Here is a 288,358-nt window from a genome sequence, read left to right as displayed (position 1 = left end):
TTAAGCTATTTTTCTATTACTCCCGTTCTAACTTTTATTCGCCTCCACTCATTGGCTGTTTTTCTTCAGATCGTCACTCCTCTTCTTCACCACCTGCACTGCACTAACTAGCCTTAGTATTCGTTTTGTCTTCCTGTCATGCCGCCTTTCTAACACATTTATATTCTTGTATCAGTCTGTGGTGTAGAGTGAAGCAACACGACGTTGAGCGCAAAGGTGAAAAATGCAGAGGCATCGAATTAATAGTTTGTTCAGTGGTGCGTGTTTCAGAGCAGTAATTGATTTGTGGCTTGCCGTGGGAAAATAACCTGTCACGGATTCCTACGTGAATGAATACGAGACTGCCAGAGTGTACGCCCGGGTCCCAATTCAGTGTCCCTCATTAGCAAATCAGTTAGCTAAAAAAAGCATCGCACATTTGTAAATCAGGGCAGTTCGAAAATCATGAAGACCCATTACATGTTGTAATGGACGAGAGACTACACGCATTTGTGCTTGCTGCAGGCAATGTTTGTTGCAGTTTCAGATTGATCAACTGGAAAAACCGCCCCGATCATACAGGGCCACAAACAGCCCAAAAATACAAACTTAAAAACCAGCCTCTACACTTATCACCCCTTAAGACATTGCCAGATTGTCCTAAAGGCCAATACGTCGCTGTCTGGTAGTTGTCGATTTAACTCTATCTGGTTACGTAAAAAAACAGCCTATTGTCCATGTTGCTATTCGCTCATTGCTTATGGGGAAGATTAGCTTTCACTACTGGCTTTGCCAAAGCTGTTTGAGAATGAATTTGCATTTTTACTCGCCTGTAATGCTGGTGTCAGGGTACTCTGAGTGGGAAGTCTACTTCTGTGCTGGGGATGGGCAGAATAGTACAGCAAGTTAGAGTCTCAGCATCGGTTCAACATCCTGTGATTCTGGTCAAATCATGTAATCTCCCCAGTGTAATGGGTCTCGCATTTGCAAAAGATTGAACTATTGGCATTGTGAATTACAATACATTTTATTTATATGTTGTTTTACAATAAAGATAAATAAAAGGCATTGTCATTTACAATGCCAATAGCTTAAACTCTTGCAAATGCGAGACCTATTGCATTGCAAATGCTTGTTTTTATCACCATGGTGCCAGCTTCATCGGCCACCATGCACATAACTTAAATATGCACAGGCGATGCGCTTTATATTTTAGCACGGCACCCGCTTTTATATCTATAACATGGGCACTGCACTTTATGTTTGAGCACAGTTCCCACTTTTATGTTTAAAAAAAGAAATAGCTTTAAGCCTCGCAAATGCGAGACCTAATGCATTGGAAATGCTTGTTTATTTTGGAGGCCACTCCATCTTTCACTCTGACTTTGTTGCTCTTTGTCCCCACAGCTTGTTTTCCATAGCATCCAAGCTCCCTCAGCAATTGATCGAGCAAGTTGTTCTCCCTTCCCACACTACCCCATCTACCAACATAAAACAAACAGCAGGGACGGGAGGCTCTGCCAACATAAAACAAACAGCAGGGAGGGGAGACGTTTCCAGTGCCAGCTCACCCTCACTCTCTTCATCTTGTTTACTTTGGGGTTGCCAGACAAACAAACCTCACCTACATTCTGTTCATTCTTTTAATTTCTGGGTATTCTAGGTATGTTTCAGTTTACTTCGTAGCTAAGAGAGTATCGCTACACATCTGTCACCATTTACTCCTCCCTCTATCGCGGTTAAATAGCGCAAACAGCACATGTTTGCATTTACTGCTCTGGCCACAGATAAATACTCCTACGCGTACCGGCAATAAGATTGCATCCTGCTGCATTATATTGCCTGTAGAGCTGGTGCCAGACACACAAAATATCTTAAGTAGGTGGTCCATCTTGTGACAACTGACAAGTCCAATACCAGCAACAACAATAAATATGATTGTAGGCAAGATGTGAGCATAAATGGGGTTGGAGTTAACAGTAAATGTTGTAGCACCCAGAATAATGTGCTGCATGGCTAAATACTTATAAGGTCCCAAAGGCAAGACCTATTGGCTATGCCAATGCTTGTTGGGCCTATCTTGGCCCTGTGTGCATGTTTTTGTGGTTTTTGGTGCCTGCACTGCCTGTCAACTTCCCCCCTTAATGTCAGCACAGAGAACTGTCCAACTGGCTCAGTCACTTTAATGCGGCCGCGTATGCCTCTCTAGCAAGTTATATCTCCTTTCTCCAGACCATCCCCATGAAGTGTCACTGGTCGCAAGACGTCGCGCCGGGCTTTCAAGATTGCGCACCAAAGATAAAGTGAATACTTGGGTCCCTGGGGCCGGATGGTGTAGCAGTGTTCTTAGACTCTCGGTTCAAAACGTGTATTTCTTTAACACATCAAAGCTTTTCACCTTACCATTTTTAGATTATATCTCCTTATCTAGAAGTGTTTATTAAATATGAGAGTTGTTAGACCTGAACTGAGAAACATTACTGCCCCACCTAGATGGCAATGCTGTACGCAAACCAAGAGGCAGTCTTCTACAACAAACACAAGACTGTTTTCACAGTGCACATCCTGATCCCAAGTATTTGAAAGTGCTTTAATATATGATAATGAACACAAAGGAGGCTCAGGGGAAATAAAGTATTTGCCTGAGATCACACACAATGGGCCAGCATTGTTGCCAGGATTGATCCCAGATTTTCCAGGTTCCTTCTGTACAATTCAACTACTAGAGTGCATCTCTTTCTGACATTTGTCCTTAAAGAATGTGATTAGAGCGTGGGCAACAGGCAGACATTCTTTTTTTTGGTGTTAAATAGCACACAACTTCCCTAAGAGAAGTGCTTCCTAACAGACACAGGCTATGTTATACGTTTTTTTCCCACACACAGAAATGTGCCATAAGTCACATGATGCTGAACCAAGGCTAAGATTTGAAAGTAGGTCCCCATGTGCTATGGCCGACAGCTGTAAACACTAGGCCCGATGGTCACCTGTGAGAGCTCAGCTGTTTTTGGTGATTTGTTAAAGGCTGGAGGTGCTCCGGGGTTCTTTGAGGCCTCACAGTTGCACCATACCTTAGGGCTAAAAAGCCTGCAATAGGGGTGACTTACCTGTACCTCATGCAGTGTATGAGGGCATAGCACACCGGGCTGTGTGCTATGTCGTCGACTCTTCTATTTTCTCTGCACCAAGAAACGCAGACTGCAATGGCCGTTTGCATAGTCTTGCTGAGGGGGATCTGGGGTGGCACAATTGGTGCTTCAGCCCCAGAGGAACCCTCTCAGTACCAATGCCCTAGGTACCATGTACTAGGGACTTACAGGGGTTGCTAAAGTTGTGCCAATCATAATACAGTTTTATTAAAGAGGTCTGGCACTTTGAACAGGAGTAGCCGGGACCCAGTACACTGTCAATTCAAAATACATCAGACACCAGGGAAAATGTGGGGGCCAACCATGTCTTCGATTTCTGACAAAAGATCTATCTCTGATCTCTTAGACTTCTCTACATGAGCGGCTACTTATTTTAGTTCTATATCTGCTGCGTTATGACTATGAATACATTTCCAGTCTGATTTGCAAAGGCTGTATGCTTCTGCATTGATCTGTCTCTCTCAGACTAAAACAGAGCTTGCGCGGGCTCGCAGGTGGACTCACAGTCACCGTATATCTGAAAAGTCGTAATGCAGTATGTATAGCTGCCACCAATGTAATACCAAACTTCTGTACCTCTCTACATGCCTGTCCTATCCCTCTATGGCTTCACCACTTAATTTTCCTATCCTTTCCTCCTTACACTTCTTTCACTCTCAAAAGATAAAAGTAAGGGGTAGCTACATAAGCAGCTATGTAAGAATGATCGCCACCACTCATGGCTAACCCTGTAACATTACTTATGATTGTAAATGGTACATAATGTTTTTTTTTTTAAAGAACTTATATAGAATAGGGAGTTTTCCATTATGGAACACACTTGTTGCATTATTACTATACAGACTGTGGCTCTAACCAATACTTTATCTATTTTATAATCAAATAGCGATTGATGGATTATACAACTTTTAATGGTGAAATTTGCCTAATGAATAAATAGATGAAGTAAAATATTTGAAAATAAAATCCTTCAACTCACACTAACTCCCTTTATTGACTGACTTTAAAGTTTGTAATGAGCTATTGTTTATGTAGATGATTGTTCCTCATTTCTCTTCATCAACCATCAAAATTCCATACGACTATATCGGGTTATATTATTCTCAGCCAGTTTTCGAGTGAGGAAGTACGGAATGAAAGAGGAAAGAACATGGATTCAGGTGTTGTGTTTGGGGAATAATATAACCGCACCGCATAATGAATGACTACTGAGCCAGAAGATAAATAAAGGGGCAATGATTCTGGATGGGACTTCCACTGAAACCAATGACAGAGGGGAATATTCATCTTATACATAGATAAAGCCCTGCTGTAGTTCAACTTTGATTGAACAAAACATGTTGGCTGTAATCCTTGGCGTTTTTTTAGGAAAAAGACATCAACATTTCAATAAAGCAGTGAATTAATATATAAAAAAAAGAAATGTGGAACTTTTGTTGATTGGGTGCAGCAGTCTTTAATTGGTCAATATCTGAAAATTGCATGGATGTCTGACCTAACAAAACTAGGTTAGGCACATTGTAAATCAAATTAAATCAACTGTACTTCAGCCTAAGGGGCGTCATAGCCATTTGGCCAAGTTTGCAATATATCAAAGAGAGTGTTTACGCCACTTCCTAACTAAAACAAAGTATTTCTCATCATCACTAATTTGGGTCGGTTTCTTTTGCCCATACTGACCCACACTCAGGCAAGAATCTCCCTATCCTTATGGACTAGATTACCTTCCTTCAGGAACTGAAGGCTATGTTCAAAACCAAAATGATTAGAAGTCCATCATCTGCATTAAGGTATACTGGAACACATGGTGTAGGTTGCTCAATGTTGACCTCTGACGTCAAAAGTAATAAAGTACAAATGATTCCATATCATTGGGTTCTATTGCAGGCTTAGTGAGTGCCTGCAGGGTGCTTCTTCTTAAGTAACGCCTGCTTTGCCGCAATAGCTGACTTTAGTAGACCTCATGTTTGACTGAGTATTGTACACAGAAGCTGAGACATGACAGACCTGATTCTAAGCCAGAACCCAAGTGCCCCGCAGCATCTCAAATAAAATAACTTTCAAATTGCTGCCTCTTGTGAGTAACATATAAAATTCTCTTGTTGCTGGATTAGGTAAATGTAGGGGTATGAAGAGCGGAAGGGTAAAGTGCCCAAACTTTCAGTGGTAAGATAGTATTAATTTACAAGCCTGGGTGAGAAAGAAAATATATCTGAACATATAGGAACTATACAGAGACATAGATGCCAAAAATGGGCATGATGTACAAAAACAGAATTCTTGATTCCTTATTAGTGAAAAATAGTTAATTGCTAATAAGGATTCAAAAAACCTTGTAGAAATACACCATTGCCTTAATCGAGGCTTCCTTAGAATCCACTAATTAAGAAAATTGAATCACAATTAAGGAACTGGTATTATTCAGAAATTGTGAGTGCCGCTCTGTCTCACAACTATGGCATCGTCAAAAACAAGAAAGGTGACTGGAGGAGTGAAGAAGGCAACAGGACAGAAGCACTATGAAAGTTTTGCGGAAGTATACACTGCAGTCCACCTGGCTCTGCACCATGGCTTGACAGACAAACCAGGATGATGGACGTAGCAAGCGCAAAATAAGGTTTAGTGATTACGAGCAGGACATTATGACAAAAGAGTGTGTAGTCGAAAACAATAGACTCTTTAATGAGGCTTCATTAATTATCTGAGGCTAAAAAAAAACTATGGCCACATATACTGGCAAAACCAGAAAGACGGTAGTAATGTTTAAATGATCGCACATCAGTAATCAGTATATAATCAGACTGGGCAATGTAAAAGGATTGACAAATGTCTTAGTAACAACAGCTCAAGATAAATTCAGAAATGGTGCCACTAGGGGTTACAAATATACCCTACTACCTTGGGTATATAGACACAAAGATCACTTTGAACCGTGACTGTGTGATAAAATGAACAATACAAGTACCCCAGCACTCACACGTAATAATTTTTTTGCATTAAACCTGTTAAGCAAAAAACCTTATTTAGATATAACACTGATTGTAAACAGAGATGGATTCATACAAAAAAGTTTTGTGTTTAATTTTTGTCAAGCATAAAATATGGACCAAACATTTTGATAATACAATTTTGAAATACAAAAGACCAAATAGACCCTTTAGTTAGACAAAGGTTTGACAATTGTAGAATCAATTATGAAGGGTGTCTGAGGCTCTATAGTCTTGATCCCAAGAATGCAACAGCCGACACGTGTTTCGTCACATCAGTGACTTCCTCAAGGCTTAAAACAAGAAAAGGATGTATACAGTAATATAGATAGCTCTACATTTAGATATCAGATGCTTAGAACGGCCACAGGACAAGCAAGATTTTATAATTCATGTAGGCAAAGCTTGCCTATCCGATGATCTCACAAGACTAACAATCATCTATTGGATGATGGCGGGATGTGTTTAACAAACGATCTAAAAGTTGGTTATGTTCTTATTTGAAAACGAATATAATAATCCTCCTAATCCCGTACTTCGCGCTTCAAAGGAAACATCATCCTTGTTGTGAATTCATTGTTCAAACAGTTCTAGGTGTCAAATATGCCCTTAATTTTAATTGACATTTATTGGGAACATCCAAAATGTGTAGATCCTGTATGGGCTATGATAGGCCCCGCAAAAAGATTTTCAAAATGCCCCAATATGGGCTTCGACTCCCCTTTGCGTTACAAAAACGTAACGCAAAGTGGAGTCGAAGCCCATATTGAAGCGCGAAGTACGGGATTAGGAGGATTATTATATTCGTTTTCAAATAAGAACATAACCAACTTTTAGATCGTTTGGAGGTTCTGGAGGATTCTGCTTTGTGATAGACCTCAAGAATGTAAACAAGTGAGTGAAAAATATACAGAGGGACTACAGCTGTGCGAGAAATGTCTAAAGACTTTGGGTCTCATTCTCAACCATGCAAAATGTCCTCTCTCTTCAATACACGGAAAGGCATCTCCCTCAAGGCAAAGCTGTGAGGTTGAGACAGATTTTGACACAGTTGCTAGCAAAGGACAGAGCCTAAGGGAGGCTGTGGCTGAAAGTCCAAGGGCACATGGCATTTTGTGTTTTTCCAGTGCCTTGGGAGAGGGTGCATGTGAAACTATTGTTATCTCATCTCCTTGAGTTTTTGGGAATTCAGCATCTCTGGACTATGACATAAAGATTCCAGTCACAACTGAAGTTTTAACGCAGCTTCAGTTGTGGCTGAAAGAATCTTCTCTGATTAGAGGATTTCTGTTGAATCCAAGTCCTGCTATTATCCTTACGACGGATGCCAGTCTGCTAGGTTAGGCACTACTCTGGGAGAACTATGAGCACAGGGCCTGTGGTGATGGAGCCAGAAGTGACAATCATCCAACTGGAGAGAATTATCAGCAATCTGGAAAGCTCTGAAAGCATTTCGGATGCATCTACAACATCATCATGTGCAGACAATCAAGTAGCAATGGCTTATATCAACAAGCAGGGAGGGTCGAAGTCCTACTCTGTAAATCTGGATGCAATAGGGATAGATAGTGATACAGATAAAACAGACAATGTAAGAGCAGATTCTCTGAGCAGGACCTTTGCGACTTCTTGAGACCTGTGTTTCTCGAAGATAACATTCAGGGACATATGTTGCAGATTCGAATAACCTTACTTGGACCTCTTCGCTTCCCCAGACAACATTTAACTGGAGAGGTTTTGGCCCTTAACACCAACTCAAGTAGCATGGGGAGTGGATGTGTTTTTCCCCCTTTCCTCCTATCCCCAATGTTTGTTGTGTATTAAGAGGTAGGGCATGGCAGAAATAGTGGTGGTCCACTTCTGGCCCAGGAGATCATGGCTCCATCTTCTTCTATCAATGTATCTTCTTCCTTAATTGAAGGTTCCTCTAATTCCACCACCTCTGCTACCTGTGGAGTCTCTTTCTCTTGCTCATCTAACTCTTTTAGCCTGGAAATTGAAACAGAGGGGTGAAGGAAGAAGGGGGTTTGTGACCATCTTGCAGTGATAATTCAAAATTCTAGACGTCGCTCCACACTGTCTTCTTATTCAAAACACTGGAAGAATTTTCAAAAATGATGTGAAGAAAAAAACATTCTTCCTCTTCTTGTGAGATTGAAACAGTCTTACAGTTCCTATTTGAAGGGTTTCATAAAGTCCATTCAGTTGCTATAGTAAGAGTCCAATGGGCAGATATCAAGGCTTTTCGAAATCAGGGAGGGAAATTCCAGAATAATGATCTTCTGGTCTTTCGGCTCCATAACAGTTTTGCCATCTCCAGAGCTGTGATTAGATTTTTTTGTCCATCATGGTATTTGTCATTAGTGCGCACATCTTTACAGGTTTTTCCCCTTGAACCCCTGTTATGGTGGAATTGAAACCGTTGACTTTAAAGGTTATATTCCCAGTGCAACTCCTTGGCTAGACGAATGGGGACTGTAGAGCATTGTTATGTAAATCTCTTGGATTAAGATTTCTAAAAGATGGAATCATTCGTAGAATTTATCCAGATTTTTTTTGTAAAGTTCCTTCATTGGCACACAGAGAACAGGAGAATTTCCTCCCCTCTTTTCTCCTAATCTTCCTCTGAAATTTAGACGTTACTTCATTGACAGGATGTAAAAAGAGCAATCCTTTTACCTAAACCGTACTAACCCACTCAAGGAATCTGATAGATTGATTGTTCCCTTTAGGGGAGATAACCAGGCTAGTACGTCTTCTAGTATTACCATTAGCAGATGGATTTCAGACATCATTTCTGTTGCTTATGTGTCTGCTAAAGTCTCCTCCTTAGAGTATTCAAGGACACTTGACAAGAAAAGTAGCTTCTTCTTGGGCTAACTTTAAACGAGTTTCTAGGTAAGAGATTTGACAAGCAGGCACTTAGGCTACTCTACATACTTTCTTGAACCACTATAAGATTCAACTTGTGGATGTTGGGAAGAATTTTTAAGGCACAGAAATTTGAATCTGTGTTAGATCATAGAGGATTATCCTTAGTCTGTAATCCTTGTCACTGTTCTTTAGGCCCTCCCTCTCCCCCTGGAGATGGCTTGGTAATTCAGGATGTGGAATGGGATTGGCCATTTCGTATACCACCCTTTAGCAGTGGGATTTAGTCAAGTCCACTCCTATTCCTAGTTTTGGTCCAGTCATAGAGGTGGGTTCACCTCATGAGTAATGGACTGTGATGAGGGCTAAAGATTATAGATAATGAAGCATACCGGTAAATAACAGGACATTTATATACACCTAACACATCATACACATGCATTACAACCACTCACAAAATAAATAAAAGAATATAAATATGTTTCCAGATATATTACATGTTTTGTGAACCGGAGATTCTTGAAACTCTTTATGGCACATGTAGTACATAGCAGTAAATGAGTGTGTACCTGAATTAGTTAGCGATGTACTCCAAAAACATGCTGAAACTGCTTCAGATTAAGATATTGGTGAAATTTGATGAGCCTAAGGGAAGATATGGGCAAGGCACTGAATTAAAACTGTATTGGCACACAATTGGAGACAATTTGGGCTCCCCACCTCCTGAATAACAAGAGTAATCCTTTGCAAGATTTAGATCCCAGAAATTTGACTTTTTGCCATTTCATTTCTCAATAGAATATACCATGAAAAAAGAACTCAAGGACTTTAAAAGGCACTCTTTTCACTGGTTTTTAGCAAACAAAAATAGCAGCTTGAAAAAATGGAACTGACTTGACTGTAGTGACTAAGGTGGATTTGTTGTTGGCCATGGTCCATCCCAATCATCATTATCTTTTGAAGATGCATCCCCATCAGACAACACAGATTAAATAATTCACTTGTAATTAAAAACAACACATTCAATTTCAAGGTCTTTTGAAATAATGCAAAAAAGGAAACCCTGGTTCCTGTAGTAACTAAGATAAGCATGAGGTGTGTTTTCTCTCTGATATGGCATTCGATCAGCAGTAACTGCTGCTGAATCTATAGCAGCCACATCTGGTCGTCGCCTTGTATGGTTAATGTAAGAATTGTCAGAAGTTTGGGGCCCTTAAGAGTTTTCTTTTTGAGACATGATACCCACCCTTCCCTGGCGCAGGCCTGATGCCGCTTTTTTGTATCAACTTCTTGGGATCTTTTGGGCAACTTATTTCTTATCCACACCACAGCTGCCCTTGCAAGCTTTCTGGGGGTCAGATGTTTTAGAGTCCAGTAAATGCTGGTGTAGCTCAGAAGAATACATACTCAAGATGTCCTCTCTTTTCTAATACAATTGTGTAGCCCATAATAAGTATCTAGCATTGCCCTTCACCCAGCTTTCCAGTTGCCAGGCCCTGAGGACTTTGCGGAAATCTTCCTTCTTGGATTCCCTGATCAACTTCAACCCTCCTATTTTGCACATGTTCCTTCATTCTGCCATGCCAAGGATCTATCTGCCTGGTAGACAGACCCACCTCCATGTTCCCAAAAAGTTAAGGTGCAAAAAATAGAATCAGAAATTGATTGTTTTAACAATTACAATGACCAAATAAAAGACCTTATCTTAATTAAAAAATCAAACAACAATTTTTGATGTCAGTAAAATTTAGAGATATTTAATTTCAAACCTTAAAATTGAGTGGTACTACTAAACACAAGTTCTGAATCCCACCGCTACATGTTCTGGATCCAACCACTGAACACCAGTGTTAGAAAGTGAATTAATAATTAGAGTGGATGGTAGTGCACCACAATTAACAAAATTACTAGTCTGTTAGGTCCAGACTAAGGTTTCCGTAATTGAATCCTGAACTTAACCCTTGCTAGCACCATACAGGAGAAACCTGTTGGTTCAGCCCAGCAAACTCGTGGCTTGGGACGATTCGCAAGGGTGAGTGGTCTTGGTCCTTTGGAGGTCTGGAAATCCAAGTTTGTTTCCAACTTTTCAGAGCTCTTAAAAAAAAGCCCAGTTAAACACAGGCAAACATCACAGGACCTCAGGAACAGCACTTGGGGGTCAAAACGCACTCCAGCTAAGGCCACCATCATGGTCGAGTCCAGATCCAGTCACTACTGCTAAGCTGGGCAATTTTTGAAAAGGCCTTTTGCAGGTTGGTATGTACTGTATTCTCACAGGAGGTCAGCTAACTGACTGAGTCCACTTCTTTGTCCTGATTAAAAGTGTGAGCAGTTCCAACCCTTCAGGTCTCCTCACTGGTCTTAAACAACAGATGCAGTTCATCTTCAGTTATTCCTAAGGTCCAGAAGGTGTTCTAAGAAGAGTGTCTTTAGGTGCCACATTTATGTTTGGCATTAGTTAATGGGTGGGTTTGCTTGTTATTAGTGGCTGGTTTAAGTTCAGGGGAAAGGTTAAGGTCAATGCAGAAGGACTAAAAAGGAAAGATAAAATTTATGGAGCAGCTTTGTGAGCCTGTCTGTGAGGAAGGATCTCTTACAAGCTCCTTAATTGTAGGGGCTGTGATGAAGGAATCTGTGTTCAGTGTAATGAAGATTCCTGAAAAGTAATTGAAACATTTTCTCCTCACTGTGAATGATTTCTCCATGTTGCAAAAATATCCCAAATCTGCAGAAAATATATTTTCTACAGGATGCATTCAATTGGAAAAACAGCATACATGTAGGCATTACTCTGTGTTGCTCCCTGATGCATCTGAGAGATACGTTTCAGCTACAGTATATCATCATCAGGAATTAATAATGTTAATAGTAAAACAAAATGCACTGTTTCACAATTTAGAAGGTTCTTGATCTGTAAAGCAATCCCAGAGCGCCATGCAATCGTAGTAAATTGCTGATTATTCGTGTCCCGTTAGGTCTTTAGCTAAACATTAAAATGGAGCTCCTAAACAAACAGTGGAAGCCTTATTTTTAAAGGGGAAAGTATGCTTTTCAAAATGCAAATTGTGAACTGGATTGGACTGAAAAACAAAATTAGTCCTGCCAAAAATGTTCAAATCAGCCCCACATTGATAGAAGCTGAGACATGAATGGGCCTAGGGTGACACCGATGGGTAATGACAGTCCATCCAGCTATGTAAGCAGCAACCTATCCTGCCGCTCACCAGGACAATGCCAGAGTAGCAGAAGGACCAATCTGGCCCTGACTCTGAATCTTGCACTGCTGGGAGATCTGGAAGCTGGGGGATCTGTCATTTGTTCTACACTGTTCCTCCTCACATATATCAAATAAGACAAATCTCCCAAATGGGTGCATGGTTAGTACCTGGAAGGGAAAGGGATAGACCATGACATCAGCATATCTGCTTTTAAGAACATCAATTGTTTACAAACTAGCCAAGATAGTGCGTACGAAAGAGTTTAGAGAGAGAGCTTGGGAGGAGCAGGTTAATCCCCTCACCCATAGTGATAGTACCTATTCTGGGAAATTATTCATTGTCCCTTTTTCACAGGAGCGGCAAACAGAGGTATAGATTGGACTATTACAGAGAAAACATGGGCAAAACATTTCACAGGGATTTATGAAAGACTGGGGGATGCAGCTCAGGCTATGACAGGAGGTGCTCCCAGTAAGGAAACTGTTGCTTTCTTTACAGAGGAGGAGAATAAGCTCACCATTGCCTCTAAGTCCAAAAACAAGGCTCCTGGCTCCAAGGAGATTCCGGACAATCTATTTAAGGATGATAAGGAAGCATGGGTTAACATTTGTATTTAATGCAGCCTGGAGATTGGGGCCTCCTATATCATAGCGAAGATTGTACATTATTTCTTTATTCAAAAAGGGAGACAGATAAGATCCAAGATATTACAAGCCAATTTCCCTGATAGATTCTTCCATTGGGATCCCAAGGTGGGTGATCCTGGAGAAGTTATCTGGTTGGCTAGTACAGAGAAACATCATCTCCCCTTTCCAGTATAGTTTTAGACAGGAGAAAGGGACTATTGATCAGTCCTCACATTTGCACTTGATAAATGGAAAGAATACTCTGGCCAAAAGAGATTGGATGTACTCAGCCTTTATTGACCTATCCTCAGCATCTGGCCGAGTCAACAGGGCAAAGCTATGGAAGATGTACATTTTTTTGTATTTGAATGAATGAATTGATACATTATTGCTTGATTAACAGAAATTCTTGCAACTCAAACATTAAAACAAAACAATATGAAAAGAAGCACAGTCCCAAGTTTCTTTAAACAATATGCGCCTGTACAAAAAGAGTGTTTCTATGGATACATGCTGTACCAGAACATTGCTACCACATAAAATCATCTTTTCAAACGAACACAGTGTAATCGTAAAACTGATAATGTATTATGGGTACTTTCCCAGAAATATACATTAAAACAGTTAACATTATATTACATTGTTCAAATATGCTATAAAGCACCTATGTACACAAACTGAATCATTACGTACCAAAGTGCAAATGAGCAATAAGGTATCGCTGCATGTTTTAAAGCCTGTTATCTGAAGATGCCTTAGGGCTGGGATGTTACGCAATAGGTTCCTTTTTGCAAACGAGCAGTGAAAGTGCATCAGTGTTTTCCTATTTCCTGTAGGGCCTAGTTACCATAGAAGCTTAGACACTAAATCATTCAAGATGTGAGCAACCTTACAACAGCCCCCATGATTCATAATCATTAAGACAACCCTTAAGTAGCAGATACCAACAATTTATCGGCATTAGCTAAAAAGTTTGTCAATTGGCATAGCAATGGAATGGACTCACTGGATAGAAATAAAATAGGGGCCTGACGGGCTGAGCTTACCCCAGCCTGAAGGAATAAAGGTTTTAAAAGTGTGTGCTGTATTTTAGGCAATTTAGGGCACACATAGGCTATGTGCAATAAGGTTTTACGTGACCACCCACAAAGGTTGCATTTAGTACTTGACCATTGCTGAATCCAGGTCGGCGTACCCTCCTTGGTTGAATTTGTGCCCAATCTTATTTTTAGAAATGTTTCTTTCATTTGGGCTGAAAAATGGGCATTCAGATGAGGCTGGATTTGCAGAGACTGATGTGAATTCATCGCAAACCATGCATCAGCTTTTTCCGCTAAGGCTATTTTATCCACACTAAATGAGTTGATTTTTTTTTTTTTTTAAATTTTTGTTTAAAGCTGGGCATTGTCAGTTCAGCGAGCCATATCTGCAAATCAAAACTTTGGAGGCACATGTAGATGTAAGATCGCCGGGTAGCTGCATAGGCAGAATTAATTATGTCATGCCAACAGATGTTTGCTAAGGAAACAGGATTAGATGAAAACATAGAGAACATGCATTTTCAGAAAGGACCCTTGCGACACCATGGACTGTCTTTGGAGGCCAAACTCCAGTCTGATTTCTGTGTGGCCAATTGACCTGGGGATCCCAAATTATGATTTATAGGCCTTAATTACTGAAAGGTCCAATTTTTTTGCATCTTTCCCCCCTGGTAATAGGCGAGCCATATGTAATTGTTGGCTGTAACTTTGCTCTCATAACTATGAGAAGACGATCATATGATTGGTATCTCAATGATTTATGAAGACATTTAAAGGTATACATTAAGGTTGCAGTTTTTGCCCTTAGACCTTTAAAATGACTTTAACACTTCTATTAGCCCTCCTCTGGCCCTCCATGAATTGGTCTTAGATTTTGCCAGGCTGATTTTCATGATCTTCTTTTTATTTTGCCAGGCCATTCATCAAGATATAGTCATCAAATGCATTAATCAATCTTTGTAGGCTGATAGGGTTTGGCTCAGCAAAATAAAGTCTGTGTATTGTAAATAACTAAGCTGAACCTCACCAATTTTTGGAGGATGAGCTCTAGGTGCTGGAGTAGATCTAACAAAAATAGATTAAAAAGGCAAGGAGCCAGGATGCACCTTGCTTAAGACATTATAAGTTCTAATTTTTTGTGATACAGACCACAGCCACCTAGCCTGACCTGGACCCAAGTGTTGGTGTAGAGGAATATTATAGCATCTAGCAATTTTCGTGGAATGGCCCAACCTACCAGTTTTTTTCAATAGTAAAGCTCTGGGAACTGAATCAAAAGCTGTTTTTAAGTCTATAAAAGAGAAATATAGATTTTTTTTTTTTAATTGCAAGTTCTGTTAGTAAAGTAAGGGCCAACAGATTGGTAATGGTAAATTGGTCCTTGTGGAAAACCTGTTTGGTGGATTGGGATGATACCTTGTTGTACTGCCCAGTTTTCCAGATCAATAAAAAAACGGGAGGCAAAAACCTTAGCTCCTACATCAGTTAGGGCAATTAACCAATAATTGGCAGGGTTGTCAACTGGCCCAAGTGTATAGAAGGGCAGCACGATTCCCACCTTGGAAGATGTTAATTGATATTGACCTTGATAGGACTGTGGTACATTATTTCATACGAGCTCCGTATGGATCTAACTGCTTCAGTAAGATTCAACTTTGATGGGCCATTATTTGGGCCTATAAAAATACAGAAAGGGGTCAGCGGAGATGTATATTGGCCCTCTATTATTCACCCTGTATATTACAAATTTGAGCTTTGCTTTATGTGGGGCCTCCAAAGACATACCCCGGGTGGGATCCTTGCAAATACCAGCATTAATATATGCAGAGGATACTGTATTATTAGCCAGGACTTTGCTGGGCCTTCAGAGACTTTTGAACTCTTTTACAGAGTTCATGATGTCGATTAATATGGAGACTAACTACTTAAAATCCCATACAATGGTGAATGGTCCACTGAACAGCCTCATAACAAAATCTGGGAGGGGCGGCGGCAAACAGGCGTTAACAGAGTGGCAACTTTTCCATACTCAGGGGTCAATTGCGATGATAGAGGCACCTGGGCGCCCCAAAGAAAATCAAGAGGAGCTTGATGGCTGGATCAGTGGCCTCTGTATTTGACTTTGCAAGTGGGCTTGGGGCGAGACCGAATGAGGCATTGTTGAACTTGAAAATGTATCAATCTAGTTGCCTGTCAATTGCTGGATATTGCAGTGATATATGGGGCTATAAGGATTGTGCAGAGATACAGTTAGTGGAAAATAATAAATTAATTAGAAGGCTGCTGTCCCTCTCACAATCTGCATCTAATTTTATTATGCACGAGGATGTGGATTTGGATTATATATCAGATAAATTAGCCCTGTCCCCCATACTGAGGAAAATGTACAGTGAGGGCATATATTCCTCTGACAACCGTCCCAAGTATTGAACCCTATTTGCGGGAGGTGTCTTCACCCTGTCATCATTTTTTACTAACACAATTTAGATTAAATCTTCTGCATTGGTTCTTAGCTGAACCTGGGGGCCACCATAATATGGAAAGCAGAGGCCAGTGTTCGTGTGATCATTTTTCAACACAAGACACTACCCATTTGTTCTACTTTTATGATTATTATAGTGCTTTAAGGCAGCATTATGTCCTACCATTGCACAAAGCTAAAGGCTTTTTCCACATTAAACCCGCTTTAATTTGCTTTACAGATGCTGCCATCTCCTGTAGTTCAGTTTAGTGTGGCCTGTGTTTTGTCAGGTGCATTGAGACTAAGAAAAAAAAAGTGTTCACCCCGTGAAGGCTGAGATGTTCAGGCTGGTCTTAAAGTTAGGACAAATATTAGACTAGTCACCTTGTGCACTTCAGTGACGGGCATCTTGCAGGGCAAATAACTAAATTAGTACAACATAAGTTACTTATGCTTATCCGGAGGTGTGCCCATGGATATTTGTATTATGTTGAGGTCTATTTTATCTGTTTTTTAGAATGTCTTATAATGTTTTAAGACCAATGTTTTTATGGATTTTATGGATTTCATGTAAAGACGTTGTTTGTGAGGGAAATTGATTAATTTGATGCACGTAATGCTTGAGTGGTTTGTATGCTTTTGTAGATTATTGTCTAATCCGAAAAAAGTATATTACTACTACTACTACTACTACTACAATTGTTTAGAAACTAACCAACAGCTCAACATCACAAATTTAAAATCAGTGGCAACGAGAAGAAGGGGCACGGAGGAGAGCGGCAGAAGCATCAAGAGTTCTTATGTACACCCTGAAGCCCGCCTAACAGCAGAATATACTTCAAGATCCCCCAGCACACGCAAATACAATTAGTACTTGGGGCAGATTTACTACTTCTGGCGCATCTCTGCTAATCAGCAGGGATGCGCCAGAAGAGTTGCGATGCATCTGCCCACCCGTGCGCCACCACTGATGCACCGCATTTACAATGCGGCGCACCGTGGCGCACAGATGGGCAGATGCGTGTCGCATCCCCCCGCGGAAAGGCGGCGCATTGCTGGAGTTGCGTCGCAACCGCGACGCAGCTCCAGCAAGGCTCGGGGTGCCCCTATCCCTAACATGCTGCATCAATCCTTACGCCTGCTTCAAGCAGGCGCAGGGTTTTGACGCAGCATGGCCGGAAATTTTAGATTTCACTCAGCCACTTTTCGGAGGCGTTCCTGCGCCGGAATGCCCCCCCCCCTGTGCAGGTACGCCCACATGTGGCGCAGGCTTTACAACGTGATGCATCTCCCTAGATGCGTCACGTTGTAAATAGCCCGCAGCATGGCGCTGGCTTTGCGCCGCCGCTGCGTCACAAAAGTGACGCAACGGCGACGCAAATCTGGCGTAAGGGGCTTGTAAATTTGCCCCATAGTATATAATATCAAAGCACAAAAATGTTGTTTTCTTATTCTTCTTCTTTCATTTTTTGTCTTTTGTTCTCTTGTCAAATCCTTAGCCTAAGTTCCTTAGCCAACACGTGTTTCGTCGCGATATGGGCACAATATCCAGACGTACACACTATAGAACTCCGCTCCAGAAACACATACCAGATTGGATACTTACGCAGATCGTTTCCCGTACTCGGGATCTCCTAAGGGTTTTAGTCCTGCATTGAGGGATGCCTGCATTGTGTATGAGAAATACTCTCAGCTGATTGGGACAACTGTTTCCCATACACATGTGATTTTCTCCCCATATTTGGGGTTTCGTCTGCCATATACCAAAATGTAAAATCAGTGGTAGCGGGGAGAAGGGGCATGGAGAGGAGCTGCAGAAGCTTCAAGAGTTTATAGGTACACCCTGAAGCTTGCAAACAGCAATATATATTTTGAAACAAAATCGAAACCTTTCAACCAATGCTGTGTTGGAGAATAGGTTATAACGCTTCAAACTTCTTTCACGTACATTGTAAATAAAACACTGCACTCCATGATTGCTGTAAAGTCAGATAAACACTCTGATTCAGCAGTGAAGGAAAATATCACAGAACACTAAAGCATTGGCAAAGGCATTAGGCCTTGACAGTGAAATCTAATGGCTTTATCAATTTGTTTGCTTAATTTAGCCACTCAGAAACCACATTTTACAATTACGTTCTACCGGGACGGATTCACAAGGTAAATTAAACTTTCTTTTGTATGAGGTTACTAATGAAAGAGAACACAAGTGTATTTGTTAGATTACTTAAAATCGTTACAAACCAAAAAGTTTTAAAAAAAAGGAAAATCACAAAATATTGCTAACAAATTGAATAATAAAGCACATGTATAAACTGTGTTGACCCGCCAGAGTCATAAAACAAAATGTTCAAAACTAGAGATAATTAGATTTCCCAGATGACATATGGCCAGGATTGGTCTGAGCAGCCTCATTTGCAGCTCAAACAGTGCCTTAGTGCCTGGGCGTTTCTCCAACCTGCCTGTGCAACACAGCCGGGTTGGAGAAACATTAGTGCGCATATCTGTTTGGCCGGCCTAAGACAGTCGGCCAAACTGACATGCGGCCTTTACAGTGCACACTACCCCCTCCTCCCTGCCATGCCCTGCCCAGCCCACCATGCCTAGCCCAAGACTCCCTGGCTCAGTCAGTCAGCGGAAAATGAAAATGATGATATAACAATATTGTTATATTATCATTTTATTTTCCGCTGACTGACTCAGTGGGGCAACGCTCCTCCGCCATTACAGAGGAGCCACCCCTGTGGCCAAACAATAGTTAAATGCTATAATTTGCACACATTCCCATAAAATTCATCTCAGCTTTAGTAGGATGTAAAAACATTATGACACCTATGTATAAAAAGAGAGTAATACAGGAAGTAAAAAAGTCTATGACAACTACATCAGCAATAAAAACATGAAGGCACTGGGGGCTAAGATGAGCTAAAGCTCTTTAGAACCATGGAGTTTAAAAAAAACTTTGCAGGCACAATTCAGTTATATGCTTGGTGTTCAGGGAATGGATTACAGCTTCCTTAAAGGTGGCTAAGTTGTTGGGAAGCATGGTCTGTAAGAAATAAAAATTACATTCAACGCTCACTGCTTGATAGCAACACAGAAGGAGAGTAAAAGACCCGAGCTTGTAAAAGCGCAGGATGCAACATAAAGAATGAGAGGCTGAAGATCTCGTCACCCTAAACTCTTTGATTGTAAATAACTGGAATGGCATCTGCACAATTCATTGCTAGCCAAACTATGCGTGTCAATACTATTGCTCGAGTGTCGTAAGATTCCTGAATTGGCGATGCAAACTTTTTCTTCGTGCGCTCCGCCAGGTCTCCTCCCCAACTTGCTAACTTGAGCATCAGTGTGGCTTTTCGAGATAAATTTCTTAGACTTTTCTTCAGTACGTTTTGGTAGCATGCCCAAAATTTTGCCGCAGCGATATCCACCCCCACCAAAAATGAGCCGATGATAAACTTCGAACTCCCCTGTTTTGCTGGATGTACCAAATAGCTGTACTTCAAAAAGTCAGCTTTACAGGGAAGAACTTGCTTCAGTAGCCCAAATTCCAGGAGCAGCTGGGCCCTGGAGGTACTGCTCGGAAGCCAAATTAGTTTCCTATATGCGGCGCACTGGATCTGGTCAAGGGTCGAAGAAATCCTGCCTGGGAACTTCTGGTGCCCATAAGACTAAGCTGAGAATAGTTTCGCTCTTGTCACGGTAAAAGTAGAGGCGGCTGATGGGCTGGAAGGTTTGGCGTGTACTCTAAAAAGGTGAGACTAGATCCATTACCATTTATTTGGCCAGATGGAGTTAGTTGACCCTTTGTCAGTTAGCCATACGCCAAGGTAATTATAAGCTCTGTGTATCTCACGGTGGCATGGCCATAATTGCTGGAATTTATGGTTCAGCTGGACGAGATCCCAAAGCATGGATACTAGATGATTCTTGGTAGGCACTCTCCCCGCCCCCCTTGTTTGTGGACTGCACCACTGTAGAAGGAGGCAGGCGTTGGTCAGAATGAAAGGTGAAGCCATAGGGATGCCTTTCCAGAGGGAGAGTTTTTTCTTGCTGAGCATTTATTGGCAAAAATAGAATAGAGTTTGTCTTTCATTGATGAATTGTCCTTTGTACAAGACAATTCCTGAAGATGATTTGCCTATCTGGTTTTATTTGCTTTTTTAGTTTATTCTTCACTCTCCAAGTTTAAGATTTAGCTTCTGAGATGGCGTCAGCACTGAGCAGTAGCATGTTCTTTGCTGTGGTGTGTAGCATAAGAGAGAGGTCTGCATTCTCCTCAGTAGCAGATGAAGATAAATTCTCCGCAATAAATAGGCTTCCTTCTTCCAGTGGCTTGTCACTGCACTTCCTGTTCCAGGCTTAAAGATTATCAATGAGTGATTTTAGCATTTCAGGGAGAGAGCACAATTTATGTACGATGGGAGAGCAGCAATTGCTGCAAAAGTTGTTCCACAGATTGAAAGAGGCCATTGCCCTGTTCAACTTTTGCTGAATATTATTGAGATTATAGTTAAATTGGCATATGCAGGTAGCCAAGGATTGCAACTTATCAATTTGGAGCTCAAGTTTGGGCGATTGCCCATTTAAAGCCCTGATGGCTGTGGCCAATGATGAAAATGACCTAATTAAATCATAGATTTTAAGAGTTATTTATCAAGTAATTGGGCTGCTCCGTCGGGGGAGTTTGCAAAGGAGATGAACTGGTGAGCACCAGATTGTCCAGTTTTTGTGCTTCAGCATTGTCCAGAATAAATCTACAAGAAATAGTAGAGTTAGTCTTGTGTAAATTGGGGGGCAACTTCTCACTGGGTTCAGTAGGCATGTCCACAGTTGAGGATAGTTAGAAAAGAACTACCCCAATGATAGAAGGATAGTGCCTCAGCGAGTCTTTTATTAACAAAGCCTATTGACATAGCAGTGTATGGCCTGAATTTATGGACAGTGACTTATGATTACTGCCCCCAGCCAAGAAGCGATCAGAAGAGTAAGTGCAGGAGCCTGTCCTTTACCATGAACAAATGAAGCATCTGGGTTACGGTGCTGCTGCTGCCGCCAGAACTGTGGTTAGAGTGGGATAGGTAGAAGTGCTGGATGGGCACTTTAGCAGGACAAAAGGCGCTGTAAATGGCTGCCTTTGTATGCTAAAATCAGACTGTGCGACATCCAATCCTGGTCTCCAGACCCTACAGACTCTGGAGCACAGATAGAGGCTCTATTAAACTATTAGAAACCATGAATGGCTTGGGACTCTGGCTAAAAACAAAGGGCTCTACTCACCAGGCATGTCATATACTGGATCTAATTTTTTCCAACAACCCATACAATAGTGACCCAGTGAACTTCCCACTAACCTGGACAGATCACTTTGCTTTGAAATGGCAGCTATCAGCACAGGCTACGGTACGACGAGTGCCTAGGAATTTTCCATTCTCAAGTAGGCCATGGCATAAAACACAAGAACATTAATGAGTCCAACAGCTCACAAACTCGCCCACCAAAACCTCTGATAGCATCGACCAAATGGCAGGTAATTTCTCCTCCTGAATACAAGAGACGATGAATATCTCATTCCCTACAAGTCATAAACCTAGACTACAGAAAAACTACCAGCCATGGTATGGGGAGACATCAAAAAAAGTAAGACAAGAATGTCGTAAAATGGAGCGTAAATGGCGGAAAAACTATGATGAAAAAGAAAGGAAGCAATATAAAATCAAACTAGGAGAACATAAACAGCTTATTCTGACCACCAAATCAGGATAATATAGTGAGCAAATTAAAGCAGCTTGTGATGCAAATAAAACGCTCTTCCAGGTTATAAAAACTTACAGTACCGGACAGCCTTAATTTAGCAACCAATAACCAAGACTTCTGTGATTCAGTTGCCTACTTCTGTCAAGAGAAAGTTATCAATATTCACAACCAGTTCACAATATCTAATAATGCCTCCACAGTTAATATGCAATGCCCTAAGCTGGAGAAGGAGAGCTCGAATTTTAACAAATTTGATCCACCAGCAGCAGAGCAGATAAGAAAACTTATCCACATCATTAAATTGGGCTCCCCCAATGATCCATGCCCACCTAATATATTCCATATTGTACCAGAACCATTTGCACTTTGACTAGACAATGTTATGGCAGCAATGTGCAATCAGGGAGTATTTCCCAATGACTGGAAATCAGCGTCAGTTTTGCCCACTCTTCAAGAAACCCAATCTTGACACTTAAGAGTTAAGCAACTACAAGCCAATGTCTAGGCTACTCTACCTGGCTAAACTGGCAAAAAGAGTACTTAACCAACAACTAATGGCCTATATTGATAGTTACTAGTTGCTGGATGCTACCCAGTTTGGCTTTCGGAAACATTTCAGTACTGAATCTGCACTGGTAGCGGCAACTGAAGAAATAAGACCCACTCTTGATAAAGGAGGAAACGCCGCTAAGGTATTGTTGGATCTCTCCGCAGCTTTTGACACGGTAAACCACCAGGTGCTGGCTGACCATCTGTAGAGTACAGGAAGTTGGGGGGACAGCACTTAGCCTTCTTCAATCATTCCTGACAAATAGGCAGCAAAGAGTCTCAGTGGGTAATTTTACCTCTCAATTCTATAACTTGCCCTGTGGGGTACCGCAGGGTTCCTCCCTAAGCCCCACTTTGTTCAACCTGTACAGTACCCCACTGGCAAAACTCTTCAAGTCCTTCTCATTCTCCTTGGCATCTTAAGCAGATGGCACACAGATCATAGTGTCTCTCGACAAAAACACAATTGATTCTGGGGGCTCCTTAAGGGAATAACTCTTTGAAATTGAACTCCTTCAACACCGAGGTTCTTTTGTTTGGAAATAACCCCACATTTTGGTCACACTGTTGGTGGCCATTGGAACTGGGATCCCTTCCTGCCCCAGTTCCAAAGGCAAAAAACCTGGGGATTTTGATTGATAAAGATCTAAAGCTGCAGGACCAAATCTTCAAGATCTCTTCAGCCTCCTTCCACTCTCTGATGCTTATAAAAAAAAAGAGAAATATCTGCCCTTCGAACTCCCCAAAACTGTGGTAATCGCATTAGTTCTGGGAAGGATTGACTATTTCAATGGCCTTTACCTTAATGTTTCGGCCGGACTCCAAAAAAAGCTACAAGCCCTGCAGAATGCATCAGCACACTTTCTCCTAAAGGTATCTAGATGTGAATCAGACAAGGGAGTCTTTAGGACACTTTCACTAGCTTCTGGGAAAGCAAGAGATAAAGTTTAAACCACTATGCACAGCTTTCAGGACCCTACATGGGAATGGACCAGTGTATTTCAGAGAGCATTTTAGATGGTACACTCTGAGTGGGACCCTTCGCTCGAGCTCGGCAAAAATTCAGCTTTTAGGAAAGCCATTTGGAGGGATAAAATGTTCTTCAGATCAACTGCCTTGCTATGGAATGCTTTGCCAGTGAAACTCAAATCTTTCATCTTTTTACAAGATTTTAAGAAATCTCTAAAAACCTGCCTCTTTGTTTCAAACTAGGATACTTCTAGGTTTCATCACTTGTCTGGTCTACATAGCGCCTTGACGCCTCCAGCCATTAGCTTGTGCTTAATTAATATTTTTTTCCATTCCTGGTCTCCAGACACCCCAGGCAGCCAGGTGAGAATTGCCCATCCCCCTCGGCGCTCCCTTGCTCCACACCATGGGTACACGTGCTCGCTTGGGTGTGTTACTAATTTGGCTTTGGAAAGCACTTAAGGCTCAAAGCCTTTGGGCACTGGTGTTGAGAGCTCCCGGGCCAAGAGCACAAGAGGAAGGCATTAGGTCAGGAACGTTAATGGCAGTTCAGGAGAACTGAGCTTATGGCAGATCAGAAAGATGAGATGAAGAAGGTTGCAGGAACTGCGAGGAACTGAAAGCAGGAGCTCGCAGTGTGGATGAGCACAAGCACTTCAGCATCCAGTGTCAAAGGAGGAACAAGTTGCTTGCTAGTGCCCCTTGACGGAGAGAGGTAGACACAAAAGAAATTAACATTTACAGACTAAAAGTTTAATTTGGACACATTGTTAATGGCACTAATATTAAAGAAAGGATAACATTAGCCAATAAGGAAAAATTGAGATAACCCTGTAAGGAATCAGCAAGATGCGCATGTGATGCATATGAGAAGCTTAAGGAATTGGCAGATGAATTTAATTGTGGATTCATATTGAAATTACATGCAAATTACAAAATGCACATGAGCTAAAGTACTATGGGATTTTGCGAACACACGGTAGATGTTTATTAAATGAGTGGGATAAATTGTAAACATTTTGGTCAATGATAAGGGGAAAACATAAAAACAAAAGAAAATTGAAATAGAAAAGAAAACAAGTGTAAGTGATTCAAAACGTTAAATAGTTGTGATTTACCGGTTGTGAGTAGTGCATTAATTGGCATATGTGCATGTACTATGCACGTTGAGTGATCTACTTACACTTACAAAAACCTTTTGAAAGCTTAGAAAATAATCGGATAAGTGGTATACAGAAGTAGAAAGTATTGTCATGATTTATAAAGTACTTTGTCTTGATTTGAATACATTGTTTGAGATACTCATTCCTAAAGATTTGTGGATAAGGAACAAGGAAAATGTTGGTTGGCCTGATGCAGAGCCTCAGAGAGTGGCTGCTCAAAATAGTCCATCTCCTATTGTAATGGACAAATATAAATTAGTGATTGAATATTAGAAGACTGAGTTACCTCAGAGAGAGAAATTAATCAAAGATTATGAAGGCGAAACAAGATCCTAAAGAGTCAGTACATGTATCTAATGAGACATTGCTTCAGATTTACAGGCAGTACAGTGGAACAGAAGTACTTGCTAAAGGAGCTAATGGATTTGTCTCAGTGTTTGTGTTGAGGTTGCGTTCGGAATTAATTCTCATATTCAACAGAGTGTGATGTGTTGGCAAACAAAATCCCCTGATGACATCCTCAAATTTGTGAAGTATTGTAGTGATTTCTTTTAATGCTAAATTGAGAAAAATTACCAAAAGGTTGATTGTAGCGCACATGAAGTATTTTCAGAAAGGTGGAAAGAAAGGTTCTCACATGTCAGATCCTAGTTTTTATTCTGGTTTGCTTACAGGTGCTCTGGGTATGCAAGCAGTTGGTTGTTATGATTACATGATGTAGCATGAATGAATAATTATTGAGTTACAGGTGATAATGATTAAAAATGAAGGTCGTTAAATGCTTAACACAATTGGAGAGCTAGATATAAGCATCTTCGGATTAAAAGAAAATCTGGTGTGCACAACAATGAAAGGTGTGACTAAAACAAAATCAACATAAATCTAGCGGGAAGCGGAATTTCTGATATGGTGGCCATCTTAGATTGAGATTGTATAACAGGAGAGTGAAGCCAAAGTCTCATCGCTTCCCAAAGCAGTGAGTTTATGCAGTCATCGGATGATCATCGTGGAGCCAGTGTATTGCAGAAAGAGTGTTGGAATGGAAGTTTCAAAGAGAACAACTATTAACAATCTTTTTCTCATTTGAAAATAGTGCCTTAAACTAGAGGGCAAAGGGCTGAGTTAGAGGACTTGTTACTTGACGTAATTAGGTAGAAGTACTCAAAATGACTTGAATAGGTTCTTTTTCTAATTTAGCATTGTTTCATTACAGGCTTCCATAGGCGAATTCCAAAAGAAGTGTGACGATCCTTGCATCAGTGTTTTCTCTCTCTTCCCATTTCCAGTATGAGATCATGGTCTCTCTGTGGAGGTGATTAGGATAAGTTTCATGGCACTCCTGCAGACTGGAACTGATAATCATTGAACTATACCAGACTGGGAAGTCCACGTTGGCTTATCTGCCTGGAATCCCCCCAAATTGTCCTTAGATGATATTGGAAAGACCATCCTAGGTTTACAAAATATGATAGTTGAAGCCAGGAGTGAGGACTAAATCCTAAAATTACACATTTTAAGTATGTCATATCAGATTAATTAACTGAGTAACGAGCCCTCGGGAGCAGGTCAAAAGTCAAAAAATGAAATTGATGGGGAGAGTACTTACGATCAGAAATCTCACATAGTAGTTGCAATACACACACTGTTAGCTTCACCAGAAAGGTATAGTGGTGTCTCAAAAAAAACTAGTAATTTTCTTAACTTAATCTGGGTTATATTATTTCTATAAAACCAGTTCATTTCCAACCTCAGAGTCAGAATTTGAGTTCATATTAGCAGTCCGTTATTATATGACCTTGGAGCATTCAAAATAAATAAATAAGGAGGATTTTTGATAGAAGGACATTGACCCAAGGGGTTGATCATGAATTAATAGGCCTTAGGCAAGGTAAGAGACATTTGTTTCAGTTTGCGACACAACTGCAGAAATTGATGGTTGAAATCAACTGGCCTGCTGAAAATAAATACCATTTTCTACAGGTGTTTGAATAAAGAATTAAAACAACTCTTATCTCAGAATCCAGACCTGCTGAAAAGTTTTGCGGATTTAACTGGCTTAACCATAAGATCTGATAAAAGATTAACAGATAGACAAGCTGAAAAGAAAAGATCTGACTTTAGAACAAAAGCGTTTGAGAGAAGTTCTGAGACAGTTAGAATCACACTTCCCCCCTCTTGAGCCCATGCATTTAAGCATGATACATCCACCCTTAACCAAGGAAGAAGAGGAAAAAAGAAGAGAGCAAGGGCTGTGTTATATTATGGTTCTGATCAATATTATATTAAACAATGTAATAAGAAACCTGTGAATGGGCATCAGGAATGCTTTAATTAACTTAGAAGGAATCTGTTGAGCAATGTTTTAATAGACTCAGCGCCAAAATTTTGAACACATTACAGTCAGGTACAGCCCGTGCTTGTTTAAATATTTGAGTGAAAATAATCATTTTCTTTACATCTTATATCAGTCATTCATTCAGGGGCTACTTGAAATTTTATAGATTTGAAATTGGTAAAGAAATTGGAATCATCGTTTGTCAAGAAGAACAGCCTAGAACCAATGAGAGCAATGCATGATACAGAGTTGACTTCAGGATGTATCACCTATCCCCTGCTTTATTACTAGTAAGGATAATCATAAGAAATACTTTGCCTTTGACATAATTACCACTCCTCAATGTTAGATCATCTTAGAAAGTGCATGGTCAATTATACATAACCCAAGGATTAACTCGGAGCAAGGTACTCTACTGGCTACAAATTAAGAATTGGGTAGTTTCATAGGTGTTGGGTTCCATTCTATCAAGTTTAGTTTGTGAAGATCTTGCATATCTGTGTGATCCCAGAATCTAGCCCTTGTGCTGGTCCCCAAGTTTAAGATTGAAATAGAGGGTGGATGTTTTCTCCCATACAAGGACACTCATGCTAGGGATGGTCTACTACTTGCCCTAAGATTAGGGGAGGATCATCATAGGTTTACAAATTGCTGAAAAACTGGATTTTTCAAGTTGATGTCTATGTTTCAGGGCAACGTCAGTAATTGTGTAGGTTCTATACTTTCACTGCTAGAACTACACCTGAGGATATTAGTCTTGCTATACAAGCCTATTAATATAACATATGTACATCATCTCAGAAATCCTGTGTAAAATGACCTGTTTTCATGTAACTAATTAATGTTAAAAATTCTTTCACCCATGTTTGGTGAAACAAATAAATGCATTATTAAATAAATACACCAATACATAAATACATAATTGAAGGTCATTGGAAATAAAGGCATTTGCTTTATTCCCTTTTAGAAACACATGCAAAAATACTGCCACACCCATTCTCATTGATTGTTTTATCCTTATCACTGAGGAATCAGTGGCTAAATTAGGAATAGAAAATACGGGCCAATTCATCTCACTCAAGCTATTTGATGCATGGGCGTATTTACAACAAACTACCTGTTGTATCTTTGTTCCTTTTCTCAACCTTCTTTCAAACTCTTAATTATCAGAATAAGTACGTAATAGCAAATGGACACTTCCATTGTCATTTGCAAGATCAGCTGAATTTCTACACAAAACAGAGGCCCCTAATAATTAAATCACACACATCACCCTATTGAGATAATCGTTTTTCATTATGGAATATTTCTTATACTTTGTTCTTAAACAACAAAGGCTCTACTCTATCTAATGTTTAGAATCATAGTTTCATATTCGATACATACACATTGTGCTTAAGGACACTATCTAGCGTGCCACTGCACATATTTCAAATGGTAGTGGTTTCACTGTGGACCTCAAAGTGTATTCCATGCTAGCTTGCTTCACTCCTTCTGGGAGTTGAAATGTGTAGGCTCGGAGCAGGTTGGCGAAGAAGAGGAAGATGACATTCCTGGCCAGCTGCTCCCCCAAACACACACGATGACCTGCCGAGGGATGGAAAGGAGGGTGTTAGTGCTGTGACTTGTGATTGAAATGATAAATAGTGAGGTAAATATTTGAGTCGTTGAAGCCAAACCAGAATAAGTATCAGGAAAGGTAAAGTGGTATTCAAGTATGCATCTGATTGCTTTTATATGATGCGTTCACCCAGCAACTAACTTTTATGTGAAATTCTCTCATAATAATGCCTGAAGCTAGTACATTTCCATGAGCTGAATTTGATATACCACCGAATGTTTCCCAAAATCCCAATAGGATGTGATAAGTCACAGTCACATCATACCAACAATTCTCACCTTTTTAACCTATATCCTACCTTGCTATATCATATGTCACCAGGACATTCAACTGCATAAAGAGACCTTTGACACTGATCAAAGACACCTTCTTCTCCTTCGTTGATAACAATAACACATTGCTTCACAAGGAATTATAATAAGATAGTGGCACAGAGTGAAACAAAAGTTTTCTATAGTCATTATTTATTTGATATATTCAATTTGAGTAAATTGTGAAACTGTAGTGTTTGTGCATCTTATTCAAAAAAACATTTCTAAGAACTAGCCCCAGCATTAACCACAGTCTTTCTAATAAAAGTTTTAAAAGATTAGAACAAATATGGATATTCTACACAACACAGACCTTCAACCCTACTTCAACCTTGTAGTGGTGCTCAACATCATAAACACCATATCTGTCAATGAAATAACAGAACTAGAAATTGCACAATGTACTACACAGCCCCAGAAACACTCCATCCTCACATGTCTCAAATCCATGAAACATCCCTCATGCTAAAGTGATCCAAGAAGCACAAATTATCCCCCTGCTTAGCTGAGGGGGTGTTGACTGTAGACATCTGTGAAATCACTGCTAAAATCCCAACCAACCCTGATTGGAAGATTACTTAATATTTTCAGCAACCCTGTTGTTAATTTTGTTCATGCCAGTGCTGGGGTATTAGTCGATCATTTGGGAATCTCCATGAATCATTTGTATGTGTGATTCTCATTCATGGAGCAATAGCTTGTGACACTGACTCAACCTTATTGAAAGGAAGGTAGATAGCCTATAATTGTTCGATAGAAACTCTGCAAAGACTGCCACTTGAGTAATATTGGGCAAAGGGTGTCATCTACACATAAAATCTTGGATGTAGGTGTGATGGTATAACCGAAGACATGATGGTGCAGGCAGGTCTGTAGGTTTTATTCTGAATACTGTTTTCACAATAGATCCAAAAATGAAAGCTTTATATAGTCTAACAATGATCAGGGTTTTCTTTTGCGGTGAATTCATCATTTTCCTTTGTGTAGCAACTCTGAGACCGCACCCTTTCAATGACAGCAATCCTTGACTCTACACTTCTTGCTACTTTGCACTGGCTTGGAGTTCTCTGAGAAAACTGGGCGAAGAAAATTAATAGCTTTCCATTTTTTTACAATTCCAGGGTAAATATGTGTGAACAGATAACGTCTACCCTGTACAGTTACTGATTGTTGCAAATATGAAAAGCTGTTTTTCCCAACAAAAACAGATACAATTAAATGAAAGTGTAACAGCACACTTCATTCGGAGTGACAATGAACTATGCATGAATGCAGTAGCGGCTCCTGGAGGGAGTGCTGCGGGGTGGTGGCGGGACAGGGTGGGGGTTAGTAAACTACGGCATATGGCCGAACAGAGTTACTAAATAAATAAATAAAACAAATTACATTGCGTGCTCTGCATCGCAAATGGAGATGCAGCGCGCGCAATGTAATTCATTTTATTAATTTATTTAGTTATTTAATTTTGTTCGGCAGTATGCCGTAGTTTACTACTCCCCAGCCTGCCCCTCCCCTGCCCCGCCCACCGCCCCGCAGCACTGCCTCCAGGAGCCGCTACTGTATGAATGTTGTTATGTTTTCACGAAATTGTGTTATGTGGCATATAACTATTCTTCTATTAAAACACAATTTTTATTCATTAACGTAGAGTGAATTAAACTTCAGCGGAAAAAAAGTGCACTGACCTTTATACCTATCTACATATAGGAGTGCCTCATCACATCCCATGTATATTGGGAGTGACAGTCTAGAAAGCTATTCCAACCATATCAATGGGTAGCAAGACAAATGATGTGAGAGCAACACACACACTTACCAATATTGGAAACACTCATATCACTCATACAAAATAACTGAGCTATTTCTATTACCTCAGGGAACAGCTGTAAAGATGTGCAACTTTATGCCAAAGCTACCAATGTAATAGTTGAAAGAAAATAAATAATCTTCCCTTTCTATATAGTTCCAAAAGTGATAGATGTAACCTCACTGTATGATGTCTAATACGGAGACTACTTCAGTATCCATGAGCATGTGTGATAATCTCTGCCTGGGTGGGCAGGATAGGAACAATCTTCAGACCCCAGTAAACAACTGAAGCTGTGGTAAAGTAAACAATATGTTGCTTGAATATATATGTGCAATATGACTTGGCCAAAATGCACGATTGTCCTGATGTACAAAGATAAACCTAATTGCAACAAATCAATCCTTCCAGTTTATTCTTGATAAGCCTTCAAATCGCTGATAAATAGTACCGAGCTGGGTCTTGTACAACAGTGGACTAAAACATTCACCGCAGGGATCTTTGTCTGACCTCATGGTTCAAATCCCAAATGATTCACTCAGTTCTTCGTCCTGCCAATGCCAATGAAATGAGTACTATGGGTCTATGACACTGCAGTATGAAGCAGTGCCAGCCAGAAGGGTGGAACCCATCAATTACCAAATAGTACAGATCCCTTCCACAGTGGTTGACAGCACTACCACCGATTCCAGCTCAATTAATCGGATGCTACTATTAGCAACCTGGAATACAGCTGCATTAAATTCTAAAACAGTGTCAGCTGATTGGTCATCATTTATTGGGGAACAGGATATATGGGCCTTCCATGAAACCTGGTCAATAAGCCCAATTTTTCGTCCTGGGTACATAAACTTTTTTACACCTGCCATTGCCAGTAAAAAGGGTAGGACCTCAGGTGGGCTTACCACATGGGTTAGGCAACATCCAGGCTACAGGACTAAGGAGATTCATATTGACAGCCCCGATATCCTGGCTATTGTCATTCAACCAAGCCAAGGATCTGATATTCTAGTCATTAATATCTGTGCCAGAAGAATGGCTGGAGGAAAACTTTCTAGCACAGTTTCCCTGCTAGATACCTTCATAGAAGACCAGAGGGGGAATTATAACTTGGTGATAGCGGGAGACCTCAACTGTACATTTGAGCCCCTTCTCGATGATGAGAATGAATGTGGTAACGAAGAGGATGAACAGTGGGGTATACCATCTTTAAATTTGCCGCCAATAATTAAGTGGACCGAGGCAGTCCTCCAACTGAATAGTCTGTGTCTGGAGAGAGGTATCAGGGCAGCGAATGGGAGGACACTATATGACTGAAAGGGATCCCATACGTACTACAATGGGATAAGTAGCAGTCGGCTTGACTACTTTCTGCTGCCACCGAGCCACCCCAGGACGCACCCACGGACCCTTCACCTGCCAATCCTGCAAGTTCTCCTGCATCCGGACCTGTACCATACCTGCCAAGCCGAACCCAGCAGCAACCTCCTGAAGTGCATCCTGCTCAACACCCGCTCCGTCCACAGACACGCCGTGGAGCTCTGGAACCTCCTCGACTCCACATCTCCAGACGTCGCCTTCCTCACGGAAACATGGATGAACGCCTCCTCAGCGCCCGACATCGCCATCGTCATCCCGGACGGATACAAGATCACCCGGAAGGACCGCGTCAACCAAACAGGAGGGGGCATCGCCATCGTCCACAAGAACACCATCCACATCACGACCAACTCCGACAACACCCTCACAGCCACCGAACACCTGCACTTCCAGATACACACCAACCCCAACACCACCCTCAGAGGCACCCTCATCTACAGACCCCCGGGACCGCGCACACAATTCAGCGAAGACATCGCCGATTCATCAGCCCGCACGCCCTCCCTTCCGCTGACTACATCCTCCTAGGGGACCTCAACTTCCACCTAGAGAACAACAACGACAGCAACACCACCACCCTGCTGGACAACCTCGCCAACCTCGGACTCAAGCAACTGGTGACCACCCCCACCCACTACGCCGGCCACACGCTTGACCCCGTCTTCTCCTCCAGCAAGGACATCTCCTTCAGCCACGCCACCGGACTCCACTGGACAGACCACAGCTGTGTCCACTTCAGCTTCAGAAGGACCACGCTCCACCACCACCCGCAACAGGTTCCCCGCAGAAGCTGGAACAAGATCACCACCGACCAGCTAGCCACATCCCTGAGCCAGAACCCTCCCGCCAGCTCAGCGAACCCCAACCAAGCCGCCAACAACCTCACAAGATGGATCACCAACTGCGCAGATGACCTCGCTCCACTGAAGACCCCCCCCCCCCCCCGGCAGACCCAGCAACAAGAAAGCAGCCTGGTTCACCGACGAACTCAAGAGCTCCAAGAAGAACTGCTGTGCCTTCGAGAAAGCCTGGCGCAGAGACCCGACAACAGTCAACATGACCACCCTCAAGCACGCCACCCGAAAACACCACCAGCTGATCCACACCACCAAGAAACCGCATTTAAGGAACGACTAGACAACAACGCCCACAACACCAAGGAACTCTTCAACATCGTCAAAGAGCTCTCGAACCCTAGCGCCGGAAACAACGACATCACCCCATCACAAGACCTCTGCAACTCGCTCGCCTCGTTCTTCCACAACAAGATCGCAGATATACACAACAGTTTCAGCACACAGCTGACGCACCCCACGACCGCACCTACGCCCCCCACCACCACCCTCCGCGCCTGGACCCCGATCAACACCGAAGACACCATCCGCATGATGAACTCCATCCACTCCGGATCACCAACCGACCCCTGCCCGCACCACATCTTCAACAAGGCCGACTCCATCATCGCACCCCATCTCCGAGACATCATCAACGCCTCCTTCGACACCGCCACCTTCCCAGAGAGCTGGAAGCACGCCGAATTCAGCGCCCTACTGAAGAAACCCTCAGCGGACCCCACCGAACTCAAAAACTACCGCCCCATCTCGCTTCTTCCTTTTCCTGCCAAAGTCATCGAGAAGACCGTCAACAGACAGCTGGCCGCCTTCCTCGAGACGAATGGATCCCTCGACCACTCGCAGTCCGGTTTCAGAGCCAACCACAGCACCGAGACCGCCCTCATCGCAGCCACCGACGACATCCGAGCCCTGCTCGACAACGGGGAAACAGCGGCCCTCATCCTCCTGGACCTCTCCGCAGCGTTCGACACGGTCTGCCACCGCACCCTAGTGCAGCGCCTCAGCAACGTCGGAATCCAAGAGAAGGCTCTGGAGTGGATCATCTCCTTCCTCGCCGGAAGAACACAGAGAGTCCGCCTCCCCCCGTTCAGATCAGAGGCCACCGAAGTCATCTGCGGCGTACCACAAGGATCATCGCTCAGCCCCACGCTGTTCAACATCTACATGAGCCCCCTCGCGGCCATCGCACGCCAACACAACCTCAACATCATCTCCTATGCCGACGACACCCAGCTGATCCTCTCCCTCACCAACGACCCCGCCACCGCCAGAACCAACCTACACGAAGGGATGAAAGACGTAGCCGAGTGGATGAAGAACAGCCGCCTAAAACTGAACTCAGATAAGACGGAAGTCCTCGTCCTGGGATCATCACCCTCCGCCTGGGACGACTCCTGGTGGCCACCTGCCCTGGGCAGCGCACCCAAACCGACGGACCACGCACGCAACCTGGGCTTCATCCTGGACTCCTCCCTCTCGATGACCAGACAAGTCAACGCCGTCTCCTCGTCATGCTTCAACATCCTACGCATGCTACGGAAGATATTCCGGTGGATCCCCACCGAAACCAGGAAGACAGTCACCCAGGCGCTCGTCACCAGCCGACTGGACTACAGCAAAGCCCTCTACGCCGGAACCACAGCCAAACTTCAGAAAAGGCTCCAGCGCATTCAGAACGCCTCAGCACGACTCATCCTGGACATCCCCCGACACAGCCACATCTGCGGGCACCTAAGAGACCTGCACTGGCTCCCAGTCAGCAAGAGAATCACGTTCCGACTCCTCACACACGCACACAAAGCTCTCCACAACCAAGGCCCCAGATACCTCAACGACCGCCTTACCTTCTACACTCCCACACGCCAGCTGCGATCGACCAGCCACGCCCTCGCCGCCGTTGCCCGCATCCGAAGAGCCACAACGGGAGGAAGATCCTTCTCCTACCTGGCTGCCAAGATATGGAACTCCCTCCCCATCCACCTCCGCTTGACCCAACACCACCTCTCCTTCAGGAAGCAACTCAAGACCTGGCTGTTCGAGCAGTAGCGGACCCCCCCACCCCCAAGCGCCTTGAGACCATCCGGGTGAGTAGCGCGCTATACAAATGCTTGATTGATTGATTGATTGGTTTCTTATCAGCATGGAGATGTGGTCATGTGTCTCCGACATGAAGGTCCATGAAAGATGTGAGAGTGATCACAATCTACTCTTACTAAATTTACAGGTCTTGGGGATAGCCCCACAGCCCCAGATAATAGAAAATGTAACAGCAGATGTCTTCCTCGAGAATGATTTGAGAAGGGTGAAGTGGGCAACAATCTTAGAGAATGACAAATCCCTAAAGAATATGAAGACCTCAGTAGAACGCACCCTCAAGATCCTCACCGATCTTGAAACACAGGATGACATTAATACAGTGGTCACGCAGGTACATGAAGATCTCGTCACAGAGATTAAGAGCTTTTTAGGTCTCGCCTGAGACAGCGCTTTAGCGCTGCTCTGGCGAGACTTATAGTAAGCGACTTTAGGTCTCGCCTGAGACAGCGCTTTAGCGCTGCTCTGGCGAGACTTATAGTAAGCGACTTTTGGAAGTGGAAACGAGTGCATTTCAGGCCGCCAACTACAGTGCATGTGCGCCGTCCGGGCGCGCGCACCATTTGGAGGCCTGAAAGCACTCGTTTGCTTTCACTTTCGCCGTGATGTGATCGCGATCGCGATCACTTTCAGCGCACCATTTGGCAGCCTGCGTGCCCGCCCCCACTCCCCCCTCCCACTCCCTCTTCGTCAGCTTCAGTGCGTGCTTTCAGCGCACCATTTGGCCGCCTGCGTGCCCGCCCCCACTCCCCCCTCCCACTCCCCCCTCCCACTCCCTCTTCGTCAGCTTCAGTGCGCACTTTCAGCGCACCATTTGGCCGCCTGCATGCCCGCCCCCACTCCCCCCTCCCACTCCCTCTTCGTCAGCTTCAGTGCGCGCTTTCAGCGCACCATTTGGCCGCCTGCGTGCCCGCCCCCACTCCCCCACTCCCCCCTCCCACTTCGTCAGCTTCAGTGCGCGCTTGTTTACAATGCTAATACAATTTCTAAGTCAATGGTATACTGGCGTATGTGGACATTTTAAAACTACTACTTCTATAAACTCTTGTGAGGTCTAAAACAGCAAACGCGCGTTCATAGCGGCAACAAAGGGCTTGCCTGCTTGAGAAATAGGTTCCATTCTAGGGAAGCTTTTCCATCCTGCTGTTTATGGCCAATCACTCACTGTTTACAAGCCAACAAAATGCCCACATTCAGCTCCTACCAATGATAACGATCTTAACTACAGTGCAACTTTTCTCTTTATTGTACCGTCGCAGAGTCCTTTGAAAACATGCCCAGAAACCATTCTAACCTCTCGCACACTAAAGACTTCTTGGCGCAGCCTTCTCTTTTTGACAGGAACCAAGCTCAGCACGTATTCAAACAACTTAAGGTGTAAAGGTAGCTTAAAGGGAGTCGTTAGCCTTGTTAGCCAACACTTAAAAAATTGCTTTTCCCTGTTTTCTTTAAGGTCGCGTTTTTAAAGTACATTATAAAAATGTGTTTGTGCACATCAAAGGGAGGTGTCCTTCCTAACTTTGCATTGCCGTATAAAACCGCGCTTATAATAATAATCCACATTTGTAAAGCGCGAACAATCACCCGTAAGGGTCTCTAGGCGTTTAACTGCCATCTGCAAATAAAACGTGGCTTTCCTTAAACTGTTTTTTTTTATGGTGATGTGAAGGTTTTGCAAGTACTTTACGTGCATCTCAAAGGCAGCGTAAAATGTTATTTCATGTGTACGTTTCGTTCGAGAAGTGTTTTTCTAAAAAACGTAAAGTGTTGTCTAATTGTTTCACTAGTTATTTAGTGTGCGCAACAATTTGTTTTAGCACGCATTTGAAGTGTCGTGGCAAGCTGCATAATTGTGTCTATCACATGGCATTCTGTGCGCATAAGTTTGAGGCAGCATTGTTTTGTCCCCCTGTAGCTCTGTTCGCGGTGTACAGTGTAATGACCAGGAAGTCAGATTGGCTTTTAGCGGACCGCTGCAAACGGACAGGAAGGGGGTTTTTCCGGAGCGTGGGATACACAGCCTTTCCTGCCATTGTTTGTTCTGTGAAATGTTTGGGATTGTCTCTGAGCCGTGCACTGTTTTGCTCTTGGTTGGCTTCCGCTCTTTTTTTGGGGTAGAGGATTGTTTGCTGTCACACACCTACCTGAGGTGAAGATTTTGGAGTTGGATGTCTGTGAAGTTATTACTGGAATGTACATGGCACGGCCAAAGTATGGAGGTCTGATGTATTTTTATTTTATTTCACGGCATATTTCACACAATGGATTAGTGCCCAACAGGTTCCAATAAAGACTAAATGGCACACACACATTTTTGACATTTTGCAGAAATGTCTCTTTACGCGACTTAGAAGCACTCTGTGATTGCTTGGCATGCACTTCCTCACCTTTTTGTTTGAAAACCCTTAGCCACGCTTACAGCGGCCCTCGCATGGCAGTCTTTCCTCCACCCCCCCCTCTCTCAGACGCTCCTACCCCTCCCTTCCTGCAGGGAAAAATACGATCACACAACAGACAACAGGCGCCGCAAACATCGAAACCAGACCGAGCCTTTAGGCTTGGTTAATGGCCCATTGCAATTACAGACAACACGGGCGCCAGGAGAAAAAAAAAATCGCAAACATCCTTCCAATTGCAGTTTACCTGTTCTGCTTAGAACACAGGATACAGTGGCCAGATCGAAGGCTTTACAAAAGTACATGACTGCTCTGATAAAATGTTTTATAACAGTTAATTTGTAATAAAACCAAAACATAAAGAAAAGGCATTGTAATTTTACAATGCCAATAGCTCAAACTCTTATAAATGCGAGACCTATTGCATTGCAAATGGTTGTTTATTAAGGCATATAAACAAAGGAAAACTGATACTATAAAATCCACCAACTGGTATAACAAGGATTGTAGAGTGGTGTATCAAAAACTAACCCAAGCTATAAAATTAAAATCTATGGAAAACATAAAGGTTGCTAGAGTTAATTACAAGAAAACCCAACTTAAAGCCAAACAAAAGTCAGATGAACAACGATGGGAGGAACTCCTGTCGGCAAGCAGAGAAAAAAGGATGCAGAATTTTTGGCAGTTAGTGAAGTGGGGTAGTGGGTAGTATAGACAAGTCCCTGTTAATTATAAAGCGCCAGATTAGTGGATTTCCCATTATCAAGCCCAATTTGCTGTGACTACTGTTAGCACTACTCAAAGTCTATTTTTAAGGTCTGACAAAACTGTAATCTTTGGCCTAGAAGAAGTTGGTAGGGCTCTGGATGCGATACCCAAAGGACGAGCGCCAGGGCTGGATTGTATTCCGGCCGACTTGTTCAGGCACAATAGAGAAAATTGGCTAAAATATATTCATATAATCGCAAATGCAATTGCGTGTGGGGCTCCAATCCCAGAATCCTGGCGCGGTGCGGAAATCATGCCAATTTACAACAAACAATGGCATAGCCAATAGGTCTCGCCTTTGGGACCATATAAGTGTTTAGCCATGCAATACTTGATGTTGTTGCACCAAGGATATTGTACTTGATAACTAAACACTTATAAGGTCCCAAAGGGGAGACCTATTGTCTATGCCAATGCTTGTTTTTTTTTTAAAGGTCAAGCAGTGCTATCAGGCTCCGGCTGCCACTTAGTCCAGCGCATCCCATTTTAAAACCAATTCAAAAGCGGTCGCCAGTGTATGTGAATCCCTATCTCAACTGTGAGACTGTTCTCCTGCTTACTAATTCTATTAAATACAAATTATTTGAAAAGAACATCCCTTTCTGAGCTGCACGGCTCATCCTACCCACGTTTCACACGCAGATTTGAAATACTGATGGGTTGGGTTTACAGGATTCAAGTGGTTGAGAGGTAGAGAGGTGTAGAGAGGTAGAGAGGTGAAGAGAGGTAGATAGGTGTAGAGAGGTAGAGAGGTGGAGGTGTAGAGAGAGGTAGAGAGTGATGTAGAAAGAGAGGTAGAGAGAGAGGTAGAGGTAGAGAGAGGTAGAGAGGTGTAGAGAGGGAGAGGTAGAGGTGGAGAGGTAGAGAGGTAGAGGTGGAGAGGTAGAGAGGTAGAGGTGGAGAGGTAGAGAGTTAGAGGTAGAGAGAGAGAGAGAGCGAGAGGTAAAGGTAGAGAGAGAGAGAGAGAGAGAGGTAGAGAAAGAGGTAGAGAGAGATAGAGAGCTAGAGAGCGATAGAGAGGTAGAGAGGTAGAGAGAGGTAGAGAGAGATAGGTAGAGAGAGAGAGGTAGAGAGAGAGGTAGAAAGGTAGCGAGAGGTAGAGCGGTAGAGAGAGAGGTAGAGAAGTGGAGAGAGAGAGGTAGAGAGAGAGAGGTAGAGAGAGAGGTAGAGAGAGACAAAGAGAGGTAGAGAGAGAGAGGTTGAGAAGGAGGTAGAGAGGTGTAGAGAGAGGTATAGAGCGAGAGGTAGAGAGAGGTAGAGAGGTAGGGAGAGGTAGAGAGAGAGAGAGAGGTAGAGAGAGAGCGGTAGAGAGGTAGAGGTAGAGAGGTGGAAAGGTATAGAGAGAGAGGTAGAGAGAGGTAGAGAAAGAGGTAGAGAGAGAGAGAGAGAGGTAGAGAGGTAGAGAGAGAGGTAGAGCCGTAGAGAGAGAGGTAGATAGGTAGAGAGAGAGGTAGAGAGAGAGGTGGAGAGGTAGAGAAGTAGAGAGAGAGAGGTAGAGAGAGAGGCAGAGAGAGGTAGAGAAGTAGAGAGGTAGAGAGAGGTAGAGAGAGAGAGGTAGAGAGAGAGAGGAAGCGAGAGAGAGGTAGAGAGAGAGAGGTAGAAAGGTAGAGGTAGAGAGAGAGAGGTAGAGAGAGAGAGGTAGAGAGAGAGAGAGGTAGAAACGTGTTCATTGATTAGAATAGGCCTGGCAAAGAGTAAGCTGAAGATTGTATTTTGATGTTTATTTATTTTGCGTTTTTTGCAGTGCCACATGACTTAGGCCACTGCATAGGGTGATGCTGCATTAAAAACCGACCTTCATATTTATAGACAGCTAAGGTTAGCGACTTCGAGGTTTTGCTATAGTTTCTGACTGTGATTTTCTATAATACCCCGGTTTGAACGTTGAACTTCATTAGCTGTGTAAACTTGCTAGTGATATTCCATCTGAAACCGGTCTTCACACCACCCCTTGAGTAAACATTGACTGCTCGGTCACCAGTGCCAAATGAGAGCCAAGGAAATCATGAGTATAATATCGAGAACCCACAAGCCGTAGTGAGAACATGACGGCAGCCTTTGGTATTGCAAGGTCCTCCCTAGAACAACAGGATCTGGATGGACAACCCAACTGACTGGAGGGATGAAGAAGCGAAAGAGAGGAGACAGAGGAAGGAAGGAAGTGAGAGAAGGGAATAAGAATAAAATAAAAGAGGTCATGGAGACGGTAAAAAGAGGTGGGTAGAGTCCGAAAGGGAGGAAGGGGAAATGGAAGGAAGAAAGGGTGCAGAGATAAAGCATGAAGTGGCGAATGGCTGGAGAAGAGGAGGAAAATGCAGAAGGCGAGATCGTGGAGTGAGAGAAGACTGGTTGACGAAGGACAAAATAAGAGGGAGGGAGGGAGGGGGTGGAGAATCGAGGACAAGGAGTGCTGGAGAGAGTGGGGAAATGGAAAGGACGGGTGAAGAGGAGGGAAAGCGCGAGGGAAGGAAAGCGTGAGGGGAGCAAAGGAGTGCAGGCAAGAAAGATGGCGAAAGAGGAAGAGTAGGGGAGAGGCAGGGCAGTATAAAGGGCGATTTTGTGAAGAAAGGGGGTGACCAAATAAAGATGGGAAGAGGGAAGAGAAATATGGCTGTAGAAAGCAAAACATGTTATGACGCTTGAAAGTGTAACCAGTGATCGAAGCGCATTAAACAAGCACAAGCGAGGGAGGCTGCCGGGAGCAGGGGGAGGAGCGCACGTGCTTCGCGCTGCAGCAGGGGGGAGGCTGTACGATTCCGTTGCGAGAGCGATAATTGCTACGATATGGCGGCGCTCGCTCCCGCAAGGGAATCGCCACACGTGCACGTGTTGCCATTGAAGGCAATGAAATGCGTGTACGTTTTAGCCTGAAAAAGGCACTCGATGGCTACAGGTCTCTTTCCTATGCAGCGCATGCGGGCTGCGTAGGCGAGGCCCTAAAAAGAGGGACCGCACGAGCCCGAGCAACTATAGGCCAATTAGTCTAATTGACTCCTGGATTAGTGAAAAAGATGTTTTATCTCCATTCCAGGCTGGTTCCCGCCAAAAAGTGAGCACCATAGACCAAGTTTTCAGGTTCATGATGATTTACTGGCGCTGGGTAATGATTGCGGAAGGTACCCTCTACGCGGCCTTTATAGATCTCAAATCCGCGTTTGATTTGGTGCCGCGCAACAAACTCTGGGGGGTACTAAAAGATCTTGCCAGCCGGACTTCTTGCATTAATCGTCAGGCTCCATGAGTCCAATTTTGCGCAGGTACGATGGGGGTCGCAGGGCAGGGTTACAGATAGGTTTGAAGTATTAAAAGGGGTCCAGCAAGGGTGTGTTTTGGCCCCTACACTTTTCTCTCTGTTCATTGATAGGGTTGTACATTACTTTTTGACACACCCAACTGATGCCCCCTCCCTTGCAGGTGAAAAGATTCCACTACTTATGTTCGCAGATGACAACCTCATCCTATCCAAGACGCAAACAGGGTTGCAGCATGCATTGAATAGATTTGAGACCTTTTGCAGTGACTATGAGTTGGTAGTCAATGTCGACAAAACAAAATACATTATTTTCCATAAACATAAAACGGTTCTAGGAAAAGTATTCATGAATAAGGTTCAGTTGGAACAATCTGATGTGTTTACATACTTGGGAGTGACCTTGGGCAAGAAGCTGAATTGGAAACCACAGATAGATCTGATGACTTTAAAGATTGTCCAAAACAAAACCAGTAAGTCCATCTTTAACAATCTATATGCTAAGGTCAGGGCTTCTATCCTTTATGGAGCGGAGTTCTGGGGTTTCGAAAATGTCTCCTCATTAACTGTGGCCCAGAATAAGTTCATGAGAACCTTAACAGGCCTCCCCCAATCCCCTTCAACCCCTCTATCTCGATTTAGGCTGCAGCATCCTTGAGGATCTGGCTCGATTTAGGCCCGTAGCTCACTGGAGAAGGATTTGGACTACCCCAGAGTTGGTTCATTATGCTGTTGCATTGAAAGATGTAAAACGGGCCGATACATCGAGTAGGATTTTATGGCTACAAAAAATAAAGTTTACTTTGGTGGAGATGGGGTATAGACATTTGTGGGAGAACCCAGAAAGCAATTTATTTTCATCTAAAAAATTATTCAAGGAAGCATATTGGGCCATGGTGAAATCGAAGTCCATGTCACGTACTATCAATACTTCCCTTTCTGGTGTTTTTATGGAACACAAACAAGATACCAGGTTTGAATCTTATTGGGACCTAATACTAAAGCCCCTAGATAGAAAATTGTACCATCAACTAAGTGTTGGCACACTCCAGACAAAATCTTTTATGCAAAACAGGCACAGTCCACCTACTATTAGATGTGAATTCTGCAATATGCAGGATGAAACAGTTCTTTACATCCTGTTTGTATGTCCAGCTTACAAGCGCCCCAGGAATAAATGGCTCAGGCCAATTTGTGCCAACATGGGCACAAGATCATGCACTGATGCGTATTGCATACTGAAAACTAACACACACGAACCCATCGTAGTGGGTATAGCCAAATTCTTGAGTTGAACGTGGGGGATTCAAGCAAAGTGCTTGAAGTAGCAAGGAACACTGAGGGGCCTTGTATGGGTTGGATGAGCGGTCAAGCATATTTCATTGTTAGCCCACCGGATTAACTATTCTGTATCAAATGTAGTTACCCATCATAGTGAACAGCATATGGACAATGTAGTGCTTTTACCTTGGAATTTATGAAATTACTTGATTCTGAGATGTGGAATTGATTGCTGCTATAGAATAGTTTTATCGTTCTTAGCAAAATAATTTATAAATAGATTTTTAAGGTATTTTTATGACTTTTATGATATTTAGTCTTTATATAAATTATGCTTATTTGCATGAATTCCTTTTAAAGTGTTGTATTGTAATGATATGTGTCTTTTATGATTTTAAGAATCAAAATAAAGACTAAATTAAAAAAAAAACTGAATTGAATTGAGTACTATTGAGCTGAGTAACAATGAACATACGGTATTTAGCACCAAAATACCCTTCTGGGTGAACATGTCTATAATATCAAAGCAAACATTTTTTGCTTTCTTCTTCTTCTTTAATTTTTTGTCTTTTGTTCTGTTGTTAGGTCCTTAGCCTAAGTTCCTTAGCGAACACGTATTTCGTCACTATATGGGCACAATATCTGGACGTACACGCTATAGAACTCCGCTCCGGAAACACATACTGGATCGTTTCCCGTACTCGAGATCCCCTAAGGGTTTTAGTACTGTATTGAAGGACGCCTGCATTGTATATAAGACATACTCTCAGCCGATTGGGACAACTATTCCGGTACAAGTGAGATTTTCTCCCCATATTTGGGGTTTTGTGTGCCATATATCGAAATGTAAAAATGGTGTTGCTTTGTCCTTGCTGCTCGCTACACCACCATCCCGCTAAAGAACCCCTGGTGGGACAAGGGTCCCAGGGGTAACGCCATTACCGCCGCTGCACCATCCAAGCTGGTAATTACACTCTGGGGACTGCAACCCCCAGAGTGCATCGCTGTTCCTGCCGTTCCCCGCAGATGCTGCGAGTGAGGGGGAGGCGGGGCCAACGCACTCATGGCGCAACCTCTCCCACCGCGACGCGGGACGTAGCCCCAACGAAGCCCGGACCAAGGGCGGGCCCGTCTGTGCCCGTCCGGGGCCGGAAGAGGCTGGGCTGGGCCACCCCTCTGACATCTGTTATTGAGAAAAGCATCCATAATGTAAGTTCTAAGGATTGCTAATATAATTGTTACACCCTATTTGAGAGTGTGCTACCTCGTGGCTCTACAATCGGACTGATTAGGTTTGTTGGAAAATGAGCAAATGCAGGGGAGTAGCCGGGACACTGGACGCTTTTCTTGTGAGGGCTGAGTCCCTGTTAACCCATGAAATTGAACTTACAGAGCGTTGTTTGTCCCTCGACCCTGTATCCTTACAATCTCATCTGTCATTAGGTGGTTTGATTACAGATAGCGTAACTTGCACAACTCCAAAAAACAAGTCGCTAATGGAAGCATGCCCTGCTCCTACAAGCCTATCTTCACTAAATCTGGGAGCCTCCAGTGAGGCTGAGCCGGACGCGCCTAGTCTTAACACCAGAGCACGGGCAGCATGCCCACAAAGGAATTCCAAAGCGAAACCACAAACCGGCAAAATTGTAAAAAGAAAGAGGAACACTGGGGCGACTAAGACTAAGACCAAATATACTAAAGGCTGCCAACCTGTTAATAATGCATCAAACCAGGTGGCTATTTCTACCGACTCAGTGGGCACACAGTCTGATGTTTTCTCAAACTCTGCCTGTAATGATCTCAATACAGATACCATGGGAGCCGCTGTTGACATTGACCTTGCAGCGGAATCTATTGGAAATGTACTGTCAAACCTCAAGGATTTAATTAAATCGAATTTTGATGTACTCTGGTGGAAACTGGAGCATTTGGACTCTGAATTGGTCAACCTGAGGGGGAGGAAGGTGGACTTTGTTCATAATGATGGTGGGGGAGGAATTTCCTCAATTCTCCTGGGCGGCACACTTGGGCATGAGCCGCAACCTAGTCTTGTCCTGAATAAAGATGTCACAAATTGTAGTAATTTAAATGTATTTCCAGCGCCACAATTTATCAGCGAGCAGAGGGGAAGTCAGGATGCTCCTCAACCCAATGTAGTCAACCTAAATTCTGCTCTAGGAAGATGTATTTTTATCCAGCCACGGACTAGTGCTCCTGTAAGTGATCTGAGAGTAAGAAAAGATACTTCTAGCAGTCTTACGAAGGCTCGTATGAGGCCAAATGAACAAGTTACTTACCTTCGGTAACGCTTTTTCTGGTGGATACAGTATCTGCCTGTGGATTCCTCACCTTGTGAATATCCCCTGCGCCAGCATTGCACGGAACTTTTCTTTCCCAGCACTCCACGTCGATGTGGGCGACGTCACAATGCATCGGCTCCGCACGCGACTCCGTACGACGTCATCGGAGCCATAAGAAGCCCACGTCGGCGTGATGACGTCAGTTCCAACCATTTTTTCCGTGCCTTCGAGGCGAACAGGTGAACCAACGACAACTCCAAGTATACACAGTATATAGAATACCAAAACATATATATAGTATACAAAGCAAAGGAATGCTAATCAAACAAGCATTTCCTACAAATGTACAAGAAAGCATACAAACATTTCAAACAAGACCTATTCCATGGTATACAAAGGTGGACAACGGGGAGGCGGGTGGGTCAGTGAGGAATCCACAGGCAGATACTGTATCCACCAGAAAAAGCGTTACCGAAGGTAAGTTACTTGGTCTTCTGATGGTTACATCTGCCAGTGGATTCCTCACCTTGTGAATAGATTCCCACAGCAGTCCCCACTCCTGGAGGAGGGTGTCCACCTTCCTATACCAGAAAGTCTTGCAAGACAGAGCGCGCGAAGTGGCCCTCCCTCCTCATCTCAGAGTCCAAGCAATAATGCTTTGCGAAGGTATGGAGGGAGGCCCAAGTCGCGGCCTTACAAATGTCTGCCACAGGAACACCCCGGGCCAAAGCAGATGTAGATGACTTAGCTCTAGTAGAATGAGCCCTAATACCCTCAGGAGGGGTCTTACCAGCCAGGTCGTAGCAGATCTTGATGGCAAGGATAATCCATCTCGACAACGTGCGCTTGTGCACCGCTCTCCCTTTGGAATGTCCAACATAACCCACGAAGAGCTGATCGTCCAGACGAAAGTCCTTCGTTCTGTCCAAATAAAAGCTTACAGCTCTCTTTGGGTCCAGGCGATGAAGCCTTTCCTCCTCTTTGGAAGGATGAGGAGGCGGATAGAAAACAGGGAGATTATGGACTGCCCCAAATGAAACGGAGTGACAACTTTTGGCAGGAAAGCAGCCCTGGTCCTGAGAACCATCCTTTCAGCATGCAAGGTTAAAAACGGGGGTTTAGAACTAAGAGCTTGAAGCTCACTCACCCTCCTTGCCGAGGTTATGGCTACAAGAAAAACCACCTTAAAGGACAACAGCCTCAAAGGACAGCTATGTAGAGGCTCAAAAGGAGACCCCATCAGAAAGGTTAAAACAAGATTAAGGTCCCACTGAGGCATTACAAATGGAGTGGGAGGAAACATGTTTGTAAGGCCCTTGATAAACCTCAGAACAACCGGAGATTTAAATAATGGTGGTTGATCTGGAAGGCATAGAAAAGCCGATAAGGCTGAAAGATAGCCCTTGACCGTGGCCACAGCACAGCCCTGCTGAGCCAGGGAAAGAGCAAATTGGAGCACATCAGAAAGATGGGCTTTTAAAGGGTCAATGGATCTCTCTCCACACCATTTTACAAACTTGGACCACCGGTAGGAGTAAATGGACTTGGTGGAGTGTCGCCTGGCCGATAAAATAACATCCACCACATCAGGCGGGAGAGAGAATGAACTCAGGTTGCCCCGTTCAATCTCCAGGCATGAAGGTGTAAGCTCTGGAGGTGGGGGTGTAGAACCTGCCCCTCCGACTGCGAGAGGAGGTCTGCCCTCAGAGAGAGACGGAGCGGAGGGCACGAGGAGAGGTGGAGAAGATCTGTATACCTGTTGGACTTGGCCCTTTTTCCCGAATTTTTCGCTTTTCTGGGAAACTAAATGTGTAAATGCAGACTGAGTTTCCCCATTTTAAAAATGTAAGTTAAGATGGATGCCAAAGCTGTGTGGTTGCGCCGTTTGACTGAGCTGGGTTGACAGTCTAGGCGTAATTTCCCAGCAGCCCCAGCTTTTGGAGGGAAGCCTGGCACCCAGGGTGCTCTACCCCGCCCCCTAGCCCAGTTAGAGCCAGTTTCCCCAGACGCTTCTAGAAGCTTCTGGCACTGTCTGGAAGGTGGGGTGAGGGGCGTCTAAAGGGCGGAGCTGGGCTGCCATGCAGTCAGTCAGAGGGTGGACCTGGGAGAGAGGGGACCTGCTGCCAGGGGTTACCGCCACATAGGCCTGTGTGCTGGGCCCTGAGCCTACCTACCCCCCCCTACTGTCCACAGGGCGAGGGAAAGATATAGTTGGGGCAACGCAAACCTGGAGAAGCACTCGCAGGAGTTTTAGGCGGTAGGATCAGTCAGGGACCTATGCCTCTGAAGGTGACAGGGTTTAGGCACTGCCCTTTAAGTGAGTGAGGGATCCTGAACTACCCACTGATCTGGCCCGGCGAGAGGAAAATCCAGGGACGACAGGCAGAGACTGAGTAGTCCGTCTGCAGCCCCCAACGCAACTTCCCCCCCCCCTCAAGAAACCCTCAATCAAGGGGCAGGGACCAGAGAACGCTATCTACAAGCTCCCTGGAAGGAGAGCGCTATTTGCAAGTCCCTGGAAGGAGAGCGCTATTTACAAGCCCCTGGAAGGAGAGCGCTATTTACAAGCCCCTGGAAGGAGAGCGCTAGGTTTGGTGAGCGCTATCTTGGAAGTGACTGTGCACTGCCCCTAAAGCTGGTGGGACCGCCTAGCGCCTGCAAAGCGCTACACCTCGTGGCCCAAAGGAGGTGAGGAGTGTGTGGCCAGGGAGAGCTGGGCGCTGAAAGACACATCGGGAGCCTACCCCGTGTGCCAGCCTACTGAGGAGGCCAGTGGGAGCCCACCCCGCGTGATATCGCCGTCGGCGCGAGTGCCAGCTGCCTCGGTGCTTATTCACGACATCGGGAGCCTACCCCATGTGTGTGCCGCCACGCGGTGTGTGGAGTTAGACCACGGGAGCCTACCCCGTATTGGCGCTGAATTAAGAAACGGGAGCCTACCCCGCATTGCCCCCGCGAAGAGAAACTGACCAAAATCACCGCCGCCGCCCGGGCGCTGTGGGAAGGAGATGCCGGGCCTGGGCCGCGCGAGTGCGCATTGCCCAGCAACCAGGGCGCTGGCCGCGTCGTCGGCCGCGCCCCCGTGACGCCAGGAGGCCGCCCAGGAGAAGAAGTCCGGGGAGAGCGGGAGCCTACCCCGCCTCCCCTCTGGCGAAGAGGTGTTCACGTGGCGGTGGGGGCTCCCCGGGAGGAAAGGAGAGCCCCGCGGAAGAAGCCCTGGGTCCCCGGAGGGGGCCCGGGCGAAGACCCGACCGCTGCCTTGGTGGGCGGGGCCCCCGCGAGGTGACGAGAGCCCCGCAAGCACAGCGAGGGAAGAGTCCTGAAGGAGCAGGGGACTGTCGAGGCAACGATCGGTGCCTGTCCCCTGCTGGAGGGAGTCCGAGGGCCCAAGGAGCTCTCCAGCGAACTGGTGAGTGGGGCCTGGGGTTTTGCTCGGTGGGGGTGTGTCGGGGCACATTGCCGGTGCCCGCCCCCAGTGCCCGGACTGGTCCTCCCCGCTGCCCCGTCTGACAGAGGGCAGCGGCAACGAAGCCCAGGAGTTGGAGGAGGGGGGGGCAACGGGGTACATTGCCGGTGCCCGCCCCTGGTGCCCGGAGCCTGCACAGCTGCCCCACCTGTCAGCGGGCAGCTGCAACGAGCCGGCCTCAGAGCCTGGGAGCCCCTTTCAGGAGCAAAGGCTCCCCTTCACCGCACAGCCATAGACAGGGCCTTTCTAGAAGCGGGGGATTGAGAGGGCGACGGGGCACATTGTCGGTGCCCGCCCCCCCCCTTGCACCAGTGTGACTCTGGCTAACGCGGGACACGGGAAGAAGGGACCCGGGGAAATATTCCCCAAAGAAGGCTCCAAGCCAGAACCAGAGGTAGCGCTTGGTTCCCTGACATTGGGAAGCGCTGTAGGAGCTTGCAAAGTCTACTGCTCCAAGAGCTTGCTATGCTGAATGCTCCCAGTGAGGGCCATATATGAAGCGCCAGTTTGCCAGGCGTAGCACCATGCTATAGTGCCATGTTCAAAGCGCTATGGTAAATGAGGGTTGTGCAGCGCTAATGATGTGCTATGTTCAGCGCTAGGTCCATTGGCTATGTTTATGTGCCATGTGCTGAGCGCTATTGCCTTGCCATATTTGAAGTGCCGGGGTAGAGCTCTGATTGCTGGCCTAATGTTATGATAGGTGCAGCGCTAGGGTAAATGCCTGATTTAAAGTGCGATTCAATTGCCCCGTGCAGCGCTATGTTTAGTTGCCATGCCCTGCGCGCTAAGGCCTTGTTTTAACGCGCTATCGCCGTGAAAGGTGCAGCGCTATCTTCGAATGTCATGTTCTTAAGCGCTATGTTAATGGTTATGTCAGATGCCAGGGTTTGATGTATTGGTGCACTGCCTACCCTAATTTCCTGCCTAAGGGGATGCCCAGGACGGTCAGGTATATTGTGATGCTGTGAGGTTTCCTTTACAGGTGTGCCGGCCTAATGTTCAACGTCATGCCCTGATGTATTTTATTGCAGGTTGCAGCTAATGGACTTACGTTTAGTATCTGCTAAATCGCAATGATTCCGGCAGGGGCCCGATTGGCCCTGCCCTGTATATAATTCCCCCCTGTAAATTTGACCCAGCGCCAGTTGGCGCAGTGTAGAGATTACCTGACACCTTGTGGTTTTGGACAATACAATAGTTCTTTTACCGAAACTGGTGTAGTGTCTCTTTTTGTAGTGTGCCTTGTGTGTCGCATGTGTGTACTGCGCGGATGCTTTGCACATTTCCTCTGGAGTTTGGCCCGCCCGCTCTGCACCACGCTACCCGTTTCCAACATTGGTGTTCAGCGGTGGGATAGGACTTGTGTTTGCGCAGTACCGCAGCGACCACGGGTTGCACTGCAAACTGAGGATTGAAGGAATCTCAGGTTGTGGGGAATTATTGTTTTTTTCCTTAATTGTGATTTCCTCCTGGAAGTGTGTTTTTAAATTGTGTCCCCTTGTTGCACTGTGGGTGGTGTGTCCCGTGTGTACCTTGCCAGGATGGGGCTGACCTACGAGGAGGTTTGCCTGATGGAGTACACGGAGCAGGAAGTAGTGGATTTCTGCAGGGAGAGAGGGATACCCCCAGTAGGCAACATACGCAGGAAGTTATTTCTCTATGAGGCCCTCAAGAGGGGGCAACCCTTAGAGATCGGTGGGGACCTGTCAGATTACCCCTTCGCATATTTAAAGGGTGGATTTAGTGGAGACCCGGAGGAGGACCTCCAGTGTAGGGAGGACTCCGAGAGTGAGGGGGCCCAGTCCATAACCCAGGAGGAGGGTGACACTGACGAGGAGGAGGAAGATGACCGGGGGGAGACGCCAGTAGCGAGTGAGGACACCAGAGTTAGGGAGTCCCGCGCTGGGTCCAGTCCCGGGGGCACTGCCCCGTCCCTTTCCCTGTCCCCAGAAGAGTGGGTAGATAGGAGGGAAGAGAGGGAGCATCAGCTGGCGCTGGGAAGGCTCAAGGTGGAGCTAGCGCGGCTGAGTGTGCAGGAGAAGAGGCTAGAGACGGAGAAGGTCCTAGCGCAGGAGAGGATGGCGGAGGCAGAGAGGGCCTTTGCCAGGGAGAGACCAGCTCGGGAGGGTAGGTTGTCCCCTGAGAGTGGTTTCTGTGGTCTGGATTCACCAGTGAGGGTGGGATCCAGTGGTGGCAGCGAGAGTGGTTCCAATGTAGGGTGTCCCATTCCCAGAGCCCAGGAGACGGTGCCTGATTCCCAGGAAGAGGGGGACAGGTTAGAGTTCAGGGGCAGGGTAAAACTGTCCCACCAGTCCTGGGGGGAGTTTGCGGAGGTGTGTGGGACTGCATTGGAGGATTGGGTGGTGAGGAGTGCAGTGAATGAGTGGGAAGGGCTGTGCCAGGTACTCATCCGGGAGCACATGCTCAGAAATTGTTCCCCCAGGTTGCGTCACCACCTAGTACAGTGTGGGTTCTCCGACCCCAGGGAGCTTGCACAGGAGGCAGACCTCTGGGTGAGGGCCAGGGTGTCTGAGGAGGCATTGGGGAGTGACCCTGAAGAGGGTGGTGCAGGGATCTTCCAACCCAGCGAGGTGGGAGAGGTGGCGAATAGCCCAGCTAGGTCCCCGGGAAGAGAGAGGGTTGTAGGACCTCACGACCTATCCATAGGAAGGAGTGAGATGGGGAGGTGTCCCGAGGTGCCCCAACCGCAGTCTCAGGGCCTGGAGAGTTCCGTAAGGGAGCCCCAGGTTGGGAGCCTAGGCTGTCCTGATGTGCCGCCCGATGAGGGGGAGCCCCTAGTGTCAGGAGGACCCGGGGCATCTGTAATCAGAGCTCCTGAGGTCCTGGGGTTGGCCCAGTTGCAGGGTTTAGATCCTGGGCTGGGATGCCAGGTTCAGGGGTTGCCTGACCTGGCGGGTGGGACATCTGTTAACAGTGTCCCCCCAGAATTGACTTCCAGGGGTACTTCTCCAGGTGGGAGGGTGCGGAACTCTGGAAGGGGGTGCAGAGGGAGGAAGGTCTCACCTCGGGCACCGGCTCAGCCACAGGGCTTAGATCCTGGGTTGGGAGGCCAGGGATGGGTACTGCCTGACCTGGCGGGTGGGACATCTGTTAGCAGTGTCCCCCCAGAATTGTCTTCCAGGGGTGCTACTCCCGTTGGGAGGGTGCGGAACTCTGGGAGGGGGTGCAGGGGGAGGGAGGACTCGCCCCTGGCACCGGTGCAGCCTAAGGGTTTAGACCCTAGGCTGGGGAACCAGTTGAAGGGTCAAGGCCCAGGACTGGGGAGAGAGTGGTGGTCTGAGGGTGCCTCGCATGGGAGTAGGGTGAGGAACCCCAGAAGGAGAGGTAGGGGGAGGAGAGCCTCGCCCCTGATGGCTGGTCAGCCTGAGGGTGCGGACCCCAGGTGTGAGTACCAGTGGCAGTTCGGAACTGCAAGGAGGAGAAGGAGGAGAGTGGTCAACGGGTACTACGGGCCTGGGGTTACTGCCCCCCACTCTGTGAGACCGCAAGGGCCAGCGACATCTGGGTGGCCTAGGGGCCAGTCCTGGCCACAACCAGCTAGGGGACCCCCGGGTGGTGGCTCAGTCGGTCGAGGAATGTTTGAGAGAGGGAACCTTCGGGTTCCAGAGTGGAGGAGAACCTGCGGGTGCTCCTGCAGTTGCGGGCCTGCGTCCACCTTTTCTCGCCCTAAGCAGGGAAGCCCATCAAGGCATTGATCGGTCTACCCTGGCTTTTGGCTGGAAGGGGGTTGTGTTGGACTTGGCCCTTTTTCCCGAATTTTTCGCTTTTCTGGGTAACTAAATGTGTAAATGCAGACTGAGTTTCCCCATTTTAAAAATGTAAGTTAAGATGGATGCCAAAGCTGTGTGGTTGCGCCGTTTGACTGAGCTGGGTTGACAGTCTAGGCGTTATTTCCCAGCAGCCCCAGCTTTTGGAGGGAAGCCTGGCACCCAGGGTGCTCTACCCCGCCCCCTAGCCCAGTTAGAGCCAGTTTACCCAGACGCTTCTAGAAGCTTCTGGCACTGTCTGGAAGGTGGGGTGAGGGGCGTCTAAAGGGCGGAGCTGGGCTGCCATGCAGTCAGTCAGAGGGTGGACCTGGGAGAGAGGGGACCTGCTGCCAGGGGTTACCGCCACATAGGCCTGTGTGCTGGGCCCTGAGCCTACCTACCCCCCCCCTACTGTCCACAGGGCGAGGGAAAGATATAGTTGGGGCAACGCAAACCTGGAGAAGCCCTCGCAGGAGTTTTAGGCGGTAGGATCAGTCAGGGACCTATGCCTCTGAAGGTGACAGGGTTTAGGCACTGCCCTTTAAGTGAGTGAGGGATCCTGAACTACCCACTGATCTGGCCCGGCGGGAGGAAAATCCAGGGACGACAGGCAGAGACTGAGTAGTCCGTCTGCAGCCCCCAACGCAACTTCCCCCCCCCCTCAAGAAACCCTCAATCAAGGGGCAGGGACCAGAGAACGCTATCTACAAGCTCCCTGGAAGGAGAGCGCTATTTGCAAGTCCCTGGAAGGAGAGCGCTATTTACAAGCCCCTGGAAGGAGAGCGCTATTTACAAGCCCCTGGAAGGAGAGCGCTAGGTTTGGTGAGCGCTATCTTGGAAGTGACTGTGCACTGCCCCTAAAGCTGGTGGGACCGCCTAGCGCCTGCAAAGCGCTACACCTCGTGGCCCAAAGGAGGTGAGGAGTGTGTGGCCAGGGAGAGCTGGGCGCTGAAAGACACATCGGGAGCCTACCCCGTGTGCCAGCCTACTGAGGAGGCCAGCGGGAGCCCACCCCGCGTGATATCGCCGTCGGCGCGAGTGCCAGCTGCCTCGGTGCTTATTCACGACATCGGGAGCCTACCCCGTGTGTGTGTGCCGCCACGCGGTGTGTGGAGTTAGACCACGGGAGCCTACCCCGTATTGGCGCTGAATTAAGAAACGGGAGCCTACCCCGCATTGCCCCCGCGAAGAGAAACTGACCAAAATCACCGCCGCCGCCCGGGCGCTGTGGGAAGGAGGTGCCGGGCCTGGGCCGCGCGAGTGCGCGTTGCCCAGCAACCAGGGCGCTGGCCGCGTCGTCGGCCGTGCCCCCGTGACGCCAGGAGGCCGCCCAGGAGAAGAAGTCCGGGGAGAGCGGGAGCCTACCCCGCCTCCCCTCTGGCGAAGAGGTGTTCACGTGGCGGTGGGGGCTCCCCGGGAGGAAAGGAGAGCCCCGCGGAAGAAGCCCTGGGTCCCCGGAGGGGGCCCGGGCGAAGACCCGACCGCTGCCTTGGTGGGCGGGGCCCCCACGAGGTGACGAGAGCCCCGCAAGCACAGCGAGGGAAGAGTCCTGAAGGAGCAGGGGACTGTCGAGGCAACGATCGGTGCCTGTCCCCTGCTGGAGGGAGTCCGAGGGCCCAAGGAGCTCTCCAGCGAACTGGTGAGTGGGGCCTGGGGTTTTGCTCGGTGGGGGTGTGTCGGGGCACATTGCCGGTGCCCGCCCCCAGTGCCCGGACTGGTCCTCCCCGCTGCCCCGTCTGACAGAGGGCAGTGGCAACGAAGCCCAGGAGTTGGAGGAGGGGGGGGGCAACGGGGTACATTGCCGGTGCCCGCCCCTGGTGCCCGGAGCCTGCACAGCTGCCCCACCTGTCAGCGGGCAGCTGCAACGAGCCGGCCTCAGAGCCTGGGAGCCCCTTTCAGGAGCAAAGGCTCCCCTTCACCGCACAGCCATAGACAGGGCCTTTCTAGAAGCGGGGGATTGAGAGGGCGACGGGGCACATTGTCGGTGCCCGCCCCCCCCCCCCTTGCACCAGTGTGACTCTGGCTAACGCGGGACACGGGAAGAAGGGACCCGGGGAAATATTCCCCAAAGAAGGCTCCAAGCCAGAACCAGAGGTAGCGCTTGGTTCCCTGACATTGGGAAGCGCTGTAGGAGCTTGCAAAGTCTACTGCTCCAAGAGCTTGCTATGCTGAATGCTCCCAGTGAGGGCCATATTTGAAGCACCAGTTTGCCAGGCGTAGCACCATGCTATAGTGCCATGTTCAAAGCGCTATGGTAAATGAGGGTTGTGCAGCGCTAATGATGTGCTATGTTCAGCGCTAGGTCCATTGGCTATGTTTATGTGCCATGTGCTGAGCGCTATTGCCTTGCCATATTTGAAGTGCCGGGGTAGAGCTGTGATTGCTGGCCTAATGTTATGATAGGTGCAGCGCTAGGGTAAATGCCTGATTTAAAGTGCGATTCAATTGCCCCGTGCAGCGCTATGTTTAGTTGCCATGCCCTGCGCGCTAAGGCCTTGTTTTAACGCGCTATCGCCGTGAAAGGTGCAGCGCTATCTTCGAATGTCATGTTCTTAAGCGCTATGTTAATGGTTATGTCAGATGCCAGGGTTTGATGTATTGGTGCACTGCCTACCCTAATTTCCTGCCTAAGGGGATGCCCAGGACGGTCAGGTATATTGTGATGCTGTGAGGTTTCCTTTACAGGTGTGCCGGCCTAATGTTCAACGTCATGCCCTGATGTATTTTATTGCAGGTTGCAGCTAATGGACTTACGTTTAGTATCTGCTAAATCGCAATGATTCCGGCAGGGGCCCGATTGGCCCTGCCCTGTATATAATTCCCCCCTGTAAATTTGACCCAGCGCCAGTTGGCGCAGTGTAGAGATTACCTGACACCTTGTGGTTTTGGACAATACAATAGTTCTTTTACCGAAACTGGTGTAGTGTCTCTTTTTGTAGTGTGCCTTGTGTGTCGCATGTGTGTACTGCGCGGATGCTTTGCACATTTCCTCTGGAGTTTGGCCCGCCCGCTCTGCACCACGCTACCCGTTTCCAACAATACCACACCCTTCTTGGCCAGTCCGGGGCGATCAATATGACTTGGGCCCGGTCTTGGCGAATCTTCCTCAGAACCCGAGGAATCAAGGGTATGGGAGGAAACGCGTAAAGGAGCTGTGAGTCCCAACTCAACTGAAACGCATCCCCCAACGCCCCCTGCATTGGATACTGGAGACTGCAGAACGACGGGCAGTGCGCGTTTTTGCCGGTGGCAAACAGGTCCACCCGAGGTGTCCCCCACGCCCGAAAGACGTAACGAACCACCTCCAGATGGAGCCTCCACTCGTGGTCGGCGGAGAACTGCCGACTGAGACTGTCCGCACGCACGTTCAGAACCCCGGCCAGATGATTTGCCATCAGACAAATCCGATGGTCCTGAACCCAGGACCATAGACGTAAGGCCTCTCTGCATAGACAAAGAGACCCCACTCCTCCCTGCTTGTTGACATACCACATCGCAGTCGTGTTGTCTGTCAGGACTTGAATCGACTGACCGCGAAGGGAAGGGAGGAAGGCCTTGAGCGCCAAACGAATCGCCCGCAGTTCTAAAAGGTTGATGTGAAGCAACCTCTCCTCTGGAGACCAAAGTCCTTTGATCTCCAGATCCCCCAGATGCGCACCCCACCCTAAAGTGGATGCATCCGTTATCACTGTGGCCACCGACGGAGGCAGATGGAAGGGCTTTCCTTGAGACAGATTGCCCTCCACGCTCCACCAAGACAGATCCGCTGCAGCTTCTCCGGAGATCTTGATCGACTCCCCGAGATCCCCGTTGTGCTGATACCACTGCTTGCGGAGACACCACTGGAGCGCCCTCATGTGCCAGCGTGCGTGGTTGACCAACAGAATGCAGGAGGCAAACAGACCGAGCAGGCGAAGGACCTTCAGAACTGGAACAACCGCTCCACTGTGGAATAAAGGGACCATCTCCTGAATGTCGAGAATCCTTTGAGGAGGAGGGAATGCTCGACACACAGTAGTGTCCAGTACCGCCCCTATGAACAGGTTGCATTGAGAGGGCACCAGGTGAGATTTGGGCACATTGATCGAAAAACCCAAGTCGAATAACAGCTGAGATGTTACCTGCAGATGACGCTGCACTATCTCTGGGGACTCCGCCTTCAGAAGCCAGTCGTCCAGGTAAGGGAAAACCGGGATCCCTGACCTCCTGAGATGAGCAGCCACCACTGCCATCACCTTTGTGAAGACTCGAGGTGCGATAGTAAGACCAAACGGGAGGACCGCAAATTGGTAATGTTGCGACCCAACCGTAAAACGGAGATACTTCCTGTGCGACTTCAGGATTGGGACATGGAAGTACGCGTCCTGCAAGTCGAGCGACACCATCCAGTCTCCTTGCTGCAACGCTTGAAGAACCTGCGCAAGGGTCAGCATTTTGAATTTCTCCTGCCTCAGGTAAAAATGCAAAATTCTGAGGTCCAGAATCGGACGCAATCTGCCATCCTTTTTGGGAATCCGAAAATACCGGGAGTAGCATCCCTGACCCCTTTCCTGCTCCGGAACCACCTCTATCGCACCCTTCTGAAGCAAGGCCAGAACTTCTTTCTGCAGGAGAAGCAGATGGGCCTCCGAGCAATAACCTTGGCAAGGAGGGTAAGGGGGAGGAAACTCCCGAAAGGGAAGGGCGTACCCAGTCTCTACGAGGTTCAAAACCCAAAGATCGGTTGTAACAGATTTCCAACCCCGTAGAAAGTAGGACACCCGGCCCCCCACAGGTCTTACATGATCCGGGATGGGGGATCTAGGGCTGCTTCCCTGAAGTCTCATTTGGAGCAGAGGAAGAGGAGGAAGAAGAGGGGTTGCGTCCAGAACCTCTCAGACCCCTTTGCTTCCCTCTATAGGACCTATAGAGGGGATTCTGCTGCTGTTGTTGCTGCTGCTGCTGGGGTTGTCGGAAGGAACGAAAGGATGATCTTCCGAATCCCCTAGCCTTTCAAAATGTTGAACCCCTAGCAGGAGCCTGCAGACCCAAGGACTTCGCCGTCAACCTACTGTCCTTAAAACGCTGAAGGGCAGAATCTGCCTTCTCCCCAAACAGCTTCTGTCCGTCAAAAGGCAGATCCACCAGCGTGGCCTGAACATCCGCTGAGAAACCAGAAGAACGGAGCCAAGCCTGTCTCCTTGCGGCAATGGACGACCCCATAATTCTCGCCACCGAGTCCGCCGTATCCAGCCCAGACTGGATCACCTGCCTGGCAGCTGCCTGAGTGTCCGCAACAACTTCCAAGAAGGACGACTTATCCCCCTCAGGCAACTTAGGGGCCAAAGTTTTTATAGAGTCCATCAAGGCATGAACATAACGCCCCAGCAAGCATGTGGCATTAGATGACTTCAACGCCATACTTCCTGAGGAGAAGGTCTTCTTGGCCGCCTGATCAACTTTCTTTGACTCCCTATCAGCCGGAGACTGAGGGAAAGCACCCGAAGCATGTTTAGAACATGAAGCCTGCACCACTAGGCTCTCCGGAGAAGGATGCGTGGACAAAAAATCCGGGTCTCCTGGTGCAACTCTGTACCTCCTTGCCACCTGTCTGCCAACCGCCGGAGCTGAAAGAGGCTTCCTCCACACCTCCAACACTGGTTCCAAGATAGCCTCATTGAAAGGCAACAAAGGCTCCGAAGCCGACGTCGGAGAGTGTAACACCTCCGTAAGCAGGTTTGACTTGTACTCCACAGAGGGCAGCTGCAGATCTAACAACTCTGCGGCCTTCTTAATCACCACATGGTAGGGTGCCAATTCCTGTGGAGGAGAAGACCTTGCAGAAGCATGCTCCCACTCAGGGGTGGTATCCAAACCACTTGCTTCCTCTATTCCTTCAAACTCATCCGAAGAAGAGTCGACCTCACCTTCTTCCATCTCTGCCCGATATCTTCCTTCCTCCAACACCCTTTGGGCCTCCCGCCTCGACCGGATCCGGGGAGCCGGCGTCGTCGACGTCGTACGCGGCGTTGGTGGAGCCAAAGGCACCGGAGTCGGAGGCGCCATAGGTGGAGTCGGCGGCGCCGGACGCGGCGCCGATGGAGTCAGCCTTGGCGTCGAAGAAGGCTCCGAAGACTGACGGTCCATCCGAGGTCGAGTCGGATCCCAAGCCGGCGCCGGAAACTGCCAAGAAGGCGCCATCGGCATAAAGGGCAGAAAAGGGGCCTGAGCGTAATGCTGCGGCACCCCCAGCGTAAACGCCATCGGACCCACGGGACCAGTTGGTGCTCCGGATGGGAAGGATGCCCTATTAAAAATCCCATACATGGCATTCAGAAATCCAGAGGGATCTGTCCTGGAGCCGGGAATTGGGGATAAGGGACTGTCCCTGTATCCCCTTGTGGAGTCACCGGCGTCGGCTCCGCAGAATTATCCATCGGAGCCGCAGAGTCATCCGGCACCGGAACAGCCTCCTCCTGTTCTTGCCCATCCAAAGGCACATCAGACTCCACTTGACCCGGAGTCGAAGCCTTGGACGGAGCCGGTGACGGCGTCGGGGAACGAGCTGGAGCCCGCTTCGGCGAGGGAGATTTCGGAGACTTAGCAGGAGAAGGAGAAGGTGACAAGTCCTTGCTCCGACGTCGACAGGGCGAAGCCGACCTCGACCTCCTAGACTTCGAGGACCGACGCCGAGAAGAATGCTTCCTCTTCTTATGGTGTTTCTTCGACTTCGACGACCTCGAAGTCGATGACTCCCGCCTGGACTTCTCCTTTTTTCTCCCTCTCTTCTCCTCACCGATTTTCTTCATGAAGAGCTTGGTCTTCCTCTCCTTCAGCGCTTTAGGATTCATGCTCCTACAGCAACCGCATTCTTCCATGTCATGATCAGAAGAAAGACACCATAAGCAGTCCTGATGCGGATCCGTCATGGACATCAGGCCTCCGCATTCCCTACAGGGCTTAAAGCCCGACTTCCTCGTCGAAGACATACTGAATTTAACACAGTAAGACCGCTAAACTACAAAGTAGCTAGAGAGCACTGGAAAAAAAACGTTGCTCGTCGACGGCGCGGAAAAAAGGGAACTGACGTCATCACGCCGACGTGGGCTTCTTATGGCTCCGATTACGTCGTACGGAGTCGCGTGCGGAGCCGATGCATTGTGACGTCGCCCACGTCGACGTGGAGTGCTGGGAAAGAAAAGTTCCGTGGAATGCTGGCGCAGGGGATATTCACAAGGTGAGGAATCCACTGGCAGATGTATCCATCAGAAGTTGATGTACTAAGCTTACCTCCTGCCTCCGGTCCCTATGTGCTGGTGTTGGCTGGGGTCCCTAATTTAGTGGAGGATCAAAGAGAGTCTTGGGTAGACCTGCGTAATAAGTCCGTAGACTGGATCTGCAAATATAAGGGTTTTCACCATTCCAATATAAATGACATTCTTATGGCCAGAAGAGTAGCGTGGGTTGGTCACTCTGCCAAGAATATAAACGGTGACTGTATTGTTTTGAATTTTCGCAGGCCCCATATGGTCCACCGCTTATTGAATATTTTTGAGCAACCCTCCACACAAAGTACCTGTGTCAGTGCGCTTTCCTTGAGCTATTTTTATAAGCCACCTTTTAAACCTGTTAGGGACACCCATGTCCTCCCTTTGTTAACCAACAGGTTTAATGCACTCTCCAGCTTAGACGCACAGGACTGACAACTACCATTAATGGCAGACCAACAGCATCAGCTGCTCTGCTTGGCGGACCCTCCCGCCACTATAGTATCAACCCATAATGATAATGATAAGTCACTTCGAATTAAGACGGTTTCTCCTGCTACTACGGTATTAACTTACAATGCTAATGACAAGCTATCCTCAATCAAAAGTAGCATTGGAGCAGACTTGAATATCCTAAGTTGGAATGTAGCAGGGCTGCAGTCTAAGCTAGGTGACCAGGATTGGTTGCGCCTAGTTAAGGAACAGGACGTAGTTATGTTCCAGGAAACTTGGGCTACTCATGACGTGCATATTGAGGGTTTCCATTGCATTAGTGTAGCGGCATCCCATCATAAACCGGGCCGTCCATCGGGGGACTTTTCATTGGGCTTAACGTAGCAGGTGGAGGGAGTTTTAAGGTCCTATCAACGAATAGTTGTAATTATCAATTGTACTTTCTAAAAGAAGAGTCTCTTTTTATTTGGTAAATTTCTATAATAATGATTTCCAATCTGCTCCTAATAGGAATTTTATTGCGCTTTTTGATTTTATTTCTAATTTAGATTTCAGCAACGCTCGGGCGATACTATGGGGATTATTTTAGGGGGAGATATTAACACAAAACTTAATGCTACATATCATGGTGTAGAGACACTTAACCCAGGTTCCTCCTCTCGTAGGGACGTAGAGCTGGCTGTGTTCTTAAGCTCACATGACTTGGTTAACGTTATGGACCAGATGGGTCCAGCACACGCCATTAACTATCAACCTCCGACATTCAGAGGTAGGGGCCATTCCTCTACAATCAATAGATTTTGTTTTTATTTCTTCTGTGCTTGTTGACTACTTAACGGCCGCAGAGGTTATTGCCACGATTCATGGGGATCATAATCCTATCAAATTAGCACTGAAATTGCCATCTCGACCTGTGTTTTCAGTTGAATGTGGGGCTAAAGATCTAACGCCATCCACTGACAGCTTAAGATTAATATGGAGGGGTGTTGATAGTGATGAATTGTTTAAGTTACTAGTGAAGGATAATCTGCCCCTCATTAATTCATGTCTGTCATTTAAAACCCCGCACCTAGATGTAGTTCATGATTTCTCTAGACTTTGCATGGTCATCAAAACCTTACTGTCGAAGCCCGCTTCTTTGAGGAAGCAGGGCCCTAGATGGTTTGACAATAAATGTTCACTGGCGAATAGGAACCTACGTAGGGCTCTTTCAGCCAAACCTAGGTTTGCCTCAGATGTGAAATTGGCAAGGCAGAATTATAATGCAGCGGTTAATAATAGGAAGGGAGTACTTCTAACCGATCGTTGGGAAACCCTATCTCAGGCCGCTACTAATAAAAAGGGTAAAATGTTTTGGCCTGCTGTAAGGGATCTCCGATCCATAGAACAGTTACTAACACCCATCAGCTGTACCTTATCCAATGAATCTTGGGAAAATCACTTTTCCAATATTTATGCTATTACCTCATCAGGGATGGATCAGTACAAATTTGACCCATTCACTGGTATCCAGATAACACTCTTCGAAGTAGAAGAAGCCATTCATCAGAGCATTGGGAACAAGGCCCCGGGCCTAGATGGGCTACCAATAGATTTAATTAAATGGAACCCGGATTTCTGGGCCCCGCTCCTTCTGAATGTTTTTAACAATTTAATGTATGCCCCGCTACCTAGTACCTGGGCAAAGAGTATCATTGTCGCAATATTTTAAAAGGGGGATCGGTCACAGCCTAGCAACTATAGGCCGATCCCATTGATTGAAAATACCCTTAAAATTTTGGGCAGAGTCTTAAACAATAAGATCCTGGAATGGTCAGAGGAATGCAGTATTCTAGAGCCCTGCCAGTTAGGATTCCGCAGCAAGGTTGGCACTAACGAACAATGCCTTAACCATAACCTTGTAATTGGGAAGTACACTATCGCACGGAATTCCCCGGTCTATTTGGCCTTTATGGATTTGTCCTCAGCATTCGACCTTGTGAATAGGTCAAGGCTTTGGGCTATCCTATTGGCTCATGGGCTGGATGAGCCATTGGTCCATTTTCTGGCATACCTCCATAAAGACCTCCAGGCACAGGTGAGGTTAGGTAGCGGTGGAGAGGTATCGGGAGCCATTAAGGTTGGAAGGGGGGTCAGGCAGGGATGTGTCTTGGCCCCCCTCCTTTTTATTATTTATATTAATGGTCTAAATAAGTCACAGGTACCCATGACTTAAGATGTTCCCATGATTCATGGGAAACCCCTTCCTGTACTACTTTACGCAGATGATGCAGTTCTTATTGGCCGCACTCCTAATTCTCTGCGTATCCTAGTACAGTCCTTTGTTAAATGTATGGATAGTTTGGACTTGTGTGTAAACTTTAAAAAATCATTTTTAATGTCCTGTGGCCTCAGGAAACGCCAGCTTAGTTCTATTGTCGCCGGCAATCAAAAATTGACAAGTACCTGTAAATTCCCTTACCTCGGAGTTGTCTTTGCTGCGGACGGATCCTGGATTGAGCATTTTACTCATTCTAGGAGCAAGTTCCCAAAGACTATTAACTCTATGTTTAGTTTTCCCTGCCCAAAGAACACAAGTGCTATTTTAGCAAATCAAAATTTTTTTAAATTACAATGTGTTCCTGTGGCCACGTATGGAGCTAAGATTTGGGGTACCGCAGATAGCTCTTGTATTCAGCAAGAACTGAATTTAAATTATATATCTGATTTTACACATGCCCGCCCAGCTCTTTTCTGGCTATCAGTTTGGAAGAACTAGGCAGCTACCTTAACAAAAAATATCATAACAGACTGTTTGAAGTGTGAGAAGGGGATGGACATTCCCTGGTTATCTGGAGTGTATCAGAGCTTATGCAGCGTTAATAAAGGCTGCATCTTCTTAAATCCTAGCGAAGCTGAAACTGTAAATAAAAAAGAATTTAGATGCGCTCTCTATTCGTCATATAGCATTGCAAGAACTGTGTTGGAATCAAAGAAATTCTCTGTTTCCAGTTATATGGCTTACGAATGGCATTGCTACCCCCTACCAAATTATCTCACCCTACCCATAAGTCGTTGGGAAAGGAGCCTCTTATTCCGCCTGAGGGCTGGGAGAGTTAAATTTGCATTGTGTATTCCTTTGGGTTACCACCCAAAACTTGATTCGCTACTCTGTCCATGTGACGGGGTGAGTGGCCAATCAACCCAACACTTCTTGTTTTTCTGCAAATACTACATGAAATATATCAAGTGGCTTCTTCTCCCATTTTTTAACAAGAGCAGGCCCATCAGTTTGGATTCTGCTTATTCATGTATGCTTGCCTTGGCTGACGAAGAGCTTGTTTTTCGTTTAAGCACATTTCTGAGAATTGCCACCAGGGTGCGCAAGACAATGCTTAATCACTGAGGTTTAATCATGTACGAACAGTTTATAATCATCGAATGGATTGGTTTTATACATTAGTGATTATTTATTAGTGATGATTTTTCTGTCTCAATTTGCCATCTAAATTTCATGACATCGTGTTTATACAACTGTAATTCTTACTATTATGTATTACCATTCTTTTCTGTTTTAACCATTGTCTCACTTTTATGGATACAATGTTTATCCGAATAAAGTTTGTGAACTGAACTGAAATGTAAAATCAGTGGTAAGGGGGACAAGGGGCATGGGGAAGAGCTGCAGAAGCTTCAAGAGTTCATATATTGCAGCAAAATATGTTTTTGAAACAAAATCGAAACATTTCAACCAATGCTGTGTTGGAGAATAGGTTATAAAGCTGTAAACTTCTTTCACGTACATTGCAAATAAAACACTGCACTCTATGATTGCTATAAAGTCAGATAAACACTCTGATTCAGCAGTGAAGAAAAATATCACAGAACACTAAAGCATTGGCAAAGGCATTAGGCCTTGATAGCGAAATCTAATGGCTTTATCAATTTGTTTACTTAATTTAGCCACTTAGAAACCACATTTTACAATTAAATTGTACCGGGGAAGATTTACAAGGTAAGCTAACACTTTCTTTCGTGTTAGTTTACTAATGAAAGAGAACACAATTGTATTTGTTCGATTACTTAAAATCGTAACAAAACAAAAAGTCCAAACAAAGGAAAATCACAAACAACTGATAAAAAATTGAAATAATAAAGCACATGTATAAACTGCGTTAACCCACCAGAGTCATAAAAACAACATCTTCAAAACTGGGGATAATTTGATCTACCAGATGACATATGGCCAGGATTGGTCTGAGCAGCCTCTTTTGCAGCTCAAACAGTGCCTTAGTGCTTGGGGCGTTTCTCCAACCTGCCTGTGCAACACAGCCGGGTTGGAGAAACCTAAGTGCGCATGTCTGTTTGTCCAGCATAAGACAGCCGGCCAAACCGACGTGCGGACTTTACAGTGAACACTAGCCCCTCCTCCCTGTAAAGCCCTGCCCGGCCAGCCCTGCCTAGCCCAAGACTCCCTGGCTGTCAGTCAGCAAAAAATAAAATGATAATATAACAATATTGTTATATTATCATTTTATTTTCTGCTGACTGACTCAGCGGGGCGACGTTCCTCCGCTATTACGGAGGATCCACCCCTGTGGCCAGACAATTGTTAAATGCTAAAGTTTATACACATTACCATGAAAAATCAACTCAGCTTTAGTAGGATGTAAAAACATTAAGACACCTGTGTATAAAAAGAGAGTAATACAGGGAGTAAAAAAGTCTATGACAACTAGAGTAGCAATAAAAACATGAAGGCAATGGGGGCTAAGATGAGCTAAAGCTCTTTAGAACCATGGAGTTTAAAAAAAACTTTGCAGGCACAATTCAGTTAGGTGCTTGGTGTTCAGAGAATGGATTACAGCTTCCTTACAGGTGGTTACGTTGTTGGACAGCATGGTCTGTAAGAAATAAAGATTACATACACCGCTCACTGCATAACAGCAACACAGAAGGGGAGTAAAAGACTCGAGCTTGAAAGAGCGCAGGATGCAACATAAAGAAGATTGCGAGGCTGAAGATCTCGACACCCTTCACTCTTTGATTGTAAATAACTGGAATGGCATCCGTACAATTCATTGCTAGCCGAACTACTTATGTCCGAGTATAAATAATTTTGCTCGAGTGCTGTAAGATTCCTGAATTGGCGATGCAAACTTTTTCTTCGTAAGCTCCGCTAGGTCTCTTACCCGACTTACTAACTTGAGCATTCAGTGCTGCTTTAAGAGACAAATTTGTTAGAATTTTCTTCCATATTTCAGAGATTTGTAGGGATTGGATTGTTTCGTTTTGGTAGCATGCCAATAGATTTGCAGCCGCGTTATCCCCCCAACCCAAAAATTAGCTGATGATAAACTTCGAACTCCCCTGTTTTGCTGGATGTACCAAATTGCTGTACTTTAAAAAGTCAGCTTTACAGGGAAGAACTTGCTTCAGTAGCCCAGACTCCAGGAGTAGCTGGGCCCTGGAGGTACTGCTTGGAAGCCAAATTAGTTTCCTATATGCCATGGACTGTATCTGGTCATGGGTCGAAGAAATCCCTTCTGGGAACTTCTGGTGCCCATAAGACAAAGCTGACATTAGTTTTGCTCTGGTCATGGTTAAAAAGGAGGCGGCTGATGGGCTAGAAGGTTTGCCTTGTACTCTACAAAGACCATAGGTAAGACTAGATCCCTTACTCTTCAATGTTGCCAGATAGAGTTAGTTGACCCTTTCTCAGTCAGCCATACCCAAAGTTAATTATAACCTCTGTGTAGCTCAGTGTGGCAGGGCCATGATTGCCAGAATTTGTTGTTCAGCTGGACGAGAGCCCAAAGCCCGGAAACTACGTAATTCTTGGTAGGCACTCTCCCCGCCCCCCTTGATTGTTGACTGTGCCACTGTAGAAGGAGGCAGGGGTTGGTCAGAATGAAAGTTGAAGCCACTAGGATGCCTTTCCAGATGGAGAGTTTTTCCTTGCTGAGCACTCATTTATTGGCAAAAATAGAATAGGTTTTGTCTTCATTGCTGAAGCTTGTCCTTTGTACAAGACTATTCCTGAAGATGATTTGCCTATTTGATTTTATTTGCTTTTTTAGTTTATTCTTCTCTCTCCACGTTAAAGGTTTAGAATCTGAGATGGCTTCAGCACTGGGCAGTAGCATGTTCTTCGCTGTGGTCTGTAGCCTAAGAAAGAGGTCTGAGTTCTCTTCAGTTGCAGAGGAAGATACATTTTCCACAATAGATAAGCTTGCCTTTTCCAGTGGCTTGTCACTGCACTTTCTGTTCCAGCCTTTAAGATTATCAATGAGTGATTTTAGCATTTCAGGGAGAGAGCTCAATTAATTTACCATGGAAGAGCAGGCTTTGCTGCAAAAGTTGTTCCTTAGATTGAAAGAGGTCATTGCTGAATATTATTGAGCTTATGGTCAAGTTGGCATATGCAGGTAGCAAAGGATTGCAACGTACCAATTTGGAGCTCAAGTGTTTATGATTGCCCATTTAAAGCCCTGATGGCTATGGCCAATGATGAAGATGACTTAATTGAATCATGGATGTTAGGAGTTACTGATGAAGTAATTGGGCTGCTCCGTCGAGGGAGTTTGCAAAGGAGATGAACTTGTGAGCACCAAATTGTCCAGTTTTTGCACAGCAGCATTGTCCAGAATAAAGCTGCAAGAAATAGTGGAGTTAGTGTTGTGTAAATTGGGGGAGGGCAACTCCTCTCTGGGATGAGTAAGCATGGCCACAGTTGAGGATATTTACAAAAGAACTACCCCAATGATAGAAGGATAATTCCTCAGAGAGTCTTTTGTTGCCAAAGCCTATTGACATAGCAGTGTATGCCCTGAACTTATGATTACTGCCCCCAGCCGAGAAGTGATAAGAAGAGTAAGTGCAGGAGCCTGTCGTATACCATGAACAAATGAAGCACTTACCTCCTTCCCTCTGGGTTACGCTGGTGCTGCCACCAAACCTGCACTTTAGTGAGATAGGTAGAAGGGCTGGATGGGCAACTTAGCGGGAGAAAAAGCGATGTACATGGCTGCCTTTGTATACTAAAATCAGACTGTGGGACTTCCATTCCTGGTCTCCAGACTCTCCAGACTCTCCAGCATAGATAAAGACTCTATTAAGTTATTAGAAACCATGAATGGCTTGGGACTCTGGCTAAAAACAAAGGGCTGCAGTCACCAGGCAGGTCATATGCTGGATGTAATTTTTTCCAACAACCCATACTTTAGTGACCCGGGGGCATATGTATGAAAGGAAAAATAAGTCGCAAACGCTGCAATTCGCAAAAAACAGCCTTTGCGACTTATTTTGCGCAATTTCATATGTATGACACACTGCCACACAGAAAAATAAGAAATCGCTATATTAGCGATTTCTTAGCCTGCGAAACATGAAAACTGCGATTTTCCTAGCGAATAGCTAATTTGCGATTCCTTAGCTTAGCGAAAATCGCTAAGAAGAAATCGCAAACTAAGAAATCGCAAACACATGTATGAAAATGTCGCAAATAGCGATTTTACGGTATTCGCAATTTAAGAAATCGCTATTAACACCAATTGCTTGCAGGTGGTAAACTGGTGCAAGGTACTTAAACCACCCCACAATGCAACAGACCCACCCACAATGGCAGCAATGTACGTGATAGCCAGGAGGCTACGTATTCGGGCCCTTGCTCAGAGAAGAATGAGACAGGAACGTATATTCAGGCTGCGCATCACTCTGTTCCAGCACACTGAGGAGGACATCTATGACAAGTACAGACTGCACCCACAGACCATAATGGACCTGATTGAGGAGCTGAAACCCTACTTGGAGCACCCTACACGCAGGACACAAACAATTCCAACACATGTGCAGGTCCTGTGCTCCCTGCACCTCCTGGCGTCAGGGAGTTTTCAACGGGTAATAGCGGAGGTTGGTGGGGTGTCACAGTGTGCACTTTCGCGCTTCTTCCATGCCTTTCTAGATGCAATGCTACAGAGGCTCTCACATCACATTTACTTCCCCACCACCCAACAGGCATTACAGCAAACAAAACTGGACTTCTACCAGATCGCACGTTTCCCCCACGTCATTGGCTGCATCGACGGGACCCATGTGGCCATCACACCCCCAGCAGCAACAGAATATGTCTACATGAATCGGAAATGCTACCATTCCCTCATCATACAGATTGTGTGCAACGCAAAGTATCTCATCACAGACATCGTACCCAAAAACCCCGGCAGTACACATGACTCATTCATCTTCAGACACAGTGGAATACACAGACGTCTGAGTGCTGGAGAGTTTGGGGAGGGGTACCTGCTAGGTAAATACATGGCACACACCAATACATCCACTACATCACTTGAGGGGGGGGGGCATTGACTTACCTATTGTGTTGTTTTCCATGCAGGTGACAGTGCCTATGCAGTGCGCGACTTCATCCTGACCCCATATCTGGATCCTGCAAATGCTAATGAGAGGAGCTACAACAGGGCACACAGATCTACACGCTGCGTCGTTGAGCGTACCTTTGGAATCCTGAAGAGCCGCTTCAGGTGCCTGCATAAGAGTGGAGGCGCACTGCAATACAGCCCTGAGACCTGCTGTAAAATCGTGGCAAGCTGTGCAATGCTACATAACATGGCAATGCGGAAAGGCACGACAATTGATGTGACCGATACAGACACATCGGATGACGACCGCCCTGCTCCCCCTGCCAGACCTGCAGCAGGAGTTGGGGCAGCTGCTGGATGCCAGAGACGGACAGAGATCACACAAAACTACTTCTAGGTGAGTAATGATTAAATGAGACAACAAAGCTTGCTGATGTGTGAAGTGTTTTTTTCACACTGCACATCAAACAAATAGTAGCTGTCCCCAGCACATGTTGTGCACACAGTGCAGGTCAGGCACAAGTAACTGTGCTAACAGCATTATAGGGTTAATTCACCCGTGTTGCAGTGATTGACGACGCACATGTTCATCTCCTACGTTGGCGTCCAGCCTGAGTGCCCCCCATGGTGTTGAGTTGTCTTGCGCCCTGTCTGTCACTGCGTCGTCTTTCCCCTGGCAGGTTGGGAGTGACGCTGCTCCGACTGGAGGTGTCCTCACTGTCAGCAGAGGCCATAAGTGCGCTGCCACCAGCATTGGCCGTCTGCAGCTGCTCCACAGCAGTGGTCACCTGCGCAAGTCCCCGGGCTATGTCCTGGCAGCAGTGAGCCATCTCAACCTGCATTGTTACGCTTCTGCGTGTCAGGGTGCTGGTGTTGATGCATAGGCGGTTCACGGCCTTTGTGTAATTTTGGAGGCGTGCATTGGCACGCCGGCCAGCCCTGTCATTGTCGGCTTGGGTCTGCCTCAAGGTGTCGCAGAGCTCATGGATCGCCCCTGCCATGGCCACAAAGCCCTCCCCAATGTTTTTCTGGTCCTTGTGGATGCGGCATAGCTGGCGATTAATTGACCGCAGTGCTTTATTTTGCAGGCGCTGTCCCTGCAGCATGCCCCGTTCCAGGCCTGAGTACACGGTCCCGTCTGCTTCAGTGGCAGTGCTGCTCCTGGACCTTGGTCTGGATGTCTCCTGTGATCTTATCCTTGGCGTTTGTGTGTCATGACTGGGCATATGTGACACACCCTGACTCCCCTCTCTCCTGTCGGTGTCATCCCCTGTGGCAGGTATATCGTCCTCAAATGGAGGCAGTGGGGGCACATGTGCGCGCTTCCTGCGCTGGATTGGCAGCTGCTCACTCTCATCGCTGGAGTCCGCAGGGTGTGCTGGCTCCTCTCCCTCTGCGCTGTCTTCTTGTGTCCTGCCATGTGCTGTGGATGTAAAGGGGACTACATGAGTTTGTGTTCTTGTCTGCATGTGGCAATCAATAAAGTTACTACATTTAGTTTTTCCTGACTTCTGACACTGTATCATTCAGTTATCCCCTACCCACATGTTGCAGTTAATTGCCTGAGTGTCATGGACACACAGTCAGACACAGTACTACGAGTGCCATGATGCATTGCTGGGTGTGCTGTAAGACCTGGGCTGGATTGACATTTTGGGAGTTTACTATGCGCATTTGGGGAAGTGTGCATGGGATGGGGAGGTGTGCAGATTGATTTTGCATGCATCTTACCTTGACTGCTGGATGCAGGGTCGGAGCTGTCTATGTCAGCCACACCACCAAAGCTCTCAGGCAGGAGAGTAGACTCCACGAGCTCCTCATGGAGGGTTGGCTGCTCTGCAGTGGATGGTCCTCCTCCAGTCTGATTGGCGTCCTGCAGTCTGGCTGCCACCCTCTCCTTGGACCTCTGGCGCATGTCGTACCACCGCTTGCGCAGCTCCTCGATGGTACGTGTGGTGACTCCGACTGCATTCACCTTCTCCTGTATTTCCAGCCAGATTTTTCTCTTTCTGGCCTCTGGGACACGCAGTGCCTTCTTGCCAAAGAGGAGTTCGTGGCTGCAGACCATCTCCTCAATGAGGACCTCCTGCTCCTTTTCAGAGAACTTGTGTTTTCTTTTCCTTTTCTCTGCATCCTTGCCCTGCTGTTGTTTTGTGGAATCCATTGCTGCTTGCACTCTCCTTGGATGCCTCCTCACAATCCCCAAGCAGACTCTGGGTGTGGCTCTGGTGAGCAGGTGCAGGAAATCACTCCAGTTTCCTGTTTGTGATGTCATCAGGCTGCACCTGGCTTGCAGATTCCCGTTTTTGCGATTTCTAAATTTGCGAATTTCGCTATTAAGAAATCGCAAATGGGGTTTGTGAGAATATTTTGCGAGTTTTAAGAACTCGCAAAATATTTGCGATTTATTTTTTACATCCTGTTTAGCGAATCTCAATTTGCAAATCGCAAAATATCGCAAATTGGGATTCGCTAAACGGGAGTATGATACATATGCCCCCCCAGTGAACTTCCCACTAACCTGAACAGATCACTTTGCTGTGAAATGGCAGCTATCAGTGCAGGCTAGGGTACGATGGTGCCTAGCAACTTTCTGTCCTCATGTAGGTATGGCATAAAACGCAAGCACAGCATCCAAGTCCAACAGCTCATAAACTCGAACCCCAAAACCTCTGATAGCATTGATCAAATGGCAGAGAATTTCTCCTCCTGAATACATGAGATGATGAATATCTTAGTCCCTATAAGTCATAAACCTAACCTAGAGAAAAACTCCCAACCATCAGAGACATAAAAAAAATCTAGAGAAGAATGACGTAAAATGGAGCGTAAATTGCTGAAAAACTATGATGAAAAAGAAAGGAAGCAGTATAAAATCAAACTAGTGGAAAATAAATAGCTTATTCTGACCTCTAAATCAGGATACTATTATGAGCAAATTAAAGCAGCCTGTGATGCAAATAAAATGCTCTTCCAGGTTATAAAAAACTTACAGTACCGGACAGTCTTAATTTAGCAACCAATAACCAAGACTTCTGTGATTCAGCTGCCTACTTCTGACAAGGGAAGGTTATGAATATCCACAACCAATTCATGACATCTACTAATGCCTCTACAGTTAATTTGCAATGTCCTAAGCTGGAGCAAGAGAGCTCGAAGTTTAACAAATTCGATCCACTAGCAGCAGAGCAGATAAGAAAACTGATCCCCATCATTAAATCGGGCTCTCCCAATGATCCATGCCCACCTAATATATTCCATATGGCACCAGAACCATTTGCACTTTGACTAGACAATGTTATGGCAGCAATGTGCAATCAGGGAGTATTTCCCAATGACTGGAAATCAGTGTCAGTTTTGCCCACTCTTAAAGAAACCCAATCTTGACACTAAAGAGTTGAGCAACTACAGGCCGATTTCTAGGCTACCCTACTTGACTAATCTGGCAGAAAGAGTCCTTAACCAACAACTAATGGCCTATATTGATAGCAACCACTTGCTGGATGATGCCCAGTTTGGCTTTCGGAAACATCACAGTACCAAAGCCGCACTGGTAGCGGCAACGGAAACAATAAGAGCCACTCTTGATAAAGGAGGGAACGCCCCTCTGGTGTTGTTGGATCTCTCCGCAGCTTTTGACACAGTAAACCACTGGGTGCTGTCTGACCGTCTGCAGAGTAAAGTAATAGGGGGTACAGCACTTAGCCTTCTTCAATCATTCCTGACAAATAGGCAGCAAAGAGTCTCATTGGGTAATTTTATCTCTCAAATCTATAACCTGCCCTGTGGGGTACCGCAGGGTTCGTCCAGGGGCCCCACTTTGTTCAATCTGTACGTTACCCCACTGGCTAAACTCATCAAGTTCTTCTAATTTTCCTTGACATCTTACACAAATGGCACGCAGATCATAGTGTCTCTTGCCAAAAACACTATTGATTCAGGGGACTCCTTAAGGGAATGTATGCGCAAAGTAAATGAATGGATAAGTAACAGCTCTTTGAAGTTGAACTCCTCCAAAACTGAAGTTCTTTTGTTTGGAAATAAATCCATATTTTGGTCACAATCTTGGTAGCCAGTGGAACTGGGAGCACTTAGTACCCCAGTTCCAAAGTCAAAAAACCTGGGGATTTTGATTGATAAAGATCTGAAGCTGCAGGACCAAATCTCTAAGGCCACTTCGGCCTCCTACCACTCTCTGGGACTTAAAAAACAAATTGAGAAATATCTGCCCTTCGAACTCCTGAAAACGGATTGACTATTGTAATAGTCTTTACCTTAATGTTTCGGCCGGAATCCAAAAAAACCTACAAACCCTGCCAAATGCATCAGCACACTTTCTCCTAAAGGTATCTAGATATGAATCAGCCAAGGGAGCCAGTAGGGCACTTCAGTGACCTCCAGTAAAGCAACGGATCAAGTTTAAAGCTCTATGCACAGCTTTCAGGACCCTACATGAGAATGGACCAGTGTACTTCAGAGACCATTTTGGATGGTACACTCCGAGCAGGACCCTTCGCTTGAGTTCGGAAAAATATCTTGTAGTTGTTCCTTTTAGGAAAGCAGTTGGGGGTGAGGGAGGGTAAAAGTTTCTTCAGATCGACTGTCTTGCTATGGAATTCTTTGCCAGGGAAACTCAAATCGTTCACCTTTATTCAAGATTTTAGAAAATCTCTAAAAACCTGGCTCTTTGTTTCAAACTAGGAAACTTCTTGGTTTCATTACTTGTCTGGTCCCCATAGCGCCTAGACACCTGCGGGCATTAGCTTGCGCTAAATAAATATTTTTTCATTCATACATTCCACTCCTGGTCTCCAGACTCTCCAAGCAGCCAAGTGAGAGTTGCCCATCCCCCTTGGTGCTCCCTTTCTCCACACTAAGGGGACACACTCTCGCTTGGGGGTGTTAGTAATTTGGCTTTTGAAAGTGCTTAAGGTTCCAAGCCTTTGGGCACTGAAGTTGAGAGCTCCCAGGCCAAGAGCACTAGAGGAAGGCATCAGGTCAGTCGTGTTAATGGCAGTTCAGAAGAACTGAGGTTATGGCAGATCAGAAAGATGAGACGACGAAAGTTTGCAGGAACCGCAAGGAACTGCAAGGAGGAGCTTGCAGTGTGGATGAGCACAAGCATTGCAGCATCCAGTGTCAAAGGAGGAGCAAGTTTACAATTCTTTGGGTATTAACAAACTAAGAGTTACATTTTTCTAGTAATTTTACATCTGCATAGATTCCACAATTGGGACAGAGAATTCCGCAAATGAAAAGATAGGGCACACCTATATTTGTATGCATGGAGTCTCCGCCATGAGGGTGTAGTCTCAGCTGTCTTAAAATTACTATTAGTTAAAGTAAACTTGTAATTTGTTAATGCAAATAAAATAGTAAACTTTTCAAAAAGAATGTCTAAGTTTACGTTATGAATCAGGCCCTGTGTGTTTAAGTTAACATAAGTAGGCCACAAAACTAATTTGTGCACCCTGTTCCTGCCCTCGTTTACACTGTGTTTTTCCTTTACTTCATAAAATTGTCCAAATGTGCCCTGTTCTGATGTTTATTTTCACTGTAATAATTTATGAACTTTTGCATAAGAAATGTTCCTCCTGAGGAAAACACATTCAAAATTGATGTCTTTGCTAGCAGAACTGTACCGGGGTCATATTTTCAAGCAGCTATTGTTTAGTAATTTAATGCTATTTCCATTAGTATGTACATTAAAGTCTCTATTTGAATGTTAATGTTGAGAGTGTTTTGAGATTGAGCATGTTTTACATAACAAAACATCTTAATGATGATTGGCTTTTACTGTTGCAACTTTACGGGTACAACCCATGGTTCCACTTCACACCACTTTCTGTATTAATTCCTAATTTTAAATAAACCCTCATGTTTTGCATTTTCAATCTTATTTAATGTGGATTTACTAGTATGGAGGTATTTAGTGGATATCCTTACAGAGATCGATAAATCCTTATCGGTTTAGTTGCATACAAATTAATCAGCGTTATGATGTTTGTTTCTTTACATACGAGACACACTGACTCAAAGATAAATAAATTACTGCTGGGTGAGAGTCTATCTTACTATGTTTTTTAAAGTGTTTTTAGTGTTTTTTCTTTCTTGTGGTGAGTTTGATTTTCATTCCGTATTCCAGCACCTAGACGAATACTTTGTCATTATACACTCAAAACTTAATGGGTATTTGCTTAAGGATCTGCACATCCATTGAAAAATTGAACATCAAAATATATAGCTCATGTCTTTCTTTTAGGGGTGCTGCAATGGTGTTGGCAATACCCACCCATCAGGGTATAATAGCGTTAGGACAAGTCCTAACGCAACATACAAACTCAAAATACACCTGAGCACACCCAATTGTAGTGTCTGTAATCCATAGGTATAGTTAAAACCTGAGCACAATGTCAAAGAATCAATTGTTCAAATGTCTTTATCGTGATGGCACAAAAAACTTTTTAATCAGGTCCTGTCGCAGAGTTTTAATGGTCAAAAAACATGCAGAACAACAGCAGCCGACGCACGTTTCGCCCCCCTGGGATTTTTCAAGGCTGCAGAAAGATACATATATAACAATAATTGTACAACAATCAAATGTGACCATCTCAAGTCACATAAAGTTAAAAACGTTATAGATGCCCTTAGAACAACACTTCAATTCCAAATGTACGTTGATACATCAATGACATCAGCACAATCCTAATCCCACACCCTAAGCAAATTATACTTTGTGCTGGAAATATAGGGACAAAACACTCTGTCATTCTAATGAACTATGTTCACAAGAAAGCACAAAATGATTTAGAGACAAATGTGACTTGAACACAACTCATAACGAGACCCTCCTATTAACACACTGTTAACACACTGTTAAATGGCACAATATATATACAATTTGCCATTCGCAATGAGTGTATCGTCCATTATGGATCTGTACTAGTGCGAGCAATCCCCAATTCATAAACAGCAAACATGAGAAGAAAAAGTAATCACCAGTGTCAGTGTCAGAAGTTAAAAAGCATCACACCATGATAAATTCGAAAGGTAAAAATCACACTACCACGTGAACAATACCACCACCGGAACAACAATAGTTAAAACAACAGAAGAAAAGGACAGCTCAAGAGAATAGTTTCCATAACCTGTGACACGCGCCCTATGTTACGCATAGTCATCTCACCTTGAGTTTCGAAGCTATGTATCCAGTTTTATATTGTATTAGTTGTTGTATACAAATCACTTGCTTGATTAATTCTAGAAGAGAGGAGGAAGGATTTGACAACCAACTTTAGTAATACAGATTGCAGTGTATTAATGTTGGTTAATCCAAGTAAAGATCATAGCGGTTTCTTACCCCGAGTCACGGGCGTAAACTCACTCGTCTTGTACCACGTCGGTATGTTCGACCATTGTGCGTGCTAAATTCAAAGTTTATCGCAGTTGCGAACAGAATTCCCAATTGGTTTCTGGGAATCGTTTTCGGACCTTGATAAGTCCTCTGTTAAAAAGTTGATCAAATGGCGTGATGTCGACGAAAAACAGAGAAATAAAGAATAACAAAGAAATGGCAAAACTTAATAATAGTGCACCCTAATAATTGCATCGTGCCTAAATATTCAGAAAGATTTGATTTCTATTAGCATCGATCCTGTAGTTGAGTCGTATAAGGCAGAATGTTTACCTGATTCGTAAAATGTTGTCTTGTGTAGATAAAACGGCAACACGACGTTCTCTAAACGCGGGCGCCATTGTTTGAGATGTTTATAGCCACAGCACATAGCAATAGAAAGAGGACTGCAACCGCGATCCTAAGAATCGCGTATTGTTTCTGAAACTGTGATAAAAACGAGTAAATTTGATTGACTGATCCTACAAGGTTGTAAAAATAGAACATACGACCATGATATATATTACTGGTCACATTTGCCCACATAATATGTATGGTCATGATATATTGCTATAATGAAGATGGAAGAAAGACTGACTTCACTCTTTGAGCATACATAACAGAGATCTCACAGCTATTGTTATTAATCGACCATATCAAAATTCAATAGTATTAGTATCTCATATTGAAGTCATTGCTTGTAATCATTCACTTGAGATACAATCAATCTCAGTGACACACGTAATGACCATGCACAGGCTAACTATATGTAAAAAATATCAGAATTTCACGTATATGTCGTTCATCATAAATTGTAAGTTGGGCTTATTAATACATTTTAAATCTTCTAGTCATTACGATAGCCCAATGTAACGAAAGGTCCGTATAATAAGAATCATAACACATCATTATAATTATATGTATCTCAGATAAGAAACGTAACAGGGACAGCATTGGACCAGCCTAACTGAATCCCTGAAAGCCTATGAGTCCCGATTGGTCATTTGGCTCATTAATGATATTTAATTGTGAGTGAAGACCCAGTGTCCCTAATCCTAGAGACACAAACAAAAATTCAAAATTAAAGTCGTCAATTTCAGGTGAAGGACAAAAACAATCCTGGTAATGCCCTATCTAGTGATCTTAGAAATAAGAGACGAAACAAACTCAGTCTGACTCAAAATAAAAAAGGATATTCTCATCAAGTGACTGTGTGTCCAGAAGGATCGCACATCCTATGTCATTTTGTATAGGCTGCAGACACTATAGATATGTCAACAGCTTGAAGAGCAGGAAAGGGGAGTAATGAAGATGGAACAATAGTAAAGATGACAGATGGAAGGCACATGGAGATCTTAACATGACTTTATAGGAATTGACACATCTCTTTATCGATTTTAAGCCCACATTCAACCGCCCTTAATTTGATTATCCAAATGCTCTCTAATTTGCGAAGTTGCGAAGTTGTGTCACCCCCCCCGTGCGCTCTGATTAATTGCATCAATACCATGGAAACCAAGTTTTCGTAGCTCATTTGGTGTGTGTACGGTGTTAAAGTGAACTGCTAGGGGATATTGTGTTATTTTTGATACAACAAACAAATGATGGACGGAATGCTGACAATGCAGACATTCTCCCCCAGTCAAGAGAACTGGGTTAAATCCATTGTTCTTTTGCCCACTACGCCACCCCAGTTCAGACATGGCCATATGCAAATCAGTCTTGACCCTGTGCCTCATGGGAACAGTCCAGCCCGAACTGCCAAGCCATGTCTTCCCTGGACCGGAATCAAGCATCCTAGGACCGGTTTCTGGCTATCAGCCGTCATCAGCCAGGATAGCTTAACTCCAGTGGCGTAGTGAGCACGGGTCCCACGTCTGGGAATACCCATCCCACTTAGGGCGAAAAGCATTACAACAAACAAATGATGGATGGAATGCTGACAATGCAGACATTCTCCCCCAGTCAAGAGATCTGGGTTAAATCCATCGTTCTTTTGCCCACTACGCCACCCCAGTTCAGACATGGCCATATGCAAATCAGTCTTGACCCTGTGCCTCATGGGAACAGTCCAGCCCGAACTGCCAAGCCATGTCTTCCCTGGACCGGAATCAAGCATCCTAGGACCGGTTTCTGGCTATCAGCCATCATCAGCCAGGATAGCTTAACTTCAGTGGCGTAGTGAGCACGGGTCCCACGTCTGGGAATACCCATCCGACTTAGGGCGAAAAGCGTTACAACAAACAAATGATGGACGGAATGCTGACAATGCAGACATTCTCCCCCAGTCAAGAGATCTGGGTTAAATCCATCGTTCTTTTGCCCACTACGCCACCCCAGTTCAGACATGGCCATATGCAAATCAGTCTTGACCCTGTGCCTCATGGGAACAGTCCAGCCCGAACTGCCAAGCCATGTCTTCCCTGGACCGGAATCAAGCATCCTAGGACCGGTTTCTGGCTATCAGCCGTCATCAGCCAGGATAGCTTAACTCCAGTGGCGTAGTGAGCACGGGTCCCACGTCTGGGAATACCCATCCCACTTAGGGCGAAAAGCGTTACAACAAACAAATGATGGACGGAATGCTGACAATGCAGACATGGAGTAATGAAGAAACCCTTGATTATTTTAGATGTTCTTCTCTTTTTGTTGGTGTTTGATAATAAGTGTCTTCTGTTGCCCTTGTTCACTTTAAGTCTTGCTAGTCTGATTATGTTCTTTGAATATCCTCTCTTTTCAAATCTTCTTTCTACAATTTTCAATTCTTTGTCAAGTTGAGTAACATCACTACAATTGCGTTTAATGCGCAACATTTCTCCATACAGGATGGAATTTATTTGTGATGGTGGATGTGCACTACTAGCATGCAGTGTTGCATTGCATGCAGTGGCTTTCCTATAGGGTAGACTGACCAATCTAGTATCATCAACCATAATAGTTAGATCCAAGAAATTGACCTGCTTCACACTCTGATTTTTTGTGAAAGATAAATTAAAGTCATTGTCATTGATATGGACAAAAAATTCCTCTAAGGCATCATTTGTTCCAGCCCAGAAGAATAGAATGTCATCAATGAATCATCCCCAATACAGGATATGCTCCTCCAAATGACCTGGACAGTTCCTCCAAATTTGGGTGTGTTCAAAAAGTCCCATGTACAGATTGGCAAAGGATGGCGAAAATTTGGCTCCCATCGCCACTCCTCGTATTTGACGGAACCAATGGCCATTATGAGTGAAGGGGAACCACCTTTACAACGCAACTTTTACAACGCTATGCTATTACAACGCATTTTTTACAACGCAAAAACTTTTACAACGCAGGCTTTTACAACGCATGCTATTATATGGTAAGTACTTTTACAACGCATATACCTTTACAACGCATTATTTGAAAATGCCTTTACAACGCATGCATTTACAACGCATGCATTTACAACGCAAGATGTTATATGGTAAGTACTTTTACAACGCATATACTATTACAACGCATTTTTTAATGTTGGTATTTTAATTAAAATAAATATATATCGTATAATTATTTTTTTTTTTAAAAATTGTAATTGAAAAAAAGTGAGTAGTTTATCCAAATATTAATACTTGAGTATTTTGTCTAGTAGAGATGTTTTGTTGGATAGTTAAATTAATACTTGAGTAGTTTAATATTAATACTTGAGTATTTTGTCTAGTAGGAATGTTTTGTTGGATAGTTAAATTTTAATATTAATACTTGATACTTAATACTTGAGTATTTTGTCTACTAGAAATGTTTTGTTGGATAGTTAAATTAATACTTGAGTATTTCTCAAAATAGATTGAGTTTTTTTATATTTAATTTTATACATATTACAGTGAATAGTGAGTATTTTTAAAGTTAAATAAATAATTGAGAATTATTCTAAATTGAAAGAGTATTTAATATTTTATTTAAAATAAATAAGAGTGAGTAACTAAATTTTAATACTTGAGTATTTTTAAATTATTAAAGTGTATTTCTTAAATTAATTTAGTTCATTGGTTTTTTCAAATTAAGAAACAGCATATTTTAAATTTAATTTATTTAAAGTTTGTGAGTACTTTTTAAAAATATTAATACTAGAGTATCTATGAAAAATTCAAGTAATCAGATATGTAAATTCTAGGAAACCATTTGACCCAGTTCCTGAGGCGGAAGCCGGGAACTGGAGGTACTCTGTAATTTTAACATTTAACTGTGTGGTGTCACAAATTCGATCTTTTGTATTTTTAAAGGACCTAAGCCTCATACCTTTCTTAGCGCTCGCGCACAGCTGATGGATTAGCTGCTTCGCGCCCTTCCTGGTTCTTCCAGCCTGCCGCCGCCATCACCACCGGCGTGCACGCTGACTCCGCCCCTTTCTGAGGCCACACCCCCCTTGATCTCCCATAAATGTGCCTATACAAGACGCGCAGCGGACGAGCGCAGCGGGAGCGCCGTTTGCGCGCCGAAGGCGCGCCTAAGGCAAGCCCGTCTGCGCCCGTCCGCGATAAGACCGCGACAGGCGCAGGAAACTCTGCCCATTTTACCTCCCGCATTTCCTACCATTCTAACGACCTCCTGCAACTACAGGTCACTAAGCAGTGTCCATGTATACTCGACCCAGCCACACTTTCTGGCCCAGTCAGTTGCAAACAATGCCACTGGACCACCGGGCTCATCTTAGCGGTCCCACCGGCCAACATGCCTCTGGCCCCTCGGCCCCCCTTCAAAGGCGGCCTGATCAACGCGCGCTCCATGTGCAAACACAACCAAGATATACACGACCTTATCTTGGAGTCTGACCTCGACTGCCTCATGATAACTGAGACATGGCTAACAGCAGACAGTAACCCTGATATTGCTGTCGCTCTTCCCCTGGGCTACTCACTCTTCAGGGAAGACAGAGCCAAGGGCCGTGGCGGAGGTGTTGCAATCATTCTCAAAGACACCTTCTCTTGCCACACCTTTAGTCTTGAGTCCCTAAAAAAGACTGAAGGATTAGGTTTCTCCATTAAACTTAACGACCACACTTCATTCTCAGGCGGACTCATTTATCGCCCACCCGGCAACACTTCTGAATTCCTCGACTCACTGCATGACTCGCTAGGACAACTTTTACTCAGATACCCTTTCTTCACCCTCCTTGGAGATTTTAACCTCCATTTAGAATCAACTACAGACATTCATACCATCAATTTCGTACACACCCTCGATATATTCGATCTTAAACAACTTGTTACCTCACCCACCCACTCCATAGGTCATACCCTCGATGGAGTCTGCACAAACTTCTCTCTCTTGACCACACTATCGCCCTTGCCCCTGATCTGGTCTGATCACCTCTTGATCCCATTCCACATCCTTAACGAAAACCTTTCCAACCGCAACAAATCTGCTTCCCTGCCCGCCAATCACATCAATTGGAAAAAGGTCCAGGATAACATTACTCTCAATCCGTTAATACAAATTCAAGCACCTACCCTCTCAGGTAATATTGATACCGATGCCGATCTTTTTCACAACTGGATCACCCAAGAAATAAATTCCAGAATCCCGCCCCCACGTCCCCGCACCTCCCGGGGCAAAACTAAACCCAACGCCCCCTGGTTTACACCAGAACTCGCTAATGCTCATCTGCTTTGTAAAAAAGCAGAAAGAAAATGGCGGAAGGCCTACGAGGTTACTTATCGTTCCTCCTATATCGCAACTAGGAAAAAATACCTTTCGGAAATTAAACTGGCAAAGAAAAACTACTACACCAACGCCATAAAAAACGCAGGCCAAAAACAAAAGACGCTGTTTGCGATAGTCAAATCATTTACTCAACCCAAGGCTCTGTTGCCTGAAATCCCACCCTCTCAGAAACTCTGCGATCAAATTTCTGACTTCTTCGAGGAAAAAATTGCCTCGATCCAAATCAACTTTCCCCCCCCTGCCACTCTCCCAATCCCCCCCCCACTGGTCTCCCAAAACTGTACGCTAAGCCGCTTCTCCCTTGTCACGCTTGAGCAGTCGAAAAAAGCCATCCTGGCCTGTAAATCGGGCTCCCCGTCCGATCCTTGTCCTCCCAAGATACTTCACCAACTAATCAACGAGGTTAACCCGACCATCAACAACCTAATCAACTCCTCGCTTAGCTCAGGCACCGTTCCTAGCCGCTGGAAAAAAGGAATCGTCAAACCCCTTATGAAGAAGGCGAATAAACCCCCGACGGATCTCACCAACCTCCGCCCAATCTCGTTACTCCCGGCCTTGGGAAAAATCACGGAACATCTAGTCCACAATGAACTGAAACACTATCTAGATGAAAACAACCTTCTCCATCCTCAACAATCTGGATTCCGCCCCAAGCACTCGACAGAAACCGCCCTCATTGAACTGTCTGACACTATAAAAACCCTGCATGATCAGAGAAAAAACTCCATCCTCATCCTTCTCGATCTAACGGCGGCGTTTGACACTGTCTCCCACACTATCCTTATCAGCAGACTCAGGGACATCGGCATCTCTGACTCTGCCCTTTCCTGGATCTCCTCTTTCCTCTCCGACCGTTCCCAAGCCGTTTCTTTGGGCCCATTTCACTCCAAAGACAAACCTGTCTCCTCAGGTGTCCCGCAGGGCTCCATCCTGAGCCCTCTCCTTTTCAACGTTTACCTCATTCCCCTCCTTAATCTAATAGAATCTTTCGGCATACCTGTTACCTCCTATGCCGATGACACACAGCTCATTGTGCCATTAGACAAACTATCCACCAAAGCTGAACTCAACCTAAAACACTGCCTGACTGAAGTATTTCGTTGGATGGACAATAACCACCTGAAATGCAATTCGAGCAAAACGGAAATCCTTCCGATCGGTACTAACATCTCCTTTTGTCCATCACTTTGGTGGCCTGACAATTCTGTTGCCCCCCCCCAGACAGTTTCGTCAGCCAGGAACCTCGGCGTTACCTTTGACTCCGACCTCTCCTTCGATCAGCATGCCAGAACCGTCGCAGGCAAATGCTTTGGAATGATCAGATCCATGAGAAAGTTTTTTGACTTTCTTCCCATCGATGCCAGAAAGACGGTGACAGTAGCACTCATTATCTCGCGACTGGACTACTGCAACGGCTTGCTCGCAGGAGCTAAAAAGAAAACCATCCAAAAACTGCAGAGCGTACTACACACAGCCGCCCGTCTTGTCCTGGGCCTTCCCCGCAGATCCTCTATTTCTGCAGCACTTCGCTCACTTCACTGGCTCCCCCTTCACAAAAGGATTCTCTTCAAGATCCTGATTATAGCCTTCCGTGCCTACAACAAAACTGGCCCTAAATACCTCACCAAACGCTTCCCCCACTACCTGCCCAGCCGTCACCTTCGCTCAACCAACGACAACCTCATTCTTCTCCCCAAATACAATCTGAAAACGAAGGGCGAGAAGACCCTCAGCTTCCTTGCAACCAAAGCCTGGAACAAACTACCCAAATCCCTCAGACAACAAACCCAGGAAAAACCGTTTCGAAAACTGCTAAAGACCTGGATCTTTAATCTCCCGGACGATCACTCCAAAGCTTCCATCTAATCCTCTTGCACTGGCTCACTTAGGTTCCCTAGCGCCAAGATGCTCCCTCCGGAGCGAACGTCGCGCTCTATAAATACCCCACAAATATACAAATATACAAATATATAGAGTACTTTTGGATTATTTATAAAAAAAATTAGATAAATTTTTTAAAAAAAAATAAAAATATAATAATACTTTAAATATTAAAAGAGTAATCAAAAATGCATTTTATAATCAATATTATTTTTTTAAAAAAAAAGGAATTAATTACTTACTTTTTTTTAAAAATTCCCACGCTTTTCCATTGAAGTCTATGAGCGTCTTTGTCCTTTATTTATTTTGGCAGCCTCAGAATATACAACCCGCGGAACAAGAAAAGAAGGATCAGAAAGTGAAGAAAGAGAAAGTTTTGAAGGGAAAAGACAATAGAGTCGAGGTAAGGAACATATTTAGTAAATTAACATTTAATTAGTTACAATTTTGAAGTTTAAATAACTATTTTAAAAATAAAGACAGCAAACAAATATTGTTTTCACTTTTTTTATTTATATAAAAATCATGAAAAAATAAACCATATTTTTAATGAATTTTGCAATGTAAGTAACATTTTTAAAACAAAATAAAAATATTTTATTAACATTTATAAACATTTATTTACAGATTCTAGTAAAATAAAGTAGTCCGCTATAAATTTAGATGCACGCGATGACGTAATGACGTGAGCGTCGACGTAATACGCCATTTTGCAGAGCATCGGAGGAGGAAGCAGCAGGAAGCTGATCTGCGGCCAGGTAGGAAATATTTTCATTTGTAATTGTAGAATAAACCTTTAAAAGGGATACATATATAGTGAGGAAAGAATAAGGGGAGGTTGCGGGAAAACTAATTGATTACTTAAATGTTTTTAAACATGTCCACATTAATGTCATTAATGTATGCCTATGTCGGGTCGCTAAAAGTTATTTATTTAGTTTAAAAAAGTATGTAACTGTTAAAAAATTAAAAGTTACTGTTTAGAAAGTTGATTGGTTTATTAAGGAAGTAACAAAAGTAATGTCGATCTTCATTTCTAAGTGCAAAAAAGTTGCGTACTTTCAAATTTTGTAAATTAACGATTGTTATAAAAATGATGATTAAGCTGCAAAGTGCATTTCGGAATATGGTTTGAATTGTAGAATTTATATATGTTTGAGTTTTGGTGATTTGTTTTGACGGTAATTAAATTGGAATTTTTCGGTAATTTAATTAATGGAGTTCCGAGGTCGAACTATAGTTCAAATACTATGGGACAGTAAATTTGTAGACATTGGTAGTTTTTGCTTGATATGAAGATTTGTTGTAAAAAAAAAGAACCCGACTTGTTTGTTTGAAAAATTTTTTAGAAAATACCTTGGTATGCCAATTGTAATTTGAACATTAGTAAAATTTAAAGCAAAGCAGGAAAGTAAGTAATTACATTATTTTAAAAAGAAAGAATGTTAGAAAGATTTTCCAGGTAGTCTATAGCCACACACAACGAAAATTGTTGTAGAATTGCCAATAGTCTCTCAGACATTTCCCTTGTTTTGACTGTTACTCGTGGGTTTAGACTACCTGCGAGTGTTTGTGCTATTCTCATTTCTTGGAAACTTTGCTCCTTCTTCAAAGTTTCCAAAAATGAGTAGAAGTTAGGATGTGGTTTACCAATTGTATGGTTGAAGGAGTTATGCCATCCCTCAATGGCATTGTTTGTTTTTGCTTCTCCCTCTAAACAACTCGTGTAGCAGTTCCACCACTCCACATGGAATCGTGGCTTCCTCCTGCGACCCGATCTGCTTAGGTGTCCAATCCATGTGTCCTCAAAATAATTTAGAATGGGTGCCAATTTTTCTTCGTTACTCGTATAATAAGCAGATTCTATAATTGCAGTGTAGTACTCGTCCACATTATCGGGAGGAACAAAACAAAGTGCAGTTAATTTTTTTAGTTCAAATTGTAGTTTGCTATCCCGAGAATATTCTGCAACTAGGGATGTTTTTTGTAATTTACGCCAAAATGCCTGCGAAAAATGGAAAAAACATCCCTGAATTTGGGTATCCGTGTACGTTTTAGTGATCACATTGATCATGCTCAATTCGAAATCAATAATTATTTTTCGAGGACTTGCAGATGTTTTACTTTTAATCACTGATAAAAGTTCAGTGTATGTTGCAGAAGTCTTATCAGGTAGCAAACTATAAACTAAGGGGATTACACTATTGTTAATTTTTGCATGCACAGTGTAAATTTGAGTGAAAGGATGGGGTGTACTTTTAAACGTCCCATCCATCATCCAAATTTCACTACTTTCTAACTTAGCAAGGTTACGTGGGGTACTAAAAATTAGAATACGTTTCTGAGGGTTTTCGTTGTCATGCAGAAGGAAAGGTTCATCAGAAAAAGAAATAGAAAGATCATGAGGAATTCTAATGTCAGAGAAAGTGTGTGGTGTAGATAATTGAATGTTACTTGCCTGCTTTTGTCTCTGAATAATTCTTCTCAAATTAGGTATTATAGGCATGTTACTAGCAACATGACTGGGGACATGCTGTGCAACCTCTCTTAAAATTGATCCTGTAGAATCATTGGAGGTGCTTGCAATAGCTTTCATCTCGTTGATTGTTTCTCTAATTTCTACATCCATTGCAGAGGCAGAGTGGTTATGTTCTGTGGTTTTCACAACCAAATTATCAACAGTAACCACTCTGCCACTGCAATGGGTAGTGTAGTATTGCACACACCTCCAATGATTTCTAGTTAAACTTATTCTTTCCTTACTATATATGTATCCACCATGGTTTAATAAATTTTTCCCCTTCCTGGATTTAATAAAGTTGGCAGCTCCCAGGCTAGACATTATCTGAAAAGAGGAGAAAAGACAAAAAAATTAGCCTCAATAAATTTATGATTTACCTAAAACATAACATTTGCACCATCCATTACTTTCCCTACTACTGCACCTTCCTGGAGTTAGAATAGTAAATTGCACCCCTACCCCATCCAACACTTTCCCTACTGCTGCACCTTCCTGGAGTTAGAATAGTAAATTGCACCCCTACCCCATCCAACACTTTCCCTACTGCTGCACCTTCCTGGAGTTAGAATAGTAAATTGTTACCCCTACACCATCCAACACTTTCCCTACTGCTGCACCTTCCTGGAGTTAGAATAGTAAATTGCACCCCTACCCCATCCAACACTTTCCCTACTGCTGCACCTTCCTGGAGTTAGAATAGTAAATTGCACCCCTACACCATCCAACACTTTCCCTACTGCTGCACCTTCCTGGAGTTACAATAGTAAATTGGACCCCTACACCATCCAACACATTCCCTACTGATGCACCTTCCTGGAGTTAGAATAGTAAATTGCACCCCTACACCATCCAACACTTTCCCTACTGCTGCACCTTCCTGGAGTTAGAATAGTAAATTGCACCCCAACCCCATCCAACACATTCCCTACTGCTGCACCTTCCTGGAGTTAGAATAGTAAATTGCACCCCTACACCATCCAACACATTCCCTACTGCTGCACCTTCCTGGAGTTAGAATAGTAAATTGCACCCCTACACCATCCAACACTTTCCCTACTGCTGCACCTTCCTGGAGTTAGAATAGTAAATTGCACCCCAACCCCATCCAACACATTCCCTACTGCTGCACCTTCCTGGAGTTAGAATAGTAAATTGCACCCCTACACCATCCAACACTTTCCCTACTGATGCACCTTCCTGGAGTTAGAATAGTAAATTGCACCCCTACACCATCCAACACTTTCCCTACTGCTGCACCTTCCTGGAGTTAGAATAGTAAATTGCACCCCAACCCCATCCAACACATTCCCTACTGCTGCACCTTCCTGGAGTTAGAATAGTAAATTGCACCCCTACACCATCCAACACATTCCCTACTGCTGCACCTTCCTGGAGTTAGAATAGTAAATTGCACCCCTACACCATCCAACACTTTCCCTACTGCTGCACCTTCCTGGAGTTAGAATAGTAAATTGCACCCCAACCCCATCCAACACATTCCCTACTGCTGCACCTTCCTGGAGTTAGAATAGTAAATTGCACCCCTACACCATCCAACACTTTCCCTACTGATGCACCTTCCTGGAGTTAGAATAGTAAATTGCACCCCAACACCATCCAACACTTTCCCTACTGATGCACCTTCCTGGAGTTAGAATAGTAAATTGCACCCCTACACCATCCAACACTTTCCCTACTGCTGCACCTTCCTGGAGTTAGAATAGTAAATTGCACCCCAACACCATCCGACACTTTCCCTACTGCTGCACCTTCCTGGAGTTAGAATAGTAAATTGCACCCCAACACCATCCAACACTTTCCCTACTGATGCACCTTCCTGGAGTTAGAATAGTAAATTGCACCCCTACACCATCCAACACTTTCTCTACTGCTGCACCTTCCTGGAGTTAGAATAGTAAATTGCACCCCTACCCCATCCGACACTTTCCCTACTGCTGCACCTTCCTGGAGTTAGAATAGTAAATTGCACCCCTACACCATCCAACACTTTCCCTACTGATGCACCTTCCTGGAGTTAGAATAGTAAATTGCACCCCTACACCATCCAACACTTTCCCTACTGATGCACCTTCCTGGAGTTAGAATAGTAAATTGTCACCCTAACACCATCCAACACATTCCCTACTGATGCACCTTTCTGGAGTTAGAATAGTAAATTGGACCCCTACATCATCCAACACTTTCCCTACTGATGCACCTTCCTGGAGTTAGAATAGTAAATTGTTACCCCTACACCATCCGACACTTTCCCTACTGCTGCACCTTCCTGGAGTTAGAATAGTAATTGTTACCCCTACAGCATGGTACATTTTTACAACTGCTGCACCTTAGAATGTTGGATAAAAATACCTTTTTCTTTCCAATTTGCTTTTCTTGCTGACTCACCTTAAGTGGGAATGGCTGGAGTAGACACTTATGAGGTGATTGGATTTCGAATGCAAAAATAAATGTCTGGAAAAGTGAAAAAAGAAAAAAATGAGAAAACTGAACGATGTTGAGAAATGCGATTTTACAATAACTTTTTAAAAAATGTATATTTGTTATAAGTTGCAGTAGATAACACTTTCCCTAATGCTACACCATCCTTTAGTCATGAAATAAAATTCTGATTTCTGCAAATGTAACCATAATTAAATTGGTTTTTTTTTCAACATTAGCAATGAGATAGCTAGTCTAATATATTGAAGGTTAAGAAACCATGCTGAAAATTAATACCTTGTTTTGTAGAACTTGCTTTTCTGGATGAGGCTTCTGAAGATGATTTGGTCTGTTGGCTCAAGATTTAACGTGTGTGGTGGAAAGAATCTTTCTGTAACGAATCAAATTGTTGTCTTTGGAAAAAAAAGAGGACAATAAAAAAATTAACGTTGGTTTGAAATGTAAAATCTGAGTATCTTTAAATTAATAATGACATGCATTATAACTAATACTACATGACACTGTACTAACCAATGCAATTTCCTGTAGTTGAATTAGAGATATGTACCCCTACACTATAAAAAAATCTCCCTAATGTTGCACCTTCCTGGAGTAGAAATAGTATATTGTTACTCTAAACTATCTTTTATTTTTCTAATTAGGTACGTTAGAGTAGTAATAATTGCAAAAGGAAAAATTAAAAATGTATAGTAAAAATAATACTGAAAAGGTAACATACCTTTTTCAGTTGCTGTTTGTTTTCGTGCCTTTATGGTAATGGTTGCAGCAGGATAAATTTTTTTTTGGGTACAGATGTACTCTGGAAATAAAAAAAAGTTGAATAAATTAATGTTCCTTAGCCAACGTTGGTTGGAAAAAAAATACAATTTATAAACAATTTGATATCTGACAAAGGAGTATGAGTAATATTTGTTGAAAGTAAACATATTACACATTTAATGCATTTTTCAAAAAAAAAAAAAGGGTTAATCCGATACTATCACTAAATTACTATAATGCTGAACATTCTAGGACTTTGAATAGAAATAGTTGCCCTAGTAATATGAATCGCTTTTTCAGATGTAGTGCCCAACTGAAGTCTTATTAGTAATTGTTAGTCCTGCATCATGGTATTTTTTCGTTTATGATGTAGTGAGATTGAGGTTTTTAAAAAAAAACCTTTGCCATACATCACTTTAGGTAATTTTTAAAAATATATTTTACAAGTAAAACCATTACAAATAAATTATATTTACCTTCACAATTGTATATGTCAGTCGTTAACGTGGTGGTGATGCTCAATTAGGTACACCAATTGTTGAATTTCAATATATTCCGAGTTTCTGTTTTTGGAAAATTAAATACTTGTTTTAAGTTGGTGTATATTTTTAGTGATAATAAATTAGAAACAGTACATTTTAAAAGTTATTATTAAAAATTTTATTTAATATTTTTTTGGGTTAAGAAAATATATTTTCCTCAAAACCAACGTTTAAAAATATTATAATGACCTACTAGTAGTTGCTCTATTGTAATGCTTTTACTAATGAATTCCGTGCTCTCTCTGAGGAGGTCGCAGTGGAGGTGACAGAGGGTCAGCTTTTCACGTCTGGTCTCTCTGCTAGTTGATAATCAACTGAGTGCAAAATGGTGTCTTCCTTGTATTTATAAGTTTTACTCTGTGTCACTATTAATTTTTTTTAAAACTGCGTTCGTTGTGTTTTTTTAAATGGTTTGTTTTACTGTGGAAAATGATAATTTAAAAATGCTTTTTAAAAAATATTGTTTTCATTCATTTGCTCCGTTTTGGCATCCATTTTGGAACATGTCTTTTGGTATTGTTTACATAGAAACTGTGGTAGGACAAGTTTTACAAGTGAGATGGTTAAAATGGCGCCTATGTGTATGTGTCTTATGTTTTACTTTGTTTACTTACTTTCCGATCTAATCATGATAAAAATGTGTATGTACTGTTATTTAAATTTTCGTTATTTTTATAAAACTTTGAAATGTGTGAAAACGGAATTTTATGGGGGATTTTGAGTATTAATTTTAATACTCGAGTATTAATTTTAATACTCGAGTATTAATTTTAATACTCGAGTATTAATTTGGTAATGCATTTGAGTAGATTTACGTACAGTTTTTCTCCACATTTTAATACACTTCCCCACCCTAAAACCCCTAATTTCCCTGCATCCCGTGCCAGATTTTATTGTACTTTTAATTTAAAAAAAAAAAAATCGCGTTGTAATGGTATGCGTTGTAATAGATTTCGTTGTAACAGCACTTTTCAGTATTTTAATAGGTTTTGCGTTGTAAGAGTATTCGTTGTAAAGTAATGCGTTGTAGTAGTACTTGCGTTGTAAAAAATGCGTTGTAAAGGTATGCGTTGTAATAGCATGCGTTGTAACGTCATACATCCTTAGTGAAGATATTGTTATCTAGAACTAATTTGATCAGATCTAATAACATGATCGTGTGTTCATACATGTTAATAGGTCGACAGTCCAAAAAATGTTGTACAGCATCAATGCCCTTTTCTCCTGGTATGCTGGTATATAAGGAGCAGACATCAATTGTAACCAACTGATGGCCTGATACCCATTCCACATCCGCAATTTTACTTAGAATATCCCGTGTATCTTTTATGTAGGATGGTAAATTGATCACATGAGGTCGAAGGTATAAGTCAATGTATTCAGATATTCTTTCTGTTGGTGAATTGATGCCCAAAATAATGGGTCTTCCTGGTGGAAAAGAACCACCTTTATGTATTTTGGGCAGGATGTACAAACACAGATTGGTTGATTTTGAATTAAAAAGATATTTAAATTCTGTATCTGAAATTAGACCTTGTCCTTGCCAATGTTTTAAACTGTTTTCTACTTTTGTTATTGTGGTGTTCATAGGGTTACTACTCATCTTGACATAGGTGGTACAATCTGCAAACTGTCTGTCAATTTCTTGGATATAGTCGGCCCTATTCATAAGCACAACGTTCCCTCCCTTGTCAGCTTCTCTTATGACAAGGGAGGTGTCGTTGGCCAGCATTTCTAATGCTTTTCTCTCATCACTTGTGATGTTTTGTTTTGTCTTAGTATTTCTCAGGTGAAATCGATCCTCAAGTTTATATAAATCTTGATACACCAACTCCTGAAATGTGTCAATCACATTAGGACCTGGTAGGTGGGGCGTGAACCTAGATTTGTTTTTCAGACCACTGTCTGAGTCAGAGAATGTGTTTAAATTGAGTTCTCTAGTTATAGTATCGATTGGCATCGGGATATCCTGTTCCTCCAAGGATAATAAAAGTTGTATATCTTTTATATCCCTGATGGTCTGGGTATTGTCCGGATTTTCAATAGTTGCTGGATCTGAGAGCCATTTATGTCTTTCTAGGAAAAATTTATGTAGTTTAAGTTTCCTAGTCAACTTAAAGCAACTCACATGTAGTGTTGTAAAATTGGGAAAGGCACTTGGACAGAAACCCAATCCTTTGCTCAATAGTTTTATTTCAATATCAGTGAGAGTATGATTCGATAGGTTTACAACATTAATCTGATCAGTAACACTCGTACTTATTACATCAATCACATTTGTTGTGTTCGGGCCCCCGGCCTGGTTGTCACTCCCATCCTTTCTTTTGTGATGAGATCTCGATCTGCATTGGCCCCTCCTGGTTTTTGTGTAGTTCTCTCTTTTTGGAAGGCTTGTTTGTTTCCCTTCCTGAACCGTTGCAATTCTAAAAAAAAGGGATCTGCATTGTTACATGGGGGTAGGCCTTGGGCACCAAGAGATTCTCCACTTGTTATACTACTGACACTAGAAGTGTCAGAAATTTCAGGTGTCTCCAGTCTTTGGGGTCTAGTCTCTAATGTTGTTAAAGGCCCACTCGTTCTGATGTTGTCAAACTTTTTTGCAAAGGTGTAGACCCTCCCGCTGTGATAATCTCTCTCATCACGTTTAATTTTTTGTGACTTCTTTTCCTTTAAATATAATTGATGTTTGTGTACTTCTTCCTTTAATATGATCAGATTACGTTCGGTGACCTCAGGTAAATTTATATCCCGAATTTTTTCTCTACAAGAGAGATTTCTAGTAGAAGTTTGTCATCTCTAATAAGTATGTCCATTATTGCTACCGAGGAGCTGAATAGAAGTTTCTCCCATTCCTTGAGGTGTCCTGAATCCAAATCCTCAAAGGATGGGAAAATCAAAATACGCAGTCCCCGCGGCACTTGCTGTTTTTCAATATATTTACGCAAAACTGTGGCGTCCCAACATCTGGAGAGCTCTTGTTTTTGGAGCCTCTCCAATCTTAAAAATTTCTGTTTAAGTCCTTCCTTTCCTGAATCTCTAGTAATGACATTCGTTTGTACAGGTTTGTGACTAAACAAGTCATCCATCAGGGCATCTCTATTGTCATCAAATGTTGCCATATTTGAATTGACTATTAAGACCTGAACTTTATGTGTATCAAATAATCATGAAAGACAACCACATAAAGAATCGATTCCCTCAATTTAGCAATCAAGTGTGTGAATTCCTATAAAGTCATGTTAAGATCTCCATGTGCCTTCCATCTGTCATCTTTACTATTGTTCCATCTTCATTACTCCCCTTTCCTGCTCTTCAAGCTGTTGACATATCTATAGTGTCTGCAGCCTATACAAAATGACATAGGATGTGCGATCCTTCTGGACACACAGTCACTTGATGAGAATATCCTTTTTTATTTTGAGTCAGACTGAGTGTTTCGTCTCTTATTTCTCAGATCACTAGATAGGGCATTACCAGGATTGTTTTTGTCCTTCACCTGAAATTGACGACTTTAATTTTGAATTTTTGTGTGTGTCTCTAGGATTAGGGACACATGGACTTCACTCACAATTAAATATCATTAATGAGCCAAATGACCAATCGGGACTCATAGGCTTTCAGGGATTCAGTTAGGCTGGTCCAATGCTGTCCCTGTTACGTTTCTTATCTGAGATACATATAATTATAATGATGTGTTATGATTCTTATTATACGGACCTTTCGTTACATTGGGCTATCGTAATGACTAGAAGATTTAAAATGTATTAATAAGCCCAACTTACAATTTATGATGAACGACATATACGTGAAATTCTGATATTTTTTACATATAGTTAGCCCGTGCATGGTCATTACGTGTGTCACTGAGATTGATTGTATCTCAAGTGAATGATTACAAGCAATGACTTCAATTTGAGATACTAATACTATTGAATTTTGATATGGTCGATAAATAACAATAGCTGTGAGATCTCTGTTATGTATGCTCAAAGAGTGAAGTCAGTCTTTCTTCCATCTTCATTATAGCAATATATCATGACCATACATATTAGGTGGGCAAATGTGACCAGTAATATATATCATGGTCGTATGTTCTATTTTTACAACCTTGTAGCATCAGTCAATCAAATTTACTCGTTTTTATCACAGTTTCAGAAAAAATACGCGATTCTTAGGATCGCGGTTGCAGTCCTCTTTCTATTGCTATGTGCTGTGGCTATAAACATCTCAAACAATGGCGCCCGCGTTTAGAGAACGCCGAGTTGCCGTTTTATCTACACAAGACAGCATTTTACGAATCAGGTAAACATTCTGCCTTATACGACTCAACTACAGGATCGACGCTAATAGAAATCAAATCTTTCTGAATATTTAGGCACGATGCAAGTATTAGGGTGCACTATTATTAATTTTGCCTTTTCTTTGTTATTCTTTATTTCTCTGTTTTTCGTCGACATCACGCCATTTGATCAACTTTTTAACAGAGGACTTATCAAGGTCCGAAAACGATTTCCAGAAACCAATTGGGAATTCTGTTCGCAACTGCGATAAACTTTGAATTTAGCACGCACTATGGTCGAACATACCAACGTGGTACAAGATAAGTGAGTTTACGCCTGTGACTCGGGGTAAGAAACCGCTATGATCTTTACTTGGATTAACCATCATTAATACACTGCAATCTGTATTACTAAAGTTGGTTGTCAAATCCTTCGTCCTCTCTTCTAGAATTAATCAAGCAAGTGATTTGTATACAACAATTAATACCATATAAAACTGGATACATAGCTTCGAAACTCAAGGTGAGATGACTATGCGTAACATAGGGCGCATGTCACAGGTTATGGAAACTATTCTCTTGAGCTGTCCTTTTCTTCTGTGGTTTTAACTACTGTTGTTCCAGTGGTGGTATTGTTCACGTGGTAGTGTGATTTTTACCTTTCGAATTTATCACGGTGTGATGCTTTTTAACTTCTGACACTGACACTGGTGATTACTTTTTCTTCTTGTGTTTGCTGTTTATGAATTGGGGATTGCTCGCACTAGTACAGATCCATAATGGACGATACACTCATTGAGAATGGCAAATTGTATATATATTGTGCCATTTAACAGTGTGTCAACAGTGTGTTAATAGGAGGGTCTTGTTATGAGTTGTGTTCAGGTCACATTTGTCTCTAAATCATTTTGTGCTTTCTTGTGAATTGAATTCATTAAAATGACAGAGTGTTTTGTCCCTATATTTCCAGCTCAAAGTATAATTTGCTTAGGGTGTGGGATTAGCATTGTGCTGATGTCATTGATGTATCAACGTACATTTGTAATTGAAGTGTTGTTCTAAGGGCATCTATAAAGTTTTTAACTTTATTGTGACTTGAGATGGTCACATTTGATTGTTGTACAATTATTGTTATATATGTATTTTTCTGCAGCCTTGAAAAAGCCCAGGGGGGCGAAACATGCGTCGGGTGCTGTTGTTCTGCATGTTTTTTTACCATTAAAACTCTGCGACAGGACCTGATTGAAAAGTTTTTTGTGCCATCACGATAAAGGACATTTGAACAATTGATTCTTTGACATTGTGCTCAGGCTTTAACTATACCTATGGATTACAGACACTACAATTTGGTGTGCTCAGGTGTATTTTGAGTTTTAATACTTTGTCATTGTTTGCTTGTCTTTACATGTTTTGTTTAAGATTTGTGTTCCAAGTCTCATTTTAAAATTGTATTGTGAATGGCTGAAATGTTCCAGTTTGTGTTGTGAGAGTTAGGTTGAGAAAAAAAATGTGTTCTGCTTTGAAAAATTCTAAAATCCCAGTCTTTGAAGGAGATACGGTTGCACCCGAAGGTTCACCTGTACACAAAACATTACTAACTTCAGGACTTCATTCTTGCTTATGGTTGAAAGATTGGGATAAAATTACCAATGATGATAAGACATGCAATTTCCACTGAATGGTACATTTAACATGAGCAAGATTGAGTATTTGAGGCGTGCCATATAGGAGGCAAAGCCAAGTCTAGACCTGCATGGTTACAGGCTTTGAATGAGTGAGGTCTTATAGGGAATAAAAAAGAGAGACAGGAAAAGATGACAAGACCAGTTACAAAAGCATTAGGCAATTGGTTGGATGAGATATGGCATATGCAAAAAAAAGCTTTAAGCAATGGCATGGTAGAGAGTGTGCATGTGCTTCCTTAAATTATTAAGGAAATATTTAAATAGAATATAAAGGATGAAAAACATGAACTCAAAAGATACAAAGAGATAGAAAGGGATTCTGGAGATGAGACTGGATTTTTCAACAATTTGTTAGATTTAAGGCTAACTCTGTATAATGATAAAACATGACCACAAAAGCAGGAGACTCCCCATGGAAGGGAAGCAGGACCTAGTATTCTTGCTAGTGCCCCCTGACTGAGAGAGATAGACACAAAAGTAATTAACATTTATAGACCGAAAGTTGAATTTGGAGACATTGTTAATGGCACCATTAATCTAGAAAGGATAACATTAGCCATAAAGAAAAATTGAGAACTTTAAGGAATTGGCAGATGAATTTAATTGTGGATTTGTATTGAAATTACATGCAAATTACAAAATGGACATGAGCGAAAGTACAACGGGAGTTTGCTAACACATGGTAGATGTTTATTAATGTGTATAAATGAGTGGGATAACTTGAAAACATTTTGGTCAATGAAAGGGGGAAAACACAAAAACAAAAGAAAATTGAAAGTGAAAAGAAAACAAGCGTAAGTGATTCAAAATGTTAATTAGTTGTGAATTACCTGTTGTGAGAATTGCATTAAATAGCTTATGTGCATGTACTGTGCACGATAAGTGATCTACTTACACTTACAAAAACCTTAATAAGTGGTATACAGAAGTAGAAAGCATTGCAATAATTTCTAAAATACTTTGGCTTGATTTGAATAAATTGTTCGAGATAATTATTCCTAAAGATTTGTGGATAAGGAGCAAAGAAAATGTTAGTTGGCCTGATGCAGAGCCTCAGAGAGTGGCTACTCAAAATATTCCATCTCCTATTGTAATGGACAAATATAAATTAGTGATGGAACATTAGCAGACTGAGTTTCCTCAAAGAGAAATAAATTGATCAAAGATTATAAAGGCGAGCCTGAAGAGTCATTACATGCATCCTAAGAGAGATTGGTGCCAATTTACAGGCAGTACAGTGGAATAGAAGTACTTGCTGAAGGAGCTAATGGATTTGTCCCAGTGTTTGTGTTGAGGTATTGTTCGGAATTAATTCAGCAGAGTGTAATGTGGTGTCAAGCAAAATCCCCTGATGATATGTGAAGTATTGTATTGGTTGTTTTGATGCTAAATAGAGAAAGTTTTTCAAAAAGTTGATTGTAGCGCACATGAAGTATTTCCAGAAAGGTGGTAAGAAATGTTCTCCAATGTTCTCACATGTCAGATCCTAGTTTTTATTCTGATTTGGTTACAGGTGCTCTGGGTAGGCAAGCAGTTGGTTGTCATGATTATATGATATAGCATGAATTAATAATTATTGAGTTACACGTAATAACGATCCAAAATTATGGTTGTTTAATGCTTAACGCAATTGGAGCGCTAGATATAAGCATCTTCAGCTTAAAAGAAAAGCTGGTGCACACGATGATGAAAGGCGTCACTAATACAAAATCAACATTAATCTCCCGGGAAGCGGAATTTCTGATATGGTGGCCATCCTGGATTGAGATTGCATAAAAGGAGAGTGAAGTCAAAGTCTCATCGCTTCCCAAAACGTGAGTTTATGCAGTCATCGGTTGATCATCGTGGAGCCAATGTATTGCACAAAGAGTGTTGGAATAGAATGTTCTTCTTTTTACACTATCTTGCTATTCAGATAATTTTCACGACCGTTACCGTTTTTAAAGCCTTGTATATTTGCAACTATTCTGTGCATGCTCTATTTTCACAGCATTTTTCAGGTTTTTGCTCGTCCTATTTTGCACATTGCATCTCTCCTGTTCCATAGTGGCCATTGTATATATCGTCATTTTTCCTGGACTTAGAAGATTGAAATTCATTTTTACCTTTTGTGCATTGAACTCTCTAGTAAGTCCATAAGAGTCTTACATAAGGACTAAACGCAAGGTGTTTCAAAGAGAACAAATATTAACAATCTTTTTCTTATGTGAAAATAATGCATTGAGCTAGAGGAGAAAGGGCTGAGTTAGAGGACTTGTTACTTGACGTAATTAGGTAAAATTACTCAATATGACTTGAATAGTATAAGGTTCTTTTTCAGATTTAGTATTGTTTCTTTACAGGCTTCCATAAGCAGATTCCAAAGGAAGTGTGATGATCCTTGTATGAGTGTTTTCTCTCTATTACCATTTCCAGTATGAGATCATGGTCTCTCTGTGGAGGTGATTAGGATTGTTTTCATAGCACTCCTGCAGACTTAAATTGATAATCATTGAACTATACCAGACTGGGAAGTCCACGTTGGATTATCTGCCTGGGTGAAAGGATCCCTCCAAATTTTCCTTAGATGATGTTGGAAAGACCATCCTAGGTTTACAAAATAAGATAGTAGAAGCAAGGAGTGAGGATTAGTTCCTAAAATAACAAATGTCAGTGTTTCATATCAAATAATGTAACTTAGTAATGGGCCCTCAGGATCAGGTCAAAAGTTAGAAAATGAAATTGGTAGGAAGAGTACTTACAATCAGAAATCTCACATAGTAGTTACAATACACACACCATTATATCTTCACCAGAAAGGTACAGTGGTGTCTCAAAATAATGAGGAATGTTCCTAAATGAATCTGGGTTACATTATTTCTACAAAACCAGTTCATTTCCAACCTCAAAGTCAGAAGTTGAATTCATATTAGCCGTCCGTTAACATAGGACCTTGAAGCATTCAAAATAAATAAGGAGGATTTTTGATATAAGGACATTGACCCAAGGGGTTGATCATGAATTAGGCAAGGTAAGAGACATTTGTTTCAGTATGTGACACAACTCTAAAAATGTATGGGTGAAATCAACTGGCCTGCTGAAAAAAAACAAATCTATAGGTGTCTGAATGAAGAATTAAAAGAACTCTTATCTCAGAATCCAGACCTCCCGAAAAGTGTAGCGGATCTAACTGACTTAACTATAAGATCTGATAAAAGATTAACAGATAGACAAGCTGAAAAGAAAAGATCTGAATTTACAACAAATGTGTTCGAGAGAACTTTTGAGACATTTAGAACCACCCTTCGACCTCCTGAGCCCGGGCAGTTAAGCATGATGGATACACCCTTAACCAAGGAAGAAAAGAAAAAATGAAGAGGGAAAGGGTTGTGTTTATATTATGGTTCTGATCAATATTATATTAAACAATGTAATAAGAAAGGTGTGAAAAGGCATCAGGAAAAACTTCAATGCTTTACGAAAGTGAGGAGAAATCCGTTGAGCAATGTCTTCTTAATAGGCTCAGCTCAACAAATTTTGAACACATCACAGTCAGGTAAAGCCTGTGTTTGTTTAAACTTTTAATTAAAAATATTCATTTTCTTTACATCTTATAGCAGTCATTCATTCAGGGGCTACTTAAAATGTTATAGATTTGAAAATGGTAAAGAAATTGGAATTATTATGTGTCTAGAAGAACAGCCTAGAAGCAGTGGTCAATTAAACATAACCCAAGGATTAACTCGGAGCAAGGTAGATATAAAACCCACTTAGAAGAACAAAAAAAGAAGGGAGTAGCGCTAGCTTTTGCACTCAGCTCTATTCACAAGAAGCTACTCAGCCCAACATTCGCCCAAACACTGCAGGCAGCACAGGCAAAAGTCATTCCTACATTAACGTACGGAAGCGAGGCGCTAAAAGGACTGAATAGCGGCCAATTAGACAAAATCATTGCAAAAATCTACAGAATAATGTTCCAGTTACCAACACACACGTCACCTGCCCAAATCAGGCTGGAAGTGGGCATCTGTAATCAATCACTGGCCAGACTGATGAGCTTCTTAACGTGCTGTCACAAACTGAGGTCATCAAAAGAAGGCAGCCTAGCACAACACCTATGGTCCTGCCTGAATACGAAACGATGGCGAGCAGGGCAGGAATGTTGGGCAAGAGGACTAGAAACTCTAGCCCTGAACGAAGTTTGGAACCTACAAGTCAGCCATAATGAATTCAAAAGGATAGCAAAAATAAGCGCAAAAAACCTCTCCTCAATAGAAGATAAGGCATGTCCAGCAAGAAGAAGCCACGGCTGGATGACCCTCTTTTCTTACGTCCAGCTGACGCCTCAGAGGTATCTAACCCTGCCATTTACCGCACGCACTAAATTAAGTTTTTTAAAAGTAAGAATGGGAGTGATCAACTTGTCGTGCCATCTGCCCAAATGGAAAAGAGATCATGCCCAGGAACACTGTTGACTTTGTGGTAACCATAGGGAAGACATAATACATATCCTATGCCTGTGTCCAAACTTGCTGAAGGAAAGAAGGTCCCTTTTACGGAAAGGCTGGAACATCAATGAGGTCAGATCATGCAGAGCCGCAGTACTGGCCTGCTTTGACCCACAGAACACCAATTTAAACTGTGCACTAGTAAGGTTTATGGATCGTGCTGCAAAAAAAACTAGGGGAGGGGATCCATCAACAGCAACCTCCACTAGAAAAATAACTGGCAGGTCCTCCTCGCAGACATCCAGACAAAGGATAAACTGTTAGAGACATCAAACTAACTGACTAAAGGGGCTTAGCACACAGGTTGGCTTACTCCGGGACTCCACTTTTTTTTTAACTTGGACACGACCACAATTGCCCCAAAGGGATCACCATCAATGTATCGGCTGCAAGGCAACTACAAGAGACCTCTGACAATCGGGGGGCCTGGGGGTATTTTACTATAAAGAATTGGGGCTCTCTTTTCTTTTAAAATGTAAACTTTTATCTTTTGCAACTTGCAAAGGTTTTTTAAATCATGCAATTAAGTTTTTTTTTAACTCGGAGCAAGGTACTCTACTGGCTACAAATTAAGAAATGGGTAGTTTCATAGGTGTTGGGTTTTATTCTATCAAGTTTATTTTGTAAAGATCTTGCATATCTGTATGATGCACAAATTTAGCACTTTTGAACCTTGTGCTGGTTCCCACGTTTGAGAGTGAAATTGAGGGTGGATGTGTTCTCCCTTACAAGGACACTCATGCTTGGGATGGTCTACTACGTGCCCTAAGCTTAGGGGAGGATCCTCATTGGTTTACAAATTGCTGAAAAGTGGATTTCTCAAGATGATGTCTAAGTTTCAGGCCACTAAGTAAATATGTAGGTTCTATGCTTTCAATACATGAGGATATTAGTTTTGCTATACAAGCCTTTTAATATAACATATGTATATCATTTCAGAAATCCTGTGTAAAATGACCTGTTCTCATGTAACTCATTAATGTTCAAAATTCTTTCACCCATGTTTGGTGAAACAAATAAATACATTATTAAATAAATACATAAATACATAAATAAGTAATCGAAGGTCATTGGAAATAATGGCATCTGCTTTATTAATTTCTATAAACACATGAAAAACTGCCACACCCATTGGAATCAGTAGCTAAATTAGGAATCGAATATACATGCCAATTCACTTCATTCAAGCTATTTGAATGCATGGGTGTGTTTACAACAAACTACCTGTTGTATCATTGTTCCTTTTCTTAACTTTCTTTCAAACTCTTGATTATCAGAATAAGTATGTAATAGCAAATGGACACTTCCATTGTCATTTGCAAGATCAGCTAAATTTATACACAAAACAGAGGGCCCTAATAATTAAAACATACACATCACCCTATTGAGATAACAATTTTACATTATGGAATATTTCTTATATTTCTTATATTTTGTTCTTAAACAACAAAGGCTCTATCTAATGTTTAGAATCATAGTTTCATATTCTATACATACAAATTGTGCATAAGGTGACACTATCTAGCGTGCCACTGCACATATTTCAAATGGTAGTGGTTTCACTGTGGACCTCAAAGTGTATTCCATGCTAGCTTGCTTCACTCCTTCTGGGAGTTGAAATGTGTAGGCTCGGAGCAGGTTGGAGAAGAAGAGGAAGACGACAGTCTTAGCCAGCTGCTCCCCCAAACACACACGATGACCTGCCGAGGGATGGAAAGGAGGGTGTTAGTGCCGTGACCTGGTATTGAAATGATAAAGTGAGATAAAGATTTGAGTCATTGAAGCCACACCAGAATGAATATGAGGAAAGGTAAAGTGGTATTCAAGTATGCATCTGATTGCTTTTATATGATGCGTCAACCCAGCAACTAACTTTTATGTAAAATTCTCTTACAATAATGCTTGAAACTAGTACATTTCCATTAGCTGAATTTGATATACCACCGGATGTTTCCCAAAATCCCAATAGGATGTGATAAGTCACAGTCACATCATACCAGCAATTCTCACATTTTTAACCTATATCCTACCTTGCTATATCATATGTCACTAGGACATTCAACTGCATAAAGAGACCTTTGACACTGACCAAAGACACCTTCTTCTCCTTCGTTGATAACAAAAACACATTGCTTCACAAGGAATTATAATAAGATAGTGGCACAGAGTGAAATGTTTTTATTTCTATAGTCATTATTTCTTTGATATATTCAATTTGAGTAAATTTGTGAAACTGTAATGTTTGTGCATCTTATTCAAACAAACATTTTGAAGAACTAGCCCCAGCATTAACCACAGTCTTTCTAATAAAAGTTTTAAAAGATTAGAACAAATATGGATATTCTACACAACACAGCCCTTCAACTCTACTTCAACCTTGTAGTGGTGCTCAACATCATGAACACCATATCTGTTAATGAAATAACTGTACTAGAAGTTGCATAATGTACTACACCGCCCCAGAAACACTCCACCCTCACATGTCTAAAATCCATGAAACATCCCTCATGCTAAAGTGATCCAAGAAGCACAAATGATCCCAATGCTTATCTGAGGGAGTGTTGACTGTAGAAATCTGTGAAACCACTGCTAAAATCCCAACCAACCCTGATTGGAAGATGACTTAATATTTTCAGCAACGCTATTGGTAAGTTTGTACATGCTAGTGCTGAGGCATTAGTCGATCATTTGGGAATCTCCATAAATCATTTGTATGTGTGATTCTCATTCATGGAGCAATAGCTTGTGACACTGACTCAACCTTATTGAAAGGTAGGTAAATGGCCTATAATTGTTCGATAGAAACTCGGCAAACACTGGCACTTGAGTAATATTGGGCAAAGGGTGCCATATACACATACCATCTTGGATGTAAGTGTGATGACATAACCTAAGACATGATGGTACAGGCAGGTCTGTTTTATTCTGAATACTGTTTTCACAATAGATCCAAAAATGAAAGCTTTAAAAACTCTGACAATGTTCAGGTTTTTCTTTTGTGGTAAATTCATCATTTTCCTTTGTGTAGCAACTCTGAGCCTACACCCTTTCAATGACAGCAATCCTTGACTCTACACCTCTTTCTACTTTGCAGAAGCTTGGAGTTCTCTGAGAAAACTGGGCAAAAAAAAGTAATAGCTTTACCTTCTTTTACAATTCCAGGGTAAATATGTGTGTACAGATGCAACTACACTTTGTGGTTACTGACTGTTACAAATATGAAGAGCTGTTTTTCCCAACAAAAACTGATACAATTAAATAAAAGTGTAACAGAACACTTCATTCTGAATGAGAATGAACTGTGTATGAATGTTGACGTGTTTTCCCGAAATTGTGCTATGTGGCATATAACTATTCTTCTATTAAAACACAATTTTAATTCATATAATTATAGTGATTCAAACTTCAGCGATAAACAAAATGCATTGCACTTTATACCTATCTAAAAATGGGAGTGCCTCATCACATCCCATGTATATTGGGAGTAACTGTCTAAACAGCTATTCCAACAATATCAATGGGTAGCAAGAAATAATGACGTGAGAGCAACACACACACTTACCAATATTCGAAACACTCATACAAAATAACTGAGCTATTTCTATTACCTAAGGGAACGGCTGTAAGGATGTGCAACTTTGTGCCATAGGCTACGAATATATTAGTTGAAAGAAAAAAAATAATGTTCCCTTTCTATATAGTTTCAAGGTGAGTATGTATGAATAGATGTAACCTCACTGTATGATGTCTAGTACAGAGACTACTTCAGTATCAATGAGCATGTGTGATAAACTCTGCCTGGGTGGGCAGGATAGGAACACTCTTCAGACCACAGTAAACAACTGAAGCTGTGATAAAGTAAACAGTATGTTGCTTGAAAATATATATATGCGATATGACTAGGTCAAAACGCACAACAGCCCTGATGTACAAAGATAAACCTAATTGCAACAAATACATTCTTACAGTTTATTCTTGATAAGCCTTCAAATTGCTGATAAACAATACTGAGCTGGATCTTGTACAATAGTGGACTAAAACATTCACCGTGGGGATCTTTGTCTGACCTTATGGTTCAAATCCCAAATGATTCACTCAGTTGTTTGTCTGTCCAATGCCAATGAAATGAGTACTATTAGCGAGTAACAATGAACATCCATTATTCAGTGTCAAGATACCCTTCTGGGTGAACATGTCATTTGCAAATACACATATATGATGTTATACTTAGAAGTCACAAAAGTTGTAAATCACATGTACAGATGTAGCTAATGTATGGGTTAATGCTACCCTTCATCTGCAATAAAATAGACAGTTTTGCAATGCAAAAACACAATAACTATGCATTTGCAGACAAAATCTTGATAAAGAAACACATGTGAAGATTCTATTAAAATAATTACTGTTTTAAAATGACTAATGAAAAAATATTGCTTAGTCCTTAAACACATATAATTATAAATTAGTCATAAAATATAACTATATTTTCTTGGGATAAACGGCTAGGCTGATGTTCCATTCGGATAGAACCATAAATTCAACATATGTATTCTTAAAAATACCAATTTCCATTTCCAGGTTCAGCTTTTGACTGGAATTAATGTCATCTTTCTATGAAGTTGAATAATGTATGTATTTAATATACAATACCTACTTTGAAGCATGTTTAAGTGATTCTTTAAATGTGTTGTGAAAGCAGAAAGATGGGAAATGGAGAAGCAGTAGAGCGGGGACTCGATTCCTGAAGTACGGTCCTTACAGTTCTAAAGAGCAGACTAATCAGGCAAATAAGCAGTAAGATAATAACCCTTCAGGAAATGCAAATAAGGTAGACATGGACGTTAGGAAATAAATACCGTTTTCTCACAGAGTAGACAGAACCATACTTTTTAGGAATTAGATTATAATGTGTTAATTACAATCAATAAATAAATTTAACTACATCTTTCAAGGAGTAACAAACTCTTTAACATATTTTCAATAAGTACGGATACAATTAATAACCTTGTTATCAGTAATTATATCCACAGGGCAAAGAAAATTACATGCTAAGTACATAAGGAAAATAAGAGCAAACCACCTTTCTAAATGAATGTCTACTATATTAAATACAAAGAAGGTGAAGTCTTAGAATTTGAAAAATGACAGACGCAAGAGATTTGAGAAAAATATTGTTACTTTATCTTTCTGATATATGTGAAAATAACTTTAAAAGCTCTGACAAAGCCAACGAGCCAGCCTTTAATATGCCAAAAGTTATTTTAACGAGCTACAAGCACAACTGCTCAGATCACAATAAATGCAACTCTCTCGCTTTGACAGTGCAGAAAATGGGATTGCTTTCTATGTAAAATGCATATAGGGGATAACCAATTGTTAGACCTGAAATCCTTTGTGTGGTATTCCCACAAACGTATTATCTTCACTCCATTCCTTTGCTGAACCCGTTTTTGCTGAGGTTTAGGAATCTCTGCACTTTACCACTGCTAACCAGTGCTATAGCTCCTATGCTCTCTCCTTCAAACATGGTAAAATTGCCCTAGTATACTACATGTATCAACAGCCTGTAAAATAAATGCTACTAGTGGGCACCAGCACCCATTGCGACACCCACTAAAGGAGGCCTTTTAAAACATGTATCAAGTCTGCCACTGCAGCCAGTAGTGCAATATTTAACTGCCATTTCCACCTGGCAAAATAGACCTTACTTAGTAATACTTATAAGCCACCCCTCTGGTAGGCCCTAAAAACTCAAAGGACACAGTGAATTTTATTTAAAAAGTAGGACGTGTGTGTTCAAGTTTAACATGTCCTGGCAGTGAATAACTCCTAAACTCGTTTTTGATATTGATAAGTCCTATCTCTCCCACTGACTAACAAAGGGTTACCTTATTACATTTAAGAAGTGCTAACTTTGGATTGAAGCAGAAAATTATATACTGTTTAGACCCAAACAAATGGTAATCTAAAATCCTGTTCAACAGTGAAGTTGGATTTTAAGTTACAACTCTGACAACTGCACTTTCAGAAAGTTGGCATTTTCTTGTCCCAACTATTTGTGCATTGTGCCAGTGCCTTGGTTCACATGACTGTAAATGTCTCTGCTGTTGGGGTTTGTGTATTCCGTCCACACCATGACACAAAGGGGGCTTAGGTGTGGACAGCATGGACTATCCTGTTACAGTGGCTGGGGGAAGAGAAGTACACAGTCTCATTTACACTTTTTAAGGGCTTTGCATCTGGCATCCACAAATGAGTTTGACAACAGAGCCACTCTTCATAACACTCTTGGAATTGTGGAAGATTTAGAAAAAGGCCTGCCCTGGTGCCAAAGAACTGCCCTGCTGCTTGAAGGACTGCCTTGCTGTCTGGGAAGGAAGACTAGACCTGCTCTCTTTCATCCCAGGCTGCCCAGTGTGACTCCAAGGGTCTGTTGGCTGACCTTTTATGTGAGCCTCCTTGCACCTGCTCAGCTGACATGCTGCACCTGGACCTGCCTAGACCTGCAACTGGACTTGCATGAGCCATGCTGGCCTCTGCTAACATGAGTGTCTGATCCCCAAGAGGTGCCTCCTCAGGTTCTGGACCCTTGGCAGGCATAAGTGTGGACTCCCTCCGGAAGAAAAGGGGATATCCTGAAGCTTTAACACCCATCAATCAATTACCCTATTGCTTACACCAATTGAAGGTGACAAAGTAGTATGATAACAGAATCTACTTTTCAGATGCAAAATATTTCCTCGTGCATTCCAGTGGAATCACTTCGGGATGGTGGAATGATACACCGAACAGCCAATAGGATAGAGTGACCAGGCATCCTAGATTTCTGACACATTCCAGGTTTTTCACTACATGTCACGGCAAATGATAGTAAATTTACCATACGTACCGGTTTTCGAAGAGGGTCGAATGAACTGTGTTACAGTGCAGAATTAGTTAGAAGACTCAAGCAAAGCAATTTACCAAGCACAGATGATGGTGTGTAACACTTGGTGACTCATTTTCTATGATTTCTGAGTACTGTCAGTTAAGTCTCTTTTGCCCCTCTGTTGATGCAAATTGTAGTCATACTTGCTCCTTGTTTGTGGTTTTCAAAATCTGGTCACCCACCAATAGTATGAGGTGAGAGGTTAATATTCCTTTAAGCAGAGGCACCCTGTGTATATTTTAGGGACTTGGTAACAATTCTACGTTGTTGAGCCAGAACTTAAAAGGATAAAATGCTGAGTGCACCCACCTGGACGTGAGCCCTTCACCACGGGGGTCAAGCATAGATCCCTTTGTCAGATGCAAGTCCACAGTGCCACCAGCCCCAGCCCACAGACCATGCCTAACTAATAAATGTTTTAAACATATCCCTTCTAATATCACAATATAATGTAAGTGTGCATCATAGTAACAATTTGCTCCACCTGCTTTCTACTTTTATCTACGTTTGCCTCACAGAGTACACCACAAACTGAAGAAAATAAAGCCTCTTTACCTGCAGAGAAGGCTAAAAAGGCCTCTTTAGCAACAAAATTCCCCTCTTTGTCCAAAAAGTGGCCTGGGTTGAACTGTCGCGGGGTCTCCCAGCATTCAGGATCATACAGGACAGAGGCGATATTTGGCAGGATTACAGTGCCCTGTAAGGGTACAAACAGATTACAATTATGTCATATTTTTATCCCTAGGAAACCAGATGATGAGACAGACGTATGATGCGTTTTATTCTAGTGGGTGGGCTGGCTAATAATTGAAAGAGGAAGAGTTTGTTTTTTCAAGGTCAATTAAAGAATAAGTCTTCAAAAATGAAATGCAACTGGAGACAAAGGTAACTGACCCTAGAAAATGTTCAGTTATTTTCACTAGATGTAGATGTATATAAGAAATTCAGAAAAACATTTTTTTTAATAACTTTGTTTTAAAATGTTCAAATATTCCAACATTGGTCTGTAATGCATGGTAAGATGATCCCCGCCTAAATATCTGGAGGACATTAATTGCACTACATTGCACGTCCCACAACAGATCAGTAGAATTATTTATGTATTGGGTTGGACGGCGTTGGTGATGGCCGCCTAGCCTGTTCTCTGCCGTGCAGGAGAGCGATCTCATCAATTTTCGGGGGCAGAAAAACACCTCTTCACCCGTATGCACCGCGGAGCAGGGCTTTAGAACCTCTAAGGCACGCTCGGTGCGAAGCTCGGCTCTTAATATCGGCCGGACGCACCTTTTTGCTGACATGCTGCCACGACACTGATCACGGAGCGGAGCGGAGCGCTGTCAGCCTGCACGTCTCCTGGCGGAAAGCGGCGGACCTAAGAGACTCGCACACGGAGAGAAGGTGAGCCTTGAGGGAGGCGCCGGTCAATGTATGCTCACAGTTTTTAAAAATTGGTGAGCTTATCGGCGTGGTTCGAGCTTGCCAGTAACTCCGTGTGTCCGCCTGCCTGTCCCTAAGATGGCCGCCCGCCAGCTACCTTGCAAGTAAATCTCCACAAAAGCGCTAATACAGTTGCTAAAGCCCAGCGGAATGTTCAAATGGCACAGTGTCTCTGCCCTACGCCTTCCTGAAGGGTGCCCTTGGTAGCGAGAGCGCAATTTCAGCGGCGATACAGCCGAAAATAGTGAGAACCTTCCTTCACTGGCGCCTGACCCCAAGATGGCGACTCTGTTCAATTTTCCACCTTTTTTTCGGCGCGAAAAACGGGAAAGAGATGCAATAATAGTGCTCTGTGCACTTTAAACAAATGGGAAGTTTGCTCAATCAGTCCTGCAGACCCAAGGTGGCATAATCTAATGTCACATTATCTTTTGGAGTTGCAGCCACAAATGGTAGTACAGCCACAAGCAGAGCGTGACACATGAACACTAACCAGCATTAGTCACTATATCATTTGAGGCTGATAGCTTTCTGCACGTTCAAATTGAAAGCCAAAGGTCCAGCGCAAGTGTCCCAAACCTTATTTTGAACGCACCGACACCATCTGCTAGATCTCTGAGCTTTAAGATCACAATATTGAGATCTCTGTTAGACGACCTAACTCGACCAGCGCTTTGACATCCTTCAGACCACCCTGTCCTTTCTCGCAAACTGGAAGGCCGTCGCAATAGCGTCCTCCACACACGACCCGCCTGCAAAATGTCGGACAGGGATGAGAAGAAGAACAACAAAAAGGTAAAACCGGAACCCTCATTATCAGACTCTCCTATTAAATCGAGGGCAGACGTCAGCAGTACCCTAGAGGTAATCCTGAAAAAACTGGCAGAGGTACACGTCCTAGCAAAATCAACCAAATCCAACACCGACTCTATGCAGCTGGAACTTACTGCAATTAGAGCTGACATGAGCTCTGTACACAAAAGCATAGATGAAGCGGAACAGAGAATTAGTGACTTAGAAGACAAATCCAATATTGCATCCACTTCCATACAGCAACTCCAGGGATCAACGGTCCAACTTAGACGCCAGGTGGCGGAATTGGAGGACAGGAACAGAAGGGGCAACGTGCGCATTTTTGGAATCCCAGAGAATGCGGAGAAAGATGCGAATTCCTGCGTGGACTTTCTAGAAGCTTGGATTCCGAAGATAACAGGGATTTCCTTCCACCATGAGTTTGAACTCGACAGAGCCCACAGAGTTCCTAGCTACATCCCTCATGGATACAGAGGCCCGCGTCCACTGATATGCAAACCACTGAGGTACCAACATACGGAAGCTATACTTCAATTCGCAAGACGCAATCACAAAATTTCCTGGGAAGGCCATAATATAACTTTCACCCAGGACTACTCAAAGGACACACTCGAAGTCCGGAAAGGCTTCCTGGCCCTGAGAGAAAAACTTAGATCAAAAGGCATTCAATACTCCTTTGTTGGCCCGGCGAAATTCAGGATCACCATACAGGGCAAACCGAAATTCTTCACGGACCCCAATGCACTGGCGCAATTCATCGGTGACTCTCCACCGCAGAACATGGACTTGTCCAATGGCTCTTCAAACAAACGGAAGACCAACTCGCAAGAAAATATAAACTCGGGTTCTGGTCATGGGTGACTCTAACGGAACAATTTCAAGCCTCTAATTTGAAGTGCATAATGTTCTCATTGTTCAGTATCGCCTATGATAAATAGTTAGTTGAAATAATCTTCACCCCTGAGCAGCCGAACTTTCTGCTGTCTCTTCTGTTTTCAGTTTCTGTTGATGCTTTGATTCTGATCGACTCCGTCAGGTAAGACCGCCCAGTGTTCATACCGTGGTCACCTGTACATCCATTAATATCCTTAACAAGTGTTTTAGAATGAATCTTGCTTGATGCTCTCTAATCCGAAATCGGGGCATATGCTCTGCTCCTTCACTCTCTACACCATGATCATACCGGGGAATCAGCTGTTCCTCAGGGACTATCTATATATGTATCTGCAGAAAATCCCCTCATGTCATCTTGTCTTCTATTTGCGCATACCTTTTGTTTACGCATGTCTTACCCGCATGAATGCACACGGTGTGCGTGGCTAAATGGTCATTACTCTTTTTGAATATGTTCTTAAACTTCACTGCTTGGTTAAGTTTTATGTTTACAAAAACTATCAGTGTATCAAACACTACTATATACTGCTTACTACTTACAGCTATCGAATATGGTTAATTACCTGTTCCCTATTACATCCATCAGTCTAACTCCTTCCTGCGCTGCAGATGGATGGCAATGCCGTCGCAGTTCCCAAGTTCTGTTGAGAAGGGAGGGGGGAGGGTAGTAGAGGGAGAGAGGGAGGAGGGAGGGGGAAGGGGGCAAGGGGGGGGGAAGGGGGAGGAAAAATCTGGTTTGTTTCAGCATGCTTTTTCTATTTGAGGTTAATGCTCTTTCTCAACTATATGTCAGCAAAAGGACTGCTTTCCGATATTTCATGGGGGCCCTCGCAGTACACATGCGGTGACCTAACCTATTGTGCTACTAGCCTATCCACAGCAATAGCCTCCAGTACCATGTTCACTACAAACCCGAAATGCGTCTGCTCTAACATCACCATTGTAACAGCACTACACGCGAGACAGAACAGATCCAATGAAGCAGCTTACTCATTCACACTCATCACACACCTACCACCCTCTAACGTACTCTTCAACAATAATACACCAGAACTAGAGCGACACCATAGTAACCAATGACTCGTAATACATCCATCTCGGAGGGCCTTAACATTGTTTCCCTCAATGTCAAAGGTCTCAACCATCCGGTCAAGAGGAGAAAAGTTCTAGATTATCTGGCAAAATCCAAGGGTGACATTCTACTCCTGCAGGAGACTAAACTATCAAAGGATGACGCTGTCTTTATAAACCAACATTGGATATCTCACAACCTTTGCTCCCCAGCAGTTGGCAAAAAAAGGGGGGTTCTCACACTAATAGCTAAGAAATCCAACATCTCCGTAGTTTCACACACTCACGATGATAACGGCCGCTTCATCATGGCACACCTTCAGAGAAACGAAGATCATATCCATGTCTTAAACATATATGGCCCCAACAATGACGATCCAGAGTTTTGGGATTCACTAGCCCCGACCCTAGATTGTATTTCCCAGGGAGAACTACTAATTGTGGGGGGCGATTTCAACCTGCCACTAGACCCAATCACCGATCGACACTCGAATTGCGCCTACCACCCCACACGCTCACATACTAGTTTACACCGCCTATGCTCCAGATTCAACTTACACGACTCATGGAGACTCCAACACCCTGATGGCCGTGATTACACCTTCTACTCGCCTCCTCATAATTCCTACTCGAGGATAGATTATATCCTCATTAATAGCCCCTTCACCCACCTCATCGAAGAAACCAGTATTGCCCCTAAATTGATTTCCGACCACTCATGCATACAGACCAAACTAGTGGGTTCCAGTTCCATTCTCCCCCCTAAAAGATGGAGATTCAATGACGAAATATTCTCCGAGCCAGAAAACAAACGAAAAATCGAGGAGGCCATCCTTGACTACCTCAAACATAATGACACCCCCGACTCAGACATAGCGAGTGTTTGGGAGGCACTCAAAGCCACTTTGAGAGGAGTAATAATAGGCATCCGAGCTCAAACTAACAAAAAACTAAACAAAGACTTGTCCACTCTGGAAGACAACATCAAAAAGCTGGAAACCGCCCATATAGCAGATCTCCAAAACTCGAATATTTTAAACGACCTCACCAAACTCAAATATGAATACAACTCGATACTCAGCAGAAGGGCAGGGGTCTGGATCAATAAGTTTAAGGCTCTAAGAACATGTGAGGGCAACAAAGCTGGGAAGATCTTAGCATCATATCTAAAACATAAAAATAAGCAATTCAACATTGCCTCAGTTAAAGATAGCAACAATGCCATCCAAACAAAGCAGAATCTAATTCTTAATACGTTCAAATCATTTTACCAAGACTTGTACAAAAATAACCTAGACTTTGACTCGGAAGAGTGCAACAGGTACCTAACCTCACTGGGTCTTCCTAAACTAAACGGTACTGATAAGGACACACTGAACTCTCCGATTACCCTTCAGGAAATATCAGCGTCCATTAAGACGCTTAAATGTAAGAAAGCACCGGGTCCTGACGGGTTCTCAGCCAGCTTCTATAAAGAACTCACAAACTCCCTGAGCCCAACTCTCCTAAAACTATTCCAATCCTTTAGCGTAACAAAAAGTATTACCAATTCCATGAGTGAAGCTACCATCATAGTCATACCTAAAGATGGTAAAGACCCTCTGCTAACCAAAAATTACAGGCCAATCTCCCTAATTAACTTAGATTGCAAAATTTATGCTAAGATCCTCGCCACACGTCTAAATTTACAACTCCCAAAGCTAATCAGCACATCACAAGTAGGCTTCATGAAACAGCGCATGTCTAACGATAATACGAGGATCCTCTGTCACGTCATTGAAAAAGCCAAAATGCTCGCAGCCCCGGCCGTAGCCATTACCCTCGACGCAGAGAAGGCGTTTGACAGAGTCTCCTGGTCTTTTCTCAAGAGCTGCATGTCCGCCTTTAATCTGGGAGAAACTTTCACTGATTTGGTTATGGCCCTATACCGGTCACCTTCCGCACGCATTGCTATAAATGGTTCATTGTCGGACGCCTTTCCCTTAGAACAAGGGACTAGACAGGGCTGCCCCCTCTCCCCTTCACTTTTCCTCTTGGCAATGGAGCCCCTAATTGCACATATAAAAAAAAATGATAACATCAAAGGTGTGGAATTCGGGGATAAGTGCGTCAAACTCGCCGCCTATGCGGACGATATCCTGATTGTAACGGAATCACCAGAATCTTCAATCTCTGCACTAATGTCCACCATAGATAGTTACTCTTCCCATTCAGGATACAAACTCAACCGGGATAAATCTGAGGTCAAACCACTCAATATTTTAACCACCAAAGAGGTGCTGGGAGACTCAGGGCTATGTTGGCAACCAGAGTTTGTGAAGTACCTAGGTATCGAGTTTGGTGACTCCCTCATGGAGACCCTCCATCGAAATGAAAAAATCACTTTAAATAAAATCAAGACGCAACTAGAGGGGTGGTCCCCCCGTTTCATCACTTGGTGGGGTAGGGTGGAAACCATCAAGATGATGATTTCACCTCTAGTTAATTACCTCATATCTATGCTCCCACTAACCCTCACACCAGACTTCTATCACAAATTAGACATGGCCATCTCTAATTTCCTATGGAAAGGGAAAAGGGCAAGAATCAGCATAAAAAAGCTTTGCTTAGACAAATCCGCGGGAGGGGTCAATTTACCAGACTTTAAGAGATATGAGACCGCTTTCCTAGCCAAACAAGGAGCCCACTGGCTCGCTCCCTCACCTGAATACACCCCAGTATGGCTAGAAATTGAGGAGGAAATTCTTAACGGTATCTCCCCTAGCGCGGCCCTCTCATCCAACCTGAACAAACTGACCCATTCTAAATCGATATTTCATAACACAAAATCTGCTCTCCTAAAGTTTGATAGAATCCTAGAAATCAACATCCGGGGCTCACGATGGGAATCCCTTTGGGACAACCGTAACATTCTGTACAAGGGTAAGCCCATGCACAACGAGACATGGATCAAAAAAGGCATACTGTTCCCACACCAGCTGTACGCGGGGGAATACCCTATTCCCTTCAGCGACCTACAAATCAAATACGATCTTGCACCAATTGAATTCTATAACTTCCTAAACGTAAAAACGGCTTTGTCCAAACTCAAACTCTCCCCGACACCGCCCTCACTCCCACCATACCTTGCCAGACTAAACAGACTAGGACACCAGGTTTCCTTTCTCTATAAACTCAGCCGTCCCCAACAATCTGGCCTTACTGCCCCAATCACACAATTCTGGAATAACCTTTCATCTAGGCCAATCACAGACTCAGATTGGACCAACGCATGGATATCCTGCACGAGACACAAAATCAGCCCTACACTATCACAGACAAAATACTGGCTCTTACACAAAGCCTTCTGGACCCCTGCACGATTATTTGCACACAACCTCTCCCCAGATGCCTTTTGCTGGAATTGCAAACGCGCGGGGGGTGACTTATCACACATCATCCTAGAATGCGACTGCGTGGCGCAATTCTGGGAGAATATATTCGACTTGATCTCAAAGCTATTCCACATCTCACCGGTGAAAGAGCTCCCTTACCTAGTTTTCGGGTTCACCCAGAACCCATCCCTTGATGCAGATGATAGGGCATTACTTGACCTCCTCCTCTCGGCTGCAGTTAAGACAGTCCTCAGCAACTGGAAAGATACCAGCAAGGCCAACTACGCAGGGTGGTTAAATTGGATAATTAGCTTACGTGGAGCAGACAATATTACACTCCTTCAGACACCGTGGCGTCCTGCCACGAGAAAACTATGGTCGACTCTTGATAACTACTTCACGACACGTAAGCCACCTTAGATGGGCCCACACACCGTCCACGACTCACCAACATATGCTGCCCGACTGCCTTCATTGCACTCCTAGCCACCGTAAATAATTGTCCTTAATGAATGAGTAAAATGCTGTTGAACTACAATGTCTGTTACTGAATTGTTGTGAGTATGTGATACGTGCTCTACTGTTGTACTTTTGTACTGACATTTACTATGATGTACTGTAGCGTACAGTAATTTTGATTCGTAAATTTATGACTCATATTACACTAATGGACTTGCTTTATATATGTCTATGCTGTAACAACCAATAAAAAACTTTTGAAATAAAAAAAAAAAAAAAAAAGAATTATTTATGTATTAACATATTTAGAGGCCTCCATTATCAATAACACCTCACCCCTCCTGCCACGTTACTTGCTTGGTGCGAATCCTCCCAGCTGGATTCAGGAGTGTGCAGCCACTCACAGTCTTACAATAAATAGAAAACAGACACATTTGCTTGCTTTGATGTCCTCCTACAAGTCTTGAAACACAGGAATTATGCCCGATAGGATGTGGCCATAAAACCCTCCTCCCACGTTACTTGGTTCACAAAGCCTGCTTCCCTGGGGCTGTGTGCTGAAGTGTTTTAGTTACAGCACTGTTTCAGGCTGGTTTCACTTTTGGATGTAGACCGTCAATCTTGTTCTCTCCACTACCAATTAGCACAGTAAAATTGATACAAAGTGGTATTGAGTGCACTGACAAATAAATATATATATTTTTAAGTTATAATGGCGAAGGAGAGATTGGAAAGTAACAATTGTCTCACCTCTGCTTAGTGGAAAAATAATTTGGACGCGCAGCTAAAAAAATGGCTTGCAAGAACATTTTTATTACAAACTCCTCAAGCGTGGTGTCTTTTATGTTCCTGCCCTTATCACACTTTGGCTCAGGTCAGGCTTGGGCAGGGAAGAGTCACAGTAGACAACACAGAACAAATGAAAACATGCAGGGACGACTCCTCCATGTGGGCGGAGGAGCGTCGCCCCAGAGAACCAGTAACATAAATTGGAATAAATACCATTTTATGTTACTGCTTCGCACACTGCGAGAAAGCAAAAGGGTTGGTTGGAGGCGGGTGGGCGTTCCTGCAACAGGGCTGGGAGGAGTGGCTAGTCCAATGTTGTGTACCCTGACTGTTTGGTTGGCCCTCTGTGGCTGACCAAACAAGCCATGCGCACTCTGCCATTTTCTGCCTACATGGAGAAAATTGCCTCCCCATAGTAACCTGGCTGGGCATCTTGCTCACCCATCACAAGCATGCCTTTGCAGCATTGTGATTGGCTTAGGGGTGGGGGGGTGAGGCTGCTGCTTCCTGCGAGGAGCAGAGAAGCAGAGACATTATGAGACCGGATTGGGCCGGCTAAGGTAATTGATATATATATACTTTTAAATTAAAATTAAACCTCCCCACCCCGTACAAGCTCCACCCCCAACAACGTCCCCACCTGCAAGTCATGCCGGCCGCGCGTAATGTTTTTGCAATCGTATGTGCACAATAATAACTACGGTCACTCGGGCGGAATGTTGCCTTAAACTGTGGAAAAGTATGTGTGCATCTGAGTGAGTGAGAGAGATATCTAAACTCTGTTTCTAAAAGACACGCTGTAAGGCATACTAAGATCCAGTTTGGCTTTGGATGAAATGTTCAAAATAGATGCAATTTGCAACCCATAGCTGGAAACAAAAATACAAGAGTCTATTATATTTATTTATGCTTAGACTGTCTGAGGGTTTTCTTTCTTGTTGTACCTTCATGTGATAAAATTCCAAACAGTGTCCTTCCTTTTTTACTTCTTTCCTTCATTCTTTCCCTTCTATCTTCCACCCTTTGGTTTTTCCAGTCTTTTTATCCCCACTCTCTTCTTTCTTTCTTTCTTTCTTTCTAAATTGTTTTCTATCTTACACCCTTCTATCCAGGCTTTTTTCCGCGTTATTTGTCCTTTCCATATTCCTCCCACTCTTTTTTGCTTTTTCTTCCTTACTTTCCTTCCTTTCTGTCATCCTCTTTTTCTCTGCTTCCTTCTTTCCCTTCTCCTATGCCTCCTTCACCCACTTCTTCCTTTCTTCATGTCTTCCTACACTACAACAATCCTTTCCTCATTCCTTCCCTAATTCCTTCCTCTCACACTCCTTCCCCTCGTTCTCAACTTCCTTAATTCCCTCTCCTCCTTTTTTTCTTCCTTTTTGCCTTCCGTCCCTTATCCACTCCTGCTTGTAAAATGGGATCTTCATGACTCAATGCTGTACTTCACCTTGTTTTTGTGTGAGTCATTATTAAGATTGAAAAAGCTGGTTTGAATTTGCTTGTAATCTCATTTTACTCCCTCCTATTCTCACAAGCCAGGCAGGCTCCAAATGTCCAGGACAGCAAACATTTCTACATGTCTGTACTGGTGTATAATATTTCCGATTAGAGTTTACAAACAGGTTTCACATTGCTACAGAACGAATTCCACCATTACATGGTACCACCAGCTCTAGGCTGCAGTGCAACAGGGTGGAAAATAAATAGCGGTGGCATTTTTTAAAGGGCTTTGTAAAAGTGTGGATACTTGGCAGGTCAAACTTACACTTTTACCTAGCAACATACTTAAACACAACGTTGAACATCGCTTTATTTGCTATTAAAAAAAAAATGCAAACAACAGCATTCCAAGCGTAAAAATTACAATGGTGTAAAATTGTGTGTCTGTTTGCTTGTTTGCTTTAGTCAAAACCTTTTTTCGTACTTTTTATATTAGCCACTTTTTAAGGTCAAGCGTAAGCGTACGACCTCTTGTATACTTTAGTACATATATATCTCTGTGGGCCAAATGCCATTACTTGCTTCTCATTTGTTTGTTTCAATGTCCTTTAAAAATCCTTGCTTACTAGTGGCCAGTCCTGCTTCACTGTCCCTCCTTTTTCCTCCAAGGAGCAGGGACTTAGTACAATATCATTATGTTTTGTTCTGTTGATGATCTGCTCGTGGGGGGCTATTTTATAATGTTTTCAACCTCATGTTACACTGTAGCTGCTCAGACCCGTAGCTGCTTACATTTTACTGCAACAGTAGCCCTCTCAGTTCCTTCCATGTGGCTGGCATTCTTTTGTATTTTTCCTGAAGACAGCTCCCAGGCTTACCTGGAATGCAATCAATTAATTATTGTGTTTTAAGTCTAAGTCTGTGTCCTTTAACCTCTTCTGTGCCCATGACGAGATAGTCTCGTCATGGAGCACGGTCGCGCTGTGCCCATGACGAGACTATCTCGTCATGAACCCCACCCACTAATGTAACGCCCGGCACAGGAGGGGGAAAGGGCGTGGCACAGAAGGGGTTAATTTCCTCCTGAAACAGACAGAAAAACACTGCAACAGCATGCCATTTAGCTACTGCAGCTCTAAATCGTGTAAAAAAGTTAAACCACTACTTAAAAACAGCCATTGTTTCAGTCCCATTAAATCAACACTTCCAATGATACTTTAATGTGCATGCTGCTTGTGTTCTTTCCTCCCCTCCAGGACCTGTGCTTGGCTGATGGCTGAGGCGTTGAAAGTCTCTGATTTTGGTTTAGTGCTGAGGCCAAAATGTTTCGTTCTGGAAGAATGTCCCCTGTAAATGCGCATTTGAATGTTGTACATTACATAAAGGAAGAACAAGAACGCACGGCAGGCACAAGGGCGGTGCGATCGCACTGGATACTAACTTTAGAGCAGAGGGGCCCTGTTTCCGAGTTTATGTTGCTTTTAAAGGCACTCGCTAACACATTCCTGGCCTCAAGCAACTACAGACAATAAAAATGTTAAGATAACTCCAGTGATTAATGTTCTTGCTGGAGAGATGGAGTTGTCTAGTAGAAGAAGTTTTGACTCATTGCAAGGTAGCAGAGGGTTAATATGCCGGCTGCAAAGAAAGTGTACCATGCAGAACACAAAGTGCATAAAATTTAAATAGGTCAGTGGGCTACTGCTTTTCTGTTACTTGCAGCTTTTCAGTTTAAAACCTAACATAGAACAGTGAATTTATAACTGTCATCAAAAAACTGCATGCACTACAAAGAATAGATTTGAGCAGATGTTAATGTTGCAAAAAGAGTTAATCTGGGCAGAAATCAGTTCTTTTTATTTGAGAGAACCCCCAACTATGGTGTTCTGTTTTCAATTCTTAGTTTGGGCTTCTGGGGCCCAAGGACTCTTCACCAATGACTTGTGACTGACTCCTACACCCTGTATTCCCCTGTATTCCTCTGTATCATATAACATTTCCTTTACGCTCATTTATACACGTGATTGATTATCTCTGTGTAATTTGTGTGTGATGCAAAGTGCTTTGACAACGTACACTGGTATGAGTTGTGCTTTATAACAAATTAAATGCATCTGAACGTTAGTGGTTATGCAGCCTTAAGGGGCACTGTTAAAGGGTGGTGGTGATGACGGAATCTGCAATAGTCAGCCTTACCTCAGCATCACTTCAGCATCAGAGCAGCACCACCTCCTCATCAGTGCACCACCACCAGTGCAGCACCAACTCAGCATCAGCGCAGTATCAGCTTAACACCAGCGCGGCACCACCTTAACATCAGCACTGCACCATCTTGGCTTAAGCACAGCACTAGCTCAGCATCAATGCACCACCACCAATGCAGCCCACCTCAGCAGCAAATCAGCACCAAGGCAGCACCACTTCAGCATTAGCGCACCACCACCTAAGCACAGCACCACTCAATATCACTCAGCACCAGCTGAGCACCAGCTCCGCACCGCCCCAAAACCAATGCACCACCACTACATCAGCATCACAAAACACCACCACAGCATCACTCAGCACCACCTCAGCACAGCACCACCTCATCATCAGTGAGCCATCACCAGTGCAGCATCAAGTCAGCATCAGTGCAGCACCATCTTTGCATTAGCAAAGCACCACCTGAACACCACCACCTCAGCATCAGCACAGCACCACCTCGTCATCAGTGAGCCACCACCAGTGCAGCATCAAGTCAGCATCAGTGCAGCACCATCTTTGCATTAGCAAAGCACCACCTGAACACCACCACCTCAGCATCAGCACAGCCCCATCCCAGCATCAGCACAGCACTACATCATCAGTGCTACTCCACCTGAGCATCAGTGCAGCAGCACCACCTCAGCATGACTCAGATCCACCTCAGCATGACTCAGCACCACCTCAACACCAGCGCAGCACCACCTCAGCATTAGAACAGCACCACCAGCACATCACCACCATAGCAGCCCCACCTCAGCAGCTACTCTGCACCAATGCCACACCACTTCAAAATCAGTGCAGTATCACCTCAGGACAGCACCAACTAAACATCACTGAGCACCAGTGGAGCATCACCACCGTAGCATGAACCAGCACCTCAGCATCTCTCAGCACCACCTCATCATCACCTCAGCATCACCCCCTCATCAGTTCACCACCAACTCAGTATCAGCGCTGCACCAACAAAGCACAACATAAACATCAGCACAGCACCATTTCCGCATCAGTGCGCCACCACCAACGCAGCACCCTCTCACCATCAGCAGAGCATCACCTCAACACAGCACAAACTCAGCATCACTTCAGCACCAACTACGCACCACCCCCTCAGCATAACTCAGTGTCACTCAGCACCACCTCTGCATCACTCAGGACCACCTCTGCATCACTCAGCACCACCTCAGCATCACTCAGCACCCCCTCAGCATCACTCAGCACCACCTCAGTAACACTCAGTATCACCTACACACCAGCACACCATTACCCCAGCATCACTCAGCACCACCTGAATATCATTCAGCATTACTTGAGTATCACATCTGCACCAGTACACCACCACCTCAGCCCCACTTCAGCATTACTTAGCACCACTTCAGTGTGCCCTCGAAATCTGGCATCTGTTGATTCTCTCCTAGTGCCCATCCACTGCTAGTGTTGTAATTCAGGTACTATTTCTCAGTTTCCACACTCCTATTGTTTATGTCACTTCATTCATAACAACAAAAAAATATATTCAACAAGCATTACAACAGGCAGGAAGAGGTTGCCAGCAATGCAAGGACAAAAAAACTAGATGACATTTTCTGGTAAATCTTTCAATTGTACATAATGCCATATTTAAACTCCACTACATAACACTCTACAACACAAAATACCATTCCACATACTTACACTCCATTACACACAGTTACACTCCACATAATTCCAATACACACAAAAACACATAATTACTATCCACATAATACAACTGCACATCATACAGTTAATTCCACTACACATCACGCAGTTTCACACCACACAATATCACAAATAAGTACAATCCAAACCACATAATCGGTACACACCATATACAATCACTCCAATCCATAACACATAGGTAAGAAACATTTACAATGCTAATAGCTCCAACTCTTTCCTTTTTTTAACACACATCTGATGCTTAGCTCCTACCTATTCTTTTCCGTCACCAAAAATGCAAAACTATACACACAGTTTTATGCCACACATTTCCAGTCCACACCACATAATGTAACACCAAATCACATAATACAGCTCAACAACACAATTACACAACACACCACATACATCCACACCACTCAATTCCACATTGTGCCACAAAATTCAACAGCACAACACATAATTAAAGTGAACTACTTACCACTCCACAACACACAATCCCACTGCACAGAATGCCACTACACTGAATGCCACATAATTGCTAACCATATATTTCCACAACACATTATGCCACATAATGCCCTACACAAATCCAATCCACACCACACAATTACACACCACACAATTACACAACTAACTAATCCAATCCAACCCATATAGTTCCACTACACACCACAAACATACACTCCATAACACATAAGAAGAGTACATTGCCATTTACAATGCCATTAGCTCCAACTCAAACAAGTGCAAGACCGGTAGCATTTCCAATGCTTGTTTGTTTTATTGTTGGTTTTGTACAGGTAGGAGTTAAAAGTAAGGAAACACAATAGTTTCATATGTAGATTATGCACCACATTGCCAGTGATTGTGTTGGAAATGCCTTACTTTAAATTGTAGGAACGACCACAGGACAATGTGCTGCATGTCTAAACACTTTTAAGGTCCCAAAGGCGAGACCTACTGGCTATGCCAATGCTTGTTTAAATGGGTATTTCGTTATTGTTAAAGTAATTTCTCTACACAAAAATTGAAAGACAGCAGCACCATGGGGTGGAGTGTCTTAAGTATGAGCCGATGTTAAATATTAAGCACCTTAGCGGAGCACCGGCAAACACCAGCACAAATTAAGTGGTGGCAGATCCAAAGTAACATCAGTAAAAATAGATAATGTATCGCAGATTGCCGCACTGTAGGGGTACCATGGGGCCTCTCAATTCCAAATTATTGAAATCAGAGTCAAGACTCAAATCTAACACAGCTCGAGTCCACTTCCAAGCCAAATGAGTGTAATTTAATCGCTGCATAGTATAATCTGTGGAAATGAGTAATGCTGAAGTCTGACTGCTGCTAATAGAAACATTTGCCACGGCACAGCAGAATCACCACTGTTCAACCGATAATGGTATACAGAAGTCCAGGCATGTTTAGAGTTACTGCCTTAAGAGCTTGAAATGGTTTCATAAGAAGCAGGAAACCAGATGGACGGAGGAAGTGCAGGTAATCAACCTCTGGAGCTCTTTTGGGTATAATGTGTTACAGACCACAGTGCATCTCTGAGTATTAAGAAGGTACCATTAGGGTACATATCTTTGATCTGGGCCAGCCGTGTCCAGGAGAGTTGAGTTTGTGGTTTAGATCATGATGTCAATGGGAGTCAAAGTTGCCCACCAGCTGAATTTCAGGTGAGTAGAGAATATCTGAGGCAGCTTATTTGGCTAGGCATTGCCAGGTCCACATGGTGCATGCTACTGTACTGATCTGTGTGGCAGGTCCAGGCAGTTGTTGGGCCAGTAATGTAGTTAATGCACAAGGGGGAAGAGACCTTTGTCTATACTGCAGTATGAGGCATCGAGATCCCAGGTGTTGCCACTAATTAGCAAGGTATCCTTGTAATGCATAAAAGTAAAGTTCAAAATCTGGGAGAGCAGAAACCTCCTCGATTACATGACAATGCCAGTCACCAGCCTAGCCAAGGCTGTTCACGTGCCCAAACCTATCTGTTCAGCAGCGGATTGAGTATTGAGTTTCTTAAAGAAGACCTTGGGCAAGGTGATGTGGACATTAACAAAAACATAGAGGAGCCTATGTAGAATGGTCATTTTAATGATATGTTCCTTCAAGTTACAAATAAAACCACTTTAGCAGTAATTCAGATTCGAATCGAGAGGTTTTGCAGTTAGCAGGAAAACTTCAGATTTATTTCAGTTTATCTGGAGATTGGTGATCCAGATTTATTACCATTTGGCATAACTCAGTGCAAGGGGAAAGAGCAGAAGAGAGACACATTAATGTATCTTTCCGCCATGAACACAAAGTGGCCACCAACGTCTGCCTAGGGGTCGGCCAGAAGCGCGCACAAAATTAAATTAAAAAGACTTACCGAACGCCCCTGGAGGCCTCCACTTACTCTGACCCAGCCGTCTTAAGCCCGCTGGTCTAGAGGTTTCATATGCAACCAAATAGATCAGGAAACCCAGTCAATGCCATTTATTTGAGTTAAAACCTTTTTGGCCCCGTGACTGCGGAGGAAGTGCTGAGTGTGCTTGGGAAATTGAAGAGTGGCTCTCCCAAGGACCCTGTCCCGATGCGATATCTAAAACAGGTCGCGTCGACTATTGTGGCCCCAGTGACTGAGTTGATTAACCTGTCGCTTTCACAGGGGGTGGTGCCACCTGGATGGAAAGGAGCAGTTGTGAAAGCCCTCCTGAAGAAGCCGAGCCTTGACCCCACTGATTTGGCTAATTTTCGGCCGATTTCCCTGCTCCCTGGGGTGAGTAAGGTGGCTGAAAGACTGGTTAACCACCAACTTTCGAATTTCTTGGAGGCTAATGGTCGGCTACGGGACTCCCAGACAGGATTCAGGCCTGGACAGGGCACAGACACCGCCCTTCTGGCCGTGGTGGAGGAGGCCAGATGCATTCTGGATTCAGGAGGGTCAGTGGCAGTGATCCTCCTGGACCTGAGTGCGGCCTTTGATACCGTGAATCATCAGGTATTACTCCAGCGACTGGAAGGGCTGGGTGTCACAGGGAAGGCTCTGGGATGGCTTGCCTCCTTTTTAGGAGGACGGTCATTTGAAGTTTGGGAAGGAAATGAGAAGTCTCCCCCTTTCGCCCTCCAGTGTGGGGTTCCCCAGGGCTCGTCGCTGAGCCCTACATTATTTAATGTATATATGGCCCCCCTGGAGGATGTGGTGTCTCCGTTCGGCTTTAATATCATCAGCTATGCGGACGACACGCAGTTGGTGGTGGGGCTTTCTCAGTTAGAGAAGCAACCAGCGGCGCTTCATTCCTGCCTGGAGGCAGTATTTGGGTGGATGTGTAACTCATCCCTGAAATTGAACGGCTCTAAGACCGAGCTTATGATCTTAGGTCAGTCTTCCGTCTCCCTGTCTCCCAGTAGTTGGCCCGACTGCATGGGAGCTCTTCCCAGCCCAAAGAAGGAGATTAAGAGCCTGGGGGTGTGGCTGGAGCAAGACCTGACGTTTAGAACACACGCCAAAAAGACCGCTGGTGTCTGTTTTGGTATGCTCCGGTCAGCCGGCAAGATTCTGTCACTCCTCCCTGAGACCTCTCGTAAGTTGCTTATACAGGGGCTCATCATCTCTAGGCTGGATTACAGCAATGCACTCTTCTTGGGTGCTCCGGAATCCACATTCAAGAAGTTGCAGCAGGTGCAAAATGCAGCAGCCAGACTGCTAACTAATGTCCCCAGAAGGCAGTCTGCTAAACCAGCATTGATGGCACTGCATTGGCTCCCGATGCGGGAAAGAGTAACCTTTAAGGCACTCTGCATGGCACAGAAGAGTCTACAGGGGAAGGGCCCAGCGATCCTGAGGAACATGATCCAACCTTATAAAGCAGCAAGGGCTCTCCGCTCTGATCATAAATTTCTTCTCCAGTCTTATAGAGTAAGACGAGCCCGTACCGGAGGGAGAAGGTTCTCAGTGAATACGGCCTCCGCTTGGAACTCCCTGCCACTCGGATTGCGGGCAGAAACCAACACTCTGCGTTTCCGCAAACTATTAAAAACTCACCTGTTCCCGGTTTGAGATGACATGCGCTGGGTGCTGCTCCGATCTATTGACAGCGCTGGGATGCCCAAGGGTAACCGTGCGCGGTATAAAACTCCAAATAATAATAATAATAATAATAAAAGCGATGTTAAAAGATGTTCATCGACAATGCTTAGACCTCAAGAAGATGGGCTGTGGTTTAAAATTCTACCTAATTTGGCTGTGGTCACCCAGTGGGTTGAAGATGTCCTGGAGCCCCAAGGAATGAGGCATTCTATCCCCTGTAGTGGTATTATTTTAGCCAATTCATGTAATAAACCTTGCCAGGAGGTGGTAGCTAGGTCAACTAAGTAATTCACCCCACTGACCTTTTCTAGTAGAAGTATCTTTTACTCCACATATTGGCCCCATCCTCCTAGCAAACGTGGGGGACATATTTTCAAAGGTTTCTTGCAACGCAACACAGCAATTGAAGAGGCTGTGCTGTGTTGCATGAACGTGAGAGAGTAGAATTGCCCTATACCTGCAAAGAAAGGGCATAGTTCTGCTCTCCATGGGCTGGCACACTTGTGGCTGCCTAGTGCCAATGCAGACACCTTTGCGCCTTAGTGCATGGGTTAGGGGCTTGATAGTTTTTGTGCAGGAAAGGGTGCCATCCTGCACAAAAACTATCCTTTCAGGCTATATCCAATTTGCAAGTGGGCTGCAGAAATAAATGTTTCTTCTCGTTATGCCAGTCTTAGGCAGAATTCCCATTTAAATGCAAACCCATGTCTACAAGTTTTTGCATGAGTGGGTTTTCATCAAAATGCATTTTTGGATGCATGGGAACGCCCATGTGCCACTCATGGTATACCTACCTTACGCAATGAAAACACAAGGTAGCACAATGCACTGTACTGCTTTCTTTTACAAAGCAACGCAAATTAACATTTGGGTAGCTTTGTAAATATCGCAAAGGATTTTAATGCAAGGCTGGTCAAAAACACAATCCCTGTGCAAACTCTTTGAAAATTAGGCACTAGGTGGTGGCCATTTGTCAATATAGGCATGGGACGCTTTCCCACCAGATGTCTTAGGTGTCAGTCAAAAGAACTGACACTATGATGCATCATTTTCGGTACACTGATGATATGGCAACACAACGATAAAGTACACAGTGCATGTGTGGTGGGCTAAGCAGCTCGCAAATGTTCTATGTTGTGCTTTTGGAGGAAGATGAATTGTTTGCTGTATCAAAGTATTGAGAATTGAACAACTACCTTTAATTCTCTTAAACAGAGTGCTATTCAGCTTCAGATATCTCATCCAAATTGTACCCTGTATTTTAGAGTCATGATAAAATAATGGACAATCGCGCACTTAACAAATTTTAAAATATATTTTAAAAAAATCAATAAATGATTGATAGCTTTAGTGTCTGAGTTGACGAAATCTGTCTAATCCAATTGCTGGCTCTAGTGTCCTTTGACTGAGATTATGCGATTTTTGTAACTTTTCATTGTGACACTGTCCACATTTAGAAGATTCCAGATCTGTGATCTAAAATTAAAAAATCACCATGCAAGGAGGGGGAAGGGGCCTTGGAGGGGCGTGGCCTCGTTCCGAGAAGTATCTACAAGGCTCTGGTGCTCATTTAAAGCACTCTGATACCTGATACCTTTGGGTCTAGTTCGCGCTATATAAAACTCTAAAAAAAAACTTTTTAAAAGGCACTTTTGCCCTTACCCTGGCCCAGACTCCTTCCTCCGAAGAAAAAGAATAAAAGTTTGCTGAGGCTGATGCCGATGTCCTGGTGTGTTTTCATACCCCTCAATGGATGTCGGCAGCCTATGAAACTGAGCTGTAAATCTACAGTGCTTTTCAGCATGTTTTTCATGCCACCATGTAATACTGGCTCCTCATGTGGTCACTGTGTGAAGGGAGACGATATTGTGTGTCACACAGTGGCACCATTTGAGTTAACCTGTCTGAGATTAGCGGTCAGAGGAAGAGGCAACATTGAAATGAAAGGTAGTAGAAAGGAGACAAGATGCCTTACTAATTTTGAAAAGTAATAGGACAGACCACTTTTGATGGCCTGCACAGATTGCTTAACCTACCTGGGAGTCCTGCATCTTTTTTTAAAGAAATTAAGGGAAAATGAATAAAAAAAATTCCTCATGACGTTATACAAAATTTACCAAATTTTCTTGGAGGATGAACTCCAGGAACTTGGCAAGGATGAAACTTGTTTGACTTATTTTGAAAGTATTTCATGAGTTCTACTTCAGAACTGTCCATAAACCTGTTTTTAAAAACGGTGCTGGAAATTCTCAATTTTGCACCTTTCTGCGAATTTTCCTTAAATCAATCCCTTAAACGCAAGTACTGTGCTTCACTTGCTCTGTGAAATTCGACCCCATTTTTCCAACATTCCCATATTTTTTCCAAACTCACAGGCTTGGTAAAAAATGTGTCCTTGGTATTTAACCCCACCACTATTGTGGCGCAAAATCACCACTTGCAGTAGCGTGTTGTGTATCACAGCTCTTGTAGCTGACCTTGGGTTGATCTCCCACAGCCTTCCTTCACCAGTGTGAGTGGCAATGGACAGTGTACACAAACAAAGGTTCAAATGGGTTAAAAGTCACTGCCAACAAACAGTTCAAATTGACCTTATACTGACTGACCTGGAAGTTACTGGACATGCTGCCAATTAAATGCTTATCCACTTCTAGAATGTTATGTGTATTTGTAAAGCACACTATCTCCCATGAGGGTATCCTGGAGCTGAGCAGGTGTACACCTACCCTGCCTATGGTAGGTTGGTTACTTGAAAAGCCAGGTCTTCAGCTTATTGTAGAATTCTAGAAGAGAGGAGGAGGCTGTGATGTGGAGCGGAAGCTGATTTATAATGGTGTATTAAAGGCTACCCCGCTGCAGTGAAGGTGATTCTACTTTCATTGGTAATAATCTATGAGGGGCCCACCCACCATGGTCTATCTCACGGGATTCAACTGTGTGTTGCAGTCCTAAATTATTTCTGAGAAGGAAAACATCTATGTGCCAGACACTAATCAACATTTTTCTGTTTTCATGCCTCATGCATTAGCCTTAGGAAGGACAAATCGGGGCGGGGTGAGACAGCAGGCTTGTGGCAGACGGGCTTCTTAGTCCATGGTTTCTGCCAGCAGATGCACCATTGCCAGATATCAAAGCCCTAGCAAAATTTAATTTTTTCTCTTCTGGGAGATCTGAAGATTCATCTAGATGATAACTGTAACAAAGTGTCCGGTTTACTACAAAACCTAGAGGTCTTGGAGCTGACATAGTTGGTAAAATACCCTACACGTAGGAAAGGCCACCACCTAGAACCAGTATTCCCAAATTTGCCAAATCTGGTAGCTAAGCAAACCATTCTAGTGATCTGGTCTGAGTACCTGCTGGTCCCTTTTTCACTTGCAGTCTTTCCCCCTTCTGTTAAAGGGAAGGAAGTACACAGGTTTGAAAGACTCTGGTTCAAGCCGGATAACGAGTTTGAGCAAGTTATCTCAAACACTAAGCCTAAGCTGGAGAGCAATTTACAGCCTCATGCATCAAGCCAAAATCCAGTCTGTAAAATACCGATTCTTTATTAGCTCCCAGTAGCGAGTCCCAAATACCCAATCCCAATGCATCAATCCAAAACGTGAGCAAATAACGAATCGCTAAATAAATATCCGCTAACATACCGAATCGCTAATACCCAAAATGCTAAGTTACCGAATCGCTAAATACCGAATTAGCAGTTACCGAAATCACTATTAGCTCCCGGAAAGTGCCAATAGCAAATAACGAATCGCACCCCAATGCAACAAAACTCGCTAATAACGAAAATCCCAAAAATCGCTATTTTGCAAGAGCTAAATAAGGGGAATCAAAACCTGGAGGTAAAGTTACAAAAAAAAAAAAAGATAATGCAAAAAAAAATTCTACATGTGCAAATGATTGAGGCAATCACTAAACCCTTAAATGTGGCCCAGGAGACCCTGTTGGCTCCCACAAAATGGCTGCCCTCTACGTGCTTGCAAGGAGGATGCGGATCAATGCAGCAGGACAGCGCAGGAGAAGGGTCCAGGAGCGAGTTTTCAGACTGCACATAACCTTGCTTGGGCAGAATGAGGACGAGGTGTACCAGAAGTATCGCCTCAATCGTGCTATGATCATGCGCCTGATTGCAGACCTGGAACCATTACTGCAGCACCAGACACACCGGACAAATGCAATCCCTGCGCACGTTCAGGTCCTATGCAGCCTGCACCTACTGGCCTCAGGGAGTTTCCAGGGGGTAATTGCGGTGGCCGGAGGTGTTTCGCAAAGCGCACTGTCACGCTTCTTCAAGAAATTCCTAGATGCCATGCTGACAATGCTCCACACACACATCAGCTTCCCCACAACCCCACAGCAGTTGGACCGCACCAAACAGGCTTTCTACCAGGTGGCACAATTCCCACATGTGATTGGATGCATCGACTGCACGCATATCCCCATATGTCCTCCCGCAGCAAATGAGTACATATTCCGGAACCGCAAGTCATACCACTCGATCAACGTGCAGGTTGTGTGCGATGCCAATAATATCATAACGGACCTAGTGGCACAATTCCCAGGGAGCACACACGACTCATACATCTTCCGCAACAGTGGAATGCACAGGCGACTAATCAACGGAGAATTTGGAGAGGGACTCCTGCTAGGTACGTAGAAATACGTTTCCCCACACCAACACCACACATGTATGTACATCACCAATGCTAAGTCTATGCTTCTATCTTCTAGGTGACAGTGCCTACGCCCTGCGTGAATACATACTCACCCCATACTTAAATCCAGCAACCCCGCAGGAACATCGCTACAACGCTGCACACATCAGCACGAGGAATGTGATAGAGAGGACTTTTGGGATTCTCAAGAGCCGCTTCCGAATCCTCCACAAGACTGGCGGCGTCATGCTATACCAACCTGAAACATGCTGTCGGATAATTGCTGTATGTGCAATGCTGCACAACATTGCCACCAGAAGGGGGATACCCATAGAGGTGGACAGGGATGACGACCACCGGGCTGACCAACCACCCGCCCAACAACGACAGGCACACATCCCAAACACAGCAGAGGGCCATAGGAGGCGGACATACATAATGCAAAATCATTTTTGAAACATGGGAAAATGAGACATTACAAGTTAGTTTGGGGTGCAACTGTTTAATGCACAGTACCACTGAGGATTGTGCAACAAAACTAGCATTGTAAATCATGCTCCAATTGCATTATTGTAAATAAAAGGTGCCTTAAAGTCACGCCTGTGCATACACAGTGATTGGATGGCCATGGTTGCCCCACCATGGTCCTGCATGCATGTCCAACTGTCTAGTGGCGCTTCCCACGTACCCCAAGCCTCCGCTCAGGTGTATCCAATGCCTCACCACGGCCTGGCCCCGCGGAGGCACGCGAACTGCGGCGCCTGGTGCTGGCCTCTGCCAGTGACACGCTGCTGACACTGGAGGCAGCCTCACTTGTGTCATCCCCTCCCAATGCAGCAGCACTGCATGTGCTGCTCTGAAGGTGTTCCACAGCAGTGGTGATGTGTCCTAGTGACTTTGCGACATCCCCGCAGAAGTGCCCAAGGTCCACCTGCAGGGCGACTGAGCGGCGTGCCAACACTGCGGTGCTGTTGCTGTGCCGTGTGATGGCCTTGGTAGCGGCAGCGGAACGCAACATTTGCTGCCGGTGACTCCTCTTATGGCACTCATGGCCCTCCCTTTGTGGCACGGGTGAGCTCATGTACCTCCTCCCTGAGCTGAGCATTGCCCTCTGCAACCGCAGTGGTCATGTCCCTGACCGCCTTGCTCATGTCCGTGACTGCTGCAGTCATGGCGCGCATCTCCCTAGCAAGGCGCACGATATTGCAGCTAATGTTAGCCACATGTCGCCCCTGCATGCGCTGTGTACGCAGCATCCTCTCCTCGATTGCAGAGGTTGTTGGGACATCCTGTTCGGCTGAGGAGACGGAACTGCGACGAGCCCTGTGCCGCCGTGCGTGTCTTGCACCTCCAGGTGGTGCATCAGGTGGTGTGTATGTGCGCTGCCTGGGTGCCAATTGCGAGGTGGGTGTTTCCATCTCCTGCAAGGGCGCAACTTGGGACCTGCGCCTCTGCGCTATTGTGGCTGTAGTAGCTGCAGCCTGTTTGGCTGGTGCCGTTACTTGTGGCGCTGGTGCTGGTGCCGTAGCTTGTGGCGCTGGTGGAGGTGCCGTAGCTTGTGGCGCTGGTGGAGGTGCCGTAGCTTGTGGCGCTGGTGGAGGTGGTGCTGTTGGGGTGGCAGGTGTTGGCGATGCATGCGCGTCCTGCGCTGTCTCCTGGTCTGACTCGACGGGTGTTTCCGAGATGATCAGCTGGCTGCTGTCGTCCGAATCCCCAGGTGATGCATCTGTGTGTGAAACAGTGCATGGTTAGTGGGATAATTACAACTACATAGTGTTGTACACATGAATGTCCCTCTGTGGTCCACTAAATGAACAGTCTCCATCCATGTTCAACTGATGTGGTGTATGGTCATTGGATTTACGCCTGTACATGCACACTGGGCTGACTAGACTACAACTCCCAAGATGCACTGGTGTCATGTGTAAAGCTGTCTGTGCCAGAGCTGCAGACACACTGAGATCGGGCTGGGGGCATGGAAATGGATTTACGCTATGCTGGGTGTGGGCACAGGCATGCATCTTACCTTGGGCACTTGTGGCTGCGCCGGACGTGTCCATCTGGGTCACCCCCACGACGGCTTCCCGCTCTATCGTCCCTTCCACAAGGTCCTCCAGGGCTGTGTTGGCTGGTGCTGTGGATGGTCCGCCTCCAGTCCTGCTCGCCTCCCGGAGCCTCTCCGCAATCCTCTCTTTGGCACGCTTCCGCAGGTCGTACCACCTTTTTTGAGGTCGTCGATGCTGCGGGTCGTGACGCCAACTGCATTCACCCTCTCACGGATGCGCAGCCATATGCGCCGCTTCTCCTGCTCAGGCACCTTGAGGGACAGCTTGCCAAAGAGGCGGTCGTGTTTGCTGGAGACTCCCTCGATAAGGTACTCGAGCTCCCTGTCAGAAAATTTCCGCTTTCGCTTGCGTGCTGACTCTGCGCTGGATGGCACTTCCTGCGCCATGATGTGTGTGTCTTTGGATTTGCAGAGTCGGTGTGGCCTCACTCTGCACAGGCAGTCTTCCTTCCCAGCTCCTGTCTGCTCCTCTGTCGAGGCTATGTGGGTGGGGCTGCAGTATTTCCTGGTTGGTGATGTCATCTGCACGTTCCCGGAGCGACGCGGCAAATTGCGATTTCGCTATTACCGATTCGGTAATAGCTAACTCGGTATTACCGAACTCGCTATTAGCTAATTCGGTATTACCGAACTCGCTATTTGCTAATGGGAGTTTGCATGCCCTGCTATAGAGAAATCGGTAAATTTAGCGATTTTTAAGGAATCGCAAAATTTTACCGAATCTGTTGATGCATGCCATATACCGATTCCTTAATGGCGATTCCTTATTTTTCGCTATTAAGGAATCGGTATTCGTTTGGTTGATGCATATGCCCCATAGTAAATAAGAGTCATATGTTTGAGGCCTGGATAACCTCAGATCTAAACCAGCTGATTTCTTTAAGGAAAACAGCTGGAACGATAAAAAGAGACCAGCCCTGTGGTTTAAATCCCAGTTAAGAGAATTTAAGAAAAACTGTAAAAGACTAGAAAGAATTTGGAGGAAATCTTATGATGTGAGCTCTAAAAAGACTACTGATAAGCTATTAACCACTATCATTATTGGATGAGAAGTACTCAGACTGATTCTTTTGCAAATATAATTGATAGTGCTGCAAACGTGTCTTGGGAGGGGAAACAGCCTTTACTACGCACCTGTTACAACGCATGCCATTACATTGCATGCCTTTGCAACGAAAAAGGTGTGCAGCAGTGGGTAGAAGATGTTGGATTTAACTCCAACACCTTCCCTACTGTTGCACACACTGGAGTTGGAATAGAAAATTAATCTATTCCAACTTCCAGCGCTCCCCCCGACTGAAAGTCGGGGTAAAGATTGGCGTTGCCACGGCATGCGATGTAAATGCATGCAATGTAATGTTACACATTCCTTCGGAGGTGTTGTTAATATTGATATATACGATGTCAATGTACACTATGATATATGTACGTATAATAACGAACTCACATCCCTGTTGTTGAATTCACCCAATATGACCTCCCCCTCAACCCTGAGTCAGAAATACGTGTTCAGGCAGGCCCTGTGAGGCCTGAAACCACAGATTGAATGATCACAGGTGGGGAGACACATAACCCTTAGACAAGTGCGCGAACAGGAAAACCCAGATCGATCCTACAGATAGGCAGCAACACCACAATAGTCTCAGGAGACTGGTCCCAATAAAACACATTTGACTTGAGGGGCTTGCGTTCACAAAACCACCATAAAGCCAAATGCCACAATAAGTTAGGAACACACAGCTAATCTGAACACAGCATGCACGTTACACACAGTGTATGTTATACATCTGGATATGTACCCACTGTTTCTGCATTGTTTCCATGCTAGGTCGAGGCCCACCTCTGATTCTAACAACCAGATTAATGGCCCCGTGACCAGGCTCGGATTTCTGTCTCCAAAGGAATATGCAAATCGTTTTATGATGCTTCATGAAATGTATACAATAACGGAAGAAATAAATGTGCTTTGAGACAGACTTCAGACCTCAACTCTGTTGCATGTTGTCCCGGCTGCTGTGTTTAATTAAACCAACTGTTCCTGTTTTGCCAAATGCCTCCTGCCTTTGTTTTTTCAAGGCAAATTCATATTCAACGTATAGTTAAATCTATAATGAACCCAGTAGACCTGAAACCAGGGTCAAGTGTGAGCATAAGATCTGGTAAGCTATTCATTCATTCATTCATATATGCATCTTTTCAAGGTCAGGACCTTTGGTCAAGTGAGATTTTATCTGAGACTCAAGACCTAAGTACTCTAACTTCTTAGACATACAATATAAGGATCTGCTTACTTTAATGACCATTGTTAAGTCCAGATCCCTGCTGGATCCTGCCCACCTTTTATCTTTCTAAGGGTAGAGAGTAGTGTTCTTCCTGTGATAAGGGACATTTTAAACTACTCGCTGGAGGGTGATCAGGTTCCAAAATCCTGGAAACAAGCAGCGGTGAAACCATTATTGAAGAACACTCTGAATCCTTTGAATGTATGACGTGACATCGCATACATTCACAACGCGGTAGTTTACATCACGTTCGTTACAACGCAAGTCTTTACAACGACTTGCGCTAGTGGTGCTGGACTTAGGAATAGTATGATTTACTATTCCAACTCCAGTGTGTGGAACAGTCGGGAAGGTGTTGGAATAGTAAATCATACTATTCCTTAGTGTAGAGCCCCATCCAGCGCAAGTCGTTATAACGACTTGCGTTGTAATGACCACGTTGTAAAGTTATCGCGGTGTAACAACCGTGTTGTAAAGGTCGTTGTCTGAATCCTTCACTCACTGAAAATTATAGGCCAATCTTGGCAACATGTAAACAAACAATTCTCTGATCTCTTGGAAAATAATTACATCTTCCACGTTTCAGAAACCCTGATTTAGTTCTAGACACAGTACAGAGGCAGCGCTTCTGATGATAGCGGAAGAGCTTAAATGGAAACTTGATAAATGTGGTTGTTTGGCTTTGATTCTGTTGGATCTCGCCACAGCATTCAACACAGTATCTCATGCAGTTCTCCTAGAGAGATTGGCTGATTCAGGAATAAACCATCATGTCTGGATGTGGCTGGCCTCTTTTTTGAAAGACTGAAGCTGTCAGGTATTGGATAAACCATTCTACTCCCAAATGCTACCACTTGTGTGTAGTGTGCCACAAGGTTCCTCCCTGAGCCTTACATTGTTTAATGTGTACATTCGACCGCTGGACAACCACGCAAATTCCTTTGGACTATCTTTGGTCACATGTGCGGACAATATCCAGATGATATTTTCCTTGGCCACTGAACCCTCCTCAAACGGGGCCCAGTTAAACCCTTTTCTCACCACACTTGCAAATAAATATACTCATGCTGCCTACAACTCATTGGAGACAAGACCGAAGTGATGATAATATGGAACATTTTAAATCTTCGGTCTGCGCATTACTGGCCCTAAACTCTTCGTCCTCAACCCCAGTCTAAATTAACGGTAAGAAATCTGGGTTTCTGGCTGGATGATAAACTCTCCTTTCAGACACAAGCAAAGATAATAGCTGCCATGTGTTTGGGTACACTGAGGATGATTAAGAAGAATTTTTTATTTCTATCAGCTTATGCTTAAAAAACGATTGTATAGGCACTAGTGACCTCACACCTGGATTATGGTAATATGCTCTACATGGGAGCTCCACAATCATTGCTAAATAGATTGTAAGTGGTGTAAAATGCAGCTGCTCGCCTTCTGCTAAAGATTCATCAATTGGCATCAACACCCTTAGCTAAGCTACATTGGCTACCAATAAAAAAGTGGATTTCATTTATGGACTTATGCATAGTGCACAGAATTTATAACAATATTGGGCCCAAATCTTTTACATCCGATGTTGCAAAACTACACCCCTTGAAGACTTCTTCAGTCTACTAAGTCCTATTGGGTAACTACCCTGAGAATACAGAAAAGCCGGAGTGGGGGTCGTTCTTTCTCATTCCTGGCTTTAAAACTCTGGAACGAGATGCCTGACTCCCTGAGTATGACCTCAGATTAACTAAAGTTTAGGGAAGAGCTTAAAACATGGCTTTTTTGTTGAATCTATTGATAGTATTTCGTAGTTCCTAGGGTTCAAGCAATTTTTAGCACTGGGAGACCATGCACTTTATAAATCTGGTAAATAGAAATAGATACCCAGCAGTTCCAAGGTGTAGTGGAGCAGGAACTCTGCTCTGCCAAGCCACAAAATACCTCCAACATTGCTGATAGTGTACTAGGTATTACTCATAGCAATCAGTGGTGGCTCCTCTGCCAATGGGGAAGAGCATCGCTCCACTGCTTCACAGCGGTGCAAGAAAGGAAAAATAAAATAATAACTTGATGTTATTATTTTACAGGGTCTTGCTGCAGCAGCATGGGGGAGGGGATGCTCTGCTCACGGGACAGGGCAGGGGAGGAGTGGTGGGCACACTGAAGTGCACATGACACTTTGGCCAGCCCTCTCGGGCTGGCCAAACAGTCATGCTCACTTAGCATGTTCTCCACCCAGGCTGCACTACAGCCTGGGTGGAGAACATGCCCAGGCCCCCAGTCCCCGTCTGAGCGAAGAACTTGGCGCTCAGAACACTCACAATGCTGCATTGCGACGTTGTGATTGGCTCTAGGGACACTGGGTGCTTCTTGTTCAGCAGAGGAGAGGCAACGTGGGACACAGCGGCAAGAAGGTAAGTGTCTTTTTCTGGTTTTTACATCCCCTCGCCCACGCCTCTCCACCCCAGATCTGTGCCGGTCGCCACTGATAGCAATCATAATAATGACAATAACCATTGTACATCCTTTGACAGAATTGTATCATTAGCGTTAAACTTGTACAACTGTTGTAACAATAGGAGTTACCGGTTAGCCAGAAAAACGATGAACAGGGAATTAAGTCCATTGATAGAAAAAGCTATTTTACAAACATTGCTAAACAAGCACGTGATGTATTTAACCTCAACCAGAGAAGCTGAAGCTCTTCATAAGGCTGTTGTTGTCTAACGTTAAGTGGGTACAAATAAACAATGACTTGATGCTATGGAATCTTTATTTAACATCAAGAACTCATAGTGTGTGTGTGTGTGTGTGTGTGTGTGTGTGTGTGTGTGTGTGTGTGTGTGCTATACAAATAGAAACTTTAACATTCAGGCTAAAATATATTACACATACAATGAGTCTTTGGGCCTCATTTCGACACTGATGGGCAGTCCATGTCAGCTCAGAGGAGACTAAAGCACTTGCTCCCCTGGTGGGGGGCTGCCCACCCTATTTAGAGATGTCCCTGCTTAGCTGGAATCTTTAAAGCCTTCATAACTGCTGATGAGATGGCTCCACTGGTGGGTGAATTGTTTACCAAGTGGGTGCCATGTTTGTTGTGCCCATTCAACAAACCTTTCTGTTTTTGAAGAGTATAACCCTAAATCTGGGGATTGTTCTTGTAAAACAAAAGTAAATTCTCTTGCATATTGAGACTTTTATCCTTCCTTGAGGTGGTCACTGAGTTCTTTCCTTGTCCAGCATCAGCATGCCTCAAAAGGCAGAACCTGGCTTTGAAACCCAGTAATGGTCACCCTGCCCTAAATAGGGTAGGGTGACCATCACGTTGACCTAACAGCCCGGCGGCCTACAAGCAATCAGGTCAGTAGCTTCAGATTGTACCATCTGAGGCTGCACCATTGGAAGTGCTGTGGTACCCCACTTCTAAAGACAGTGGTGTCAGGAATGCAGCTGTTGCTGCAAGGGAGAGCGAGGCACTGAACTGAGATATCTATCCGTTATGCAAGGGCTTCCAGAGAGGTGGTATTGTTTGAGCAACCTCCCAAATCAGTCTGGAAAAAGGGAAAGTGGGTGTTGGGTGTAAGGGAAGGTGACAGAGAGGATACACCACATCTGTGGGGAAACAGCACAGAAGAGTCCCACAGCATGCCTTGGGCCAGTGGTGTTACGAAAGTTGAGGGGACCTCCTTGCAAACTACATGGAGGGCCCCCCTCCAGACTCACTCAGGAGCTCTAAGGCCAGTGTACTGTGCTGAGGGGGCCACCTGGAACTCTGCGCCCCGTACTGCAGGGGTTTTGGGGGGTTTTGTTACGTCACTGCCTTAGGCAGATGGTGTTGGAGTGGATGATCTCAGGGTTGGGCAGAAAGGCCCTGTAATACCAAAAGGTACACTGATGATTTACGCACATGAACAATAAACATGCAGGGATGAATAGGGAATTAAAGTCAGTACAGGCTCACTGGGCTTTCCAGAAGAGTTGGCAACAGGCACTAGGAATCACCCTGAGACCCAGAAGCACCCGGTAAGCAGTTTGTCAACATTTCAGTTGCAAAGATGGAACCAATCAGCACAGTGATCTTAAACAGCAGGACCCAAACTGGGAAAAGGCAGTAAGACAACAAACAGCAGGAAAGATACAAACCAGGTTAGGAACAAAACAATACATTTGAAGGACGCAATGAGGTGACGAATTGGGAGAGAACCATCAAACGAACAGAAACTTGCCAAATATAACCTTTTCTTAGTTGGCAGCCTTTTTTAGATCACAGTGCTAGCTCCACCAGTTCTGACCTGAAACTGCCTGATTCTGACCATCTATCCTATGCATGAGCCAGCCGCCAAGAACCTGTCCTGTACAGTCTCCAATCCTTCCCTGCTGTTCGTGTGTTTCTTAGACAGAACTGAAAAGGCTTGTATTTGGGCCTCCATTCCTGTATTCCCACTGATGATTCCTGACTTCCCTGCTTTCTCCCTTTGTCACTGTCGTCCTATCTTTCTCTTCCTCTTCTCTTTTGTGTTTTCCTCCCTCTTGCTCCGGATCAAAAACTGTTGAAGAAAAGTAAGTGCTGGTCCCAAATATAATTGGGTCCCACCTGGAACCTCCAGCTCCGATCAAGCACTGCTCATGGGTCAGCCCACATATGCTACCTTGAAAGCCACAGCCTAATGGTCAAGGATAAATGCAACATTCTCAGACTGACTGCTGACAATGATCTCTTTTGTTGATAACTCTAGCAAATCCTTCATGACAAGGTGCCACTCAACTGCAACATCAGCTCCAAACATAGAGAGCACAGGGGTGGAGGTGGAGGAAGGAAGGATTGTATACGTCACAGAACTGGCAGGCTTAGAGTTTAATGACACATCACAGACCTCATCTGAATACATTGAAGCAAGAAACATTAATGTTATCCATGCCCTGATTCGCTCATGCAGTGATGTATCCTCCCAGCCAGAAGATGACAACTGCTTTATGGATGAAATCCTTAAAACACAAAGTACACTTAAAATGGTCAATGTTAACCTTTGAGCAGGAGTAACCAGAGTGAAGGCACAGGCTGAACTAATGGCTCCTCAGCTGTGGCAAAACAATCACTGCCTCGTACACACAGTGAGGCCCGTACCGAGTCCATTGTTTACAACCAACATCAGCACAATTGGCTTCACTGTGCACCGCCATCTGCTGCATGTTAGGACAATGCACTGATTTTATTTTCCCATCCTAACCTGAAACAGCTCAGATGTGTTAGAGAGTTCAAGACAGTGGACACAAGAGAGTACAACCATATCTATCTCACGGTCCAGGATGTACCATGTGAGGAGACACAACTTGACGATATCCAAGACAGTCTCTTGAAGTAGTATGCCCACACACCTTATGTGTATGCCTGCTACAGTGGGACTGAGTTGACCTCAGCGAGATTGTCATGGCCTGAAGGGTGTACTTAAAATGTACTACCAAAATTTGTATGATCTCTGCATGTGTGCTTAGGGCTGACAGCAAAATGAGCATATGCATTCCTAAATTACATACATTAACTGTTGGATATGCAAGGGGGGTGCTCAGTTACAAATATGTCCTTTTATGTAATATGAAACTATAATATGACAATTTTTTAAAAATGTCCCTCTGGTGTATAAAGTCACATTGATCCAACTGTCCTTTTAATGTGCAGTCCTCGTAACTTAATTAATTTGTGATGAGAAAAGCAGGGAGGGCTGTTAAGAACTAGAATAGTTGCAATATAATATTTTTAGGCACAGGGAACACGTTTTTTATTGCTATTTGGAAAAATACCGTTGCTCTCTGTGGGAAGGTGTAGTCAGGGTGGAGTTTAGGATCACTAAGTACTTCCCAGACCTCTTGGTGGGAATATGAAGTGTTGGAAAGTAAATCTAACAGAATTCAAATGACTTTGTAGTAATATCCAATGGCAGAGTTCAATTTTGACAAAAAGGGCCTACACACTGGCTCATTGTTCAACATTTGATTGAGAAGAGGTATTTTGGGGCATATTAACAAGGCGGCGATAATAAATTATCGCTGCTTTTGCGGCCGTTTTCGGCCGAAAAGCGGCGATAATTTTATCGCCTAATTAGCAAGGTCACGCTAACTCGTGAAACCTTGCTTTAGCGCCGGGATTCTTAACGCCCAGCTTTGCATCTCTAATGAGATGCAAAGTGGGCGCTCCTGACCTGAACGCCATGAAGCATAGCGGCAGGAAAAGTGGCGATAACCCCTGTTATCGCTACTTTCCTTACCCCTGCTTCTGGCCTGACTTAGCCATGATATCCTATGGAAGGTGGATATCATGGCTAAGTTTGTGAGTCCCTATCAACAAGCTAACGACACATTTCGTGAGATTATCGCTGGGTTTCCAGCGATAATCTCACGTTAGGCAGTTAGCGTTAGGATTTTTATCGCTTTTGAGATAAGCGTTGCTAATAGCACGCTATCTCAGCGATAAAAATCCACGATAGCCGGCGATAATTATCCTAGTGCTAAGTGCGCTTAGCGATAATTATCGCTGGTTGTTGCTGATATGCCCCTTGATTCTTTTTGGGCCACATGCAGAAAATATTTAAAGAACACGGTTAAGTTGGGCTAAATATTCTACAATGTATTATTGTAGTGATGACTTCACCTTCAACCAGACTGTGAAATGTCTGGAAGGTTCCATTTGAGCACTCCACAAAGCTCTATACACACTTATATACAAATATATAAATAATAAATTCCCCCCACTAAGTATCATGACCCATACTTCTGCTAATGCACAGAGTGTGGAACACTGGGGAAGTGTCTGTACCTTCTTCACGTGGAACCCCTGCAGCTCTGTTTCCTTTATCACCTGCCTCACGATACCGACAGAAACAACATTGCTGAAGCGATGGATCTCATAGACCACAGCGTTGGTGTAGGGCAGCCTCTTCCGATCCTCATACTCGATGACATGCGCTGGTCCAAGAACAGCATCCAGCTCCTGCTGAACTTTCACTGGGGAAACACATTCCATTATCACAGGAGAAGGTGGCATGTGTGGCTTGTATGCCAGATTTTTCTTCACATTAAGCCCAGGCATAGGTTCTCTACTGGACCAGGGTTATTTCCGTACAGTGCTATTATTAGTGTTATGGAATCATGGTCGTACTGTGTCATGAAGAGTGTTATGGAATCACGGCCTCGTTTCTGTACTGTGTCATGAAGAGTGTTATGGAATCATGGTCGTACTGTGTCATGAAGAGTGTTATGGAATCACGGCCTTGTGTTTGTACTGTGTCATGAAGAGTGCTATGGAATCACGCCTCGTGTCTGTACTGTGTCATGAAGAGTGTTATGGAATCAAAGTCTCATTTCCGTACGGTGTCATGAAGAGTGTTATGAAATCATGCCTCGTGTCTGTACTGTGTCATGAAGAGTGTTATGGAATCACGGCCTCGTTTCTGTACTGTGTCATGAAGAGTGTTATGGAATCATGGCCTTGTGTTTGTACTGTGTCACGAAGAGTGCTATGGAATCACGCCTCGTGTCTGTACTGTGTCATGAAGAGTGTTATGGAATCAAAGTCTCATTTCCTTACGGTGCCATGAAGAGTGTTATGGAATCATGGCCTTGTGTCTGTACTGTGTCATAAAGAGTGTTATGGAATCATGGCCTCGTTTCTGTCTGTGTCATGAAGAGTGTTATGGAATCACGCCTCATGTCTGTACTGTGTCATGAAGAGTGCTATGGAATCACGGCCGCATTTCTGTATTGTGTCATGAGGAGTGTTATGGAATCATGGCCTCATGTCTGTACTGTGCCATGAAGAGTGTTATGGAATCATGGCCTTGTGTCTGTACAGTGTCATGAAGAATGTTATGGAATCACGGTCTCATTTCTGTACTGTGTCATGAAGAGTGTTATGGGATCACGCCTGGTGCCTGTACTGTGTCATGAAGAGTGCTTTGGAATCACGGCCTTGTGTCTGTACTGTGTCATGAAGAGTGTTAAGGAATCATGGCCTTGTGTCTGTACAGTGTCATGAAAAGTGCTATGGAATCACGGCCTTGTGTCTGTACTGTGTCATGAAGAGTGTTATGGAATCACGGCCTTGTGTCTCTACTGTGTCATAAAGAGTGTTATGGAATCATGGCCTCGTGTCTGTCTGTGTCATGAAGAATGTTATGGAATCACGGTCTCATTTCTGTACTGTGTCATGAAGAGTGTTAAGGAATCACGGCCGCATTTCTGTATTGTGTCATGAAGGGTGTTATGGAATCATGGCCTCGTGTCTGTCTGTATCATGAAGAGTGTTCTTGAGTCACAGCCTCATTTCCGTACTGTGTCATGAAGAGTGTTATGGATTCGCACCTTGCGTCTGTACTGTGTCATGAAGAGTGTTATGGAATCGCACCTTGCGTCTGTACTGTGTCATGAAGAGTGTTATTGAATCACAGCCTCATTTTCGTACTGTGTCATGAAGAGTGTTATGGAATCACGGCCTTGTGTCTGTACTGTGTCATGATGAGTGTTATGGAAGCATGGCCTCGTGTCTGTCTTTGTCATGAAGAATGTTATGGAATCACAGCCTCATTTCCATACTGTGTCATGAAGAGTGTTATGAAATCGCACCTTGTGTCTGTACTGTGTCATGAAGAGGATTATGGAATCAAGAGGCCCGATTCACAAAAGTAATCTGAGACAAAATCCTAACTTTACGACTTTCGGTATTTACAAAGGGCATTTAGGGGTAATAAAGTAAGGATTCCTAACTTATATAAATACCCTTTGTGAATACCGAAAGTCATAAAGTTAGGATTTTTTCTCAGTTAAACTTAGGTTTTGGGCTTAAGTTTACACTTTACGACTTTTAGTATTAATAAAGGGCATTTTGGAGTAGTAAAGTTAGGATTCCTAACTTTACTACTCCTAGATACCCTTTGTGAATACCGAAAGTTATAAAGTTAGAATTATGTCTCAGATTACTTTTGTGAATCGGGCCCAAGGTCTCATTTCTGTACTGAGTCATGAAGAGTGCTATGGAATCACACCTCGTGTCTGTACTGTGTCATAAAGAGTGTTATGGAAACATGGCCTTGTGTCTGTACAGTGTCATGAAGAGTGTTATGGAATCATGGTCTCCTTTCTGTACTGTGTCATGAAGAGTGTTATGGAAACATGGCCTTGTGTCTGTACAGTGTCATGAAGAGTGTTATGGAATCATGGTCTCCTTTCTGTACTGTGTCATGAAGAGTGTTATGGAATCACGGCCTCGTTTCTGTACTGTGTCATGAAGAGTGTTATGGAATCATGCATCGTGTCTGTACTGTGTCACAAAGAGTGTTATGGAATCACGCCTCGTGCCTGTACTGTGTCATGAAGAGTGTTATGGAATCAAGCCCTCATTTCTGTACTCTGTAAAGAGCAGTGTTAGGAAATCACAGTCTCATTTCCCTACTATGTCATGAAGAGTGTTATGGAATCACGGCCTCGTTTCTGTACTGTGTCATGAAGAGTGTTATGGAATCATGCATCGTGTCTGTACTGTGTCACAAAGAGTGTTATGGAATCACGCCTCGTGCCTGTACTGTGTCATGAAGAGTGTTATGGAATCAAGCCCTCATTTCTGTACTCTGTAAAGAGCAGTGTTAGGAAATCACAGTCTCATTTCCCTACTATGTCATGAAGAGTGTTATGGAATCACGCCTCGTGTCTGTACTGTGTCATGAAGAGTGTTATGGGATCATGGCCTCGCGTCTGTATTGTGTCACGAAGAGTGTTATGGAATCATGGCCTCGTGTCGGTACTGTGTCATGAAGAGTGTTATGGAATCACGCATCCTGTCTGTACTGTGTCATGAAGAGTGTTATGGAATAACGCATCGTGTCTGTACTGTGTCAGGAAGAGTGTTATGGAATCACGGCCTCGTGTCTGTACTGTGTCATGAAGAGCGTTATGGAATCAAGGTCTCATTTCTGTACTGTGTCATGAAGAGTGTTATGGGATCAAGGTCTCATTTCCATACTGTATCATGAAGAGTGTTATGGGATCAAGGTCTCATTTCTGTACTGTGACATGAAGAGTGTTATGGGATCAAGGTCTCATTTCCATACTGTGTCATGAAGAGTGTCATGGAATCACGGTCTCATTTCTGTTGTGTCATGAAGAGTGTTATGTGATCAAGGTCTCATTTCCATACTGTGTCATGAAGAGTGTTATGGGATCAAGGTCTCATTTCCGTACTGTGTCATGAAGAGTGTTATGAAATCATGCCTCGTGTCTGTACTGTGTCATGAAGAGTGTTATGGAATCATGGCCTCGTGTCTGTATTGTATCACGAAGAGTGTTATGTGATCAAGGTCTCATTTCCATACTGTGTCATGAAGAGTGTTATGGGATCAAGGTCTCATTTCCGTACTGTGTCATGAAGAGTGTTATGAAATCATGCCTCTTGTCTGTACTGTGTCATGAAGAGTGTTATGGAATCATGGCCTCGTGTCTGTACTGTGTCATGAAGAGTGTTATGGAATCACGCGTCGTGTCTGTACTGTGTCATGAAGAGTGTTATGGAATAACGCAATGGGTCTGTACTGTGTCGTGAAGAGTGTTATGGAATAACGCAATGGGTCTGTACTGTATCATGAAGAGTGTTATGGGATCAAGGTCTCATTTCTGTACTGTGACATGAAGAGTGTTATGGGATCAAGGTCTCATTTCCATACTGTGTCATGAAGAGTGTCATGGAATCACGGTCTCATTTCTGTTGTGTCATGAAGAGTGTTATGTGATCAAGGTCTCATTTCCATACTGTGTCATGAAGAGTGTTATGGGATCAAGGTCTCATTTCCGTACTGTGTCATGAAGAGTGTTATGAAATCATGCCTCGTGTCTGTACTGTGTCATGAAGAGTGTTATGGAATCATGGCCTCGTGTCTGTATTGTATCACGAAGAGTGTTATGGAATCATGGCCTCGTGTCTGTATTGTATCACGAAGAGTGTTATGGAATCACGCCTCATGTCTGTACTGTGTCATGAAGAGTGTTATGGAATCATGGCCTCGTGTCTGTACTGTGTCATGAAGAGTGTTATGGAATCACGCATCGTGTCTGTACTGTGTCATGAAGAGTGTTATGGAATCAAGCCTCGTGTCTGTACTGTGTCATGACGAGTGTTATTGAATCAGGGTCTCATTTCTGTTGTGTCATGAAGAGTGTTATGTGATTAAGGTCTCATTTCCATACTGTGTCATGAAGAGTGTTATGGGATCAAGGTCTCATTTCCGTACTGTGTCATGAAGGGTGTTATGGGATCAAGGTCTCATTTCCATACTGTGTCATGAAGAGTGGTATTGAATCATGGTCTCATTTCCAAATGGTGCTATGAATAGTGTTAGGGGAGCAGGATGAAGCCAGAACCTCTACATACTGGAGTAAAGAAGGGAGGGCGAGAGCGCTGTGTGGGAGAACAGACAGTATCTTATGAGCATTGACTTAATTTGCTCCTTTCTGTGCATCCCAGCAAAAGGTTACGTTTTGCCGTAGTAAAGCCACATGCTGGGCAAACACAATGAGCTGCAGGATGTAAAATACAGATTTTCTGTATTCCAGACTACCACCAAACAAAATGTCTCCCCAGAGAAATGGCAGGAACAAACCCATACGTATGCCGTTTGGTCAGACGGGCATTGCTATATCTACAGAATACAATATCATCCCAAACAATGTAGACAAGAAGCTAATGTCTGAAATACACATTCTCGGCCACCGCTGGCTGTAATCATTGTGCCCAAATTGGATTCCACAGTTTTGGGAGACCGGAAATCTTTAATTTTTTTTTCTGGGTATGGATTCAAAGGAATTGGGAAGAGGGGTCTTGTACGAAGATATTATTTGCTATCCATCCAGTGCATGGTTGAGGATGTTGGTGCCTGCTTTTGCCAAACAATGTGCTGCTCAAGGGGTGACTCTGGCCCATTTATTTATGCTATATTTATGTTTAAATCATGGTCTCATGCCAGTATGGAGTTATAATACATGGGATTCTATAATCCCTGTATAAATGTCAATCTCTGATTTCTTTATAATCGATGACTTGTGATCTGCAAAGATGTCAGAGCTCGACTATTCTAAGTTATTACAGTCGAGATCTGACGTCACGATGCCTACTGCCGGAGCCAGCATCCGAGGTGAAAGGCAGGTCAGGTCACGGAACATAAGTGAAGCAGCTGTTTAAAGCAATGAAAACAACATGTTGCATTTCTTTCTTCTGTATTTTTAGCTTGCAATGACATAGCGAACATGTTTATTTTTTGCACTCCTTAGAGAAAAGCTATAATGTTTCTGCATGTTTCTACATATTCCGAGTCAGTGCAGCTTTTTTTAAAAAAAAACACTGACTTCTATTGAACCATTTCTAACATCCATTTGCAACAAATAACTAACAGGCTTTTGATGTGTTTACTTTTGCACTGGAGGTTTTATTTTTATTCTTAATGTTTGCAAACATGCTCCCTTTTTCACATGAAAGAGATACGCACCAAGGTTTTAAGTGGTGTGTGGGGAAGGTGATGGTGTGACCATGTATTATTTGGGATAAAGTAGCTTCTGGCATCCATGATAAGGATATTGCAAGTCACTTTGGATTTCCTTAACCTTATAAAGAGACTCGGCCTTCGGCTTTGTTCATTCCTATGGTTATGGAATTCCTCGGTGATTAGCAATATCCTTATAATGTACGGGAGGGGGGATTTTATCCCTCATATAATTAGTGTCACAGAACAATGGTTTCATTTTTGTATGGTGTTTTGAATAGTGTAGTAGAATCATGGTCTGATTTTCGTACGATGTTATGAAAAGCGTTGCGGAATCATGTTCTCATTTTAACACAATGTTTTGAATAACGTGGTGGAATCATGGGCTAATTTTTGTGCAGTGTTATAATTAGTGTTGCGGAATCATGGTCTTGTTTCCGTACAGCGTTCTGAATAGTGTTACGGGAACATGGTCTCATTTTCATACAATGCTATAAATAGTGTTTGGATATCATGGTCTCAGTTCCATCCAGCGTTATAGTTTGTGTTGTGGAAGTATGGTGTCATTTCTGCATGGTGTTAGAATCAGTGTCATAAAATTGAGTTCTCATTTCCCTATGGTGTTGTTGTTGTTATGAGTGTTATAAAATGATGGTCTCATTTCCATAAGTTGTTGTGAACAGGGTTATGGAATCATGGTCTAGCACCTCATCTCAAGATCCCTGCTGGAAGATATGGCTCTGGTTCTCAACGGAAAACCACAATGGAACTACCAAGGACACTACTCTGGCCATTGTGAGAGTAGGGAATTCAAAAGATCCCCTCTGATATTTAAGATAAAATAATGAGGCTGTGAGAAGCTTTATTAGGACCTTTGATATTGTTAGTTTTCACTGGTGCCAATTCCAATGCTTCTCCATACTTACTCGACGCTCTTTGTGATGGGGCTGTGAAATACCTATAGCTAACAACTAAATATATTGACTCATTGGGGTTCTGTGTACTTTCAAAAGAGAATTGCTTCCCATCTCTCACCTTGGATGTCTGGATGGTTCAACATGTGAATGATTGACCACAGCAGCGTCGTTGTGGTGGTCTCTATCCCAGCCATGAAAATGTCCATCGAAAGGTGTATCAAGTTTTCTTCGTTAAGTGGGGAGGTCATTTTGTCAGATGCCTATAATGCGTGAGGAGGGTCAACAAAGCCAAGCCATTGAAAAAGCAGAAGTATCAAGCAACTTTGAAGATATGGCAAGAAATAAGATGAGGATTCAAAATATCCGTTCGAATGCATTGTAGAAAAGATACAACCCCCAACCTTAACACTATAAAGCACCGCTGCAATCCTTCACACATGGATGCCACTCCAGAATTGAGGCACAAGCAGAACCTGGCGTATGCAAATTTGCCATTGAAACATGGACTTTAAAGTTTTATCCATGTATTTATTTATGATTATATATATCATGGTGATCTGTATAAAAGGTAACATGTATTTGTAAAGCACACATTCACCCAGAAGGGTATCTTGGCGCTGAAAAACAGATGTTTATTGTTACCAAACTCAATGGTACTCATGGTATCGACTTCAGAAGTATTAAAGGCTGAATGAACCTGCCGGAATTTGAAACTGTGACCATAGGTGGGCAGCAAACCAGAGTTCAAGCTCTCAAGCAAATGAAGCCATTTATCAACAGAATATCTACTTGCCAGCGATGGTGTTGGATTTTCGTTGTGGAGGGAAGGGGTCATTTTACGGTGTTACTGCTGTGTCTCTTAGGTTGTGACTAGATGTCGGTTCAGAGAACGGGAATCTTGTATGACTGCACGTATTTTTGAGCATCCATGGAATTTGGCATTGCGTTTGCTTGTAGGTCATAGAAGGGCTTCAAATATACAGTTCTCTGAGGTGGGATCTTGCTTGTCATGGTGGGACATTACAAGTAATCATGAAACTGGGGAACTAAATGTTCCAAGACAGGCGTGTGAGGAGGATTTAGTGCACATATTGTCCAAGAATACAAGCATCTGCAGTTAGGCCAGGAGAGTACCCGTTCCTTTTCACAATATTGCAGATCATAATATAAAGCAGGCAAAAGTCCCCGTGAAAACTTGGTTTGCATACAACAATGCTACTGTGGATTAGATCATGGCAGGTATTTTTTTTTTAAACTACTTTACAATTTGTAGTCAATCTCCCAATGCAAGATTGTACTTTGCGTCACATTTTTGTAGGGTTAAAACTAGCTGCATCCTTTACAAAGTCATCATGCCCTACATCCCTACTTTTCTTACAGACAAGTTCACCATCTCTGGAGGTCCTCAGCTGCAGCAAGAAGACCGAGACTGCATACTAAAAGGTGTAAAAATAAAAAAACAAGGCTGCAGACCTTTTCCTCCCATGACCTCAGGATCTCAAAAAACATCCCTGTATCCATCAGGACTGCTCCAGCATGGCTCCAATTTTGGAAAGCATTGATGATACACCTCTTGAAAGAATGCTACATCACAATGCATAAACAGTCCACAACCCAGCTAACATTCCCATCAGTGGTTGTGCTTGTGCCAGACCTTGACTAAGTACATCACTCTGCTGCCTTTTGGCTAGTTTAGAGCTCTATATATACCACATACATGAAAGGTGCTCTGATGACTTTGAGATTATGTTTGCATGGTGCAAAGCTGTAAATACAAGTAATGCACCATTCATACCCAATAAACTACTGCTAGGGGAGCCTTAATTCCAAATTTCCTAGAAAGAACTCATAGTATCCGTTTATCGAAAAATTATTAAAACTTGGAATTTAAGATCTTCATTTGCAAAAAACATTTTACAGAAAACCTTAATACATTTTCAAAGTGATTTTTAAAAACCGTTTATAGTTAATTATATTCTCTTCATATGCTTGAATAGTATACCTACGTTTTCCTAATATATTTTTGGCACAGTGGTGGTGGTGGGCGGGGACTTACACTCCAGTCTATAAACTTTTTTTAGGTGGGACTTCTTTCCTTGGACAAATGTGCTTTAGAAAACAAACATTTGTTTTTGCTCAGTTTCCAGGTTAATTTGGATGTGTACATTCGTTAAATAAAATGAGTAGTACAGTTCTACAAAATCATTGAATTAATAAAACCTTCACTATAGAAGAACATGGATAAAAATCATGTACATGATATAATGCAGTTCAGGCTGGACAGTTCCCACAAGGAGCAGGGTCAATATGGCTGGGTCCAAACTGGGGTGGTGTGGTTAGCAAAAGAATGATAGATTAAACCCAGATCCTTGTGATTGGGGGTGAATGTTTGCATTGTCCAGCATTCTGTCCATCAATTGTTTCTTTTGCATATTTCGCCCTAAGTGGGAAGGGTATGCCCAGATGTGGGCCCTGTGCTCATTACACTACTGGATTCAAGCTAGCCTGGCTGATGAAGGGTGATGCCCTGAAACTGGTCCCAGGATGCTTGTTTCCGGTCCAGGGAGGACCTGGCTAGGCAGTTCGGGCTGGACTTTTCCCACAAGTAAAAGGGTCAAGACTGATTTGCATATGACTGGGGTCAAAACTGGGGTGGTGTGGTGAGAAAAAGAATGATGGATTAAACCCAGATCCTTGTGACTGGAGGGGAATGTTTGCATTGTCCAGCATTCTGTCCATCAATTGTTTCTGTTGCATATGTCGCCCTAAGTGGGCAGGGTATGCCCAGACGTGGGCCCCTTGCTCAATACACAACTGGATTCAAGCTAGCCTGACTGATGAAGGGAGATGCCCTGGAACTGGTCCTAGGACGCTTGTTTCCGGTCCAGGGAGGACCTGGCTTGGCAGTTCGGGCCGGACTGTTCCCACAAGGACCAGGGTCAAGACTGATTTGCATATGGCTGGATCTAAACTGGGGTGGTGTGGTGAGCAAAATAATGATGGATTAAACCAGAGCCTTGTGACTGGGGGTGAATGTTTGGATTACCAGCATTCTGTCCATCAATTGTTTCTTTTGCATATGTCGCCCTAAGTGGGAAGGGTATTCCCAGATGTGGGTCCCGTGCTCACTACACCACTGGATTCAAGCTAGCCTGGCTGATGAAGGGTGATGCCCTGAAACCGGTCCCAGGATGCTTGTTTCCAGTCTAGGGAGGACCTGGCTTGGCAGGTCCGGCTGGACTGTTCCCACAAGGAACAGGGTCAATAATGATGTGCATATGGCTGGTTCCAAACTGGGGTAGTGTGGTGAGCAAAAGAATGATGGATTAAACCCAGATCCTTGTGACTGGGGGTGAATGTTTGCATTGTCCAGCATTCTGTCCATCAAGTGTTTTTTTTAACATGATATAAAGCTGGCATTACTGAAGCGGGTGACACCTGAAATTAAAGATGAAAGATTAATTCATTGATAATGCAATGCTTGTGTTATTCGTGTAAAATAGTAACACCCAGAGGTCAGATCAATCACAAACATCTCTTTGTAAAAAATATACGCAGAAAAAATCTCTCAAAAAGTATGGGATTCTAAAACAGTTTAAAAGCAACAGTTGAGTTTTACCTAGCAGTCCAGATAAAATAAGCTGCCAAGGTTTGGCCTACTCATAAAAGCGGCTAGGGATCCATTGCATCATATGCGGTTTGACTCAATAGAATGTTCCCTTGATAGAATGTTGAGGGAGTTACCTTGATAGAATGTTGAGAGGATTGACTTGATAGAATGTTGAGAGAGCAGTGTGAGCAAGAGGAGTTTGTAGCAGAGACGGAAGAGAGTCACTGATCATTTCCTCTCTACCGAGTCTGCCTCTTCCCTTCCACCGTGAGAACAGCCCTGGAATCCTGTATGTTAATGTTATGGTTGGTGACAACCTCTGTCAGACCTTAAATGAATGAAAGGTGGTTCACGGTGTAAAAGTCCATCGGGGGGACCAGAAGATTTCTGTATCTGGGCATATAGGTGCCCATGACCAACATGGCTCAGCACAGTCTCAGGCAGGCCTGATGAGGTGGAGTTAAACTGAGGAAAATGTTCTGAAGAAGTCCAGTTTGTTATGGTTGCGCACAGATGGACCTAGATGCAGTAGTTCATACATAGGGTGCAGCCACAGGGAGGTGGCACAGTGCAAGGATGTCATGGGATAGTTCCCAAGAATTAGTACCAACGTTTGTTGTTATTGTTGAGCAGCATTAAGACTGAGCTCAGCTATTAAAAAGAACTTCCCCCAGATGAGCCTTTTGAAAGTTAGCGCTGACATGGCCAATTGGTTTCTCACCTGAAAAGGTGACCAATTTTCAAAACAATGAGGGGAGAGGAATTGAGAAAAAACAGATTCAGTGTCCATAATTCTTTTATTACAATTTGCTTGTAGCACCGAGTGTTAATTTAAAATTGTGAGTGAACTGATTCTACCCAACAAAACTACTGTTGGAAGTGACCCTTTATGCAGGGTTGCCCCAAACGTTGTGCCTTCCTCCTCATCTTTTTCTGACCTCGTTTTTGTTGGCTTTAGGACTATGTGTACTTTTTCAATGCTAATCAGTGCTAAAGTGTTTTTGCTCTCGCCTTAAAATGTGGTAACATTGGTGTATTGACATATTTGCCTTTCTTATAGGTCACTACATTTGCCCAAAACCTGTAAATTAAATACTACTAGTTTGCCTTCAGCACTGATTGTGCCACCCACTTAAGTTAAATATGTATCAGGTCTGCCACTGCAGAGCCTGTGTGTTCAGTCGTCGCCCTATTGAACGGGCAAACTAACCTACTCCCTAGGCCCAAACCTTCCTTTTTTTAATACATATACGTTACCCCTAGGGTAGGCCCTGGACAGCCCAGAGGGCAAGGTGCAATGTATTTAAAAAGTAAGACATGTACTTTTAAGTTTTACATGTCCTTGTAGTGAAAACTCTTACATTTGTTTTTCACTACTGCAAGGCCTATCTCTCTCAAAGGATAACACTGGGATTGCCTTATTACAATTGGGAAGAGATAGAACCCCCAAATTTGGTGTCTATGGAACCACAATTTAAAAACACAATTCATGGCGAAGTTGTTTTTTAAATTGAAATTCTGAAATTACCACTTTTAGAAAGTTGCCATTTTCTTACTGTAACCATTTGGTGCCTTCAGCCTGTCTCTGGAATCCATGTCTGAGTTGGGTGACAGCTGGCTTCCTGCATTTCCTCCTGAAGGCCACACACAAAGGAAGAGTAGATGTGACTAAGTAGCCATCTGCATGATGAGGGGTCATCCTGAGCAGGATGGGAAGCTAAGAGATGACACTTACACCTGAAAGTGCTGTGTCCTGTCCCCACACAAAGGGTTGCATACTCCCCTGTAGTGAGTCTGGAGCCAGGGCAGGAAAGGCAGGGTCTTGTGCACTTCAAAGCATCTCTTTGAAGTCTCCCTACTTCAAAGGGCCAACTGGGTATAAGCACAGGACCTGTGACACCACCAAATCAGAACATTTCTGGAACTGAGGACATTCTACCAGGAGAAATGACTTCTGTGCTGTGGTAGGAATTGCGACTTTGCTGAACTGCTTTGCTGTGTTGGCCTGCTCGTTCTTGTCTGAGAGTGAGAAGAACTCGACCTGCACCTCTACACCCCAGAACCTAGGTAGCCTCTAAGGGTTTGTTGGCTTGCCTCCTGTTTCTGAAGTTTCAGGGATATCAAAGCCTTCACTCCATTTTTCAACCCAACCCCTGGACTTTGCTTGCCAAGTGGTGCCAATCCACTCCAGGGCACTTGGAAGTGGGTGTAAAAGTGCTGCATCTGCCAGAACCTGAGTATCGACGTCACTGTGCCGATCGGAACGGACGCATCTCCTTCTGCGAGATTAGGATCGATGTATCACTTCTGCTGCTGGGACTGGTCGGGCATCTCGCACTCAAAACTGCTGCCTTGCCTCCGGAACCCCTGCTTTGGAAGCAATGCATTGCTGCCACTGCGTGGAGAAGATTGATGCAACGCCCATCCAGCGTGGATTAACCCGGTGCATCACACTCGGAACCGCTGCACGCAGAACCAGAAATTGGCTCAACGGAATCGATGCATCGCCGCAGTTGCATGGGAAAATCTGGCGCAACAGCTCAAAAGCGTGGGGATCACCAATGTATCGCTTGGCTGCACCCTGTATCTCTTGCTACAACAAGGAGTAAGGTACTTTTGCTCAGCGGGCCGGGCATGGGTCTCGTAACCAGCATGCATTCCATACTGGCCTGAACTCTTGCCTTAGTCCCGTTCAAGTGCGACCATTTTAACCCTTTTAGCGCTATTTGCTTTTAGCGATATTTCGACATTTAATCTTTGAAAATTCATATCTCGACTTCTATATTTAAACTTCTACTAATTGGATTTTTGTTGTTTTGGACTTATTTTATTTGTAAAATATTTATCTATTTTTCTAAACTGATGTGGGGTCTTTTTGTGGGGTTTTCACTGTCCTACTGTTTGATATGTTGCACAAATACTTTAAGCATTACCTCTTCTGTTAAGCCTGACTGCTCTGCCTGACTGCTCTGTGCCAAGCTACCATAGGGTGAGCACAGGTTAATTTTTCTTGTGTATTGTACTTACCCTGACTAGGATTGTGGTTCCTGCTTGGACAGAGAGCATACTCTGTCAATCAGAAACAAATGAACAGCTACAAATGAATTATTTCTGTAGTTAGGGCAATCAAACACATTGATTCAGGGAGAATAATTGTTGTCAAATTAGATGCAGGGATAAGTGTTACATTTACTGCTGGTTTTAGTTGATAAACATGGAATCCGTGCAGGTGCCATTTTGTCATAATGTTCAGTTGGAGTTAAGGACCCCAATCTGATAAATAAACAATTATGATGTCTGCATATATCTTATAGCAATATTTGTTCTAATGAAGGCAACAGTCTGCCTGCCCTCAATCAGTTGAAAGAATCTATAATAAAGGATAGACCTTCAACTAGTCAAAGAAGAGGGTTATGCTATAGGAAAAATGTTACATTTGTGTCTAAATAACAGGAAGAAGGCAGCAGTTCTACAATGCAAGGTATCAAAATGTTTCACAATCATACGCAACATGTATGGAGAGGAAAAGAGGGATCGATTCTTCGTGGAGGAGCATGCAGGTAGACAGAGTTTGAGTAACTTTATAGAGAATATTTCAAATCCACTGATGTGAGTTCATCTCATGAATACCTTTGAATCCTCTGTAACACTGCTTGAGAAGATTCTAGGTCTAATATGAATTCAAAAACCCAACAACACTTCTAACCAACACAGCCTTACCTTGGACATCTGGGATAGATAAAAGTCAATTATGTCCTGCGATTCCTCTGGGGTTCCGCTCTCTTTATGGCATCTGATCTCCTTCTCAAAAAATTGGTGAAGGAATGCATTAAACTTGAACATCTTCTGTTGACCTCCAGGTAGATAGCGCATTAAGGAAGGGAACACATCAAATAGCTGGAAGGATAACAGATAGGACTGATAAAGTCTGCAGTGTAAACACATGACAGAATAAGATAACAAGCCTTAAAGAGGACTCAAATATTTCATTGTTTGAAAACCGACTGTGACCACTTGAAGGTATTGCATTGCAAGAAAATCATAACATAAAAAACATAAAAAACTTCTCAGACTCAACATTCTTTCCTTCACTCTCTCTCATCTATCTAGCTCTCTCTCCCTCTTTGTTTGTTTCTGTCTCCATATCTCTTTATTTCTCCCTCTCTTTTTCCCTTGATAGAACCTTTCTCTTTTTCTTTTTATACCCTTTTCATCGCTTCTTTTGTTTTCTTTTACCTATTTTACTGTCTGCCTCTCCATCTACATGTGTTTGTTCCTATCTCGCTCAAACTTTCTCACCATAAAAAATAAATTTTTCACCTACAATATTTTGACAACCTTCTGCATATAAATAGGGTTTTGTATTACATATGGTTATTTGTTATAACAGGTGGGCCTGAGTGCCCATTTAATCTCTACAACAGATTTTACGCTTCTGGCAGGTCACCAAGAAGATGCAAACGCTGGGTGTAATCCTTCTGGGGGTACAAGGACTGGCTGTACCACGAAAAAGGAGTGGGGCTGAGAAGATCATTCTATTCCACCTTCTTAATGCCCAGGTCACATCTTTTCAAAACGTTTTTTGAAAAATAAAATTCCTATGCTGCAGAAAGTGAGGACTTTTTCAAGGCACTTAGGGGCATATGTATCAACATCACCATTTGCGTTTCTCAAATAGCGATTTTTAAAGAATCGCTATTTGAGAATTGCAAAACGGGATGTATTTAAAAAATTGCAAACTTTTTGCGATTTCTTAAAATTCCTTAATTGCGATTAGCAAAGTGCGAAATCGCAATTAAGGAATACCTGCCCATTCATTTCTATGGGCCAGGAGACCCATAGGAATGAATGGGAAGTAATTCTCAAATAGCGAATCGCAATTTGCTAATCGCAATTTGAGAATAATTTCAAAGGTGCAAGGGTGTCATGATGACACCCTGATGCACCCCTGAAATGAGCATGTGTGTGCATATGGCGCACATACATGCCCTAAGGGCATGTATGAGCGCCACGTGGCACTTTGTAAAATTAAAAAATGTGCATTTTGAAAGGAAATCGCAAATTACCACCAACTGGAAGTTTTTGCGATTTCTTAAGGATAATTCGCACAACTTGGGTGCTTTTTACATATCATTTAAGAAATCGCAATTTGCGATTTCTTAAATGCTTACGCAAAATTAAGAAATCGCTAAATTAGCAATTCCTTAATTTTGCGATGGGATTTGGCTCATACATCCCGATTGCCGATTTTTTAATCGCAAACGCTGTTATTTTGCGAATCGCAGCGTTTGCGATTAAAAAATCGATTGATACATATGCCCCTATGTCTCCTCGCTGAATTTTTACTTACCATGAGGTGAAGAAAAATATAGATCATTTTGCTGCCTTATGTGGTAGTTGAATGGTGCCCTCTCCTCTTCCATCCCACTTCTGTATGGCAATTGAAGAATCTTTCATTGAATTGCTTTCAGCTCGTCTGCTTAATTATAGAAATTGACCATATGCTTACCAGTCTTGGTCCCTGCCCGAATGGTATAGTCAAGCCTGGGCCGCTAGATATTACTCTCCCCCAGCCCCACACCCTGAATAGCAACTCAAGCAACACATGACTTTAATGCTCCTCATCTGAGAATTGAAGCCTGATCCCACTTGGTGCAGGAAGCTTTGGGCGCATGTCTTGCCATATCCTTCCCCCAGAGGTAGACTCTTGTAATTACTTTAGAACCATTGTAATCTATATATTTAAATCGTAGCATACTTCATGTAAAATCTGCTTGACCTGGTTGGCTTTCCTGAAAAGCCTTGAAAAAGCATTTGTTTCAGAAGGTCTATTGGAAATGAGTAGAAACAAGGCTAACAATCTCTCCTCTTTTGCTTATGTTCTTCCACAAAACTTCATCTCCTCTGCTTTTAGTCTGTCAGCTAAAAGAATTATTCTCTGCAAAATACTCAATACATTTCCAGAAAAAATAAAACAAAAATGCAGTGATCAGAATTAAAATTAGAAATTTGATAGACACTAATTGCAAAAATTATGGCAGGTGATTTTTGTTTAAAAGATGTCACGAAATGTGAGCAGATATTAGCAACCATTTTATACAGCACTTTATGAAATGTACACATTTGGGCCTCACCCTTCCCCATATCGAGCCCGCCATGTTTATCACGCAGTCAGTGGCATCGATCAGCTCAGTGAAGTCTGAGTCGGTTGTGGAGAAGCGGTGGCCGAAAACTATAGTGGATAGTACGTTACTGACAGAATGAACGATGGCAGTATTAGGGTCTGTGTCTTTTCCTGTGAGCATAAAACAAGACATACCAACATTTTATCGACCAATGATGTCCACATTTATAGCTTTAAGTAGCTTTCACTGTAACACATTAATAAAACAAACCCGGCTGAATTCTAACAGTGACACAGATAAAACAATATATATATTTAAAATTAAATGGTCAAAAATTATCATACCTACAAACGTACATGAGTAATGTCTTACAATCATAGAAAAGAACCAAAAGAAAATCAAACAATAGAACTCTCTCTTCCTCTCTGTCCTACAAGATGAATCAATATTGTTCTGGAAAAGCAGAAGAAAAGGAACTATGGAGAGATTAACACGTTCTGATAACTACTTCAATTGAGGTCTTCCTGTATTTTTCTTCATATTGGAGTTCTTGATAAACCCTTCCGAAGAAAATAAGGATATAACAATAAACTACCAAGCCAGCATGTCAATTGGCTCCTAAGGATCTAGGCCAAGTATAGACCACACAGAAAGGTCTGGGTTGGTCCACTATAATTCCTTACCATAACTGATGGAAATCGTGCTTGTGTCGCAGTTAGCAAGCTCACTCCCAGGAAAGGTAGGTGTGTTAGTAATTGTATCACCATTAGCTTTCTGAGCTCTAATGCCCACCACCACAGGGCCTACATGTGGGACATTCCAGTGTTCAAATGAGCTTCCAAACCTTCCTCTGTGTGCAAATACTGACTTCCATTCTTTTCGACTTTATTTTGAAATTCCCATTAATTCCCTATCTGTGCCGAGGTATGTGGAAGCCAGTCTGCTCTTGCTAAAAACTCTAATACCTAGAATTTCCTGCTCATTACTTCGGCTTCACCTACTGCAGGCCACGGACGAGTTGACGAATTCAGAAACCCTGTGGCTGTCAGGTGCTAGCCTGCTTACACCCGAGGCATGTGGCAATTGTGAGCTCTTTTATGCCCCAGTTTTCTTCAGTCCTGCATTGTTCATTGTAGCAGGTTACATGTTTGGCTGATCCCTTGTTTCCTGACTTCCTGAACCTTAGTTAATCTTTGTTCCTTTTACTAGCACCACTTGCTGTGCTTTCTTGATTTTCTGAGACTTAGAGTTTTCTATTTAGTGCATCCTTGAACTGTCACTCCTTCTATATTGACCTTTTCCCCAGTGAATGCCTTCTTTCCATTTACCTTAGTTCTAGTTTGCTACCTTCCTGTGTCTGCTGTCTTATCTTCCAGCTCCTGTGTGTGGTTTCCTACTTGCTTTTTGCTAGGTGTGCTCTTTGTTTTCCCTTCTTTCTTGTTAAGCACTCCACTTGCTAGCTCATTGTCTGTTGTGGCTGTGTATTTTAGTTCTACACCCTTGGTATTATTGCATTGGGTCATTCTATTTGATCATCAAGATTCTTAGGTACAGCTGATAACCCTGGGTGGTGTTTCTTGTCCACTGTATTGTCTTTGAGGTACTTTTATAACATCATCATAGTATCAGCTCCACAGACCATGCTTTTTCATATATATCCCATATGTGGGTATTTGAAGACAGAAATTGTGGGTGAGGAACTTACTAGCCTTCAGTCTAACAGTGTGGAGCTCCCATGTGCTTTACCCCATGATCCATTTATTGTTAATCTTGTTATATATATGTTTTGCACATCCGTCCTGGTTATTAGTTTGAATGCCACATTGCCTCCCCTTTGAATCCTCTTTCTCCTCAGACTCCCTGTGTGATGTTTGGTGGCTCTGTACCCAATATTCTCTTTGCTTTCTCTACCCTGCCACCAGTCCTTGCCAGAGTTCCTTATAGAATGACCAAGCCATCATTCCTGTATCACTTTTGAGATTTCTTTGCATTCAGTCAGCTACCATTTTTCTCTGAATAGTTGCGTGTGACTTGTTTGAGTTTGTGCTATAATGAAGAGTCTAAGATACAAAGGTACCAGTGTTTCATTCAAATTTGTACAGGTTAGTTCTTGAGTGCCCAACACTGAAAGGCTTTAGTGTCTACTTTGAGACTATAGGATGATGATCTTTGTCCTGAAACAAAGAATCGCCTTGTAATAAATGGACAGGGTGACCCCTGTGCCCCACAGCCGGTCGCTCCTCTTCACTGCTCTGCCTACCTGTCGCTGCCTGGCACCTGCCCACCCTGTAACCTCCGCCTGACGCCACTCACCTGGTTTCACGCCGCCGCCGCCTCCTGCCTCCTGCCTCCTGCCTGTCCCTTCCTGCCGCTGCTGCCCCTCCTCGCCCGCTGACCTCCGACGCTGCCCCGGTGACTTCTGCTCCGTTTTTCCCGCCGTTTCCGCCACCGCTGACCGCTCTCCTCCTTCCTGCTCCCGCCTGCAGTCCCGCCTCCCCCCTCTGCCCATTGGACAACCCGCTCCCGCCTCCCAGCTGACCCTCCCTCCCGGCTCCTTATTTAAAGGGACAGTAGCGGGCTGGTCAGTGTGACCCCTGTGCCCCCACAGCCGGTCGCTCCTCTTCACTGCTCTGCCTACCTGTCGCTGCCTGGCACCTGCCCACCCTGTAACCTCCGCCTGACGCCACTCACCTGGTTTCACGCCGCCGCCGCCTCCTGCCTCCTGCCTCCTGCCTCCTGCCTGTCGCTTCCTGCCGCTGCTGCCCCTCCTCGCCCGCTGACCTCCGACGCTGTCCCGGTGACTTCTGCTCCGTTTTCCCGCCGTTTCCGCCACCGCTGACCGCTCTCCTCCTTCCTGCTCCCGCCTGCAGTCCCGCCTCCCCCCTCTACCCATTGGACAACCCGCTCCCGCCTCCCAGCTGACCCTCCCTCCCGGCTCCTTATTTAAAGGGACAGTAGCGGGCTGGTCAGTGTGACCCCTGTGCCCCCACAGCCGGTCGCTCCTCTTCACTGCTCTGCCTACCTGTCGCTGCCTGGCACCTGCCCACCCTGTAACCTCCGCCTGACGCCATTCACCTGGTTTCACGCCGCCGCCGCCTCCTGCCTCCTGCCTCCTGCCTGTCGCTTCCTGCCGCTGCTGCCCCTCCTCGCCCGCTGACCTCCGACGCTGCCCCGGTGACTTCTGCTCCGTTTCCGCCACCGCTGACCGCTCTCCTCCTTCCTGCTCCCGCCTGCAGTCCCGCCTCCCCCCTCTGCCCATTGGACAACCCGCTCCCGCCTCCCAGCTGACCCATCCCTCCCGGCTCCTTATTTATGACGCCCCCTCAGCGACCGCGCAGCGGACGCGCGCAGCGGGAGCGCCGACTGAGCGCCGAAGGTGCGCCAAAGGTAAGCCCGTCTGCGCCCGTCCGCTCCTGGACCGCGCCCAGCACCAGACCCCCTGGCCCCCGCGCCCGCCAGCTCCCCCGCAGGACCTACGACTTCGCAACGCTCATCGCACTCAAAACTGCCCGAGCCCCCGGGTGCTACCGAGCGTCCCCGCGACACACCCATGGACCCTTCGTCTGCCGATCCTGCAACTTCTCCTGCCTCCAAACAAGCACCACGCCCACCAAGACGGACAACAGCAACCACCTCAAGTGCATCCTGATCAACACCCGCTCCGTCCACAGACACGCCCTGGAACTCTGGAACCTCCTCGACACCGCATCTCCAGACGTCGCCTTCCTCACGGAAACCTGGATGAACGCCTCCTCAGCCCCCGACATCGCCATAGCCATCCCGGACGGCTACAAGATCATCAGGAGGGATCGCGTCAACCAGACCGGAGGAGGGATCGCCATCGTACACAAAGACACCATTCGCATCTCGACTGACTCCACCGACGCATTCAACACCGCCGAATACCTGCACTTCCAGATCCACACCGACCCCAAGACTACCCTCAGAGGCACCCTCATCTACAGACCCCCGGGACCACGCGCACAGTTCTGCGAAGACATCACGGACTTCATCAGCCCTCACGCCCTCCCCTCCGCCGACTACATCCTCCTCGGGGACCTCAACTTCCACCTGGAGAACAACAATGACCGCAACACGACCACCCTGCTGGACAACCTCGCCAACCTCGGACTCCAGCAACTGGTCAACACCCCCACCCACTACGCCGGCCACACGCTCGACCCCCTCTTCTATTCCATCAAGCACGTCACCTTCAGCCACTGCACCGGACTCCACTGGACTGACCACAGCTGCGTCCACTTCAGCTTCAAGAAGAACACGGTCCACCACCACCCGAAGCAGGTTCCCCACAGAAACTGGAGCAAGATCACCGTCGACCAGCTCACCACCTCCCTCAGCCAGAACCCACCGGTCAGGACAACGGACCCTAACACAGCAGCCCTCGACCTCACGCAATGGCTGACCTCCTGTGCCAACGACCTCGCCCCACTGAAGAACCCACTCACCAGGCCCAGAAGCAAGAAGGCCCCCTGGTTCACCGACGAACTCAAGGACTCCAAGAAGGCCTGCCGCACCCTCGAGAAGGCCTGGCGCCTCGACAAGACCACCGACAACATGACCGCCCTCAAACTCGCCACCCGCAGACATCATCAGCTCATCCGCACCACCAAGAAGAAATCTTTGAAGGAACGACTGGACAAGAACGCCCATGACAGCAAGGAGCTCTTCAACATCGTTAAGGAGTTCTCCAACCCCAGCACCGGCAACAACGACATCACTCCCTCGCAGGACCTCTGCGACTCCCTCGCCTCGTACTTCCACCGCAAGATCGCCGACATCCACAACAGTTTCGGCGCCCCACCCCCGCACCCATCGACCGAACCTACACACCCCGCCGCTATCCTCCAGACATGGACCAAAGTGACCCCCGAAGACACGACACGCATGATGAACACCATCCACTCCGGATCTCCGACCGACCCATGCCCCCACCATGTCTTCAACAAGGCCGCCTCTACCATCGCACCTCACCTCCGAGACATTATCAACGCCTCCTTCGACACAGCCACCTTCCCGGAGAGCTGGAAGCACGCCGAGCTCAGCGCACTACTGAAGAAACCAACAGCGGACCCGACCGACCTCAAGAACTTCCGCCCAATCTCGCTCCTTCCATTCCCTGCCAAAGTCATCGAGAAGGTTGTCAACAAGCAGCTGGCCGCCTTCCTCGAGACGAACGGATCCCTCGACCCATCGCAATCCGGATTCAGAGCCAACCACAGCACCGAGACCGCCCTCATCGCAGCCACCGACGACATCCAAGCCCTGCTCGACAAAGGTGAAACAGCGGCACTCATCCTCCTTGACCTCTCCGCAGCATTTGACACTGTCTGCCACCGCACCCTAGTCCAACGCCTCAACGACACCGGCATCCAGGGGATTGCTCTGGAATGGATCATCTCATTCCTCTCCGGCAGAACACAGAGAGTACGCCTCCCTCCGTTCCGCTCTGAGGCCACCGAAGTCATCTGCGGCGTCCCGCAAGGATCGTCGCTCAGCCCCACTCTCTTCAACATCTACATGAAACCCCTCGCTGCCATCGCACGCCAACACAACCTCAACATCATTTCCTACGCCGATGACACCCAGCTGATTCTCTCCCTCACCAGAGACCCCGACACCGCCTAAGCCGACCTACACGAAGGGATGAAAGATGTCGCCGAATGGATTAACATCAGCCGCCTGAAGTTGAACACGGACAAGACAGAAGTCCTCATCCTGGGACCGTCGCCCTCCGCATGGGACGACTCCGGGTGGCCCCCGGCCCTGGGCACCGCACCCAAGCCAACGGACCACGCACGCAACCTGGGCGTCATCCTGGACTCCTCCCTATCAATGACCAGACAAGTCAACGCTGTCTCCTCATCTTGCTTCCACAACCTCCGCATGCTCCGCAAGATCTTCAGATGGATCCCGACCGAGACCAGGAAGACTGTCACCCAGGCCCTCGTCACCAGCAGACTAGACTACGGAAACACCCTCTACGCCGGTACAACAGCCAAGCTTCTGAAAAGACTTCAGCGTATCCAGAACGCCTCCGCCCGTCTCATCCTGGACGCCCCCGACGCAGCCACATCTCGAGCCACCTGAGAGACCTGCACTGGCTCCCTGTCAACAAGAGGATCACGTTCAGACTCCTCACCCACGCACACAAATCCCTCCACGACCTGGGCCAAAGGTACCTCAACGACCGCCTGACCTTCTACACGCCCACCCGACAGCTACGATCCGCAAACCTCGCCCTCGCCGTCGTCCCTCGCATCCAGAGAGCCACCGCCGGAGGAAGATCCTTCTCCTACCTAGCGGCCAAGACATGGAACTCCCTGCCCGTCCACCTGCGGCTGACCCAGGACCACTTCGCCTTCAGGAAACAGCTCAAGACCTGGCTGTTCGAGCAGTAGCAGACCCCCTCCCCCAAGCGCCTTGAGACCCTTCCGGGTGAGTAGTGCGCGATATAAATTCCATGATTGATTGATTGATTGATTGATTGATTGATTGATTGACATGTACATTACAAATATTTTGCTCATTGGCTCTCAAACACCTCTACGCCACATCCTGACTTAATCTACTAATCTTGTCCTTGCCCGTCATTGCCAGGAAGAGGCAGGGCAGGGCCACCCCCCTTGTTTATGACTTTCTACTGAAAATCGTGGGTAAGACTTTGCTGGTTCATTCTTTCTTTATACTGTCTGTCTCGTGCTGAACTGTGTGCAGTCACCCGCTACTACTGGCAGAGGAGCCCAAGGTGGCTTACGGGGAGGAGTTTCTACAGAGGGGATCAGGAGAGTTCCTCCAACACATTCCAAGGGAAGAGTTTTGCCTATTACACCCCACAGCAGTGGACTGGGGTGCTCCTGAGACACTTCTGACAATCTCTAATGACTGCTGTACGACTAGTTTGTATTCACTTAACTCTATATAATACGGAACTCAAGGGGTGGGTATTAATTACTCGTTAGAACTGCAAGTATACAGGTTGAAATCTGCTTCCCACTTTACCTGTTAATTTTACTCTCTGCATATCTTGTGGCTTGTTGATTATATTAATCCCAGGTGCTTGTTCTGTGGTTTCTAGTTGGGAGGTTATATTGTGGGTCCGCTATGGTTAAACAATGAGGAAACGCACCTTCTCTGTTAAACAGCTTCGATCTCAAGTAACCCCCTCATCCTTACTGCCCCCAACCTCAATCGATAGAATGTTACAGAGGGCCATAGGTGTGGTAACATCAGATATAGAACTCACGAAAGGCGACTGTCATTTACCCCAGATTTTTGTCTCCCGCTGTTAGATCTATCTATCTATAAAAATGCTACCCCAGCTTCTACACCTAGGGAAACGGTGCCTCCGCAATCCCCATGACAAAAGCCTCACCAAAAATTGTAACCTGAAAGGGGGGTGCTGCTTCTAGTCTACCCAAGAAAGGGAAGCGTAAGCAAGTAAGTAGGGGAGCAGCCAAAAGTAAGAAAGTTCAAGGGGAGGCCTACAATTAGCGTGGAGCCTTTGGATAACCCTGATGCAACTGTAGATTGTACTGTGAACACTCAAACAGATATGATTTATCCATCCTGGATGCAGAACCTGTTAGCGGACCTACTGACCCAACTTAGAGCTATTGTGAAGGAAGATGTTCCCCCCCTAGCTGATCGTATACACAATTTGGTAACAATGGGGGATACTAGGCAAGCACACATATGCACCAACACCACACAATCCTCATTGAAGGGGATTGATTTTAGCTGCCAGGTAGACGGCTCAAGCTTACCATCTTCAGACTGGTCTGGTATGCCAAAGAATCAAGATTCCACCAGTCTCGGGGGCCCTAGTCAGGCCAATGATCATACTCACTTGATAGGCAAAACCACCCTGACGCCAGTGCAAAGTTTAGGTGTACAGCAGGCACAAGATCACGTTACCCACACAGCATCAAGGAATGTTAATTGTGAAGTTGGGTACAACAACACAACGCACAACACGCGGGGCATAAACAAAAACAAAATTGCTTCAACAGGGCCTGGAGAGAGTGGAAGGGTTGGGCCTGGAGAGAGTGGAAGGGTTGGGAGGGGAAGAGAGCTCAGTGGGTAGGACAGAGTAATGATCCAACCTACTATAAATTTACCCCCAGCCTCATCTCCTTGCGTGATCATATTGACAGGAGTACCAGAACTTAAAAACGGCCAGAGGGAGACACATCTGGACCTCAGGAATAAAAGCCTGTTTTGGTTGGCAAGATACAGGCAACTTCCCTATGACAGGGCAGGGGAAGTTTTAATGGTCCGCAGAGTTGGTTGGGTGGGAAACAGTCAACAAACAATACAAGGGGACTATGTGGTCATCAATTCTAAAAATCCTCAGACGGTATGTAAGCTAATAAGTCAGAAACGCAGTTCCCAAGAGCCCCATACTGGGGTTGAGCTCTTCCAATGGGCTACTTTTATTCCCACTGCTATATACCAGATAGTGCCAATACCACCCTAGATCCCGATAGGTGGCCACTGGAACATCAAAATGTTGGCCACAGGTATCCATCTCCCAGACCCTTGTTCTATAACATACCTGTAACAAACAGATTTTGGGTTCTGGATGAAGTGGATTGACAAGCACTGATAAGGGGAACAGGCCAGGGAACCAGAGCCTTGAGGTCTCCTGGAGAACTAGAGGAGCACAGTAGCGGTCAACCAAGTGAGTCCACCATCCCCGGGGTGGGGACAGATTCAAAGGACCTGGATATACTAACACAACGGTGGTGTAGTAGGGTTACGGGAAGAGTTGCCTGGACCACTAGCTGTCAAAATCCCTGTTCCACCAAACATCAGTGACACGAGGGTAGAAGAACGTATTAGAATACTTGGTAACCTCCCCTCGGCCCAAATAGGGGGTATTCAAACCCCTGATACCTAAGTCTTCCATGTTACAACTGACAAGCACAATCCAGGTAGTAAGATGAGGGTCCTATTGTGGAACGTTGCTGGTCTAAAAAGCAAACTGTCCTGCCCTGATTGGGGTCTTTTTGTGGACCAATATGATATCTGCATGTTCCAGGAAACATGCGCACGGGAAGACTCTGCAAGGGTGGGGTTTGCGTCATTTAGCGTTCCTACCACTTCGGGGGTAGGAGTAGACCCTCTGGGGCCTATGTATTTGGGTTGGCTCATACCTGAGCTGTAAAGTTAACCAGCTGAACCCCTTGTCTAATGACATTCAATGTGTAGCACTCAACTTTTCCACCAAGCTGAAATTGGCTTTTATTAACATTTATTCCCGGCCTGAAAGTCTGAGTGAGGAATCCCCGACTTTTGACCACCTGAATTTCTTTATTCCCACTGTCCCCCCAAATATGTGATTGATTGTGGGGGGAGACTTTAATTGTCAATTTGAGCTTCTTGCTGAGATCACTGACACAATCTCAAGTGAGAAGGATTCACGATGGTTAATCCCTGATCCACAAATTCCACCAATTAAGGCTTGGTCCCCGCTGGCACTTCAGATCAATGTGATCACATTGACCCACTTCCTGAGAGCGTGCAATGGGCGTACAGTATCGGACACACCAGGGAACCTAACCCCCCTAATCCCTCTACAGCTGAATTTAGGAATTAGACCAATTGGGGATGAGATAGGTCTCAGACTCGCAGCGTGAGTGGGACGGGTATGCTCAAACGTGGGTCCTGTGCTCTCCATGCCACTGGAATCAAGCTATGCTGGCTGAAGAGGGGTGAAACCCCGAAACTAGTCCTAGGATGCTTGTTTCCAGTCCAGGGAGGACCTGGCTTGGCAGTTCGGTCTGGACTGTTCCCATGAGGCACAGGGTCAAGACTGATTTGCATATGGCTGAGTTCAAACTGGAATGGCATGGTGAGCAAAAAAACGATGGATTTAGGCCCAGATCTCTGTACTGGGGTGAATGTGTGACATTGTTCTGCATTCTGTCCATCAACTGTTTTTGCATTTGTCACTCCGAGTGGGACGGGTATGCCCAGACGTGGATCCCGTGCTCTCCATGCCACTGGAATCAAACTATCCTGGCTGAAGAGGGGTGAAACCCCCGAAACCGGTGCTAGGATGCTTGTTTCCAGTCCAGGGAGGACCTGGCTTGGCAGTTCGGGCTGGACTGTTCCCATGAGGCACAGGGTCAAGACTGATTTGCGTATGGCTGGGTTCAAACTGGAATGGCATGGTGAGCAAAAAAACGATGGATTTAGGACCAGATCTCAGTACCGGGGTGAATGTATGGCATTGTTCTGCATTCTGTCCATCAACTGTTGTTTTTGCGGCTTATCCAGCTGTGCAGGAATTTAGGGTTCGTGCACTGTGAGGAGGCATTTAGAGTCTTGAAGATTGATACTCGCAAGCCCATCATTTTTGCTGTATCCAGATTTTTTACTTCAATGTGGCGCATGCGCTGGTCCTTTTTAAATCAGTTATTTCAGTCTTAAATGTACATACTGTTTCCATTTGCTAATAGTATTATTTAATTTTTTAATTCTTTTAACGCCTCAAATCCTAAATCTGCTGAATAAATAAGTTTTTTATTCTGTTAATTGTAAGTGCAACTTTTTATCCCTGACGTGGCCTTGTTTTTAAGGGGAAAGATTCTTGATAGTTGGTTGGGAACGGGTTTAAGACGTGATGTGCCCGGATCCACCATTTTATGACCTCAGCAATGCACCTTAAGGCTGTTAAACCAAAAACACTTGAGTAGCTACAAATGATTGTTCTAATTTTACATGGTTTTATGTGCAAGAATTTTCTTTGTATTTACTTTTATGGTCCAAGCTGACCGAAATAAAGTTTTTGGGAATGGAATGGAACTAATCTGATCCAGATTCTATGGCCGTGTCAGCACTGAAAAAGGTGAATGATACTTTACTCTGCTGAGCATGAGTTCTGATCCTCGTATGTCTGCTGAAAGTGTATCATAAGATAGAATATTCAACCACACAACAGTCAAAGGGAAGATGCATTACATAACATCAGTTTTTATTCAAATACTGTAGCCCAGTCCTGTAACCCAGCAACAATCACAGTCTCTAATACTAAACAGACTATGTTTAATACTACCTTCAACATAAACAGCAATTGTTTAAGAAAAGGAGAGAAAAGCCCTACTAGAAAACAGGCAGCAGGTACCCAGTCTAAACAATAGCCAAGGTTTAACGTTGCCTGCTATGAAGTTGCCAAGCCTACCACTGCCTTTGCACAGAAAGAAGTACAGTCCACACCGGATATAATAAACCCAAACTTCTGGAATTACGACAAGAGAATAAAACTTTTCAGACCCTCTTAAAATATTATAACCCAGACTTCAAAGGAGAATCTAAAACCCCTGTCAAAGACCACCTTTATTTAAATATGCTAGTCTCCTTACAATTGGAGAATGAAACCTTGCGCTCTATTTTGCAGTCACCTCAGATTTGTTATATTGTTGGTGTGAATAATACTGAGAATCAGCAGCCAGATTTCAACGAGAAAAGTCATGGCGCCTTTTCTCAAAATGTAGTTCATTAAAGTATTTGCATGCACTCTTCACTTACTCCTCTGATCTTTTGTTTTCTAGTGCTGAATGTGATGTAGGCACGGTATCTGACATGTCTCTTTGCCCTTCAGGAACCCCAAATGCCAGACAATACACAAAATATCTCTTTACTTTCTCTTCCTGTAGTAAGGACAGGTCTACGCTAGAAATAATACATATGCAGGGCATTGATCTGCAGACAAACCCTGAACCTGTGCTTTATGTATCACTGATGTGACAGTATCCTATGGTGGAAAGGGAACACAATCCTCACTCCATGTCTCCTTCCAGCATGCACGCATTGAAAAGTCAGGAAAATGAAAACTGTGTCCTCTGATAAATCTGTGCAACCTTGTAGTGCAAAGGGAAATGAAAAGATCTCCCATTGCCAGATAATCTCAGACCTATGACCTCTCACTCGGAGATGTGTACTACAAATGACAAGGAAACTTTGGTCATTAGAGACTCTAAGATAAGTACTATTCTTAGCCATCCTGAAGAGGGAGCTTCAGTGTTTTTAGTGTGCCAAGATACTGTGAAGATGTCACTTCTGACAACAGGGAATCTACCATCCAAGAACGACTATCATTTCCTGAATTAAAAGTCTGTCACCCCAGCGCCTTTCTGCCTTCAGCATGTGTCCTTGCTGAGTCTTTAGAGTCCTTAGCTGGCCTGCTGACATCAGTGCCTGAGCCACTTGCTAGCCTTCCTTCAGAGCCAGAACTGCCTTCAGAGCTTGAGCCTTCAGCCATCCTTCCTTGCAGAAAAGCGCTTTGATGCTTCGTTAGGGGTAGTAAGCGCTATATAAATGCAATTACAATTGCAATTACAGTTTGATGAATGCACCCTCCTATCAGACCCTTGTCAGTCGTCCTGTAAGAGCAACAACATCCAGTCCCTGGCAGCTTTGGGTTCTGGTGTGTTCAGTCAGTGTGTGAGCACATTTGGAGTCATTGCCTTCAAGACAAAATGGGGAAGTCTAAGAACAAGCAAGCAAAATGGTCCTTGAAACTAACAGGACCAGCAAGGCTTCTGGTGTGCCATCCGAGCTCGGGATCTGTGGATGGTACACTGCATCATGCAGCTCAGGAAGATACAGACATGAAAGAACTCCTCTGGGCATGCAGCAAAGTGTGGCCTCAATGGACTGCAAGACGGACACATTCACTAGAAGGGTGCATGTTAATGCTGCCAAATTGACCATAATGAGGCAGGCCTTACCACATCTGAACATCATATCTTGGGAACAAGGATGATCTAAGAACACATAGAGACAAACTACTATATGTGGAAAAAGGCATAATTTAAGTAAAAAATGAGGACTCAGGGCCATATGTATCAAAAAAGAGTTTTGCGATTCTCAAATTGCGATTTTTAGCAAATCGCGATTAGAGAATCGCAAATTGCAATGTATGTAGGATTTGCTAAAAATGTTGCGAATCCCAAATATTCCTTATTTGCGAATCGCAAATTGAGATTCGCAATTAAGGAATACCTTCCCATTCATTCCTATGGGCTAGGAGGCCCATAGGAATGAATGGGAAGACATTCTCAATTTGCGATTACCAATTAGAGAATCGCAAATTGAGAATGCAATTTCAAGGTAGAAAGGGTGCCAAAAGGACACCCTGTTGCACCCCTGAAATATGCCTGTGTGCACATTTTGCACACATACATGCCCTAAGGGCATGTATGTGCGACATATGGCACTTTTAAAAAATCAAAAAAGTGCTTTTTTAAAGAAAATCGCAAATTACCACCAACTTGAAGTTGGTGGTAATTTGCAATTCCTTAAGGCCAAATAACAAATTTCTGGTGCTTCCAGAATTGCATTTAAGGAATCGCAATTTGCAATTCCTTAATTGCATTCGCAAAATAGAGAATCGCAAATTTTACAATTTTCTATTTTGCAATGGCCTTTTGGGATGATACATCCCAAAAGGCTTTTTCCACTTCACAAACGGGCTGATTGTGAGAATCTGCCCGTTTGCAAACGGGAAAAAGACTTGATACATATGGCCCTCAGAAACTAGATCAAGGTACAACAACCTCTGCATAGTAGACATTCCAAAGTCCACAGGCAATGGTAAGGCCTGCATGCCTAAAGTACTATTGTTAATGAGGTGAGTGGACCTGGTTGTTAGTAATAACAGGTTAGCACAGCACATGACCTCTAGGGAATAGCCCAGAGAAACAAGAAGTGGAGCTATCTTTACCAGGCACTTGCAATGAAGCACTATACACTGCTAAATGGGTAAAAAGGCATGGGAGATATCTCAGGAAGCCCAGCTTGGTGGTCATGTTTCTGTTTTGAGCCCCATGCATGTACTACATGATCTTGGGCATCAAAAATGGTCCTTAGCAGTCGGCTTTTTGAAAACATGTGTGACGTCGGCACTATGCAATCAAGAAGGTCCAGCATATGTGCCCTAGTCAAAGTACAAAACAAAAAGGTATGCAGTTCCTAAGGGGAGAGAAAGTAAAGAGGGGGGGTGAGATCCTAAGGTGTTTAACAAGAGGAAGGACGGGGAATCCTTCCTTTCGGAATGAGAGTTCTCACACACCCTCAGTGACGTCGGCACGACTCACAGCATCATAATGATACACACAGTGATGAAGAAGGAAGAGTGTTAGAACTGTCAGCCTTAGAGTGATCTTCCCTCAAACCTTTTGCCTTTTCCCTCCCATTTTGTCGAATTTCTTTGTGTTTGCTTTAGGACTCTATGTACTTTACCACTGCTAACCAGTTCTAAAGTGCTTGTGCACACTCCCTAACACGTGCACACTCCCTAACACATGGTAAAATTGGTTTACACCTGCTTAGCATATTTAATTATCTTATACGACCCTAGTAAAGTGGTATTCCATATACCCAGGGCCTGTAAATTAAATTCTACTAGTGGGTATATAGGACGTATTCTGCCACAAACTTAAGTAGCCCTTTAAAACATATCCGAGGGCTGCCATTGCAGCCTGTATGCGGTTTTAATCTGCCAGATTGATTTAGCAATATAACCCCCTTGCTAAGTCTTAAACTCCCCTTTTATTGCATAAAAGCTACAGCTAAGGGAGGCACTAGTTAGCCCCTAGGGCAGGGTGCATTGTAATTAAAAGGTTGGCCATGCATGTTTAAGTTTTACATGTCCTGGTAGAGAAAAATGCCTAAACTCATTTCTCACTATGATGTGGCCTACCTCTACCTTAGGATAACATTGGGTTGCCTTATTACATTTAATAAGTGCTAACGTTTGATTGGAAACAGGTAAACGTGTCATGTTTGGTGTCTGTGAAATACTAATTTAAAATCTTCTTTAATAATGCAGATTTTAAGTTAAAATTTTGAAAATGCCTCTATTAGAAAGTTGGAATTGTCCTGCCCTATTTGAAGCCTGTTCCTAGGTCACATGACTGAGTGTAGTTTGCAGTTTGACTTTGTTTATTCCTCCCAGACAGCCACACTATAGAGGGATTAGGTGTGCCTCAATCAGCGATCCCTGGCGTGATGACTGGTAGCGGGTGGAGCTGGGCACATCCCCACTGAATAGGTTGCGCCCAGCCTTCACACAAAGGACTTGTCACCACTGTTTTGTTCATGCAGCCTGCTTGGAGCCAGGGCAGGCGATGCAGGTAACTTCTAGCACTTCAAAGGGAAAAAATAGGACCTTCAGACCCACTCTTCAGTTCATTTTCTACACCTGCGAAAGTAAACTGTCTGTTGCTGGGGCATGCTGTGCACTTCAGAAGATTGCTTTGCTGCACCTAGAAGGACTACTTTGTTGCCTGAAGCCTGCCTTGAACCCTCAGAGGTCTGCCTTGCCACTTGAGCTCTGTTCCACTTCTTGAACCCTGGACATCCAGAACGACTCCAAGGCTAGTTGGCCGGCCTCCTGATCATAGCCTCATGGACAGAAAAGGTTCCAACCATCTTGAGCCCACATCTGACCAAGCCTGAGTTATACTTATGCCCCCCAAGTGGTGCACCTCCAGTCCTGGACGCAAGGTGGTGGTGTTAAAGGTGCCCAGATAGCCAAAATCAAAAACCTGGAACTTAGATTTCTTTTGCTAGAAACTGCCCTAAGAATCGAAAGGAGATTAGGACCAAACTGTTCATCTATCCCATCAAGGTTCATCACTGGTTGGCCTGACTTTGTGGCAGTTCCTGGTAGTTTCTTCTCTGTAGCAGCAGATCCTTTTCAGCGCTCCTTCGCCAAAGGGGTATCAGGCCTTGTGAAACTCTCATTGTCAACAGCCTCTGGCATCGTCCTTCTGGAGATTTCTGATTTCCAAATAAGAGACTAAGTCCAAATGTAGAAATCTTCACCATAAGTTTGTCAAGCAGCTCCCCGACAACGATGCCTCCTTCTCAGACACAGCCTGCAGTCTTAGTCTGCAGAATTTCAAACCTTTTCAGAGACTATATTGCTGAAATTTTTTCTAGGTCTGACTTGCGCTCCATCGCGGTCGGCCATATTTTCTGACTACGACAATGTCTTGCACGTCTAGATGTCCGTAGTTGGTGCTTGGGTCTTTTACGAGCTAGCTTTTACCTTAAACTTTAAAAATTGATGATGGTTATACTGTTTGGATTTTTGTCTTTTTGGTATCAAATTATTTATTAAAGTTTACTCATTTTTTGTAAATTGGTATGGGATTTGTGTTTTCATTCTATTACTGTTTGTGTGCTGCATAAATACTTTATAACATTGCTTGTAAGTTAAGCTTCACTGCTTTTGTACAAATCTAGCAGGCGATTAATCAAAGGTTAATTTAGTGACTTTTGTGGTTCACCCTGAGAGGGATTCAGGCTGTTACTTGAGCAGCATTAACACCCCACTCAAATGACAACCCAATTTCTCATAGAGAGTCACATGTGGGTAAGCAAGGTCCAGGAAGAGGACAAAGAAAAGGAAAAAGTGGGAGATAAAATAGAATAGGGCAAGGAGCGCAAGGGGGCATAGGCAAAGAGCAAGGTCAGAGGACAGAGCAGCAGTAAGTCACCACCTCTACACGCACCAAACAATGGTGCCTAATTGTGACAACAGTGCTGTTCAATTTATCACTTCGGCCCACAAAAACCTCTGCTGCAATGAATGGGAGCTTAATCACCAAATATTGTAATGAAAGTCAAATGGTAAACACGTATTGGCAAAGTCAATATATGTGGTCCGACAAAACTGCTTTTTTTTTTGTATCTATTTTATTGGAATAGACAGTAAATGTGTTAAAGTAAGATGAAGTAAAAATGATGCCTTTAAAATATGGGTTTCTCATGTTTTCAAAAATAAAAAATAAGCGAAAAATGAACAATTGCAAAAATGAACAAAAACCAATCATGAAATGAAAAAAGAAATAAAAGCAAAAACTGGCCAACCAGTCCTGGAATCATTTGGACTACATTGAGGTGAATGAGAACAAAATGGTGTTTCTCTACAGAACAGAGCCAAGTGGGCTGAACCACTGTAGACTGTGGCGGGTGGAAGCAAAATGTAAATGACGATTGAACAGAACAATTGACCAAAAGACCCTTTATATTTATACAATATATTTACTTTTAGGATTAACTTTTGGAAAACATTAAGCGTGCAACAGAGCTAGGTGAGACTTAAAAAGGAGGATGCCTCACACTGGGCAGATTACTCTAGCAACAACACAAATTAAATGACCTTGAAATGGTGCAACAGCAAAACTCAATACAACACATTCGAAGTTACAATCAACAAATGGCTAATAAATATTGGACAACTATTATGGAATTCACATTCTAATCAATGGATGAGAAGCCATCACCATGTCCTTCTCTCTGGACATATTACATTAGTTCTGTGAGCTGTTGGCATTAAATAATAGTTACTCTTTAACTGCATCTCAAGTAGTATTAGCTTGACTTCTAAAAGTACCCAACCAATTTCAGGAGAACAAATTGAAAGCAGTAGAATTCACAAACCACATAAGACAAAGAATCGGGGTCTGATTTAGAATTTGCTGAACAGGGAACTTTGTCATAGACACCATTGAATACCCTGTCTGCCAAACTCTCGGTCCGCCTTTCTCATTCAGTGATGGCCACAGCATAGGTTTTCCATCAATGGAGCAAACAGATTACTGCCTCTGGCAGAGTGTGGGCCATCAGATGTAGGGCATAAACTGCCTGCCCCATTTAAGGTTGATGAAGTAATGTCCTTGTTTTCTGTACATCACCGCCAGGTAAAAATAAACAAGCACTGGCAATGCCAATCGGTCTCGCAATTGGGATCTTATATGTATTTATGCAGCACATTTATGCAGCACATTAGCGTGGGTGCTGAAACATATACTGTTCCCCTGCTGACCCACATCGTGGTAGTTAAAAGGGCAGATTCCCATGTCATACTCACTGTCAGGCGGAACCAGCAAATCAAAAGGAACCGGTCCCAGCACTGGCTGCAGCTGCTTATAAATACACAGAACACACGAGCCTCTGCACTGTATGGCGTAAAGTAAAAGCCAACTGAAAACACCTTCAGGCGAGGGAAACCTGGCCTATAATTCACCGCATCGGCCCCTGAACCACAGCAGCTGTAACAAACAGTACTCTATCATTTAAATTAGAAAAGATGGTTCCTACCTTAGAACTAGAAACAACATAAAAACTAGAAAAGTGCACAAGCTATTTTTTGTATTGGTAAAAGTGTAAATTGTACAGCACTGTCACAGGTCCAACGCCCTCCTCCTCTGAGATGCTGCGGGTCCAGATATATTGAAATGCTGCCTCTCCAGCCGGTGGGGAACCAGAGGGGCCTAGGAGCACCGTGAGACATTCTTTCTCATCCTCTCTCAGTACATTTGGTATGTCATGAGGTGGGTGGGGGCTCATGTGGTGGACAGCCCGGTGTGCAAACAATGAAAAGTGGTGTGTTCTTGGGGGGCAGCATCAATGCTATGACACGAGTGCAACATTTGGAGCCAAGTTTGTGTCTTATTCATCAACTGACTGCCATTGCAAGCTGCAGTGGGGTGCGCTTACACTCCCTTTTAGCACCTAGAAGACACTGTGCCTTATATACTCTGAATCTCGTGGGTTTAGTGCGCTGTGAAGATCCGGAGATACACGCCTTACTCCTGCCTCCCGCTGATAGGGAGCCTCACTTTTTCCCCTTATCAACTTTTCATCAAGTTTGTGGATACGTTGTGTCAAAAAACAACTGCCTGGGTCGAGATTTCAACAGTGCCCTGTCCGTGCTCTGGCACCTTGGCAGTGTGAGCGTTCTCCAGTAGAGCCATTCAGTGTTCTAGCGCTTCCGCAGAGTGAGCTCCTTTCAGTAGTGTCTGTATTAAGGGACTCCAGGTGTGTGGACTGCACACCCCAGAGAAACAAATAGCATTAAAAAAAGAAATTTAAGGGGGGCATGGCTAGCGCCCACGGAATATAGCGGCACCTCCGTAGAAATCTCGGTGACGGCGGTGCAGACGAGGGTTTTGCGATGACTCGCAAGTGAAGAGAACTGGCGGAATTAGCAGCGTAGATGTCGCGGGAGGAAACTTCATTCGGTTTGCATTCCTCATTTTTCTTCTGATGCTCATGGCACCCGCCATTTTGTCTCTACTCGTAACCTGAGGAGACTTTCTCTCTCCTTGAAGCCACTGAATTATGCACTATTGTGCTCTTAACCCCCTCGCGCTGAGATGCACATAGCTCACAAGCAGTTTTACCTTAACGTGCGCTTTATTTTAAAGTGTTTTTCCGTCAATGACAGGAATTCTTCCTCCTTTGCCTGAGCTGCCAGCGGCCATTTTGCTTCTACGGAGCCCCTTCATGCAGGATTCCTCGTGAACATTAATGCACTCCATTCAATGCCACAAGTCATTTGCCTCCATTGACCATCCTTCCACGTTTATTCCTGGTTTCTTTTAGACTCCATGATACTTACGGAGAGGTTCCTAAATATGGCACTGTTTGTTCTATTGCATATGTACTTTGATATTAATGACATGTGTATTATTATATACTTGATATAAGGCACTCTCTTTGATAATTAAGTTCTCTTCTTTAAACCAGGGGCTTTTATGGCACCTCTCATTGGTGTGAACTATTTATCTAATACTGCATTTCCTACTCTGGATATTTCCTATGTATTACAGGCTCTTTATGGTTCTATGGGCATGACAACTTTTATAGCTCTTGAGTGAGCTTTTCTTCACTTATAAGTGTGTTGTGGTCTCAAGGTCTGCTTCTATTTACCTGCGATAGAAATTGTGTCTGCTTAACTCATTTTTTTTTTTTTTAGGTATGACCATTTATAATTGTCATTTTCATGAGCAGACTGAAAACAGTTAAATCGTTGGTGTCTCCTGCAAATCACTCATCTATTTCTCGTGCACACTTTTATGCTCATCGTATCAAAATGGAGGACTCTCTGGCCTCTTCTCCAAAAAGTGCCTCTGCCTCTTCCTCTACCATCACCAAGGTTTCAACCAAGAGGTTGAAAAAGGACCCACCGTCACCACCAAGGCAAACTTCGTCAGTCTCATTGGACCTTCTTTTGGAAGAAATACGTGCGCTTCATCCATTTGTTGAGGGGACTAATTCGAAGATACAAGTTTTGGTACAGGTGGCTGGGCAAAAATGGAAGAGAGAATCACTGCTGTAGAACACTGTGTGGACTCCCTAAGTTCGACCTGTGCTCAGGTGGTAGTTCTTCAATCACAGGTTGCATCTTGCCAGAAGCAGATTGGAAATCTTGAAAACAGGAATAGGAGGAATAATCTATGCATTTATGGCTTGCCAGAGGGCTCAGAGGGGTCCAACCCTATAGCTTTTTTCAAATCCTTTTTGCAGACGGTGCTCAAGTTGCCGGAAACTACCGTCTTGAACATTCAACGTGCTTACAGGCTAGGCCCCCTACATTCTTCACCAGCTGCTCAACGCAAACCATGAGGTGTTTTACTCTACTTTCTAGAGTATACAGATCTTCTCAAAGTACTAGCTGCAGTCCGATCTCTGAAGCGGATTTCATCCTCAGGAAACCAACTTTTTTTGTCGCAGGATTATGCAAAGCCCACAGCAGACAGAAGTAAAGAATTTCTAGCCACGAGACCTGCTTTGCGTTCCATCGGTGCACAATTCGGCTTATTTCACCCTTGCTTGTTCAAAGTAACTTTCAACAACAGTACCATTACTTACAATGACCCGATCAAGCTCAAAAGTTTCTTCAACTCTCATTGTCCTGACAAGATGGAAATTTTGAAATCTCGTCCTTGCTGTCTTTCTTTCTGCAGGAACTCTAGGTACGAACTCATATATCTACTCCGTTGAGTTGTTCGTGTAGTTCATAGGCTACTTAATAGCTTATATATTGTTGTGTTTTCTATGTAGTGTAATTCAATGTTTGTTTTTTGCAGATTTACAATTATAAGGTTTTATTAGTCGCATATATCTTTATAATATCGTAACTGTTTTAATTAACTTATTTTCTCCCCTACAGGTTCCTCTTCCCATTGTCTCTACCCCATGTTTTGTGGTCGCTCCTCCCAAAGTTTTACCCGTCTCACCTTGTGGAGTCCGGACATGTCATCGTTCCATGTGGCCTCATTCCTCTCCACCCTCTTTATGTTCTGGACTCATTCTAGGTATAGTTTCTTTCTTCTTTTTCTTTTTCCTATTTTCAATAGTACCTTCTCTCTTCTCCACTTGTTCATTGTCACTCGCCTCTAATTTGTCTTTGCACATTGCCTCTTTTTTCCATTTTTTTATCCTTTACTCTTTATCTTATTTCTCATCTTTATTTCCTTGACATACTCCTATCTTATTCTGCTTGTCTCAATATTGCGTATAATGTTCTCCCTTATTGTACTTTGCATTTGTCACATGTGAATTCACTTTATCGTTATTGTTCCTACTTCTTTTTTATAAAATTGGCACGTATTATAGTTAGTTGGTCTGTCTTCTGGTATACACTTTCTTAATTGTTTTTTCCTATGGATAGTCCTTTCACACTCATCCTCTTATCTTACATATGTCTTTAAATATTGTCTCTTGGAATGTGAGAGGTCTCCATTCTCCCATTAAAAGGCAAAGGGTTTTCACTCACCTAGCCAAGTTTGGTGCAGATATAGCATGTTTACAGGAATCTCATCTAACAGCAGAGGAATCCATAAAATTGAAAAGAGGTCGGGTTGGGGAGGTTTTCTACTCGCCAGGTGATGGCAAACGGAATGGGGTTCTTACTTAATGCCGTAAATCACTTTCTGTTAAAATGTTATCACAATGTTCTGACGAAAATGGTCGATGGTTGTTTACTAAGCTTCTGATTGATAAAGTTCCAATCTCCTTGTTAAATCTATACGTGTACACTGTTGGCGATCCCTCCTTTTGGTTGTCCATAGCACAGTTACTTGCAGACTGTGTTGATGAAAATTTCATACTCACAGGTGATTGTAATCAAGTTTATGACCCCTTTTTGGATCGTAATTCAATGGTCTTCTTTGTTCCTCATAAGGCCCACAAATCATTTGTAAAGACTATCAAACAATACAAGTTCATTGATGCCTGGAGACTGTGCAACCCCACTACTAAAGAATACCCCCATTACTCTCCAGCTCACCATACTCAATCAAGATTGGACTTTTTTTTAATCTATCATAACATATCACAGTCATTAATGGCAGCAGAGATTGGATACATTCTAATTTCTGATCACGCTCCTATTACTATGCAATTAGACATTTTACAGAAGCCCTGTACCCCACGGAAATGGCGCTTCAACAATTCTCTTCTTTTGGACCAGACCTTCATTTCTTCATTTACTTCCTTTTTCAACGAATATTTTTTATTCACTCAGACTGATGACCTTCCTTTTCATGTGATTTGGGACGCCTTTAAGGCAGCGGCTAGAGGCTTTATTGTTGGCTATGTCTCTAAAAAACGTAAAAAGTCAAAAGAGCTTACCACATCTCTCCTAGCTAAGATAAAGAGACTTGAACTTTCTTTTTACTCATCTAGATCAAAAGTCTGTTTTGTTTGTCAGAATTTCTTAATGTTAAATTTCAATTCAATAAGGAATCAACGAATAATGCTTCTACCTACTTATTAAGGTCCAGTGCATAGTTTTATGGTGGACAGAACAAGGCCAGAAGGGTTTTAGCCCATTACTTAAAAGTTAAGCATAACAAGCTTAATATAGAATCTATTATGAATGACCAGCAGGAATTAAAATTTCTATCAAACGCTCTACACGTCAGAAGCCTCTCCTACAGAGCAGCACATCTCTCGGTTTTTGTTTGACATTCACCGATCTCCTTCTGCTCAACCCAACCTTTCTAATTTAGAATTCGACCTCTCACAAAAAGAACTTCATGCTGCACTTTTGGCACTGAAAAAAGACAAAGCCCCAGGCCCGGATGTCGATGTCGAATTTTGTACACATTTTGCCTCCTTATTAATTCCAAAATTACATGTTTTGTTAAATTCCTTTTTGTCCTCGGGTAAATCCTCTGGCTCTTTCTCTTAAGCTCTCATTTGCCTTATCCCCAAGGAGGGTAAAGACTTGAGATATTGTAAAAACTTTTGACCCATATATTTAGTCAATGTTGATTATAAAATCTTCTCTAAATCTTTAGCCTTTCCACTAGACTCCCACCTTCCTGACTTGTTGGGTTTGGAACAATCGGGTTTCGTTAAAGGGCGTTTTATCACAGATAACACCTGTTTGTTTTTTTATATTTAATCTAAATCCCATCCTTTGGTCCCCATAGCACTGGACGCTGAAAAAGCATTTGATAGAGTGGAGTGGTCGTACCTCTTCCAAACCCTCAAATGGTTTGGCTTTGGACCTAAGAGTTTCTGGGTATAAACTAAATAAAGATAAATGTGAAATATTACCCCTGACGAAATACACCTTTAAAGATGATTTTGCTCTCTCAACCTTTGCATGGTGTCCCCAATATATTAAGTACCCGGGTCTCCATTTCATTTCCTCCATCTCAAATACAATTTCAAGATGTATGGATAATTGTATATAGAGATTATCATCTTTAACTGCTAAATGGCATCCTCTGTACCTATCCTAGTGGGGCCATCTCGATACCATAAAAATGATGCTGTCCCACATAGTTCTTTATGCGATTTCTAACATCCCACTATCCATTCCTTCAAATAAAAAATAAAAAAAAAATCCTTGTTATCCTCTTTGATTTGGTGCAATAAAAAATCTCGCATGTCCTTATCAAAATTGACCCGCCCGAAATCGGAGGGTGGTGTTAATTTTCCTAACTTTCCTATATATCAAAAATCATTTTTGCTTCGGCAATCATCTAGATGGCTCTCACACTCCTCTGCAAACCACCCCTTATGGACTAAACTTGAGCTCTCCTTTTTATCCCCTTTCTCCTTTCAAGAGTATCTCTCGTTCTCACGAAAACCACAACACCTTTCGACTCCCATATTTAAATATGCATTTAAGATTCTGAAACCTGCACGCTTAACCGATCCTATAAGTGGGACTCTTCTCTCCAACTCCACGATATGGCACAACAACTTGATATTGATAAACCTTTTTCCTGGAAATCATGGAGGCAAAAGGGTCTAATATGGGTTCACCAATTATACATACAAGACCAATTCATGTCCTTTGCGCAGGTTAAAAGTTTGTTTGGTCTACCATCCTCCTTCCAATCTATGTATACACTTTTAAAACAAGCTATTTTGGATGCGTACACCCGTTGCACACCTCCCAACTCATTCATTACCCCTGTCAATTCTCTGGTTGATAAATTGCATTCCCTATTACAAGTTAACCCCAAAGCTTCTGCCATTTATAATTATTTAAAATTTTCATGCACTCCACAGAACAAATCCAAGATAGAACTCCTGGGAGCAAGATCTAGATGTTGACTGGTCAACTACTTTTTGAAACAAGATATGGGGTAAAATTAGGAAACCCTCGAGCGCTGCCAACACCACGCAGAAACTCTTTTTTATTTATAATAGGCTTTTACTCTCTCCAGTTGTTCTGCATAAAAGACACGCTTGTGTTTTGGGTGACTGTTGGACATGTTCTTCCCCTCATGCGGACCTTCACCACTTACATTTTACATGCCCACCTCAATAAAATTTTTCACTCCAACTTTCCTTTTTCTGTTTCCAATGTATTTTTGGGTAGTTTATCCCCGGTATGGTCAGACCATACTTCTAATACAAAAATTGTAGACCTTTTATTGGCGGTTGCCTTTCAACAGATAACTAAAAATTGGAAAGACTTCACCAAATTATCCTACCAAGCTTGGTGGTAAGCTATTTGTTATAATCACAGACTAGATGCAGCTTTCGTGTACCCCATTACCATGGCCACGAAACATCTGTGTTTATGGCTACCTGTTACAACATTCATCGAAGCTAGTGCTAGACGCTCATCTTCTCTAACTCCTGTACAACAAGAAGTTTCCAAACCTCCATGACTTTCTTTTATTGTAATTTGTACTTGCAAAATTATTTCTCTTTTGTATTATAGTTTACACATTCTGTGATTTCCTTTTTTATTAATCCTTTCTTTTCAGATAGACCAGTTTTAATTGTATATATACCTACCTCCTCCTTGTACTCAAAAGATGCTTCATGTGACTATGTACTGTTATCTTGCTCTTTGTATTGAGACTTGCATTTCCCTTAATAAACGTATTTCTGAACTTTAAAAAAAAAGACCTTTAAAATCTGAGAGCCGAGCAAGCCTGGGGTGGGAGCGCGCGGTGAGAGCAGAGACAGCCTGTGAAAGGAACGCTGCTCCAAAGAGAAACACGCACTGTAGACATTAGGGGCACATTCCATAGCGCCTGGGGAGGTATTTAATGCGAGGCACTTTGGAAACAGGTGCGAATCACTGGAAGACGTTTGTATTTCTTGTGAGTCATAGCAGCAAGTCGAGAGGGCGAGATCTGGGAGTCGGACATTTCATATGGAGGCTGTGCAGGCCGAAAAAAAACTGCCTGGGGCCGAAAAAGAACTGTCTGGGGTCTAGATTGTTTTATAGTTTCTGAGCCCGCTAACTTCCCTTTCCCAGCAGGTGCCCTGCACAGGCTACACATACCTTCCATCATCCCCTGTGTCTGGAATCTCAGGCTCCTGCCTGCCCTCGGTAAAGCGGCAGCTATCTCCCCTCATCCCCTGTGGCTGCAAGCTGAGGCTCCTGCCTGCCCTCGGTAAAGTGCACCGCAGGACGCGCATTAGCATTACAGCCGCCATGCTGCTGCTGACATTGACCCTTCTCACAGCTGCGCTTCCGCTTCCAGGTAACGTCTGTATTGCGCATGTGTTCAGGACAGGTCAGGCAAAATAGAGTGTGAATGCACTCAGCCAATCCCAGGAGAAAACAAGCATTTACAAATGCAATAAGACTCATATTTACGCAAGACCTATTGCATTGTAAACAGAAGTGCGGGCTTCCAAAAAGGCACGAACGGGAGGAAGGGAGGGGGATTGTGGTGGGCAAATAAGAAAGGGACTGCGGGAGGTAATGGGGAGAGGCAGGGGGGAAAGTGTTTTTAAAGTAAAGGGGCTGATAGCCATGGAAGGAGAAAAATGACGACATGGCCGTCAGGAGGCGGGACTAACTTGCGGAAAACCAATCACAATGCAGCATTTAAGATTTCGGCCAATCAAAAAAATAGGTAAAGATAGACGGAAAGTGGGCGGAGCTTCCCCCACTATACTGTATACAGCATCTCTCGACGAGACAGCGCAGGCGCTGCCTAGGCGAGACCTAATAAGACCCCCAAACCCTGGGAGAAAGCTGCCAGGGTATAAGGGTGATTTGTTTTTTTTGTTTTTTGGAAACAAACTCCCGCTTTGGAATTTTGTTTCTGAAAAACAAATCATATTTAAATGGCGGCTATCCACCAAACCTTTTGTACTTTAAAGGGGACCACCATGATAGAGATTCCTTTCGAGGTGAAGATGACTGCTGGGCCGGTGGTCATCTCTAAATTTGACTGACCAAGTACACTCAGGATGGCAGAGGTAATGTCCTTTGCCATCTCGAAGGACAATACTACTACTCCTCCTTTCAAAATCTAAATTAGCCCCTATGATTTTTGGTTAATAACTGATTAGTATGCGGCTAAACAGAGCATGAAAAGCAGGAGAGGTTTGGCATTGATTTGCAGGCAGCATCTGATAGAGAGCTATAAACGGGACACAGAATGAGGTATAAGAACCAAGAATGTCATAGAAAACAAGCCAGAGAATCCCAACAGACTTACAAATTTGGAAACAGTACCAATGGTATCTGGTAGGGAACGGTAGCGGGGTTAGGGGAAAAAAGAAATAAAAAAGAAATGAAAACTTACCTGGTGGTTGCCGTCGCTAGCCACTGCCTCTACTCCGAGCAGGAACCAGAAAGAACATATTCTCCCAGACTCCCCTGGGAGAGGGACTGGGAGGCTGTGCATGTTCTCCACCTAGGCTGTGCAATACAGCCTGTGGAGAACATACAAATTGCACATGATGGTTTGGCAGGCCCAAGATGGCTTGACAAACTGTTATGCACACTTAAGGGGAAGCCATCACTCCTCCTCCCTCGTCACAGGTGCGCGGCCTCGCTCCGCCCCAACAACATGGCTGCAGTGCACCTGCAACACTAAAAATAAAATTATTATTTTTTCTTTGCACAGTTTGAAAGCAGTGGGGCGATGCTCCACTGCCTTAGTGGAGGACCCCTGCTGGTCAGTAGAAACATTCCTTAGAAACATTTAAAGACCTGGGACCTGATTATTAGTTGAGTGGAGTGTAATCCCACGGTGGGATTCTGCTCCACTTAATTATGAAGGGCCTGGTGTTCTCACACTCAGATTTTCCCAGTGCGGGAACACTAGACCCGAAGTGATAGGCCACAAAATTCAACCAGTAAAATTGCCTTGGGTGCATTCCATCCAAAGTCTCCATTCCAATGGGACAGTGAAAGCAGGTAATTTTTTTCTTGCCAGGCAACATTCTCCTCTTCCTTCTGTAACCTCCCCACCTACCTACCCCCTCTCCTCTCCCTGCTCTGACCCATTTGCACAGTTATCCCCACCTCAAGGCAGGTGGTAACTGTGTGTGCGTGTGTGTTAAACCCCACAAAATTGTGAATTATGTGCAGAATTGCTGATGGTAAAACCCAGTTTGCACAGTTATTGCCCATTCTGTGATGTTTAGCTTGTAAAAGGTAGCTCTATAATCGGATATTCCAGCCACCCGGTATCTCCACACATATATCCGCCTGACTCGTAATCAGCCCCTTGGTATGGTGAATGTCAAATATCTTTTATACAATCTGAACTGTACCAGGCAAAGGTAGACCTTGTTATTGAAGCACAAACCACATACCTTTCATCATTGCAAAACTCTCCAACAGCCAATGTGCCTCATTCTGAATATGCCCTTCCATAACCTTCTTCCCGACTCCTAGGGCCCGTAGCGCCATTAAGCCACATCGCCTCTGAGCTTTCCAGTTATTTCCCGATATGAAGATAATACCTGGAACCAATGTAAAAGGATTTGTTATTTATGACTGCCTCCTTAAACCCTTGATGCCAATTAACATGCACCACTTTATCTGGGATGTTCTGGTACATGCAGAAACTCAAAGAACAGGAGATTCTTCAAACTTACATCACTAGTAGATTGATTCCACTTTCAGACAATCCTGTTAGCTTGATACACCATGTGCAATAGTTTAGTTATTCTATTTTACAAAAATGATAGCCACATATTTTGGGGTTCCTACAAGGAAAGAAGTGCAGAGATCTTTCTAGTGAACTTTCGGACTTTGATGATTCTTACTCAATCTGGAACATATTTTTTTTTAAAATACATATTTTGTTTGTGTCTGTGCCTCTCTCTTTGCAATTATGCTGCAAGTGGTGAGGAATGAAAAAAGAACAATTAATGAACAGAATGCAGAACAATGTCATACATTCACCCCAGTAAAGAGATCTGGGACTAAATCCATTGTTTTTTGCTCCCCATGCCATTCCAGTTAAAACCCAACCATATGCAAATTAGTCTTCACCCAAGTCCGAACTGCCAGGCTAGGTCCTCCCTGGACTGGAAACAAGCATCCTATAACCGGTTTCGGAGTATCACCCCTCATCAGCCAGGCTAGCTTGACTCCAGTGGCATGGAGAGCACAGGACCCACGTCTGGGCATACCCGTTCCACTCGGGGTGACAAATGCAAAAAGAACAGTTGATGGACAGAATGCAGAACAATGTCATTCATTCCCCCCATTTACAGAGATCTCGGCCTAAAACCATTGTTTTTTTGCTCCCCATGCCATTCCAATTTAGACCCAGCCATAGGCAAATCAGTCTTGACCCTGTTCCCCATGGGAAACGTCTAGCCCGAACTGCCAGGCCAGGTCCTCCCTGGACTGGAAACAAGCATCCTAGGACTGGTTTCGGGTATCACCATTCATCAGCCAGGCTAGCTTGACTCCAGTGGCATGGAGAGCATGGGATCCACGTCTGGGCATATCTGCCCCACTCGGAGCGACAAATGCAAAAAGAACAATTGATGGATAGAATGCAAAACGTTGTCATACATTTACTCCAGTACAGAGATCTGGGCCTAAATTCATCATTTTGTTGCTCCCCATGCCATTCCAGTCTAGACCCAGCCATATGTAAATCAGTCTTCACCTTGTTCCCCGTGGTAACAGTCCAGCCCGAACTGTCAGGCTAGGTCCTCCCTGGACTGGAAACAAACATCCTAGGACCGGTTTCGGGGTATTACCCCTTATCAGCCAGGCTAGCTTGACTCCAGTGGCATGGAGAGCACGCATCCCACGTCTGGGCCTACCCATCCCACTCGGGGTGACAAATGCAAAAAGAACAATACATGGACAGAATGCAGAACAATGTCATACATTCACCCCAGTCACAGAGATCTGGGCCTAAAATCATTGTGTTTTTTGCTCCCCATGCCAGTCCATTGTAGACCCAGCCATATGCAAATCAGTCTTGACCCTGTGCCCCATGGGAAACGTCTAGCCCAAACTACCAGGCCAGGTCCTCCCTGGACTGGAAACAAGCATCCTAGGACTGGTTTGGGGTATCACCACTCATCAGCCAGGCTAGCTTGACTCCAGTGGCATGGAGAGTACGGGACCCACGTCTGGGCACACCCGTCCCACTCTGGGTGACAAATGCAACAAGCATTTGCAATGCAATAGGTCTCGCATTTGGGAGAGTTTAAGGTATTGGCATTGTAAATGTCAATGCCTTTTATTTATCTGTTTTGGTAATTAACACATAAATAAAAGACATCGTTATTTACAATGCCAATCACTCAAACTCTTGTAAATGCGAGACCTATTCAAAGAAGCGTCCGCCATTGTCCCGGACTGCTTGGAAAGTGATAGCATGCATGGCGCGCTGAATGTTGCAGGAAAGCATGTTGTGCATGCAGCAGGAGAAACTCATTAAAGAAAATAGTGCTTACAAACTAAATAAGACATACCCTGTAACAACAGAAGTAAAAGGGCCAGTCCTCATGGGAGGTTACAAATGAAGACAAGGCGTTACTAAGGAGGGGCTAGCAAGCCTTTTAACGAATCAGAAGGCAGCATTTACAAGGGACAATGGCACAGACAATGAAAAATATGGGTAGAGCTTGGGTGGAGCTTAAAGTCCATATTCGACTACAGCATACCTCCAGAGCAGCGCATGCGCTGTCCAGGCTCGACCTAAAAAACGTGATGGGCATTCCTACTAGGATATAACATAGAGTTTGTCAAAGGCAGGCAGGCTCAAAGATAGCAGGTTCGGGTTTTGGCACAAGCGCACAGGGCACGCACAGAGCTGGGCACAGCACTGGGGTGCCTAGATTTCGAAGGATTCATAGGAATAGAGCTCACCACCTGCTTCGAATAATGTTTTTCCAGGCTGCCGTGCAGGTCTCCAGAATGTCTACAAAATCTAATAGTTTAGTTTACTTTCTTTAACCTCCCTCCATTTCCCTGTCTCCCTGGTCCATGGGCTCTCAGATCCAGTTAGCAACGGACTAGAATAAAGTCAGACGATGAGGTGTATATGTATTCACAGCAGTCACTGCTATAAGGTAGTCAGCCAGAACCTGACTTGTGAGTCAAAAAGTGCCTCCCACTAAAATCATCAATTCAAGAGATTGAGGAGAACGAGTTTGACCCGGACGCTGTTCGTGGAAAGGATCAGCCCTAGAAACAGCAGGAGTTGTGGCCTCGTGGGCTATGCATATATAGTGCCTGGAGTGAGGGGGCAGAGCCTCCCAAGGCGAGGATCCAGGTCACCTTTTTTCTTTTTCTTTTAGATGGGCCGTTTATGGGTTGCCTATTTAGTAGATGCACACGCCTCACGTTAGCAAGGTGCAAGACAAGGGAGTGAGTGGGTGGGGATGAGGAGGCAAGTTCTCTATTTAATAAATATTGATTAAAAAAAGTAAAATACAAACGGCCCATGATTCGCATTACTTTAAATGTTCTCTGAAGTCAGTGGCTCTTTGAATAATAGAATGGAAAAGCACTTCGACGTGGGGAATGTTTCTAAAATGAGAAGGCTGATCTAAATGTAAAACTTAAGTTTGTTGACCACGTTCCGTCCCTTGCCCTGTCTGCCGCTAGATGACACCATTGCTTTACTGTCCGCTAGTCATCATTTTGGGACTTCGTGCAACTTTATAGGTGGCAGTCAGGAATCACTACAGTGCCTTGAACATTTAAAGTTGTACAGCATATCTCTCATTTCGTCATACTCCACATACTTAAAAGGTACTGTGATGCAGGAGTCAAGGCAAAAGTTAATATGGAAACAGGAAAGGTAGAATGAATAAAAGGGTGATTCAGGAAGATTTCGAGGAACTACGTTGCATACAAATTCATATTTTGAGGAAAATGGATCTAAATATGGATTCTACATGTTGAAATGCGATGCTAGAGTGCAGAACGTTTGTCATTGATAGTTGTGCTCACTGTAGAGTGTTTAGGGCAGAAAGTATTCTTTTCAACGTAAGACATTGAAGGGAGCATATATATAAATATTAGTGGCACTATTGTGAAACTGTTAGGATTGACGGGTGAATGAATTATTTGCTTTCTAAAATTAGCTTTATGGGGCCTGTTTTAGAGAGCGTTCCATATGTTGGCATAATAGCACACACCACATGCCGCATATTTTCTGGTTTAAACCCGTGCAGTGATTAAAAGTCTGGGAAATTGTTTAATGGGTCATGGACAGAGTAAACAGTTTGTGACAACCTGAGACAGACAGTGTCAACAGAAGGGCAGTAAAGAACACACAAGTGTGCCCAGGCAAAGCAAAGGAAGATAAAGCTGCGTGCATCACTGCCCTGAAGGGTTGGCCTGATTTATGCCCCGCGGACGGACGAGAGACCATCTCTTCATATTGCTTTGATTTGCCACCGGGCCTGTTCCACGCTTGATGTGGAGATGAGCAGTGCCTCGGAAATCCGCAGGAGGGAGACCGACAAGGGCCGGCCAGGGGGTGTAATTGATTCTGGAGCCCGAGACAACAGAGCGCAATTTGTTTTGAGCCTGGGTGGCAAATCCACGCCTTCTGCAGGGTGAGACGGGGAGGCGGGGTGACTTTCTGCCGGGTGGTGCGGGAATGGAGGGGTGACATTGGTACTTGATGCGGACACCAAAAGCTGCAGGAAGCACCGTATTGCTTCTGAAATATACTGCCGTAGGGTGGGGATATGTTCTGGGAGAGGGGCAGCGCCTGCGAACGTGGATGGCAATCCTGAGTGTGAAAGAGCAACAGTCATGGGTGTCCTGGGGGTGGCCGCAGGCGGCTTCTCCTTGGGCCCGTACCTGCTGCAGAGCTCCCAGCTCCCAAATGCTAAAAATAAAGTGCTTACCCAGTAATTAAAAGACACCGTGCAACGCTGCAAGTAAAAGATCCAGCCCGGGTGGGCGGGGCCAAAAGAAGAAAAGGCGGTACTAAGAAGCGTCATTTACAATGAAAAGCCAGCGTTTAGTTTGTTTGTAATTGGTTTTAAATGTTCACAGTAAAAGAATATTGTAAAATGTAAGCCTGTCGTGTATGTAATGTGTGATTTTTGCTCACTGTATAGGAAGTTACTGGTGCCACAGACGATCTGTGACATCACCGCCACACAAGGTACAGTTCTCGCTAACGCACAACCAATCATGAAAACATAAATAAATAAACAAACAAACAGAAGTAAAGTGCACTCCAAGGAACTGTTTAAATGGATTTTAACAAAGCTTGGTGAAACCATGGATAAAACAACGGATAAGTGGCCACAAACTGGAGATGACATTTAAAGGGTGTTCGGAAAAAAATTAAAGCTGCCACCTTTCTGTTTAGAGCAGTATTTTACATAATGACATACTAAGAGGGGCGTGATAAAGGATGTCACCGCTTCACGTGAAGCCAATAAACGTAACTAAAGCCTACTCAGCTCCCAGGAGAGAATACTGCATGCCAATTTTAATTTTAGAAAAACAGGTTTGAAACAGGACACCTGGCCGCTGTGGTGACCCCGATTTGTGTGTGCGGGGACTTTAGAGGGGGAAATAATGTATCATGTGCTTGTTAGAACCGGCAGTCTCTAGTTGGCAGAGGTATACACTTCTGACAAATAGGGACCAACCAACTCTAGTCAGGGAAAGGGGATTACACAATCAGATAACCCCTGCTACCCCCTTGGTAGCTTGGCAGAGCAGACAGGCTTATCTCAGAGGCAGTGTGTTAAGCATTTATGACCACATACAGTAATAAAGTGAATACACTACAGATGGACACGACACCGAAGTTATTATAAAAATAGGATTTTTATATAAGGCTTAGCACAAGACCAAATAACGACAAAAATATACCACAGTCTTAATAAATACTCTTTGGAAGGAAAAGTAATAGTTCAAGTAAGGTTTCTTCTTGGCAAATAGTTCTTTAGCAAAGTATTCTTCTGAGCACAGTTCTTTGGCAACAATGTAACCCCCACAGGAGTCACACGACGTCGAGTCTACAAGATTCCCACGGTTCGGCGTCGACCGCAAGGAGCGCTACGTCGAGCCTGGAGTTGCAACAGACCCCACAAGTACAGTACCTTGAGAAACGAAGAAAACGATGATCCACGGCGTCGAGATGTCGGCGTCGAGGTCGGCGTCGATCGTGCCTCGGAGTCGGGTCAATCCGCAGCGGCATCGAGGGATGTCGGGCCGGAGCAGCGCTCACGGCGTCGAGAAGGGCGTTGAGTCGATGCGATCAGCAGCGGCGTCGGGACGGGGTCGTTTGGAGGTGGAGCCGATACTCACTCCTCACTGGCGTCGATACCGGCGTCGAGACGGGGTCACTTGGAGCCGGGGCCGATACCCACTGCTCACTGGCGTTGCTGCTGGCGTCGATCGGGCCCGGCGGCCGGCGGCGAAGGCTCGGGACACTGGAGCCGTTACTCACGATGTCGAGCTGGATTCGGCGGCGTCGGCGGCGTCGAGACTGCAGATTTTCCCTTGTGTACTGGAAACAACACTTTCCAGCAATTCAGCAAATGGTGAAGTCCTTTGGCCCTGTGACTTCAGCAGGAGACTGGCACTCTTCCAGCCCTTGGAGATTTCCTAGCAAGTGTTCAGAGAGTACACACCAAGTTCCTCTCTCCTTGTTCCTTGGCAAAAATAAAGAAGCAGCTTTCAGGTTCCTCCACAGCAAAACAGCACTCTGGCAGAAAGGGGAGGCAAGTCCTTAGATCAGCAGGCTTCTTGTCCTTGGTACAGGTTTCCTTGTCAGAAGTGATCTGAGTTCTTGGTTCAGGGGTCCTTCTCTTATACCCCTTTTCTCCTTTGTTCCCTTTGTCCAAGCAGGGAGATTCCCACCATCTCAGGTTTGTGGTGGGTGTTGCCAGGCAGAGGCACCTGGCCTATTCACTGAGCAGGGCAGAGTCCTCAGCCGCCCAGCAGGAGGCGGAGCCAGTATTGTCACTGGCAGGAGCAGGGCTATCAGTCGCCCAGCAGGAGGTGGAGCCAGTATTGTGTCAGGCAGGGCAGGCTACTCTTCCCTCACTCTATGTGTAAACGCCCCATTCACCCCACACTGACTCATTCAGACCTCTGGAGCCACCCAGCCAGACACACACACCAAACCAGCAGAGACCGGTAGATAGTTGGACAAGAAAATAGCCACTTTCTAAAAGTGCTATTTTCAAACATAGAATTTAAAAACCATCCATCCTAAAGGGTGTGTTATTAAATTCTGAGTTCAGGGATACTAAACTCGACTTGCTACCATGCTCCTTGAGTCAGATAGATTATAATGGAGTTAATAATCAGTCTGCCCAGTCTGGCCTATTGGAGGCAGGTAGCCCTTCAATAGTGAAAAACGAAAATGGCTGTAATTCACTATTAGGTCATGCCACACACATCAGGGCATGACCTACCTTTTACCAACAATGCACCCTGCCCTAGGGCCTACCATAGAGGTGTCTGAAATGTGGCAAAGTGAAGGTTTAGAGACTGGCAAGTAGGTTTCCTTGCCAAGTCGACATGGCAGTCAGGGACTGCACGCAGGCGCTGCGGTGGCAGGCCTGAGACACATTTTACACGCTGCTTCTGTGGGTGGCACAACCAGTGCTGCAAGCCCACCAGCAGCAGTTAACTTACACGCCCTTGGCACACGCGGTGCACTAGACTAGGGTCTGAACAGTAAGTCAACCAAGCCAATCATGGTAACACCAATCAATGTAACAATTTAACATAGGGAGCACTTGCACTGTGGCACTGATCAGCAGTGGCACAGTGCCCAAAGCAATAATCCAGCAAAAACATCGTAAACAGAGGAGGCAAACAGAAAAAAATGGAGGAGAGACTCATGCCAATGATGCCAGGTCTAACAGTGCTGTTTCTACTAAATACAAACGGATCAAATGAAATGGGGTGCGCCCCAGAAGCATGGAAGAGAAACTCTTCCTGGAGGCCAAGCAAATTAGAAAACGAAACCACACAAAAACGAAACCGTACAGAAAATTATACATATTTATATCAGAGAGAGAGAAAAAGGGAGTACAGGCAGCAGATTGTGCAATTCATACCACTTCCAATCGTCCATGTGTGCTGTGCCGGTGTTCTAACCAACAGAACACCGGCAGGATTAGCGAACTTCCAATGGCAATGAAATCTGTCTTGAAGCAGATTTGTTAAAGAAAACTGCAAGCCGCAAGACGTCCAGCGTTGGTTTTTAATGAAACGAGCAGGGGCTGGCACTAGGGGAATCCAAATGCACCGCACACGCGCTTATGGAAGAAATGCACACGCAGCATTTTGTATTCCTGGACGTGAATGCTGTTACATGTGTTTATCAGGAAGTACGAGCAGGGCGGAAGTGGGCGGATGCGGCCAGGCTAACCAACAAAATGTGAGACCTATTAAAAGAAAGAACAATGGCGCCCTCTGCTGTATTTTAGAAGTATTGCTGCATTCCTAAAACAAGCATTGGCCGCTAAAGCACTTAATGGGGGAACAACCTTTACAACGCAACTTTTACAACGCACTACACTTACAACGCATTTTTTACAACGCAAAATCCATTACAACGCACTACACTTACAACGCATGACACTACAACGCATTTTTAAAAACTACCTTTACAACGTATTCCATTACAACGCCTACCATTACAACGCATAATATTACACTACACTATCCAACACTTACCCTACTGTTGCACCCCCTGGAGTTAGAATAGTAATTTTTACCCCTATACTATCCAACACTTACCCTACTGTTGCACCCCCTGGAGTTAGAATAGTAATTTTTACCCCTATACTATCCAACACTTACCCTACTGTTGCACCCCCTGGAGTTAGAATAGTAATTTTTACCCCTATACTATCCAACACTTACCCTACTGTTGCACCCCCTGGAGTTAGAATAGTATTTTTTACCCCTATACTATCCGACACTTACCCTACTGTTGCACTCCCTGGAGTTAGAATAGTAATTTTTACCCCTATACTATCCAACACTTACCCTACTGTTGCACCCCCTGGAGTTAGAATAGTAATTTTTACCCCTATACTATCCAACACTTACCCTACTGTTGCACCCCCTGGAGTTAGAATAGTAATTTTTACCCCTATACTATCCAACACTTACCCTACTGTTGCACCCCCTGGAGTTAGAATAGTAATTTTTACCCCTATACTATCCAACACTTACCCTACTGTTGCACCCCCTGGAGTTAGAATAGTAATTTTTACCCCTATACTATCCAACACTTACCCTACTGTTGCACCCCCTGGAGTTAGAATAGCAATTTTTACCCCTATACTATCCAACACTTTCCCTACTGTTGCACCCCCTGGAGTTAGAATAGCAATTTTTACCCCTATACTATCCAACACTTACTCTACTGTTGCACCCCCTGGAGTTAGAATAGCAATTTTTACCCCTATACTATCCAACACTTACCCTACTGTTGCACCCCCTGGAGTTAGAATAGTAATTTTTACCCCTATACTATCCAACACTTACCCTACTGTTGCACCCCCTGGAGTTAGAATAGTAATTTTTACCCCTATACTATCCAACACTTACCCTACTGTTGCACCCCCTGGAGTTAGAAAAGTAATTTTTACCCCTATACTATCTAATACTTACCTTAAATGCAATTTACTATTATGCATTGTAATGGTATGCGTTGGAAAGGTAGTTTTTAAAAATGCGTTGTAGTGTAATGCGTTGTAAGTGTAGTGCGTTGTAATGGATTTTGCGTTGTAAAAAATGCATTGTAAGTGCATGCGTTGTAAAAGTGTGCGTTGTAACGACATACATCCCACTTAATGAGCCATGACGGCTGGTAGATAAGAAAGGCAGATGGCGGCTGGAGCCAAAGCTATGGAGAAGGGAGGGGGGAGTGGGAGCTGACGAGCCATTAGATGCCAGCTGTGCACGTGCATGTGATCGTGCACTCAAGGTTTAGGCCAGCCAAAACTGTGGGTAGCACTTTGAAAATCCCACATATAAAATGTCTCTTCGAGCCTTTGGCTCAGCGAGACCTAAAAAGAACAAATGATGGGCAGAATGCAGAACGCTGTCATACATTCACCCCAGTACAGAGATCTGGGCCTAAATTAATCTTTGTTTTTGCTTTTGCCAGCCATGCCATTCCAGTCTAGACCCAGCCATATGCAAATCAGTCTTGACCATGTTCCCCATGGGAAATGTCTAGCCTGAACTGCCAGGCCAGGTCCTCCCTGGACTGGAAACAAGCATCCTAGGACCGGTTTCGGAGTATCACCCCTTATCAGCCAGGCTAGCGTGACTCCAGTGGCATGAGGAGCATGTGACCCACGTCTGAGCATGCCCGTCCAACTTGGGGTGACAAATGCAACAAGAACAATTGATGGACAGAAAGCAGAACAATGTCATACATTCACCCCAGTACAGAGATCTGGGCCTAAATCCATATTTTTTTTTGCTCCCATGCCATTCCAGTTTAGACCCAGCCATATGCAAATCAGTCTTGTCCCTGTACTCCATGGGAACAGTCCAGCCCGAACTGCCAGATGGTGCCACTGGATTCAAGCTAGACTGGCTGATGAGGGGTGATGCCCTGAAACCAGTCACAGGATGTTTGTTTCTGTTCCAGGGAGGACCTGGCTTGGCAATTCGGTCTGGACTGTTCCCATGAGGCACAGGGTCAAGACTAATTTGCATATGGCTGGGTCTAAACTGGAACGGCATGGTGAGCAAAAGAACGACAAATTTAACACAGATCTCTTAACTGGGGGTGAATGTTTGAGTTGCTCTGCATTTTGTCCATCATCTGTGTGTCTTTTGCAAGTGGTGAGTGTTAGAAATGGGATTTCTGGTTGGCTAAGACATGCGCCAAAGCCAGGCACAAACCACCACTCTAGTCAGGGTAAGGGAGTTATACGCCAAAGATAACCCCTGCTCACCCCCTTGGTAGCTTGGCACGAGCAGACCAGCTTATCCCGGAGGCAATGTGTAAAGCGTTTGCGCAACACACACACAGCAACAACATACTACGCACACCACAGAAAGAACTCCACATAAGGTTATATCAAAAATAGCCTTTGTATTATAATAAAACACATTAGAATAGTAATCACACAATATACACTGTGCCACTAGGCAATATTTACAGGGGATTATATACACTTGACAGGGCCAATTGGACCACTGTCAGAACCATCACAAAGTGAACATAGTAAATGTAGAACATATATTAAAGGTAGACCACATCCAGTAATTACTGGCAAACACTGTACTCAGCATTATCCTGCAACATAAACCATATTATGCACATTATCACATCAGGCGCAAAATACATTATGCACCAACCTTATAAACCTAAACATATTAGACCCTAACCTCCTAATCATATCTCACATTAGGCATAAATCACAGTAGAGGATAACCACACAAGCATAAACCACAGTATGCAAATAACCTCATACATAAACCACATTTAGAGGCGTAACACAGGGTGCATAAATCACAGTACATGAATCACATTTCCTAGCAGCACATAAATCACAGTAGGGCCTGGCGCCCTATCAACCTAACAGTCCCCCTGGCCAACTGGCCTCCTCAAAGGGCTCAAATGCCCTATGTCCAAAAGGGCCAGGGTAGCTGCCAACGCAGCAGAATCCACAAGTGCGCAATTGCGCTGGGGCACAGGAGTGTACTTCACTCCTGTCTCACTAAAAATGCCCCCAAAGAACTAATGGCCTAAACGTTGCAGCTGCCGCTAATTGCCGTGCAGCTGTGATGCAAAGAAGGCCTGGCACTCACTGTGCCCTCTGAATAAGTATGCCAAAATGTTGCAGATGTCCGCGCTGGTGCGGTGCAGCTGAGAACAAGGTAAAGGGGCCCTGGCACGACTGTGCCCTCGGGGCCTCCACTGGACTCCCTGAAGCAAATTGCCCCCATCGGTGCAGACATGGCACTGGCACTACACGTGCCGTCTGAGCCCCACTCCGGTACTCTTAGAAAATGAAAGTGCCCCCTTTATGCAGCTGCCCTCTAGCAAGTGGGGCAGCTGAAGACAACAGCAAAAAGGTATGGGGCACGGGCCCTGGCACGTCTGTGCCCTCGGGCCTCCACTGGTGCTCTTTAAATAAACTTGTCTCCCCATTGTTGGAGCGGCCCTCTACCAGGCGGGGCCGCTCATGAAATAGGCACTAACACATGCCTGGCCAAGCCTTCACTCACCGGGCTACTGGAGGCTCCGTCTCCTCTCTTCTTTGCGGCCTGCGGGACTCCCACAGCTCACGGAGGCCCCGCTCACGAAGACACCGAACTCTGGACTTCTCTGGCGCTGGGACAAAGGCAGGGCTCTCCCGGCTCTCCTGTGGATGCGGGGCCAGGCTTCCCTTGCTGATACGGAAGTCCCACCCCATGTCAGGCATCACGTTGCCTGACTTCCTCTCCGGCCATGCAGCGATTGGCACCCTCCGGCCGGTCAATTTCAACTTGGATCGGGCCGAGGCGTTGAAACGCGGGGTGGGCTTCCGCTTCAATTTTAAACTCATAAGCGTGGCCAGCAACTCAAAATGCGGGGTGGGCACCCGCCAACAATTCCCAACGCGGGGTGGGCACCCGCAATTTAAATCTCAAACAAGCAGGGTGGGCATCCGCGAAAATAAAGGAAAACGCAGGGTGGGCACCTGCTGTTCAGGCATCACTGGGGAATCCCTATGATGGGGATTCCCTTCGATGGGGATTCCCTTTACAAAGGCAGCAGCTCAGCACTGTGCAACCCACGCTCTCCTCCTTCTGGGGCGAACCAAAAGAAAGTGCTCACAGGGCGCAAGAAGCACCAACAGTCCTAAAGGTCCTGGAAAAAGAACAAGCCCACGCAAAATGTTCCTCTAGGGCCAGGGGGCACAGCTGAGCGCAGCGAGGCCAGCACACAGGGCCCTCCAGCAGGGAGGTAAGCCCCCATGGCAGTTCCTCCTGGGCCCCAGCAGCCGCAAGCCCCCAAGTCAGGAACAGCACACCAGCATAGAACAAATTCATGGGGTCACAGCCCCTACATTTATTCTAAGCATTCCTTTGTCGGCAGTGCAGGGCATGGGATAGCCAGATGCAACTGGTTCAGGGGGGATTTGGAGCACTTTGTTTTCCAAGCTCCTCTCCCCCTTTGTCAGGTGGGGGCTAGGTGATCCGATACACCACAGGGGGCGGAGCCAGCATTGTACAGGCTGGGCACAGTCCTATTCAGGGTCAGGGGATTACTCCTCCCACTACTCCCACTGCAGATGTTCCATTCAGCCTAGCGCTGACTCACCCTGCCCCTCCTAGAGCCACACACCCCCCCAGCCCCTGTCACTCAAAAGCCAGACATGCAATTCACATCAGGCAGTCAGACACATAGCACACAGAAATGCGAATTTCTAAAAATGGCATTTCTCAACCAGTCATCATAAATCTGCGCACACCATTGCGCAGCATTTATTCTTACCATTGCATACATACTAAACTCTACCACGCTGCTCCTCTCATTCCAGGAATTACCACTGACACACTGATCAGGGAATCCCCAATGGATTCCAATGGGAGGGCAGGCCAACCTTACCAAATGTAACACAGAGTGCGCACACACTTTACACTGGCCCACAGTGCTAAAGTGCCCAGAGGCCTAAAACACCAACACCATGTCAGAAATAAGGCAGGGAGAAAGGCAAAATGCTTAGGGATGAACCTGCTAAAAGGGCCAAGTCCAACAGTGAGGAGTCATAGTATTTAATAGTGATAAGTTGGGATGGGGAAAACCAGCACTGTAAAAATCCACTATCAGCAAAGCAGCCTCATTTCTGCTCCGAGGCTATGGTGGAAGAAACATTTAATAGCCGAATTCAGTGATCCTCCCCTGATGTGCCACCCTTTGTCAGAGATTAATCTTGATACGGAATGTCCAATTTAAGTCCAGGAGGACTGCAATCATGTCAGATTTTCAGGATAACTACTGACTGTATAAATGAATTCAAATGAGACTTACATGGGGATCATGAAACTCTTGCCTGAATCCAGTCCTCCAGGACTTACCATCTACATCTATTCAGCAGTGACCTCCTCCCTATCACCAGAAAAGACAATTTTGTGCCAATATATGCATCACAAGGAGCTGTGACAGTATGCTTCATCTGAGTAGTAGGCTTTGGCAGGATTTGAGATCCTGGGATTCGAGGATCTAGTGCAGGATTTCAGGATTTAGTGGAGGATTCAGGGAGCTTACAGGCCAGGAAGGGGCTAGGTACTTGGCTTGCCTCCCTGGTGATCAAACGGAAGCCTCTGCTTGGGCTCTTTACTTCACCTGTATTCCTCTGCTTGGATTCAGCTCTTTACCTGTATTATGTCCGAGCAGGGTTGGGCGGAATAGCCCCTCAGACGGTTAGCCCTGGTCGTGTGGAGTCTCATCCCTTGCTTCACCAGGCTCGTCTCCGTCTTCCTTGTCCTCCCCGTCCTCTAAGTCACTCCTCTCAAAACCAGTGTCCCCCTCTGGGTGTTCCCAGATCTCTAGAAACTCTGCCCACTGTCCCACTACAGGATGTCTCCAAACTCCCGAAGGCATCTTCACCGCGAAGTACAGTTTCTTCAGCCCTAGCCCACATAGTGAAGGCCCCAGCCCATGCTACCACATCCGGTCCTGTCTTGGAATTCAATGCTTGTGCAATGCTTGCGCCAGGCTAACAAGAAGGCTAAATTCAGAAAGCTGGTGCAGACTTTGTTCGCTTTGGGTCTAGGAAATCCCCTCAGGAGGCAGGTTTCCACTCTACAGGGAAGGAAGCGCTCTAGTGCCGAATGGAAGTGAGACAGTACTACCGTTCAATAAGCATCAGGTGTCGGGCACCCTCACATCATGTGACTAAAATCCATGTCAAGTAATCGGCATCTGGAACATTGCTGGGATTCACCACCGTAAATAATCTGCAACCTGTGTGGGGTAGGGTAGGTCATGTGCAGAAGATTGAATTGCATATGTTTAAGTCTTGTGTAACAGGATACTGTCTTGGAATAAGCTAGCATTGTGTCCCACTCCCAGCCAGTGACTGAGCGGCCCAAAACACCATTCCGAGTCCTAAGTGCTACTAATAGTTTCTGTACCATAGCAATCAAAGACTGGTAAAACCATGCTACCAGACATCAGGCCGAGCCCGGAGAGAGCAGCAGCTGAAGCACAGCTTGATGTGGAGGCTCCTCTCTTCCCCTTACCCACAGGTCCATGTATGACCCTGCCAATGCGTCTTTTGTTGGCACTGGATGCGAGTCGGTGCATAATGTTCTAATAGCTCCTCCAGAAGCCTTTAGGACACCCATCTTGAAGCAGTCTCCCATCTTCTCCACTACGGCCTTACTTCAGGCCTGGAGCTGGGCTACGGTGAAGCAGCTGAGCGGAGTCCTGTGAGGCAGACCCACCAGCGGCATAGCCGGTGCATACAATGATGCCCTCTGAGTCCTCACAATGCAACAGCGCCAGCAATGCAGGGCTACCTGCAGCAAGGCACTTGGCTGGGGAATCATCTCATCAGGGCATAATAGCTTGGCTAGTACGAATCCCTGGTGAGGCGCCAGTCCTACAAGGTCTAAAGCACTCCTGCAGGTCCCACCAAGCCATTTGACCACCTATAGCATTTGTGCCGCTAGGCAGTACATCTCGAAGTCTGAGACTCCAAGGCCACCTTTAGCAAGCAGATGCCTCAGCAGCTCCAGCGACACCCTGTGGCAGTTCACGTCCCATATTAGCTCATGGAGTTGGACATTCAGTTGTTGTAACCATGCAACGGATATCTTAACTGGGACATTAGCGAAGAAGTACAGTTACCACAGGAGCATCACCATTTGTTAGTCGCAGAGATCTTCAAAAGGTAACATAGGATCTAAGGTAGCACAACGCTCGCCCAGGTTTCCCTCGCGCAGGTCACCTATCCAGTCACATATTTCCATACCTAGGTATTTAAAGGTTACTGGTGACCAAGCAAGTACTGCGGGAAGGCCTAGTCATGAGGGAGTACCCTGGTTACAGGGAACAGGCATGTTTTGGTCCTGTTGACTTTTAGTCGGGGTAGGGCTCCAAATTTGTCAAGATGTCGGATAGCCGTCCCGGGCCTGCAGATCCGCAAGAGTGGTAAAGGTGTAGGTCATCTGCATAAAGAGAGAGAAGGTGCTCATAGCCATCTACCAGTATACCACCACCTCTCCCCTCCCTTCGAAATAATTCTGCAAGTGGTTCAATGGTCAGGGCAAATAGCAGGGGTGATAGTGGACAGTCCTGTCATGTATTTCAGGAGATGTCGTAAGCGGCGAAGATGGCAGTGCTGCTCTTAACTCGCACAATCAGTCTGGTGTAGAGCAGGGTAACCCATTTAATGCAATCCTCCACTATTCCCAACTTGTGCATGACCTTTGTCAGGCAGTCCCGCCGCACCGAGTCAAAGGCCTTGTCAAGGTCTTTTGACATGAGCATCGCTTCTGGTAAGTTTTGCACCTCAGGATGGTAAAGGAAGTGATAACGTCTCCTAAGGTTGCAAGAGGTGCTATGGTGCAGAATGAACTCATTCTGGTCTCTATGGACCAGGCCTGGCATATAGGGGAGTAATCTGGTCGCTAGAAATTTACTCGGGACCTTGAAGTCTATGTTGAGCATGGACAGTGGGCGGAATGCGGTGAGAAGCACACCAGTGATTTTTGATTTTGGGAGGGGAATGACAGTCGCACATCGTGTAGTGCCCGGAAGACAGCTGCCTACAAGGACTCAGTGTAGAGAGTCTCCATTCTTGGGGCCAGTAGGTCTATGAATGTCATATAGAACTCCACTGGAAGTCTGTCCGGGCAGGGGTTTTACCAGTGGCCATTTCCTTAATGGCCTGTCTTAACTCCTGGGCTGTTACAAGGCCTCCCAAGCTCTCTTATTCCTCTCATGTCAGTGTTGGAAGGAAGATTCGGTCCAGCAATTTGTCTAGTGAGTTATATGGGAGGTCCTCTGGGGCGCCATTTAAAGCTTCATAATATTTCCTTATCTCGTCATTTATGTCCCCTGGGGAGTAGATATGGGTCGCTGTGGCTGATATATGGATATATGGTGTGTGATGGGAGCACCTCGCAATTCAGGGTGGATAAGCCAGGCCAGCAGCCTCCTCAATTCGCCTTCTTTATTGTGAGCTTTTGCTATATAGGTTTTGTAATCATGACAATAGTTGACATGCTAAATCTCTCCCTTCAAACAGTCCCTGTCGCTTGAAAGCAAGCAATAGTGAAACCGCTGTTAAGGAAACCAGATCTGGATGTAGCCTTACCAGAACATTTTCATCCAATATAATTTTTCCATTTAATAGCAAGATTTTGGAGAGGCATGTCAACAAACTTTTGTCACAATTCCTGGAAGATCATCTCCTGCTACACCCCACACAGATGGGATTCCGCCCACAGCATAGTACGGAATCTGCCCTACTAGCGGTAACCGAAGAATTAAAAATTACTCTTGATCAGGGGGGATCTGCTGCAATACTTTTGCTTGATCTAAGTGCAGCGTTCGATACGGTCGATTATGAACTGCTGGCACACAGACTAAGTGAAACAGGCATTAAAGGTAAGGCTGAAATCCTTCCTGGAGGAGCGGTCCTTTCAAGTCAAGGAGGATAACTTCCTGTCGGACAGGAAGCCGTTAAAGTGTGGAGTACCACAGGGCTTGTCACTAAGCCCCACACTGTTTAATTTTTACATGCAGCCGTTGGCTGATGTAGTACAGGAATATGGTATCTCCGTAATGTCATACACCGACGACACCCAGTTGGTGGTATCATTGGACTCCAGGACCAACGGGGAGTCAGGTCATCTGGCCCCTTGTTTGGAACAAGTAGTTAAATGGATGACAGGGAGCTGTCTGAAAGTGAACGGGGATAAGACCGAAATCATGGTCTTTGGTAATGTAGGGATTCCTAGACCCCTAGCAAGCTGCTTAGGGCCTGCACCAGCCCTCAGTACAGCCATCAAGAACCTTGGCTTTTGGTTGGACCATGAGCTGACCATGGAGACCCAGGCACGGAAGGTGGCAGGCACGTGCTTTGGGCTACTGAGAATGCTGTGCAAGATCCTTGTGCTTATCCCTGCACGGCTAAGGAAAATGGTAATACATCCCTTGGTCACCTCACGACTGGATTACGGGAATTCACTCTTCTTGGGCACACCCAAATATGTGATCAGGAAGTTACAGGTAGTACAGAATGCTGCAGTCAGACTCCTGTATCAAATCCCAATGAAAGAATCAGTTTTGTCTCACCGCAGAAACTTACACTGGCTTCCAATCGAGGCCAGAATTAAGTTCAAAACCATTTCCTTAACCCACAGAGCTATAAATAACAAAGGGCCCATCAATATTAGGAAGCTGGTGTGCAGATATCTTCCCAACAGATGTTTGAGGTCAGGCTCTGAGCACCTGTTAAAAACCACTAGAATAAAAAAGGCCAGATGGGGTGGGAGAGCTTTTTCCCACTTGGCGCCCAAGCTGTGGAACTCACTCCCGCGAGAGTTGAGATTCACATCCGCAGAGGCAACATTTAGAAAAAAAAATTAAACATGGTTGTCACCGAGGTCAACTAAGTGCCTGTGCTGCCGCTGTCATCTAATCTGTTCACTGCTTAGTGCTGGGAAGCCTTTGGGTAGCCAAGCGCTCTATAAATCCCTTTAACATTAACATTAATAGTTGTAGTGATGTTATAGTGCTCTTTTGTGTCCAGTAAGAGCCGGTGATTAGTTGGGTCTGGTCCTAAGGTGTCTAATGCGTGGAGTGTGGCATCTAGAGTGTGGAATTCTGCATTAAGTTTGCCAAACAATTACCTTAAAGTCATCCCACTCTACGAGGGTAGACAATGCCTACCCTGATTGTTGTCAAAATACTCTGTGATGGCCATTTGTAGCACTTCTCTATAGCAAGGGTCTTCCAGAACTGCCAGTTGGAGGTGCCAGGTCGGGATCACCAGTCTATCATCTGTTGGGCGGAGTTCGAGGATATAAGGTGGTGGTCGGAGAGGGTTCACCCTAGATATTTGGTGTAGGTGGTGTATTGACTCAGTCTCCTTGAGCATAGGAATCTTTTCAATCTCGTGTGGAGGGAATGTAAATTAGAGTAGAACAGGTAATCTGGCTCTATACCATGTTATGTGCGCCAAACATCTGACAACTCCCAGTGCTGTAGCCACTCCCTGAATCCTGTTGCTATCCTATGGGCTGATGTCCCTGGCAGAGGGGGCATGGAGCGGTCTAGGAGCAAATCAGTGACACAGTTAAAGTCTCCACCTGCCAGCAGGTCTCCATCCACCAGCTGTCCTAGTGGAGCTGACAGTGACTGGAAGAATGTCAGCTGATAATTATTGGGTGCATATATATTCCCCAATTTCACTACTTAACCCTGTAATCTGCCCTTCACCAGTACATATCATCACTCCACATTAATCAACAATTGTAGGAGTTCGAAAGGGGTCCCAGCTCTAATCCAATCAGCGCACCCCATGCATAAGCAGAAAAAAAGTGGTATACAGCTGGCCACGCCATCTACGGTACAGTCGCTCCACCACAACCCTGTAAGATGGGCCTCCTGCAGCATGGCAATGTTAACACCCCTGTGCCTCAGGTATCTATGGATGTTATTTTGTTTGGCTGCAGATCCCATCCTCAAACATTCCAGGTCATGCATATAAGCCCTGTGATCCTGTTGGCCATAAGATTATGTTAGTCATGGTCCTTATCCATTCATACCCCAGCCAGCTCTATGTCCTCCCCACCATCCATCTATGTCTTTTCCATCATCCATCCACCCAGTAACAGCTTCTCAGAGATGAGAAAGAACATATGTCCCAACAGTAAACTCTCCATTCCCATGGCCGCACGGCAACGGACAGCCACCCAAACTTATGGTAGCCAAATGACAGAGTAATAGGGTGTGCTCCACGAGACTCCTAAGAAGGGTCAAGTGGGAAGGTGCAGATAAAAGCAACTCACAGGTTGGGAGTCCGCTTCCGCCTAGTTGAGGCAGCCTGCCGAGACCATTGTCACAGTGGGCAGCAAAGTTGTGGAATAGTAGCTCTGTAGATCTGGAACCCAACAGGTATGTGGCCTGCCCTGAAAGACATCTAAGGTAAGTAGTACATACTCCTGAGGTAGTAGACGCCCTCGACAGCTGAGGCACCGTGGCCCCCAGCTCTCCTCTGGTGGCAGTACAATATATCAGTGGTCGTGGTAGTAATTTCTTGGAAAGAACAACCAAAATTAGAAAAGCGCAATCCACACTATATAGTTGTTAGATGCCTTAATCAAATTTAATAGTATCTCCAAAGGCATTTAAATGCGATTCAAATTCAAAGCATTTCATATTTGGCAACACAGTTGCTCCAGTACGTTGCGATGCAGAACTATACAGTGCTCTTAGTGATTAAAGAAAGAGGGAGGAGAAGTGGGTAGCAAGTGGTGGATGAGTGAGTGAAGGACACGGAAAGGATGTTGTGACATATATACATCATTTGTACATAGTATAGGACCTTTCCGGTCTAACACAGGTCAATTGTTCCTGGATAAACACATAGCTCTAATGTACATGCGTATTTCACAATTTAGTCTTTGGAGTTTGTGTAAAAGTTTGGGCTGTCTACGTTTCGACCCCTGTGGCAGAGGGTAAATTAGTCCTCACGGTGGGGTCTTCATCAGGACAAGGTCATGAAGAGCACTTCGGATAACAGCAGTATGACTGTGCTGTATGTTCAAGGATGCGAGTAGCTCATATGTGGCTGTTGAAGTCAGAGGGAAAAACATGAGAGTATAGTCAATGCTCCCGAATTATGGGTTTCCTTAGAAACGGAGGAAGACCCTCAGTGTAACACTTACTCAAGAAAGAAACTGCTGGGGATAAATCAGTTGCAGTAAGGGATTAAATCCACTTGAGATTTCAACACAAGAACGTCATGTGACGTCGATGATCATTCAGGATCTTGAGCACGCAGACAGGAATCAATCAAATGATGAATCACCAGAATCAAGTAGCACCGCACAACGAGGTCTCACTCTACCCGACCGTCCCACTCTTGTGACGTGACCTCGCAGGCTCTGTCACCGCGCCAGTGCCACACGAGGAGTCGACACACCACAGAGTGAGACGGTCGGGTAGAGTGAGACCTCGTTGTGTGGTGCTACTTGATGTATGTTAGCGGGAGGGGGGAAGCAATAGGGAGAGCAGCACTGACAAAGTGAAAACAAGAGGCAAACAAGCATTTTCAATACAATAGGACTCGCCTTTGTGAGAGTTAGAGCTATTGGCGTTGTAAATGGTATTGTCTTTTACCTATGTGTTTTTGTTTGAAGCGTTGTGGATGTATGTGGTGTGGTGTGGAGTGGAATGGAATTATGTGGCTTGGATTTGTATTCTTAGTTGTGGGGTGGTATTGTGTGGTGTATAGTGTATTTGTGTAGTGGAAGTTGGGGAATTTGTGGCATGGTGAATAGATAGGGGTGAGAGAATAGATAGAAAAGGAGATAAAGAGGAATAGGTAGTTTGTGTTTACATTGGTTAATGGACCCCAGACAGAGGAGAAGAAAGAGTGTTTTAGAAAGAGAGAAAGAAGTGGACAGCAAGCCATAGACGCATAAAGAGTGTACGCAGAAGACACCCGACGGAGAGGAGGAGGGCGTGTGTTTGAGGGACTGAAAACCTTGAAAAGGCTTGGGAAAGAGATTGTGCTCAAAGACCTCAACTGAACCACATAAGAGAGGCAGGAAGAGTGCATAAAAGAGCAAGAGAGAGGGGTGAGAGATGGTATGAGAGAGAGAGAGACAAGTGGGAGGAGCAGCCGGCAGGGCAGCAAGTTGTGGACTAGTGCCAGCACGATGAGGTACCAGAAGGCAACATGTGTGAGCAGGTATTATAGAGAAGAGACAGGGAGTCTGAGGGAGGGATGAGAGGGGCAGTGGGATTGTGAGATGAAAGGGTAGTGGGAGTGTGAGGGAGAGAGGAAAGGAGCAGTGGGTGTGTTGTGGAGAGATGACGGTTGGTGGAAGTGCGACGGAGAGATGGGTTGTTTTAGAATTGTTTTTTGTTGAAATGTGTGGCATGGAATTGTGTGGTGTGGAGTTGTATAGTGGAAATATGTGGAATTGTGTGCTGTAGAATTATGTGGATAGTAATTAAATTGTATTAAGTGTAACACACTTTTGTAGTGCAGTGGTGCTGCACTGATGCTGAGGTGGTGCTGAGTGATACTGAGGTGGTGGTGTGCTTGTGCGGATGTGGTACTGAGTGTTACTAAGGTGGTGCTGAGTGATGCTTTGATGGTGCTTAGGTGCTGCTGTGCCTGTGCTCAGGTGGTGGTGAGTGAAGCTGAATTGGTGCTGCACTGGTGCTAAGGTGATGCTGCAATGTGGCTGAGGTGGTGTTGCGCTAATGCTGAGGTTGTGCTGCATTGGTGCTGAATTACTGCTGAGGTGGTGCTGCACTGGTGCTGAGGTGGGGCTACGCTGATACGGAGGTGGGGCTGTGCTGATGCTGTGGTTGGTCTGCGTTGGTGCTGAGTTAGCGGTGCACTGATACGAGGTGGTGCTGTGTTGAGATGGTGCTGTGCTGATGTGGTGCTGTGGTAGTGTTGTGTGATGCTTAGGAGATGCTGCACTGGTGCTGAGGTGTTGCTGAGTGATGCTGTGGTGGCGCTGAGTGATGCTGTGCTGGTGGCCTGATGCTGAGGTGGTGATGTATTGGCTGTGAGGTTGTGCTGTGCTGGTGCTGTAGTGGTCCTTGAGGTGGTGGTGCTTTGGTGCTGAGGTGGTGCTGCGCTGGGGCTGAGTGATGCAGAGGTGGTTACTGTGCTGGTGCTGAGGTGGTGCTGTGGTGGGGTTGTGATGGTGCTCAGGTGCTGCTGAGTAATGCTTAGATGGTGCTGCTGAAGTGGTTCTGATTGGCGCTGACTCGTGCTGAAGTGGTGCTCTTCTGATGATGAGGTGGTGCTACAGTGGTGCTGAGTTGGTGCTGAGAATGTGTTGAACTGATGTACTGGTGCTGAGGTGGTGCTGTGGTGGTGCCGAGGTGCTGCTGGGTGATGCTCAGGTGGGGCTGCAGTGGTGCTGTAGTAGTGCTGAGTGACGCTGACTGGTGCTGAGCAGATGCTGAGGTGGTGCTTCAGTGAGTGCTAATGTGGTGTTGCACTAATGGTCTGGTGATAAGGTGGTGCTGCGCTGATGCTGCAGTGATGCTCAGGTGGTGCTAAAGTGGTGCTGTGCTGGTGCTGACTGATGCTAAGGTGGTGCTCAGGTGGAGCTGCACTGGTGCTGAGTGATACTGAGGTGGTGTTCATAAAGAACATGCTTAATATTCTATTATACAAGTGATAATTTCACATCCACTGCACATGTCCACAAAAAGGGGCCTTGAAAGTCACAATTATTGCAACACAGGGACTTGGTAAGAATGGCCATGTGCAGAGTTTATATTTAGAGAAACAAATTATTTAGTTGGTACAAGTCTCAAATGAGGGATGGAGTGAGCAAAGAAACAGAACCGTTATTTTCATAAAGATTTTAGAGGTGGTTACTTTGATACTCAAACAGCAGTAGCCCCTTGAATAACCATCCTTAGGTCATGCGACCACTGAAAACATCTTTCACCCTGTCATCACCACCTTCCCACTCGAAAACAAACGGGGCCTTTGATGCCCACATTCCAGTGATGAAAAGTGCCATAAACAATTTTATGATCCAAAAAGCATTCTACTGCCACTTGTATATCGTTTCCAGCTCATGTTCACAAGCACTGTGTGTTAAACATGCATTTTTATATACAATAAATATAAATAAAAATCATTTACATAGTGGTTGTTTAGAACTTTTGCGGTGAATCCAGCCCAATGGTCCAGCATCCTGAATGTACTCTCTTCTGGTTACTATTGAAATTGTTTAGTTTAACCTCCTTTGAAGTGTATTGAATGCCTTCCAAGGTGTAAAAGCATTTGTAAAAACATTATTTTCTAACTCTCGTGAGCGCTCCTTTGCAGGATAATTAAATGAGGACTAAATTCTGTCTTGGACCAGACAAATAGGGTGGTTGTTACAGGCAAAAAGTGAGATTTAATTTTTCTGAATATTGTTTTTCCCAAAAAGGATTCAAAATGTTGCATTTACAGATGTTAACCAACCAGAATTTTGTAAGGATAAGGCACTGTGCACATGGTATTTTACTTACTGGTCATCTCCATTACTCCGAATCCAGGTCTTCTTTGTCATAAAATGTATATAATTAGGGAACGTGACTAAGATGGAGGTTGAGATAAGGTAGAACTGAACACATGTTGGTAAGGTATTAAGCCTTTATCAAGGCAAGCATTATGTCTTATAGTAAAGAAGACCCACACCAAATCTAGCCTGGCTTGTGCCAGCCTTTTACTGAACCAAAATACCTGCTTACCTTTGCCGCCTGACATTTCTTCAAAGAGCGGTGTTGTAGGGCGCCCCGACACCTCCTCAGAGTGGCCAATCAGAGCATCCCTCACCGACCGATATCCGTTGAGCACAACCACGGGCTTCTGCCCAAGCCACATGGTGAAGATGTTGCCGTGGGTCTTTGCCATCTGTGGGTGAAGCATGAAAGGTCTGTAAGTTTAATTACCATATGTTGGGTAGACCAGCTGCTAATGCTCCCACTTACCACCCTTGCGAGTATTAATGGGGCTTTCCATTAAAGAGACTGAAAGACAGCTCTTTTTACCCAGTTCTAGTCAGACATCTGCTGGGGTTTTGAGATCTATTGTGCTGTGGCGGCTCCTCCTTTAAGGCGGAGGAGCATCGCCCCACTGCTCTCTGAGCAGATCAAAAAAGGAAAAATAAAATGATAATAATACAATGTTATTATCATTTTATTTTTCCGTGCTTGCTCAGTTGGTTTACACTCGAGGTGCGGCTGGGCTGGCCAGAGCAGGGGGAGAGTGGTAGGCACTCACTAAGTGCGCATGACAGTTTGGCCGGCTCAAACAGTCATGAGCACTTAGCATTTCTCCACCCGGCTGTCCAACTGTATGGCACAGCTGGGTGGAGAACATGCACAGGCTCCCACTCCCTGTCTGAGAGCCGAACCAGGCCGCTCAGACCAATCACAATGCTGCTGTCATGCTAGTGACAGAAGCATTGTGATTGGCTAGGGGAGTCTGGCAGCCTGTGTGCTTGCGCGCTGCCCAGGAGTCAGAAGAGAATAGGACGGAGGAGAGGAGGTGGCTGTGCTCAGGTGAGTGCTAAATATATTTTTCATTCCTCCCCCGCTCCACCACCCCTGTTGGGTATCAGCCACTGCTATTGTTGCATAACTCACCGAATGGCCCTTTAAAGGAGCCCATCTGGGGCAGATCGCTCTCATCTCATTGTCAGGCCTTATTAATGTTCGTGGTGCACGACCAGGAGCAGCCGAGTACTGTCCGATTAGTAATAGGAAGTCCAACCAAGGTAGGTCAACATCCTCATACTGCGAGTTCTAGAGCAGCCCACGGCCAGAAGGTCATGGTGTTACCCCCTGACATTCTTACCGCCTTATTAGCAAAGGGTACAGTACCTGTATGAAGACCTCGTGATCCAGTTTGAACCCCAGGGCCCACAGGTTGCCGATGATGGGCAGCGGGCTTGGTCCAGGTGGTAGATGTCTGCCTAGCCATCGGAATCTGAGATACTGGACAAGCAAGAGTGTCACTAGTAGAGTGGCCAGTACCTCGCTGAGAGCCAGCATTCTGCTCCCCCTAACGTGGGCTCTCTGGCTTGACCTTCTCCTCTATGGTACCCACTCTTCCCTTCTCAGTTTCCGTCTCTAAGGCACCAACTCTCCCCCTCTCTACATGTTCGCTACCCCTTTAACCACGGAAGGTCCTGTGTCTTTCTCTGTTTCCTAGTTCACCTGCCCTTTGCCTCCTAATCCCTGCCTTGCTCTCCCGTCTTCTTTGCCCAGGCACTCCCCCTCTCTTCCGGTGCACCGTTTCCTATCTCGCGCCAATCGCGCCTTTCATCTCAGTTTCTTTAGTGCCTCCCTTGATCCTGCTCTCTTTCTGCGTGTCACTCAGCTTCCTCGCTCGAGATGGCCCTCTTTCTCGCTCTCTGCTTTGTTTCTCTCTCAGCACTCCTCTCCACAGCCTGCGTTCTTTCACTTGCTCGCTTTCACCTGCTCGCTTTCCTATCTATTACACCCGTTCAAGCTCCCCCTGCCTCCTTCCCAGCTCTCCCAAAGCGTCTCTTCTTCTGTGCCTCGCCGCTCACTGTCTCTTTCTCTCTCCTTCTACAAAACAGAAATAGATAATTACTAAAAGGTTTACATAAGTGGGCCTGTTACTTTCCATTGCCAAAACCTCGCCCAGAAAACCAAACTTCTGCCAGCTCCAGCCCGTGCCTCGGGGCAGCAAACATCTGGCAGCTCAATGAAGCATTTAGTGCCAAAAATTCTCATCCTCAGGTCTATGCGTACTCGTTCGCCAAGGCATCATGGCGCTAAAAATACCTATAAAACCTGCCACATCAGCATCATTCTCTCAAGACAAAAAACTGAAAATTGAAAGGCTTGTATAAGTGCCTGGAACCGAAGAAAGCTGGTCACAGGACCCAGTGACAGGGGCAAGGTGTTCTAGGCCCTTACAGCCGCAACCAAGAGGGTGGAATCACTGTAGTTGAATGAGCAGGTTAAAGACGAAAAACGTACTTACCATTGGTAACATTCTTTCTGGTGGATACTCTGTCTTACGCCACATTCCTCACAATATGAATACCCCCTGGTCAAAGGCTAGATCATGAGAGGTTTCTTAGCAATTCCCTTGCCCGTCAGAAGGTGGTGTCATGCAGCTCTGCTCCATCCCGGTATGGCATTGAGGCCCCTCCATTGTTTTTGCATTTGTCACCCCGAGTGGGACGGGTATGCTCAGACGTGAGTCCCTTGCTCTCCATGCCACTGGAATCAAGCTATCCTTGCTGATGAGGGCTGAAAGCCCGAAACCGGTCCTAGGATGCTTGTTTCCAGTCCAGGGAGGACCTGGCTTGGCAGTTCGGGCTGGACTGTTCCCATGGGGCACAGGGTCAAGACTGATTTGCATATGGCTGGGTTCAAACTGGAATGGCATGGTGAGCAAAAAAACGATGGATTTAGGCCCAGATCTCTGTACTGGGGTGAATGTATGACATTGTTCTGCATTCTGTCCATCAATTGTTGTTTTTGCCCCTCCATAGCCGCCACCTCTGCTGCTGGTGTCCGTTTCTTTATGATCTCTGACAGCGCCGTTGGACGTGGAGCCCTAAAATCAGACTGTGGCAGTCTGCAGATCTCTAGATTGGAATCTTATTAGTGTGGAGTAGATGAAACCATTCCATAGAACGGTGGGTGGTAGGTCGGGCAGGAATTTGCAGTCAAATAGAGTATCCGCATCCACCAGAAAGAGCATTAGCAATGGTAAGTTTCTTTTCTTCTGATGGATACATCAAATTGCAGACTCCTCATCTTGAGAATAGGTACCAAACAGTACCTACTCAGGTGGTGGTACTGTGGAATGGCTCAAATCAGAACATCATGCTGGACCGACAGGGCAACATACCCCTTCAGTCGGACCTGGTTATCAATTCAGTAGTATTTCATGAATGTGTGGACCGATGCCCACATAGCAGCTTGGCAAATGTCCAGAACTGGCACACTGCACGCCAGCGAAGTGGCAGTAGACTTTGCTCTGGTGGAAAGTGCTGATACGCCCTCTGAAGAATCCCTCTTAGCTGACCCATACCAGATTTTGATACACAATCCAATCCATCTGGAGATGGTTCTTTTCTGTATCATTTCCATTTTTTGCTTCAGAGAAACCATCAAAAAGATGATCATTCTCATGATGTTCCCTGGTGCGGTCAATGTAAAAGCTCAGGGCTCTCTTGGGATCAAGGGGCTGGAGCCTCTCTTCCTCTTTGGATGCATGAGGGTGGAACAAAAGTGATAGACTGTTCTGTGTGGAAAGGTGTAACGACCTTCGGAAGGAAGGCAGCTTTTGTGGAAATCCAGTGCAACCATTCAGGGTGTCCTGGATTCAGCACTGGCAAAACTTGGACCAGGGTGAGCATTTTGAACTTGTCATTCCAAAGGAAAAAGTTCAGAGGGCAAAGATAGAGAATAGAGTGGAGGCCTCGGTCCTTCCTTGGCACCAAAAAGTAACAGCAATAGAATCCAGTGCGGATTTTTGATGCTGGCACTCTTTCCACGGCTCCCTTAGCCAAGAGAGCCTGGCAGTCTCATCGAAGTTTGGACAAGTGGTCCTCCAGGAGTTGTGATGATGAAGGCATGTCAGGAGGACTGGATAGAAAGTGGAGGGAGTAACCATTGTGAATAATTTGGAGCACCCAGTGGTCCAATGTGATGCTTCTTCACCCATGGAGGTAAAAGTTGATACAACCTTTCACCGGATTGTACTACTGAATATCAACACCGACAATATTGTGGTATAAGAATATCGAGGACAGAATATCAATGGACAAAATATCAAAAGGTAAGTGAATATAGGGAAATGTAAATTTACTATTCCTAACTCCATTATATCTACGTGCCTTGAAGATTTATTTACAGCATAAGCACATATATGTGGAGTTAGATGTACAAAATATAGAATTACTTAACTGTCTATTTGCTTCAATATTTTGTCCTCAATATTCTGTCACACTGATTACTGTAAGTTGATATTCAGGGGGCATAGAATCCCACCAGGCGATCATATGCAGCCAATGGTCAATTAAAATTGTTTTGCGGCAGCTGCAGGAGGGGGCACATGGGTTTAGGTAGTTCTTTTGGACACAGATGGCAAGCACCGCATCCTCTGCCTCGAAAGGCTTGGGAGGCTTGTTGCTTGTGGAAACAAGCTCTGATGCTGGTGTTGCTGGAATCCCATTCTAAAGCCTCAAAAGGATCATAGTTGTTGAGGAAACTGTCATGCAAGCAGTGCCAAGTCAAGGGAAATGCTGTTGTCTTGCTTTCTTTAAAGAGCTGCAGGGCAGAGTCTGCTTTGTCTCTGAAGAGACGTGCGCCATCGAATGGCATGTCCACAAGGGACTGTTGGAAGATGCTCGAAAATCCTGTTGTGCAGATCTAAGCGTAGCACCTATGTACCACGCAGGTCCCAACTGCCCTACCCAGACAGTCAGTAGTATCCAGGCCCAAGCTAATGAAGTATTTTGCTGTTTCCTGGCCATCCTAGATGAGTCATGTGAAGGTGACCCTGGTATCTTCTGGGACCCAATAGCAAGATGTCCATCACCTTCTGCCATAGAATTTGCGAGTATCTCCCAAAGAATCAGCTGGTCTTCACTGTTCTGAGGGCAAAGTTGACCGCGGTGAACATACGTTTTGAGAATGCCTCCATTTGTTTTGAATATCTTCCTAGCTGGATGGTCGGCTACAGATTGGGATTGAGCATGCTTCTGCAGGCCTCTTGTATCAGGCTCTCTGGCATAGGATGTTGCAGGAGGAAGGATGATCTCACGGCAGAGGCCTAGACCCTGGCAGTGAAGTGCTATTGAGGACCTCATTAAATGGAAGGAGACGCTCCTTTGATTCTTTCCTGGACGAACAACTTACATGAGGAGGTTTATCTTGACCTCAGTGATCAGTGATACCAGGTCAATAACCTCCGCTGCATTCCTAATGACTGTGGTAAATGAGGTAGATTCCACATTAGCTGTAGGCAGGTGGGTGAGTGGCAGCCAGTGTCTGGGATGTGTCTAACCTACATGCATCCTGAAGTCATAAAATAAGTTCTCCTCATCATATATGGGGGGCCATCTCGAGGTCAGAGAGGGCGACCAGCAGAAGTGGGTGCAACGTCGGTGGTTGATTCATCTCAGAGTCCAAAAGGATGAACAGCTCCCCCTCTGGTGGCATTGTTGTCGACATTTAAAGTTGCGGAATCAGACATTGCACCGTAAAGGGCATCTGGCTTGGCACTATGCCTGGAGTTGTGGCGAGCCCTTAGGTGGGGTCAGGTGGCACATCAGGGACAAATTCACAGGTGGTAAACAGACTGGAAGTCACCTCGAATCCTTAGGGCCCATATGTGCTCCAGAGGGATCTGGTTGGGTACCAAAGATCCTAGCAATGGTCTTTTTGAGAATGGCCTCTTTCAACTCTGAGTTGTTGTGGCATCGGAGATAGAGCCGTACAATTCAGTACATCAGGATGAGAGTCGGAATCAGTTCTGAGGATAGACATTGAGCTTTCAGCCTGGGGGTATTGCACGACTCCTCATGGAGGAAGTGGTGGGACCAAAGGGAGTTGTGCTTTGACTTCTTGTATTTCTTCTTCTTGGACTTACCTGAAGATTTTCATCTCAAAGAGGATCGATCGCAAGATTGACTTTGGGAGCTAGAGCAAATTCACTCCCTTGACTTTGACCGGTTGCAGGTTTTCTTAGATTTTTGGCAGTGATCCGAGGTGTACACCTTGGATTTGTGGTCTCAGATGGCCTGCAGGTTCATCTTTGCACATTTGTTGCACAACGCTGAATCATGCTTGGAGCCCAGAGACAGACCTCATGAGGGTCCATCACAGACATCTGTTTGTGGCTGTTCTTTCACAGCTTCAAACCTGTTGTTTTCAGAGGGGACATGTCCCTTGCACACGGACATTTTTTTGGGTGAAAACAACTTTTCAGGTTGTGACAGAATCAAGAAAGCGAGCTGTGGATGTGTATTGGAAGGTGTGGAAAGAAAGGAGCTGATGTCAGTGGCTATGTAGTGGCCCTAACATCATGGGTGAGGTGGACTCCACGAAGAGTCACACTACACACTCTACCAACGCAAAACGGAATTTCTGGGGAAACTATCTGGATCCAGCCAGGCACCTGGGGATATTTACAGGGTGAGGAATGTCCAGTTAGGAGTATCCATCAGAAACATTAAGATTAAGACTAACCCGACCCTAAGGCTCTACCAAGAGCAAAGAGAGAAAACTTGGAGGCTAGAAAATATGGAGGACCTTGAAGGACTATTTTATGGACAATCACCATAGATATGAAAGTAAATCTTTTTTTATTGCTAACCATTGGTGCAGGTTGGGGGTAATGGAAGTTATTTTTAAGATATGAGTAATAAGTTGTGCAAAGGCATTTTGCACTAGGTTAAGTCAGTGAAATATTTTGTTTGGGGAGGATCAGTGCTTAATTTGAGGTGGTGGTTACCGGTGCTTGGCACTGGTATTTAATTCAAAAACACTAACACTACTGCATGGCCAGCACCCTGTGGCTCTGTCTAATTTTGAGATGAGCACAACAACAGTGTTAAATAGTTCAATATAAATTAAAAATGAATAATACCTGCTGCAGCCGCCATTCTTATAACTTTGGGTGGCCTACAGTAAGTTGAATTATCACACTTATAGCAGTGCAATGGCTAGGTGTTATGTTGGTACTGTCATAGGCAACGCTGGTAGGGACGATGGGCGGTGCAAGCTGCAGGGGCCTCCTGAAAAGGGGCACTACACTTGCTTTCTTACAAATTAAGCCCTGGGGAGGATAAGTAAATGGCATTTCCGTAATCTAATTCTGATTGGATCATGGCATGTACTAATATTTTAGTGTGGTTAGAATCTACTAACAAGCATTTGGAGAGGTAACAAAGCAATTCAGTTTTGTCAGGATTCAGTTCCATAAAATTATCAGACATTCATCACTGAATATTGGACAAAAAATTCCTTAAACTGAATTGTCCATCTAGAGATGTTAAGTTTACTTTAGATATTTTGAAGATCAGTTGTGTGTAATTAGCATGCATGGACAAAGGGGTTCCAGCTGCATGTAAATATTAAGCTAATGACCCCATGCATATATTAAATAGCCGAGGTGACACTACAACTGAGACTGCTAGGTTCTGTGCAGAAAGGAGGTGTCACTATTACTAGGTTCACATTCTGCCAGGTCCACTTCAGAAAGGTACTGGAAATGCCAATGATAGCAAGCCTTGAAGCCAAGATCCTGTGGTCACTGGTGTCAAAACCTGCGTGCGGACAAGTCAAGCAAGACACGAGGGTCCACGCCTCCATTATCAACAATTAGATGCAAATGAAATGAAATTAGTACTGTGCTTCTGCCCTGGCCAAAAATAGCTTGGTGACTACTAAGAATATTGTTGCATTAAACAAATAAAACGGAATTTGTGCAAATGCCATATGTTAAGAATCATATCTGGAAAAGGGAACAATGATATAGGACGGTGACGTTAGTTCAATCATTTCCCGCCAGGTTGTAGATCAGCAGCTTGATTCCAAAGGTACACCTAGGCCCAACATTGCAATGCTGCTAATCCATCCTTGCAAAATGAACAAATGATGGACGGAATGCTGAATAATGTCAAACATTCACCCCCAGTACAGAGACCCAGGCCTAGATCCATTGTTTTTTTGCTGACCTGGCCACTGTAGTTTGGAACCAGCTATATGAAAATCAGTCTTGACCCAGACAGGCCAGGACCTTCCCCGGACTGGAAACAAGCAACCTGAAATCAGATTCAGGTTATCACCGATCATCAACTAGGACAGCTTGACTCCAGTGCCATGGTGAGCACAGGACCCACGTCTGGGTATACCCGTCCCACTCGGGGTGACAAATACAAAAAGAACAAATCTCAATCTCCACAGTCCTTCCGAGGATCAGATCCCACAGAAGCCTCCTAGCGGGAATTCTGGCTTCTTTTATTTGTATGTTTTTTGCAAAATAGGCTTACGTCCGTAGGGTTGCCAAAGATGGGTGTTTTGCCATTAATGTAGATCCACAGCCAAACGGGGTACAACATGCCAGATCAGATCCCCTTGCTTCTTAACAGTTTGTTCACAACAGGGAATTTCTTGCGGGAATCCTACTCCATCTGTGTGAAGTCTGAAGATAGATATTGCAGACCCCTGGAATCTGAGTGGACTCTTCTCCCTGGCCAGGTGTAGCGCCAGGTCACGATCACAGTAGTTCAACAACTGAGCTATGAGGGGGCAGGGCGGAGACCCGGTGGTGGGCTGTGCCCCAGAGATCTATAAGCATGCTCTACCAGAAACCCCAAGGAAAATTCTGAAGTGCCAAACAGTTCCACTCGCAGTTGCTCAACAAACCTATCTGGGAAATCTATAACAGTGTTTTCAGATATTACAGAGATTTGTACATTGTTTCAGTGGGATCGGACTTCTAAATACTCATTCTTAGACATTACCTGGGAGAGCTGTTTCTCCATTTTGTTCAAATGGATGGCATAAGCAGTGGTGTTGTCTTCCTGGTCAGAGATTCAGCGTTCCACACTGTGATGCTCACGCCTTGTCTAGCCAGCCTCTCTGCAAGTTTGTCAATCCAATAGCAAAGGAGTCTATTTTACTGCCAGTTGAGTGCAAGCCACCCAAAGTTCCAGCAAGAGAGTATCCTCAGTGCCCAGGACAGGGTGCTCGGGGGTCTCCTACTCTGGTCAAAGTCAGGCATGGATTTATGGGTAGACATTTTCTGCTCAAACTGTATTTTGCTGTGTATAGAGCATATTTCCCCATGTCCAATGGTCACCTTGGTGTCCAAATCTAAGTCAGAAAAGACAGGCCAGCAATAGCTTGCTGTGAGAAGAGTGTTTTGTGTTAATGTTAATGTTTTTGAAGAGAGCAGAGGCACAAATGTTTACAGTCCAGACCAAGCACTGGGTCAGCCCCACAGCCAGCTAGCAAGAGGCATGACACTGGTACACAACCCGGGTTAAGCAGCTGGCAGGGGCATTCAGTCATGGGGTTTTCATAATGCTCACCAGCCCACAGGAGAGCCGGGGCCAGCAATAGGAAGCGTCTCACAGGCAGGCCCATCGGCGACGCACATCATCGCAGGTACAAGCTCACATTTTCTTTTAGTTTTAAACTGCTTTTTCGACCTGGTTAGGGCACCCACTTGCCAAGCCCAAACCATCCCTTTTATTACATGTAAGACGCCCCTAAGGTACAACCAAGGTAGCCCCATGGACAGGGTGCAAAGTATTTAAAAGGTAGAACATGTACTATTGTGTTTTACGTTTCCTAATAGTGAAATACTGCTAATTTCAATTTTCATTCTTGCAAGGCCTAGCTGTCCCATAGGGTAAAATGGGGATTGCCTTGAAATATCTTTTAAGTGTAATTTCCTGTTGGAAGCAGATAAAGATTTGGACTTTGGGGTCTCTGAACTTACAAATGATAAATGCATCCTTTGGTGAAGTTGGTTTTTAAATTGCATTTTCTTGCTTAACCAATCTGTGCCTCTGCCTGTCTGTAGAATCCACATCTGGGTTGGCTGATAGTTGGGCTCTTGTGCATTCACACTAGGCAGTCACACAAAGAGAGCTGAGGTGTGCCTTGCATATCCTGATGGGCCATCACCACGCAGATGGGTCTTCTTGAGCGGGAAACAGCCATCACATCGCATGCTTTACAACACATGCGATTACAACGCGGTTGTTACAACGACCACGTTGTTACATCGCAGTACCGTTACAACGACTTGCTGTAGGCAGCACTCTAAACTAAGGAATAGTATAATTTACTATTCCAACACCTTCCTGTTGCACACACTGGAGTTGCAATAGTAAGTTATACTATTCCTAAGTCCAGCGCGCCCCCTACAGCAAGTCGTTGTAACAACTTGCGTTGCAATGGTACTGCGATGTAACAAAGCGGTCGTTGTAACGACCGCGTTGTAATCGCATGCATTGAAAAACACATGTGATGTAAACAGCCATATTCTTCTGAGCTAGAGTGGTGGGAGGAGTTGTCACTGACACCTGAATAGGGCTGGGCCTTTATGTCCTCACACAAAGCTGTCTCCACCCTCATGTCGCGTGCCTGGAGCCAGGTTGGGGAAAGGCAGAACCTTGTGCACTACAAAGACTTTCCTTTGAAGGCAGAAAGAGTACTGGACCTCTGACACCCCAAAAATCAGAACACTTCTGGGCTGAGGACATTCTGTCAGGAAGAAAAGTTGAATGTTGTAGGAGGAAACTGTCACTCTACTTGCTGCTTTATTGTGCTGGCCTGCTGCTTCCTGCTTCTGTCCTGGGATTGAAAGGACTGGACTTTGCTTTCTGTCTCCTGCTTTCCAAGGTTCTAAAACGGCTGGTGCATGCTTGTCTCCTGTTAAGAAGTCTCAGGGCCATCAAAGACTTCACCTACCAGTTCCTGGGATTTTCTGCTGACAGTCCTGACTTGCCAAGTGGTGCCAAAGCCAGTTCCTGGGCCCTTGGAAGTAGAATTTGGTGAACTGAAGCAGAAAATCCACTTGTTGACTCCCAGCACCTGTTTTTATCGATGCATTGCTGCAAATGTCGATGCAGCACCACCGTGCAGCTGAAGAATCAATGCAGCCCCACAGTGCAACTAAAGAATTGGCACAGGGCCTCCTTTGTGACTGAACAATCACTACAGCATGAGTCCCAAGCACCATGTCGCCAACATCCTTGGCACCAGCTCCGACTCCAACACCACCTCGGCTCAGCAGCTGAAGAATCGACGCATCGACACATCACCTGCTTCGCGGCTGTGGTATCAATGCGGCTCATCTGGATATTTGACGCATCATCCCTCAATGCAGTCACTTCATCGTAGTTGCCAAGCACTAAGGAACCAAGGCCACGTGTCCGGAGATCAACGCATCACCTCCCCTTCCTGTAAGAAACCGATGCATCACCTCTCCTGTGTAACAGTGAGGGACCAATGCATCACCTCACCTGGGAGTAAGGAACCAACGCATTGCTTTGCTTTTCCGGCGCCTCACATTGTCTTTGAGTTTGGACGCATCCAAGGTACTTTGTGCTAAAATAAACACATCCATAAGTTTCTATGGACTGAACTTATTTAACCTTTGAAAAGTGATATTTTTACTTGTGTGTGTTGGATTTTTGTCATTTTGGTCTTGTTTCATTCAGATAAATATTGGGTATTTTTCTAAACTGGTGTGGACTCAGTTTGGAGTTTTTTCACTGTGTTACTGTGTGTGTATGTACAAATGCTTTACAAATTGACTCTGAGATAAGCCTGACTGCTCGTGCCAAGCTACCAAGCAAGGAGGTGAGCAGGGGTTATCTTAGCTATGTGACTCTCTGACTAGAGTGAGGGTCCCTACTTGGAAAGGGTGCACACCACTGCAATTAGAGACCCTATTTCTAAGAGTGACCCATCCGTACTTTAAATAATGCATCCTTATTCACTGGAAAATGTTCTTCTCTGAGAACAAGTGGATGCAGGGCCAGGGTACATTTACTGCCAATATTGTTAAATGCAGTATTCACCGCAGAGAACATTGTAGAATGGCAGCTGTATTCCAAGAAAAACCTAGGCTGCTGCTGACCCTTCCCTGGCATCTTTCCTTCTTCCCTGATTTGAATTCCATGCGGGAGATATTCATTAGCATCGGGCTGAATGGGGGCCCCCCAGTGCAGCTCAGTCTCCACAGGACTCCCCGAGATCAGATCCCGCAGCAGTCTCCTGGTGATCATTTGGGCTTTTCTTATTTGCATGTTTTTTCAGAATGAACAGGTTACTTACCTTTGGTAATGCTTTTTCTGGTGGATACAGTATCTGCCTGTGGATTCCTCACCTTTTGAATTGCATCCCCAAGCAGTCCCTCTCCTGGAGGAGGGTGTTCACCTACTTATACCACATAACCCTGCAGCACAGAACACACAAAATGACCATCCCTCCTCACCTCTGAATCCAAGCAAAAATGCTTTGCAAAAGTGGGGAGGGAGGCCCAAGTTGCAGCCTTACAGATGTCAACCACAGGAACACCTCTAGCCAAAGTTGTAGATGAAGACCTAGCTCTAGTAGAATGAGCTCTAATATCTTCCGGCAGCTCCTTCTTGGCCAAGGCATAACAAATCTTGATGCACAAAATGATCCACCTGGAAAGCGTTCTCTTCTGGACAGCTTTGCCCTTCGTTCTCCTGCCACCTTTTTGTCCTGTTGATGATCTCAAATCAGTGAGATCGAAACGCCGTTGACCCCTATACAACAAGAAACTCCTTTCATTGTTTAAATTACACCTAGAAGTCTCTATCTATGTTGTGAATGCAATGTATATATTTTTAAAGTCACCCTCACTCATCACTTCATGCTTGCTGTCACATTTTTGTGAGCACTTGAACTATAATCTTAAAAAATATATTGTTTAAGATATTAAATATTGTACATTACAAAAAGTTCTTCTGTGTCCCTGCTAAATAACTATCTACTGTTGCTCCGTCTGGCATTAATTGCCCTCATATGCATACTTGGTATAGGCATATTGATTAACACTATCTCAAACAAAACTGCTCTTGTTTTATTTTTGGACCAAATTGGCCCATTAAGAATTATTGTTTTCCTAAAATACTAATAGTCACCCCACACCAGGTTCTAATATTGGGGTTCCCTTGTTTTTCTTATTACATGATGGAGTAATCGGCATGAAGGGCATGAATGGTGCCTGGGCATAATGTTGGTGAATGCCCAAATTATAAGAAAGCGGACCCACGGGGCCAGCCAGTGCGCCGGATGAATAAGCCGCTTTGGCAAACATGCCAAACATCGCATGAAGAAAATGCGACGGATCCGCACCCGCACCCGGACCCGGAAAAGGTGGGTATGGATCCAGAGCCACCTGATCTGGATCCGGCCAAGGCCACGAGGCGGGTTGTGGCATTGGCACCGGGGACACTGGAGCAAGTGAAGCCGGGGGAGCAGGAGAAGCCTCCCAGGGCACCGGCGAATCTCTCTGCACAAGAGAAGGGACCGGAGTCACCTGCGGAAGAGCTGCCCCTGCAGAAAAGACAGGCGGGCAACAGCTTGGTGCGAGAAGAGTGTTTTGTGTTTACGTTTTTGAGGAGAGCAGAGGCAGAAATGTCTACAGTCCATATCTAGCCCCAGGTCAGGCCCACTGCCAACCGGCATGAGGTGCAAGGTTCACGACACTGGGACGCAACCCAAGGGAGGCAGCAGGCAGGGGCATCCAGTCGTGTGGTTTAAGAAAGCTCACCCGCCCACATGATGGCCGGGACCGGCAATAGGAAGCGTCTCACCGACAGGCCCATCAGCAACGCACACCAAGAAGCAGTCTTATAGCGCAGGTACAAGCTCGCACTGTAGTGCCCCCACATGGAGTGAGCTCACTTCTGGAAGAGGAGGGGGCACCCACATCTCACCTCAGAATTCCCAAGCAAGGCTGCTCCCTTGTTATAGTTCCATCCAGTTGGCGCAGGGTATCATTCTTGACAAGTTAGGTATCAGCATAGGCTGGGTAGTGCGGTGATGATGAGTCTAAATTAGTAGGCCCTCCAGCCCAATGCCAGAGACAGTGCACAGTTAATCTTCAGGCTTCAGTCAGGTCATACGTCACCTAGTGGGAGGCGTGTCCACGGCAGAGCCCCCCAGTGCCCTCCAGCCCAGCTGCAAGGGTGAGGCCCGTCAAGCGGCATCCACCACCCAGTGCTGTCTTCGGCCTCCTGACTCGGTGGGAGACCTGCTGCCACGGCCTCATGCTCACCAGCAGCCCTAGTTGCCAAAGGGCCTCTGAGGTGCAAGGCTACTGCAGGCCACAGACATGTATGAGGAGCACTGACTGTGCCAGCACACTCCGATGGGGCCCACACAGGTTCCTCAATGCATGGGTAAGATGTGCTCACCACCCATGGGTGGAGATGAGGCCAGATTGTCCAGTTTGAAGGTGGAATCAGCAGGTTTGGTTCCAGAGCTACGCACTAGGCGGCTATCTTGGAAGCCAGCTTGGCCACACCCCTCCATCAAACCTCTTGTTATATGATGCTTGATCAACTTTCTTTCTGACTTCTTCTGGTGACCACTTAACCACTCTGGCTTTAGACAACCACTGAGATAGTCTTTGGTAATAAGTGTCTGGTTCCTCGTTAAAACAAAAGGACTATGTTCTGTACTCTCACACATTGTGATCGTATAGGCCCACAACATGCGTATAACCTTTGCTCCCAATCTAGTTTGACTCTTTTTGCCAGTTCTATGACATCTTTGATCGCCCTGTTAAAGAACCCCATCATACAATTTCCCTCTGGGTGATACACTGACAAAATCCTGTGCTTGACACTTTCCTGCGCATGTACTTCTGGAAACTTTCAGTCACAAACTACCCCTCATTGTCATTTACAATGACGTTCGGCAAGCCTTCACAAAACTTTACAGCTGCTCTCACCTCTTCATTGTGAACAGCCACCATCTCTGGCCACCTGAAGAAATAGTCCACCATGATGATCACATTTTTAAAATCTCCTATAGCATCCTGCATTTGTGCCCTAACATCAACTGAAGGTTATCTGTGATTTTTCCGGGTTATTGCACTCCACACATCTTAGGCTGTTTTTAACACTTCCATGCTCATTCCAGGTCACAGGTATGATTGAATCTATATTACCAATGCCCAAATTGTACTCATGGCACATGTGTACTATTTTCTCTTTAAGGAGCCGGGGTCTCCCAACAGTCCTCCTCTCATCAACAACCAACAATATGTTCTTTAACTTTCGAAAGACATTCAAATCCCTATCCTCTTTTTAATAGGCCAACCTCTGTTAACAAAGTACATACCTTTAACAATGAGTTGTCTTTCTCCAACCCATCCTTCCATTCCATGTCACCCACACAAAACAGCAGTCCTCTCACTCACATTTGGGGAACTGCTTGCCAGGTAAAAGCATCTGTCTTAAAACGTCTGCAACATTGTTCCTTACTCAAGGACTGTACTGTACTTAATAATTATAGTTCAGAGGTTTCATTGCTATACAAGCAATATGTGGAGACACACCGTATAATATATGTGTGGCAAGTCCTTTGGTAAGCAGTTTACCCTTGTAATGGTCGAGCCCCACAGATGTCTTCCTTGATGCCCTCAAACGCTGTCTGGCACTCCTGTGATCACACAAATTTAAAACCATGTTTCAACAATTGTCTGATGTGATACATTTTCCTGGAAAAAATGGAATAAAAAGCACAAACATTATCCTGGTTTTGCAGAGAGAGTGCCATCCTTATGGCGTCCACCAGTTCCTCCTTTGGTGTAATTCCTGTACAGCTGACCTCATGTCCAAGGTACACGACACCCCTCTTAGCAAATCTACATTTTGCATATTTCATTGTCAATCAACACTTTGCTAGGATTCTCAAATATTCTTTCGATTTGCATCACTATCACCAAAATATTGTCCTGAAATAATCTGACATCGGTAATGTCTTTATGTTTAAAACGTTTTTATTGAAACAAAACAAACCATGGGGGAGGGGGATAGGAGGTTAGGGTACATATAATACAATAAAAGAAAAAGGTGCAACTCAAGAGGGTTGGCGAAGGATAGCTCGGTGGTCCAGAGGAAAAGCACAGTAAATGAAAGGCAAGAAATGCAATCTGTGGGATCTCTGCGTGCATATCCAACACCCCAAATCTGAGCAATGAAAGCCAGCAGCAACTCAACAAAGCACAATCCACCCCCCCCATCCCTCATCTCCCCAGTAAAGAAAGGAGGGAAAAAAAACAACAATACCCCAACCCCCCCGTCCTATGGTCCCGCGCCAGATTTATCCGCCCCAAAAAGCCCCGCAAACCCCACCCCCCCCCCCCCCCGAGGACCCCGTCTCACATGTGATCTAGTCCGCCGGGATCACCGGCGGCGTCAGCCTAAGAAGCCTAAGATACCTCGGACAGGTGAGCTCCCGGAATTCGGTGGACAGCAGCGCTAGAAAGGGTTGCTACAGCTCTTCATATTGGTCTATCTCCCCCGCCACCGTAAGCGACAACTTCTCCATTCCCAGCACATGCCAGAGCCTATGCAACCAACCCGTAATCTGTAATGTCTTTAAACAATATTTATATATCAGTCTTTGAAAGTTTGGTGCTACCAATGTTGTTCTAAGGGAAATACTGAAACACCCTATAGATGTGAGAAAAGAAATGTATGTTTTACTATCAGGATTTAAAGGAACCTGGTGGTAGGCAGCAGTGAGATCAATGTTGAAAAACCAATTAATCTCAACTTGCTGGTTTTTTATTTCGATCGCTTAGATCTACACACTATCTTACATGGACATTTGCCTTTTGTGTCATGACCAAAGGTGCCACCCAATCTGAGGATTCTACATGTTTTCTAACCTCACCAACCTCATTACTGACTGCAATAGGAATATTCCTCACTTTATGAATACAAGACCGGGTTTCCGCCATGAGTATGGTTTTATGCATGAACGCACCCAGCCTTCCAGTTTACCCAGAAAATATGACCAGGTAAGCCTGAGCCATTTCACTGCTGATCTGCTCTTCATCTTCCATCAGTAAAACAGGTTCAGGGCAATTGGGATTTGGCAAAATTCCCAACTCTCCTTCATCTCATCCTCTCAGCGAAGGCAGCCCTTCTATACCACGTATAGCTTACAGTCAACACCTCTGTGCTTAAATTCAAAACTGAGTTTGTAGAACCCTACCATCCTCCGAATATCCTGTGTTTTGAAGTGTATTTTTTACCACACATTGGAATGTGGTCTCCTTACCACTACAACACACCCTAAAGAACTGTCCCTTCACTCCACAATCTGAACACTTTTGGTTAAGCACAAGACACCTTTTGCCATATGCAAGGTTACTAGAATCATGCGGCAGGGGAGGACCAAAATATGCAGCAAGATTGGCTAAATTATGTGGCAAGAGAAGGAAAATTATGCAGGGTAATGCAGCACAATTTGAGACAGTATTAGAGCATCATTTTGTCTTTTTCTCACATGTTAAAACTGGTGGGGCAAAGAGTTCATCTCATTAGTACCAGATTAATACGTAAATACAGCAATAATTAACAACAAGCATTTGCAATGCAATAGGTCTCACATTTGTGAGAGATTGAGCTATTGGCATTGTAAATGACAATGCTTTTTATCTATGTGCTTTGAGAACCTGCAAGCAGTGCGTAAACACGCACTTTGCATTTATAGTCCTTGCTTACGAGAAGCAAGTCTGGCAGTCAAAGAGGCGCAATTACTGCCAGCCTTGTTTCTTGTAAGCAACAACTATAAGTACAAAGTGCGTGTTTACGCACCGCTTGCAGGTTTTCAAAACACATAAATAATAGGCATTGTTATTTACAATGCCAATAGCTTAAACTCTCGCAAATGCGAGACCTATTGCATTGCAAATGCTTGTTAGATGCTGCCCCTGAGCCACCCCACCACCAGGCTCCTGTCCTGCCCCAGACCGAGCCTCTGTGTTTTATTGAAAAGGATTGTCCTTTGTATGCTGCTTGTTTCTTCCTAGTTGGGCATGTTGGATAACCATGCACTAATCTTATATAATACATAGGTGCCGATTAGGATCCTGGAAAAAATTTCCCCAACCGAATTGAATCTGGACTTTTTTCCTTACAAATGGTAAAAGCGCCGTACAAACTGCCAATTACGATTCGTATGGGAAAAAGTCCCTACAAATCGCATTGGGAAAATTCCACCACACGTCCTCGGGTCGGGAAAAGTCTCCGACACGTCCCCGGACATTTTTACGTACAAATGGGAAAACTGAAGTCCCAATGCGCAATTACGATCCGTCCCATCCGTCCGATTGTACAACTGTATGGAAAAAAGACCGTCCGGAGCGAACTCCCATAGCAACCATGGAGATGTCCAAACAAGTGCCTGGTACGCGCCGTACTCCCCCCCGTCCCCCGTATGTTCGCGCCGTACCCCCAGCCCCCCCCGCGGATGGGCGCGCCGTACCCCCAGCCCCCCGTATGTATGGAGCGTACCCCCACCCCCATATGTACGGAGCGTACCCCCCAGCCCCCCGTATGTACGGAGCGTACCCCCACCCCCCCGTATGTACGGAGCGTACCCCCACCCCCACCCCCATATGTACGGTGCGGACCCCCAGCGCGTAGCGCTGGGGGTCCACACCGTACATACGGGGGTGGGGGTACGCTCCGTACATACGGGGGGCTGGGGGGTACGGGGGTACGCTCCGTACATACGGGGGGGTACGGGGGTACGCTCCGTACATACGGGGGGCTGGGGGGTACGGGGGTACGCTCCATACATATGGGGGGCTGGGGGGTTTGCTCCGTACATACGGGGGGCTGGGGGGTACGGGGGTACGCTCCATACATATGGGGGGCTGGGGGGGTACGGGGGTACGCTCCATACATATGGGGGGCTGGGGGGGTACGGCGCGTACCGGGCCCCCTAATCAGCTCGCATCGCTGCGTACTTAGCTTTTCCGGCACTTTTTAGGTGCCGTAAAAATTTTCCCATCCGGACTGCAGTCGGTGCGAATCGTAATTGCTGGTACGTAAAAACATGCCTAACTCCGTCCGGACGTCACGTCCGCGGTGTCCCAGATCACATTTGTATGTATTTTTCTGTCGGTTGGTCTTTTTTCCGAATCGTACGGGAATGGTGTTTCCGAACGAATCGTAATTGCATGTTTGTAAAGTTTTACAACCCGGTACGAGTCGGACGGAGAAAAAGCTCCGACCCACGGTTTGTACCGGGTTTTTCCAGGATCGTAATCGGCCCCATAGAGTTTGGGCGACATGAAGGCAAGGCAACCATAAGCTCAAAAGCAGAGTCGTTCTCTTGGCTTGTGAAATTTGAATACACTGCTGTTTGTTCAGCAGGAATAACCAAACACGAATGGTGATTATTCATGTGCTAATGCAACAATCTGTACTTTTTCAAACAAGAATGTGTAAATACAGCAACCTATAATTTTAAACACGAATGTGACTATTTATGTGCAAATACAGCAACCAGTAATTCTTGAAGTCAGAACATCCCCATCCCCTGTACATCTGAAGACACCAACTGGTCTGCAGCTGATGCATGCACATATCTCACCTCACACTGAACATGGATGCTCATGGACCAGCACAAATGGGCCTCAAACAGATGTAGCACATGGGCCTGACTTGCACAGAAGAGCATGTATATGGCATCACTCAATGTATCCCCATCTCATGTGGGGCACCTTTGTCGGATCCTGACTTCCTAGCCACCAGCAACTGCATTATGCAACTCACCTTTCTAGTTATGTCTGTCTGTGGGGTTGACTGGCCCAAACATGCAGAGAGATGTTGACTAAAAAGCTTAGAATTCCTGAAGATGTTGCACAAATAGTTCCCAAGTAACTCCATGTCATGGCCAGTCATTTCTATAGCAGGTATACTGATTTTTAGCTATTTTCCAAACACCTCCAATTTAACCATGTATGGGATCTGTAGAACAGGAAAAGTGTTTTGTCAAAGATCACACAGCATTGCTCAAGTGGGAAGGTATTATTAAAAGGGCTGTCTCCTTGAGCCACAATCGTCAAGCTAATACAAGTCGGACTTTCTGTAAATGAAATCTCTGTTCAAAGAATTCAGTCATAGACTACAAATCTATAACAACTTACAGGGAATTTAAAATGCAGGATACATAAAACTAAAAGTACCAGGATACATCGAGGAAAACAGACATGGACAAGCTAAGCATATCTGACATGGGGCAACAGTCAGTGCATGAGGCTCATTTGTAAACACCATCTCGGGCACACACACAGGCACAAATCGGATCAGCTCAGATAATTCCCGTTCAATATGGAGCGCCTGGAACAGTGACGCATCTACCCGTGAGTGGCTAGATGTGTGAGTGAAAGAAAGGTAGAGGTGAAACCTTGTCAGCAGCTCTGCTGGATATTGGTAGATGAGCTGGCTTCAGTGCAGATGTAGGGTTTAATATACAGACCAGTAAAGCACGCTTCAAAGACTGTAAATAACAGGTGCTTCGTTTGAGCCAGTTGTATGTACTCATTGAATTGCTCTTGAAAGGATGAAAAGTAGCGCAAGGATATTTAATTTCACTTGTGACCTAGGATTTTAATTTAAGAGCCTCAGACATGCTACTCGATTGCTTGATGCATCTTGGCCACCATTACTAAAGACCAGCCCTCCTCCTCGGAAGGATGAAAGGCTGAGTCGCTGCAGAGGGATTAAAAGCAATTACTTGCACAAGAATCTCAGCAATGAGCGGTTAACCATGTGGAACCAGGGACATTGAACCAGCTTAACACACACCAGCAGTCAGGGTGTAGCAGCCGGCTACAAACAGGTACGGAAATAGAGGGAGAGCGCGGCAGAGGGGACGCTCGCCATCATAAGCAGCCAGCCACGCGCAGAAACAGTCCTGAACACAGCAGCTGCAACCAAGCCAGTGTGGTCTGCCCACGTGGCGAGGAAGGGAAAGCAATAGTCACCACACGCCACCCTATGCACACGCTAGGACGCAGAAGGGGGCACAAACAGCAGGAAAGATATTGCCCACAGGTGAGAAGAGCAGCAGGGCAAGAAAACAATCGTCGAAGCGCAGAGTCAGTTGGTACCACGTTCGAAGAAGATAGAAGGAACGCCTGGGGCCCTGGGGCCCTGTTGGAGCAAGCAGAACACAGCACAGGGGGTGGATCTGCGTCGCAACAGAGCCCCCCACGCCTGCACAGACAAAGCGTCCCAGGCAGTCTGAGAGGAGAGGAAGAGCCACCTGGAAGAAGAGCGGAAATGTGTGCTCAAACGTCCTCGCTCACAACACCGATCCCCTTCTTACCCAAACCAGGGGATCCCTCGATGAAGTGGGAAGATTGGAGGGAATACTTTATGAACTATCTGGAGGCCCTGGAGGACGAGAATGGAGAAGCATTTCCCAGCAAAAGAAGGAAGAGGATATTGCTTCACAACCTAGGTCCAGAAGGCATCAGAGTGTTCCAGAATATAGTCCCGACCCCACGACAAGCGGCTGATGACGACGTGTTCCAGCATGCGATTGATGATCTGAATAAACATTATAGGCCGGCGGTGTGCACGTCCATAGACAGATACAACTTCCAACAAAGGAAACAAGCAGTGGGGGAGTCCATAGACGAGTACGTAGCAGCGTTGAAGAAATTGGCTGTCATGTGTAAATTCGGTACATTACACGATGAATTTATTAAAGATCAAATTGTCATGCACACCACGAACTCGGCGATTCAGGACAAGCTGTGGGTAAATGGAGATGCGACCCTGAAGGAAGTCATAGCCATGGTGAAGAAAGCAGAGCTATCAAAAAGATGTGCGGAGGCAGCGAAAAAGGAGACAGCCGCCAGGCCCATGGTGAACAAAGTCACTGAGGCAGAACCACCAGAAAGAGGCAAGGGAGCAACAGGGGACACGAGGACACAGGCCAAATGGACGTCCAGACCAGCACCGGTGAAGAAACCTGGCAATGAAGGCAAGAACACGTGCTACAGGTGTGGCAGTCTGTCTAATCCAGCCTATGATAAGCGGTGTCCAGCCTTTTGTGCCAAATGCATGTTCTGCGGGATCGTAGGGCACTACGAGAAAGTATGTCGCCGCAAGCAAAAAAGACCGACAGTCAAGTACGTAGCACAAGGGTCAGATGTAGAAGGAGAAGGCGAAGAAGAAGAAGACAGCGTGTTGTGCATAGAAGAACACATACTAGGGATAAACTGCATCCGCTCTAAGAAACCCCGATGCGACATAGTGATAGGAGGAATACCGATAAAGATGGTAGCAGATTCCGGATCCCCGTACACCATAATACAACGGACGGTGTGGGACGAACACTTCAAAGATCAGCTGGGACACCACCTGGAACCCCCGGATATTCGTCCAGTCACATTCACAGGAGACCCCATTCCCATGGTTGGATACCGAAGCCTGAAATTTGAATTCAAGGAACGGAGTGCAAGATGCAAACTATACGTGGCAGAGAAAGGTTCTTCAGTCCTAGGGTGGATCGACCAAGGAGACTTGGGAATACAGTTGAACCCCGGTGGCACCACACAAGTTCTGATGACCAGCGACGAGCAACAACCGGACATCACAAAACTGAAGGAAGAATTTCCCACCGTGTTGGGAGGCAAAGTCGGCAAATTGACTAAATTCACCCACAAGATCGATCTCAAGGCAGATGCGAAATCGGTGTGCCACAAGGTGAGAAATATCCCACTGGGTATCAGAGAGAAAGTACAACAGGAATTACGCAGGCTAGAAGATAATGGCATCATAGAACCGATAACTAGTGCAGAGTGGTTGGCACCGTTGGTGGTAGCAATGAAGCCAAACGGCAAGGTGCGTCTGTGTGTGGACCTGAGGGAATTTAACAAAAACATAATAGTGGAAAAATTCCCACTACCAAGGATAGATGAGATGCTGGCAAAAACTAAGGGGGAGAAATGGTTCTCAACCATCGACCTCACCTCAGCCTACCATCAAATAGCCCTACACCACACATGCTGGAAATTGACATCGTTCATAACCCCCTTCGGGTGCTATCAGTTTCGCAGGATGCTATTTGGACTGGCCTCGGCAGCAGCCGTATTTCAGAAACATATGCACAAGCTGTTCAAGGAAGTGGATGGAGTTCAGTACTTCCAAGATGACATCTTGGTGATGGGCATGAAGAAAGCAGACCCTGACGCTAAGTTGTCCAAAGTCCTACATGTCTTGGAACGCAATGGACTCACTGCGGAGTGGGACAAGTGCCAGTTTGGAATGACATCTGTCACATACTTAGGCCATGAGATCAGCGACCAAGGCATCACACCTAAACAATCCAATGTCAAAGCGATATGTGATGCACCGCCTCCGGGAAACAAGGAAGAAGTCAGGTCATTCCTTGGCATGGCCGAGTTTTACAGCAAATTCGTACAGCATTTTGCCACCAAGACACACCACTTGTGCCAACTCCTCCGGGACAAGACAACCTTCGAGTGGACGGAGGAGACACAAGAAGAATTCCAGAAGATCAAAGCGGACATCAGCACAGCAGTTCCTCTATGTGGATTTGATCAGCAAGCAAGATCAGTATTAACGACGGACGCGAGTGAGAGGGGCCTAGTAGCGGTCCTAATGCAAGGGACAAAAGATGGGGAACTGGCCACCCTCAGCTTTGCATCCAGATCTTTGTCGCCTACGGAGCAGAAGTACAGTGTAATAGAAAAGGAGATGTTGGCGGCAGTCAGGACCATGCAGAAGTTCCACCAGTTCTTATGGGGCACGAGATTCAGGCTATGAACAGACCATAAGCCTCTGGTCAAAGTCCTCACATCATCTGGACGTGCGAATGCGACCCCCCGCATCGCGAAGATGACCTTGAAATTGTTGGACTACAGGTATGATGTAGAACACATCCCGGGGGCCAAAAATAAAGTAGCCGACTATCTCAGTCGAGCCTCAGCCATGGAGGAAGGTCCACGCGGTTCCGAGGATGAGGATACCAGAGTGGCGTTCATGGAGGATCACAAACGAGTGATAAGCGAACAGGAGTGGAATGAAGCATAAGAGAGCGACTCAGACATCGGCGCTGTCAAGCAGTTCATACTAAGAGGATGGCCAGAGAAGAAGTACGTGGAGGCAGCGCTCAGAAAATTCTTTGAAGTGAGAGAGGAATTATCGGTTTGTGACCGAGGGATCTTCCTGCGGAGAGGAGAAAAGGTAGTTCCTCCCAACACGTTGGTGCCACATTTACTTGCCCTTATACATGAAGGACACCTGGGTATTGTGAAGATGAAGCTCAGGGTGAAACAGATGTACTGGTGGCCTGCTATGGATAGCCAGATAGAAAGGCACGTGCGGGAGTGCGAACAATGCCAAAGAGCGGACAAGTCACAAAGCCTGATGCGCCTACCCTTAGGAAAGTTTGACAACCCCGCTAACCCTTGGGAGGATCTGTCGATAGACATCTTGGGTCCAGTATTGGATGCTCAGGGAGTCCAAAAATATGTGGTAGTACTTGTAGACCGGTACTCCAAAAGTGGCCAGAGATCGACATACAGGAAGACATGGACACCGACAAAGTATTAAAGTTTCTAATAACCATGTTCCTTAGAGAAGGCATTCCATGCTCCATCCTAAGTGACAATGGGCCTCAGTTTACGACGGAAAAATGGAACGCGTACATGGGAAGGAATGGTATAAAGGTCAAACACACATCCATATATCATCCGGCCGAGAGGTTCAATAGAGTCATCATGGGCTCGGTACAGTCGCCGATCGGAGCCGGGAAGGACTGGGAAAAAGAATTAAAGTGCATGTTGTGGGCCAACAGGATTACCCTGACCAGCACAGGATACAGCCCCTTCCAGATCCTAACAGGTCGAGACCCATTCACGAAGGACAATGTTGCATGGAAGGAGCGCACTATCACGAGCAAGTGGTCTCCAGCAGTAGTGCACCACAATCTGGAAAAGGCGCAAAGAATATATACGGAACACTTCAATAGAAGACAAAATGTCAAGGAGACGGAGTTAGAGAGAGGAGAGTGGGTTCGAGTCAAACTAGCCCAGTTAAGAAAGAAAGGTGATAGCAAGTTCAGTGCACCCATGCAAGTGGAAGAGGTTTACAACCGAGCAGCCCTGCTGAGCGATGGGAAAGTTTGGTCTCTGGACAGGATGTCCAAATGCAACAAGATATTGTGATGGAATGAAAGAGAAAGTGGACAGGCAGAAACCCCCCAGACTCAAGGTACTGAAGTCAATCCGGTGGAAGAAGGAACAGGAAATACTAGAGAAACAGAGAGAGAGGAAGAAGTAGAGATGGGGAGTGATCCTGGTGCCTTGGAACTCTCGGGAAGCACCAGTGGAACGCCTCGAAGAGGTGTTCCCCTGAGTACAGAAAGAAGTGGAGCAAGAAATCCCCAAGAAGTTGCCGTGTACACTTCCAGTACTCCGGTGAGGCGTACCCACACCGGCAGAGCTGTGGTAAGACCGTTCAAGTACAGAGACTTTGAGATGGGAGACGGGAATGAGCCCAGCAGCAGGTAGACAGAGAGACATTATCTTATGTTTGAAATGTATATCCATAAAGGAGGGAGATATGTAGTGTCACGCTCTAGTCTTCACGACGTGACGTGAGGACGTAGAGCACGGCGGCCATTTTGGGTGCGGCCGAAAAGAGCGAGAAGCCCGCGAGCATAGCGGAGGTCTCCCGGCACTCTCCCAGATTGTGTACCTACAATAAATATAATTTTACTTACCTGTAACCTCGAATTTCTGACCTTCGAAATTTTGTCAGAGGGAACTCTGACAAAATTTCGAAGGTCAGAAATTCGACCTACAAAAATATCGCAACAAAAATATCGATGTCAAGAATATCGACATCCTATCTACAACATGGTAAGTACAAAAATATCGAAAATAAAATATAGATGTCAAAAATATTGTTTTTAAAAATATCGGGTTTTTTTTGGTTACAAAAAATATGTAAAATAAACATAATAATACTTATAAATAAAATAAACATAATTAAATATATTTCACAATGTTAAAAACTTAATATTTAATAAATATAATTTCATAAAAACTTAATTAAACATATACATATAATATAATATATATATACTTACTTAATAATGTTTTAATAATTATTTTAATAAATTATAAATTATTGTAAAATGTTAAAAATTGCAAAAACATTACACACATAAAACAATAACATAAATAAAAATTAAATAATTATGTATAACAAATTTAAAAAATTACATTTAATTTAAATATTGTTAAAATTAATTATATACTACATTAGCCAAAATAATAAAAAAAAATATTAAATAGCAGAGACAATTAAACTACTACTCCAGCTCCAAAAAAAACAACAGAAAGGAAAATGTTGGATAGCGGAGGGCTGAAAATTACTATATCCACTCCAGATAGTGTAACAGTAGGGAAAGTGTTGGATAACGTAGAGGTATAAATTACTATTCCAACTCCAGGGAGTGCAACAGTAAGGAAAGTGTTGGATAGCATAGGGGTAAAAATAACTATTCCAACTCCAAAGAGTGCAACAGTAGGGAAAGTGTTGGATAGCGTAGGGGTAAAAATTACTATTCCAACTCCAGAGAGTACAACAGTCAGGAAAGTGTTGGATAGCGTAAGGGTAAAAATTACTATTCCCACTCCAGAGAGTGCAACAGTAGGGAAAATGTTGGATAGCGTAGAGGTAAAAATTACTATTCCAACTCCAGAGAGTGCAACAGTAGGGAAAGTGTTGGATAGCGTAGGGGTAAAAATTAGTATTCCCACTCCAGAGAGTGCAACCGTACGGAAAATGTTGGATGGCGTAGGTGTAAAAATTAGTATTCCCACTCCAGACAGTGCAAACGTAGAGAAAATGTTGGATGGTGTAGGGGTAAAAATTACAATTCCCACTCCATACAGTGCAACAGTAGGGAAACTGTTGGATAACGTAATGGTAAAAATTACTATTCCAACTCCAGGGAGTGCGACAGGGTGGGGGTACGTCTCGTACATACACGGGTGGGGGTACGACTCGTACATACACGGGTGGGGGTACGACTCATACATACACGGGTGGGGAACGACTCGTACATACACGGGTGGGGGTACGGCACGTACATCCACGGGGTCTGGGGGGGTGTGTGGCGCGTACCGGGCCCCCAATTCCGCTCGCATCGCGCCGTACTTCGCTTTTCCGGCACTTTTTGGGTGCCGTAAAAATATTGCTGTCCGGACTGGTGTTGGTACGATTCGTACTTCCTGGTTCGTGAAATGCAGCCTGCATGCGTCCCGACGTCACGTCGGCGCTGTCCCGGATCACATTGGTATGTGTTTTTACAGTCCGTCGGTGTTTTTTCCGACTCGTACGGAAATGGTGTTTCCGTACGAATCGTACTTGCAAGTTTGTAGGGTTATTTTACCGGGTACGAGTCGGACGGAGAAAACCCTCCGACCGACGGTTCGTACCCGGTTTTCCAGGATCAGAATCGGCACCTAAGTGTTGGATTGCTTAGGGATAAAAATTACTATTCCCACTCCAGAGAGTGGAACAGTAGGGAAAGTGTTGGATAGCGTAGGGGTAAAAATTACTATTCCCACTCCAGAGAGTGGAACAGTAGGGAAAGTGTTGGATAGCGTAGGGGTAAAAATTAAGATTCCCACTCCAGACAGTGCAACAGTACGGAAAGTGTTGGATAGCGTAGGAGTAAAAATTACTATTCCAACTCCAGAGAGTGCAACAGTAGGGAAAGTGTTGGATAGCGTAGGGGTAAAAATTACTATTCCAACCCCAGAGAGTCGAGAGGCACGAGATTCAGGCTATGAACAGACCATAAGCCTCTGGTCAAAGTCCTCACATCATCTGGACGTGCGAATGCGACCCCCCGCATCGCGAAGATGACCTTGAAATTGTTGGACTACAGGTATGATGTAGAACACATCCCGGGGGCCAAAAATAAAGTAGCCGACTATCTCAGTCGAGCCTCAGCCATGGAGGAAGGTCCACGCGGTTCCGAGGATGAGGATACCAGAGTGGCATTCATGGAGGATCACAAACGAGTGATAAGCGAACAGGAGTGGAATGAAGCATAAGAGAGCGACTCAGACATCGGCGCTGTCAAGCAGTTCTTACTAAGAGGATGGCCAGAGAAGAAGTACGTGGAGGCAGCGCTCAGAAAATTCTTTGAAGTGAGAGAGGAATTATCGGTTTGTGACCGAGGGATCTTCCTGCGGAGAGGAGAAAAGGTAGTTCCTCCCAACACGTTGGTGCCACATTTACTTGCCCTTATACATGAAGGACACCTGGGTATTGTGAAGATGAAGCTCAGGGTGAAACAGATGTACTGGTGGCCTGCTATGGATAGCCAGATAGAAAGGCACGTGCGGGAGTGCGAACAATGCCAAAGAGCGGACAAGTCACAAAGCCTGATGCGCCTACCCTTAGGAAAGTTTGACAACCCCGCTAACCCTTGGGAGGATCTGTCGATAGACATCTTGGGTCCAGTATTGGATGCTCAGGGAGTCCAAAAATATGTGGTAGTACTTGTAGACCGGTACTCCAAAAGTGGCCAGAGATCGACATACAGGAAGACATGGACACCGACAAAGTATTAAAGTTTCTAATAACCATGTTCCTTAGAGAAGGCATTCCATGCTCCATCCTAAGTGACAATGGGCCTCAGTTTACGACGGAAAAATGGAACGCGTACATGGGAAGGAATGGTATAAAGGTCAAACACACATCCATATATCATCCGGCCGAGAGGTTCAATAGAGTCATCATGGGCTCGGTACAGTCGCCGATCGGAGCCGGGAAGGACTGAGAAAAAGAATTAAAGTGCATGTTGTGGGCCAACAGGATTACCCTGACCAGCACAGGATACAGCCCCTTCCAGATCCTAAGAGGTCGAGACCCATTCACGAAGGACAATGTTGCATGGAAGGAGCGCACTATCACGAGCAAGTGGTCTCCAGCAGTAGTGCACCACAATCTGGAAAAGGCGCAAAGAATATATACGGAACACTTCAATAGAAGACAAAATGTCAAGGAGACGGAGTTAGAGAGAGGAGAGTGGGTTCGAGTCAAACTAGCCCAGTTAAGAAAGAAAGGTGATAGCAAGTTCAGTGCACCCATGCAAGTGGAAGAGGTTTACAACCGAGCAGCCCTGCTGAGCGATGGGAAAGTTTGGTCTCTGGACAGGATGTCCAAATGCAACAAGATATTGTGATGGAATGAAAGAGAAAGTGGACAGGCAGAAACCCCCCAGACTCAAGGTACTGAAGTCAATCCGGTGGAAGAAGGAACAGGAAATACTAGAGAAACAGAGAGAGAGGAAGAAGTAGAGATGGGGAGTGATCCTGGTGCCTTGGAACTCTCGGGAAGCACCAGTGGAACGCCTCGAAGAGGTGTTCCCCTGAGTACAGAAAGAAGTGGAGCAAGAAATCCCCAAGAAGTTGCCGTGTACACTTCCAGTACTCCGGTGAGGCGTACCCACACCGGCAGAGCTGTGGTAAGACCGTTCAAGTACAGAGACTTTGAGATGGGAGACGGGAATGAGCCCAGCAGCAGGTAGACAGAGAGACATTATCTTATGTTTGAAATGTATATCCATAAAGGAGGGAGATATGTAGTGTCACGCTCTAGTCTTCACGACGTGACGTGAGGACGTAGAGCACGGCGGCCATTTTGGGTGCGGCCGAAAAGAGCGAGAAGCCCGCGAGCATAGCGGAGGTCTCCCGGCACTCTCCCAGATTGTGTACCTACAATAAATATAATTTTACTTACCTGTAACCTCGAATTTCTGACCTTCGAAATTTTGTCAGAGGGAACTCTGACAAAATTTCGAAGGTCAGAAATTCGACCTACAAAAATATCGCAACAAAAATATCGATGTCAAGAATATCGACATCCTATCTACAACATGGTAAGTACAAAAATATCGAAAATAAAATATAGATGTCAAAAATATTGTTTTTAAAAATATCGGTTTTTTTTGGTTACAAAAAATATGTAAAATAAACATAATAATACTTATAAATAAAATAAACATAATTAAATATATTTCACAATGTTAAAAACTTAATATTTAATAAATATAATTTCATAAAAACTTAATTAAACATATACATATAATATAATATATATATACTTACTTAATAATGTTTTAATAATTATTTTAATAAATTATAAATTATTGTAAAATGTTAAAAATTGCAAAAACATTACACACATAAAACAATAACATAAATAAAAATTAAATAATTATGTATAACAAATTTAAAAAATTACATTTAATTTAAATATTGTTAAAATTAATTATATACTACAGTAGCCAAAATAATTAAAAAAAATATTAAATAGCAGAGACAATTAAACTACTACTCCAGCTCCAAAAAAAATAACAGAAAGGAAAATGTTGGATAGCGGAGGGCTGAAAATTACTATATCCACTCCAGATAGTGTAACAGTAGGGAAAGTGTTGGATAACGTAGAGGTATAAATTACTATTCCAACTCCAGGGAGTGCAACAGTAAGGAAAGTGTTGGATAGCATAGGGGTAAAAATAACTATTCCAACTCCAAAGAGTGCAACAGTAGGGAAAGTGTTGGATAGCGTAGGGGTAAAAATTACTATTCCAACTCCAGAGAGTACAACAGTCAGGAAAGTGTTGGATAGCGTAAGGGTAAAAATTACTATTCCCACTCCAGAGAGTGCAACAGTAGGGAAAATGTTGGATAGCGTAGAGGTAAAAATTACTATTCCAACTCCAGAGAGTGCAACAGTAGGGAAAGTGTTGGATAGCGTAGGGGTAAAAATTAGTATTCCCACTCCAGAGAGTGCAACCGTACGGAAAATGTTGGATGGCGTAGGTGTAAAAATTAGTATTCCCACTCCAGACAGTGCAAACGTAGAGAAAATGTTGGATGGTGTAGGGGTAAAAATTACAATTCCCACTCCATACAGTGCAACAGTAGGGAAACTGTTGGATAACGTAATGGTAAAAATTACTATTCCAACTCCAGGGAGTGCGACAGGGTGGGGGTACGTCTCGTACATACACGGGTGGGGGTACGACTCGTACATACACGGGTGGGGGTACGACTCATACATACACGGGTGGGGAACGACTCGTACATACACGGGTGGGGGTACGGCACGTACATCCACGGGGTCTGGGGGGGTGTGTGGCGCGTACCGGGCCCCCAATTCCGCTCGCATCGCGCCGTACTTCGCTTTTCCGGCACTTTTTGGGTGCCGTAAAAATATTGCCGTCCGGACTGGTGTTGGTACGATTCGTACTTCCTGGTTCGTGAAATGCAGCCTGCATGCGTCCCGACGTCACGTCGGCGCTGTCCCGGATCACATTGGTATGTGTTTTTACAGTCCGTCGGTGTTTTTTCCGACTCGTACGGAAATGGTGTTTCCGTACGAATCGTACTTGCAAGTTTGTAGGGTTATTTTACCGGGTACGAGTCGGACGGAGAAAACCCTCCGACCGACGGTTCGTACCCGGTTTTCCAGGATCAGAATCGGCACCTAAGTGTTGGATTGCTTAGGGATAAAAATTACTATTCCCACTCCAGAGAGTGGAACAGTAGGGAAAGTGTTGGATAGCGTAGGGGTAAAAATTACTATTCCCACTCCAGAGAGTGGAACAGTAGGGAAAGTGTTGGATAGCGTAGGGGTAAAAATTAAGATTCCCACTCCAGACAGTGCAACAGTACGGAAAGTGTTGGATAGCGTAGGAGTAAAAATTACTATTCCAACTCCAGAGAGTGCAACAGTAGGGAAAGTGTTGGATAGCGTAGGGGTAAAAATTACTATTCCAACTCCAGAGAGTGCAACAGTAGGGAAAGTGTTGGATAGCGTAGGGGTAAAAATTACTACTCCAACTCCAGAGAGTGCAACAGTAGGGAAAGTGTTGGATTGCATAGGGGTAAAAATTACTATTCCAACTCCAGAGAGTGCAACAGTAGGGAAAGTGTTGGATTGCATAGGGGTACAAATTACTATTCCAACTCCAGAGAGTGCAACAGTAGGGAAAGTGTTGGATTGCATAGGGGTACAAATTACTATTCCAACTCCAGAGAGTGCAACAGTAGGGAAAGTGTTGGATAGCGTAGGGGTAAAAATTACTACTCCAACTCCAGAGAGTGCAACAGTAGGGAAAGTGTTGGATTGCGTAGGGGTAAAAATTACTATTCTAACTCCAGAGAGTGCAACAGTAGGGAAAGTGTTGGATAGCTTAGAAGTTACAAATAACATACTTATAAATGAAATAATTATTTAAAATAATTAATAATTTAATTATTAAATAACTCAAAATTACTTACAAATACCAATAGATATTTATTAAAAACATAACTACCAATAAATAATTAATTATCAATAAATTATTAATAAATACCAATAAATAATAATTAATGAATATTAATGACCAATTAAAAAATATTGAACAATTACATTTTTTATACCAAAAAATAATTATCAAACACTAATTACCAATTAAAAAATATTAAACAATTACATATTTTTTATACCCTAAATAATAATTATTATACATTAATTACCAATTAATAATTACTTATTAGTATTTTAATTAGAAATATCAATAACTAATATTTAAACATATTTAATTACCAATTGATTATTAATCAACAATAAATTATTTTTCATAAACAAAATATTATAATTTAAAATATTTACCAATTAAGAATTAATCTCCAATTAATTAATTATCAATACCCAACAACAAATTTAATAATAACTTAATTAGATTTCAATTACTTCCATCACTATTCACCTATAAACACACAAAACACTCAAATAATAAAATAATACAGTTAACATAATTATCAATTAATCAATTAATAAAAACTAATTACCAATTAATAAAAATTAATTACCAATTAATACTTAATTAAGAATAATATAATTATCAATACCAATAAATAAATAAATATATTACTTAATTACAATTAAATTACTTCCCACCCTATTCCCCTATAAACCCACAACCCGCTACAGAATTTAAACGCAAAAATTATTTTAAATTAATTTATAATTCCTAATAATTTATAATTAATTTTATATAATTAAATTACTTCCCACCCTGTTCCCCTATAAACCCACAACCCGCTACAGAATTTAAACACAAAAATTATTTTAAATTAATTTATAAATCCCAAAATGTTATTATTAAATTCATATAATTAAATTACTTTCCACCCTATTCCCCTATAAACCCACAACCCGCTACAGTACTAAAACACAAAATTAACTTTAAAAAACCATTATTAACATATAAAAATTGTATACATATATTTTAAAACCAGTAGAACACTTAACAAAAAATAATTAACACATACATATTAAATACATAATAAAATACATAGCAATATTATAAATATCGATATTAGTGAAATAGATATTAGTAACATCGATATATTTCATATCGATATTACTAACTTCGATATTACTAACATCGATATAAAAAAAATCGATATTACTTACCTTAGGGTCGATATTCTGTCCATAGATATTCTTGACATCGATATTCTGTCCCTTCGATATTCTCAACTCGATATTATTGTAGGTCAAAATAAAATTTTCGATATTTAGACTGCTCACCCTGTGTGAGAGTGTCCTTCCCCAGGGGAGCCGAACATTACAAAAGTTTATCCCAAACAATCCCTAGCGCTCGGCTCACCTCGCAGGCAGAGGCTGTGCCCAGTACGCCTTTTGCACTGGGAGTGGGAAACTCCTCTCACTGTACTCAAACGCACTGGAAAGTTAACACACTCGCCGGCCAGAAACCTGCCTTCAAGGCGAAAGGCGAGGAACCGGCCCAAAGTGCACATTCCAGAACATGGGAGCCGGTGTTTATTTGTAAATTTAAATTTAAAAAAAAGAGCTGATTGAGCCGCTCGGATGCCATTATTAAGAATGTAAATTTAAAACATAAAATAAAGAGTGGGTGAGCCACCCGCGCCTGCCAGTATTAAATATTTTTATAAATGAGGCCTGATTTTTTTAAATTAGGACAGCGCCTGCCTCGCGAACTTCGGTGCAGTGTGGGAGGGGGAGAGGGAGCGAGCATATTTACAAAGTTATAGCGTGACGACAAAGCCACACGAAGCGTAAAGAGGGAGGGGAAACAAAGGTTCCCCCTGAGGCTGCAATAAATCTGTGAGGTAAGTAACACAAAAAGCACTGGCAAAGCCAATAGGTGTAGTTTGCACGATTAAACAAGTAGTCCCTAAATAAACACTTATACTACTACCGCATAAGAAAACTGTAGTTGGCTGGTGCTCCCGCACTATGAAACCTGATCTGAAGTATTGGGAGCACCACCAATAAGGACCCAGGAAATATAAGTGACACAGGAGTGAGCGAATTGAAGCAAAAGGCGGGATTACACGCCATATGGAGAGATTACAGCATAAGGACCCAGGAAATATAAGTGACACAAGAGTGAGCGAATTGAAGCAAAAGGCGGGATTACACGCCGTATGGAGAGATTACAGCAGGTCTAGCAACAGCGCATGTGCGCTGTAGGTTCGACCTAAAAGGGTGACCAGTCAACCTTTGTGAAGGGCCTTTCACTGTGCTGCAACACATGTTGCCTAGGTTTTATGCACTTTTGATCTGTTTGAGCTAGGAACCGATTTTTCTGTCAAAATCTGCAGATTATGGAGCAGATAATAGGCTATATGGCAAAAGCTTCAAACACATAGTTATGCAGAAAACACTTCGACCACACAATGTCATAATTCCAGTCGCCCTGGTCAGATGCCATGTTGTCAACGCTTCCGCACTATAAGCATCATCCCTTCAAATATTCCATCCTGTGTTTACTTTCAGAACTTTTATCCATGTGTTCATTTCTATCTTTCTTCCTTCCCCTTCTTACTTTGTCCTGGTGCTATATCTTTCCCACGACTCCTTTACATTAATTAACACTCAAAACCGTTCTTCCACACCTCCCCGTACTTCCTTTAAGCCAGCTTCCCCATTAACCAATTACCTATCCTGGATATTCAAATTATTATAATGCATTACTATTTTATTCCTTATGAGTTTATCCTGCAGATTATCAAACCTACACGTGAAAGCTAGTTTCCAGAATGCTGAGAAATGACCTTCTATTTTTTCATTACTACCTTGCTTCCTGTGATAAAAACTGAAACGATCAACAGCTACACATACATTTGAAAAAACAGATATTCGAGTCTTTCAAATCCCTGCCCCTTGACCTCTGTTTCTTGTCAACACCGTTATAAACCTTGAGCCCACAGGACTCAAACAGTGCAAAACAATTGTTTTCTTCTTTTCAGGTGAAAAGTATTTTCCTCAAAGGTTGAGATATAGTTGCTGAAGTATTTACTCAACTCTTCCCATTTCATTGTAGGCTGTTATTCGGAGAGCATGAAGGGTTGGGGTGGTGGACAAATGCAAGATACGCTTTACATGCGTAGCATATTCCTTAAAATTGACCGTGAGCAATAGATTTTCAATTATCTCCAAAACTAGACTGAACTACATCATTTAAATGTAATTCATATTTAGGTTTTGCCAGCACAGCGCTTGCGCTCTGCTTGAGAAATCCATTGTTTTTAATTTAAGCCTACATCTCACCTCCTCTCTTTCCTGGCTGCTCATTGATTTCCTGTGCGCGCCACTTACCTTTCCTCCATTTCTATTTGATGTAGCATATTTTACCAATGCTTGTTCCTCGTCTGCTTCTCTTATCAGTTTCCAGTTGCCGAAATACTGTTAACGTCCGCTTTGGTGGAACTATATTTTCATAAAGTTTTGCCTTTTACTATTGCGGCATATTTATATAACAATGTATCTCACAGAGACAGTAAGTTAATTAAATAGAATCACAGGATTTTGTGCAGTGCAGCTCTCGAGTCAGCAGCTCTGGCCGCTGTGCCACATCCTCTCCACTCCTTTCTTATCTGTCAGGGAGCTCTTTCCTTCTTCGGACGATGATTGATGAAAACAGCTCTTTATTCATTACATAGGCGAAACCAATGCATTACCAATGCTTGTTGAAATGAGAGCTTGCAGACAAGGATGTTTCCAAACAGTAAGGAAGTTGTACATACAAAAGCTTAAGGCACAATAAAACCATGCAGACCCTTGGAGTACGTTTCATATGCTTCCCACCTTAAAACGACCACAGGTGGCATTACCTCCTCCAAAGTTGCTTCTATACCTTGCAAACATTCCTATCCTGGAATGCTTAGTCCTGGCCCACGAGAGGTGATTCAAATGACAAAGATTGTAAGCATTTTTGCAAGTGTAAAAATAGTTTTTGGGAACCACAAACAATACTGCATATTCATAACAAGCATCGTCAAAGCCAATAGAGCTGGCTATTTTATGAATTAAAGTGCTCCTTCATTGATCGACAAGCTTGTTTGCTTGGTTGTATGCAGGGCCGGACTGGCCATAGCGGGCACCGGGCAATCCCCCGGTGCGCCGCACGGGTGGGGGCCGGTTGTGGGTCCCTGGGGGCCGTTTTTGTTACAGGGCCGTTTCTGCAGCATAGCTACAAAATCGGCCCTGTAACAAAATCGGCCGAAAACCGGCCCTGGAAAAGAGCTCGGTGGCACCCCCAACCCCCCCCCCCCGTGGGGGGCGGGGGATTCGGCCGAGCACCTTGCCAGGGCCGGTTTCGGTTCCCAGTCCGGCCCTGGTTGTATGGTTGCAGAGTGGATGACTATCAGAATAATTCAATACTCGAATGGATGAATTGGTGCATAGAAGGATGAATGAGTGAGTGACAGAGTGCAAAGTTGGTTAACAGGTGAATGTATAGATAAAAGGACCCTTAGCCCTTCCATTCATGAGGCATGGGATCATTGCTGCTGGAATATTTTATTAGTTTGGTCATTTTTGGTACAGCTGAGCACTTTATAGTACAGACACTGTCCATAGTCTAGACACCCTGGAAAATCTAGAAGGCACAATTGTCTGGCATATGGTCACAGAATCTCACTGGAGCTCTCAGCTCTTGGTTTCCTGGTTGCTAGCTCAAATATGACCCAGGACTTCAGTGAACAAAAATATGTTCACATTTGGTGGTTTGTTCAGTGTCCTGTGTGTAGTGAGTTGGCAGACTTAATCTCAGTCAACTAGGCAAAGATCCACTTTTCTAAAACTAGACCACAACTTACTCAAATTAGCACCACCGTGGGCAACCTTCAAATATGTCCCAGGAACTGAATGATTAAGGAGTCTGGAAATGCTCCAATGCCTGAAAAGGAGCAAACAGCATGGAGAAGTTGGATCTGTTGTGCCAGACTTCAGCATCCAGTGATACATGTTCACCAGTTGCTTTGTGATCTCAGCTTAGTGGAGCCTTCTTGACCCTCAGGCACTAGCACAGGTACGCTCCAAAGTACCAGCTTGTGCGCAAGGAACAAATAGGTTGTGTCCTACACATCTCCATCAACTTATCTGGAGACAACGCGTAATGGGAAAGTAATTGGATTCTGCAATTTTTATTTTTTAGTCAGTTGCTTGTACTATTTTACTCAGAAAGATGTGTGTTAGAACTGGGGGTCTATAGTTGGCAGAGGTAGGTACCTTTGACCAAATAGGGGCCCTTGCTTCTAAGTCAGGGAAAGGGGATTACACTACTGGATAACCCCTGCTCATCATCTTGGTAGCTTGGCATGAGCAGACAGGCTTATCTCAGAGGCAGTGTGTTAAGCATGTGTGAACGCATACAGTAATACAGTGAAAACACTACAGATGGACACCACACAGGTTTTATAAAAATAAGTATTCTTTTTATAGACTTAACACAAGACCACAAACAAAAATCCACAATACTGTACTCAAAATAGACTTAAAGATGGTAGAAGTCACTTAGTTCAAGTTGATGATAAATGCGACACAGTTCTCACAAAAGTACCTGGATGCGTAACGCAAAACAAACAAAAGGTTCGCAGGGATAGAGATGCATCTGTTCCTTACTTCGGGGGAGATTATGTGTCGCGCTTCAATGCTTGCGCAGAGTAGGGGATGCGTCTTAGTCCTTATTGAAGAGGAGATGTTGCGTTGATTCTCATACTGCGTTCCGGTTACAATGCGACAAGATGGCGCCTCGATGCGATGCGACAATCTGGTGCGATGCGATAAGATGATGCCCTTGATACGACAACATGAAGATGATGCATGTACGCCCGGCAGCGGTGCGGCAAACTCTGAAACTTTGGAGCCACGACAGGCCCTGTGACACGCTTTTCCGGCGATGCAACAGCGACCTCTGCGGCGGCAATGCGGCGGGTAACAGCTTTGATGAAGGCACGCTGCTCTGGTGATGCGGTGGCGACCTCTGCGGCGGCGACGTGACGGCAACAGCTGCGACTGCGACATGCTTCTTCTCGTTGAGTCGCGCTTCCAGCTCCCAGCGACACGTAGGCTTCTGCAGACAGAATTCCCAGCAAGGAAATACAGAGGGGAGCTGGTGGTGAAGTATTTTGTCCCTGAGACTTCAGCAGGAGGCAAGCACAAGTTCAAGCCCTTGGAGTAATATTCTGCAAGATGATGAAAGTTCTTTGAAAGTTCCTTCTACTCTCCTTGGCACTGAAGACACCACTGTAAGCCAACCCAGCAACACAGCACACTGGCAGGGGGGCAGTCCAACTCCTACAGCTTCCTTGGTTCTTCTCCTTGGCAGAGGTTTGTCTTGTTGTTCCAGAAGTGATCTAAAGTCTTGGGTTCTGGGTCCCCATATTTATACTACTAAATCCTTTGTCCTCTGAAGGCAGAGGGACCTGTACCTAGTCCAAACCAGTTCTGTGCAGTCCTGGAGCACTTTGTTTACAGCACTCCTTCTTTCCTTTGGCAGGGTGGGCCAGGGTCCTCAGACACACCACAGGGGGTGGAGCCTGCATTGTGAAAGGCAGACACAGCCCTATTCAGACCCAGGTGCGACTCCTCCCACCACTCTACATGCAGATAGGTCTATTCAGCCCTGTGCTGACTCACCCTGTCTCCTGGAATCCCCCTGCCCCTGTCACTCACAAAACCAGACACACAATACACAAGCTAGCAGAGGCAGGCTGGATGGTTAGGTAAGAAAAAAATTACTTTCTAAAAGTGATGTTTTCAAACACAGAGGTGCCGATTACGATCCGGTAAAAACCGGGTACGAACCGTCGGTCGGAGCGTATTCTCCGTCCGACTCGTACCCGGTTGTAAAACATTACAAACATGGAATTACGATTCGCACGGAAACACCATTTCCGTACGAATCGTAAAAAACACCGACCGACGAAAATATGCATACGAATGTGATCCGGGAATGCTGCGACGTGACGTCGGGACGCTTCTAGGCAGCGTTTCACGACCCAGGAATTACGATTCGAACCGACAGCAGTCCGGACGGCAATATTTTCACGGCACCCAAAAAGTGCCGCAAATGCGAAGTATGGCGCGAAACGACCAGAGTAGGTGGCCCGGTAAGCGCCGTACCCCCCCCAGCCCCCGCATGTACGTGCCGTACCCCCCCCGCCCCCGCATGTACTCGCCGTACCCCCCCCCAGCCCCCGCATGTACGTGTCGAACCCCCCGTGTATGTACACCCGAGTACGTGTCGAACCCCCGTGTATGTACACCCGAGTACGTTCGAGTCGTACCCCCACCCGTGTATGTACACCCGAGTACGTGTCGAACCCCCCGTGTATGTACACCCGAGTACGTTCGAGTCGTACCCCCACCCGTGTATGTACACCCGAGTACGTGTCGAACCCCCCGTGTATGTACACCCGAGTACGTGTCGAACCCCCCCGTGTATGTACACCCGAGTACGTTCGAGTCGTACCCCCACCCGTGTATGTACACCCGAGTACGTGTCGAACCCCCCGTGTATGTACACCCGAGTACGTTCGAGTCGTACCCCCACCCGTGTATGTACGGTGCGTACCCCCAGCGCGTACACGGGGGGTTCGACACGTACTCGGGTGTACATACACGGGGGGTTCGACACGTACTCGGGTGTACATACACGGGGGGGGTTCGACACGTACTCGGGTGTACATACACGTGGGGGTTCGACACGTACTCGGGTGTACATACACGGGTGGGGGTACGACTCGAACGTACTCGGGTGTACATACACGGGGGGGTTCGACACGTACTCGGGTGTACATACACGGGGGGTTCGACACGTACTCGGGTGTACATACACAGGGGGGGTTCGACACGTACTCGGGTGTACATACACGTGGGGGTTCGACACGTACTCGGGTGTACATACACGGGTGGGGGTACGACTCGAACGTACTCGGGTGTACATACACGGGGGGGTTCGACACGTACTCGGGTGTACATACACGGGGGGTTCGACACGTACTCGGGTGTACATACACGGGGGGGTTCGACACGTACTCGGGTGTACATACACGGGTGGGGGTACGACTCGAACGTACTCGGGTGTACATACACGGGGGGGTTCGACACGTACTCGGGTGTACATACACGGGGGGTTCGACACGTACATGCGGGGGCTGGGGGGGGTACGGCGCGTACATGCGGGGGCTGGGGGGGGGTACGGCGCGTACCGGGCACCTGTTTGGACGTCTCCATGGTTGTTATAGGAGTTCGGTGCGGACGGTCTTTTAACCATACGGTTGTACATTCGGACGCCCGGGACGGATCGTGATTCCCCGGTCGGACTTCGCTTTTCACGTTTGTACGGTAAATCGTACGAGGACGTGTCGGACACTTTTTCCGACCCGAGGACGTGTGGGGAATTATTCCCAATGCGATTCGTATGGTCTTTTTCCCATGCGAATTGTGATTGCCAGTTCGTACGGCACTTGTACGATTCGTACGGTAAAAAGACCGGATACGAGTCGCACGGGGAATTTTTTTACCGGATCGTGATCGGCACCAGAATGTTAAAACCAACTTCACTAAAAGATGTATTTTATCATTCTGAGTTCAGGCATACTAAACTCGTATTTCTACAATGTACCCTGGGTCAGTTAGGATTATAAGGTGTTATAATCAAACTGCCCATTCTTGCCTATGGGGACTGGTAGCCTTGCAATAGTGAAAAATGAAAATGGCTGTAATTCACTATTAGGACATGCCGCACACACCAGGGCATGTCCTACCTTATACTTACAATGCACCCTGCCCTTGGGCCTAACTTAGGGGTGTCTGATATGAGGAAAAGGGAAGGTTTAGGGACTTGCAAGTGGGTGCACTTACCAAGTCGACATGGCAGTACTGGATTGCACACAGGCTCTGCAATGGCAGGCCTGAGACACACTTTACAGGCTGCTTCTGAGGGTGGCAGTGCTGCAAGCCCACCAGCAGCATTTGATTTACAGGTCCTGGGCACACAGGGTGCACTATACTAAGGTCTGACAAGTAAATCAACTAAGCCAATCCTGGAGTCACTAATCCATACATAAATTTAACATAGGGAGCACTTGCACTGTGGCACTGAATAGCAATGAATAGCAGTGGCACAGTGCCCAAAGCTGCTGCTGCTGTAAAATATTTATTTCGGCATAATAGCCATAAAAGAAGAACATATATAAAATAAACCCCAAAACTAGTTATAATATTAAAAACAGTTAAAAATGTGGAAAAGAAACTGTACATCCAGATTAACGATTTATGCAGTTTTCAGTAGTACTCGTCGCTTAAACCACATAGCAGCCAGGAATTTTGAAACAGCGAATACAGTAGATCTCGTCATATCTGATTTGAGTATTCGGAATACATTCATGCATTGAGCGAACACCAGTTTTTTACACAAAGGTACGAGCCAATACCTTCTAGGCTTACTATAAGCCGGGCAAAAAAATAAAACATGAAATTCATTTTCATTATCACAATTGCAACCGGGACAATTCATTGGAGAAGAGGTAGACCACCTGGTCGTAAATGCTCTAAGTGGTAGGGTTCCATATCTCCATTGCAGATACAGTTTCCTGGCTAAAATGGGGTAGATGTCATCTAAAAAAAGTTCAAAATGATATACATGTTTAATCTTTAAAAAAGATTCTGTGAGAGTGCCCACCTCTTGATTATGGAGGAGAGAATCCAACTTACTATCATAAAACAATCTAGAGAGTGCCCAAAGCATCTAATCCAGTAAAAAAAATCAAAAACAGAGGAGGCAATCAGTGATAAAATGGAAGGGAGACTCACGCCAATGGTACCAGGTCTAACAATGTGCACATGAAAGAAATCCACGTTGGTATTTTAAAAGACTTTATTAAACTATATGCTGCCATTTCTTGACAAAGCTGTGCTTCGCGTTATACGTACTTGGGCATTAAACTGTGTAAACCATATTGCCCCATTTTTTTCACTTCATGCTGTCCCACAACTGATCCACAAGTGGATGAATCCGCCTGCCTCATCTGATGGTCAGAAAGAGGTTTTCCTCAGAGATCCATAAATCAAGCAAAAATGTAGAGTGTGACTTTTTGGCACAGGGCCACTAATAGCCATTAAGGCCAGGGTTCAAACACACATGGCAAGATCTGCAACTCAAGCCCACAGTCATACAATCGAGAGGCAGGAATAGTGCCAGGTCACAAGCACTACCACCAAGCCCAGCATCCACTACTGCCAGCCAACACAACTATTGAGCAATGGGTGGCAGGTAGTGTAGAGCAGATTCCGAAGACTGGTGCACAGGACTGCCTTCATGACAGTGGTGGTTAATTACACACAGTATACCATCACCAAGCCAAAGTCACCACAGAGTACTACACTTACTCTAAGTCCCAAGTCTATGAGTTCAAAGCAAAACCACTGATCCACAAGGGAAGCAGCAAATTATAAAGTAGGGATAACCACACATTGTACTTCAGCACAACCATCATCCCGATCTTCACTGGTCCCTGTCCTGGCAGTTTTATCATGCCGGAAGCATGGAGCTCCCCAGTAGATATTCAACAGAGGAAATGTGATGAGGCTGAACTGTGGCCCATGCAGAACAGAGGGACAGTGCAGTCGATCAATGGCAGGGGATTGGCACAAGCAGTGAACTGATGACAATTCCACATCCTTGACCAACATTCACATTGAAAACACGCTTGGGGAAAAAGTTGCCAGTAGTTAGCTAGCAATTACGCAATCACGCAGAAGGACAGTTTAGAAGCTGCAGTAGTTATGCTGCACCTGTGCTCTTAGTTAATGATTAAAAGTTCAGCAATGGACCTAAGGAACAAGAAGGAAAGCTTTCACATCTGGCTAAGCCAGTGTCAGGTAATGAGTACAGGATGTTATTAGGACGCAACAAAAATTGGTTTCTGCTGCGCTGTTCATGCTAAGTGTCAAAATTTGATCTGCTGGACGAGCAGCCCTAGGCGATCTTACATGGAAAAAGCCTGTCCGCCGCAGCCTATTGTTCAAAATATACATGTGGCTGGTGTTTATAGCTCCCATGAGGAGCAGATAAGGCATCTACATCAGATGTCATCATGAATGAAAGGCGGTAGACCAACATTGAAGTGGCTGTGATGGATGAGTGGTCAAGAGTCAAGAGTGGTCAAGAGTGACAAAGCATTTGAATATTTAAAAGTTAAAATGGTATTTGTGGTACGCATCAATGCAGATATATGGTTTCCAGTGAAACAGAACAGGCCTTATCTATAAGGGTCTTACATTATTCTCTTTACTGCAGATGTAGCATTTACCATGACTTTTTAGGTCTCGCTGAGCCCCAGCGCTTGTGCTGGCTCGGAGAGACATTTTGTATTTGGGATTTTTAAAGTGCTGCCTGTGGCCTAAAGCTTGAGTGCACGCGAGCGTGCACGCGCTCAGCCGCCAATCACGTGCCGTCCCGTCCTAGCGATCGCGATCACTTTCGCTTTGATCGCGATCGCTATCACTTTCACTTTCACGGCCGCGCGGCCGTTACTTTCACGGCCGCGCGGCCAATGCTTGTTTTTATTTTTTCTCGGTCTCCGAAGCCCTCGCGCACACCACTCGCGGGCTTTTTAGGTCTTACTCTATAACCTGTAACCCCACCCAGTCTTTTCGCCCTCTCCATGTGTCCTGTTCTCCTCATGGGGTCCCGCTCTTTGCTCCCCATGTACCTCCCTTGCACCCTCCTTTTGCCCCCTCTTTGCCCCTTTCTCCCTCTCCTTGCTTCCTTTTCACCTTCCGTACTTTTTCTCCGTTCTCCCACTTCACAAGCTCCTCCCACTCTCACTCGCACGTACTGCTCCATCAGTGCCAGAAGCTTCCCAAAGGAGTGAGTCACGGCTGCCAGGTGGCCCCGGGCCATGCGTGGCACTTTCAATCCGAGCAGAACTCCCACCCCGCGTGCACACGCCTCGAGGTGCACGCCTACTATAGCCGCTATAGCGCCTCCACCTTAGGAAACCGCAGCAAGGATCCCTGGAGATGCAGGCAGCAGAGCCCTTTCTGGGTAGGGTTAAACATAACCGTAACTTACCAGGGCAGTCAGTGGGCTGGGCGCCTGCTGCAGAGGTGCGCACCCGACAACAGTCAGATCCCAGCTGGTTCACGCACGTTACACCCGAGATCAATGTGTAACCGCCAGTCCCACGTTTAAAGATGGTAGCTCAGCTGTTCATGTGCCAGCTGCATAGATCCCAACAAGGGCACGCAAACCGAGCCGGTGCACCAGCCAAGTGTGTAACTGCTGTTCCAAGGAGGATCGTGTGACCCCAATCCCAATGAGACATTAGTTTATTCGGTTAAAGCACGTGCTGCCGAGTAGTGAGTAACTTCCAGATAGTAATTCTAGCTGACAACTAACGAGGACTGCAGCAACGCTCTCTGCTTTCCCCCCGTTTGCATGCCTTTTCGGTATCAGCCATGCTCCACTTCTTTCCATTTCTGCCTTGCGCCTTCCATCTCCCCTCCCCGCCTCCCTTCCCACCCTCCTTTTCGCTCCACGCACCTCGTGTTTGCAGCGCCTGCTTGAGGTGCCCCCCTGGCTAACTGCATTCATGGCAGCTTTACTCCGCGTGAACCAATCACCCCCCTTCCCGCGCCCCCCGCCCCCGACTCCACTGCAGACTCAACACTACAGAGGAAACAAAACAAACAGGTATCAGTTTGGGAATACGACCGCTCTATTCATGTACTTTCAGCTGGTTTGGACGCTGCTTCTGAGCAATCATTCAGCACCAGCACTCATTCACTTACAAATTAAGCACTTCTCTCTTCCCTTCTCTCATGCATTATCTTTCTCCCTAGTTTTCTCCCTAGTTTTCTATCCTCTGAACCGACCACCTTATCCCTCTCAGTTTCCCTCGATATGACTGTTGCCAAAGCGCCAACATAACATTCAACAATCCAAACAGCAGTCGCATTATTAGAATATTTGCAGTATTTTTCTCTGCATTTTCCAAAGTTTTATGTACAATATGCAATCGGCTGCACTATCTACTTTCTCATATTTGTAAACTCGCAGCTTGTGTGCTGCATGGCTAAAGACTTATAAGGTCCCAAAGGCGAGACCTATTGGCTATGTTGTTATGCTTGTTATATAATGCTTGCTGATCTACTCATATTTCTGGAAGTGTTAAAATGTGTAACGCATAGACTGCAGAGTTAAATGTACCCACAGAAAAGGAGCATTGTCACTAGTGCTTGGGAGAACCTGATGTTATCCCATAGACTGGACCCTAAAACTCTTACACCGATGGCTATTGTTCTGGAAGCAATATATTCAGGGCCACTAAGATTATGAGGGAGGGAAGGACTAAAGTATGCTGCAGAGCTGAGCAAATTGTGCGTCAAGAAAAGGCAAATTATGTGGCGTAATGTGGCACATTTTGTGTTAGTATTACCTCATTACCTTATTAGGTCTCGCCTGACCCAGCGCATGCGCTGGTCTGGCGAGACTTATTGAGAGAGCTCCAAAAAGTGCTACCAGGCCAGCCTAGAGCTACAGTGCATGTGCGCGGGCGCGCGTGCCGCGCTTTACTGCGATTTACTTTCACTTTCGCGGCCGCTTTGATGTTTGATCGCAATCGCGATCACTTTCGCCGCCGCACGGTCGCTTGGCATAGCCAATAGGTCTTGCTTTTGGGACCTTATAAGTATTTAGTTATGCAACTGTTGCATGGCTAAACACGTATAAGGTCCCAAAGGCGAGACCTATTGGCTATGCCAATGCTTGTTTTTTAGGTACGGGGAGGATAAGTAATTTGCCCAGAATCACAGGCTGTTGAGGCGACGCCAATACTCGAACCTTGTTCCCCAGTTCTACGGTCGGTAGCTCTGGCCGTACCGCCACATCCTGTCCGCACTCCTGCGCGCACTACACTTCATAGGCTGCCCATGCACACGTCTACTCTTTGCAAGTTACATATGTCGGGTCCTCACACAGACACAGACAGATACGTTACCTCACCCGTCTGTCAGAAGGGCCCTGTGCCTTGGCACAGGTGTGTTGTGGGAGCTGTCGCGTGCGCGTCCGCCAGCGAGCCTCATATTTTTCCTTCCTTGCTGTGCCGTCGTCGCTCTGGCTCGTATCCAGTGCGAGGCGAGCCCCTCTCCCGCTCTAATTGTGTTGCCTGTTACCGCACTGACATGAATCCAATCAACCGTCCTCTCCGGGAGCCCTCCACCGAGCCGGCGCGGGCCGAGAGTAAAGAGCAGAGGCTGCTAATGCGGGGACAGGGCCACCCTAGCTGTTACAGTTAGCGCTCTAGCGTTTCCGCTAGAGTGCTGTTGAACGCATGCAGGTTGCGCTCACGTCGAGGACGTGAGCGCGGAAATATAAATAATAAACGGGCGGACGAGCGACAGTTCGTGCCCAACTAAGAAACTGTGTGTGTGGTCCCTGCTTACGCTGCTAGCGCGCGAGGCCTCCCCTGGGCTCCCCAGGCTACGAACGTGGTACTACAGGGCACTACCCCTCCCAGACAGAGGTCAGGGGTTCAAACACAACACTGGCGACGAGGGGGTGACTTCTGAACCCCCTGAGACTCCTGCTGCTAGGCAGAACAGCAAAAGAGGTCTCGCCTGACGGCGCAGCACGCTGCACCTGCCCACGTGCAGCGACCGACCCACCACGTGAGTAGACAACGACTCCTGGTCCATACCAGGGATTTTGATGCCACGATGGGTGATGATGAGACGACCGGCCCTGCAGGGACACTGCCCCATCACCCCGCGTCCGGAGTACTACCTCCATTCAGTGAAGCCGCAGACCGCCGCGCCGAGATGGCAGACATGGCTGGGGAGGCTGGAAAACTACTTCATTGGGTCCAGAGAGACGGATGGAACGGTGAAACGCTCTCTACTTCTCCACTACGCGAGGGAAGAGATCTACCTCCTGTTCATGCACCTGCCTGACACGGGTCCCCCGACGGACTATGCAGCAGCGGTTGCGGCCTTGAACGCGCACTTTGACCCCCAGGTCAACCCTGATTACGAACACTTCAAGCTTCGCCAAGCGAAACAGTGCGAGGGAGAGTCCGTTGACGCGTTCCATGCAAGGCTGAGAGTCCTTGCGGACACGCACCTAGTCGGCGACCGGGCCAAAGAGGAAATCAGAGCGCAGCTGATCTTGGGGATCAGGAGCAAGACGCTACGAGGCATGATACTTCGCAAACCGAACATCACGATGAACGACATCCTCGTCCTGGCCCGGACCCACGACCTGTCGGCAGCACGTGCAGAGGAGATGGACCTAGCCCTTGTGAAAGGAGCTGCCAGCACGGTGGAGGTCAAAGTGGAGAAAGCAGACGCAGTCTGGAGGAAAGAATGACCACCCAAGCCCCACGACCAGCGGGGCCCCGATCCAGCCAGGTCATGCGGATACTGCGGATACGACGAACACCCCCTCAAAGCGTGCCCAGCCCGTGGGAAAACATGCACCAACTGTGGCATCGACAACCACTTCGCGTCCGTCTGCGGCAGGAAGATGCAACGGAGCAGCCACAAGCGGGACAAGCCGATGAGGAAGCTAGTACGGCAACTATCACACACATCCTTATTGTCGCAGCCACGGCCCAAGAGAGAACCAGTCAGGGAGTACCCTGAATCGGACACTGAGTCCGACGATGAGGGAGAAACGTACCTCGTATCGTTTACCAGAGCCCTCAAAAGCACCCGGCGACCTCAGCCACGCTGCGACATATTGATTGCCGGATCGGAGGTGAACGCTGTGATAGATACCGGCGCGTCAGTGACAGTCATGGGGGTGCAACAATACAATCGCCTCAAACCACGGCCGGAGCTCCGCCCGTCGAAGGCCAACATCTTCGCTTACGGAAGCGACACGCCGCTTCCGCTGAAGGGCAAGATGAGGGTCGCAGTGCAGTCAGAGAAGGCAGAAATTGTCATCGACATTCATGTCATCAATCAGGAAGTAGACACACTTCTCAGCGGCCATGCGGCCGAAGATCTAGGACTGATCTCATTCCTCAGAGTGGTCCAGGACCGACAAGTCGACGATTTGCTGGAAACATTTCAGGGCCTATTCTCGGGCCTAGGAAAGATCAAGAGGCCACCAGTACGACTTCACATAGACACCGCCATGCAACCAACAGCCCTCCGGCACAGGCGCATCCCGTTTCACCTGTGCCCGTTGGTAGAGGAGGAACTCCGACGGCTGGAGGAACAAGGCGTTATAGAAAAGGTTACGGGACCCACACCTTGGGTGTCACCAATGGTAAGAGCCGAGAAACCAAGACAACCTGGGAAGATCCGGCTATGCATCGACATGCGCCTCCCAAACAAGGCCATCTCAAGGGAGAGGCACATCACGCCGACCATGGATGACATTGTCTCCGACCTGAACCGTGCCCGATGGTTCTCGAAATTGGACTTAAATGCGAGGTACCATCAACTCAAATCAAATCAAAATAAGCTTTATTCGGAAAGTTAATTTCAATCCATAAAAGCATATACATTATAACATAACATTCTGAATACATAAAACACAAAGAAGATTTGTAAAAACCTGTATGTACACAATATAATTCGAAGAGAACTCATTTCCATGATTTATAAAGAAAGTAACAAATGAGTCCAACAAAGTAATACTTCAAAAAAAAGAGATAGACGGTACAAGATTATGAAAAGCGATGACAACATTACAGCTCAGAAATATGCAGGTCATTATTTCGAATTTATCTATTCGATTATTAAATTGTTAAAATTAGGTGAAACTGTGGATCAAGAACGATATAATATACGCCCCCTACTGCGTTATTAAGATGCGATTGGGGGATAAGTCCAAAACAAAGTATGGAGCTATGTCTTTATGTCAATGGAACTATTTGTCCCTCTGTTCACCTGGAGCCTAACTGGGAACAATTACTTTGTATGATCAAAGGCGTGCGAGAACATTGTGCGTATGTGCATAGTAAAAGGAACATTTCATTTTCACTAAAAAACATTTAAGTGTAATGTATAGACAATAGAGGTAATCCACCCAACAGATATACAAAACAATATTACCAAGTTTAAAAATCCATTTATAAAAAATGCTAAAATGAGTTAACAGCTTTTGGAGCAAAAAAGAAGAAACATATGCCCCCTACTGCATTATTAGGATGCGTTGGGGGATAAATCCAAAACAACGTTTGGTGACAAATATCTATCGTTCTTCTGAAGTTTACTCTATTCACGATGAATCTAGAACAATACTATTTCTGTATTTAATCAGATTTTTTAAGAAGGCGATAACATTATAGTTTATACTGTTGTTATCGAGACATTGAAGAGCCAAGAATGCTGGTCGACATTGACGAATTCCCCATAGTTTAAAAATTGGTTTCAACCATTTCCTTCTCAGTTCTTCATAAAATTTACAGAATAAAATGACATGAATTGTTGATTGCTCAGAAACGGAATCACATGGGCAGTGTAATAATTCGTTTGACCAATTGTTGACAGTTGGAAAAGTCACCAGCCTATGGAAAACGGAAGTGGGTGAGCACAAATCTATCGTAACTTTTATCTGTTTTTTGAAGATACAGTTGCATGCCAAGTGAAGTGGATATCATTAGGTTATGGCTCACTGATAATTTTGTGGCTTCACTAGTTAGTCTCAGACTCTCCATGTGATTCATGCAGCGTTTCTTAAAATCTTTTCTTGCAATTGCTGACATGGAAAAAGGATTATTAAAATATTCAGGATTACCAATGTCTGTCATAAAATCCTTCACATACTTAATCCATTTTATTTCGAGGCAGTGGTCCAGTTTGAGAACATCTTGAAGCACTAACTGATTAAAGTGGTTTATTTCTGACTTCCAAATACGGTGCCATAAAGTTATGGGTTGAATTTTTATGATGTCCGTAATGTAAGGGACTCCCAACTCAGCGTGGCAGACGAGTGGATGTTGAAGCCGGAACCGCTAATAAATATCTTAAAAATGCATTTTCCACTTCCTGCAGTTCAAAGACATTCCGGTGTCCCCAGATCCCTGCCCCGTATGTTGCTACACTTATACATCAACTCACCCTAGCCAAGGAGAGCCGGTACATTACCACCTTCAGTACGCATTTGGGACTACGGCGATACAAGCGCCTTAATTTCGGGATCTCATCGGCGGCCGAAATATTTCAGAACACAATTAGAGACATCCTGGTCGGACTGCCTGGCGTCCTGAACGTGAGTGATGACATCCTCATCTACTCCAAGACAGTCGAGGAGCACTACCGACACGTCCAGGCCACCCTCACGCACCTCCAAGAGCACGGCGTCACCCTACACCGGGAGAAGTGCCAGCTGTTCCAGCAGAAGATCGAATTCTTCGGGTACGTTTTCACCAAGGAGGGCATCCAAATAGACCCTCGAAAGTCGCTAGCCATCAAAACAGCCACGGCCCCCGCATCAGTGGCAGAGGTACGCAGTTTCCTAGGGATGGCCACATACTGCGGAAGGTTCGTCCCGAATCTGGCTACCCTAGCCGAGCCCCTGAGACGCCACACCAAGACCGACGTGGCGTGGCAGTGGACGGACACCGAAGAGCGAGCCTTCAAGGCGATCAAAGAGGCGCTTCTAGACCAGACAAAACTGGTCTACTTTGAACCAACCAAGAAAACCGAAATCCTAGTGGATGCCAGCCCAGTAGGGCTGGGGGCAGTTCGAACACAAGAACAGGAACCCGGACAGTGAGCAACTGTCACAGCGCGTAAGTGAGGATAGAAATGCGGGAGAATGAATGTGGCACTACGTCTCCCAGAATACCTGGTACGAATGTGATTGGGTGTCCTACCTCTCTTTCTACTGTTTTCTATGTAATCCCTTCCCTCCCGGAACACGGGGCTCGTCACCTGATGACCTCGTCAGACGCCGAGTCCCGACAAGCTTGTGATGTTCCATCGCTACCTGAATAACCCCGACGCAACCACAGAACCGTACCGGGTAAGCGGTGCCTGGCCTCGTCCTGAATCTCGCCTCAAAACTTCTCCGAAGGTTTCCCAGAAAGGTGCGGGTTTTCAAGATACCGCAACGCTGCACTCACACGTCTCGTCGAGTGAGCATTTATATACTTCCTTCGGGCTGCCGTCCATACTGCGGACCCCCCGGCTCTGTCCATGAGTGCGGAGCCAGTATTCAGCCCACTCTCACCCTCCAGCCCTTACCTTTTTGAACGCGCTTAGGAGCGCGAGTTGAGGTACCCAGGGGCTATCTACACGTTGTCAATACCGCGGGTATTGCGGAAGAATTCTTTGAGCGCAGGAGCGCTTAGTGATCGCCCAGGTCACATGACTATGGAGAGCTGTTGATGGCTCACAAGCACACGTGCAGGAGCGCTTTATTTGTATTTGTTTTGGCGTGACTTTGAAGAGCTGTTGTAGGCTCAAACGCACACGCGCAGGAGCGCTTTATTTTGTTTTTCAAGGCATAACTTCAGAGAGCTGCAGAGGTAGCTCTGACTTCTAGCTAAATACCGTTACGTGGCGGTTGGCTACACACGTGCGCCCCGGAGCGCTACCACTCTGCTTTACTACTGCACCGAGAGCCGCTGTTGGGCTCGGATCCTAGTCCATTGAAGCACATACATCGGAGAACGCCCTCTGCTAGGGGAAGACTTTCTCACTGAACGATTGCTGTCTTCCGAGGTAGTGTTCCTTTGCTTCTCTCCTGTATGCTTGGGGCAGACTCACAAGGTACGTGTATTACTTGCAAACCTGTATGGAGTAGTTGGGGGAGGGATAGGGCCACACTCATGGTTGTGTTCTGTGTCTTCCCTGCAAGAACGAATGACGATAGAGAGTGAACGATACAACTCCCAGCAGTCTTCCCTCAAGTCCTGCGGCCCTGACCTTTTTGTTTCATTTATCCCATTTTTCCCTTTCCCCCTTCCTTGTGGTTGTCCCAGACGAGGTGAATTACGTTTCGCTCTGGGGGGAACACACAGATAGGGGAAGGGGTTATTCACGTCCAGCATCGCTCCTGCTGCAGCCGGCTTAAGGTTGGTACCTACCACTCCCCGTGACAGCAACTCTAGCGTACGCGAGCAAGGCCCTCACCGACACGGAGAAGCGATACTCCCAGATCGAGCGGGAAGCACTGGCGATCCGGTGGGGCTGCCGCCATTTCCATCTGTACGTGTGCGGGCACCCATTCACAGTGGTGACGGACCATCAGCCGCTGGTGCCGTTGTTCCGGGGAACAGCTCCACACCCGCCCCACGCATAGAGCGGTGGGCCATCGGTCTGCAACAATATCACATGGCTGTAGTGTACCGGCCAGGGGCCAAGAACCCGGCAGACTTCCTGTCCCGCCACCCGGAACATGACGGTACACCCGAGCACAGGGACACTGAGGACGACGCCGAGGAACACCTCGACATGGTGGCGGCCCTGACGTGCCCCAGGGCCATGACGCTTGGGGAACTCCAAGAAGTAGCTGACCAAGACCCCGTGATTGTCAAGGTCAAGAATACCATCCTCGAAGGAACCTGGCAATCGTTTCTACAAACGGCAAACTCGTGGGCCAGTGGAGACCGTGAGGATCTTCGACACATGTGGAGGGTACGACACGAGCTGAGCGTGACCAGAGGGGGACTCCTTCTAAGAGGTTCCCGAATCGTCATTCCAGGAGCACTTCGGACCAGAGCGACCCAGTGAGCACACAAGGGGCACCAAGGTACAGAGAAGATGAAGGCCCGGATGAGGGAGAAAGCCTGGTTCCCGGGTATGGACGACTACGTCACCGACACCGTCCGCAGCTGCCAGTCATGCCAGCTAACAGGAGAACCCCAACCACCGGTGCCCATCATAACTGAAGAGCACGGGCACGCCCCCTGGGAGAAGATCAGCGTGGACTTTGGGAGCCTACCCGATGGGCGAGTCACCCTCGTCATCATGGACAGCTATTCGAAGTACCCCATTGCTGAGGCCCTACCGTCCACCGCGTTTGTGCATGTGAAACCTGCCCTGGAGAAGGTATTTGGGATGTTCGGGTACCCCGAGGAACTGCGAAGTGATAATGGACCCCAATTCCAAGGGCACGAGTTCGAAGAACTCCTGAGGACACACGGCATCAGACACAGGCGCATCACCCCGCAGGGGCCCCAAGCCAACGGGGAGGTGGAGCGGTTTATGCGCACCATCAACAAGGTGCTACGCATCGCTGTGGCCGAACAACTAGACCCAGAGCAAGAACTACAGCGCTTCCTAGGGGAATACCGCAGCACTCCACACTGCTCCACCCGGCAAGCCCCCTGGGCGTTGATGTTCCAAGGCGCTCGCAGGGATGGGCTACCAGTAGCCCCAGGCTGGGTAGCACCGCCTTTCAGAGAGGAAGAAGCGTTCCGAAGGCGCCAAAGGCGAAACGACAGAGTCAGTGAGGCTCGGAGGGCCGTAACCCGAGAAGTTCAAGAAGGTGACACAGTGGTCCTCAAAGAGCGCCGGCCAGGAGGAAAGTTTAAAACCCGATATGAAAAAGGATACTGGAGAGTGGTTGACCGCCGAGAGACCATGGTGACAGCGCGTCGTGGGAGAGACCTGGTCACTCGGAACATATCGTGGTTCAAGGTGGTGAGGAGGCCCGCAGATAACCCCGAGACAGCGGATCTCGACATGGACCACGACTTGGGAGACAACTCAGGGGACACATCCCGCTCCGACCCACGGAGCAACACAGACTCTGAGCCAGGTGGCGCCGATGGCACCGGAGGTGGACCAAGGCAAGAAGTACCACTGGAAACCTCGGCCCCAGGCGCCCGAAGGGCCACCAGGTATGAGCTGAGGGAGAACCCCAGGCCCAGCAGTCGGCTGAGAGACTTTGCGTGCCAAGTAAGTGACGCAGCGAAGTAATAAAAGAACTGTTGTCAAGGACTGAGTTGAGAAGGGATGTTACAGTTAGCGCTCTAGCGTTTCCCGAAGAGCGCTGTTGAACGCACGCAGGTTGAGCGCGGTAATATAAATAATAACCGGGCAGACGAGCGACAGTTCGCGTTCAACTAAGAAACTGTGTGTGTGGTCCCTGCTTACGCTGCTAGCGCGCGAGGCCTCCCCTGGGCTCCCCAGACTACGAACGTGGTACTACAGGGCACTACCCCTCCCAGACAGAGGTCAGGGGTTCAAACACAACACTAGCCAGGCTCCATCTGCTGCACGCCGGCCTGCCACTGGCCAGCCGCCACTGCTGTGCAGGGAGTGCGCTTCACTCCAACTTTTTCATCGTCAGCCCAAGTTTTTGTGGCAGTTGAAACTTCGCCGAAACTTTCATTTTAGGAACAAAACATTTAACCACTTCCTCGCAGAGACCAAGTGACAGTCGAGACTAGCGCGTTTGTGGACTTTATTTAATTGCAGATTTCCTGTTGCCTTATTTCTTCAGAAGCACTTAAGTGATTAAAGGAACCTATTGAATGTGAAATATGCCTAGTTGTCCCAGTGATTTAAAGGCCTATTTGAAGTATGGCAATAGCCGAATGTTCCTTTACGTCTTGAATAGACGTGCATAGGGTGACCAGGCGTCCCGGATTTGGCAGGACGGTCCCGGGGTTTCATCAGCTGTCCCGGCAGTTTTCAGGAAATGTAGCTCATGTCCCGGTTTTTAGAGAGGTTTAACTGAAAACGGCGGGAGGTTCTTTTTTTATTATGTTTTGCAAATCAGGGATAGTTAGCACTTGTTTCAAGAAAGCAATTTAATTATCAGGCAAGCTACTTGGTTTAACAAGCATTTGCAATGCAATAGGTCTCGCTTTTACGTGAGTTTGAGCTATTGACATTGCAAATGACAATGCCTTTTATTTTTGTTTTCGTTTTTAAAACATAAATAAAAGGCATTGTCATTTACAATCCCAATAGCTGAAACTCACGTAAATGCGAGACCTATTTGCATTGCAAATGCTTGTTTAAAAGGCTGGTAAGGCAGCCTTTTGTGGATGTGCGTCTGCGAGAGTGCTGCCTGCAGATCCCCTTGCTGGTCTGGTACCGTCATGATACTTGGTGCATTCCTGCTGTCACCGTTTACCAGTCAGGCTACGGCCAGGTTTATAAACAGACTAGGTCACTCCAACAGGCAGTGACTGCTTTACATTTATTATTTGCTGTTCTATATAACGAGAACTCAGTCAAAGGGCTTCTGAGCACTTTACATGAGCACCAAACTACTCAATGAGGTCAAATTCATATGTGTAGGCTCGAGGAGAATACGCAGTTTGCCCAGAATCACACAATGTGGAGCCGACGCAGGGTCTTGAACCTGTTTACTCCATTCCAAACTTGAGCGCTTTGCATGAGCACTAGTTACGTTTTACACAGACACATTCATTTTTGGTAGGCACGGGGAGATTCAGTGATTTGGCCAGAATGACAGGATGTTGAGCGTATCTGCCGAGACCCGAACCCAATTCCCCAGGTTTGAGGTCGAGCCGCTCTAGCTTTTAGGCCACATCCTCTCCACTTCGCAAGCTGTTATGTTTAGCACAGTTATTGGGAGGTGTTTACGGGTGTTAAGAGTCCAAACTTTGCATGGTAGAGCGGGCCTCTACATATGGATCTCTGTGCCTAAGACTGCAGTTTTAACCCGTCAACGGGATTTCGTTCCAGTGAAATCATAATACCCCCAGGGGCACCCCGCTGTCCCCCCTCCCCCAAATTAGGTTACCCAAAGACACACACGAGACAGTTGGTGTTGGGTAACAATGCTGCAGGTTTATTACATATTTCCAATATATGTAATGGGTGGGTTATCTTACGGGCGATCCAAGGGCAAGCAACCAACTGGGTCGCCTGCCCGCCTGATGAGCCGGGCAGCGCGGGAGCGATGCCCGCCGGTGCTGCCCTCCAAGTGATTCTTTCTACGATCACGTGCCGTTGGTAATTCTACTCACGCCCCCCCTCTCGGGGCGGAGCGTCGCATAGCAAGCCCCCGGTTGTTCTGGCCCACAACCGCCCGCAGGACTAGCGGGGCGCCGACACGGCTTCCGGGACCTCTCTGGAGGCTCCTCGTTTTGGCTCAGGCACCCCCTCTGGTGCCGCGCAGAGGTACTCTTTGTACCGGCCTGCTTCCAGATCGCCCTGTAACTCCGCCTGCAACGAAAAAGAAAACATTATAACGCTCAGAAAACCCCCCCCCACCCACGCCTACGCCGGGTAAGCGGTAGGGAGGGAAAAGGCGAGGTGGGCGACAAAGAGGTCGCCAGTGGGGGTGGGGGAAGGCTAAATAGCCTCCCCCTCACACCTGGGCCAGGAAGTGACACGCCTTGTGCGTCACTTCCGGCCCGCCAACAACGGAGGGGGGCTCCGGTCTGCGTCCCCGCCCCCCCCCCCGAAGGGAGGGGGTGGTTAGGGGTGACCGGTGCCCCGGGGCTACTAAGGCGCCGACCGCCGATTGGCCCCCTGCGGGGGCCACGGTCAGCAGCATAGGACCCCCAGGGGCACACCGCTGTCCCCCCTCCCCCAAATTAGGTTACCCAAAGACACACACGAGACAGTTGGTGTTGGGTAACAATGCTGCAGGTTTATTACATATTTCCAATATATGTAATGGGTGGGTTATCTTACGGGCGATCCAAGGGCAAGCAACCAACTGGGTCGACTGCCCGCCTGATGAGCCGGGCAGCGCGGGAGCGATGCCCGCCGGTGCTGCCCTCCAAGTGATTCTTTCTACGATCACGTGCCGTTGGTAATTCTACTCACGCCCCCCCCTCTCGGGGCGGAGCGTCGCATAGCAAGCCCCCGGTTGTTCAGGCCCACAACCGCCCGCAGGACTAGCGGGGCGCCGACACGGCTTCCGGGACCTCTCTGGAGGCTCCTCGTTTTGGCTCAGGCACCCCCTCTGGTGCCGCGCAGAGGTACTCTTTGTACCGGCCTGCTTCCAGATCGCCCTGTAACTCCGCCACAGCCCTGGAGGCGGCCCCCGTCGCCGCCAGGGCCCCCCACCAACCTAGTTCTTACCTGCACCCTCTGATCTCTAACGCTTCGCTTAAATCCAATAAAAACAGGTCCATGCCTACTTGGGAAAGGTGGACCCCATCTTAGTCGAAGTACCTCTTTACATTCCCCCTAATCATCTCATGGCGAAGGAAACCTAATCCCCTCTGTGCCGTGAACTTGCGCATGGCTCCGTTAACACGCCTCCTAGAATGTTCCACCGCTTCTATAGATTTTGCCCCCCGCCAGGACCTACGTGGGATGATTTCTGACCACACGATCTCACACTGGCCAAGGCGCTTGCAGATCTCCCCCAGGTCCCTTTTCATGGCTAGCAGCAGCAGTCTTCTCCCTAGGGTAATGAGGTCGTTCCCCCAAGGTGAATCACTATCAGGTGGGGGGGTAGAGCCATGTGCTCTTAGTCTCTGCTCGATCTTGTTCCTTAGCTCGAACCATCTCATTCCCGGTACCCCCATCCATTCCACACACATGCACACTTACTGCTAACACATCAACTACACACGTTACCACTACACACACATTTGCATTCACATCACACTCCCGAAGGTGTAAATATGCACAATATATATACAAACACATCACACACATATACACATGCCACACGCGCATATATATGAAGTGCTATGCTTAGCGCTGCTTTAAGAAAGGCGCCCATCCAGGCACTGCATGCAGAGCCAGGCGTGGCGGGTATTTGTAGGAACCTAGTTTCAGGTAGGTTCAGTAGCACTTATTGCCACGATGGCCGTTTGATACCTGTGCAAGCAGACTGTGTCTGGGCAGAGGCTGGTGGGAGGGAAGGGGTTGGGGCAGCTGGTCGGGAGGGGGATGAAATGATGGGGGTGGAGGGCAGGTGAGTAGAGATATTTGAAATAGTACGCAGTAAGTGAAGGGGAGATGAGAGAGAGCACGGTGTGTAGGGGCATATAGATGCAAGGGGGAGTACAGAAAAAGTCGCACACATGGCAGTAAGGTGGGTGACAAACTTTGGAAAGCCGAGGATGTCCTCTTGAGCAGCGCTTCAAAGACACTAGCAGGGTTTAAACGAGGGTAGGAGAGGGGCTGCGGGTCTGAGCCAGACTGCTTGGGTTCTTCCAGACCCCTTTTATAAGGCTTTGGTAAATCTCTTCAGACTTCCATGCCCTTATCCAAGCACTCATTCGTCAGCATCATGCCAGTATATGGTATTTGAGCTACGAGGTGACATGCTCTTTATAATGTGCAATTGGGCGCCCATTCTCCTATTATAATAGCCTTATATTAACCACTGTTGTATCTAGCTACACAAACTGCATTTCCGGCCAAGCTTAAAGAATGGGTAGTACACAACTCAGCATGTTACCAGTTTAGCACCAGCGGAAGTAACACAAGCACCTGAAGCCCCTGCGGTGTGTGAGTGTGCGCGCACGTGTGTGGTGGGGGGCGACCTTTCAGCCCAAAGCCTATGACTATCTCTGAGCTATGGAAGCCTAAAGGGGCCGGCTCTGAAAGTGCACTGAAGCTTACTAACCACACCTCAGTGCTTTGATTGAATTGTACATACAAATAGGACAGGCGCGCCGATTATATTTTGTTTAATTATTCTGAAAGTGAAACTTCAAAAATACAAACTCGTGGCTGCAGAGAGTTGACTTTGTAAATTGCTTCCTATTTTGTCGTCGTCAGAGGCGCAACTAGAGCCAAATTTCGGGGGGGGCTAAGCAAACATTTGGGGGGGGGGCTGAATCTTTAAACAGTAGGCAGAATGGCGCTGATTTCGGGGGTGGGGGGCTGAATCTAGGCAGAGTGGAGCTGCAGGGGCTCATAGAAGGGGCGAAACAACAGCTAGGTCTCATTAACATGCAAATGGTCTTTTCAAAGACCTGTGAAGTGCTCGGGTGCGGCTGTGTTTGTACCCGGGAAGGTGTCTCATCCCGGGCTGCCACACACGACGGGGGGGGGGCGGGGGGTTTGGGGCTGAAGCCCTTTGAGTCCAATGGGTGTTGCGCGCCTGGTCGTCGTTGTGTTGAAGCGAGCTCTGGGGGGCACCCGCTAAAGCCATCTGTAGCCAAACCTCAGAAGTCCCTCGAACTTCGGGAACCGCCCACCATTACTTGATCATCGGTCAAATGAACACTTCGAAGGCTGGACGGCCTCCCCCAGAAAGGGGCAGATACAATGTCTTGTAAGAATAAAATTGAATCCGTTTGAAAGGGCAGACACCAGCTCACCCTAATCCCTGCCAGCTGCCTTGGCTTCCTTTTATTTCAAGAAAGCAGCCCTCTAGAGATCTTCTTCCTAATACAGCGACCTGAAATTCAATCTCTTTTTTTTCCGGAAAAAAAAAGAAAATTGAAGTTTCATGCCCGAGGCAGCCGAGCTGAGAGTCCTCGGTGTTTTTTTTCTTGTTCGGTAAACAAAACCTTGAATGGAGGCAGGGCGTTTAGCACACAATTAACTCCCCCTGAGCCCCGCTCACAATCGTGTTGTCTTGAAGTTTCCCCAGGAGACACCAGATAGCCCCTGGATAGCCACCAAATGGCTGCCTGCTAGATGTCGTCGCTGATTGCATGTTTGCAGACCTTGCCTCTGTGTTTATGGTCTTGTATTTATCAGCTGGGACATTAACTAACCTAAAAGACGAAGGCCACATTTCTAATACAAGATTGTGCAACCAACCACGCTGTGGAAGACCAAGGCTTGGTGGAATTTATGACATTTTCTGAACCGATGCCTGGCATTTCTCTTCATTTGTTCGCTCAATTTTTTTAATGCGAGGAACATTATGTTTCTCCAGAAATTGAGGCAAGGGGAAACACAAGATGGTGATTTTAATGAATGTGCACGCATATGTTATAGATGTTGGTTTTCTTCCTTGTTTAAAGTAGACACAACGAAAGTTGATAATACAAAAAAAGAAAAACCCGGCTTCTAAAGCGAGCGCCTGCCGCGCGAAAGAGAAAGCAAATTTGTGACGCGGCGCAGCGTGGCGCGCGCGCGCTTGGGGGCGGGGGAGCGCATTCCAGGCGGGGGAGCGGACCCTTTGAAGTGCTCCCAAAAGGCGGATTGCATGGCGGCACGATGCGCGTGATTGTGCGCGTGCTAGCCATGCAATCCGCTTTTTGGGAGCACTTTCCAGCCCGCTCTCTATAGTCTCGCTTTGCGATCGCTTACGCGATAGCAAGGTCGAGACCTAAAAATTCGTTCTTACTGCCTGTTCTAATCAAGGGCGTGGCTTAAAACACGTACTTTAGAAATCCCCGCTTAGCATTTTGTACCACCCGACTGATATTTTGCTGCTTCTTTCTGTCTTTGCATCCAGATATATAATACAACAAGTAACATTACACCTACAGCAACCCAGGGCTAATATATCGTGTCCAAATCACACAAAGGTTTTCAAGGACTTTTCACAAAACAAATGAAAACGATCTCCTTTATTTGCGTACGACAAATTCCCAGCAGTTATTGAAGCCAACATGTGTTTCGTCTGTACATGTCAGTATTCTAGTACAGCGCGGATCTACTCACGGATGGTGTGAATATTTGGATCTCTCTGGCGGTATAGGGGACCGACGTATCAAGGTCTGGCTGCCCTATTCATTACATATTATCTCTGCTCTACCTCCTAAGTGACTGTGTTCCTTACTACTACGTGGAACATTATGATTTTTTAGTTAGGGCCACGATTTGTGTGGATGTTCTCTTAACATTAATCAGGAATCTTTCTACTGGACACGTGTTGGATATAGTGGTGGACTGGCCAATTATTCCAAGAGCATTTTGATTTATTTGCTTTTTTCACTTGGACACCACCTACAAGAAGGACTCGTTGCGACGTGGAACCCCGACTTGGTTGTCTAGTTTGCCATGAAAAAGTCTGAATACTCACATGTACAGACGAAACACGTGATGGCTTCAATAACTGCTGGGAATTTGTCGTACACAAATAAAGGAGATCTTTTTCATTTGTTTTGTGGAAAGTCCTTGAAAATCTTTGCGTGATTTGGACACGATATATTCGCCTTTGGACTCTGAGATTTTGAAACATATCGTCGTGACAAATTCTTACATAAAATATATGTTTTAATGGAATTCATTGTGACTAACTAAGGGTGTGCTATAACTGTATTTCTTGAATTGTTTATGTGCATGTTCTTGTAACTTGCCAACAGCACCATGTGGTCGTTGGTGCTTCTGGTTATTCTAGCACCCCAATTTTCTTACATTGTTGTACAAATACTCACGCTTATATCAATTAACAATTACACTGTTGCTTTTTCTTCTTGAGGTGCGGTTTGTCCCTTTTGAGACTGCTACCACCAATTGTATAATTTTTTATAAAGCAACCCAGGGCTATTGGCTTTGTCAATGGTTAGTTGCATAAGATAAATAAGCAACAACAATGGCATTTTATATAAACTGGTTAAAATGCTTCACATTCTGAAATGATGGGACTGTGAAAGAACTTTAACGAGTCCCTTTAAAGATGCATCAAAGGCAGTAAAGGGTGCTACTGCTGCCAAGTTAAGATTATTTTTTCAGTTGGATGGTGAGGGCAATAACAATGAGCCCGAAAGTGACCTGTCTCAGCACCTGCTTTTTAAACTGCAGATGCTGAGCACTGGCAGGACCCGGCCCACTTAAAGCCCTGGACATGTGTATGTGTAATGAGCAACATGAACATGATGGGGCTTTGGGCCATGCTGGGTAATGGTACTCGGTCGTGTGGAGATGCACATTTTTTAACCACTCCTTAATTTCTAATCACTTCATTGTTTCTCTTATAACGTACATATACATCCTCAATCTTGCAGTTGGATACTCAGTGTGTAGATGCAAACAGTCTACATGTCTATGGCCTTCTTGCGTGGTGTGGAAAAGAAAGAATAGGTTCAATGGCAACATCATGCAATGAAAGATAAACTGAAGTCATTGCCTGCACAGGAGCCAACCTCTTCATGGGGTTTCACCACGCCCACAAGTATGAAAGTGCTGGCCCTGGTTATGGCAGTCTCATGGGAGGACTGGAGCTCTAGGGTTTCCTGTTAAAACTATCTGTGCCGATATGACTTGTAATTCACGAAAGGGGTGCGCGACTATAACCCAGGAACCAACGTCCATTCATCCATCTCTCTACAGTCGGTGATGGGACATATACCGCCTGTGCCAGCTCATGGCCCACCAGTCTTCATAGGCCTGTACCTATCGTGTCACAGATTCCTAACATCTCCGCGCTCTGCGGTTGCGTCAACGCTAATCTGACTGCCACACTTTCAGCCTCTGCCTTCTAGACAAGATCCCTCCCTGGCGCCCTCTCAGACTTTCACGTCATGGCTATACACCGTTTATTATGAGAAGGAATAGATCCGAAAACCTAAGGGACATGTCTCTTTTTTTTAAACCACTCAAACAATCATTAGACGTTTACAATTGCATCTCATGGGGAAATAAAGTGATTTTCCCAAAATCACATGATTTTCAGTCAAGTGCTAATGCTGGGATTCAACCCTAGGCTCCCATGTTCCAAGGTCTGCAGCTCAGCCCCTAGCCCAGATCTCCCTACCCACCTATTCATGGGCCTTGATCCTCAGATCTTCCCATGCAGAAGCGTCGCGCCAGCCTGTCGCTTCAGCATGGATTCACCATGCAGAGGGTTAATATGTCAACATTTTCTTCAACTTCAAGTGTGCCATGATACGAAAAACAGTATAACGTGCTGATGTCACGATGCCAGTATAATGAGGGGATTAACTCTTGTACCATCCTATTCCAGCTCTTGAATCCTTATCCCCAGAGTGTTTGCAAATGTCTAAAACCCTTTTTCTAGCGCACTAAATCCATTTAGCGGTTCGGGAAAGTTTGTCCATATCGCTAACTGTGTTTAGAAATGGATACTGAATCACAGTTTGGACGGGGCTATGTTCAGAGCATCACTTCCACGTTGCAGTTTGGTACCCTCCGCAGGAATAGTTTGCGACCATAATTCCATTTGCAAACCATTGATAAGCTACCAACTCCCAAGTGGGGGGTGTTGACACATTTGCAACAGGGAAGGGGTCCTCTTTGACATCTTCCCTTTTGCAAACTGTGGTAGCTGCTTCAGGGGGAGTAGGCGGTGGTCCAGAGGACTCTGGTATCTCTCACTGAACTTTTTCAAAAGTGAGGCCTTTCATTAAAAAAAAACGCATTTGCAATGCAAAAGGTCTCGCATTTACGCGATTATGAGCTATTGACATTGCAAATGACAATGCCTTTTGTTATTGTTTTTAAAACATAAATAAAAGGCATTTTGATTTACAATGGCAGTAGCTTAAACTAGCGTAAATGCGAGACCTATTGCATTGCAAATGCTTGTTTTTACATGTTAGGACTTTCCTCTCATTAGTATAACTTTAAGAACAAAATACAGAAATAAGCAACAGGTGAGCAGTCAATGTTTGCCAAATGCCAAGGCCCTCCCCTGCACAACAACAGATGCTGTGCTGTAGACATTACACAAGCTGGCTGCCTTAAAAAAAATCTCTGATGCTTTAGAAAAGAATTCTGGAAAAATATGAGGCATAAGGGATGACCTTTTTCGATATCTATGGATTTCCCTCCTGTGCTGCTGTGTGCGCCTTTCCATGCTTCAGAGCACATTTCTCTCTTGAAATACCCAGTGACGACAAGCGTTTTTTATTGATTTCTGTCTGTTATTAAAACGCCAGGACTGTTTTCATATTTTACGTGCATGCCACTTACTGTTCGCAAACATGCATTGTAACGCCTTGAGTTTCGCCCAAAAGCACAATTAAACTCTCTCAACAGATCAAAGTGACATAAACAAAAGAGAACCTGATTTATTTCAAAGGTTTTCATGACCAGTAACACACATGTCCCCGTGCCAAATAAGCTAGGGTGGCAATGTTAAAAGCCTGAAAAGTGAACTCAGCAGAGCCGAGTGTGAACGTGTCGATCAATCTCCGAATGTCTGCAGCCCTTGTATATCCGGTTTCCAAGAGACGTCCCTCCCCAGATCCGCCGCACCCTGCTGCCAGGCTGTTTATGTGAACTTCGCCTCGCTTAACCCTAGGTTTTTTCGTATACTAGCCATGGCAATAGATAAATGACCTATTCCGCGCCCGAAAAAAACAGAGAAAATATATACTTGGGGGTCTACAATCTTGCATGAGTGCAGATTTGCACATTTTCAGAATTCACAAAAGTTTACCATGTCACGCCCTGAAACCTGCTAAAGCTGCAAGTTTGGAGGCGTTTTCTAGTAAAATGATTGTTTATTTCATTGTCGCATAAGCAAAGATACACGTGTATATTTCCTCGTGGAAAATTCTGCTGAGCATGTACGGATGCACTTGCCAACGTTTTAAGGGCGGGCTGGTTACAGGCAGCGTTACCTGCTGCTTGAGTTCATGGACTCACAAAAAGTATTACAGAACAGGGTAGAGGGAGGGGTTTTGAGTCCACCCCTTTTCTGTTCCTCTTCTTTATAGGCATTTAATTAGGGGCAGTAATGTTACTCAGCTATAAAGTATTTCCACTAAGTCTTACAAATAGAGGGCCTCATTTATGAGAAGTGATGCATCGCTGCGTGAAAGGGCGATGCGTCACTTCTCAGTGTGCCCTCCTTGCGACATGATGGATGCGTCATATTTACTGTATAATGCATCATGTCGCATGTATCTGTAGATGCAAAAGTGACGCATTGCTGTAGTGTGTCATAAAATTGACAACTCCAGCAATGTGTCCTTTCACTGCATCAGTCTTATGCCTGCTGTGAGGCAGGGGTAAGATACTGACACATTTCCTTCTACGAGGCTTACTTGCGTGGGAACGCCACCGCATACACTTTACCTGACACAGGTTTCATGTAGCGCAGGGGTTTACAAAGGGATGCATGTGCTTAGATGCGTCACTTTGTAAATAGGGTAGAACAGGGGGCATGTTTTATGCCGCCGATACATCACAGTGACGCAACGGAAGCGCAAAACTGTCCCAAGGCCTCATAAATAAAGCCCAGAGACTTTTTCATTTACACATATACGTTTCCAATACAGTGAATTCGGACTTTCCCTGGGAGTAACAAATGACAAATAAGTAAGAGTTTTACTTTGTGAACTTTCTAAAAAAATAGAGTAGGAAGGGGTTTTACACTGTAAACATTCTGAGAGGTGAAAAAAGAAGGGGTTTTACATGTTCAACTCTGTAACAGACACAGTAGGAAATGATTTTTACATTGCTTTACACTGATACCTTCTTACACAGATCTCTGCTTCAGGAGGGTCTAGAGAGATCCTGTTGTCACTGTGCACATTTATCATTTTAGTGTTGTGTGAATTAAAATACTCTTTCCTTTTTAATGTAGGAAAGCAGTTTCTGGACATTGATTTATTAGTAGTCAGTCATTTTACTTTATTTCGACAGTAAGTCATAAAGTATGGTTACAATTCATTAATGCTATCAGAATATAGTGATAAAATGTAAGTCTAGATCAAAAACATGGTTAAAAATACTAGTATATAACAATAATATAATATATTCTGGATTTGCTAGGTTGGCACTTAGCAATCTTATACTCCATAAAAATGTATACACTGAACTGATAAAACCTATTAAAAAAGATAGCAGCAGTACTAGAATAATAGTCTTGAGTAAAGTGCACAAACTTTCAGTAATATTTTTTACAAAGTGTAATCGATTGTTATCCACAACAATTCCCTTGCGAATGCTATTCAGTAGCTAGTTGTATAAAAACAAGCATGGTAAAAATACAAGCAGCAAGACCTGGATAAAGATATAAAATTAATAAAATGCAATAAAGCAATAATAACACCATAAAAAAATCATAATTCCAGGACGCAGGGTGCTACGTGCTCTACCTCAACGGGCACCTTTTTATTAGACCTTTCCCTATTGTTCGGCTTTGGGGGCCTACCACTAATGGCCCACATTAGGCCCAAAAATGTTGCCACCACACAAGCAGATAGTAGCCTGGCGTCAGACTTTTGGATCCTCAAAGCAATTCGATAATTATCAGTTCCTATAGACTAATAGATTGGAGATTGCCAGTTTTTTCTCAGGGTTGCATATGATGGGCAGGCAAACAATACATGGGCCAGAGACTCTTGATGGTATTTACAGCCGGGGCATCAATAAGTTGCTTCTTTCCTGCTATTTCACTTGTTGGTAAAATCATTTAGGAGAAGGGTGCCAAACCAGAACTGGATGTATAGTTTCCTGTGTCCAGGATGCTCGATAAAGTCAAGGTAGCCTTCCAAAGAGCGGAATAGTTTGTGGGTCATGAAATCAGAGGTGAGTTTCCCCCAAGCCATGCTACACATTTCCTCCTGAAGTACCCACCCCAATAGGCATTCTTCAAGTCGCATTTTCGGGGGAGCAAAGTGGAGACACTGATTTCCCATTTGCCACCCAACCCAATAGCTGTCAACAGATTCTTTACCCCTCTAAGCCAGCTCACTTTATTAGCTGTGTCCCTACTTATTACGCCCTCCATTGCGCGTGCATTTGGCAATAGTTATGGGGTCGTCTTAATCCTGAGCCAAAATAGCAAGGGACGCAATCTTAGTTTGGAGGCAAGGGAATATCTGCCCATGTCTAGCATGAGTGGGAGAAGGGGAGTGTTCTGGGGTAGCATACCTAGGCTTTATTAGTATTATTCAGTGTTCCCCCTGACCCCAGGAATCTGACTGCCACGGAATCAAGATGACCAAAGGGTAAAAAGCTTTCTCAGCCAATCAGAACGTTTTAATTTTAAATTGGCGTTCCAGCGAGACTCTCAAAAGTCTTTTGCGGACTCAACAGATATACAATTATTTTTAAACCTTAATTTCTCAAAATCTACTGAACAAATTTACACCAAATCACCAAAAGCACAATCTGCGAACCAAGATATAGCTTCCTGCCAAATGTTTTGTAATTCTGTGTTTGGCGCTCCTTAAAGAAGTCTAAGGAAAATGCATTGGGGATTTGCCACTTGGTCCCCCCTTTTTTCTCAGCCCCTGCTACAAGGATCAGCCCAAAATTTCCAATGGCCAAAAAAGCACTTTTTTGGAAAGCTTTGTGTAGATTTGTCAAACAGTGCCAAAGTTATTAGCAAAACAAAAAACGCATTTTCAATGGAAACACTGATCTAACTATAATTACCCTGAAGCAATAGCCACTGAGTATTATACACACACACACACACAAAACCTTCCCCTCAAGCAAACTAGACTTTCATTTGCATTCTCCATATGTGATATAGAAATGTTCAGTTTATCTGAAATAGAACACATTTTTATAAAATAATGAATGAAAGGTATAGCTGTTACTTGTAAACGTCTGATACTCTGTACTTTAAAAGAATACACAAATTCACCCGTCACTCATGTTCTGCATATCAGACATGCACAGAATTATAATCTCATTTAACCAGATGAGTCTTACATATGTATGTCCAAACTCATTTACATTATTAATGATGACTAATGTATCAATATTTCCCCCATATCAATTGTAGAGTGCACTTTGCTATTGAATGCTCTTAAAGCCCATTAAACAATTAATTATTAAGCTAACTACCATTTTGAACACCACTGTCTACAGAGGAGGTATCCATAATGCTAGTGCTACCCAAACAAATTTGGTCATAGCATTAATTATTAATTGCAGATTGGGCAGGATTGAATGAGTATTGTATTACAGGTTTATATTTTGAACCGTAACGTTGATGAAATAAGCCCAGTGGGGCGTGATTTCCAGCCTTTCAGGTTTTTACGAGTAATAGCTCTGTTACATTTTAATACCCATTGAGGTGTATAGTAATAGACAATTGTAAAAATATATGTAAAAATATACTCAAAGTAGAGTGTATTTACGGTACATGATTATTGTTAAATCTGCAATTAATAATGAATTTTATGACCAAATTTGTTTAGGTAATACTATTCAATTGTATTAGTATCCACAATGAACTACCAGTCTGTCTTCACTGTCATTAATGTAGTAGTTCTCACGTGACACAGGTGTAACATTGTTTAAAAATGGTTGAAAAGGCTTTATTAAACTGTAGGTGAGCAAGCCTGCTGGGCAGGCGAAACGCATCCGACAACAGCCGACAATGAAATAGATTTTTTTTCGAAGACACAGCGTCAACATCCTTACTGGTGTGAGGTTGAGTGGTGAATTAATTTGGACCTTCCTTGTGTGGTCTAGAACGCCGACGCGCCCTCTGGTCTGGTGAAGTGGTGGGAAATCCACAAGTATCGTGTGGATATATATATATATATATATATATATATATATATATATATATATATATATATATATATATATATATATATATATATATATATATATATATTTTAAATGGCATGAATGAACAGTTTGCTGTGCTCGGGTCACCCTCTTCACAGCTTTCAGGATCAAGCACAGTCATATTAAAAAGTCAATGTTTTTTTTTAGCATAGTGATCGCATTTCCCTACAAGAGTTAATGTTAAATAATTTTTATGGTTTCATCCTACTTGTACTTTTTGGAGGAAACAGGTGTGAAACCCACAGGTGAGGCTGGAAACCTATTTATTTCTGAAACATAGACAAATTATGATTTCAACAAGGAGCCATTTGTGTGGATCCCTCAAAGTAATTCCAGCAAAATGAACTATTGAAATAAAACAATAATAACAAGCATTGGAAATGCAATCGGTCTCGCATTTGTTTGTGTTGAAGCTATTGGCATTGTAAATGGCAATGTATTTTACTTAAGTGTTATGGGGTGTATGTATGTGGTGTGTAGTGTAACTATGTGGGTTGGATTGGATTAGTTAGTTGTGTAACTGTGTGGAGTGTAGATGTGTGGTGTGAAGTGGATTTGTGTAGTGGCATTATGTGGCATGGTGTGCTGTGGAAATATATGTTTATCAAATTTGTGGCATTCAGTGTAGATGTAAAATTGTGTGGTGTGGATTGGATGTATGTGGTGTTGTGTCATTGTGTTGAGTTGTATTATGTGGTTTGGTGTTAAATTGTGTGGTGTGGGTTGGAAATGTGTGGAGCTGAATTGTGTGGCTTGGAATTTTGTGTATAGCTTTGCGTTTGTGGTGACGTAAAAGAACAAATAGGTAGGAGCTAAGCATCAGATCTATGAGTTTAAAAAAAAGGAAAGAGTTGGAGCTATTGGCATTGTAAATGTAACTGTTTTTACCTCTGTGTTATGGATTGGAGTGGATGTATGTGGTGTGTATCAATTATGTGGGTTGGATTGCATTTATTAGTTGTGGGATTGTGTGGTGTGAAACGGTGTGGTGTGGATTTGTGTAGTGGAATTATGTGTTATTGTGTGCAATTGTATTATGTGAATCGTAATTATGTATTTTTGATGGTAGTGGAATTATGTGGTGTGAGACTGTGTGTAATGGAGTGTAAGTATGTGGAATGGTATTTTGTGTTGTGGAGCGTTATGTAGTGGAGTTTAAAGACGACAATGTGTACAACTGAATGACTCTTTTACAAAACAGAGTTATCAAAAAATGTCTTCTAGTTTTTTGTTGTCCTTGCAATGCTGGTGACCTCCTCCGTACTGTTGTAATGCTTGTTTGTTATAGCTTTTTTTGGTATGCATGGACATAAACAATAGCAGGGTGGAGATTGAGAAATAGTACCTGAATTACAACACGAGCAGCGGCCAGACACTAGGAGAGAATCAACAGATGACAGATTCTGAGGGCACACTGAGGTGGTGCTGAGTAATGCTGAAGTGGTGCTGAGGTGGTGGTGTGCTGGTTTAGATGTGATGCTCAGATGATGCTGAATAAAAGTCAGGTAATGCTAAGTGATGCTGAGGTAGTTGTGCGCTGGTGTGGAGGTGATACTGAATGTTACTGAGGTGGTACCGAGTGATGCTGAGGTGTTGCTGAGTGATGCTGTGGCACTGAGTCATGCTGAGGTGGTGGTGCAGCACTGGTGCTGAGGTGGTGCTGTGTTGAGGTGATGCTCTGCTGATGCTGAGGTGGTGCTGCATGAGTGCTGAGTTGCTGCTGAGGTGGGGGTGGTGAAATGATGCAGACATGGTGCTGTGCTGTTTATGTTGTGCTGTGCTGGTGCTGAGGTTGTGCTGCGCTGATGCTGAGTTGGTGGTGAACTGATGAGGAGGTGATGCTGAGGTGATGATGAGGTGGCGCTGAATGATGCTGAGTATGGCTGAAGTGGTGCTGAGTGAGGCTGAGTTGGTGGGTCTGCGTTGGGTCTGAGGTGGGGCTGGTTCTCAGGTGGTGCTGGGTGATGAGTTGGTTCTGTGCTGAGGTAATGCTGCGCTGATGTTGAAGTGGTGTTGCATTGGCGCTGAGTTGCTGCTAAGGTCGGGCTGCTTTGCTGCTGAGCTGGTGGTGATGCACTGATGCGGAGATAGTGCTGTGCTAATGCTGAGGTGGTGCTGCGGTGGTGCTGAGTCATGCTGAGGTGGTGCTGCTACGCTAGTGCTCGGGAGGTGCTGAGCTGGTGCTCAGTTGGTGCTAAGTGATGCTGATGTGGTGTTCTGCTGAAGTGGTGGTGCACTGATGAGGATATGGTGCTATGCAAGTGCAGAGGTGGTGCTATGCTAATGCTGAGTTGGTGGTGCACTGATGAGGAGGTGGTGCTGAGTGATATTGAGGTGGTTCTGAGTGATATTGAGGTGGTGCTGAGGGATGCTGCGGTGGTGCTGAGCGGTGATGAGTGTTGTTGAGTTGTGCTGCGGTGGTGGTGCTGCGCTGGTGCTGAGGAGGTGCAGAGTGATGCTGAGTTGGTGCTGCGCTGATGCTGAAGTGGCGCTGCATGGGTCCTGAGTTGCTGCTGAGGTGGTCCTGCACTGGTACTGGTGCCCTGATGCAGAGATTGTGCAGTGCTAATGCAGAGGTGATGGTTTGCTGATGTTGATGTGGTGCTGCACTGGTGCTGAGTTGGTGGTACACTGAGGAGGTAGAGTTGTGTTTATGCTGAGATGGTGCTGCGCTGCTAAGGAGGTAGTGCTGTGTTGATGCTGAGATGGTGCTGCGCTGATGCTAAGGTGGTGGTGTTCAGGTGGTGCTGTGCTAATGAGGAGATGGTGCTGCGCTGGTGCTGTACTGATGCTGAGTTGGAGCTGCACTGGTGGTGGCTCACTGATGAGGAGGTGGTGCTGTGTTGATGCTGATGTGCTGTGCTGATGCTGAGGTGGTACTGAGTGATGCTGAGGTGGTGGTGCTGCACTGTTTATGAGGTGGTGCTGAGCTGGTGATCAGGTGGTGCTGAGTGATGTTGAGTTGGTGCTGTGCGGAGGTGCGCTGATGCTGAGGTGGGGCTGCGTTGGTGGTGGTGCACTGATGCTGAGATAGTGCTGTGCAGTGCTGATGTTAAGGTGGTGCTGCACTAATGCTGAGTTGGTGCTGCACTGGTGGTGCACTGATGAGAAGGTGGTGCTGTGTTGATGCTGAGACGGTGCTCATGTGATGTTGAGGTAAGGCTTAGTGATGCAGATTCCCTCACCACCACCCTTTAACAGTGTCCCTTAAGGCTTTATAACCACTAATGTTCAGATGCATTTAATTAGTTATAAAGCGCCTCACATACCAGTATAGGGTGTCAGAGCACTTTGCATCAAACACAAATTACACAGAGACAATCAATCACAAGTGTATAAATTAATGTAAAGGAAATGTTACATAATACGGAGGACTACAGGGTGTAGGAGTCACAAGTCATGCATATTGGTAGGCAGCATTGCTAAAGAGTGCTTGGGCCCCGCAAGCACAAACTCATGATTGAAAAACAGAACACCATAGTTGGGGGTTCTCTTAAATAAAAAGAATCAATTTCCATCCATATGAACCCTTGCAACTTTAATATCTCCACTAATCTTTACTTTGCAGTGCATGCAGTTCTTTGATGACAGTTATTAATTCACTGTTCTGTTAGGATGTTAACTTATAAGCTGCAAGTAACAGAAGAGCAGTAACCCATTGACCTATTTACATTTTATGCACTTTGTAATCAGCATGGTACACTTTCTTCGCAGCTGGGATATTAACCCTCTGGCTACCTTGCAATGAGTTAAAACTTCTCCCACTAGACAACTCTGATCTCTCCAGCAAGAACATCAATCACTGGAGTTATCTTGACATTTTTATTGTCTAGAAATTGCAGGAGGCCAGGAAGGTGTGGAGTGTTTTTAAAAGTAAAATAAACTCAGAAACATTGCTCCTCTGAAGTCAGTATCCAGTGTGATCGCACAGCCCTTGTGCTGGCCCTATGTTCTTGTTCTACTTTTATTTAATGTAATACATTCACATGCACATTTTAAAGGGGACATTTTTTCAGAACGAAAAATTTTGGCCTCAGCGCAAAACAATAAGGAGAAACTTCCAACTCCTCAGCCAGCAGCCAAGCACAAGTCTTGGAGGGGAGTTAAAAACACAAGCAGCATGCATATTAACGTATCATTTCAAGCTGTGCTTAAGTTTTGGTTTAACTTTTCACATGATTTAGAGCCGCAGTAGCTAGAAAGCATGGCTGGGTGCTGCTGGCTTCAAACAGGAAGGACAAGACGTGAATGCTGCAATAAAATCTAAGCAGTTACGTCTGAGCACCCACAGTGTAACAAGAGTTTGAAAACATAATAAAATAGTCCCCCCCATGAGCAGATCAACAGTACAAAGCGTAATGATGTTGTACTAAGTCCCTGCTCCTTGGAGAAAAAAGGAGGGAGAAAGAGGCAGGGCTGGCCACTAGTTTTTTATGTTTAAAACGTTTTTTATTGAGACAAAACAAACCACGGGGGAGGGGGATAGGAGGCAGGATACATGGAATACAGTCAAAGAAGAAGGGATGCATCTCCAGAGGGTTGGCAATAGGTGGCGCGGTGGCTCAGAGGGAAGAACACAGTAACTGAACGCTAGAATTACAAGCTGTGGAGTCCCACGCGCGTATCCGACACCCCAAAGCTGAGCAAGAGCATCCCCCCCCATCAACACCTTAACAGAACACAATCCCCCCCCTCCCATCCCCCCTCCTCCCAGTAACAAAACAACAACACTCCCCCCTCCCCCCCGTCCTATGGTCCCGCATCAAAGTAGCCCTAACCAGGAAGCCCCGCTCCCCCCCCCCTCCCCGGGGGTCCCCATCTCACATGTAAGCTAGTCCGCCGGGGTCACCGGCGGCCTCAGCCTGAGAAGCCTAAGGTACCTCGGGCAGGTGAGCTCCCGGAATTCAGTGGACAGCAGCGCTAGAAAGGGTTGCCATAGCTCTTCAAATTGGTCTATCTCCCCCGCAACCGCAAGCGACAGCTTCTCCATCCCCAGCACATGCCAGAGCCTATGCAACCAACCGGTGATGGAGGGGACGGTGGGTGTGCGCCAGTGGATCAGAATGTTCTGAACCGCAGACCCCAGCGCTATTGCAATCTGCCTACCCCTGCGGGACTTCAGTGGGTACATTAGGTCATTGGGGAGGCCCAGCAGGACATACGCCGGGAGTCGCGGCAGCTCTATCCCAAAGTGCTCATCCACCTCGTCCAAGACTTCTTTCCAGTAGGCGGTCAGCACTGGGCAATCCCATAGAATGTGTGTAAGGGTACCTTCCTGCCCGCAGCTCCGCCAGCACCCCTTGTCAGTGTGTTTATGCATTTCATACAGTCTCTCCGGGGTGTAGTACCAGTATGTGGACACCTTAGTGAATGTCTCCGTAAGGCCCGTGTGATATGCAGAGTGCCGAGCCCGATACGCAATTTTGTCCCATTCCTTGTGGCTGAGTGTCCTACCCAATTCCCTGTGCCAGCGCTCCCTCCCCGGGTTGTAGTAGTGAAACGGCGGGGGTTGTAGGTGTTTGTACAGATCAGTGATCAGTTTAGCGTCGGAGGTCCGAGTAGCCAACCACCGCTCGTACGGTGTAATTGGACGGGCAGCGGTGGCACGCACCTGAGGCTGGAGGGCCCAATGCCGAACTTGCATGTAGCGCAATCTGTCCAGCTCCGTCAGGCCGAACTCCTGGCGGAGTTGCTGAAAAGGAACCACGCCTTCCGGGCCATAGATCTGGAAGAGTGCCCTGCAGCCCGCCCGTACCCAGTGGGAGAAAACCCCCGGCTCCATCCCTGGGGAGAAGTCTGGGTTGCCCGTAATGGGCGTGAGCGGCGAAGGGAAGGTGGTAAGGCCCCGGGTCTCGCAGACCGCGTCCCACACACGCAGGGGGACCCGCGTAACAAAGGAAGCGTAAAGATTAGGGGGGCGATGCGTGCGGCGCAAGAATGGAACCTCTTGTAAGGTGCGGCCCGCCACTGCCTGGTCTTGGAAGAGCCAATGTTTGTCGGACTCCCACCTGCTCCACTCCACCAGATAGCGAAGCTGTGCCGCCTGAAAGTACTTACGGAGGTCCGGAATGCCGAGACCCCCCGCTTCCGGAGCAAGCGTGGAGAGGACCCTCTTCATGCGTGGCCTGCGGCCCTGCCAGACAAAGCGGGAGATGTCAGCCTGCATTTGTCGGATCCAGCCCACCGGGGGTTGGAGCGGAAGGGCTCGGAAAAGATATAGTATCTGGGGCAGCACCGTCATTTTGACCGCCGCGATTCGCCCCAGCCAGGACAGCAGGCCTTTGTTCCATCGGCCAAGCTCGTCCTTGATCTTCCTGCTGAGGGAGGCATAATTGGCCGTAACCATCTCCGATAATGTAGGCGCCAGCAGAATCCCCAGATACGGCACCGTGGACGAGGACCACTGCATGGGGAAGAGCCGTTGAAGATCCCTCCTGGTTTCCGCAGCCAGGGATACGTCTAATGCCATCGACTTGCTCATATTCATTTTGAAGCCGGCCACCCCCGCAAAGGCGTCCAACTCTCGGAGGCAAGCAGGCAGCGACCTCCTAGGGTCGTCCAAAGTCAGCAGGACATCATCCGCGTAGAGACTGACGGTGTGGACGTACTGGCCCATCCGGACCCCGACAGCATCCGGATTATTACGGATCCTCTGAGCAAACGGCTCCATGTAGAGGGCAAACAGGAGCGGCGAGAGAGGGCAGCCCTGCCGCGTGCCGCGCTCGATGGCGAAGCCACCAGAGCTACACCCGTTTACCCGCACCGACGCTGAAGGATGCTTATAGCAATTAAATACCATGGTGCGGAACTTATCGCCGATTCCCAGTTTTTTGAGGACCCGCTCAAGATACGGCCAGTGAACTCTGTCGAAGGCCTTCTCCGCATCAACGGACAACAACATCCGCTCCCCCGAGATCCTTGAGGCCTTCTCCAGAACATGCGTCACCCTCTTGGTGTTGTCAACCGTCTGTCTACCGGGCACAAAACCAGCCTGGTCCGCCTCCACCAGGTCGGGGAGGTGTGGACCCAGCCTGGATGCGAGAATCCCCGTGTACAACTTGAGGTCGACATTTAGGAGCGAGATGGGCCGGTACGAGCCGCAGAGGGCCCGGTCCTTCCCAGGCTTCGGGATTACCGCGACCGTCGCCCTCAGGAGATCCGGAGGGATGGCTCCCGGTTCGGAGAAAGAGTTAAACAGCCGCGTAAGAACAGGGGCTACGGTCGTGCAAAAAGTCTTGTAGAATAGCGACGTGTACCCGTCCGGGCCCGGGGCCTTGCCATGTTTCAGCCGCGCGATAGCCGAAATCACTTCCTCCACATGGATGTCCCGCTCCAGGTGGTCAGCCTGAGCCGGGTCCAGCACCGGGAGGGTCACCGACTCCAAATAGCTATCGGCATCCCGTGGCGAGGAGGGCTCCTCAGCATACAGCGCCTCGTAGAAGCCGCGGAAAGTCTCCGCTACCTCCGCGTCCCCGGAGACAACCCCCCCATCCGCACCCACCAGTTCTTTCACCACGTTGCGCTGTTGCGCGACCCGGAGCCGGTGTGCTAGGAGCTTGCCACATCTGTCCCCCCCAGTGTAGTAGGCATGTTTCAATCGTAAGGCGGCGTACTCCGCCCTATCAAGATCCAGAGCGGAGAGGAGCTTCCTCGCTGCCTTCAACTGCCTCCATACTCTCGGCGCTCCCGTACGGCGGTGGACCTGCTCAAGCTCCCGGACTTGAGCTGTCAACTCATCCCTCTTCAGTTGCCGCTCCTTATTCTCGGCTGCAGAGATAGAGATGAATTCCCCCCGTAGGACGGCCTTCAGTGCCGCCCACTGTGTCGCCTGCGAAGTGTCAGTGTTGCTGTTGTGAGTGAGGTAGTCCTGTATGACCTCCCCGACGCGTTGTACCACCGATTTTTTGTGTAGAAGTGTGTCCCGGAGGCGCCACGCCCCCCGAGGGGGGGGGGCCGCCGGCCACCGGAAAACGCCGGTGACTGGAGAGTGGTCCGACAGGGTCAGGACCCCGATGTCCGCCGCCGTGGCAGCGGCACGCATCGGTCCACTCACCAGGAGGTAGTCCAGCCGTGAGTAGGTGCGGTGTGCGTGCGAGAAGAAAGAGTAGTCCCTATCCGTGGGGTGCAGGGAGCGCCAGAGATCGTGCAAGTCCATTTCCGCAATCCGGGCCTTCCCAGCCTGGGACAGTTCCCCCGTCTGCGGAAAGCGCTGCGCCGATCTGTCCATCCCAGAGTCAAAGACAATGTTGAGGTCTCCGCCCAAGATAACGTGTCGGTCTGGGGAAGCAGTGACATCCACCAGCGCGGAATCTAGGAAGCGCTCTTGATGCTCGTTTGGGCTATAAACAGAGCCAACCGTAAATGCTATGCCTCCCAGGCGCATGCGATACGCAAGGAGCCTCCCCTTCTGTTCAGCACACTTATGCAACACCTCCCCCCGAAAGGAGCTCGCTAGGAGAATGGCCACCCCCGCCGTCTTGTTCGCTGCCGAGGAAAAGAACTGGGTGGGGAACTTAGCAGAGCGCATCCTATGGCAGTCTCGGGGCAATAAGTGTGTCTCCTGCAAAAGGCAAATGTCCGCCTGCGTCCCCTCCAGCAACGACAGGATCGCTCTGCGCTTCACCGGGTTATTCAGACCCTGAACATTAAGGGTCACTACCTTTAGGCCCGGCATTCCTCGCAGGGATCGGGAGCGCCATGCAATGGGTAGGGAATCAGCGGGTGGGGCGCGCGGGGCCGCAGCGCGGGACAAGCCAAAACAAAGCGGGCGTAGACAACATCGGACGGGACCTTCCCAACCCCAAAACAACCCCCTCCCCCACCCAAAACACAACCTCGGCAACTAGCCATCCCCAAACTCAAACACCCCATAGTCTCAGTCAAGCCCCAAAACGGGCAAGTCCGTAGAAAAGAGCAAAGTGGACGTCCAGCCACTCACCTCCACCCGCTCCCCCCAACCCCCCCGCCCCGTGCCAAGCATGTTAAGAAGCTAAAGACATCTCCCCCCGGAGTGTGTGTTAGGCCGTCAAGGCCACGCTAGAGGAGCCGGTCGAGTCCCCGGCCGCCGCCCTCAGGGCGTCAGCCCTGTCCGCCCTAATGGTAGGGGAGTCCGGGCGCCCTGCGCTGGTCGCTGAGCGCCGCCTCGTTGACCTCCGCCGATTCCGTCCCTCCGAGGACCTCCACGACGGCGTAGCTCCCTCCTCCTCCGCTGCCGTGAGCCCCAGGACACCACAAATGTCTTGCAAGGAGCGTAGCTGGTGTAATACTCCGTTCCACCGAAAAATCAGGCGGAAGGGGTGACCCCAAGAGTACGGCGTCTCATGCTCGCGCAAAAAGTCAGTGGCAATCCTAAAGGACCTGCGTTTCTGCAGAGTGATGGCGGAGAGGTCCTGGTAAAGCGCCACCGGCCGATCCCGAAAGGTCAGGGGCTGTTTCCTGCGGGCTTCAGCCATGATACGCTCCTTTAATGGAAAGTCGGGCAGGAAGGCCAGAATGTCCGGTGGGGGTGCCGATGGCTGGCGCTGACGGCCAACCCTATGCGCCCTGTCGATGCTGATGGGAAAGTCCGTGGCCTCCCCCAGGATCTCTCGGAACAGGGCCCGCAGGTAGTCCCCCAGATCGGACCCCTCATCCGCAGTCGGCACGCCACGCACTCGGATGTTGTTCCTCCGAGATCTGTTCTCAAGGTCCTCAGAGTGGGCCTGGAGCTCCACACACTGTTCCCGGAGGCGAAGAACGTCCTGCTGGAGATGGACTATCTCCTCCGCTCGCTGTTGGCCCTCCGTCTCCGCCGCTTCCACACGCTCACCTAGGCCCTCCACTTCTCTGCGCACTTCTCGGACCTCGCTGGCCACCTCCCGCTTCAGTGTCTGGAAGTCCTCCCTGAGGGAGCTAAACAGTTCCTCCATAAAGGCCCTCGTGACAGGTGGCTCCCCTCCAGTCACATCTGCCGGAGCCCGGGAGGGCCCCGGTGAGGGCTGTGTCCTGTCCCGCAGGTGCTGGGCCCTGCCAAGCATGTCCGGCAGAGTACGGTCCCCTTTCTTCGGGCCTCCTTTTCCAGACATCGCCAGCTCCGCAGTCGGGCACCGATCCAGGCGCCCCAGGGATGCTCAGCCGCCGGCAAGCACTCGGCCCGGGTATCCCCCACAAGTGAGGTCGCTGCGTCACAGGTGACAAAATGGCGGCCTAGTCCGGTCACCGTCAGCCGCAAGAGCTAGCGTGAGACAACCAGGGGGGCCGCAGCGGAGGGTTCCCAACAGCTCATCCCTCCGGTAGTCAATCCAGCAATAGCGGGAGGTCGCCCGCAGCCAGCAGCCAGGACTCCAGCGGAGGCCGCCACCACTGCTCCTTCGGGGACAAAATGGCGGC

At 45.3% G+C, this 288,358-nt stretch overlaps 1 protein-coding gene across 1 annotated transcript; it reads right to left on the bottom strand.

The window, feature by feature from the left end:
* Positions 1 to 101,231: 101,231 nt before the first annotated feature.
* On the bottom strand, positions 101,232 to 211,355 carry LOC146786127 (cytochrome P450 2J5-like). Its single transcript, XM_085635629.1, has 9 exons — positions 210,630 to 211,355; positions 209,496 to 209,658; positions 185,410 to 185,559; positions 157,552 to 157,712; positions 155,138 to 155,314; positions 147,926 to 148,067; positions 141,187 to 141,374; positions 107,647 to 107,788; positions 101,232 to 101,863 (listed from the first exon to the last, which is right to left on the bottom strand). The coding sequence occupies exons 1-9, from the start codon at positions 210,798 to 210,800 to the stop codon at positions 101,685 to 101,687; spliced, it is 1,473 nt and encodes a 490-aa protein (XP_085491755.1). The 5' UTR covers positions 210,801 to 211,355; the 3' UTR covers positions 101,232 to 101,684.
* Positions 211,356 to 288,358: the final 77,003 nt, after the last annotated feature.

This window comes from Triturus cristatus, chromosome 11 (assembly GCF_964204655.1).
Source record: "Triturus cristatus chromosome 11, aTriCri1.1, whole genome shotgun sequence".
Taxonomy (NCBI): domain Eukaryota; kingdom Metazoa; phylum Chordata; class Amphibia; order Caudata; family Salamandridae; genus Triturus; species Triturus cristatus.
Note: the sequence above shows the minus strand (reverse complement) of the source record. Positions and strands in the feature narration are given on the sequence as shown.

Bases quoted from the DNA above. Each gene is read 5' to 3' on its own strand.
- LOC146786127 (XM_085635629.1), bottom strand. From the start codon at position 210,800: ATGCTGGCTCTCAGCGAGGTACTGGCCACTCTACTAGTGACACTCTTG. The intron at 185,560-209,495 runs GTAAGCAGGTAT...CATTGGTTCCAG, and splicing joins AGAAATGTCAGGCGGCAAAG to GTATTATCTTCATATCGGGA. The intron at 155,315-157,551 runs GTGAGGCCCAAA...TTATCCTTCCAG, and splicing joins CGGGCTCGATATGGGGAAGG to CTATTTGATGTGTTCCCTTC.